This window comes from Botrytis byssoidea (assembly GCF_014898295.1).
Source record: "Botrytis byssoidea strain MUCL 94 chromosome Unknown BBYS_008, whole genome shotgun sequence".
NCBI classification, from domain to species: Eukaryota; Fungi; Ascomycota; class Leotiomycetes; order Helotiales; family Sclerotiniaceae; genus Botrytis; species Botrytis byssoidea.
The window spans coordinates 567,190-799,225 of NW_024065849.1; the positions used below are offsets into that span (position 1 = coordinate 567,190).

The 232,036-nt window shown below is 40.8% G+C and overlaps 66 protein-coding genes across 66 annotated transcripts; 31 read left to right on the plus strand and 35 right to left on the minus strand.

The window, feature by feature from the left end:
- Positions 1-812: 812 nt before the first annotated feature.
- On the minus strand, positions 813-1,701 carry EAE97_004790 (uncharacterized protein; the record flags this gene model as incomplete). Its single annotated transcript, XM_038875302.1, has 2 exons — positions 813-1,254; positions 1,313-1,701. 2 exons carry the CDS (start codon positions 1,699-1,701, stop codon positions 813-815), a joined length of 831 nt encoding a protein of 276 aa, XP_038733659.1.
- Positions 1,702-2,863: 1,162 nt separating this feature from the next.
- Positions 2,864-5,639, minus strand: EAE97_004791 (uncharacterized protein; the record flags this gene model as incomplete). The annotated part of the gene is made up of 6 exons (XM_038875303.1): positions 2,864-2,974; positions 3,033-3,974; positions 4,045-4,155; positions 4,211-4,440; positions 4,504-5,263; positions 5,313-5,639. The coding sequence occupies 6 exons, from the start codon at positions 5,637-5,639 to the stop codon at positions 2,864-2,866; spliced, it is 2,481 nt and encodes an 826-aa protein (XP_038733660.1).
- A 688-nt stretch (positions 5,640-6,327) lies between these two features.
- Positions 6,328-7,755, minus strand: EAE97_004792 (uncharacterized protein; the record flags this gene model as incomplete). The annotated part of the gene is made up of 1 exon (XM_038875304.1): positions 6,328-7,755. The coding sequence occupies one exon, from the start codon at positions 7,753-7,755 to the stop codon at positions 6,328-6,330; it is 1,428 nt and encodes a 475-aa protein (XP_038733661.1).
- Positions 7,756-17,239: 9,484 nt separating this feature from the next.
- On the plus strand, positions 17,240-20,887 carry EAE97_004793 (uncharacterized protein; the record flags this gene model as incomplete). Its single annotated transcript, XM_038875305.1, has 1 exon — positions 17,240-20,887. One exon carries the CDS (start codon positions 17,240-17,242, stop codon positions 20,885-20,887), a length of 3,648 nt encoding a protein of 1,215 aa, XP_038733662.1.
- A 7,748-nt stretch (positions 20,888-28,635) lies between these two features.
- On the plus strand, positions 28,636-30,442 carry EAE97_004794 (uncharacterized protein; the record flags this gene model as incomplete). The annotated part of the gene is made up of 3 exons (XM_038875306.1): positions 28,636-29,233; positions 29,294-29,319; positions 29,378-30,442. 3 exons carry the CDS (start codon positions 28,636-28,638, stop codon positions 30,440-30,442), a joined length of 1,689 nt encoding a protein of 562 aa, XP_038733663.1.
- Positions 30,443-44,994: 14,552 nt separating this feature from the next.
- Positions 44,995-45,489, plus strand: EAE97_004795 (uncharacterized protein; the record flags this gene model as incomplete). Its single annotated transcript, XM_038875307.1, has 1 exon — positions 44,995-45,489. The coding sequence occupies one exon, from the start codon at positions 44,995-44,997 to the stop codon at positions 45,487-45,489; it is 495 nt and encodes a 164-aa protein (XP_038733664.1).
- Positions 45,490-47,285: 1,796 nt separating this feature from the next.
- On the plus strand, positions 47,286-48,482 carry EAE97_004796 (uncharacterized protein; the record flags this gene model as incomplete). The annotated part of the gene is made up of 1 exon (XM_038875308.1): positions 47,286-48,482. One exon carries the CDS (start codon positions 47,286-47,288, stop codon positions 48,480-48,482), a length of 1,197 nt encoding a protein of 398 aa, XP_038733665.1.
- A 1,516-nt stretch (positions 48,483-49,998) lies between these two features.
- Positions 49,999-51,073, minus strand: EAE97_004797 (uncharacterized protein; the record flags this gene model as incomplete). Its single annotated transcript, XM_038875309.1, has 2 exons — positions 49,999-50,983; positions 51,005-51,073. 2 exons carry the CDS (start codon positions 51,071-51,073, stop codon positions 50,858-50,860), a joined length of 195 nt encoding a protein of 64 aa, XP_038733666.1. The 3' UTR covers positions 49,999-50,857.
- Positions 51,074-51,746: 673 nt separating this feature from the next.
- On the plus strand, positions 51,747-55,173 carry EAE97_004798 (uncharacterized protein). Its single transcript, XM_038875310.1, has 4 exons — positions 51,747-52,528; positions 52,616-52,856; positions 52,909-53,995; positions 54,046-55,173. The coding sequence occupies exons 1-4, from the start codon at positions 52,489-52,491 to the stop codon at positions 54,937-54,939; spliced, it is 2,262 nt and encodes a 753-aa protein (XP_038733667.1). The 5' UTR covers positions 51,747-52,488; the 3' UTR covers positions 54,940-55,173.
- Positions 55,174-55,513: 340 nt separating this feature from the next.
- On the minus strand, positions 55,514-58,835 carry EAE97_004799 (uncharacterized protein). The gene is made up of 5 exons (XM_038875311.1): positions 58,292-58,835; positions 58,071-58,240; positions 57,446-58,015; positions 57,080-57,386; positions 55,514-57,024 (listed from the first exon to the last, which is right to left on the minus strand). The coding sequence occupies exons 1-5, from the start codon at positions 58,482-58,484 to the stop codon at positions 56,675-56,677; spliced, it is 1,590 nt and encodes a 529-aa protein (XP_038733668.1). The 5' UTR covers positions 58,485-58,835; the 3' UTR covers positions 55,514-56,674.
- Positions 58,836-59,202: 367 nt separating this feature from the next.
- On the plus strand, positions 59,203-60,295 carry EAE97_004800 (uncharacterized protein; the record flags this gene model as incomplete). Its single annotated transcript, XM_038875312.1, has 2 exons — positions 59,203-59,770; positions 59,829-60,295. 2 exons carry the CDS (start codon positions 59,203-59,205, stop codon positions 60,293-60,295), a joined length of 1,035 nt encoding a protein of 344 aa, XP_038733669.1.
- Positions 60,296-60,730: 435 nt separating this feature from the next.
- Positions 60,731-60,988, minus strand: EAE97_004801 (uncharacterized protein; the record flags this gene model as incomplete). Its single annotated transcript, XM_038875313.1, has 1 exon — positions 60,731-60,988. The coding sequence occupies one exon, from the start codon at positions 60,986-60,988 to the stop codon at positions 60,731-60,733; it is 258 nt and encodes an 85-aa protein (XP_038733670.1).
- Positions 60,989-61,314: 326 nt separating this feature from the next.
- Positions 61,315-62,755, minus strand: EAE97_004802 (uncharacterized protein; the record flags this gene model as incomplete). Its single annotated transcript, XM_038875314.1, has 3 exons — positions 61,315-61,561; positions 61,755-62,640; positions 62,689-62,755. The coding sequence occupies 3 exons, from the start codon at positions 62,753-62,755 to the stop codon at positions 61,315-61,317; spliced, it is 1,200 nt and encodes a 399-aa protein (XP_038733671.1).
- A 1,968-nt stretch (positions 62,756-64,723) lies between these two features.
- Positions 64,724-67,082, minus strand: EAE97_004803 (uncharacterized protein; the record flags this gene model as incomplete). Its single annotated transcript, XM_038875315.1, has 11 exons — positions 64,724-65,064; positions 65,126-65,173; positions 65,252-65,300; positions 65,371-65,428; positions 65,487-65,554; positions 65,609-65,833; positions 65,933-66,080; positions 66,166-66,445; positions 66,494-66,552; positions 66,606-66,702; positions 66,758-67,082. 11 exons carry the CDS (start codon positions 67,080-67,082, stop codon positions 64,724-64,726), a joined length of 1,698 nt encoding a protein of 565 aa, XP_038733672.1.
- Positions 67,083-68,114: 1,032 nt separating this feature from the next.
- EAE97_004804 (uncharacterized protein) lies at positions 68,115-69,611 on the plus strand (the record flags this gene model as incomplete). Its single annotated transcript, XM_038875316.1, has 6 exons — positions 68,115-68,191; positions 68,271-68,513; positions 68,562-68,683; positions 68,739-69,119; positions 69,182-69,466; positions 69,520-69,611. 6 exons carry the CDS (start codon positions 68,115-68,117, stop codon positions 69,609-69,611), a joined length of 1,200 nt encoding a protein of 399 aa, XP_038733673.1.
- Positions 69,612-70,111: 500 nt separating this feature from the next.
- EAE97_004805 (uncharacterized protein) lies at positions 70,112-71,764 on the plus strand (the record flags this gene model as incomplete). Its single annotated transcript, XM_038875317.1, has 1 exon — positions 70,112-71,764. One exon carries the CDS (start codon positions 70,112-70,114, stop codon positions 71,762-71,764), a length of 1,653 nt encoding a protein of 550 aa, XP_038733674.1.
- Positions 71,765-75,069: 3,305 nt separating this feature from the next.
- EAE97_004806 (uncharacterized protein) lies at positions 75,070-75,793 on the plus strand (the record flags this gene model as incomplete). Its single annotated transcript, XM_038875318.1, has 2 exons — positions 75,070-75,125; positions 75,184-75,793. The coding sequence occupies 2 exons, from the start codon at positions 75,070-75,072 to the stop codon at positions 75,791-75,793; spliced, it is 666 nt and encodes a 221-aa protein (XP_038733675.1).
- A 1,924-nt stretch (positions 75,794-77,717) lies between these two features.
- On the minus strand, positions 77,718-79,182 carry EAE97_004807 (uncharacterized protein; the record flags this gene model as incomplete). Its single annotated transcript, XM_038875319.1, has 4 exons — positions 77,718-78,197; positions 78,252-78,269; positions 78,331-78,931; positions 78,998-79,182. The coding sequence occupies 4 exons, from the start codon at positions 79,180-79,182 to the stop codon at positions 77,718-77,720; spliced, it is 1,284 nt and encodes a 427-aa protein (XP_038733676.1).
- Positions 79,183-81,199: 2,017 nt separating this feature from the next.
- Positions 81,200-83,161, minus strand: EAE97_004808 (uncharacterized protein; the record flags this gene model as incomplete). Its single annotated transcript, XM_038875320.1, has 1 exon — positions 81,200-83,161. One exon carries the CDS (start codon positions 83,159-83,161, stop codon positions 81,200-81,202), a length of 1,962 nt encoding a protein of 653 aa, XP_038733677.1.
- Positions 83,162-86,763: 3,602 nt separating this feature from the next.
- Positions 86,764-89,580, plus strand: EAE97_004809 (uncharacterized protein; the record flags this gene model as incomplete). The annotated part of the gene is made up of 4 exons (XM_038875321.1): positions 86,764-86,930; positions 86,994-87,305; positions 87,431-88,353; positions 88,403-89,580. 4 exons carry the CDS (start codon positions 86,764-86,766, stop codon positions 89,578-89,580), a joined length of 2,580 nt encoding a protein of 859 aa, XP_038733678.1.
- A 6,394-nt stretch (positions 89,581-95,974) lies between these two features.
- Positions 95,975-97,011, minus strand: EAE97_004810 (uncharacterized protein; the record flags this gene model as incomplete). Its single annotated transcript, XM_038875322.1, has 3 exons — positions 95,975-96,518; positions 96,622-96,665; positions 96,811-97,011. The coding sequence occupies 3 exons, from the start codon at positions 97,009-97,011 to the stop codon at positions 95,975-95,977; spliced, it is 789 nt and encodes a 262-aa protein (XP_038733679.1).
- A 712-nt stretch (positions 97,012-97,723) lies between these two features.
- EAE97_004811 (uncharacterized protein) lies at positions 97,724-99,195 on the minus strand (the record flags this gene model as incomplete). Its single annotated transcript, XM_038875323.1, has 4 exons — positions 97,724-98,802; positions 98,858-98,948; positions 99,004-99,127; positions 99,179-99,195. 4 exons carry the CDS (start codon positions 99,193-99,195, stop codon positions 97,724-97,726), a joined length of 1,311 nt encoding a protein of 436 aa, XP_038733680.1.
- An 881-nt stretch (positions 99,196-100,076) lies between these two features.
- Positions 100,077-100,538, plus strand: EAE97_004812 (uncharacterized protein; the record flags this gene model as incomplete). The annotated part of the gene is made up of 1 exon (XM_038875324.1): positions 100,077-100,538. The coding sequence occupies one exon, from the start codon at positions 100,077-100,079 to the stop codon at positions 100,536-100,538; it is 462 nt and encodes a 153-aa protein (XP_038733681.1).
- A 2,728-nt stretch (positions 100,539-103,266) lies between these two features.
- EAE97_004813 (uncharacterized protein) lies at positions 103,267-107,604 on the minus strand (the record flags this gene model as incomplete). The annotated part of the gene is made up of 2 exons (XM_038875325.1): positions 103,267-105,948; positions 105,997-107,604. The coding sequence occupies 2 exons, from the start codon at positions 107,602-107,604 to the stop codon at positions 103,267-103,269; spliced, it is 4,290 nt and encodes a 1,429-aa protein (XP_038733682.1).
- Positions 107,605-108,486: 882 nt separating this feature from the next.
- EAE97_004814 (uncharacterized protein) lies at positions 108,487-109,767 on the minus strand (the record flags this gene model as incomplete). Its single annotated transcript, XM_038875326.1, has 2 exons — positions 108,487-109,551; positions 109,753-109,767. The coding sequence occupies 2 exons, from the start codon at positions 109,765-109,767 to the stop codon at positions 108,487-108,489; spliced, it is 1,080 nt and encodes a 359-aa protein (XP_038733683.1).
- Positions 109,768-116,642: 6,875 nt separating this feature from the next.
- EAE97_004815 (uncharacterized protein) lies at positions 116,643-118,352 on the minus strand (the record flags this gene model as incomplete). Its single annotated transcript, XM_038875327.1, has 2 exons — positions 116,643-118,124; positions 118,185-118,352. The coding sequence occupies 2 exons, from the start codon at positions 118,350-118,352 to the stop codon at positions 116,643-116,645; spliced, it is 1,650 nt and encodes a 549-aa protein (XP_038733684.1).
- A 3,912-nt stretch (positions 118,353-122,264) lies between these two features.
- Positions 122,265-122,922, plus strand: EAE97_004816 (uncharacterized protein; the record flags this gene model as incomplete). The annotated part of the gene is made up of 1 exon (XM_038875328.1): positions 122,265-122,922. One exon carries the CDS (start codon positions 122,265-122,267, stop codon positions 122,544-122,546), a length of 282 nt encoding a protein of 93 aa, XP_038733685.1. The 3' UTR covers positions 122,547-122,922.
- A 5,656-nt stretch (positions 122,923-128,578) lies between these two features.
- EAE97_004817 (uncharacterized protein) lies at positions 128,579-133,079 on the minus strand (the record flags this gene model as incomplete). The annotated part of the gene is made up of 4 exons (XM_038875329.1): positions 128,579-130,328; positions 130,382-132,595; positions 132,654-132,747; positions 132,797-133,079. The coding sequence occupies 4 exons, from the start codon at positions 133,077-133,079 to the stop codon at positions 128,579-128,581; spliced, it is 4,341 nt and encodes a 1,446-aa protein (XP_038733686.1).
- Positions 133,080-135,140: 2,061 nt separating this feature from the next.
- EAE97_004818 (uncharacterized protein) lies at positions 135,141-137,248 on the minus strand (the record flags this gene model as incomplete). Its single annotated transcript, XM_038875330.1, has 5 exons — positions 135,141-136,118; positions 136,172-136,254; positions 136,304-136,892; positions 136,949-137,123; positions 137,175-137,248. The coding sequence occupies 5 exons, from the start codon at positions 137,246-137,248 to the stop codon at positions 135,141-135,143; spliced, it is 1,899 nt and encodes a 632-aa protein (XP_038733687.1).
- Positions 137,249-137,886: 638 nt separating this feature from the next.
- EAE97_004819 (uncharacterized protein) lies at positions 137,887-139,909 on the plus strand (the record flags this gene model as incomplete). The annotated part of the gene is made up of 7 exons (XM_038875331.1): positions 137,887-137,946; positions 138,007-138,111; positions 138,201-138,765; positions 138,832-138,964; positions 139,028-139,174; positions 139,415-139,739; positions 139,808-139,909. 7 exons carry the CDS (start codon positions 137,887-137,889, stop codon positions 139,907-139,909), a joined length of 1,437 nt encoding a protein of 478 aa, XP_038733688.1.
- Positions 139,910-140,991: 1,082 nt separating this feature from the next.
- Positions 140,992-142,560, minus strand: EAE97_004820 (uncharacterized protein; the record flags this gene model as incomplete). Its single annotated transcript, XM_038875332.1, has 5 exons — positions 140,992-141,030; positions 141,079-141,525; positions 141,575-141,921; positions 141,974-142,343; positions 142,402-142,560. The coding sequence occupies 5 exons, from the start codon at positions 142,558-142,560 to the stop codon at positions 140,992-140,994; spliced, it is 1,362 nt and encodes a 453-aa protein (XP_038733689.1).
- Positions 142,561-143,306: 746 nt separating this feature from the next.
- On the plus strand, positions 143,307-145,820 carry EAE97_004821 (uncharacterized protein). The gene is made up of 3 exons (XM_038875333.1): positions 143,307-143,808; positions 143,862-145,321; positions 145,369-145,820. The coding sequence occupies exons 1-3, from the start codon at positions 143,341-143,343 to the stop codon at positions 145,631-145,633; spliced, it is 2,193 nt and encodes a 730-aa protein (XP_038733690.1). The 5' UTR covers positions 143,307-143,340; the 3' UTR covers positions 145,634-145,820.
- A 1,147-nt stretch (positions 145,821-146,967) lies between these two features.
- Positions 146,968-148,466, plus strand: EAE97_004822 (uncharacterized protein; the record flags this gene model as incomplete). The annotated part of the gene is made up of 7 exons (XM_038875334.1): positions 146,968-147,187; positions 147,246-147,265; positions 147,325-147,361; positions 147,410-147,489; positions 147,555-147,937; positions 148,000-148,095; positions 148,154-148,466. The coding sequence occupies 7 exons, from the start codon at positions 146,968-146,970 to the stop codon at positions 148,464-148,466; spliced, it is 1,149 nt and encodes a 382-aa protein (XP_038733691.1).
- An 896-nt stretch (positions 148,467-149,362) lies between these two features.
- EAE97_004823 (uncharacterized protein) lies at positions 149,363-151,146 on the minus strand. Its single transcript, XM_038875335.1, has 5 exons — positions 150,820-151,146; positions 150,751-150,770; positions 150,596-150,697; positions 150,163-150,548; positions 149,363-150,106 (listed from the first exon to the last, which is right to left on the minus strand). Exons 1-5 carry the CDS (start codon positions 151,028-151,030, stop codon positions 149,557-149,559), a joined length of 1,269 nt encoding a protein of 422 aa, XP_038733692.1. The 5' UTR covers positions 151,031-151,146; the 3' UTR covers positions 149,363-149,556.
- Positions 151,147-151,573: 427 nt separating this feature from the next.
- EAE97_004824 (uncharacterized protein) lies at positions 151,574-153,486 on the minus strand (the record flags this gene model as incomplete). The annotated part of the gene is made up of 3 exons (XM_038875336.1): positions 151,574-151,743; positions 151,802-152,194; positions 152,266-153,486. The coding sequence occupies 3 exons, from the start codon at positions 153,484-153,486 to the stop codon at positions 151,708-151,710; spliced, it is 1,650 nt and encodes a 549-aa protein (XP_038733693.1). The 3' UTR covers positions 151,574-151,707.
- Positions 153,487-153,663: 177 nt separating this feature from the next.
- On the minus strand, positions 153,664-155,964 carry EAE97_004825 (uncharacterized protein). Its single transcript, XM_038875337.1, has 6 exons — positions 155,862-155,964; positions 155,682-155,804; positions 155,416-155,629; positions 155,278-155,367; positions 154,782-155,228; positions 153,664-154,734 (listed from the first exon to the last, which is right to left on the minus strand). Exons 1-6 carry the CDS (start codon positions 155,912-155,914, stop codon positions 153,868-153,870), a joined length of 1,794 nt encoding a protein of 597 aa, XP_038733694.1. The 5' UTR covers positions 155,915-155,964; the 3' UTR covers positions 153,664-153,867.
- A 1,297-nt stretch (positions 155,965-157,261) lies between these two features.
- On the plus strand, positions 157,262-158,425 carry EAE97_004826 (uncharacterized protein; the record flags this gene model as incomplete). The annotated part of the gene is made up of 1 exon (XM_038875338.1): positions 157,262-158,425. One exon carries the CDS (start codon positions 157,262-157,264, stop codon positions 158,423-158,425), a length of 1,164 nt encoding a protein of 387 aa, XP_038733695.1.
- Positions 158,426-159,250: 825 nt separating this feature from the next.
- Positions 159,251-163,008, plus strand: EAE97_004827 (uncharacterized protein; the record flags this gene model as incomplete). Its single annotated transcript, XM_038875339.1, has 10 exons — positions 159,251-159,411; positions 159,496-159,784; positions 159,996-160,859; positions 161,181-161,287; positions 161,638-161,742; positions 161,807-161,949; positions 162,009-162,318; positions 162,380-162,405; positions 162,472-162,836; positions 162,904-163,008. The coding sequence occupies 10 exons, from the start codon at positions 159,251-159,253 to the stop codon at positions 163,006-163,008; spliced, it is 2,475 nt and encodes an 824-aa protein (XP_038733696.1).
- Positions 163,009-163,574: 566 nt separating this feature from the next.
- On the minus strand, positions 163,575-166,306 carry EAE97_004828 (uncharacterized protein; the record flags this gene model as incomplete). Its single annotated transcript, XM_038875340.1, has 4 exons — positions 163,575-164,391; positions 164,446-165,547; positions 165,633-165,867; positions 166,028-166,306. The coding sequence occupies 4 exons, from the start codon at positions 166,304-166,306 to the stop codon at positions 163,575-163,577; spliced, it is 2,433 nt and encodes an 810-aa protein (XP_038733697.1).
- Positions 166,307-166,760: 454 nt separating this feature from the next.
- On the plus strand, positions 166,761-168,301 carry EAE97_004829 (uncharacterized protein; the record flags this gene model as incomplete). The annotated part of the gene is made up of 2 exons (XM_038875341.1): positions 166,761-167,595; positions 167,685-168,301. 2 exons carry the CDS (start codon positions 166,761-166,763, stop codon positions 168,299-168,301), a joined length of 1,452 nt encoding a protein of 483 aa, XP_038733698.1.
- Positions 168,302-169,343: 1,042 nt separating this feature from the next.
- EAE97_004830 (uncharacterized protein) lies at positions 169,344-171,057 on the plus strand (the record flags this gene model as incomplete). The annotated part of the gene is made up of 2 exons (XM_038875342.1): positions 169,344-169,711; positions 169,856-171,057. 2 exons carry the CDS (start codon positions 169,344-169,346, stop codon positions 170,730-170,732), a joined length of 1,245 nt encoding a protein of 414 aa, XP_038733699.1. The 3' UTR covers positions 170,733-171,057.
- An 884-nt stretch (positions 171,058-171,941) lies between these two features.
- Positions 171,942-173,191, minus strand: EAE97_004831 (uncharacterized protein; the record flags this gene model as incomplete). The annotated part of the gene is made up of 4 exons (XM_038875343.1): positions 171,942-172,333; positions 172,387-172,782; positions 172,844-172,934; positions 172,994-173,191. The coding sequence occupies 4 exons, from the start codon at positions 173,189-173,191 to the stop codon at positions 171,942-171,944; spliced, it is 1,077 nt and encodes a 358-aa protein (XP_038733700.1).
- Positions 173,192-174,405: 1,214 nt separating this feature from the next.
- EAE97_004832 (uncharacterized protein) lies at positions 174,406-174,758 on the plus strand (the record flags this gene model as incomplete). Its single annotated transcript, XM_038875344.1, has 2 exons — positions 174,406-174,599; positions 174,674-174,758. The coding sequence occupies 2 exons, from the start codon at positions 174,406-174,408 to the stop codon at positions 174,756-174,758; spliced, it is 279 nt and encodes a 92-aa protein (XP_038733701.1).
- A 679-nt stretch (positions 174,759-175,437) lies between these two features.
- On the plus strand, positions 175,438-176,100 carry EAE97_004833 (uncharacterized protein; the record flags this gene model as incomplete). Its single annotated transcript, XM_038875345.1, has 1 exon — positions 175,438-176,100. The coding sequence occupies one exon, from the start codon at positions 175,438-175,440 to the stop codon at positions 176,098-176,100; it is 663 nt and encodes a 220-aa protein (XP_038733702.1).
- A 2,223-nt stretch (positions 176,101-178,323) lies between these two features.
- EAE97_004834 (uncharacterized protein) lies at positions 178,324-178,623 on the plus strand (the record flags this gene model as incomplete). Its single annotated transcript, XM_038875346.1, has 1 exon — positions 178,324-178,623. The coding sequence occupies one exon, from the start codon at positions 178,324-178,326 to the stop codon at positions 178,621-178,623; it is 300 nt and encodes a 99-aa protein (XP_038733703.1).
- Positions 178,624-181,036: 2,413 nt separating this feature from the next.
- On the minus strand, positions 181,037-181,943 carry EAE97_004835 (uncharacterized protein; the record flags this gene model as incomplete). Its single annotated transcript, XM_038875347.1, has 2 exons — positions 181,728-181,943; positions 181,037-181,675 (listed from the first exon to the last, which is right to left on the minus strand). The coding sequence occupies exons 1-2, from the start codon at positions 181,779-181,781 to the stop codon at positions 181,037-181,039; spliced, it is 693 nt and encodes a 230-aa protein (XP_038733704.1). The 5' UTR covers positions 181,782-181,943.
- A 381-nt stretch (positions 181,944-182,324) lies between these two features.
- On the minus strand, positions 182,325-182,919 carry EAE97_004836 (uncharacterized protein; the record flags this gene model as incomplete). Its single annotated transcript, XM_038875348.1, has 2 exons — positions 182,325-182,417; positions 182,491-182,919. 2 exons carry the CDS (start codon positions 182,917-182,919, stop codon positions 182,325-182,327), a joined length of 522 nt encoding a protein of 173 aa, XP_038733705.1.
- A 1,040-nt stretch (positions 182,920-183,959) lies between these two features.
- EAE97_004837 (uncharacterized protein) lies at positions 183,960-185,985 on the minus strand (the record flags this gene model as incomplete). The annotated part of the gene is made up of 3 exons (XM_038875349.1): positions 183,960-185,633; positions 185,687-185,822; positions 185,885-185,985. The coding sequence occupies 3 exons, from the start codon at positions 185,983-185,985 to the stop codon at positions 183,960-183,962; spliced, it is 1,911 nt and encodes a 636-aa protein (XP_038733706.1).
- Positions 185,986-186,303: 318 nt separating this feature from the next.
- On the plus strand, positions 186,304-188,810 carry EAE97_004838 (uncharacterized protein). Its single transcript, XM_038875350.1, has 3 exons — positions 186,304-186,538; positions 186,614-187,892; positions 187,944-188,810. Exons 1-3 carry the CDS (start codon positions 186,457-186,459, stop codon positions 188,155-188,157), a joined length of 1,575 nt encoding a protein of 524 aa, XP_038733707.1. The 5' UTR covers positions 186,304-186,456; the 3' UTR covers positions 188,158-188,810.
- Positions 188,811-196,139: 7,329 nt separating this feature from the next.
- EAE97_004839 (uncharacterized protein) lies at positions 196,140-199,495 on the plus strand. Its single transcript, XM_038875351.1, has 4 exons — positions 196,140-196,814; positions 196,909-197,007; positions 197,083-197,847; positions 197,897-199,495. Exons 1-4 carry the CDS (start codon positions 196,809-196,811, stop codon positions 198,896-198,898), a joined length of 1,872 nt encoding a protein of 623 aa, XP_038733708.1. The 5' UTR covers positions 196,140-196,808; the 3' UTR covers positions 198,899-199,495.
- Positions 199,496-200,586: 1,091 nt separating this feature from the next.
- Positions 200,587-201,786, plus strand: EAE97_004840 (uncharacterized protein; the record flags this gene model as incomplete). Its single annotated transcript, XM_038875352.1, has 1 exon — positions 200,587-201,786. One exon carries the CDS (start codon positions 200,587-200,589, stop codon positions 201,784-201,786), a length of 1,200 nt encoding a protein of 399 aa, XP_038733709.1.
- A 1,575-nt stretch (positions 201,787-203,361) lies between these two features.
- EAE97_004841 (uncharacterized protein) lies at positions 203,362-204,507 on the minus strand (the record flags this gene model as incomplete). Its single annotated transcript, XM_038875353.1, has 2 exons — positions 203,362-204,253; positions 204,329-204,507. The coding sequence occupies 2 exons, from the start codon at positions 204,505-204,507 to the stop codon at positions 203,362-203,364; spliced, it is 1,071 nt and encodes a 356-aa protein (XP_038733710.1).
- A 785-nt stretch (positions 204,508-205,292) lies between these two features.
- On the plus strand, positions 205,293-206,293 carry EAE97_004842 (uncharacterized protein; the record flags this gene model as incomplete). The annotated part of the gene is made up of 3 exons (XM_038875354.1): positions 205,293-205,551; positions 205,613-206,142; positions 206,190-206,293. 3 exons carry the CDS (start codon positions 205,293-205,295, stop codon positions 206,262-206,264), a joined length of 864 nt encoding a protein of 287 aa, XP_038733711.1. The 3' UTR covers positions 206,265-206,293.
- A 1,298-nt stretch (positions 206,294-207,591) lies between these two features.
- On the minus strand, positions 207,592-207,972 carry EAE97_004843 (uncharacterized protein; the record flags this gene model as incomplete). Its single annotated transcript, XM_038875355.1, has 1 exon — positions 207,592-207,972. The coding sequence occupies one exon, from the start codon at positions 207,970-207,972 to the stop codon at positions 207,592-207,594; it is 381 nt and encodes a 126-aa protein (XP_038733712.1).
- A 1,085-nt stretch (positions 207,973-209,057) lies between these two features.
- EAE97_004844 (uncharacterized protein) lies at positions 209,058-209,351 on the minus strand (the record flags this gene model as incomplete). Its single annotated transcript, XM_038875356.1, has 1 exon — positions 209,058-209,351. One exon carries the CDS (start codon positions 209,349-209,351, stop codon positions 209,058-209,060), a length of 294 nt encoding a protein of 97 aa, XP_038733713.1.
- A 924-nt stretch (positions 209,352-210,275) lies between these two features.
- Positions 210,276-211,184, minus strand: EAE97_004845 (uncharacterized protein; the record flags this gene model as incomplete). The annotated part of the gene is made up of 4 exons (XM_038875357.1): positions 210,276-210,349; positions 210,470-210,726; positions 210,779-211,021; positions 211,081-211,184. 4 exons carry the CDS (start codon positions 211,182-211,184, stop codon positions 210,276-210,278), a joined length of 678 nt encoding a protein of 225 aa, XP_038733714.1.
- Positions 211,185-211,710: 526 nt separating this feature from the next.
- EAE97_004846 (uncharacterized protein) lies at positions 211,711-212,799 on the minus strand (the record flags this gene model as incomplete). The annotated part of the gene is made up of 4 exons (XM_038875358.1): positions 211,711-211,997; positions 212,085-212,432; positions 212,488-212,549; positions 212,657-212,799. 4 exons carry the CDS (start codon positions 212,797-212,799, stop codon positions 211,711-211,713), a joined length of 840 nt encoding a protein of 279 aa, XP_038733715.1.
- Positions 212,800-212,960: 161 nt separating this feature from the next.
- On the plus strand, positions 212,961-213,787 carry EAE97_004847 (uncharacterized protein; the record flags this gene model as incomplete). The annotated part of the gene is given in 4 exon segments (XM_038875359.1): positions 212,961-213,063; positions 213,083-213,396; positions 213,516-213,643; positions 213,712-213,787. 4 exon segments carry the CDS (start codon positions 212,961-212,963, stop codon positions 213,785-213,787), a joined length of 621 nt encoding a protein of 206 aa, XP_038733716.1.
- Positions 213,788-217,146: 3,359 nt separating this feature from the next.
- EAE97_004848 (uncharacterized protein) lies at positions 217,147-217,472 on the plus strand (the record flags this gene model as incomplete). Its single annotated transcript, XM_038875360.1, has 2 exons — positions 217,147-217,218; positions 217,278-217,472. The coding sequence occupies 2 exons, from the start codon at positions 217,147-217,149 to the stop codon at positions 217,470-217,472; spliced, it is 267 nt and encodes an 88-aa protein (XP_038733717.1).
- A 575-nt stretch (positions 217,473-218,047) lies between these two features.
- On the minus strand, positions 218,048-218,712 carry EAE97_004849 (uncharacterized protein; the record flags this gene model as incomplete). Its single annotated transcript, XM_038875361.1, has 3 exons — positions 218,048-218,120; positions 218,171-218,517; positions 218,575-218,712. 3 exons carry the CDS (start codon positions 218,710-218,712, stop codon positions 218,048-218,050), a joined length of 558 nt encoding a protein of 185 aa, XP_038733718.1.
- A 573-nt stretch (positions 218,713-219,285) lies between these two features.
- EAE97_004850 (uncharacterized protein) lies at positions 219,286-221,817 on the plus strand (the record flags this gene model as incomplete). The annotated part of the gene is made up of 5 exons (XM_038875362.1): positions 219,286-219,324; positions 219,579-219,763; positions 219,820-219,895; positions 219,947-220,311; positions 220,365-221,817. 5 exons carry the CDS (start codon positions 219,286-219,288, stop codon positions 221,815-221,817), a joined length of 2,118 nt encoding a protein of 705 aa, XP_038733719.1.
- Positions 221,818-223,803: 1,986 nt separating this feature from the next.
- Positions 223,804-224,410, plus strand: EAE97_004851 (uncharacterized protein; the record flags this gene model as incomplete). The annotated part of the gene is made up of 2 exons (XM_038875363.1): positions 223,804-224,116; positions 224,226-224,410. 2 exons carry the CDS (start codon positions 223,804-223,806, stop codon positions 224,408-224,410), a joined length of 498 nt encoding a protein of 165 aa, XP_038733720.1.
- Positions 224,411-225,071: 661 nt separating this feature from the next.
- Positions 225,072-225,914, minus strand: EAE97_004852 (uncharacterized protein; the record flags this gene model as incomplete). The annotated part of the gene is made up of 1 exon (XM_038875364.1): positions 225,072-225,914. One exon carries the CDS (start codon positions 225,912-225,914, stop codon positions 225,072-225,074), a length of 843 nt encoding a protein of 280 aa, XP_038733721.1.
- Positions 225,915-227,236: 1,322 nt separating this feature from the next.
- Positions 227,237-227,431, minus strand: EAE97_004853 (uncharacterized protein; the record flags this gene model as incomplete). Its single annotated transcript, XM_038875365.1, has 1 exon — positions 227,237-227,431. The coding sequence occupies one exon, from the start codon at positions 227,429-227,431 to the stop codon at positions 227,237-227,239; it is 195 nt and encodes a 64-aa protein (XP_038733722.1).
- A 640-nt stretch (positions 227,432-228,071) lies between these two features.
- Positions 228,072-228,833, plus strand: EAE97_004854 (uncharacterized protein; the record flags this gene model as incomplete). The annotated part of the gene is made up of 4 exons (XM_038875366.1): positions 228,072-228,074; positions 228,134-228,236; positions 228,453-228,586; positions 228,639-228,833. 4 exons carry the CDS (start codon positions 228,072-228,074, stop codon positions 228,831-228,833), a joined length of 435 nt encoding a protein of 144 aa, XP_038733723.1.
- A 938-nt stretch (positions 228,834-229,771) lies between these two features.
- On the minus strand, positions 229,772-231,441 carry EAE97_004855 (uncharacterized protein; the record flags this gene model as incomplete). Its single annotated transcript, XM_038875367.1, has 3 exons — positions 229,772-230,464; positions 230,529-231,182; positions 231,238-231,441. The coding sequence occupies 3 exons, from the start codon at positions 231,439-231,441 to the stop codon at positions 229,772-229,774; spliced, it is 1,551 nt and encodes a 516-aa protein (XP_038733724.1).
- Positions 231,442-232,036: the final 595 nt, after the last annotated feature.

Below are 232,036 nucleotides of genomic sequence, written 5' to 3' on the forward strand. Positions count from 1 at the left end.
CAATCTTATCCACATCAACCAAGGGCTCTCCTTCACATACATGGTCATGCTCTGGGCTTACAGCACTTCCTTACAGTGAAAAAATATGGATATTCGGGCAGTATTCACTTATCTGTTTTGCCTTGATATTAACTCTTGTAAGTCTTACAAGGCGTTCATCCCTGACAGGGTATTTAGTATTCCGGCTGCTGGAAACTCAGATTTTTGGTTCTTAAAAACCGCTGTACAGTCATCTATGGTTTTTCATAGTCCTCTCCTGCTTTTTTTGCCGTACATCGTGCTTGTTATATTGACAAAAAGAGACCTGATTGAGACAGTTCTGAATAGATGCTATGAACTCCGAACAAGGTTTCGTACCAGGTTGGACGCACTACAATAGGTATATGATTTAAGCTCTGCGAACTCATTCATTTTTAGTACTATTTTGTCTTTGTGGTGTACATATTAGACAAGAGAAGCACGAAAGCCGTGGTCAGAACAGTAGAATTGCGCCACCAGAACGAAGGATAGTGCCAGAGGAATAGTGTCATTACATCAGCTTCCTTCAATAATCGAACTGAAGATCAAATTTTGCTACACCGGGCCCGGAAAGCAGCGAGGCAATGTTTTATCAAGGGTCGACGGATCTTGCTTGATTCCGTTGCTTGATTCCATTTGATAAATTCACTTGCCCAATCAGTCAATCAATGATCCGATAATTAGAGTGTGTTCATTATCAAAGGCTTTTTGTTTAGTGTGTTGTATTATTTTGTGCACGAAACAAATATGTTCTTCGAAGTCAGCTTTAGAAGCATCAACTAGCCACGAGCTACTCAAATCTTGCTCGGCACCCACAGAGGCTTCTTTTTCCCTGCAAATGCTTCTAACCCAATCTGCATATTCTCACCCTCGAACAATTGCTGATCATACCTCTGTGCAACAATCTGTGTAGCTCTTTCCACACTCCCTGTCTCCCATGCCTCTCTCAATCCCGCTCTCGATACGATAACCGCATCCGGGCTCAAAGCTGCTACTTTCCCTGCGAGCTCCATACTCTCCTTCAATACCGTCTCCGGAGATTGGGCGACTCTGTTAATTAGATTGTATGAAAGTGCTTCCTTGGCGGTAAGTTTCCGATTAGTCAATGCGATTTCTGTAGCTATTTGAAGTCCACAATTGCGCACTATGCGCGGAAGACCACCCGCTGCGGCGTAGAGGCCCACAGCTGCTTCAGGAAGACCAAATGTTGCCAACGGAGATGCAACGACTAGATCACTAACAGGTGTTAGTTTATACGTATCTCAGTATCCAAGAAGTAGCGGCTATAGTATACCAGTTTAAACATATTTCAAACCCCCCACCAAGCGCGAAACCATTGACTGCGGCAATAACGGGCTTCTTGCCCACTCGCCTACTGATACCACAAAATCCGCTGGGTGGATGCCTACGAGTCGACATTGGCGGAGGATCAATTTTAAATTTAGCTTGCTCGATTAAATCTTGGCCGGCGCAAAATGCTTTTTCTCCTGCTCCGGTAATAATGGCAACGCGCAAATCAGGGGAATTGTCAAACCAGGTGAGAATAGCATCAGCTTCCCAATGGGCAAAGCTGGGTATGGAGTTCATGGCTTGCGGACGATTAATAGTTATGAGGAGGATTTGAGGTGTTGGGTAGGTGAGGAGAAAAGAGGTGGTCTCGGGGGGTGCAGTTGGGGATGCCATGATTGATTTTGGTGAGATGTGTGATTTGGATAACTTGATGGACTTTGCTAAGTTTCTTTTCTCTTAATTGATGTAAATATGGTAGAGACGGAGTATGATTGAGAGGAGAGCATTAGTATGGGAAAGCAGAGTGGAGCTCCCCCGCAAATGAAGAACACATCCGAGCCGAGGTTTAGTCTGACTGGGAGCACGTGCCTTGTGACATCATGTGATCCATTGAGGAACATGCGACGAGAGAACAAAGTTGGTCTATTCTTTGGTCAATATTTAAGTGCTTTTTCCGCTCGAAATATATAATCTCAATATATGATACCTACCAAGATATTGGCAAGGAGCACCGTGGACAATGATTCAACTGCATTTCTGCTATCGATATCAGGTGATATACATGAAGTATGTATTGCAAGAACTTCCTCTACTCTTAGCTAGGAGTATTCTTGGGTGGTTACAACGATGAGAAATCTCACTATTCGTGTGGAGTCAGCGAACCGAGTTGCATAATCTGAATGGTGTTGTCCACCAGCTCACAACTAGATCCACCCAGAAGCTTTGGGTAGATGGACAAGATGAAGTAAGAACATGCACATTATTCTGAAACTAAGCCAATTCTAATATCTGAAACTCATATGATCACTTCAATCATTTCGACATTGTTGATTCCGGCTGGAAACCCTCATGGAAGCCTTCACTTCAAACTTGCGATTACTTAGCCATGTGCTGCAATCCCTAAAGAGGGGTATGAAATATGCAAAAGCAGGAGATACTGCCAAGTTCTACTCTCTAGTTGATTTGGGTCGTTTCTCATTACTTTTCCAGCAAGATTTTTGATCACAACTTGTATATGTCTGGAAAATTATCAAAAACTCTTAATTTCACATCGGGTGACCATACTTCGCCAGCTCATGATGGGTTCAGACACTCGTGTTGCCAGCAATAAGCCATTACATTGTTCAAGTGATTTTTTCTAATAAACGATTAGACTAAGTCGTTATTATAAACAAGTATTCCTATTCTTCGCTGACATTGTTAGGTGATATATCAGTGTTCGTTTACCCACAAGATTAAACTTCTTCACTTATAGTTTCCATCCTGTCAACTCGGGTTACTATATGATGTATCCGAAATCTTGGGTCATTGTGCGTTATATACAAAAGAACTTCTCCTATCCCCAAGTCCCTTTTGGTGGCCCAAAAATCTCCCCAGCGCCCACCTTTTTCTGCACTGCTGTCTCAAGGTAATCCATTGTATTCCCTGGTGCTCTATTTCCCCACCACTAAAATATAATTAGCCTTTCACTCCAGTCCAATATGACTGGGACTAGATCAACCCACATCAGGAAACCCCGTTCCGGTCAAATTCAAAGCTGCGATAATGACAATCGTGCAGATCGCCAATCCAGCATCTAGCCCCGCACTCGTGATATAATTGAACCGCATCCACCACCCTCTCCATCGATTCTTGATATATCTCTGGAAGATGAAACCATACAAACACCAACTTAAATAGTTTAATGGTGTAGCAGGTGGTAGTTCTGACATACCACCGAAGAATATCGGGGCGCTGAAAAATCGTACTTTCGACTTCGGAAATGCTCGTGCGAGGAAATATATGACGAAGGGAAGAAGTGCACCTGCTAACCAGAAATACTGAAGAGAGCCATAGATAGCTCCGGAGCTGAAGATACGTTGAGGACCAATCAGTCCAAAGATTACGCTGGCGTTAAAGAAGACTCTCGGACCAGGGCATGTAAAATTATTTTTCTGGCCGCTGGTGCATATACCTTCAATATGACCCAACGCCCACTCCAAAACACCTAATTGAACAAAGCAACTCCAAACAGTTGCTACCAACTGGCCCCAAAAGACTGGTCTCTGAGGGATCTTGAGGTAATGAGCGAGTTTCAGATCGGATAAGAAAGCATGTGCTTGGTTCATAGTAATGTATCCGTATGTTTTGAACAACATAAGAGCAATTGGACGACCGGGAAGCATATAACCCAGTACATATTCAGTGAAGACATTGAGACCGAGATGAATATTGGTGGTTGCATATATTATACCGATGGGAATGGTCCAAACTAGAGAAATGATGAGTGCGATGATTAATGCCCACCATGTCAGATGCGTAGGATATGCGCACACAGCTGCTAGGGCCATAGCCATCATCACGAGGAAGAAGACTATATACCACCATCCGGGTACGGGTTTATATTTTCGCATCATTTTGGTGTGATTATCGTCTAAACTTCCGCGGATTGCGCGAGCGAGTATCCACTGGGGAGTATGGTATTAACATGTGTAATACATTGCGCATAAAGATAAAGATAGAGAAGTTTGTACTTACAATTTCTTGGCCATGAAACAAAAGAGTATGGAATATTACCGCAGCAATAGCAGCAAAAGAAAGACCATACGTAAGACTAAAGGTAGTCGAAAGGAACAAGGGCGAGTATTCCTATGATGAAGTTAGTTTCCGCTTGCCCCTAGTAATTAAGCGAGAGAACACGCACCTTATATTTCTCAATATCGAGCGTGTACTCTGGAGTTAGGATCTTGGTAACATTGTAATGTTTACCAGTATTATCATAACTGTTAGAATCAGATATAGGCAACCATTCAGCATACCAATGCCCCGAGAAATGAACCCCAGCCGTCACAATCATAAACCAAAAGACAGTACCAATAGCCGTATTAGCAATGGCAAACCAAGGTGGAATAAGCGGGGACTGGAGGTTGTATCCTAATAAGCTAGTAAGCAAGCATTCCATCCATAAGAGCTCCAGATTCAGGGGTAATCACTCACCGGTAATCTGAGTCCAATCAAAAGTAATAGGGATAATAGAAATACCAGTCCAACCACCAAAAACCTGATTAAGAACAACATTGTTTGGTCGGATCCACGTAATGAAAGAGAAAACGCTCAAGAACTGTGCGATATAGCCTGGAAACCAATACCAGACAAAAGATCCGATGAAGACATAGAAGAAATATCTATATCTAGCTATGGACCAACCATTCGACTTGGCAGGATCTGTTTTGCTATGGTCATGTAAGGCATAAATGAAAGAAGTGCTAACGAGATTCTGCGGCCAGATCATAGATGCGGGCTCGACTAGAAACTTTCGCATCATACCTGCAATCCCAAACCCAATACATTGGGTGGAGAGTGCAAGTAAGATGTTAAAGCCCCAACCGAAATTTTGCCCATAGAATCCTCTCTGAGCAGTCAGTGTATCAGTAAAATATGCCACTCCTTGACCGAATGCAGCGTTGGCCATGATCACGATGAGACCATGTTCTTTCATGTTAAATTTTCCAGGGCTAAGATTCCACTTCACTCCAAAAGTGGTGTAGGTTCGGTCTGGGAATATCATGGCCCAACCTACTCCTAGAGGGTATGCGACCATTTGTACGATGATTGAAGTGATTGTTAAAGAAGGAGCTCGGAGTGAGAAAATGGAGTTCAGACCAGATGCAATGGTATTGAGAACTAATCCGATTACCCACGCTCGAATTGTGTTACATGGAAGATCTTCGTCATAATTTCTGACCGCTGCACGAACCTATTCTCAAGTTAATTGGTGTGACAGAATAAGAATCAGATCTTCTCACCTCAGGATATGGTGAGTTCTCGAAGACTTCATCGTATATTCTTCCTTCAGCATTGCCGTCTCGCCTATTGATGGCGTCATCGATTTCTTCTAGTTGATCTTGGCCTATATTCGGATCCCATCTATGAAGTTGCTCGAATGCGGTTAATTTGCGATTCGTTTCTGCCTCTTGTATGTCACGAGCAGTTGATACTGCGTCATCCTTCTCTTCTGACCTTCCAATGGTATCTGGTGGAGTGCGTGATTCTGCAATAGAGTCATCTTGTGAAGGAATACTGGCTGGAACGACAGGATTCCGAGCTCGGAATCTCTTTAAAACTCCAGCCATGATGTTATACCCGGAAAATATAGATCAGGCAAAAAAGCGTAACATGAAGAATATAATAGTAATGAATTTCAATTCAGAATGGAGGCACATATTTAAAAGAACTGCCTACACGCCACACACCCTCCTGACAAGCTATATCAGAACATACCCCCTCTACGATGCAAGATAACAAGTGATAACAATTATTTTCATGTATCCAACAAGAAAACCACAAAGGCCCGCTATTCAAAACCACGATAGGCAGGTATTCCCATTTCACACCCTTGACAATAGGAAAACATCCAACTGCCGTGCAATATTGTACAGACGTTGTACCTGACCATTAACCAATCAGAGCACAATATTTTCTGCGTATCGAGTATGACCCCGCATGTTCAACCAGGTGGACGATAAGAGCTTATTTATCGAGAATTGATTATCTTTAGAGGGCCAATCGAGAATGATGTGCAGTAAAATTATACCGGATGTTTGTAAGTGTAGAAGTCATAAAGTATATCTAGACTGTTTCGACGGGTTGTATTCTCAGTCGACCCACCACGGCTAGTACGGCATGCTTGATTACTGTGTGGAGACGATGAGCCGAGTTCTTTGCCGACATCCTCTCTGATGTTAAAAGTCTCTTTTGGTCCAATCACTCAACTTTGGGTAATCTGTTTTAGTAGTTCTGAAGGAGACGAAAGAACATGGATCAAAGATTTGTTCTATATATCCGTCGTACTTCAATTTCTACCCCCGCTTTCGCACTCAATCTATCGAGATCCAGTCGCATAGTGCGATCAAGTTTGTATACATCTCGGGTTGGAGTAGAGTCAAATTCCTGATAGTCATACGTCAGCAGAAGACGAATGCTTTGAAGATGAGGTGTTGAGGTTTCCCAAGCAGCCAACCAAGATTGAATTGCTGTGACTACAACGTGATAATGAACACGGTTTCGCCATTCTAGTTCTTTATCATCGGTGAGAGTGAGAACCTCGATATTTTTAGGTACAATCCTTTCAAATTGTAAAGTCCGGCCAGATCGAGGAAGATAGCGAAGTCCATGCCCCGGGCTTGAAACAGATCCAAGCAGAAATTCTAAATTAATCTCAAATCTCCTCAAAAGGTCGAAATTTACAAGCGCGCCTAATGAACCTGCACATTGGATCCGAGAAGAATACGCATTAACCACTTCATTTTCCGCGGAGATGGTGAGATCACTCAAGGTGTTCCGAACGAATGACAATGCACCCATGATAACGTCGTATCGGATCGTAGTTTCAGAGTTTTCATAGTGATGCCATCTCCAGCGCAGAACCTTGAGTCTAGTCGTAACACTTAGGATTTGGTAAAGTACCCCAGCATTTACCAAATCAAGATCTAGTACCGTAACGGTTGATGCTACGGGCTGTGAACTTAGACGCCAGCCGTAATCTGCTGCAGGCTCTATTGCAGCTGATAGACAAACAATGTTTGGTAAAGAGAAGAACGAAAAGATATCTTCTGGGTTCAAAGTTCCGCCTCTAAATCGACCTATGGTGGTCCGTTTGAAAGTCACATGTTGAAGTCGTTGAGAAGAGGCAATTCCACAATTGCCATCTTGGGAGACAGTCGATCTGAGAACCAAGCCAAAGATTTCATTTCCATGCATGAAATTTGGATTCAATTGAAAGTAAATCAGATTCGGGAGTTTACACAGTAAGATAGCCACGAACGCGTCCATATTTCTGTTGCGCAATTCGCTGATCCAACTATCTCTATAATCAATTTTGAAGGTCTTGATGACTTCAATCAGTTGTTCGAGGTCAGCTTCATCTACGGTGAGTCTAATATCACGAATTGCGGCAACGCTACGCATGGATTCGCCACCGGTTCTACCGAGCGTGAGACCTGTTACACAAAGCGCTAGGTCGGGTCTCGAGAGTACATTTTTGATGAGTGAGATGATTCGGGGCGGTCTCGAATGTTTCCTCCAATTCAATTGAATTTCAGAGTACATAAATGGCTCCGCAATCCTATTCAAAATCTTGCATGTCCAGAATAAACCGTAGAAATCTTTGGGAGAGAGAGACTGAAAGATCATGCAATGCACTTCGGTGGGACAACGAAGGAACCCAGGAGCTAGGATGGCAGCTTTCATGTCTAGAGTTGGAGGCCTTGATGAAGATGTTGCTTTGACGAAGACGAGTGTGAGATTAAGCTGTTTTGACAGAGAGAGGTCCAGCGATGAATTTCGTGCTGGGGATGTAATGCTGATATCGTAATTCGCAAATAAACTTAGTTTAAATGTACAATAACCCTGCAGATAGAATACATTCCATTAGTATATTGCTGTTCTGGAAGGCGCGCTTATCTAGACGGTTACAGTATTTGAAGCTATGAAACTACCAAACTATTCTTTCAAATGGAAGGTGTTACTCATATTCGATTCGGACTAAAATACGCAGCAATCACCTTCCCACCATAAATTTGATGTTTCGATCTTCTCTGAAAGTGAGAACTCATTTTAAGAATTCAACAATACGAACTAAGCAGACGGCTTTGATTGTCTGCCCGTCATGTTAGACATGATAGATGTTTTAGGGAAGAACAACCTCTCAAAGAATTTCCGTAGCCTCACATAATATTTACTAATCCTTACCAAACAAGAAAGGTTTGTCCAGAATAGTATATGTTCTCATGCAGAACATACCTTAAAACTCTGTCAGCTCAAGAGCTGTATAGCAGGCATATCGAAGGACGAAAAGATTAACACATGTCCGGGATTACTGTCCGACTACCAAAAGTTTTTCACATTTTGACCTTCAATTGCTTTCAACTACTGAACCGTTCTTGGATTTCTTGCATTCCCTCTAAATGTCAACTACATTCAGAAATTGAAAATCCTAGATTTCTGGGTCACAGTCTTCACTATTAGACACTCGCAGTTTCAACGATAGTAGCGGTTACATTGAGAAAACACATTTCGTAAGAAGTTATCCAGAAATATGTAGTGAACAAGATCGAAGAAATTTTGATTTCGGATATTTGTTATACAAAGGAGACACTATGACTAGTCTGGTATGTGACAGCTTTCCTGAGGTATTGGAAGATTAATATAAGCAACAGGACCGTGACTGTGGTTGAAGGACTAGAGACATGAATGATAATGGACCTTTCCTTCAAAAATTCATGTAAAGTTTGAAGCCACCAGTGGGTGCATGGACTGACGGGACACTTCCCAATTTTCAATATTTTTCATAAATCCATTCTTCAATTGTTTCATATCAGAATCTGTATTTTGATTATTTTCTTTTTATTCAAGAATTATAACCGATTTTAAAATAAATGGTTCAATATATCAAAAGATATTTACAAGTTTATTTTTGTACTGTCCCGTGAGTCCGTACACCCACTGGTGAGCCTTCTTTGATTGTTCACTGGTAATTGACTTACTGAAATTTTTTACCAGATGATATCAGGAGAACCAATTCACAAACGAATTGCTTCAAGATCAAAATTCTCATTCAAGGAAATCGCGACAGAAATACCCCGTGTTGAGCCCGTTGGGGGTCTTATAGAACCGCGAGAAATAAACTAATCAAGAAGTATCGCTGATATCAAACGGCAAGCAATGCTCAATGCCACCAATCGCCATCTTCCTAACTGATGATAGACACTCCGCTGCTCAATTTCGAAGAAATATTCTTCTCCTAAAGATGTAATTCATTCTAAATGAATGTCACGCACAACTATCACATAGCGAAACCTCTTCTCCTATTCCGTTTGATCGCTCGACCACAGTTGATACGCGCATACATTCCTCTCCATACATACCATTGTCCAAGAAGTTCCAAGAGATTAAAATTTAAAGATCGACTATAACCGCTACTTATGGTTACTGTGGAAAGAAGTTTAGGAAAGGTATTTACAGTATGGTATTCCATGTTGATGTCACGTATGCATCTTTCTGCAAATGATTCTGTAGGGTAGAAGAGGAAGAGAATTATCGACTTTGATGTCACAGACTGATTTAACGCGTTTGAATTCCTTGCTCGAAGGTGATGCTATTGAATATACTATGATACCTATTTCAAGAAGAATGGTATCTCCTAGGTCATGTGGAAGTCTTCAGGTTTCTATAAAGGGGTACAGTTTCGAAAGCAAAAATAACAACAATTAGTACCACTCATAACTGATAGCAAGCCCTACAATAAAGATCATCTCCATCCTTCCAGATCTCCATTCCCCTGACTCGCAACGCTGCCCAAGTACGTCATATGTAGTTACCACCCAGCGACTCCACAACCCATCATCGTATATAGAGTTTAGCAGCAGAACCTCAAGACTCCACTCCCCATCCATCAACCTCAACATCAAATGCTATATTTACAAAGTAAAGCAGGGGCAAGACACTAACTAAATATCCGCAACCTACTAGCCGTCGAACAAATAGAAGAGAAGCAGCGGGATGAAACAAAACAAAGTTTGGACAAAAGCAAGGAAGATAGAAAACTTTATTCTGGAAAGATAGATAGATAGATAGCGAGATAGGTAGTCAGATAGAGGAATGTAAGACAGTGAACATCAAAGCGCGATAAGGGAACCAGAACTCTCTTTTTAATCTCCCTTTTGTATCATGTATGGAATCGCAGCAGTATGTGACTAGTTACTTCCCCGCAGATTAGATATCTCCCTTTGCGTACGATGTATTTAGAAAATTCCCTTGCGAAAACTAGAAGGAAGTGGAGATGGTATGGAAAAGGGGGTGAGCCTTTCCCCTCCAGAATTCTCGATAGCTAGGTAACCGATATCCCTACATCGTGCACGCCCCTATATCGTGCACACTTTTATTTCTTTTAAAAAAGATATTCTAAATTCAATATATAATTAATCAATCATTGAGTTCTATTAATAATTATATATAATATATTATATTACTATTTATTTCTTATAAAGTAATCAAAATATAAAAATAATTATTATATATAATATAATTTCAATATTAAAATTATTAATACAAAAATATTATATATTAATTTATTTATTAATAGAAATAACGAAAATTGATTTTCAATTTCTTTTTTATAAATTTGAATATATTTTAACATAAAGAAATAAAAAAATCAAGTTTTTATATTATAAGTTTGATATTATATCAATATATTATTTAAGTTTTCATAAATAATCTTTTTTTTTAAAAAAAATTGATTATAAATCAAGTATTTTATAATAATTTTTAATTTTTTTCAATTATATAATAGTTATTAAGAGATTAATTTTGATTAGAAAACTAAAATAACTATATTTTATTATAAATATATAGATATATTATCAATTTATTAAAAAAATTATAAAATTAAATATTAGGATTATATAATTAATAATAAGATATTTCAAAAAAGATTTTTTTAAAAAATTTTAAAAACGGAATTAATTTGAATATTAATAAAAAATAGAATATATTATAATATTAAATTATAATTATATTTAATCTGTAAAATTATTAGAAATATTATAAAATTTGAGGATTTTTTTTAAAAAAATAAATTCTTTTAAAAAATAGATTTATAATATCTTTTAGTTTTTTTTAAAAAAAATAATAGATTTATTTATTGACAAATTAGAATATTTTTATTTCATTTCTTTATTTTTTCGTTTGATATATTAATTTATAATATAATAAGTTATAGTTTTTTAATTATTTATTATTTTTTTATAATTTTATTATTATTATATTATATATTTTCTAATATATAAAAATTCTATTTTCTAATTAAAATCCAATAATAATTTCAAATTCTTAAAATCTATAAAAAAACATTTTAAAATATTTTAAAAAGAATTTTTAAATTCTTTTTATTTTTTTGAATATTATACATATTTTTGAAATTATATTTAAAACTTAATTTTTTATATTTTTCAGAATTCCAAGCTTTTTTTCAATAATAATAATATAAATTAATTTAAAAAACTTTATTTTTAATAATATAAATTTATTCTAATATAAATTTTTATTAAATTATTAATATTTTAAAATATTATTTTTTAAAATCAATTAATATTCTATTTGATATTTCAAATTTATCAAAAACTTATTATTATATTTAGCTAATCTTCAATCTGTTTTTTATAAATTTTAATATTATTATAAACAGTTTTGGATTTATAATCAATTTTTAATTCAATAAATTAAAGCGTGCAAGATACAGGGTCGTGCACGATGCAGGGATATCGGTTACCTAGGTATGTACCGAAGATATACGATAGCTCCATCTTCCAGAAGGAAAGATATGTCTCTTATCAGCGGAACGATGTATCCGTCCCTTGATGCTTACCTCCAGAACACAACCATCCAATCCTCACATATATCTAATCCTCTCGGCCAAGAAGCTGCCAAAGAATTCGGATGCGGATAAACTGATCCGGAGGGTAGCCGAGCGGGAACGGGTTGCTGACCGGTATTCATATTTGACATCAATATCACATCATAGCGATAACTTCGCATGACCGCACGAACATGATACGATGGTATATACACATATAGCTCTAGCAGATGTGATACACACTTGAGGATGGATTGAAGTGTAATTTTTACAGTTCTACGGATGAGGAGGAGAAATGGATATGTGGATGATTATTCATCTACGCACAACAGCCTCTACCCAAACCATATTCTCGGGACGGTTATTTCTGTGATCGGTAAATGTTCGTGCGTGCGCTCCAGAGTTCAAAGAGGGAATCAACGGAGTGGGCAATATAGAGATTGAACTCGGTGATGGGCGACTATGACAAGGCTCAGGTAAGATTCTATTTCTGAGAGTCCGTGTGGGTGTGCGTGTGCATGTAGATGTGGATGTAGAGTACCTAGAGCGCAAATCCATCTATTCGCAATACGTACATACTCTGTTTCTGGGATATACATCATTAATCATCCTTACCTGCCGTCGTACATATGCTGTACCCATCAGCAAATGCAAACTTTCCTTCGCTTTCCTTCCTTTACAACTCCCTCCAATAATTAGCCACACAATTTCCAAACCTGCCACCCATACCCAAGAAATCGGGAGGGATCAAGGAACTTATATCGATCAATATTCCATGCCACCCACCCATCCATCGACACTTCGCGAACCAAATAATCCTGCGGCGTGGATATTCGTGCATACCCCATCCTGACCATCTATATCACTGCTTATTATATACCTCTCTACCTACCTATCACCTACATATTCGTACGCCTTAGATTTCTCACCGACTTTATCTTCTTTCGGGCTTTTGTACGGGTATTTCCTTCGTATCTTGGTGTTGGGATTTGGGATTTGGGATTGAGAGCTGGTATTGCTGCGGTGAAGGGGTTGGGAGGATAGAGATAGGGATTTCGATGGGAGGGAGGAAGGTGTATGGATCGGGGTTATGATAGATGTAGGAATGAGCCGAGGAAACGAAATGAGGTGAGTCTGACATTAGGACAGCGATAAAAATGTATTCAGGGGAGTTGAGTATGAGGTATGGAATCGAGAGGATGGGGTGAGATGTAGATAAGATATGATAGGAATGGGATGACGGCATGATATCTAGGTATCTATAGATACGTATTGGCCGAGCAGCCGGCGAGACAATATTACTTTTTGATAGTAATTGACCTGATCTGGGATTTTGATGATAGGGAGATACCTGGTATAGTGAGGATACTTGGAGATGGATTTTGCTTGGATTCTTTTGACATCAATGTTACCGATGAAACTGGAGAACTGCTTCATCAGCCAACACAAGACGATATAATTACTTACTCACACTCCACCATCTCCAGTAATAAATCCAAGCACCTTTCCATCCAACAAATCGAGCGTCCCAATCCCCAGCGACCCTATGCGTGCGTACTATAGAAATGAAATTGATACAAACAACATAAAGCTGTCCTTCCATCTGTCTATATGGAGCCATCAAATCCATTTGCGTGACCATGATGAATCTATTCGCGGCACAACAAAAGCGGTAAGATCAATTCTTCTTTCTAGGTACCTACTATTATCCCATTATCCATACCTTCATTTCATAGATGTGATTATCATCATATCGATTTGAATTTGATATGAGTATAATGTTACATATATACATACCCCTATCGATATAAGCTCAAGCTAAGCTAAGCGGATGATGATGCAGTGCCGATCTAGATATTGTATGGAAGGCTGAATACGCGCAGCATTATTTGTACACCTATTCACTGTTTGTCTGTGCAAAAGGAGAAGGAGAAGAAGAAGAAGAAGAAGAAGGGGAGAGGGGGGTTCGTGTCTCGATTGGGAATTGTTGGGGGTTTGTTGTACAGCAGGAGAGGGGAATGGATGGATGAGGGCGTCGTGTGTGGTGTGCTGTGTGCTGTGTTTTGCTGCAGTATCTACCTGATGACTTGATGACTTGGATCATGGATGGAGAGATGGAGTGAAAGAAGGATTTTGGGGGGTGGGGGGAAAGGGAATTTTGAGTTTTATTGATGCTTGATTTCTGTGATCTGTGATTTGTGATTTTTGAGGGATGTTTGCACGGAATAAAAAAGATTATAATATTATTATTTTGTTTCGTATTAATCCTTCTTTATTAGTGTACTTTGTAGTATGAATACAAAAGTTAGTAGCACCTCTAAATATGCATATGGTTTGTCTTCCCCGGACATCAGAAGATGTGAGTCAGAATGTCGTTTAAAGTACTAGTTAGTACAGTACTAGGTATGATATCTGATTGATGATCTGGAGGTCGATGTTTGCGGAATCTAGCAGGTGGCAGGCAGATGGCAGACGTAACTAATAAAGGTGTCAAGATATCATTATCGATAGAGATTTCGATTCGATAAGATTACCCATACAAATGGTCCGAGAACACCAAGAACCTAGAATCCCTCAATGCCTACTATATCTGAACTCTGAACCCACCGGACTGTATCATCAAAACTTCAAAAGTACCTAGGTATTTCTGACAATATCATCCATCCATACTAGCTGAGGCTGGACGAATCATGAAAGGGCCGAGAGAAGAAGGCAAAGGCTGACGAACGGAAATGATGACCTCCTTGGCGTATACGCAAGTAATTTGAAGTAAACCATTCTAAGACTCCGTCATGGTAACGCATTCTAATACATTTCTGTAACCCATCTCGTAACGATTGTACCTAGGTACAATATAACTATTCTAACTGGTTCCCTCCCCTTTGCGCACTTGGCTCTTTGAGGAAAGACAGCTCCATCAATCTGTGAAAGTGTTACCAAATAATACTCCATATTTACCTAATTGTTGATGGTGCTCGGGGAGAAAAACTCTCCACATTATGTACGGAGTATGCGTTTCTGTGCTCTGTACCCATGTTGCCGTTTCAATTTATTCAAATTCTCTTTCTTCGCGGCCCGGCTCGATCTTTGAAAAGGTATTTTAGATTTTAGATCGTTTTAAGTGGTGTTGATGGAGGAGTTGAACTTACTCGTATGTATCTTGCACACTCATTCGGATTCCGTAGTGTATGAGCTTTGAAGAAGCCAGAAACTTACTCTTGGTATCTAAACTCCTCTAGTTTTTATCGGAGTTACTTGCGCTAGGTGAGGGTCTTTTTTTCCTAAAGCCTTCCTTGCTCATTTTCGTGTTGACTTTTTCTGATTAATTTGGAGGAGGGGGGAAACGAGGAATTTCCCTATTGTGATGTGTGGATGGAAGGAAAGGAATGGAGTAGAGAGGCGAGAGAGGCAGAAAAATTCTATTCATATCCCGATCCATCATACAGGAAAGAATTATTTGCATGGCCATCAAGCACAGATGTGTATGCACTTTGAATATTGGAATTTGCCTAGCAACCAATGACCATAGATATATATTCATTGAACCTGGCATGGATAAGAAATTATGAGGACATCACTTGCAGAGGACCTAATCAAAAAGCTTATGAGAATGTTAGAACGCTTTGCCAAGTAAAATGGAAGCAAGTGCAGTCAGTGTGCACAAGCACAAGCACGTACAAGCCTATAAGGCGAGGCAAGGTGAGGGAACTAAGGAACTAAAGATTAGAAAAGAGGATGGTCGGTTTCTTTAAATGGATCTGAATTTGAAGTGTGATCAAGGAAAAACCTGGAATATATGAAGTGATAAGTCTCGATGGGGAGGCCAGTTGTTGTCTTCCCCCCCCTCTCTATTTTTGTGTGTAGTATTAGAGTAACAAATCTTGATTGTTTGACTCCCTCCTGGGTTTATATTGCTTGACCGCTTATTCCAGAAATTCCTGCTTGATATCGAGGTAGATGGAAGGCATATGGGTATGGATGAGGTAGTTTGCGGAGAGGGAGTAGCTGTTTGAATGGTATCCTCAGTAGTCAGTCAAATTCAAAGAAATGATATATATACCCGGTGATCAACAATATAGTTGAATATAATCTATACCAGAGCGTCTAGTCCAAGTTTAAGATAGATCATCGGACTTGAGGCTAAATAATAAGATGAAAGGTTAAAACTTCCAAGATACTAGGCGTGCTAGCTCGCTAGGTAGCTCCTAGAACTAAATGTCTGCTTATGTACGTACTAGGGAGTAGCAAGCTTTACCATTTTACAAAGAATCTATCCAGCTATCTACCTTCATAGAATCCTAGATGGTTTGGCTTTCTCATCTACACCTGCCTCCCTAGTACTCAAAAGAGAATAATTCCCGGAAAGGCAAGATTCATAGAGAGATCCACCACACCACCATACCATACCACCCTTCCTTAGACCGACCCATATATCATCCATACCCATAGACCCATAGACCCATAGACCCATAGACCGAGAATCACCCCATATACCATATCTACTAACGTTAACAGAAACGGGAATCATCTTTCAAAGACATCCATCTGAATCAAAATCTGAATCGGATTTGGATTCATCAAACCCTTTAACCGGAAGACTTCGAACATCTTTCGGTCTCTCCCATACACTTACATATACTTCTTCTATTCTATATATCCTCATTTTTTTGGTTGTATCTGAGTATTGAGCCTAGGCAGGTATTCAGTCATACCTAGTACCTACCTAGCTACTCTGCCCACCAACCTACCTACCGCTACTCCAAATTTCTTTCTTACATTATTAAAATCATTTTGAGGGATAAGATGGTTAAAATGATGAAGAATTGATTTGAGAAATCCAGAGAAATCATTGAAAATTCTTTGATTTAAATTTTGGAGTGAATCTCAACACATTACTCATCAAACAACACACTTACACGACACACACACGATATCGATTCACTTCTCATTCACATTCTCATTCCTATCACAGGTTACACCATCGACCACCAAAAGACACGACCACGACCACGATCACGATCACAATCATTTCTACGCATTCACCATCTTGTTACTCCTCACTCGGCTCAATATTCTCATTCTAATTCGTCTTCATTTCGCGTCACCTTTACGGAATTAATAATACCTCAACCATCATACAATTCAACACAATACCTATCCCAAGTCATTTTCTTTTCCGTCGCGACAATGGCCATTCCGAAGCAGCAGTATCGTCATGCCTTCTGCTAAACTCAACTCTCTCAACCCCCAAAAGTCGACAGAATTCAAAAAGATAAAAACACAACCTAGCCATTTAAATACATTCGAGTCCCTTCCAAGATGTCTCTACTAGGGAAATTGTTCTCTAGTACACCATCTGCTGGACCAACCACTTCAAGATCTTCCAATCCTCTGGATTCAAATTTGGAGGATCATTTTACCTACAATTTACTCTTCCCAGATGCCGAAGCTTTGTGTCACAAAGATCAACTCTTCCCATTCTCATCGGGCACCGTACTTGCGCCTGCAAATGCGCATACTTTTGACGTTAATGGAGAAATCGATTTAGAAATGCGCGATGTGCGAGTAATTATCATGCAGGAAGCTACATCGACTTCTGGAACTCCATACGTATTATACGATAGCCACACACCTCCGCCAACTTCTCCACCTCTTGAAAGACAAAATTCAAATGGCTCAGCGTTCTCTACAAGGTCCGAGAACCGGCGATCAGTCCCTCCACCACGAAAGACATCTGTAGGACAAAATTCAAGACCGGTCGTTATACAACAAGAAACTACAACTGCTAGAGGTTTTGGCGGCGCATTCGATCGGAGATCAACACATAAATCACACTTAAGTTATACAGAAACTGAAGGCCAGCGTTCGCTGAGGGAATACAAAGAGGAGGTTACAACTATCTCAAATTGCATATTTGGAAATTCCGATGTTTTGGCATACAAAGGGACTGGCACAAAGGTTCACATCTTGCCATCGGAGTCAAGATCCTTTGTAGGACCTAGTTCTTACGCTGCAGATGGCTCTTTTGGAAGATCAAGTATGCGAGGTAGTAAATTGGCACAATCTTTCACTTTAGAAAATGTTGTAGGTCCTACTCCAGCTGGGTTTTCAACAAATGCATCTTCAAGGGGACAAGATAGAAAAAAGGTTCTCATTACGCGCATGTTTCCAGTGCCTCTACCAAATGATGATGTCGAAGTTCAAACACCAATTGCAGGACCAGACAAGGATGGATATCCATTTCCAAAAGTTAGTGTTGCTGGCACTCCTGAAAAGAAGCCTCAACCAAAACAAAAACGAACTCCCATGTATGCGGTCGGTTTGATAGTCCATTTACCAGCTTCACCACCTCGTGCACCTTCAGTCCCAAACTCTCGATCTAGCTTTCGCGCATCAAGTTCCTACAATGAACAGGATTCATTTCCATCATCTTTCAGTTCCACAAAACGTGCAGGTTGGACTATGCTTGGTTCTGGTTATGGCATCGACTCTTTGGAATCTTCGATTCACAGTGATGTGGATGATCGAATTGATATGGTTACTCAACATTGGGACATCATCACTCGAACTCTCACTCATCTCCAAGCAGTTGCAACTGAATCTTTGGTGTGCCTTCTTCGACAAGCCGATATCAGTTCCCCTGGACCTCGTCGCGAATCACACTCTCGAGCCCCTTCGGCTAGTGTATCAATCGCTGGTAGAAGAGTGGAGGACGCTAAGCCATTCAAATTACCAAAGACGAACGCCAAATTAGTGCAGCTCAGTCAAAATTGCTTGGTACAGATTCACAAAATACATAAAGAAGTTGATGCTTCACGCCAAAGGATTGTAAGTGGCATCAAAGGTCTTCAGGTGATTACTGGTCAAGGTCGATGGGGAATTTGGCGTGAAGAAGCAAGGTTGGCTGAGAGGTGGGCTGGCGGAAAGGATAAGGGATTTTTCTTCTTTAACATACTCACTGGGTTTTTGGGTAATCACACTGAATGGTTACAAGCATTGGGACCTAGTTGGTATCGTCGAAGACACTATCAAATTCAAAGATCACACAAAGATGAAGATATACCTCTTCCCGCGCGAACCATCATTGTTTCCAACGATAAAATGGCAGCAAGACGATTGATCTTTTTGCTTTCTGCTTTTCTGCCCGCGGGTCCACAAATTACATCCCGGGCTCATCGGCCAAGCACTTCAATATCTTTGGGTGGATGCTCACAATCTCCTCCATCTTATATCATACCTATCTTGAGGGAAGAATCACTTCGCCGCAAGATCAACAAACGCTCGAGTACATCACGGACCGCGCACCTACGATCTGTGAGCTTTCCCGCTCAATCCGCTCAAACTTCCCAGCCTTTTAAACCTCTATCGGAACAACCTAGTGGCCTTGGAATTACAGTTCATGATGGTCAACAACGCGATAGAGCTTCATCCGATATGTCCCAAATCAAAACAGCGAATTTGCCAATTCCCGGTAGTGATGGGGGAACTCGAAAGAGCAGCACTGCAACAACAAGGACTGCTACACCAATCACAACGGTTCCACATTTTTCCACAAGAGCTCCAGTTAGAGGAACTGGTCCTATACCTAGGCCAGGAAGCAGTGGTAGTCTTGCAGCTGACGATCTACTTCGATCTCTGAAGAGAGGTGAAAGCTCAGGTCAATACAGCAACGTAAGCAACGATTCCCAAGGTCAGAATTCAAGATGGGGCAGCATGATCAGTGGTTTCTGGAGTACGAAAAGAAGGCCATCTACAACCAACACGTCGGCGACATCAATGGATGAAGTCGAAATCAATGATCCTTACTACAGAGACATCACTTCACAACCTCGTGGTAAATTATCAGATACCGCCGAGGTTGAAGCTCCTTTAACAAAGTCGAAAGTCCAACAAGAGCGCGAGCTGAGGAATTCGGAATCCGGAAGTACCGAAACCGCCAGAGCAATCGAGCAAAGATCGGAGCAACAAGACGATGAAATCAATGAGCAAATGATTCAAACACCAGAGCGAATACCAGATCCTTCTGGAGCTTATGAGTCACCAGTCAAAACTACAATTGCTGATGATGGTGCGATTGAAATTGATGTTCCTCTTCCTGATTATTTGGCTTTCGAGACGGCTGTCAGCTCGCCATCAAGCAGTGGATATCTGTCCACGCCTGGTCTGGGAAATGGTCTCGAAGGATTTGAACATTACTCACGTGCGGGGCCTGATTCAGACACTACAATAAATGTCGGTGGCTACCTATCACGTTATCACCCAGACTTTGCGTTACAAGCAGTACCTTCACATTCGGATCTCATTACTGAAATCAAGGAATCAATGAGAGCAGAGCCTACACCTGTCATTACATCGACACCCCATGCAGAAGATGGTCGTGCTGATCGATGGGTCGATATCTCTAGCGCATTGGTAGCTGATACCACCAATTTCACAATTACTCATATCCGTTACAGACGTCTTGTGAAGCTTAAGGAGAATGTGGATCCTACAACTCCAGCTATCCCCGCTTCATTAGAATCAAAATATGGAAACGTTTACTCTACCGTACTACTTACGCCATCTCTTGAAGTGTATGACGATCACGAAGATCAGTTTATCGAAGATCAATTAGTCAGCATGGATGAAACATTGATTGAAGCTGTTGAGAGAATTATTGCTCAATCAGGCCAAGCTTCTAAGCAATCATCAGCATGTTCATCCAGATCTACAAGCAGAAGACCTCTTATTGGAAGAGAAAGATCTAACTCAGATACCAAGACTGTACCTGAGGTTAGGACGAATCTCGAGGTTCCAAGAAATGAGTGCAAGAAAATGGTTCTTAGTGCTCTAGAAGAAATCGTAAAAGAAGTAGCAGAGAGTCGAGAAGAGGCTGTTGGAAACCACAGATTAGAGGGCAGAGAGAAAGAAAGTTTCTTGAGGGAAGGAGTCAGAACTTGGTTAGGAACTGTGGAGACTGTGGAATAATCACCATGACGGAGAGATTCATGGCATTGCTTTTTTTTTTCTTCAAATTTTTTTCTTCACGTTTGTACTAACAACACAACTAAATTAACGGCCAACATCATACGGTTCTCAACGATACCCAACAGTCAATGTACCACCAATACCAAACATTAAACATGGAGTCTCCTTTTTTATTAGAATTTTAGCGTTGGCGTTTGGAGGAAGAAATCTTGCTACGATTGGACAGGGCGAAAGCTCGACATGGCAACATTTGCTTTTTTGGCTCACAATTCTTCCATGTGAGCAAGCATTTTAGGTATTTCTGCGATTATACCATTTGCATTTTAGGGAGAATGGTTGGGTGGGTTATTATACATTGGGGTCTGGAATGGGTTGGGAATTTCTTTACTCGGATGGGGTATACAAGGATGACTGGATGGACATGATATGGATTTGGTTTCATCGAGGAGTTTTAATGATCGAGGGAGGATATGATGAGAGATGAGGATTACTTTCGCACGAATGCGAAGAACGGACGATGGACGATGGGCATGATATTGTGGCAATAGTTATGCAACGAATAGAAGCAGAGAATATTATGGAATGGATAGAATAACTCTTAGGTCGTTCTGGATACTTCGATGCTCATCTTTTGGTTATTTTTACTTTTGTGGGGTGGAGAAAACTTGCTCTGAATCTTACAATTTGCATTTGCTACTATCTGCAATGGCGTGGTGGGCTGTGCACGTGTGCATTTGCATATATGTTTGATGATGAAGCGAATTATCCGTCCGAAATACTACCATGGCGGATGAGTGGAGAAGGTGGAGACATTCTAAGTAGGGGTCCTTTGTGGTCGGTGCGGTGATTGGAGAGGCGGGGTGGAGAGGGTTTTTTTAGAGGCACATGTGCTGTGGAGTGGAGATCTATGGTTGGTTGTCATGCACCGACTTGACATGGCATGGATGAATGAAGATTTACCTAGGTATGGATTTACTTTAGAGTAGGTAGGCAAATTAATGGAGAAATAAATATCGGAATTTGATTTGACACCGTTGCGGGTTCGAAATGTTCATGTGATGGATATTTTTGTGTAATGTGAAGAATGAACACGTTTGAACGAATTATTGTTAAGGTTTTTGGATGAGGCGAATGCGTTGAATGGGTTTAGTATGTTTGGTGCATAAGTGCTTGTTGAGTGGAGTATGAGGGATTTTCATATCGCTGCAGGATCTCAGTTGTTCGTTTGTGCTAGGTGCTGGGTGCTCGACGCTTGTGTCGGATTTGTGTTTGTATTGTATGTATATTGTTATGCATCTTTAGTGTATGTGTGTGTGTGTGTATGTATACTAGTGTAGCGAGTGAAGGATTGGGATTGGAGGAATGACTGATTGACTGGATGGATGATTGAAGGATGACGGATGGGCTTGCATATTTGTATGTGCGTGTGTGTGTATGTATGTGTATATGGACATGTATATGCATGAATTGGATAATATGTTTGTATATTTAGTATTGTTATGGATCTTGTGTTTGGATCATGTGTTTTAAGTTTTAACGCTTGGGTGGTGTGGGTGGGTGGATGGGTGGGTGAGGTGAGGTGAGGTGAGGTGAATGATGAGAATGATGGGTAGGAGGAGGTATGGGGTATCGAAAATGGAAAATGGAAAATGAACATATGGATTTATGGTTATGGTTATGGTTATAGTTACCTAACTAGGTTGGTAGTAGGTAGGTAGGTAGTTAGGCACTGATTAGTGTATGGGCTGGGGTGGGGTTGGAGAAAATGGTGGTATGGTGTGGAATTTTGGGGGAAGTTGTGGTTGGTTTTGGAATTTGGAAGTTGGAAATTGGAAGTTGGAATTTGGGGGGTGTGGTTTTGGGATGGGTTGGGATAGGGATGGGGATGGAGATGGGATTAGGGAGGAATTTGGATTTGGATTTAAGTTTTATGGTAGGGGATTTGAGTGTAGGTTTTGGGGGAGGAGAGGGTAGTGAGTAATGAATAGTTAATCAGATAGAAGATAAAGTAGGATTGTAATAATGAGTTGGGGATGAAAAGGGTGCTGTTGTTTAGGGGATGAAATAGGGGATGAAATAGGGGATGGAGAGATTTTGGGGAAGTTTTGGTGTGGTTTGGAGAGGAAGAGGTAGAGGGAAGTAAGGGTAAGGAAGAAGGGGAGAGAGGTGGTGTTTGGAGCTTGGGTTGGATTTGGGCTTGAGCGCTCTACTACTAATTTGATTTATGAGTATAGATATAGAGGTGAGTATTTAAAGAGATGGGGATGGGCATGCTGATGTGATCTTCTCGGATGGAGGAGAGAAGCGACAAAGGAAGCGGGAAGGAGGGGGGAAGTGTAATGAGAGGAGTTGCTTGCTTGCTCGCTTGCTTGGTATGAGAACCCAGATTGAAGGTTCGGTAGAGATTGATATGAATTTGGATTTGAGAATTGGGAGACCGAGAGTAGTATATGGAGAGAGTGAGAGGGAGAGAGTGTGTGATGGGGAAAAGGGATACCATCGAGCGTGTTGCTAATTCAGCTATTGTGAGTAAGTGGACAGTTGAGATGGACAGGGAAAAAGGGGTTTGGGAAGATGTAGAATTTGCTGGGTTTTTCTGGAGGTGTAGGTGGAACTTAGGGAGAGGAGAGAAGAGCGCATATGGACTGATGGATGGATGGACATAGATGTGGGTGTATTTGGAGGGAGGGTTGTGTATTCACTGTTTGGTGGTATGAAACTTGAGGTTTTGTGGAGGTAAAGATTTCGATTATAGTGTGTGGGATGGTGATGTACAGAGTAGTAAGTTCGTGGTTCGTGGTAGGTTGACCTAATAAGAGAGACAGGATTGAGGTGAGTTAGAAATGTATGTTAGAGTATTAAGTAGTAGTAAGGTGTCTGATAGCCAAGATTGCAATTCAAGAATATAGGAGTTTGAACGTTTGAGATTAGTTTGAAATTTAAAAATGGTTTGATAGTTTATTAAAATTCGACATCTCGAACTGGTTGAATGGCTCGATCGGGATGGGGATTTGATGACCTTTACCATTGGATTGTAGGCTGTGATATTGAATACTCTAGAAGTAGGATGAAGGATTGAGCAGATTATTATAGAAGTTGAGCTTACAAGATCAGGAGTTGAATGAGTATAAGCCGGAAGATTGTAACGGAAGTGGGTATATATATGTTGATAGTTGTTGAGATAGGGAGGAGGGAGGGATAAGCGAGTGGGAAGGAGGATGTTCTTTTGATCAACCGAGGGTTGAGCGTTATGTAAAATTGAAGGAATAGAGAACTTTCGATTTTTGAATCAATAGGGAGATGGAAATTGGATGAATGGTCGAATTTATGCAGAGAGTGGTATGATGCATTTAAAATTTTACATATGCAGTAAAACTATACATCAATATACGAAGGCTAATCGAGGTTCGCATGATGATATATTTGTGTTGTATCTGGGAACATGGATAGTATAATTTATTGATGATATTCTTAAAAACAGGAGCCAGCATAATTTACGCCTATTTAGAGTATCATTACTTGATAGATTGGATATTAATGAAGTTGAATTCGTACATTTCCTTCCTGCATCAAAATCACTTGTGTGTTATTTCACAATTCTAACAAGAGATGAGGACATTAGTTGATAACTAGATATTTTACTTGAAGTATTTCGAGGTTTCAAGATGGAAACGAATGGATTGCAATTATGACAACGTGTCCAGAATATCAGGTCAGGGCCACACTTTAATATCGAAAGCTTTTTGATACTATATCTGAAGAGAGGATTTGGATTGCCTTAAAAGCAGAGAATGTTTGATACGGTGATAATTTTCCAAAAAATCAGATTGGCGTTGAGGACACAATCTTTTTTAACTTCTGTCTGCGTATGAATATTGGAGGTCTACAAACTACTTATCTTTCATTAAGGGGGAGCGATAGTTTAAAATTCTTTCAAGATTGTGTATTATTACCTAGCTAAGATAAATATCGAAAAGCTATTTTGATACTGAATGATGGCAGACTTTGACGGTAGACCTTTCAGCGGATCCATACTATAATTACGTTTTTGTATCGTCATTATCTTGGTATCAGAATCTGAGTTTATTTTATGTTTCCCAGATTAGGTTGATATAGTCTTATATGGCTGGAGAATCATAGAGTGAGGGGGCGGATTGATGAGCAGGAAGTAAAATTGTTATCTGTATCTGATTCGTGGTGATTCTGAAATTTTGAATTCTGGGTTTGTACCGTCTTGTATATCTGGAATTACTAATATGACACCTTTAGTGTTGACCAATGCTTGTATATTGATCAGTTTTAACTGTTGTATTAAGATAATGTGGATAGATCAAAGTAGACCGAGACGGACGGAAGTCCATCTCGAAAGAATGAGCGAGGACACGCAGGTTCGATGGGTTTATAGGTTTGATAAAACAGGCAAGCCTAAATCCTCGTGATGTACGGCCAGACTCAGATGTATATGCAGAAGTTGAATGTAGAGTAGACGATAAGCTGGAATCGTTTTTGATTAGCTTACTCGAGTATGGTATTCTCTTCGCTGATTAGTTCGTATGAGGCATTTGATTGAGTGATGATGAGATATTAGGGACATCAACTCCGTGCTAGATGGACGTTCAAGACTGACGGTCAGAAAACGATTTGGAAGATGGTGGTTAGCAAAATCTACTGCGTGGGTTGTGCTTGTTCTGAATTCTGCAAGAAGATCATTAGGTCGTGAGTTTTGCGAAGGATTTTGGCCTTTTGTGATACTGAAGGGGGTGAGGAAGAGGAGCATTTCGCTTTTTGCTTATAGCAAAAGAAAAAAATGATAACCGGAGGAGAAGCATAGAAAAATAACAGGAAGAGGAACAAGAGAAGAGAATTCTAGTTTTGCAATAATATATGCAGTGCAAATTAAAATGATACGTGATACCTTTTGTATTTTAGTGTGATTTTTTGTTTTTAGGGCGTAGTTCTATCAAATTTCAGGACAAGGTGAATGGTCGAGTCATGTGACTATGAGACGTCGCTGATAATTACACCCTTATTCCACATTCATCGCTAAGCCGATTTCTTAGAGAAGAAAAGAACTGTAACGATTCATTTTCCACGCTAGCACCGAAAACCTCCATGTTCGTGATGCTATGCGCAAACAAATGAAATATCAAACAACGTTTGAATATGAATTTCTATAAGATTATGGATCCTTGGTCATTACCCTTTGCTTGTAATCAGACTTTAAACCTCTGCTATCAAATTTAAGGGGCTGTCGGGTAAGAATTTACTCGGCAGGGAAAAAATGAGCACATTCCGAAGATAAGCCGCGCTTTGCTCCCGCTGTCTTTACACGAAGTATGATTATAATCTTCATTCTTCTTTTTCAGAAGAACGTGCAAGCAAGGAAGGTGCCTGATATTCCGAATTTTCCAAAACTAATTTTGGATTATGAATATGTTCGATTTGAAAGTGTACATATGACATAGTTTGAAAAGTTTATCAGTGTATGACTCGCGTAAAAACGTGAGAACGCGAGCATCACTGTACACGAAACAGTCTCTGAGTAGTTACCAACAAGAACGTACTAGTAGGAATAGAGTTTTTCTAAGTCCGCCTCGATACCCCAAAACACCAAGAAGTGAATATACAGTAGCCTCCAGCTAGATCATGGAGACTAAATTCAGCTTGGCTATCTCGGTCCCGAAGACATGATTCTATTCAAGATTAAAAATCATTTGCATGATGATTAATATCAGGTGACTGGTCCAAGAAATTCCAAGAGCATGCAGATTTGAATGTTTCTCCTGGAATTCAACTGTTCTACAAAGTGGACAAATTCCGTCTCCCATGGAATCCCGTGAACGTGGGAGTGCCAAATCCATCTACCATATCCGTTCTTTCACATTTCATCAATACTTTATAAAATGACTCTTGAAATTGACAATTCATTGCAAATTCTAGAAGAATGTCAGAAATCAATAATAGATACATCCGGTTATGAAATAAACTTCTAGGGTTGAAGTGGCTAGGGATTCAGTGGGAAGAAGTGAAGAATAGATTAAGGTTAGAGTTCAGCTAACAATGCTTGGCGAGGTAGCTTGGCTTGAGGTCGACTCTCTCAAAATCATGTAAATCGATCTTAATTCATTAAGTTTTCAGAACGATCAAGATAAATTCAAATAATGGCATTATTGAAAAAAAACTTTGGACGGAGGCCTTGGGGATGTAGGAGGTAGAAATCGATTTGCTTAAGTATTTGACAAAATTTGTGCGTAATTTATCTGATCTTCGAATTTGGCACTAGCGTCGGGATCGAGAATATTTGTAAACGTAAAAACAAGTCGTCTCAAGTATAAATTGACAGCGCTAGCTCGTGCCTTGCACTGATGTTGTATGAGGGGAATTGCCGTGGTATTGGTGGCCTGAGTATTAAGTAAAGGAGACTAGGGACCATATTTCCAAAAGGTATTGTTCCGAAATCTGATCTATGCGTATCCTCACTGACGTCGGGACCGAATTATCTTTCTTTAGCTGAGCTACCGGCATGAACACGCGTCTTCGTTGCGTGCCGAATTTCTAGAGTAAACGTAGAAGGGTCTAGTGCACAATGCGAGTCAAATTAAGGATTAATTGAGCTGTTTCGGCGTTTGGTGAATACAACTCGACTTGTGGGTCATTGAGATGATGTCGTGGAGCGCTAATGGTATCCCACCTCCTATTGGATGGTTTTTACCTGAGCAGGTTGAACTGGGAAAATACCGGTAGCTTGGGCTGACGACGCTGGTATTTTTCCGATGAGGTTATCACCGTGAAGCTAAGTTCCACAAACCCGACAGCATGCGCAAGTAAGATGGCTTTCAATTGAAGTCAGGATGAGTACAGTGAATCTTCGTAGCCCCAAGAAGCTTGAAAATGGTCTACCAATGTCAAATATTCTTGCTCGCTTACATTCAATCTCGTCCACGGCTCACCACGGGAGACTTTCTGGAATAACCTTATTGTCTAGTCGACAGAGCTACGTAAAGTCGAAAAATGACAAGTCATAGATCGTGAGCTAAAACTTGTGTTTAGTACCAATTGCCACTACGGCTAATGTGCCTCTGACGTCCTCTTCTGCGTCTGCTCCAGCCTCGCGGTCTTCGCCTTTGTTCTATTAAGCTCATTCTAGTAAAGCTCTACCCAAAGAACTTCGATTTTAGTTCCGTGCTAAGAAAGCGGTCAAAGTAATCTGATAAATACAATGGAGACATGATGGAAACTTTCCGTAGTAAGGTTACTATCAAACTAAGGTTACGCGTCTACGCAAATTTCCTAGCTTCATCACACTTCCACTGCCGGCACGTAAGCTTGGCTAACAAGATCTTGACCGGTATTTGAGATACGACCAAGGCATTTCTTACTCTTTGACCATCAAATGGCTCTACCACAATGTTAAGCAACCAAAATTAGACTAATGAGGTTGCGCGTCTCATAGGGTGCAAGCAATAACACTGCGACTTGCGTATTTGCACGTCGTGTGCCAGGATCCATGGTGGCTTATAACATCTAATTTAGACATTGATGCTATGCTGAACGTCAATTCGGGATCGACGAGGTGGGACGAACGTTTCCATCTCTTCTCAAATCTTTTATAAGACTTTAGAGCTCTCCTCACAATATTTTCTCCTCATCATCAGGTTTCAGTCCTCTCATTCGCTTACCAATCGACGATCTGAACTAATAATTCAACTTCAACGACATTCTTTCTATTTGATTTTTCGATTCAAATCATGCGTCAATCGATGCGAACAGGAGCTGTTGCAGCTCTTGCTGCCTCTACAGCAAAGGGTGCCTCCCTCGCAGATGTTTGCACTGTCGCCAATGTCCAAGCTGCTTTACCAGCAAACGGAACCTTTAACGGCATCAACCCAATCTCATCTTCCGTTACTGCCAACGCTGTTTACAACTCCACAGTCAGCTCGGTAGCTTACGACTATTGCAACGTAACTGTTACTTATGCCCACCCTGGTAAAGATCAAGTTGTCGTTTGGTACAACTTCCCAAGCCCCGATGTCTATAAGAACCGTTTCTATGTTGGTGGAGGAGGTGGATACGCTCTTGGCTCCGACCCAACCGCAGGTCTACCATATGGTGCCGTCGGGGGTGTCTCAGATGGCGGCTATGATGCTATTGGTGGTACCACTGTTGATGAGGTTGTCTTGACTGGAAATGGCTCTGTTAACTGGGATAGCATCTACATGTTCGCATACCAGGCACTTGGTGAGATGACTCAGCTTGGAAAGGCTATTACTCCATTGTTCTATGGCAGCAACTCAAGCGCAAAGCTCTATACTTACTACGAGGGATGCTCTGATGGTGGGCGTCAGGGTATGTCCCAAATTTAACGTTATGGTTCTGAGTACGATGGTGTCATCACTGGTGCCCCAGCTTTCCGTTATGGACAACAACAAGTTGTAAGTTACACCCAAAGGTAATGAATCTTAATATGCGGCAATTACTAATTTTTCTCAGAACCACTTATTCTCCAACGTTGCCGAGATCATGATGAACTACTTCCCACCTACTTGTGAGATGGACAAGATCGTCAATATGACAATCGAGGCTTGCGATCCTCTCGATGGACGTACCGACGGCGTCGTATCCCGAACTGATCTTTGCAAGCTCAACTTCAACATTAACAGCACTATCGGCGCCCCTTACTATTGCGAGGCCTCATCTAGTAGCTCCCTTGGATTTGCATTCGGTCAAAAGGTAAAGAGACAAATGGGTCAATCCGCCGTCTCTACACCTGCTCAAAACGGGACTGTCTCTGCTGAAGGCGCTGCTCTCGCTGCTCAACTCTACGATGGCATGTTCAACTCAAAGGGTCAACGTGTCTACCTCCCATGGCAACCAGCTTGTGCATTCCAAGATGCCACCAGCTCCTACGATAACACTACCGGCACATGGGGTGATGATATTGCTTCCACCGGAGGTGAATTCGTTACCAAATTCATTCAAAAGCTTGATCTCGACAACCTTGCTTCGCTCGACGGCGTCACCATGGATACTCTCCAAGAATGGATGACTGAGGCTATGGTCATGTACATGGATAGTTTACAAACTACTCTCCCTGACCTTACTGAGTTCCAAGAATCTGGAGGAAAGCTTATTCATTACCACGGAGAATCTGACGACAGTATTCCAACCGGTTCTTCAGTCCACTATTACGATTCAGTCCGCTCCATCATGTACCCAAATCAAGATTTCAATGCCAGTGTCACCTCCCTCAAGGAATGGTACAAGCTTTTTCTTATTCCAGGAGCCGCCCATTGCAGCACCAACACTCTTCAACCAGGCCCTTACCCAGCCGACAACATGGCTACCATGATCGACTGGATTGAGAACGGTATTGAGCCAGAGAGACTCAACGCTACTGTTGGCAGCGGTACTTTTGAGGGAGAGGTTCAAAAGCTTTGCGCCTACCCATTGAGACCTATCTGGGATGCCGAGGGAACCTTATCTTGCGAGTATGACCAAGCTTCCATTGACAGCTGGACTTACACTTTCGATGCATTCAAGGTGCCAGTCTACTAGATATCTCTTAGCGTGATACTAAGAGGTGTACAAGAGATGGAAAGGGTGTGTGATTAGAGTGGGTGGGTGTATCTGTAGCATTTCGTTGGAGTCGAAAAGGTTATCGCGCTTATAGCTTGATTCTTCCTTTTTCAATTCGTATATATTTTGCCTTTGCGCATTAGCAGTATTCTTATATCAAACAATTTCTGCCCTTAACTTAAATTTTCATAACATTTGAGGCCATGATCAACCTGTATAAGTGACCCAACTATACACATTCAATAGCTCACGTGCGAATGAACTCCCCATTAGCTTTCACTCAAGTTATAACGACCGACAAAGAGCCGCACGATAGGCGCAATAGATCTAGAATAGGAAATATAACCCTTTTGGGAAAGAAAAGACAATGAATCCTCTTGTTTCACCACGCCAAACTCGAAATACATTAGAAGGCACAGCAGCTAAAGAGCTTACCTGAAAAGCGCTTCTAGGATAAACTCTCAATCATTGCAACACGAGACGAGGTAGATCTATGCTAGACGTATGAGGGATTGTGATGCTATGTGCAGGTGCTCATGTACTGAGGTGGATGCGTGTGTTGGTCAACAGTTCGCAGATTTGATCTTCTACTACTCGTATTGCAGTGGAGGTGATTATCATGGCGCCGTTGTGAGTAGATTACCCAAATGCGACAAGATACCTGGCTACTTGACAGATCTGGTAAAAGAGGTCCAAGAAAGTTACTACTGTATTGAGTCTACTTCCTCGTCGATCCGTGGTTGGTAATTACTAGGTCATTTGATAGATCGAGGGGTTGGGTGGATTGCGCTAATGGTGGGGTTAATTCTATGAGCAGGGTTCGCATAAAGCGCAATTATCCTAATTTTTACTATCGTATGCATAGAATGTGGGGCATAAAGTTATACACTTCATTAATTTTTTATGTGTTATGATGTTGTATTGTGCGCTGTACAATTGTGTTTTGTGTTGATCTGAATGATCCTTCGGGTTTTGGGACGAAATTACCAGGAAACTGCTTGTTGGTGTGGTGATTCAGCATTAGCGGTTCATTGTAGAATGAGGCGAAAGGGAAGAGAGTGGTGTATGAAGCTCAGGATGTCCGTTGATTAGAGATGTGAGGATATGTCTGGCAGCTTACCCATGGTTGATGAGGCTCAAGGAGGGGTAATGGAGACTAAAATCAGGGTCCAAAACCTTTCCATAAGAGGGGTCTAGTGGTCCAGTGGCGATTAACAGGAATTCTATTCTTTGTGTAACCTCTGGTTGGGCGAGACACAAGTAGTGCAAACCCAACATGGATTTCTCACTTCAAACCATTTGAATGCCGCAAGCGCGGATGATCAATGATCTGTTTCAGTGGCAAATTACCTACATGGATGGGCAAAAAGTGACTCGAATCAGGGTCCAAAGTTCCTGTCAGTAAATAAGTGCTAATGCACTCCTGATGTGGAGGTTGATGGGGCATTTACAATGATTCTCAAACGCTGCTGCCGTACATTTACAACGCTCATAAATCATCGCGCGCCGTTACCGCAGATAGCACGTCAAGAATCTTTGGCTTGGGCGCGAGCGGCCGTTGAGGCAGTATTCTAAATTAGAACAACTCACCGCTGGAGAACCCAGACCTAATGGGGTAGCATGCCCATTTGAGTAATTTTAGTCTTATGGCATGTCGAAAATCCTAATCCCTCAGGGTTCCCCAAGTGTCATGCATAAAAGCAGCCGAGAATAGTGGTTTGGCTAACTTACTTGATGTGGAAGTAATCCCTATTTGGGCGAGAAAGCGCAGTGCACTGGTGACTATTAAATTTTTACCAACAAGTAAACAGTACCCAGAATTCAGTCCGTCGAGAGCTTTTCTAGGTTACCGGGCTAAAATAATGCCTATATCTTCTCTACAGGTTGAGAAACACTCATGTGATTCAACGTGGACCATAATCTCCATATGCGTAGAATTCCAAAGCTTAGAGAATGCAACCGATTAGCACCGTAGTGAGCTCAAGAGAGTCGAATAGGATCAAGCTAAAAACACGCGGAAAACATGTTCGATCGATATCATTTGGGAGATTGATCCCTTAGAGTTGAGAAGCGCTATTGTGTAGTTTGAATACCCCTGAAAACGACACACATAATGAAGGGCGAAAGACGAAATTGGCACATTTCTTCTCTATGCTTGCTTACTAGCTACATTTTTCCGACACAACTCAGGAGGTATGTTGCAAACTTTGATCCAGAATGAGGATTGTGGTTTTATGACCTGACGGCAACCTATTTATAAACAACTTCGACGATCTGATGGAAAGTCGTACAGCTGTCCATTACGGATACAATGTTCCCAACTATCTTAAAACGAAATACCAATCACCTATTATCTTACTGTCTCAAAATGATATCTGATTCTCTAATTTGCGATTGTCCATCTTGGAAATTCACTGCTATTCTTCATTTTATTGCCATTACCAAACGCTCATCTATCTGGTACATAGTGTAGTATACTTAGCAAGAGGACATTTATCCGCATCTGGATCTTGAGCAAATTCAAACTCCTCGAAACAGAAGACATTGATAGGACAATTTCGTTCTATTACCGATTATCGTTTCACAGAGAATGCATCAGAAACTTCCAGCGTGTGCTCATTCTCTCCTTGTCAATCACGTGTCATCAATTCATGATATCTTGACGATCTATCTAGAGCACTTAATCTACAGTCAGTGAAATGTGCTATATACCTCGCCACAACCACCAAGGATTCACTGAGTAGTGTGAACTTGGGATTGAGGAATTCAAGTTCGTAGCTATATAAGAAGGAAGATATTATGTTTCATCTACCTTCAGATTGGATTCAACGACGGATTGATTGCACACGAGGATACTCAAAAGTCAACGGAGGGGAATTCTCAGAATGGGTACCGTCATCCAGTGCTGAAAGCTAAGCAAAATATATCCGAAATGGGTGATCCATGGGCGTATCGTCATCTCACCACTATTTCAAATACTGTCGTTCATACTTGTATTCATTCGCTGGTCAATGAAATTTTATTGTCAATCAATCATCTTGAGGTAAGAACGATCATTGGGAGACAGCCAAGTCAGATTGAAAATTTTAGCCAGTTCCATTGTCTGTAGAGATATACTTTGAATGTGACCCGTACCCCATGGTGTTCGAAAGAATAATTGTTCTCGGTCTTTGGATCTTCAGTCCAGTAGGAACGGTCTGTACTTATATCACAGACTGGCGATCGACATTCAGTTCCCCGCACCAGACACTACTTGATACAACATTCACCAAAAATCCTGGTAATGATCAATCAATAGTAGCAAAAAAGTCATTCGCAAAGTGAGAAAGACACTGTCGACAGTATAATCCTCTAGTAGATACTTCTAGTGAATCAAAAGCACCCTCTATCCGGCATGATGAAGGCTAAAACTCTATTCTTCCACTATAAATATCCGGCAAGCCATAAGTTAACACATGCATAACAAACTCGTGAGTTGATCCTGCAACATCACGAATGGTTTTCCAAAAAGAATGTGGGTTGCAGTAGTGGTTTCGAAGAACTCAGGACCTGCGTCTCACGTCTTACTAGAATGGGGTTCATGGTTGAATCGTCAAATTTGACAGTTATTTTTGTCGCTGATCTATTTTATTGTCACAGACGCAAATTGAGGAATCATATACGATCTGGGGCTCAATTAAGAAGAAGTAGTACAAGTCAGGGATCAGATGATAAGGTGTGAAATATTTTTAGGGAATCCTGTGAATTTATAGTGAGCAGTGAAACGGTTTGATGAACTCAACAGCTCTCGAAATACTCATTTATATAAGCGAATCATGTGTAGAGAAACATCTGTGATTCGACCAATCGGGTGGCTCACAGTGTGCACCCTTAATTTCAGGTCAAAGTCTTGTAACAATCGTATATATGATACTTCATCTATCGCGCAATACTCTGTCACCACTCAAAATGATGGTTGAAGATAACCTTAGAAATCTCAAGGTACATGTCAAATTGTCTCCTGAGATAAGAGTATTATATTGTGCCATTTCAACTTGGGCATACGATTGAAAAGCACAATCTTATCAAGGTAATCAAGAACGATGTATCAAAAGCTTCCTATCAAACTACTAAGTTTCACTGTCAGCTCACCAAACTTTTTTCCCATTCATATAACTTGTTGTGGTTTTTGTAATCGCATTAGATTACAGAGCCATCAGAGATTTGTGAAATCAACACCTGAAACTCTGCGGGCAGAACTCTGTATCGGATTACACTCGTCTTAGAGAAGCTTCGATATAAAGTTGCGTGAAAAACGATAGCAAAACCACTGAATCAACTGTTGTCAAAAACAGAAAATCTTATGGTTTTGCCCTTCCATCTATCATCGTTCTTATTTGTCTTGTAAGTTTCAGCTGTAAAAAACCTCTTTGAGAACAAGCCGGCCTGCCCGTGAAACCGCCGACAAGCAATCAAATCACCCATTTCCGGCTAGCCATTGTTATTTCTCGAGTATCCATACTTTCTATTGCTTCGGATCTCTTTAGTGATATTTGTAGTCCTCAAAAGTGTTACTTCTCTCGCAACTACAACTGGGTCATGTGATAAGAATGTTGTTCCCAAATCAATATTTTGGCTAGAATCTCCCCAATAGCTTCGAAATTGAGGTATATAAATCTCTTTTCTACCGAAAAATAATTGTTCGTCTGCGATTACGAAATACATCTAGCTACGCCGATCAGATGGAAGCATCAAAGGGCGTCCACGGGTAGTTCTGATTTCTATCAGCCTCCCAAACTCAATTTTCTGGGAATTTTCGAAGATTTCACATAAAACGAGAATATTCACACCCGGACAACGCTACCAATACATATCTGATAATAACAATTGAGCTATAATAGTGATATTCCTGAGTTAATTGTTTCCCACTATCCAATACCCTTTTATGATGCGAGCTTCGATAGACGCTGTCTCTTGCCGATCTACTGGATTTATGCTATCAAGAAAACGTTAAATTGTAATTTGCAAATAGTGCTTTATTGTCAAACCGTGTTCCACACACTAACAGTATCATCTCCAGATCAAAATTTTCCCCAGATAATATTCCATCAATTTTCGAGCAAAAGCCCCCGCGAATCTTTGCAAGGTACCTGGCACATATTTTCCAAACGTCTCTCGAGAATCTTCCTCGAATCAAAAATGGCTTCTTGATCACTCTGTCTGGAAGGGAATTTTGTTCCAAAATCTATTGAATTTATAGTTCATAACTTTATTGAATGAACGAGGCGAAATTATTCAACTTTGTCACGGTATCACAATTTTGGGTATAAAAATGGATTGTAGACTACACGGCACTTCACTACAGAAACCTTATCTGGAAAGACAATTTAGGATCGTTGCTACGCAATGATAGTACTTAAGATTACCTGAGGTCTTGGTAATCTATGAGATTCATTTCTTTCGGTATATGGTTATTTTGTGGAATGAAAAGACTCCGATGGTATCAATTTGTGTAAGCGTGACAGCAATCAATTTTCAGCAACGAACAAGAACTTGATGTATGATCATCAAAATATCCAACGAAGGTTATATTGTCATCCAGATTATCTACAACAGAGTCGCTCTATCTCAAAGTCAAATTTACATAGTTGTGGGCATGACGATTCGCGTCAGAGAATATTAGTGGGATCTAAACTGATATACTGGGGAAGAAATCAATCTCTGGAAGACGCAACAGAGTTTGTATGTCCACAACAAAGCTTTGAAATTAAAATCTTCGAGTGCAATACGGAGAAGTGAATAGTCCCTGGCAGCAACAGGATGAAAACTTCTTATTTAGATATCACGTTCTTGTATAAGAATTCGATGAATACTACTTCGCCATTTGAGGATGAATGGATTTTATGACAAAGTAATAGATTACACCGTAAAATTGCCAAAGGTTATGGGCTGGCACGCGAGATACTTAAATGGCCTGATGTCGAACTCCAAGCAATCATAAAGGAAGTTGCCAACCAAGGCCAGTACGAGCACGACAGTATTGTTTTCCTTCTGCGCTGCCAATACGATACAGATGATGTCTTTGCCAACTTTAATTACACTAATACATAAATGAAAAATCATGTTTCTCCTACTAAGTAACAAATCTTTTGCCAAGCCACAAAGATACACTTTCCCATCCATTTGAAGTTTTTATCAAGGTCACACTAGCGTACTTTTCTAAACTTTATTTTTGGCACCCATGATCTACTGGCTCATACTACCTAGGTAAAGCTAAAAATTTGCGCTCGCTCTTCTATTGGTCCAAGAATCTTGATTACGTCAATTTCGAGATCGATCAGATGTGCAACAAAACGCAACGGAACGTCCAGATTGGGTTCTAGATTGTTCCGGAGTCACTCCTAGAAGTGAATGTATTGACTCTAGAGAATTTCATGGCCCAAGCTTTAAGGTCACCTTCAAGCTAGTGTGTATTACTAGTACATTGGATGATCATTCACTTGCGTATGTTGCCAAGATGATGGGATATAGTCATTTTAGCAATGGAGTGATGTGCTCGTAGACTCACACCAAATTAATAGATCTTACATTCGTATTGAGTTTGCGCGCGAAGTCTCATAACCACTTTCATTGCAAACACATCAAGTTAAGCAAACATACCAAAAGGTAAGGTTGATGGTCTAGTTCAAATCGAGGTCTACCTTACGTCCCTTTTAAGTTATAGTTTATCTTTGTAACTTGATGCTATTGTCTTAAGTGGCTTCCGTGTTTTACTTACATATTGTGACTATCGGCTACTAGAATTTTGTTGGATGGGTTGCATCAGACCTTAAAACATGTAATGAATGCCTCACATCCACGTATTCCCATCTGATGTACTAGCTACAGATAGTGAATGCTGAGTCCCACCAGTTCTTCGCTAGTGGCATAGTTTATAAGCTAAGAATACCCGTCCCACTCTCCTATGTTTCTTCATCCGCTATAGAAGCTAAACCCCAATAAGCCTTCAAGACCTGAGTTTGCGCTCAAGAATCTATTGGCTCTTTCGATAGCATGTCTCTTTGCGCTCGAGAGCCCATTGGCTATTTTTCCTTGCTTACGTCAAGTTCGAGAGTGGATCAAATTTGTAGATATGCAACAAAACTATTCTCAGAAGCCAGACTTCAGATGATTCACTTTAGTGAATGATATAGCTAAATATATCTAGCCACTCACGGTATCACCAAGGCAATGAGATCCGTCCAAGCGTGGAATATTCCCACAACTTCCCTGTCAGCCACCCGCCTTAAGGTAGGGCTGATCGATCCTGATTGCGCTTGTAGTTCCACTGGCTCTGTAGATGACTTCTTCTTTGCGCTCGTGATTTTACTGGTTCATTCAGCTTGCTTACGTCAAATTCGAGAATGGGTCAAATTTTGTAGATGTGCAACAAATTCTCGGTTCCAGTTCGAGACTCTGATTGTAGTGAATTCGGATGGTCGACTATTCACTTTCACTTTTTTGCATCAAGAATTTTCTTCACCAAATCAAAATTATTGATCTCCGTTGAACCTGAGCTCTAATACAAAAAAATATGTGTACGATCCTCGCAAATTAATTCTCGCCATCTTTCTATTATCAAACAATACTCTGTGACCAGATACACTAGATTCTGTTCAACCTCTTTCCTTTCTCAAACTTTGCTGTTTCTTATATTCAAACCATGCTTTACAGATTCAAGCTACCGACGAAAGAAAGCGCACACATCCATCGGCAATTCAACACATCTGAAATAAAAATATCGAATCTAAAAATATTACTCTCGATATGACGTCATGACTAACGAAATCACCAACACCGCTTACAAGTCGTGGTGCTCACCGTTAAAATTATTATCTATCATCTCTTTCAACCACCGGCTTTAGTTTAAAATACTTGTATCTGTCTAGAGACCTCGAGCTTCAGAAGGTGGTAGTCATCTGTCCATCGCTCATACTTCTCTCCCACCACCAAACCACCAAATCCACTCACGCCTGTAGTCCAACAAAACAGTTCAAATTTCAACACCAGATAATTCTCCATTTCTCTATACCATCATCTAGCGCTTTAAATGCGCGTCACAGCGCATCTACTCTCACAACTAAACTCCAACGGAAAGCGTGTTTTTTCAGCTCTCAACCGTCGACCAATGAGAAAGCGAGCGCATTTTTTCCGATGTGCAACAATACGTTTTGGACCGTAACGTCACGTGAGAACATTCACTACCCTGATGCTTGCTCAATACTATACTTCTTATATGTACTCCGGAAGAAAAATCAATACAGGAGAGCGATCGTGGAATATTTTTGAGATGATAGTTTCGTTTGTATAAGTTAGAATGGTTCATACTATAGTGACATCTTTCTGTGTTGGGAATGTCTTGGAATGTTGATCGCTAAGGAGTTACGTCTACCCTATTGTTTATTACATAATATACCTGTCTTCCAGAGAGTCAGATCACTTCTCGTAGGTATTTGATCAAAACTCTGAGAGGATGAAGAAAATCGCAAATGAGAATGCAGAAATATCTGATGGTGTAACAATCAAGCCTCTTCACGATCATCACTTTCCTCTTGAGCCTCTATTTTCTGTAGTTCAAAGTCAGTCGAATGTGACTATTTCAGTTCTCTGTTTTCCCTAAGGTACACATAGAAGACTCAACAATGCGAGAGTCGGCATTACGAGCCACACCACTCTTAATGCTGTAACATACACATCAATGACTTGTCCCCTGATAACTGCGTCTCCGACACTTTTCATACCTCCTCCACTCGTAGCACAAGTATGTTTGCACCAGCAGATATCCCACTTTCAAGAACGATAGGGGCAAGGATACAAATGTGAAAGTTCCGACGACTGGAAGTATTCGCTAATTGACCGTGTAGTGGTTGGGGAATGGCAGATACGAAGAAGAAGCATTAGGTAGCCCCAAGACAGATTTATTCGTTAGCACCGCCAATATCGCGCGCAACGGTTGATAGGAGTAGTTATGATAGTGTCGTCTAGAGTGGGCAAGAAGGAAAATAGGCAGATCACAACAAGGACGCACAGGATAGACTATGAGTGCTCAAATGGAGGCGGCTCTTCAATGTCGACGTCTCTATTCTCTTTTTCGGTGTTAGGCCGAAGCATGGTTGATTCGTTGGATCTTTGTAGAATTGGCAAGGGAAACCTGATTTTAATGGGGGAATCAAAACTCCTTGACAACTATCAAGAGATTTCAAACGATTCGAAAATGACTTTCTGTGCTTTGTGAAATGAATTTCGGTACCGCGATTGCGCAGCAGCTAGTAGTGAACTGGTCACCATGTATCTCACAAGCCAAAGAAAGTTCATCGACTTTTTCGTTAGGGAAGTTGGTAAGCTATGACTGGGACTACGCACGAGAGTGAGGTTACAGTTTAATTTCGCAATAATGAATTACCGCTTTTGATATTTTATTAAACGAGCACACCCCCTCCAATCAAACAGTCAAGAAAATTACGCACCTGTCTTGACCATACATACATTTATAAACTTATACGATGAGATAATTATCGGAGGGAGGATACAATTCAAAATAAACATATAGGATACGAGTGTATCTTAGGCCAATATTTTGGTATAAATTTACTGTAGATTGAATAACGTATTTTATCACCAAGTGGATCATATCACTAAATGGATCACTCAATTTATATACAAAATTCGTCTATACATAACCATGCACTTTCTTTATTTATCAATAGAATTTTTTAAAAATTGAATATATAAAATTTAATTATTAAGATATTATAAAAATCTAATTTTTTTCCTAAAATTCGAATTAATATAAGAATTATTATAGAAATAGTTTTTTTGTAATGAAAATCGTAACATTTTTAATTTTTTATTAAATATAATAGAAATATTTATATAAAAACTAGATTTCTAAGAAACTGAACTTTCATTATTATTAAATCCTTTTACTTTTCGAAAATAATGATTAGTTATTAAAATAAGAATATTTAAAAATTGCTAGTTTTGGTGTATTTTCAAATAATCCGCTCGGTGATATAATCCACTTGGTGATAAAACACGTTATGGATTAGTAACGATCTGTATACATGAGATGCATGACCGTGACAATATAATATACAGTGTGGGAGGAACGCGTTTCTGCATAACTCAGAGATGTTAAAGAAGTTTGGGGGACACAGTGATAACCTACTGACACAATTGAACTTACGCATGATTTCATTAAACCATTGAAATATTTGAGATCTATAATCAGTGGAAAGGGGTTCCTGAAAGATGAGTAGCCCACAAATAGACGGATATCTTAGAGGTTCACCGCGAAGAAAAATGTAGACTGGCGGTCTTCGATATGAATATCAATCATATTTGATACCAGCGAAACAAATGAATCCATGTAACTGAGCATCTTGATTTCCAAAGATCTCCACGATTAGTTTTCCATCCAAGACTCAATCTAGATTTTATCGCGTTAGAACCAGGTATCTATCATCAAACGAGCCATATATCTGAATAAAGAAAGCTATACTAATTGGATCATAGTTAGCTCAATTAAAGCTTTACATTCACATATCATTATGACGATTTTTCTCTTCGAGCAACTTGAATCAAGAAAAAGTTACTCAAATATTGATTTCTCTTCCTTAAAACTAAGAATTCTCTATCATACGATTTTTTAGCCAAGACAAATACAGGTATAATGACTACCGCTTCAAATTCTGCTCCTACCATTGATAATGATAGAGATTTGGTACTGCTATTGTGTTCTAAGCTATTCTAATATTCTATTTTAGCATCTAAAATCAACGCTGCTGCGACGAGTATCTCGAGCGACGCGAAAATACTATCAAACATTGGAGTCAATTCTGCCCACGATTCAAAGCCCGTGACTCCGAGGCATCGGATGCATTTTGAAATTCTTAAGCTTTACTTCGTGAGCAGCTATATCCTTGTCAAGCTGAGCAATCATATCCTTGTTATCCTTATGCTGAGGAGAGATCTCTGCCGACTTTGTTTTTAGAGCCTCTGTTGCAGATTTCAGACTTTTTAGAGAGTTTTCTGCCCTAATTTTAAAAAACCCGGACATGATGTCCTTAGCATGTTCATTTTCGTCATTTATGTCAATTGGCTTAAGCATTGCTGCTGCCTTCTTGTTGTATTTTTCCGTCATGTTTTGTAAGTCTTCCAATGTCCAGTCTTTGCTGTCAACAAAGGTAAATGGATATGAAATCTTCTTTTTATCATTGTTTCCGCTTTTCTTGACTTGATCATTGGAGGAAGGGTTTTGTGATGAGGATCGTTTTCAAGTTTTGGAATTTGAAGGGCGAGCGTTTACGGCATTTGTTGGTCTTTCCTTTGAACTCTCCCCTCTCGCGGTGTGTTTACCCGAAGATGACATTATAGTAATCCGAGATAGAAAATTTAATTTTGAGCCCTTAAGGAGAGATTAAGAGATTGTTATAAAATTCAAGAGTTTGCAACTATTATTTTCTTAAAAAACAGAGTATCTACTCGCTATTTATAATTTTAAATAACTAAGTATTAAATCTTTATAATAACTAGTATTCTTTCAATTTGTAGGTAATCTGTTTATTGATGGTTCATCTAAATTTTGATTATAATAATTATAGCCTGTAGTTGGCTAAAGGCAGGCCAAGGTCATATGTAGTATAGGCAATAGTATACTATAATAAAACTATGACGCGTATTAACATATTAATATTACAACTAATACATTTAGTATGAAAATCCATAATAAGTCTACTAAATCACTTATTAATATCTTACTGATTAAGAGATATCTTAATGACTAATATATATATAATATGATTTTATATTATTATATAACGTGGTTTATCATTGAGTAGGCTATATCATTGAGTGGGCTACTTTTCCCTTAATTCACACCTTCAATTTCTATATATGATTTATTAATCAATTATTATAAAATTAATTAATTAAGAAGCCTAAATATTTCTTGTTATTGAAACTATTTATAAAGATAAAAAACTAAATATTCGAAAAGCTTTTAAGTTTTATAATATTCTTTATATAATTTTTTAATATAAAATGGATGATTTATTATTTTGTATAAAAACTTGGGCGAATTGTTATAATATTATAGAATTAGAAAAGGAAATAATTGTTCAATATATTTTTGATATAGATTTGAGAGATTTTTTATTTAAATTAAGAAATATGGAAAATATAGCAAATTATATTTTCGAATCGAGGGGTATAAAGTGTATTAAAAAGTTTTGAGTATATTGATTTATAAAGTATTAAATTGAATTAAAAATATATTTTAATTATATTTATAATTTTCAAAGGTCTTTTTATAAAGATTCTAAGTTTATTAAAGAATAATTTTGATTGATTATAAATATGTAAGCGAAATATAGTATTTTGGATAATGATTTTTATAGTAGATATAATATACTCTAGAATAATTATAATTAATATTAAATAAAATAACAGAAATAAGGTAATATAATTAGGTAATAAAGAATAAGCTATAGCAATTATATATAATAATAGGAAGAATGAAATTATACCCCCATTTCTAGTAGTTTAAGAACAGGTTTATTTTTTCAATTAATATATTGAAACCAATTTTCTTACAAATTAAACTATTAAATCTATATTTAATAAATAAACAAATAATAAAATAGATTTAGAATAATTAAGATATTTTGATAAATATACTAAAAATTAAAGAAAGAGTAGATATCAAATATTAATATTAAATAAATATAAAAACTATAAATTAAGAGTTTTTCAAATGTATTGTAAAAAGAATAATATTATATACTTAAATCTATTATTATATTTAAATTATTTAATTCAACCATTTAATATAAACTATTTTAATAATTTGAAATATTTATATAATAATCAAATTAATAGATTTATTAGAATATATATTAATTATATTTCAAAGATTAAATTCTTTATAGTTTTTAAAACTATATATAAAAAATCATTTACTTCTTAGAATATAAAATTAGAATTTCAAGGAATAAGTTTAATTCCATTTAATTCTGAAGTTGTATTTTCAAAATTAGATATTCGAATTTGTATACCTATTCCCTTCTTTTTTGATTTAAATCAATAAATCTTTTAAATCCTTTATAATTCAATTAAAGTTCTTTTTTAATTAATATTAATTAAATCTTAAATAATTCATTATTAATCAAGCTCTTCTACACCTATATTCAAGATTATATTAGTTTTAATTAAAAATATAAAAAGATTAGTTTATAAAAATATACTTTTAAATATAAAGATTTGTATATTTCGAATAATAAATAAAATATTAAATAAATATCGATATACAAAAAAAACTTAATTATATTAAGAGAGAGTATTTATTGAATAAATTTTTTTTAATATGTTATTTTAATAAAAGATTGATATTCAAATTCAATACAATAAATATCAAAAAGAAAGAAATTCTAATAGAGAAGTATTTTTTAATTAATACTATAATAAGTATAGAAAGACTGGATATAATATAAGAATTTGTTAAAATGATATAATAGATTCTAGATTATTAAAATCTTAATAGTTTTAATCAATTGATTTAATAATTATTGAATAATATAGATTTGAAAATATAAATTGAGGGAAAAATGGCTCACTCAATGATATAGCCTACTCGATGATAAACCATGTTAGTTGTATAATAGTATCTTTTATCAAATCGATTTATAATGAAATAGAATGAAATAAAACCAAATGGAAATATATAGAAGATTATTACTAAATTGATTAAATTTGATTGATTGTACTTTCTGTTTATTATATAAAATGATTCCATAGGATTTGATTTAAATCGATCTTATTTATAAGTATAGAATATACTAGAATTTCATTATAAACTATATAAACCTAAAATATTCTTTAAAGAAAACCTAGAAAAAGTAAGCAATTTCATCTCAATTAAGCCTAGTTCTTATAAATTGACTTCAATTCAATTCTTATTATATATATTCGATTCGTTCCTAAGCTTAAATTGACTAATTTTCCACTATTATTACAATGATAATTATTCTAATTATTATAATATATAACCTCCAATAAATACAAATAGACTTTTTCATATGAAAATAATGATTTTAGATTCAAACTTGACAGTCTTTCAAATCTAAGAAATTCACTGAATACCGTTCCATTAAAGTCTATTTAATTAATATAAAGATGATATTAATCTGATTAATACTTTGAAACCTATTTGTTTAATATATGATTGAATATTGAAGATTCTATAATAATTAATGAAGCGATCACTTCGTTAACCACGGATCCTGCCACCACAGGGGTTGGATTACTTTCGTTAGCGCTAAAAGTACCATTGTGCCGTATCTCAAAATTTCTTTTACTAACATAACCTGAATTGAAGTTAAAACAACGACTTATACTCCTTCAGCGTCAATTAAGAACCCATCTGCAACAACATCGCGAGACCTTACCTGGAGGACCCCATTCTTCTCGAAGATTCCATTGATCAATACAGGTATACAAATCATGGCTGCTCCTTCATGCTCTATTGTCATCATCGATCCCGATGGAATCTGGTACTTCTTCTAGGGCCGGTGCCACTTTCGAAATTCGATGAATCCACTTCAAACCCCCGCATCGACGTTCCTAATGCAAAAATTCTCTGTCCAAAGGCGGCCAACAGCCCTAGCGAAACTCAAAATGAACTTACTCAACTGTTCAGGTCTGGGATACTGGTCTCCTCAAAGCATATGTCGTTTGCTTCACCAGTTTTCAAGGCTATGTTGACAGGAGAATTCAGGGAGGCTGTTGAACTTAGAGAGAAAGGTGGAACCAAGATACCACTTCCAGATGATGATGTAGATGCCATGATCACGTTGGTCAAGGTTATACATGGCCGCTTAAAATCAATCTCGAAATGCACCAATTTAATTTTGCTTACCAAAATCGCCATCTTGGTCGACAAATATCAATGCCATGAGTCGACCGAGTTTGCAGTCAAGGCTTGGATCACAAATCATAGTCCATGTCTATAGAGCCGGAGCTGGTACGAGACTGCTTGCTGTATATGTGTGTCATGGGTATTTAGACTAGAAGATGAGTTCAGAGCAGAAACAAAGGAGATCATCAGAGAAAGTAGTGTGGGCCTTGAAGCAGTATTGAAGGAGAATGATCTGGCTTTTTGTCAGTAAAATTTCAAATCAGATGAAGGTTTCTCGATCGCTGACACGTTTTTAAGATAAGATAGATGAAAGCCGTGAGAATGTCCTAAGCCAACATATCAAAGTTCTCGAGGATACAATATCTAGGTACCAGGCCCAAAGTTTGGTATGTCCCAGCCACAGTTTGCGATTTGTCTTGAACATAATCTCTCAGAGAAACCTGCGATGCAACGGTTCTTGGAAGTCTCATAAAAGGAGCCACAGAAAAGGGGCTGTTTCCGTTTCCAGAAGCTCCATTCAATAATGCGCTGCAGTATTACTTAGTCAAGGGCAACATCGCATCACTCAGCCCCCAGACTGCCTGTAGTGTAATTGTACAAGACCAATCACTACACCACAATATCTTGGAAAAGATTCAACAATCGATTGAGTCCCTAGACAAAAACATATCTGGATTGAGTCTGGCAGATTGCAAATAGGATTCTCACGTGTGCTCACTAGCTTTTTTCATACCTTCTCCAGTTCTGTCGATAAATTTCTTCCACAGAGATATGGCTCCTGGGAGGTGTATGAAGACGATTCTCACATAGAATACAGTCACGAACTTGAGTTCGTTCTTTTCTGTTTAGTGACTGCGGTCCTTCCATCATGGCGTAATCTAGCACAACGATTTCTATCTCAAATCTGCAATCTCACTTCCCCCCACAGGCGATTTTGAAAACTCTGCTTCATTTATTGACGAGGAACCTGTCGCTTACATATGACTAGAATATGGGAGAGAACAGAAAGGACGGGTGGATCATAGTTATGAAATTACAAACTGTTCATGAAACGTTCTCGAACGAAGAAATCCTCGGCGTTGTGCAGAATTGAAAGCCTGGCTGGACCCTACCTCAATAATATTAATAATATGCATCTCATCTACTGTTCATCTTTCTGAGATGTGAATAAATACATGTTGTACCTATGTTGTGGTTAGAATGGTCACCTTTGTGACTCGCCAGAGGCACTATTTGATAGCTCCAAACTTTCATAGATTAGTCATTTGGTTATGCTCCTTTTTAAATTATCGATTCACTGTAGGAATACTAGGTAAAATAGGATCTTATCTTTATACGCTAATCAAAGCCAGCTAAGTACACGGGCGTATACAGCTCGCTAAGCCTGTCGCACATACTGGCTATCTCTAGAGCATCTTTATTACTCGTGCATCAACAAAAACTTCCTCTCATCAATAAAGCAAACACAGATACACTGAGCAATTTGTCCTGAAAGTTTGATGTAAGTGCTCTAGTTTCTAATATACGGTAGTGGAGTACCCTCATTTTACTACTGAAGTTTTCCTGGTTTGACAAAATACTTTCTGCGAACCTAAGGCGTCTTCTCTTTTGCAAAACACGATAAAATCAGGAAGAAGAACACACCGTAGTATTTCAACAAGCTAGTGAGTGCCGTTGTTCACGGACCATAGATCTCATCCTGCTGAATTTCCCCCCACCAGCATCTCCAAAAGAGTGAGAATTATTGCTGATCTATCTTCTAGATCGGTTCTGATTACGCTATCTTGCCTCAACTTTGCAACGACTCAAAGTACACGGTCACCACCTTGCCTTCTATGCTTTACTGTGTTCCACCATCCTATTTTTCAGAACTAAGATAATCACAATACGATGGCAGCATCTTCAAGCGCACACATCATTGTCGACCCAGATGGAGATTTGTTCCTCCTCCTGAATCCAACCATACCAAATTCCACAAAATCCGACTATTCTTCTCTAGCAGACCCCGAGGCTATCAATGCTCCGACGGATGACATATCTACGGAATTGCAGATGATACGCTCCCTTGAAGGTGGAATGGTACAGACCTGGCAGGACGAGCCACCCCCGATATATAGCGACCATATACTGGTATCTTCGAAGCACATGTGTTTAGCCTCTCCAGTATTCAAAGCAATGCTACAGGGCGAATTCAAGCAAAGTGTCACGCTAAAGACTATGGGGAAACTCGAAGTTCCACTTCCAGATGATAACCCCACTGCCATGAAAATCTTGATTAATATCATCCATGGTAGGATGAGCATGGTTCCATTGAAGATTGCATTAGAACTGTTCTGTCAAATTGCAATTCTGGTTGATAAATATCAGTGTCGGGAAATTGTACAGCTTTTGCCTCCTGTATGGAAAAATGAATTTTCGCATACATTCTCTCAAGGTCAATGGGTCGACATTGTCCACTGGGTATGCATAGCTTGGCAGTTCGAGCTTGAAGACGAATTTCTCAAAGCTACGCAAATAATACGAGAGAGGAGTAGTTGGACTATGGAAAATTTGATAGGTTGCATCAAATACGACCTGCCGATACCGAATTACGTAGTCGGTAAGTTTTCCGTGGCACTGAGTACGAAATCATTAACATTTCCAGATAAAATCGAGTCGTGTCGGCTTGAAGGAATGAGAAAGGTCTGCAAGATTATCCAAGATACCATAACTAAATATCAAAGCTCAAGTTATAGTTGCAGTGCTACCAATATTCCGTGGGTTATCGACACTTCTGACAAACACCATGGAATTGCCAATGATCTCCCTTCTTATAGAAACGATTGCGATTCGATGGTGCTTGGATCTCTCATCAAGAGTTCTGTGAGTAACGGATTATATCCACTCCCGGAACAACCATACACTTTATGGTCCTTGAATTCACTTACTGCGAAAGTCAAGCTCCTCAAGGCTGATTCGCTGTGCTTCAAGCTCACGCAAGAAAAGCTCGAAGATCACAACATTACGGGAAGCATCAGAAAATCTGTCAAAGCTATTGACAAATCGGGATTGAGTCTATCGATATGCAAGGAGCTGGCCTTTTGTTAGCCAACTAATTATAAAACTTCCAAATAAACGCTCAAAGTTCATAGTATCATGAAGCAGCGCTTTCTTCTATTCTCTCCATGGCCAGCTTGTTTATATTATGACTCCTCTCCTTTTGGTTCAATTTCATTCAACGTAGCATCCACCGATATCCAACCATCATTTCAGTGGTTGAACGCTGTGATGTTTGAAAAAGATAATATATAGGAGGGCATGGTTTATTTATGAACATAAAATCATCATATTGGCATGTCCCAATGGTGATTTATTAGATTATAGATAGCAACTAATAAATTAGCTACCTCTCGGCATTGATGTTGCACTTCGAAAATCGTTGGCACCGAAATTTCATTTTTATTACTTTTGTAAGCGTTTGTTGCAGCTCTGACATGGATTGTGATCGATAAGATGCATGCTTGAGGCAAATTAGTATATAAATTTACATCCACATCAAGCAATCCGGTCTATAGCCGCTACCAAAAGCAATCGAAAAAAATGCCAAAAAATCAAAATGTTCATGAGTTCGGTGATGTCATCATACTTGCAGGAGACACATCAGATGTGATAAAATCTTCTAACCAAAGCTCTGTCGTCAAGACAGGAAATATCATCAGGGTGTCGGAATTCAATGACGTGCAAGTACGAGATAGTTATTCTCGATGCATACTAGGATAAGGAAATCCCGATTCTGGGAACATGACTATATTCATTGGGCACCTCTCAATCGGGGGCTACAGCAGGAACTTTCGTGGAATTAGAAAAGTTGAATAGCGAAATATCTTTCCATAGTAGTGAAGAATTCGAGAATAATCGCAAACCTGCTAAATATATCTACCAACGCAACTAAACGGCTTATAAGATATTCGTGATATTTCACGATCTCATAACGATGGATTACCGAAACGCTCTGAGAGGAGGAGATACTTCTGTAGATGGAATGCATGACAATTCTGCTGACAACTATTTGATAACACTTCACAGAACGCACCGACCAAATTTATCGACCTTAACCATGGCCCTTTAGCTTTCGATTATGTGTAACCACAAGGACAATGATATTGGGCTAGCACACAGCCCTAAAGCATTCTTGAGGGGCAGCACTGATGCTCACTTAGATGACAGAAGATCTAGAAGCCTTTCATTGAGTCCATATGCATCATGCAGGAGAGCGAAAATGATATCCTTATAAGGCACCACCCTGATACTATTTGCGGAAACGCCTTGCATTGAACCAGAGGAATTCCCCGAGCCTAATGCTGTGAGGCTTACTGTTTCTCCGGCGGTCTTATTTTAGATGACGCGTTGCTTCTGGAACGCGTCAGACAACCTGAATGTCCACGATGACCAATCTCATTATGATCCCACTACTAATCAGCCCAAGTGGTGTCAAAACAATCAGCTTGGCTGGGTCACACAGTTAAGGAATCTTCCGAGAGAAAAATTCATTCTTCAACATATGAACTGGGTGGAAATATGAAAAAAAAAAAGGCAGGGTCATTCTCTAATCTGACGTTTATTTGGTAGATTCACGACGATATTCTTCCATTTCCCCTCATACGATGTATCTCAATTTCTGGGTGAGTTCCGAGTGACCTGGCATCAACGCTTACAGATATAAGATATATGGTGGAGATGTTGCTATACATTCAGTATCATGGTAGCAATGGGTGGTGCAGGAAGCCAATTTGGGAAACACTTAAGCCCCTTCGTATAGTCAGGCGCCAAATCCGCAACTATAGAGTCCCAACACACATATATATGAGCTGGCAATACCACAATACGAACGATATGTCCTTTAAAGTAACGCCAGTATGTAGATCTACAACCAATAACGGTTCACAGCGGGACTCGGCTGAAGTGCCTATACTCAGCCGCCGTTACACTAATTATCGGTTCGGCATAATGAACGCGGCTCACAACTATGTACCGGGAATCCCCTCCAAGTTTAAGTGACATACATTGCGATTTTTTCCGGATCCATCACATTTCCCCACAATCGCTGGGCGGGGAACCTGTGTAAGATTTTGGGAGACCGGATTTCAATACTTACTGGTAATCACCCCGCGTTTCGCGAAAGTATATCCTTACCCATGTCACGGAAGGGAACATAAATCGACCGGGTATCTGCTGCTCGTAAGTCTTGATTAGGAAATCTTCTCGGCTATCAAGTTGGAGAACGTGACAGTGAGAGTCTTGGGATCTCCGAATGGTTCTTCCGCCCGTTATATGAGAAATAGAATGCGTGGGTGCTCGATCGTCGGCGAAGAGAACATGTAAGCTTCAAGGACGAATATGTCATGCTTGATACGCCGCGGAAAGAATGTGCAGCCAGGAAGCGGCTTTGTGCCGTTGAGAATCATAGCTGAAGTTCGATAATTTTATGTGTTTTTAGCTTTTCGCGCTGCCGCAACTGCAGGTTGTAGATTCGGCGAATTACTGCAGGAAGGCTGCAACGTTCTTGGGATGACTGGTCTTGGCTTACCTCTTCCAGGGTCCCGGATTGTCTAAAAAATTGTTAGAAATACTTCCTGTATTGCATGAGACGCAGATTCTTCGTACGTGATCAAATATGGGATTGCGTCTGAACCTACCATAAATCATCTAAGTCGTTACTGAAAAGTATTTAAGTTGTGGTAGGTAAGCCAACAAGCCATTCTACAGAGTCCGGAACTCTGGCGCAGTGAAAGTTTGGAGACGAGAAATCCACAGCGAGGATTTCTGACACGTGTTGAGATAAATTTTGCAGCTCTTGAGCTTAATTTTGGTGTGGGAGAATGCTTGATGTGTAGATTCATCGTTGTGTTGCCCCTTTTCCTGCCGTGATTTTGATTCATCAGGAGGTACGAGCGAGGGGATAGACTTTCGGTTGAAAGAGAAGAGTCTTTTGATATGGGGATATGTATTGAAATATAGGGTTCCAGACTTCGAGGTAAATGAAATCGTCAAATAGATTTTCCGATATTCTTATAGATCCTAGTCAACTTACCCACCCACCCCCATTCTTGCCCCCAATCAACTTCCCCAAGTTTTCTCCGCCTATCCGAGATTGGGACTACTGCGTTATACTTGCTTTTCGACGTGTTAATTGGCCAAGCGTAGTACAGGAACCGTGTGGGGAAATTGCTTGGGGAAAATGGGATCGTGGAGGCGGAAAAAGATCAGATGAAATTTGACAAGTAAAGTACTTTCCCCGTGGTACGACAGGTCTAAAGAGTCTAATATAGTCTTCGATCCTCAAAGCTAGGATACAAAACTGGAGGGATCATCAATCCTCGTGTCCAACAGATCTACAAAGACTTTTATTGCTGAACACCAACAGAAAATGTCAATCTGACATAGAACCCAAGCATATGATTTTTCATCAAGACCCAATTGAGTATCCTACAAAGACTATCCCAATTTTCATTTCCCTGTTAATGCAGGAAGAGGTTTGGAACTTGGAGTACCTTCCAAGCACGAGATCCAGTAAAGAGGAAATCAGCTCATGTTCCTCGTGAGGATCTGCATATTCATATATGCTGTGGCCAGAATACTTACAAGCCCCACGGTTGCATTAAACGACGCCAGGAAGCTTTCAACGTTTCACAACTACACCGTCGTGGATATAATATTGCAATATATCCAATATATCAAGGATTTTGGCCAAAAGAAGAGTCCTGCTGCCGTCAGCGAATGTCAGCTTTCCCCCAAAAACGACGTCAGCGCCTTCATCCGTGACCGTTGGTTTGCCAGTATTTTACGAATTGAAGTTTACCGGAAACACTGCAGTCATCCCCCGTACCTCCAGCGTCCTCGAACATCTTACTATCAACTCACGCACATGCAATTTCTCAGCTCAGAAGCCAAGAGGATACTATCATCGACGTATTTTTGTCATATTTCATATTGAGTTGATAAAGCTGCACTTGCTGTAATCAATTCGCAACTCATTCCAGACCCCAATCCAATCCAGACCGAATTCTGACGAGGTGGGTCTGATATTGTCCTTCGGCCATCGGCACACATTTTCATGCCTTCATCAATTGGTTCAACAAAGATGTTTCATACTTGTAAGTATATATTCGAAAAGAAGACATCCGAATTACCGAGTGGAGTAACAAAGTTCCATGCTGATCATTGTTCTAACGTTGTATTAGTTCAAGGACTGGCGCCACCCCGCGAAACTTTAAGCACGGAACAATCAATAATTGTAGATACCCCCAACCCGACGACGAATGGAGTAACGAAAAGAATTACAACTCCACACGCATGTGCAGAATGTAAACGTCGTAAGATTCGATGCGATGGCCGACAGCCTTGTGGGCAATGTGTTGGATGTCGTTCTCCTAAACCATGTTATTACGATAAACATAGACAGAGGGTGATTCCATCTCGAAAGTACGATAATTGTGCAATTCCAAGCCCTGCTTTAAAGTACTGATTGAAGTAGAACCCTTGATGCTCTCTCTCAATCTTTAGACGAATGTCGTACAGTTTTACGACGACTTTATCCAGATCAAGATGTGAAACAATTGTTGCCGTTGTCGCGAAATGAACTCGTTGCTCTCATCGATCGATCCCCGCGAAGTGTGCTCTCGAATACATCCCCCTCTGCTTCAAATACCTCTCCAACATCACAGGAATATAGGTCGCCCTTGAACTCTGGGTCGGACGAAGATAGAAGTCTGGCAAATCTTGAACAGATACCAAATCAAGATATTGAATGGGACGAGGAAAGAAGAAATCGAGATCCAATACCCACAGAGGCGGATGATGTGAATGCTTTATCTCTCTCAGTTGATAGACAGTCGTCGTACTTAGGTGCGACTTCAATTAAAGCCGCACTTTTGGTTATGCTCAAGGTAGCACCGAGACTACGATCTCTCTTCTTGGCACCTTCTAACAACAAGCAAATCTCAGCAAGTAGTAACTATCCCACACCACGACCAGGAAGTTCTACCAAAGACTTACAAGCAATATCATGGTCATCTAACGGCCAGACTCTTATTGATGCATACTTCAACAGAGTGCAAATATTTGTACCAATGCTCGATGAACCCACGTTTAGAGCCGACTTTCTGAGCGGGCGACGTCAAGATGCTCCATGGCTTGGTCTCTTAAACATGGTATTTGCAATGGGAAGTATTGTCGCAAGCAAATCAGATGATCACAACCATATCAATTACTACAACCAAGCGAAAGACCACCTCGGAATTGATTCTTTTGGTAGTGGACACTTGGAAACGTTACAAGCTCTGTCATTGATGGGAGGGTTTTATCTTCACTACATCAATCGTCCAAATACTGCCAATGCTATCTGTGGAGCTGCTTTGAGAATGGCTTGTGCAATGGGGTTACATCGTGAAAGTATGCATGAGAACAGCGTTGAGAGCAATCTGATTGCAGAACAGAGACGAAAAACGTGGTGGAGTTTATTCTGTCTTGATACATGGGCGTCTACGACATTGGGAAGACCTTCTATGGGTCGTTGGGGCCCTGCTATTACCATGCAGCCTCCCGAATCAACAATGAGCACTGTTTGTAAATCCCTTTCCAACTCACCTGTTCATAGCTAACGTTATTCTAGAATCAAAATATGAATATTACTCCCCTAATAGAGAACATCAAATTTTGCAAAGTTGCCACACAAATTCAGGACGCTCTTGCCCAAACTCCGCTTCTCCGAACTGATGACCTTGCAAATCTCGACAGACAGCTCGTAGAATGGTATGATAATCTTCCTTGGATCTTACGCTCTAGAGAACCTTGTCCGGAATCAATTCATACTGCTCGATGCGTCATGAAATGGAGATATCAGAATCTTCGCATGGTACTTTACAGACCTGTTCTTCTGAATCTTGCCAATAGAGGTAATCAAGGAATTTCACACACCAAGGAAGAACTCGCAGCTGTCCTAATATGTCGCAAAATTGCCCAAGAAACCATTGAAGATATAGCACGTGAATGGACTCCGAACCAGATGTTGGGATGGAATGGTGTGTGGTTCATGTATCAAGCATCCATGATCCCGCTTGTCAGTATATTCTGGGAATCATGGAACACGAATCTTGTTCGGATTTGGCAATCACAGATTGAAGTTGTGCTTGAAGCGTTTGATGGTATGGCGGATTGGTCTTTGGCTGCTAGACGAAGTAGGGAAGTGGTGAGCAAGGTCTATGAAGTCAGTAAGCGACCTCTGACTAGACAACCGAGTCCGGGGTTGAGCCATACGACAGATGATATGAGTCGAATGGGAGGAATAGATGGAAGACATTATATGGATAGTGATATGTTGCAGCAGGTTGAAATTATGGGAGAAGAACAATTAATGATGCTTGATAATGGGGGGATATGGGATTTGGATGGCATGTTATGGGGGAATTTGCCGGATGGATTGGATATGCCCTATGATGGTCTGCCAATGCAGTATGATGATTCAGGCATGGCACAATTCGAAGGGCCATATATCATCCATCAATGATCGGTATGTTTGTGATTGAGGTAGGACATTCTACCGTCTACACAAGAGCAGATCTCATCATGGGAGGTAATTTGGGTATTTTACCCAGGACAGCGAGAAAATTTGATGGGTTATGATGAGCTGCGGATGGATGTTACATCTTTATTTGCGTATGGGCTATGAAGTTACGCGTTTGTATATGATACGATACGATATGATATGATACCACTATAGCAATATATTGTTTGACGATACGAGTTTCAGGCATATACAAACATGCAAAATCTAATTATTGAAAAAGAATAACCTCAAACCTTTTTGGCACCCCCATTCTTGATCGTAAGAGATTAGTAATGAATGCACCTCGGCCTGCAAATCTACACACCTAGCAGCCACAGTTACTTTCGCTTCATGCATCACACCCTGCTAAACTCGGGGTTCATCTGGATCGAGAAGATGGCGCAGGAATATCTAAAACCACAGCTAGTTTAACGCTAGTTGCTCCAAAGTAGTAACATCGACAATTCTTTATTAAGCTCCCAAGATACTATGAGAATGAGGGGTAGGTACCCTTATTTATCATTAGCGAACTGATGTCAACATCCAGAATTCTCGTTCAGAAACCCCAGCCACATCACAATTAATTTGTATAGATTTTGTGCTCAAGATTAAATGCATTCATCTGTATTTATTTCTTAAAGGATTTCTATGATCTCGGCATTGCGAATGCGGGGAAATCTACCTAATATTTCTTGACAAAGAGACCTAATTCACATTAAAGATCCGCCTCTATTACTAACTTAGCAAAAGATGAATATCATACGGAGATTCGGGCCGAAACTCCTTACAATCTTCCCTTCTCTTCTCTCCTTCTTTGCAATTCCTTTCTAATGCCTCTCACCTATGGCTTTCCTGGTCACCCCGCACTCATATCAACAAAACAATCCCATCCCAGTCCAGTCCAACCCCTTCGAAAATGCAAGCCTCCCTCACAACTCATCTGCACAACCCCATTGAAGATCCCCCACCTCATCCGATAATCCAGCCCACCAATCCTCCCACATCCACATCCTCATACACACCCTCGCACAAAACACTATCGACCCATCCTCGCTACCAAATTTTCCCTCCCCGTTGCATCCGAACCCCACTTCTGCGGAGAATTCAGGACCATCTCACATATAATCCTACGTCCCCCTCTGCCAACAGCGAAGTGGTGTTGTGGAAAATCCTGTCGTGTAACACGTTTTTACAAAGACCTATGCATGTAAGTAGACCACCAAGTAAGGTAAGCAAGCCAGCAAGCCAGCAAGCGAATGCGGAAATGTCGTGCTAACTGTGTTAGAACTGCACGGCAGATGTGTCACCAAAAAAAGACTGTCCTATATTGTAACAAGAATGCACTCCATGCTTATCTCATGATCTTCCGCATGCATGCATGTAGTGCGACTTGCAAGATATAAAATCTCAAGTTTATTCTGATCCGCGTGATTAAAATGTATGGTTATCACACCTTTGAAACGCCAATTTTTGAAAATCTCGAAGATGTCATAGTGCGAATTGACTTGATATTTTACTGATCGTGATATCATTATTGCTTAGACATCGCCTGATGATACTCGCAAATCTTCGTTAATCTAATTTATGCCTCCCCATCTCGATATGGATGGCATTCCCATTCCCGGATCATATGCTCTTGTAACCTTTCGCGAAACACCCCTATTCGCTAGCCTCAAATCAAGTAGACTTTACCCGATTAGATCCTCAAAACTTGCGCCCTACTCGTGATACCATCAAATATGCATGTGTTGTCGATCGGTACATATTGTTTCGTGATAATTTTGATGATTTCTTGTGCTACCAAACCTCCAGTCAACGAAGAAATGTTGTGCAATTCGCCTCCTTTGGCTCGCGATACTTCTTCTGCAACTTTCTGGACACGTGGGTTAGAGGATGCATTTGGTACTTCTTTGTCGATTTGGGCTAAGATATCAGATGAAGTAGCCGCTACTACATGGGCAGTTGCATGAAGAGCCAAGTAGATAGGGAAGTTTGATAATGGGTCCGATGTGATAGGAGCAATTGCATCCTTTTCAGATTCCAGTTCTATTAGCACGTTAATTGCAAATTCTCGAACAGGGATGATATAAGGCGAACATACTTGCTATCTTCTGTAAATCTGTTTTCGGATTCGAGCCTCGGATAAGCTTGATGAAAGCAGCATTCTTGCAGAACGCCTCTACTTCTTCTGTCTTGATCTCATTACCACGTGCATGTGCCCGGACGGTCTCTAGTATTTCCTGGACGTCTTGTCGAGCCTTTGCTTTATATATATTCTGCAGTTGTACATATGTACTCGATTGAGTCTTCATGTCTGGAACCGATCCCGGAAGTGGGAGCTCATTGTACTTTTCATAGAACTTCTTCACAGCATCAGCGATGATCCAAAAATCAGAATTGGATTCCGCCTAAAGTCAAGTTAGCTAGGTAGCATTACACTCGCTCGATTGAATTATCTTCAAAATACCTCGGTTGGTGAGTATTCGAACACTTCCTTCACAGAATCTTTCAAATCTCGTACGGATATGTTTTTCATCACAGCTGCAACAGCTTCATCGAAGTTCTCCTCTCCACCCTCGGCATTATTTCTTCTTGTGCCATTCGTAACAGTCGTCCTGAGCGCTGCTTTATCTTTATATGACGTTGGATATGAGCCATTTTCTTCTTTCCATTTTGCCAAGAAATGCAAGAGCAGGACTAAGTAAGGTATATGGCCATGCTCATGATCATTAAGAGTGTCTATCTCTTTAGTCATATCTGCTGCAAAATTCGAAAGTTCTGGCCATGGCTTTAGAAGTCGTAAATCTGTTGTTGCGGTTGAATCTGGGTGAGTATCAACGATAGGGAAGTTTCCTGGTAGATGCGTTTTGAAATATGAGTAGAAGCCCGCGGAGTGTATGCTGACGAGAGGCACTTTGTGGGATGCGCTGTATTTCTCTGCAAGGGCGAGGATCCTGGGTTCGATCGGGAATGAATATATAATTAATGTGTATTTTTCTTGATGATCATCCGCAAATAATTGGTCGAGTTTATCGTCCTACATTTATTATGTTAGCAAATTCCATGGTAAACAAGTAGACTCGCAAGTTTACCTTGAGTTTTGGAAACCAGTCTCCCTTCACATCGGGATTGAGCTCTCGTAAAAGTTTCACACATTGTTCCGCCCTTGATTTACCCAAACTCTCTTCATCGAGAAAGAAATTGACACCCAAGTCAGCCTCATTTACGAGTTCCTCGTCCGCAATTGTAAATTTTCCAATTCCTATTCCCGTTAGTTGAGTCCTCTGCATATCCCCATCGGCTTGTCACATACCTGGAAGAACCAAATTCTTCAAAGTCTCAACACCAACTGTGCCAGAACCAGAGTTTAATAATAATAAGTTGGCATTCTCAAGCGCTGCCTGTCCAGAAGCTGCCCATAATCGTAGTTGTCGATCATATTTCTTTTCCTTGTCGGAAGGGCCTTGAAGGACAGGAGGGTTCTGGTCTATGATTATCTCCGTCATAGTTTACAGGCACACGTTAGAAAGATAGGGTGTGTGGAGTATTGGATCTACAAAGGTAACAGTTAATAGCTTCCTTGAATATCCTGAAAGTGTGTGAGAATACGGTAGATATGATGAAGTGATATATCTACTAATCAACCAACACTGAACTGTAGCAGAAGCCTTGCTTATCTAAGAATTGCTACTCTTATCGGCACGTGCGAGCAATTGAGCTCTTATCTTAGCGTCTGCTTACTCCGGAGAAACTCCTTAAGGCTGTATTCACCGAAGCTTCACTTCGAATAAACATCCATTCGGATCGGAGCGTCATCTTATTATTCAGCAATGTCGCATGAATTCGTCCAAAAATCTAGTCGGGCCATCTCATCCCACTTGGCTAAACTAACCCCACCGAATTTGGGCACGTAATAAAATAATTAACTTATTATTTCATCGTTTTATTTAAATTCCAAGATAAGATCTGACATTCCTAACCCGAGTTTTGATGGAAATATATCCTCGCAATCTTGCTTTCCGATTCTTTCGCTCTCATAAATTGTCTCATCCGATTGCACAATCAGCTAGACTCAAGAACTCTACAGTCTCCGTACAGCGTTCATTCGTAAGCGTTCGTCCCACTACGGTTCATTCCCGCAGTATATATCCCGTATTTCCACAATTCTTGAATATATCTAGAAGGAATTTTTCGAACATATCTAAGCAGCATCATACAAACTCAATGGCTTCCAACAATCCAGCTGTTCCCGGTCAATCCGCGGCCTCTTCAAATCCGATGGTTCCAGCTGCCGAAAATGCTACTCCTCATACGTATGATTACGCAAACCTTTCTCCGGTAGAGGCCTCAAAGCGTCGAGCAGCATACAGAGCAGTCGAAGATCACTTCGATCCCTCTTACAAGTATGTCGGAATTGGATCGGGTAGTACTGTCGTTTACGTAGTGGAAGCTATCGCTGCTAAAGGTCGAGATATCACTTCGAAAATGATCTTTGTTCCCACTGGTGATCAAAGTAAACAGTTAATCATCGAAGCAGGTCTGCCTTTAGGAAGCATTGATTCTTTGCCTCCAGTCATTGTTGAACCTCTTCATCTGAGTGGAGATGCTGCTTTCGATGTCTCCACGGGTCTGCAAGATCTAGGTTTGAAGGGAAAGCGTGAAAGTCTTGATGTTGCATTTGATGGAGCAGACGAAATTGACGAAGATCTTAACTGTATAAAAGGAGGTGGAGCTTGTCTTTTCCAAGAAAAGTTGGTCGCAACTTCTTCCAAGAAGTTCGTATGTGTAGCAGGTCAGTGAAGCATTTGGGTAATATGTTTGCGATTTTCACTCAAACTAATAATGCGTAGATTATCGAAAGCTCCAACCTCGTCTCCTCACTTCTTGGAAAGCCATTCCAATCGAGATTGCACCATTAGCCGCTCCAACCATCAAAAGAATTTTAATTACGCTCGGCTCGCCAGACCCAAAGATCAGACAAGGTGGAAGCGCGAAAGCTGGGCCAGTAGTTACAGATAACGGCATGTGGATCATCGACGCACCTTTCCCAAAACTTTTAATACACTCAGATTTGAAGGGCAATGATAAGGGGGACGGAGAAAACGGCACTTGGGAGGTACACACACTCGGAAGAAGATTAAAGAGAATAGTGGGTGTACTGGAGACTGGTCTCTTCCATGGTAGAAATGGCGCCCAGGTTGCCAATGCCGGAGAAGAGGGTGGTGGACAGAAGCCAGTGGCTGCATATTTCGGTATGGAGGACGGAAATGTTGAGGTCCGCACTGCTACAGAACATGGGGTGAAGTCGAGACCTTGAGTTCTTTGTGGACGTATGAGGGGAAGTGGAGCGGAGAGCTTTAGGATGATAAATAACACTGATATAGGTGGTTAGCGAGCTATTCCCTTGATTAATTGACATTCTACCTTCACATTCGTACTTTCAAAACATCAGGCGAACATGAGATTCTTGTTTTGGTTCCCTTCGTCATATAGACTCGCAATTTACTCAAGTAGAAAAGCAATTGTTTACTACTAGTCAAAATTTAGCCTTTCGAAAGTCTGCAACTGGCATCCGCAAATAAGTGGGCCCGTACAAGAATCAGAAAGGAGTTCAAAGTATACCATGAGGTGAGCTTCTCCCCCCGCTCTAGCTTCTCTCTGTACACTCAATACTTTGAAGCTCGATCAAATATAATTTTGACAAGAATTGATGCCAGACAACAGTAGTAATATGGGTAGTTCAAATCAACACCTAAACAACCATGAGATTCATTTTTTGCTTGCTCGGATCTTTCTTCAGCTCATCCGTCCAAAATTCTCTGTACAGTTGACACAATCCAACTCTCCGGAAAATGGTCAGGTTGTTGACATCCAACACTTGCTGAAGCGCTAAACCCGTCAGATATCGTTTGGTTCCACGATTGAGTGATATATCGCCATTAGGCAGACGAGTGAATGTCACCGGAGCATTATTTGAACTATAGTAAAACAATTTTCCGTTCTTTGCCATGCTCAAATCCGACAAATTTTTATCGTCTTCTCGCCTTCACCAGAAGCGTTGGCCTTCCATTGCATGAGAGTTCCCGGCCAGCGACCCGCAGATACGTTGGGTGTAGGGTACTGAGTATCGTAGCCGTAGTTTTTAAAGTGTACTTGAGCTTGCTTCAAGTGACCTTTCAGAATCATATGGCTGGGCAATGTTTGTGTAAATACGTTTCCTTTATCTGGAGGCTGGCAGTCAACTTCGAGGCAGTAGCTTAACAGACGTCCGGATGGTTTCAAGCCCGAGTGACTGTATAAAAAGTTGATCTTTTCGTGCCCGAGAGAGGCCCACGATCATGATGGAGACTTTGCTTTAAATTCGTCTCGCTTTTGGAGATCAGGGAGTGCCGCTTTCAGGAACTGAGCTGTTCCTGATGAGCTAATAGGCACATTCCTCAAGAAGGGCATATCTGTGACGACATCGCCTATTGAAAGCTGACTCATTCCCTTTACCAGAGATGATGCAGCCTTTGGTATGCTGCCACCATTCTTTGGAATGACAGTGTAGTATTCTTTGCCCAACACAGATGGCATTGCATACCTTCCACTTTGTTTCTTAGGCTGAGAGCCAACATACCATAGTAGGCCATACTCTAAGTCTTGCTTCCATAAGCCGCCCAGATAGTCATATTTTCAGAGATTGTGAATTTGGGTTGCGATACCAGCAAGTGCAGGTAGCTTGTCTGTAGGATAGGTCAAATCCCCGTACAGTGAAGCTCGATACAGCTTCATACCAGTCTTGGGAATATCGTCTTTCCGGATCCAAGGTACTAATCCATCCTGGCTCCCATTCAAGAAAATGAAGCCAAGTTCTGAGCCTATAATCGAGTCTATTGGATGGATGCGAATTGCCATTTGGTGTAGTTTCTGTGGCACATAAAGTCACGCAAGACCAGCGAAGGCCATCAGGACAAAACTTGAGAGTCCGAGCTGAAAGCACTTCTTCCTGGAAAATCCACCCACGACTGTCCAGTATCGTGCCATGTTCATCGTCTCGAGGAAGTACAGCAAATATCTGGGGTTTTAAACCATTGTTTTCAATTTCATAAACGGGACAGGGTCGCTGCTGATGTGGGTCGCGCTTCGCAAAAAGTCCTGCATATGCATGGTCGCCATTAGCAGCGCCAATTGTGATGACGGACCGAGAGTAAATGTTCCCCATCACAGCGAGCTTCCTCGATTTGTCTTCGGCTGAATCTTGAATAATACATAGAGCATCTACCCAAAGATATTTTATCGATAGTGCTCGAGTAACTCTAATGGCGTCTTTAGTCGTTTTGGAGAGTATTTGAACAGGAAGGGCATTCAAAAACTGAAGATGGTTTGCTTTCTCTAATCGTAATTGACCAATTTTGCCCCAACAATAACTCAAAGTAGCATAGGCAGCCACTTGCCCTTTTGGCTCTACGAGACGCGGCGCGATATTGGGATTCTCGTCAATATATATGACACGAGTAGGAAGCGTCCCTATCATTTCTCGACAAAGCTTGTGATTGAAGCAATCGATCATCCATGTGCTTGCCAATTTCATAGATGCGTCGAATCCATCAGCACTGTCTTCGAATCGCTGACTTGGGAAGCTTAGAAAGGAAGCATTGGAAAACACACGAGGTAATTTGCCTACGGAAATCAGTCGAGAAACATTATTAGAAGCAAAATATTACCAACCGAAAAGTGCATTCAAATCCATCTCCGCCGATAAATGACCAAAGTTAATATTAAAAAACCCCGACATATTAGTTCCACGGTCGATTTTCACAAAGTTACGACCGTCGCACGATTTGGAAAGCTCCCCTCTCTGTGTTAATATCACTCGCGTCCAGTTCTTAAACATTGAGTTCAAAAACGAGTGATCTTTTTCCAACCAAGTCTGTGAATTCCAAAGCGGCAGAGAGTTTGTCATTTGAGGATCCATTCACATTGCAATGGAGTCGAGCAGTCATTAATTTGCAAAGCTGGCAGTCGGGTCGAAACTCGTCCAAGTCTAATGAACGACGCCTTTCGTGAAAGTAGAATCGATGGTTAGAGTACGCGGCTCGTATTTCTTCAGGCGCATCTTTTCGAAAGGTAACGCTAGTCTGTTGTAAGGGAACAAATGAGATGTTTTGGCAGGTGGTGCAGAGCATGTTGAGATTGCAGTCACAGGCACTGGGGAGGAATAGTTGATTTATTGATCTCGACGGTAGATACAGACATCTTCGGTAGGAATCATAGGGACTTTATATGTTGCTTGTAATCCTAGGTATCATGAGCTGAACAATGTCCAATATTGCGGCGTTGTGGCTTTATTTGTGTTTCTTGGCAAATGTCAGCGTTGATATTGACAATCCAATAGGAAGGAGAATCACCTTGATTTAGCAAGTTAAATATCTTTCTAATATCCCACAAAAGATAATGGATGGATGTGACTATTTGCTTGGACTAGTTCATCTCATGAGGTGAAGTTTAACAAACCAATACAATCACAGTAATTCTAGTATCAAATAACCAGCTAAAGCGAAACTTTCTGATGGTTGCAATGAATGATGCTTGATCTAGACTGCGATTCTTTTTATTGCAATGGGTCAATTCTTGAAAGAGCGCTGATTTTGGAGTTTATCTAAAGGCGAGTGGGTATTATACCCAAAATTAGAGACACATAGGTGAAAATTCCCTAATCGTTGCAACACCAAATGCCTACAACCGAAATCTTATCTACTCCGAAGCGAGTAAATAGCTGCTCCCGATGATCTTAGATGAGTGTTCAGCGAGGGCATAAGTAGAAGCTTGACAAAAAGCCGCAATGGGTTATGTAACCACACTAGTATTAAGAACACAGAGTCACTCTTCTGTACATATATGTAAACTACCGTCTATGGCTTTACACGTGAGAGCAGTTCCGGCGGGATGATATACCGTCTTATGAAACTTATCAGTATGGACTTAGATTATATAGAGAGAGGTAATACGGACTTCCCGTGTACTTTGATGCGTTAGTCAACTGATTATCAGAATATAGATTCACTTTCTCTGAAATTTGCAAATAAGCTGTCTTAGAAGTTTATCGTATCTCATTATTGTAAGAGTTGAGCCCCGGCTTATTATACACTAAGCAAAAACATATCAAAAACCCTTATTTCTTTAACTTTTGAATTATATATTATTTCAATCAAAAGATCAAACAAATTTTTTAAATTAATATATTTATAATAGTAATTTAAAAAAATAATTCAAAAAATTGATTAGAATATTTTTAATAATTTTTTTGAAGGAGTTATAGGTTTTTGAAATCAAATTTTTAAAAAATACCAAAAAAAAACGATCTTTTTGTCTAGGAAAAGTATTACATGTGATAATTTTTGAAAAATTTCAATTCTAAGAATTCACAACTTTTTCCAAAAAATTATTAAAAATATTTCATTCATTTTTTTGAATTTAAAATATCAATATTTTTTATATATCAAATTTTCAAATCAATTGGTTTGATATTCAATGAAATAATCAAAGAAATTAATTTACATAAAAAAACAACTTTTTGTAGGGATTTTGTTATGAAATAGGGTGGTGTGCGATAAGCTGGGGCCACAACTCTTACATTTCCATAATAATCTGATTCAAGTAAGTCATGAATGCTAATTTTAAATCATCTCTTTCATTTCATTCATATCTTCCCTTGATACTCTATCTCTCCCCTGACCCACTTCGCTTTCATTTTCTTGAATCCTCAAGACCACAATTCTCTATCAACACCACCCCAGTTGATAAAGTCAATTCCCTCCTTCCTCCATGTGTCATCTTCTATAAATGTCTTGTTGTTGTTCAAGACCATATTTTTCGGGGCAGCTTTATTGTAAAGTGGCCAATATGGAAGGTTTGGGCTGATACTCGTCGTACTATTGGATATCGTGGATAAAGAGCTATTGGACAGAACATTTGGATCGTGATAATTCACAAATGAGATATAGGCTTTACCGATATTTCGTGATAGATCGAGATAGGACTGATATTGGGGGAGGGGACCGAGAGCGCCGGAGATGTTTTGGAATGAAAAGACAACATTCACGACTTGGGAATGTTAGCGGTGTGATTATGATAGAAGGAAAGGGTCAAAAGTGGCGAGACTTACAATGCTTTGCTCCATCAGTAACCGCAGCATTCCAGAGAAATGTATCGACTGTTATATGGGAAGAGGGTTAGTTTTACAAGGATTTAACGTGGGCGAAAAGGTGCAGGTTGAAGGGACGGGACTTACAGCGATAGCTATATACTGACTGAGAAGCAGCGGCGTAGATTTCGCACAGCTAGATGAGAATTTTTGGGTTAGAAGCTGGTACTAAAGAGGAAATAGGATGGATAGGAACATATGTTTACCTTTCGACGACCGGATATCATTACTAGATCTCCTGCGATAGCAGCACTACGTCTCCATCTGGTTCTTGTGTTAGTACGAAGAGGGCCAAGGATATTTACATCTCAGGGTTACTTACTGTAGTCCTTTGGACGGGAAGATTGTCGCATTGGTAATGTAATGTGGAGGTTCATTTGCGGGATCATTCTGTTACGGTAAGTCTTGCTATCAGGTACTCGATCACCACTTCAGATAACATACAGGATACAACTCAAGAAGCTTTCTAGCAGTTGGCGGTGATAGGGCATAAGCATTTGAAGCCCGGTATACGAGTAAATTGTTGAAGATAGCTGTTTCGTTATCGAGTCCGGCAACACCAAAACTGGTTCCTTCATCGCTATTTGCTCCAATTAAGAGAGGAACCTTGATAAACTTCCCTTGAGGTGTTAGGCTACTGGGGTAGTCAGTTAGAAAATCACCATCGACCTAAGGCAAAGTTAGTGCTATTTGAAAATATGTAATTCTGTGAATATCGAAATTGGCTTGAAATTATGAATGTACAGGTGGAGAAACGGTGTAACTTGCCATGGGATTCCATTGTTGGCTGACTTGTGCTTTCCATAACTGATCTGAAGTCAGGCTTCGTAGGCAAGCGAGTTTGTTCGTGGATGTCCAGCAACCGGTGGCTCGGGTTAGATTCTCGGTTGGTACCGTATAGTAACCGAGGGGGTTCCTAAAACCCGTTAGACTTTGAGCTAAAGCAGGAAGGCTTGGATTGCAAAGAAGAAAAAAGTAATAAGAAAAAGTCAATTTCGTACAGACTAGCTCCAGTTGGACTTCCAGATTCGATTATTGCTCCTTGGAACAAATCGTCATCTCTGCCGTCGTAAGAGTACAGATGATAACTAATGCTTTGACCGCCAGCGGATTCTCCCCAGACCGTGATCTTTTTTGGGTCTCCGCCGAAAAATGCGATATTCTCCTTTATCCATCTCAATGCTAATCTTTGATCAAGTAGTCCAGCATTGGAGCCCCCTTCAGCAAGGACTTGAGGTGTTTGGAGGAAGCCCCACACTCCGAGGCGATAGTCCATGGATACTACTAACGTTAGAGATGTATTGGCCAAAAAAAGCGAGTTAAGATTACCTGTAATAATAGGTTGTCCAGTTTGTTGTCCAACATGTGTGATGCCAGAAAGATTGTACCTGGGAATTATTAGAAATATATTGAAGATCTGAAATGCCCTTTAAATACTGACTGGGGATCTGCTGTTGCTCCAGTATAGAATCCACCGCCGAATATCCAAATCAAGACAGGCAAATTGCTGTCAGGTGTAGTTCCTGCTGGCCTTATCACTAGATTTTGCATCATTTAGCATTGATCCGGCGTGTTCTTGACTGATTATTATACCATTGAGAGTGAGGCAGTCCTCAGAAAGATTAAAAGTTGTTCCATATTGGTAACAGCTATGACCATAATGTGTCGCATCCCGATATCCAGTAAACGAAGTGTTCAAGGACTTTGGTCTAGCAAATCTGAGGTCTCCCAAGGGCGGAATAGCATAGGGCATCCCCAGGAATTGGTCTTGCTGCCATTCAGAAACATATTTCCCAATGTATGAACCGTTGGTGACGGTCACAATAGGGGAAGTAGAATTGATTCCCAGGACGGAAGATGGAAGAAGAATACTTGTGGACAGAACTGCCAGCAAAGAACGAAACTTTTGCAACCGCATCTTGTAGTACTATTGAAAGCAGTCTCTAGATTCCAAAACTGCCTCTAAATTCTTTCAATCGAAATCGGAGACATGAATGACAGATTTGATGAACTTATGCTATTTGGAAAACCTTGGCGCCTGCACTATAATCTTCATTGAGATAAATGATTTGCCAATCATGAGTTTGTAAAAATGGGAGGCAATGATTTCAATACAAGTACCAGGTGTAGAATCATACATGAAGATTATCCACTACTAAGATCAAATCATCTCCGCAGCAATTTGAGGTCATTGAAGGATTCCCTTTTTGCTAAATGCACATTGGCTTGCCGGCCAAACACCTAGAGGTTGTACCTCGAAGATGTATCCCACTATTTGATTGGTACTCTTTCAGTGGAAGAATTGGAACTTGTCGTAAGATATGCGACCATCCCACCATTCGTCCATCATACATGTCACTTTTGATAGCCTATACAAGGGTTTCACGGAGAAACTATTCTCATGCATACCGGACGTACCCCGGATGAAGATGCACCAAGATGATACCATGTTCATGTTGCATGCATCAGGGCATCGGTGAGAGACTTGGCAGGATATCAACTTTCAATGTCGTATATCTTCCTTCGTAAATACGAGTATGAACATCCGGTATGATCAGATAGTATAGGTATCCAGCTCCATCACATTTTGATATCGGAACACGAAATCTATTTCGAGCGTTGCTTGGCATCCCAAGGTGATAAGCTTACAATTGTGGGGTAAAGATTTATGCCACTTTTGACCGCCCAAAAATAAGATTTCACTTAATGTATTCCCCGTTCGGCTCGGGCCGTTTTCTTCGAACTCAAAATATCACTCTCATCAATTCTATCCACAAGGTCTCATCTGTATTGGAACCAGCAAGACAATTTGTTTCATCGAGTGTTGCTTCTTTTGATTGAAAATCATCAATTTCAATTGTCAAAATGACAATGGGCATTTAATGTAGGTGACGGAGAAGAGCAGCGCTGAGAAGGAGCCTCGTTCGGCGACGGTGTATGCACAAAGAAAATGGAGTTTATTCTTCGATGTAATGCATTGAAATGCAGGAAAGAGTTGAAGGATCATGCAGTAGTTACTACCTGCAGGTTCGTCTTTCAACGATTCCCGGTCTCATCTTTCATATTCACAATTTCACTATAAATTTTCATTACTTATTCTTCACAGTCATGTCTTTTGCGTCGAGTGTGCAAATCAATCCCAGCTTTCAACAAGCCTACGGGAGAATCGACGAACAACATGTCCCGCATGCGACATGCATCTACCAAATCCCGACGATGTTGTTGTTACAAATTTAAACCCGAGTGAAGACTATAAGACGAGCGTGTTGAGTGGACTCAATCCAAGCGTCATAATGGAGTGTGCAGGCCGAGCCTTAAGTTTCTGGGCATATCAAACAACTCAAGAGATGTTTGTTCCTGAAGTCTGATGCTACAAGCTTTACTAACGAACTTGAAGTGTTTATCAAGAATACCTTGCCAAAAGTTTGACAGACAAGTATTCAACGCTGAATTTTCAGATGGACAAGATAATACATGATGCAAACAGCGAGATATCGAACCTTCGCAACAAAATGCAGGGTGGGGTTTTATATGGTTTCCTCTTTTTCCAAGTAAATACTAAACAATGATGTAGGAATGAATTCGGACAATGATGCTTTGAGAAGAAAGAATGAGGAGCTTCATCATGATCTCAAGGAGAGAAATAAGAAGTTACTTCAGACCCAAGAACTTTACGATAAAATAAAGCGTCGAGGAATGTTGGATCAAGTTCAGACTGCGGCTTCAAATGCAGTTAATGATACATTACAAGCAACGTCAAATGGCAATCGCTTTACGGACAATCAAGGCACAAATGAACACAGACCACCTCTTTACGCACATCAACAGACCGGTGGACTGAATCGTACTAGCGGTTTTCACGACTCAACCATGCCGCCCCCACCTCAAAGAAGACGACATAGTAGCGAGTGGGATACTATTGATAGCCAAGGGCAAATTCATGCGTCTCAGAAATGTAGGAAAGCATCTTGTCATTACCAAAATTTGACCATGAACTACTTACGAAGAAAATTACAGATAATCATGTTCAGGCGACTCCTTCTTCTCATCGACAGCCTTTAGTATCCAGCAATTTCCCTCCTACAAGCATCGGCATGAACAATATACAAAGCCATATCGCTGGAACACCTTTACCTTTACCCCATGGTCGAGCTACCCCTCGTCGAACTCCACTGTCAAGTGTCAATGTTAATTCTGGTCAACCGTCCGGTTTTGTAGGCTATGGTATGCGAGCAGGTCTAAAAGTGGGAAATCCAGGAGCGTCTTTAGCATCAGAATTTTCTAGACCAAGTGGTCGATCAGGTACATCTGCCTGTTCTGGACACTTTCTCCGGGTTATGCTAACTTTCCTGCAGTAGCGCAGAGATCTGGCTCAAACCTTCCGTTTAGTCGTGACTCGAGGCTTGGAACCCCCTCAATTTCTCGCGGTGGGAGTAACTACTATTGATGTGGTTACCGATATTGCTATGCGAACCAATGTGTCTTTGCTGATCAAATCAGATTCAATGATCTCTGATGCGACCATACCATCAAGCCTACAATCTAGCTGTGAGTTATAAATCATATAGCGCTAAATGTTATCACGTGAGCTTTCTTTCTGAATTTTAGATGCAGAATTATCCTCTGGATTTTTCTTTGTTGGTATTTGAGATATTTGGTAGGTTGCTTTGTTTACATTGTTATCTCAATCTCTTTGTTTGTCAACGATAAACAAATATCAATAATCGTAATTTTTGGAACAGAGGTTGAACAGTCAAAATTTACGACGATATATGATGCTTTTTTTTTCGGACTCTTCCAAATTCTCCAGAATCTCTCTCCATCTGCAACGCCCAACAGCCATCATAAATAACCATCCCAGCAGTAAGTATCAATCATAAGTTTTTGAAGAATCTTGATCACCCACCTCTCGAAAACTCAAGACACTAGGTAGGCGAAACTTATATCATGGATGAATCATTTTGCCCTAGAATGGTCAGACGTATATCAGGGATTGAGAGTCTCAGAATTAATACTTCTGTGCCACAATATATGTCGCAGGCGACAAGTAGCTCGGCACCGGAATGTCGATATCCCATATCAGACTCTCCACGCGCCTCAATACATCTTGATTTTGGTGAAGTCAGACGTACCGGGTCAATGTCGCCAACCAGAAATCGTCTCCAAAAATACTTTTGGCTTCATCATCAACACACGAGACGTATAGTTATCATGAAGAGAAAGATCATGCGGAGAATTTCCACTCCAATGAGGTCCACTTTAATGGCTTTTCGGGGACGCAGTTCGACTAAGATCAGACGAATGATAGTATCTGAACCTTTCAACGTCGCAAAAATCGTTGATGGCCAAGCAGTGCAGATGGCCAGATATCATGAGTTACCGGTAGCTCCTAGAATGCCATGCCTTCCACTCAGCTCGAATCCGGCCAACTTCAGTGAGCTCGAATCACCAAGTCCAAATTCACAATCCTCATTGTGTCTTCACAATAGCTTGCCCCCGTGTTTCACTATCAAGCTTCCTAAATTGACAGCAACTACTGTAGAAGGTAGGAAAGTCGATCCTTTAATCCAACCACACCGTTCAGTCAGAATACCCCCGATGTTCACCACAGAAGCGCAAGCAACCCTGAACGAAACGCGGGCTTGGAAAATCTACGCGGAAAAAACACACAAGGCCTATATCAAGCTCAGTAACGCAGTCCGAGAAGTAGAAAACATGGACAGACAACTTGAGGAAGAGATTCATCAACTCAAAGACAAGAACGAGCAACTCGAAGAAGAGGTGCGAGAGATTCGCGCGGCCCGTGCCGCTCCAAGTCAACAAAAAGCCTTTGCAGACCACTTCAAAATGTTGTTCGAGAGAGAATCGAAAAATGTTGAATTTCTTGAAAATGAACTCCAGATTGCACTCAAACACTCAGCTGAAGAGTCCAAGAAGGTTGTCATGCTTGAGAAAAATGTTGAACTCGCAATCAACCTCGCAGATGCATCCACAGCATTAGCTGAAACCCTCCAGGCCAATGTTCTAAAGCGAACAATATCACAAGAATCATCGAAATCAACTGAAAGCTGGAGCCATTCAGATGAAGCAGAATTCCACACGGTTAAACTTCTCGTTGACTCTTCATCTGCTACAAAGGCTCCTTTGCTCGACCGCGCTGACTGGATGACAGCAGCGCAAATCTTGGAACTCCCTGTTCCCGAGAATCATTCAGATCTCGAAGTCTGGGAGGGAATTCCATCAGAAATCGATTCTCCGACTCTGATCGAGCTCCCAATCACTCCCGAATCTCCAATCGAGCTCCCAGCCTCCCCCGAATCCCCAATTCAACCGAGCCCTACATTCACCCTCAAGACTCTCCTCTGTCCCACCGTTTGCCGTATCCCCAGTTCTTCATCTCTTACACTTAGCTCAGCTGCGTCCGCAGGTCTATATTGGTGTCCAAGGTTGGCTACATGGGAATGGTGCAGCGTGCCGGATTTGAGATTGACAGACTTTTTGAAGGAGGACAAGAAGAGAAGAAGATGCTCGGGTAGAGTTTTCGAGGGAACAGAGTTGGCGAGTTTCAGATTGGGTGATTGCTCTGGTAGCAGTCCTTGAGGAGTTGGGATAGAATATGAGGCCCTTGACACAGGTCTTGGGCGAAGAGAGAAGAGGTAAGTGTATTTCTTTTTGGATAGGAAACAAGGAAAAGGTAGGAAAGACATACAAACTGGGTACAAGGTAACGAGTTATGCTTTACGACTATTCGGTTCTATTGTTTATCACACCTTTTGACTTTTGAAATTTATTTACGAGTCATGATTCCTATTCGTTTACTTCGGATGATATCTGCTGGTCGGAGACTCACCAGTGTAAAAATAAAAGCTTTACAAGAATATACAGTACAAAAATCTAGAAATGACAATTGAGTTTTTCGAAACCTGATAAAAAATGTGATGATGATAAATTGATGGGTAAGAGATGTGAGATGGCAGGAATCCAGCTGTGAATAAGGATATAGTGTATTTAGCAAGAGTAGAAATTCGAATGAGTAGGCCAGATTAACAGTGCTTGTTTCAAGGTAGTTTAAAGATTGCATTAAGCTTTTCGAGTTCAAGGACTTCTCTTCTAAAAGGCTGCGAGATTATGAGATACTCGATAGTGTTACTATTACTATCATTACATAATTGTGAATCGAGACATTATATTTGAAGCAGTCCAAGTAGCGTAGGAAATAGAACTCAGCAAATTTATCACAATCAATTCACTGAAATCGAGGTCAAGACCTGATACATCCAGCCTGGGTTGGGTTGATTGATGGTTCTCCGAACTGCAAGAGCTTTTCGAGATTAGACAAAGAAATGGATAGGGCTTCGAATCTGACATTTCTTTGTTCTTGAATTTCTCGAAAAGAACACCTGCTTTTTACAATCTTTGATGTTAAGCGATGAAAAAGGATAGAATGAAGTGCAAGAGTGTTTGACGATAAGAGGTAAAAATTGATCATTTGTGCACTCGAGTCTGTCGCTTAGAGCCAGTCTTGTATGAGATCCTGTCGATCACAGAAGATTTTTCAGAGAAGCTGTGCTTCAGAGAACTAATGATTAGTAAACATTGTTCATGTTGCTACCACGATAGCAATCCCTATGAGTACCTCAAAAATTACCGTGTGATGGAACTTTAATTTGCGGAGGCTCAACCGGAAGCTATTCCGGCATAGATTTTGTGAAACGTGACGACGATATGTCTCCTTGTACATTATCTCGAACGCCAGGCGAACTTATAGTTTAATGTGAATTTTGGAAATTATATGTACACTACAGGAAAGATATGAATCACATTAGACGCGTGCGCGCCGTAACGCACGTATCCGCATTCTTTGGTGCTTTGTGTTTGAAAAACCTTACGAGGAAATCTGGCAAACGCAATTGCCTGCTCCACATCTCTTCATAAAAAGAGCAAGCAAAAGGAGAAATACTGAGTTGATATCTCGGTCTCCTCCAATGTAGCATATGTTGAATCTAAACCTGGAACCGAGACGATGGGCCATAAAACTAGGCATGTGATGTCAGTGCTGACACAGTTGTATACCCAGATATTCCATAGGATCAGTGGAGTGTTGGCTCGTGGCGTGGTAAGAGAGGAATTTCTTGAACGAATCGAGCCCCAAACTTCGGGAAAAGGATGAGCCTCATCAATGCTTCTCAAATGTGCGCTCCAGTTCCTTGAAATAACAGTGTCTAGAAATTCAAATCTTAAATCTTCATTGGCTCAGCTGACTTTTTGGTGCATATCTGTCACTTATCAGATAGCTTGAAACCGGGATTGGCGAACGGTACAGGAAGACCTAGAGGCCCTGCACGAGCTCAAGTAAACCATGCTCAAGCCACGAGCCTTAAAAATGCTCTTGACTTCACTGCATCTACTTATGGATCTTCATGTAGGTGAGTGCCTTTACTTTGCGGCACGGGTGTAACTGGATGACTGGTGACTGAAGTAGCAATTTAATCTGTAGGGCTACGAACTGATAGTACGTGTGTTTGAAAATTTGCGGTGATGGTCATGTCGTGAACAGAGAACTGTTCGTTTCTTCTGCGACTACCCGTCCCGTAAGTAATGCTAGATTGTGAATAGCAACATGTGTTCATGGAAGTCTCAGCTCATGGTATCTCGTCTCGCAAAGTAATGAGCTGGTAAAGTCGACTTTAGTGTAGACAAATTGAAGTTGATTCTAAACCTGGAAGTTCATGAATAGGAATTATATTACATAAGCAGAGTGAATATGAACGTCTTATTAGTGACCCACCCGTTGTCCCCCAACGTCCCCCAAACTTTTGAAACATGAAAAAATAGAACGTTAGCACTGATTCATTACACTTGTGGATTATATCGGTCGTTGAATTAAGATACCATTCTAACAATGAAGCTTTCTACATCATACCGTGTCAGGTTCTTGCGACCTCCCAATTCCGACTGTACAAGGTACAAATTGCTTGCTGCTTAATTTCATTCCGTCGCTCTAGATCTTTCGGAACTCCAAGACATATTCTTCGGATATCCAATAAGGTCAAAGGAAACAGGGGCTAATGATATGAGCCCCTTCTATACATTTACGATGATGGCTGTCTGCGAGTACAATAGGTCTGAAACGGGCCGCTCATAGCCTGCCTTCCACGATATCTGACCAGGTCTGCATGGCTAACATATGGAAAACTGATTTGAAAGCTGTCGAGCCGACCGTGCCTCGTATAGCTCGAACCATGATGATGCCACTTGCTACTGCTCCCCTGAGTCGCTTAGTCGAGGTGCAGTGCCGATACCCATTGAAAGTCTTCAAGAGAATCAGCACTTGCATTTGCCAATTCAGTATTCTCTGGCAAAATTACCCATTTTTCTGCATATTGGATATCTTTCTGAAAATAAATCCCTACCGCTATTGCTGGAAATGTTAAACAGGGCGCTCTTCCTATATCCAATTATACGCCCTTGTTCTTGTGATGTCTGGTTATCTAACTTCATAGCCTCATATCTTCTTAAATTTGAATTCAACTAGCTTTGATTGGTGTCATAATTCCGAATGTCTTCAATCAATTGAAGATTAAGCTTACATAGCCATACCGTCGGGCCGTTTCCCCTGCGTCTTGCATCGTAGATGTTCTACTTGTCGTTTGGAACGATGCTCTATTGATCTTTTCTTAGATTTCCAAGAGAAACGTTTATCAGAGGTTGTGTATAAGATTCCTTATTTTTCTTCAATCTGTTTCCTCTGCGCAAGCATTCAAATTGAGATCTGCGAAGATTGTTACTTAGATCACTATAACTCGCCTTTGTCTCAGACTACAGACCATCTGGCTCACGTTCTTTTCATTTTTGTGATCAGCTTTATCATCAAGCATAAAATTTCTCATATTACTTCTTACAGCATGTCTTCAAGCTCGGCATCATATCATAGGCAGGCTCGGAAAGAATCCGGATCTAGGTGCGTGGTACCACAGATAACATCACTTATTTGGGACTATCTTACTGACTTTTATAAGCACTGAGAATGAATCGCTTCATCAATATGACCACCAAAACGCTGACCACAATCGATCTCGTAATTTCGCTGGCCCAAAAAAAGAAGAATCTCCCCAGTCCTGTACACAATCTACCGCGGGTCCTCATCCACAGTTCTCCCACTCCGATCATCGATCACAACAAGAAGAATCTTTCGTAAGCAATGCAGCTAGTTTTGGTGGCTCCAGCCATAATACTGGCTATATGTCAGAGAATAACTCGCATGAATTGGAAGCTCAAACCCATGAACCTAATTCTCAATATACTTATTGTCACTTGGATTACTTCTCACACGACCGCGCAATGGTTTCGCACTACGACAATCACCTTGCCATTGAGGAAGATCCGAACGAACAGTATAGCCCTCTCCAACTAGAATCTCAACTTGCGACAACAATCTCGACCACAGAGAATGGCATACAAGCAGCGAGCGATGAAATTCAAAAAGTGCAAAAATATTCACCAACTACCGAGATGTGGGCTCTGCATGAATCTCGAGATGAAAGAATACGTCTCGGCTTACCCGGTGGCCAAGAGTTTCGTCCAGACATTTTTGGATACGACGAAGAGCGTGTTACCGAGGCGCATTGAATTCTTTGCGCCATTCATGGGATTCCCTTCAAATTCAGGCTTTTGCCAAGCACGCACGTCAGCTCCACATACTCTTGAAAAACTCGAGTGCCAGAGCCTTATCGACGATCCAGGCCACATTTTTTGTATATTCAATCTCCTTTCTTGTTGTTTTCTTCTCTTTTGATTCCATCGTCTGAGATAACCGGATTTCCTTTGCACCTAACGATGTATATTATCTCTTCATTTCTCTTGTCACTTTGTATATAGATACATCAGCTAGTTAGTTTCATAACCATGTTACCAGCACATCAATTGATCTATTTCACCAACTCACTCTTCTTCATCTTCTAAATCCACCAAATTCTCATAGAATTTACATTGATACTCCCTCATATATGAGAAAAACTCACCAATAAAATTGAATGCGGCGCGTTGTTTATCACCCCACCGAATGTATTTTTCCCGCCGAGTACGAAGCGCAGCGTGAGATACTTTCTGTGATGACTTCACTTTAAGATTGCGGCCATCTCTTATGGTTATCCTAGTTTTTACTCTCCGTCATTTCTTTGATCCGTGCAAGTGACTTGTTTCTACCTCTCAATCTGCACACGTCATTCCAATCAAATCAACTCACTCCACACAGTTTCCTTCCACAAACCCACCCAATTCTCACAGAACACTCCCTGAACATCCAATTCTCAACACATCTCTGCATCTCCAAACCTAAAAAACAAAATATATTCCAAATCTCTCCCCAATAACAGCACTTTGTCTTCACACATTTTCTACCCCATCATAACAATCCATCACATCTCCAGATCCGATCTCTCTCCCATCTAATGTATCTCAGCATGACACCCACCATCCGCCAGCTCTTTAAACAAGCGATTAGCTCCCATTCGGGAAAAACAAATTTCTCCTGCGGGACTTCGGTAGTGTTCCTGATCAAATTTAACAAGATCGGATCTATGTTTTATCCCCTAACAACGGGTTATGGTCAGTTTCGCTTATAATAGCTTATCAGCCAATTATGACATTGTAATCTAAGAGAACTTGAGATGATCAATAGTATTTATTTTGGAAATAGAAAATTATAAGATTTAAGAAGATTTATATAATTTATTCTTAAAATACAATACATGAATCTATAATAAGCCTTTTGATTATCATCTGTCTAATAAACTCTAGTCTTCAATTTCAATTAAACAATTTTTATATTCGATATGATTTATAAATTTATTGATATTTTAGATTGTGTATAGGCCACATATACTAGCCATGATTTATGGTCTAGGGGATAGTAAATAGTTCTTTTTTTTGAGAACAATCACAAAAATAAATACATCAATAGCTTTACTAAGGAAGCTAACCGTCTCGATAAAGCTTATTTATATTAATCTAGTTCTATTAATATAATTAGCAATGAAATCCTTCAAAGATTATTCGCTCCCTTGATTACGCTTAAAGAGCCAACTATTGTATTTACTTGCGATGTGAAATTGATATTTTAGATTGAGATGAACAATCTAATGATTTGACATACCCATTGATGGTTAGGAAGAGGAAGTGATATGACACTAATTGACAGGCATAAGTCAACGTGGCAACTGGAGTCGATAATAACTTCATGAATCGAAAGAGACAGAATCAAAGATGTGACAGATACATGAAGTGGAATCATTACAGGAATTTCTCGCTGATTTTTTGAAGTACATGTAGTTCAGTTGTGATTGAAAAGTCATAATTTCATAAAACTATAAAAAGCCAGCATTATAAGCATACAGTCATTAAGCCTGACGCTCCGCTGGCCCGTAAAGCCCTCTCCACTTATAATCACAGCTATTCTATTCCCAGTCCAGCCAGACCAATTCCACCCTATAGCCTCCGTCCGTATCTAGTCAAAATCAGAATGTAAGGTCTAACCACTAAAGCCATCTTTCGCTTAGCAAAATTCGAGACTTCCCTCATCCCATCCCATTTCACACTCGATATCCTTCAACACTGCGCCAATGGGGGTCGCATATGTGACATCACCAAAGCCCGAAATAATCGATCCGCCATCATTACCACCCCAAATCATAGCCATGGGTATGAGTGCCGCAGTAGGCTTATCAGCATCTGTAGTGTCAATATCGATATCGTAGATTAGAGAACCGGAATCACCTCCACCAGATACTGCTTCTCCGTTCATCGCGCCGACAAACACACATTCCTCCGAACATCCATGGCCATTTTCATGGTGGATGCTTCTGATGCCATTCATCTCGCATGCCAGCCAACCCAATGTTCGACTTGGGGCTTTGAAGTAGAATTTATTTGTGCCAAGGGCCAAAGACGAGCTCGGATGCTTGATATTGAATCTTTCTGAATCTTGTAAAACCTGACACTTTGAGTTGGAAGCTTTGCATTCGTCAGTTGGCCACTGAGATTCGTTTTGTTTGCCTTGCACCAAACTAGAGATTTAAGTTTCTTCCACGAATCTTGATCGAGGTAACTACAATGAAAATTAGTATTGTTATGCAAAAAAGGATATTGAAAAGAAATGAGAGGCTTACTATGTTACTGATGCCAATGCAGAGATTTTTGATGATAGCCCAATCGAGATTTCCAGTATATCCAGGAGCTTTGCGCCATTCCTCTGGAGCAGCAGAAACGTAGCCAGCAATAGGACAGTAGTCTTCAGCCGCATTGTATCGAATGAGAGATGACTTTCGATGGATTTCCTGTGTCTCTATATGCAACATATACTCTTCATCAATATTCGCCGCATCTTCGAAGCGCACGTTTTTGTTTCCGAATGTGATGTTATCAAGAGCAAATTTCAATCTTCCCTTGGTTTCAACATGATCCTTCATGGCAGGTATAGAGACTTGCAACTTTTCCTCTCCATTCTGATGTTTGTATTCGGATCGAAAGTTTTTATACGGAAAGACAACGTGTCTGCAAGTGAGACTGTAGATATCATCATCATGTCTCAGGAAACCAGTCAAGGAACCAGCAGTATCGTGTTCTTCGCGTCCGATCGAGAGGCCAGGAAGTGGAGTGTATTCTCTATATATTTGTTCGAAATTGTGGATGAGATCAACACCGCGGTTGATTTGCGATGCAGAGCTTCTAAGTCTCGAACTATAAATTTGAGAAATGTCGATGCAGTATCTAGATATGTCAAGTCAGTTAAATATTCCAATGAACAAATTGGAGTGAGTATGAAGAAGTACATACTTCTCAGAAGTCTTTTTCTTTTGGGAGATAATCTTATCCATGCCTTCCAGAACCTTGATAGCATTGTTCCTAGTGTTTTCAATATCTCTATTTTTCTCGATGTCGCTGTTGTTCTCAATATCTCTGTTCTTCTCAACGTCTCCATTACTTCCAGCATCGAGGAAGTAATCTGGGGTTGAATGCATAGATGAATAACAATCGGATTATCGCTTCTAATATCTTTGAAGCCAAGTCGAAGAACATCCAAAGTCCATGTACAATCCGAGAGCTCGGAGACGAGAAAAATCTCTAAGCGAAGAGCGAATGTTAATTTCGAAGTCTTGAATATATTGCTGATCTTGTTGGCCTTGGACAGCGAACACATTTTTCTCTGGAGGATGGTAGAAATTTTGTGGACCGAGGACGTCATTTGGTGCTTGATTGGTAGCAATTACTTGTTGTCATCGAAGACCATAGTTGCACCGGTCTTGTGCTTTAATAAGCCAAGTATGAGACATGTTGTGATGTCGATTACTATTCTGTTGAATAGGAGTTGGGTTGTCTGAAAGGATTCTGTATGGAATACTAGAGAATGTCTTTCTGAAAGTATTGTTGATGTTTCTGTAATGGGGAGGAAACAAGCAGAGACTTTATGTGTTTGCCATATCCATACATTGTCGTAGCCATGAATGAAGTAGATTTAGCGTGCATCTTTCGTAGACATAGTCATAACCGAGGTGATTGAGATGTGGGATATGCCCAAAACTTGGTCAGGAGGTATGGGTGACTAAAGTTGTTCTCCGGCAGAAGAAAAACTCAAAGCACATCTTTTCAAAAAAATTCCGGAGGGCAAGTGCTGCAATACGACACAGGAATACAATATGCTGCTGTACTTGCGAGACATTGCCGAATCCGAGCCGTAACTCTTTCATTGCTTCAAGAGCACACAAGAATCGATCGATCATCCGGTTGATACGTCTGGCCGTACAGTAATAAGTAGGTCGTTGAAAGCAAGCCATGGATTGTTCATAATCAATACTCCAAATGGATACAAGGATACGCCGATAAGGAGGACGCTACGGTTAACACATCTAGTTAAATTATCTATCAGAGACGTCTCACGTTTTCGAATCCCTCCCAAACCGAGTAAAGAAAGAACAATTAAACCCCCTTTCCGTCAATTTCCTAAGCATGTAAATGACTTGCAACATATAAAAAGCTTCAACACCCACCCACCCAACCAACCAAATACAAATCCACGCTTCCACAATATCCAACATCCAGATTCTCCCCCTCAATCCCACTCTCAATCCAATCATCCCAGATTCCGACCCCCCCCCCCCTTCTTTCTCCCACCCACATACATACACCTCGCTTAGCCCTCCTCATTCTCTCACTAAAAAATTCTCACACCAACACCAATACCAATACCTATCCATCCATCCATAGACCCGAAGCAACCCCACCCCACTCCACCCCACTCCACCCAACCCAATTCACTTCCCCATCTCCATCTCCATCTATCAATCATCAACTATTAACTATCACCTATGTTGACTCCCAAATACTCTCTCCCTCTCCCTCTCCCTCTCTCTCTCTCTCTCTCTCTCTCTCTCTAATTCTTCAAAAAAAGAAACAAAACGAAACGAAACTATCTATCATTTTAGATATCCATATGTTATTCTAGCCATCTATCTCCTAAACCTAATATATATATATATATATAAGCGCTATCGTGCGTTTTCTGAAGTTTTTTCTATTTCTATGTTTCGGAGGAAATTTGGGCGGGGGAAGGGAGAAGAAAAGGAGGGGATAGATAGACGGGGGACTTTTTCTCTCTTTTCTCTCCTTTTCCTTTTCGCGATATGTGTTCTGAGATAGAATGTGGAGGGTCACTGATGAGGGGGGGGGGGGGATTTGGAGTGTGAGGGAAAGTGAGCGTACGAGGAGAAGAGAAGGGAAGTGAAGGGAATCATGAGATAAGTGGAAAAGTTCGGGTTAACATGGACTATTGATGATACATAAATACATACAAATATACCTGTAAGAAAATCGATAACCTAGCGACCTAATGTAATATGGAGCTTTCCCCAGAATTCAAAAGACAGCAGATACAAAGTAAACAAAGTTTTACCCTATTACCTTCCAACCCAAAAAAACCCAATCAAAAATCCACATCCCTCCCTCCCTCCTACAGCCCGGACCACCCCTTGACCAGCCGCCCTAATACCCACCCCCACCCCCCTGCGGATTCGCCAACTTCTCCAAAACCCTCTGCACCACCTCCTGCGCGCCCCGAACCCCCCTCTTCCCAATATCATCCGGAATGAGATTCTCCGCCAACAAACTCTTCGCGCGATCGCTATTCAAGAAATCCACCAACGTCTGCGTATTCTCCAATTGTTCCGTCCAGGCCCTCTGGAACTCATCCGCGAGTCTCGTGCCATTTTCGACCGCGGCCAAGCGATCATTCTCGAGATCGATCAAGCGCTGTTTGTAGAGATTTTCGAGCGTGGCCCGACGAGCTTCAAATTGGCGCGCATCTGCCGCGCGAGTATTCGCAAGTGTTTGTTCGCGGGATGTGAGTTCCTTGGATCGCGTTTCGAGATCTTCAGCGCGGGTATTGAGTTGTTTACGCAGGGCTTCGAAACTTTTGCGTTCTTTTGCGAGAGCTTCGCGTTCATTTTGGAGATCAATAGCTTGTTCGTGAAAGTCTGGGCCTTCGGTGAAGCGTTTCCATTTTTCCTTTGCGTTGTAGACGTGGGAGCGTTGGAGCTTGACTTCGTTAAGAAGATACGTGCGTTCTGTGTCTGCAACTTCGGCGGCTTCGCGGAGAGATACATTGTCCCGACGGAGTTGTCGGAGTTCCTCGAGATCATCGCGGGTTTTCTTTTCCCACACGGAGACACGTTCAGGCCAGACAGGTTTGACAACACTGACGACGGTGGGGCTGCGTTCCATTTCGCGAGTTACTTTGACACCGGGATGTTCGGCGTGGGCGGGGATGACGAAGATGGTTTTGAGGGAATCGTTGCGGAGTCGATAGTAGCGGGTTATGACATCGATGGCGGTGATACCACGGGAATATTCTTTTCCACCTTTGGTTTCCCAGAGACGTTCACCTTCGACGCCGAGACGAAGATGGTTTGCACGAATTTGTTCGTCGACTCGTTCTTTCTTTCCAAATTCATCATTGAGAAACTGCCAGATATCATCGCCAGAATTGACGAGTACGAAACGGTCTTGTGGGTAGACGAGCTCGCGGCCGCTACGTCCATCAGGTCCTACGCGGGAAAGTGCTTGATGGGGAACAACGGCTTCACCTTTCATTACGTCCATGGCATTTGCATGAAGACGTTCGAGGTTATGAAGACGTGCGACAAGTCGTTGGATGTAAAGTATCATTTGACCAAGGAGAGTTGTTTCTGCTAGAGGTCGATTGTTATCGTCATCTTCATGGGGAAGAACGCCCAGCAGACCTCCCTTGGCGCTATATTCATGGTCGATTAGTTCAAGTACTTCATTTGCGTGTTTGAGAAGCGCTTCATGGGTAGCATATGGAAGCGATGGACCGTCAACGGGAGTTGGATCCACTTCATGTAACGGACAGACGTCAATCTCGACAAAATGATCTGGTTGTCCTGGATTTACCATTGTTCCCGGTTCGACATATTGAGGTTCCAATGTATTGAGTAGAGTGGGAAGTGGTAAATTGTGATGGACGGTATTATTCTCGTATACATTATTCAAATTATTGAGAAAATCGAAAGTTTCATTTTCATTGAAACTTGGGGCTCCGTCAAACTTGGTAACAGCTTTTTGATTCTTACTATCGATAGTTCCTGCGTGTGTGGAAAGAGTAATTTGCTTGAGGAGAATAACCAATGCTTGAGCGTGTTGTTTCAATTCCAGAATTGTAGGTGCATGACCTTTGGTAGATAAATAATTGCAATTGACATGTTTAAAGAGGGGGATCAAGTCTGGTTGATTGAGTGTAAAGATGGAACGATATGCTTCTGAGAATTTCGTCCGTTGTACTGCTCCTCGAGCTAGACCACTTGATCCTTTAGGAGCAGGACCTATCGTGTCAGGAGCTCTCATTTCGCCAGAGCCTCCAGCTCTTCGTTGCAAAGCGGCAGCGCCTGCAGCTGCAGCTGGTGCGTCCCTCATTACTACATCGGCCATGATTATTGTAATGTTTTATTGTGTGGTAATTGGTCCGAGAAGATTTTAATCGTTGACTTGACTGTCACTAAATGTAGCTTCAAGATTATCGTAGCAAATAAACAAATCGCAAAATAAGAATAACATGGTGAAAGAGAAGATCAAGTACCAACAATGACGCTTTAGGAAATGTGTATGCCGTACGTTATGCAGCTTGAATTGAGATAATGAAATCTTAGGAATATATGTCATTGAACATCAAATCCATAGAAGCAGTTCTTTGATGATATGAACAATGGATGTTCTGCTTTCAAAGTAGGAGGGTCTGTTTGTTGGAGGGCATTTGAATGGAATCGTGTTTTCTTGGCATGAAGATTTCGTCTGGTGGAAGTAGAGATTCATATCACGTGAGCTCATGACAATCTTGGAAGTGAACATGTGATATGACCATAATATTAATTATCCATCCATGGTAAAGAATTGATTTATACTTGCAAATATCTGATTTTCATTTGGGTGTTCTCCTGGCATCTGTATCAAGTAATCGTGAAAGGCGTGCAACTGACCTAAGAGATACTGTGACGATAGTGTGGTGATAGTATCCAGTACATAGTAAGAAATTGAGCACTTGAACATTCTTATTTTTGTATAGACCTAGTATCTATATCCTCAAGAATTATCACCATTGGGAAATTCCCATCAATATGAAAACACAAGCTGTACTCACTCCATTCATATCAATAATTCAACCAAAACCAGCGGGGTGAAGTCATATAATTGGACGATTCAGCTGGACAGGCTTGAGACAGGCCATGATAACCATGTCTGGCTAGGTAGCTGCAGTGGGGTAAGTGATAATTCTGCAGGTACATATTGGTATTTACTCGAGTACATAAGATCTTATAATATTGTGACTCTGGTGAGACCGATGAGCGATGAATAAGAGCAAAAAATGAGAATTGGATTGAATGTAGCTGGATAAGAAAGGATCAAAACGAATGTGATTGATTCTCTGTATCGTGCTGTATCGTGTGGTCTTCAGAGTAGATATTATATTGATTGATACCTACACATTCAACACTCAAACCCATCGGTCCCGAACCTTCACCATTCATCCATCACATTAAGTACCGGCGGCGAAACCCAAAAGTCAAGATTTCCAGGGACCTGTATCGTGTCTCTTCACCGCGCATCCAGGATATTTAGATCGAATTGCAAATGAGGGTCCAACTGCAACGGGGTTCTCATGATCTAATCACAGTCAAACTCTTTTTAGTGTAGAATTTTGGTATTGATTGGTTCATTAGTCGGATTTCATGATTACTTAGTGCATCTACTATCCACTGGTGACAGGTGTTACGCAGACGATTCGGTCCTAAGTCCTTCACTAACTCGTCTGATAGTCGGAAAGTGTTAATTAAGCTTTGGGGTTTCCGAGAGGAGATCCGAGGGAGTGGTGGAAAGGTTAGGGATCTTGAACTTTACTTACTTCAAACGTGTGGTTTGGGGTACTAAGTAGGTAATTTAACTCCTTTAGAGGGAGAGGGAGAGTCGATAAAATGAATGGGGTTATTACTATATGATCTTTATTATACTTTCGAAATCTATATTAATGTGTTTTATCAGTGAGTAGGTTATATTAGTGAATAGACCATTTCGAAAACTATTTAAATCAAACTTTTTAAAATATTAATATTTAAATAATTAATTATTATTTTTTTAAATAAAAGATCTTAAAAAATAATTAAAATCTAGATTTTTGATTGATCCAATTTTTATAAGATAATTTTATTATTTTTTTTTTAAAAAAAGGAAATTGTTACAATTTTCGTTATAAAAAAACTATTTTTATAATAACAATTTTATAAATTCGAATTTCTTAAAACTAATTAGATTTTGAAATTTTTTATATATTCAAATATTATATATCAAATTTTCAGAAAATTATATTTATAAATAAGTAACTCATTTACTAATAAAACACATTATACTATACATATATAATTTCATGATACCTACCTACCTACCTAATTCTCTTAAGTACTCTTCAAATCATAAACGATTCACAATATCATACACAATTAAAACATCGATACCGTAGATCGCCGATATCTATCTATCTCTATCTCATACAATTCAACACGTTGTTACCCATCACAAATCACCAGTCACAAACCACAAATCACAACACATTACAACACAACACATCCCCCATCATGGCCGTGGCTGGAAAAGATCACTCACAATGTGGAAATCCAAACGGGAGTACCGTACCAAGGAGGTATGTACGGTGGACCTATACCTACTGCATGATGGCATCCCTAGTACAGCCATGTCTTCAGCTATACAAGGGTTATATCCACTCCCGTCACTTGTCTCCATTCATCCATCGGTTATCTATCTCTGAGAGCTACGATGCCATGTTTTAAATGAAAATGAGAGATGGGAAATGAATTACATTTTTCACGGGGGTCTAAGGTTTTTTTTTTTCCTTTTTGCTTTCTTTATTTTTGAAGGACTGTGTTGTGTAAATGTCGATGTTTTGATTTGTTGAATTGATGTGAATTGATTTGTTGATATATTGAAGAATGAAGTTAGTGAGGGAAGGGAGAAGAGAAGAAATGACCAAATGACCAAACACTCCTACCAGATACCTAAGTTCAGCTGACATGAATTGAACGATGGATTCAATAGACGCGGGCGCAGGGTAGGTAGAATTGGAGAAACGGATGATCTAGAGCAATTCCACGAAATGTACACTTTCATCTTACTGGTCCATGTGATAGAAAGCCACTCTTCTTACCTTACTAGCTACTATTACGCATTTGAAGCACAGAGCGATTGCCTATGAGATGAGATGAGATATTCGGATGTGACTTACGATGAGAATCATCAATCGATATATCATCGCTCATTCACTCATCTCACGAGTAACAATGGAATATCCTTTCATGCATTATCATTGGTGTAATTTCATCATTCATGTTGATTGTTGTGTTGGCTGGGAAGAATTATCTTATCCTTGATTTGGAAGAACATACCTACCTACATACCATTCTGATTTCATTCAACATTCTTCTCTCTTATTCTTTCAATTCATTCATTCTTCCATTCTTCCATTCTTCTTGACGGTAAAATCACAGCCATTGATTTTATTGCATATGCAACCTACCAACATATATCGTCATATTGAAGATCCTTGCCTCTCGATTATTTGGTTTGGCCTATCCCATCCTATTCCATCTCATCCTATTAATATTTCATCCCAATTGTATAAAAAAAAATATATATATTCTTGATTTGTCCCCAGTTCTCTATCTATCACTTCCAGAAATTAAAATCAAAGATCAAGGACCTCAGACAAGGGATCTTGGCCCAAGCTTGCAAAACAAAAAGGATCCTGGTCGTCCATCACTTTTGTCTCAGTCCTGGCCCTTTTTATTTCCTTCTTTCCCCCAGTCGCAACGTCGATTTGTTTCGCTCCTCTTTTCCCTTTCGAACTTCGACTTTCCTCTTTGTTATTTTTGCTCATCTGAGCAGAAATAATATTCATCAATTAGAAGCTGCAAAATCAAAATCTATTGCGACGTTCCACGATATCGTGAAGATATTACTTGATCATCATGGCCGATGATACGAGTAGTGGTGGATCCAGTTTATCGGGTTTGGTAGCGACTTTGGTACCGACCTTTATTGTTGCTGCCGTGTACTTTGTAATCTTCTTGATCTTGCGAAGATCGAATGTACGATGGTATGCTCCGAGAACGTATCTGGGTGCGTTGCGCGAGGAGTAAGTACAATCCATCACGAAGAATTCGATTCAGGATGCAGGTCAATACTAATATCCAAATAGAGAACGAACTAAACCACTTCCCTCAGGATGGTTCAATTGGATTGGTCCTTTTCGCAAAATTCCAGATATTTACGCCCTGCAACATCAAGGTCTCGACGCCTATTTGTTTCTCCGATTTTTGCGCATGACGGTGGTGATTATGTTCGTTGGTTGCTGTATCACATGGCCAGTTCTATTCCCAATTAATGCGACGGGAGGAGGTGGAGCAAAACAACTCGATATGCTCTCCATGGGTAATATTGATAGTTCTACATCCGCGGGGAGAAATCGATACTATGCTACTTGCTTTGTTGGATGGATTTTCTTTGGATTGTAAGTTCCACTTCTGTATTCACTTTTGCATACGCGCATAAGCTTTCCCCCAAATATCTCCTGATCTTTTTTGGGACGCACGTTGGTCTTGACCTTTAGAACTCTTACTCACACCAATCAATTAGTGTTCTCTTCCTTGTGACAAGAGAAACTATCTATTACGTCAACCTTCGACAAGCTTTCTTACTCAACTCAACTTTCGCAAACCGCATCTCTTCAAGAACCGTTCTCTTCATCTCTGTTCCTGCGCCATATCTCGAGGAAAGCAAACTTCGAAAAGTTTTTGGAAGTGCAGTACGTAATATCTGGATCGCTGCAGATTCCGAAAAAGTGGAGGAACTGGTTGAGAAGCGTGATGAAATTGCCAACAAACTTGAAAGTGCGGAGGTCAAACTAATCAAAACAGCAAATGGCGAAAGACTCAAGGCAATTAAGAATGGTGCAAGTCAAGAAGAACAACCTGTTATAGAAGATAATGGTGAATCGGGATCATTGGCCTCGAGATGGTTACCCCAAAAGAAGCGTCCCACACACAAGCTTGGCAAATTTGGCCTCTATGGAAAGAAGGTCGATACAATCAATTGGGCTCGAAGTGAATTGGAAACTCTCATCCCGGAAACTGAAGCCGCGCAAAGTACTTATTTGGCTGGAGAAACCAAAAGGGTTGGATCGGTATTCATCGAATTTGCTCACCAATCGGACGCTCAAATCGCATTCCAAACTCTTGCTCATCACCAGGCCCTTCAAATGTCTCCTCGATATATCGGTGTTCATCCTAGCGAAGTCATCTGGAAATCTTTAACCATCTCATGGTGGCAAAGAGTGGTTCGTAGATTTGCTGTGGTTGGATTTATCGCCGCTCTAATCGTTTTCTGGGCTATTCCAGTCGCGGCTGTTGGTCTTATTTCAAACGTCACATACCTCGAAAGTTTCAGCTGGCTTTCGTGGTTGAAAGCAGTTCCAAGTTGGATTATGGGTGTCATCTCTGGTCTCTTGCCTTCGGTCGCTCTCTCGATCCTCATGTCCCTTGTTCCTATTATCATGAGGCGTGAGTTATCTTTTATCACAATTGACCGGCCTATGCTAATCTGAAATAGTTTGCGCAAGACTCTCCGGTGAACCAACTACTGCACGTGTTGAACTCTTTACTCAAAACGCATACTTTGCCTTCCAAGTCATTCAAGTTTTCTTGGTTGTCACCATCGCATCATCGGCATCATCGGTTTTGTATCAGCTCATCAATAGTCCAACTGGAATTCTTTCCCTTCTTGCGAACAAATTGCCCAGTGCTTCCAACTTCTACATCTCTTACTTTATTGTTCAAGGTTTGACTGTGGCCGCTGGAGTCATTTCCCAAGTTGTGGGATTCTTCATTTTCAAGATTCTCTACAAGTTCTTGGCCAGCACTCCCAGGAAGATGTATCAAAAATGGACCAGCTTGAGTGCCATCTCATGGGGTAGCACTCTTCCAGTTTTCACTAACATCGCTGTCATTGGTATCACTTACTCATGTATCGCGCCACTTGTTATGGGTTTCGCTACCATCGGTATGAGTTTGTTTTACCTCGCTTACAGATACAATATTCTCTTCGTCACCGATACTCAAATCGATACCAAGGGTCTTATCTATCCACGTGCTCTTCAACAACTTCTCACCGGTGTCTACCTTTCGGAACTTTGTTTGATTGGTCTTTTCGCTATTGGTAAAGCATGGCCACAAATGATCCTCATGATCATATTCCTCATCTTCACCGCTTTATACCACATTTCTCTCAACGCAGCCATGGGCCCACTTCTGCACACCCTCCCAAAAACCCTCGAAGCCGAAGAAGAATCTATCCGTGGCGAGCTCGAAGCCGGTATGAGCGGCAGCCCCACCGTCTCCCACGAGAAGCATAACGAGAAAAATGGAGCCATCGACCTGACTCCTCACTCCAAATCCCAAGGCGGCATCTTTGCTAAATTCTTTAAACCTCATATTCATTGCGACTACGCTAGCATGCGCACGCTTGTTCCTCACGGTAATCTCGATCCCGAACATCTCTACGATGATGTGACTGCTCGAAACGCATACTTTCCTCCTGCCGTTGTCTCCGAGGCACCACTTTTATGGATCCCTAGAGATCAGGCTGGAATCAGTGCCCAGGAAGTGGCTCACACAAGTAAAGTTATCCCAATCACCGATGAGGGATGTACACTTGATGAGAAGAATAAGTTGGTTTGGGATGTTGAGGGGGCGAGACCACCACTTTGGCAACCAAAGATCTTCTATTAAGCTATGTATGGATAGATGGAAGGGAAGCAATGAAAATGTGGGAAATGTTCATAATAGATCTTTCAGGATCTAAACTTCATGAAATGAGATTGGTGCGATGAGTTGAGATGTTTTTTATACCCCGGGAAATCGAACGGAACGGAATGGAACGGAACGATCAATAAATAAATAGATGAATAAGGGCGGAGTTGGTAGTGCTTACCATACTCTTTAATGTTTTCTACTTTAATTTGGTGGAGGTTGGGATGGATGTGTGGATATGAGGATGAAAAGAAAGCAGATGTGTTTTTATGACATTTGGAATCTGGAATCTGGAATCTGGATATTTGAGTCTTTGAATTTTGAGATTGTGTAAGGGAGTATGAGGTAGATGGTTAGATACCCTAAGGTCTAAAGATGAAAAATAATTGTTTACAAATTTTTGAGTGTGATTTAATGGGATATGATGCGATGTGATGTGATTGATGGATCATTTTGACGATTTGTGGAATTTATATCGCATTACATACATGTTGTTTGTATATTTCTCCGTGTGATATTTACGTACATAGTATATACACTTACTTACTTATTGATAAATAGTCAACTGTTTGATAATATCTCGCTTGTTCGCTCGCTCGCTTGATTAATTGTTTGATTAATTGTTTGTTTGTTTGTTTGTTTGTTTGTTGAGAGAAAGAAGAAAGAAAGAAACAAAGAAAGAGAGGAGAGGAGAGGAGGGAAAGGGAAAGGGAAAGGGAAAGGGAAAGGGAAAGGGAAAGGGAAAGGGAAAGGGAAAGGGAAAGGGAAAGGGAAAGGGAAAGGGAAAGGGAAAGGGAAAGGGAAAGAGGAAAAGAGGAACAGAGGAAAAAATATTATATTATCTAAAAAGAAATCAGTCTAGTTGAGGTGAGAGCAGACAGAGGGGATAGAGGGGATAGATAGATATTTCGAGGCGAGCGAATTTGTTTATGTTTATCTTTTGGAGTGGCTAATATCGGTTTTGATATTGTTAGATTCCAAGGTTGTGTATTTTGTAGCTAATAAGTTTTTGATAGATAGGTAGGTAGGTAGGTAGGTAGGTAGTGGGAGATTGATGATGAATCTTTTTTGGGGGGGTGGAGTTTTCTTTATTTTTGGGGGGGGTTTTTTTTGAGATGGGTGAGATGGGTGAGATGGGTGAGATGGGTGAGATGAGTGAGATGGTTATATGTGGAAGGAGTATTGTATTATTATGTTATATAGATAGGTAGATATACAATGGATTACTAAGTTTGGGGAAATGGAATATATGTATGTACGTATATCTTGTAGAGAATTGTGTAACTTTTGATTTGTAGGGTTCTTTTGCTGGGTTTTGGGATATATTGGATAGGGATGAATGGATGGCTGAATAGAGATGGGGAAATAAATAGCAAATAATGAGGAGGATCAAAGTAAAGAGTAAGAGAAGTGAAAAGAGGAAATGGGAAAGAGAAAAAGAAGGGAATGAATTGGAAGTAGTAAAAGGGAAATAAAGAGGAAGAGGAAGAGGAGAAGGGGAATAAATGAGTTGTGAAAAGGATTTTGAGAGGATATATATAGAGAAGTGAGGAAATGGTAAATTTCAGAAGAAGCGAGAGGGAGGGGAATAAATAGGGAGAAGTGAAAAGAAACAAATGTATGAACATAGATGAATGACTTCAATTCAATAGCCACTATATTGAGCTTTAGGTGAATGCGAAAGAAACCAACTCTTTCAGTAGTGCCTATATAAGACCTACTATTTTCTATATATAGCTAGCTTTTTAGACAGAATGTGATATAGATATTTAGGATTTGTTAATATGTAGGTGCTACATCTTCTATATTCTTTTCAAACTAATAATAAAGTAGTAAATAGGAGGAATAGAAATAGTAAAAGGGAGAGGAGAAGTAAGAAGTGAGAGAAATAGGAAAGGAAATTATAAGAGAGAGGAAGAAGAATGAAATAAGTAGGAATTGAGAAGTGATAGGGAAAAAGGAAAGGAGAGGGAGGGAAAAGGGAAAAAGAATGAATAATGAATGTATAAATGATTTTTAGACAGTGTAGACAATAGTATTTCCCGTATTCCGTATATAGGTTAGTTTAGTAGTATATATCGAATTTTTTCGAAATACGTACGTATATAATACAGAATTCAATATTATTGAAAATATTCAATATTATTTAATTATTTAATACTATTAGCAATATACTGAAATACTGGAATCCAATATAAAATACATATTCCTATTTGTATTAACGTGGTTTATTAGTGAGTAATTTATATTAATAAATGAATCACTTATTTTATATACAAAATTCATTTATGTGTAACCATGCACTTTCTTTATTTATAGATATAATTTTCTGAAAATTTAATATAAAATATTTCAATATATAAGAATATTAAAAATCTTATTAGTTTTAAGAAATTTGAATTTATAAAACTGTTATTATAAAAATAGATTTTTTGTAACGAAAATCATAACAATTTCCTTTTCTTTTTAGAGTATAATAAAATTATTTTATAAAAATTAGATTAATAAAAAACCTAGATTTTAATTATTTTTTAAAATCTTTTATTTAAGAAAATAATAATCAATTATTAAAATATTAATATTTTAAAAAGCTTAATTTAAATGATTTTCAAAATGACTCGTTTATTGATATAATCTACTTACTAATAAACCACGTTAGATAACAAGTTTCTATTCCTTATTTCTAATCTAATTTGAATAGGAATATATATTCTATATTGGATTCTAGTATTTCAGTATATTATTAATATTCTTTAATATATAAATATATATAAGAATAGTATAACCTCCTTTCTATATATACTAGCTGTAATATTAATATACTAATATGCGCCATAGTCTCACTATAGTATACTATTGCCTATACTGATTTTAGAGGATATATTAGAGAAGTGAGGAAGTAGTAAATAGTGAATAGTGAGTAAGGAGTAATGAGAAGAGGAGAAGTAAAAAAAAAAAAAATTTAAAATGAGAATCAAAACAAGAATTAATAGAAATAGGAATAGGAATATAAGAAAAGAAAAAAAGAAAAGAGGAATAAACGAGTAGCGAGAAGAAGCGAGTAGTAAGAAAGGAGAAGCGAAAAGAGAGGAAATAGAGAAATAGATATATAAGCAGAAAGAAGAGAAAGTATATAGAGAGATGAAAATGAAAGAGAGTATACTTTTATAATAATAATAATTTGAGCTATAAATTTTTTATTTTTAAAGGTTTGATGGTGAGGAGGTGGGGGGGACTAGTCTTGAAGTAAAGTATTGAAATAAAGTATTGAAATCTTGAAATCTTGAAATTTTGAAATTTTGAAATCTTGGAATCTTGAAATCTTGACATCTTAATATCTTGAAATAAATAGACTGAGTTTTTATATATCCATTTAGTATGTATGTCTAGATATATAGATAAGTCAACTACCCCACTTTCCGACCACCCCCTCTTTTCGACCACCTCGAAAACCACACCGCTTTGAGTAATTATAAAATTTACACTTTGAATAACTCAACGATGCTTTAATCAATTGATTTGAAATTTTGATATTATCATAATTGTGATATGAAGAATAAATATACCGAAGAAGATATCGCAGAGGCTCTTAGAGCGATTACAAATGGAGCAAGCATACGAAGAGCTAGCTTGGATTATGGTGTTCCACGTACCACACTTCACGATCGAATATATGGTGGAGTTTCGCATCAAAAAGGCGCCCAAATACTTCAAAAGTTATCTCCAATTCAGGAGAATCGACTAGCAGAATGGATATTAGTACAGGAAGCTCTTGGTACTAGCCCTACACATCGTCAAATCAGAGAGATGGCAGAGCACCTCCTTATTGTACGAGGAGAGGATCCCTCACTTGGAAAGAAATGGATACATAGCTTTTTTCGAAGGCATCCTAATATTGGAACTAAGAAGCAACATCAAATCGATTCTGCACGAGTTTCAGGTGCTACATCTGATATTATTAAGAAGTGGTTCCGGAACCTCGCAATCCCTGAAATCAAGGCTATTAAGCCGGCCAACAGATGGAATATGGATGAAGCAGGTATAATGGAGGGTCAGGGTCTTAATGGACTAGTAGTAGGAAGCACTGATCGAAGATTTATTCAAAAAAAGCAACCTGGATCTCGAATTTGGACCTCTTTTATAGAATGCATTTCAGCCAATGGAAAAAGCATTACTCCCCTTGTAATATATAAGGGAAAATCAGTTCAACAACAATGGTTTCCAACCGATTTGACTCTATTTAAGGGTTGGAACTTTACCGCTACAGAAAATGGATGGACTACAGATGCTACAGCTTTAGAATGGCTGAAAAAGATCTATATCCCTCAAACTACCCCTATTCAGCCGGAAAATTCAAGACTCCTCATTTTGGACGGACACGGAAGCCATGAAACTACAGCATTTATGTTAGAATGCTTCAATAACAACATATATCTCTTATTTCTCCCACCACATACATCACACGTACTACAACCACTCGATTTATCTGTGTTCTCACCCCTAAAAAGTGCATATCGAATCGAACTTAATAAATTAAGTCTATTATCCGATTCCTCACCAATTGGAAAGCGCAATTTCCTTTCTTGCTATCAGAAGGCTAGAATAGAAGGTTTAACTATTCAAAATATCAAGTCTGGGTGGCAAGCTAGTGGTCTTTGGCCCAAAAATATGGCTAAACCTCTTATGAGTCGACTTTTGCTTGAAAATAGCAATAAAGAGGTTTTATCACTTAATCCTGAATCTGATGATGATCCTATTCTTCAATGGAATATACATTCATCGTTTATTCAATGGAAAACCCCTCAAAAAGGAGCCGATATCAGAAAATATAGAGATATAATGATTCAAGAGAAGGAGATCGATTTGCCAACACAAAGATTACTATTTCGCAAGATTATAAAAGGATTCGATGCTAAGGATTATAAACTCTTAGAGGCAGAGAATAAGATTAGAAAGCTAGAATATCAATTAGATGAAGCATTACCTAGAAAAAGGCGAAAGGTTGTGGTATCTCCAAATTCGAAGTTCGCAGGGATTAGAGCTATAAGGCGTACACAAATTGAAGCGGGAGATCGTGAAATTGAGGGAGATGATAGCTCTAGTGCTATAGAAAGTGATTCTACAGGCGATTTTATTGAAGTTCAATAGTTATTGAGTTATTAAAGTTTTAAGTGTAGATAATATGATTTTTTTAGGTGGTCGGAAACAGGGGGTGGTCGGAAAGTGGGGTAGTTGACTTATATATATAAATAATATATATATATCTACTAAGTACCTATCTAAGTATATAGATATCGAAGTATTTAAGTATCTAATTATCTAGATAGTTATTGGTTTATAGGATATACTTTTGGTAAGATCCTGATGAGATTCTATAATGAGATTTAACAACGAGATTTAATAACGAGATTTCACAATGAGATTTCACAATGATATTCCTAGATGAATATAGATATAGATATAGATATAAAAGAGAAGAAGAAGAAGAAGAAGAATATATCAATTCTAGAGAAAATGAAATCAATAGAACCAGGAATATGAATGAGAATGTGAATATGCTAAGAAGGTATCGAGCAATAAGTAATGAATTATACAATACTATATTGAAATCTGACTAAAACTAATCTTATACCCTCACTAATTCAAATTATATCCAGCTTATCATATCTTATTTCTCTATAATTATGAGATTGTAGACTTTCTATTCATTTTTCATTCTGAAATTATAGATCTATAAATTTCCCATAAACCAAGCCCGTAATCCTGATAATTATAAATTTACTACTGTCAACTTCCCTATAAACACCAAAGACTCGATTCTTAGTTTCTCCAAGGCTTTTCTGAATAACTAATCATATCCTGCGGTCACAGGAATAGAGATTTGACTGGCTGGTGTTTACTATGATATACTAGTCATACTAACTATACTTTTGATTCGCGTTTCGAATTTCGAATTTTGCATTTCGTGTTTGGTATATAAAAGTGAATAAAAATGAAGGTTTTCGGGCATATGTTTAGGGGATGTAGGAGGGATATATATAGAAGACATAGTTCTACTTCGATGCACATTCTCCACGTTTATATTTCTCTACCCGGTACGCTCTAAAGAAATGTTGAAATGAGGAAATGATTGAGTTCGAGGGGCATTATGATGGCGAGGGTTTTGTGCTTAATATGGATATTGAATGAAATGATGATATGACTGTTTGTCAAAAATGACTCGTAGTCTTCTGATACGAAGTAGAATGGATAATAGATATCCCAATCATATCTAGTGATTACTTCGACCTAGGGATTCCTCGTCATCCGTGCTTCCAATTTACACGTATAAAATTAGGTCCCTATCCCATCCACACACACCAAAAGAAACTCCCTAACCCAAAGGCTTAACCTTCTTCTTTTTCTTCTTTTCCCCACCCCCTGCCCCACCCCCCTTCTTCGCAAATTCCCTCCAACTCCCAATTCTCTCCTCTCTACTCTCCTCCCACTTAACCTCGCTATCCCTCTTTCTCTTTCTCTCCTCCCTCTCCTCCTCTACTCTCTTCTGTTCCCTCCCCTCCTCCTGCATTTGCGCCTTCACCTGTCTCCTCCTCCTCTGCTCATTCTCAATCAACACAAATTTTGTTTTCTCCCTCCACTCCCTCCTAAACTCTTCACTTGGTTCCTTCACCTCCGCACTATCTCTGTTCAATCCCTTTTCGCGCATCACCAGCATTCGCGCATCGGCGATCGCTTCATCTAATCTTTCACGATGTTTCTCATCCATTAATTCCGTCTGCGCTTTCTTTAGCCGATCGAATGCATCTGGAGCAAGGGGATTGCGTGTTTTATCCGGATGGATCAGGAGGGATTTTACACGGTAACACTTTTTGATATCTGATTCGCCGACACCGGGTTGGAGGTCCAAGACTGCGTAGCTGTGTGATTTTGTTAGTTCAAATGTTTGGGTCCTTCCGACTTATGTTCAATGTCGTTCATTTTCTTTCATCGGGATAATCTTCTGGGAAGGAGAAGACATACGCATCTAAACGAAAAGCTTTTAATATCCTATCGATCTCAGAATCCTATTAAAAACAGATAAAGTCAGTTATCATTCACCTATTGACCCAACTTCTCCGCGATTCCAGATCATCTCCAAAAACAATCCACCCATATACCTTCTTCCAATCCTCTCCTCGATCCTCCCAAGCCCCTCAAAAATAAACATACCTTCATAAATTCCTTCGCCTCACTCTCTAACCCCTCCAGCGCATCCAAATCATCCTGCGCATCCGCTTCCCCATCTTCCTTCTTCACCACTACCTCTTCCTGTTTATCCTCCCTCTTCCATTCTCCTTGCGCATCCTTTACCTCATCCTTCTCATCTCCCTCCCTCTTCACCCTCTTCGCATCCGGACTCGTCGCCGTCATAATCTAATCCGCGATTTCAATTTCAATTTCGATTTCCCAGTAAACAATTCCGACGCTTTCGAGTTATTAAACCTCTTATCGAAGAAAGTCAGTCGTGCGGAAGAATCGAAATTGGTGAAAAGGTCAAAAAGGTGAAGTGATTGAAGAATTGAAGAATGAGGTTGATAAGATTAGAGATTGAGATAGCAGCTTTAGATTGTCAAGCTAGCGCTCGGACCATTATTTAAGGATGCGAGCAAGGCGGGCCGATTGACGCTAGGAAGTGTGTATTCAGGTGTAGCTTACATAAGTTTTTGAGGGTGCTTCCGGTGAGGCGCCTTTATGATTTGATCTTGTTACTCGTTAGATGCCACACATATAACCACAGCTACACACATATTTAAGGTCACTCAAAATGAATTGAAACATCCATGGAAACGTGGAATAAACAGTATCTTCATTCTCATTCCCATACCAAATATCCACACGTCCCGATCTTGCCAACGCCATACGTACATACGTACATACATAAATACATCTAGACATTTAAGTGCACACTTGCATTTCCATGCTACCAATACCACTTCACATGAATCCATTTGACCCATGTAAGAGGATCTCGTTCTATCATTTCTCACATTATAACCACTACTCTTCTCCATTCTAACATCAATATCATACCATACCATGACTTACGATATGACATGACATGATGAGAGCTTGTGCGAAACCCTCACAAGAAATAATCCGCCACCGGTTTCTTAGCCGGCATGCCCCTTGAATCCTGTGGCGCCGCATGGAAAACCCTATATCTCCTTGCAGGTCCACTCAACGCTACTTTCTCTTTTAATAACGGCGCATTAGCACCATTCCCTCTACTAACTTCTCCATTACTCCTTGCCATGATTCCATTGCCTGTCCCATCCTCTCCCAATTCCATAATCGCTGCTACATTCCCACATCTATAGCAGTAATTTGGCGCAGACCATACTGTAACAATGCTATGATCGAAAGTCTCTTTAAACCCCTCCATTACTAACTGATGGGCTCGAGCAATCATTGAAAGGTCGTTTGTATGGTTGAACATTTTGACGATATCGGCTCCAAATAGAAATCCCGCGCCACGCGGGGAGAGACCCCAGCCATCTATCTCATCAGGATCGGACCAGAGGAGATCACACATGGCGCCTTCATGAGGGACTTCTTGTTTGCGGTCTAAAAGACGGATTTTATCGACTGCTTGAATCAGAGGGGAAAGACCTCCATGAACACAAAAAACAGCGCCGGAGGGATTGCCTGAGCTGCCTCCACTGTAACCTGAAGCTCCAGAGCCAGGTGCACCAAGACTGGTGGGAAATTTGCTTTGGGGGCTTGGAGAACCCTTGTCTGATGAACTCATTTCTGAATCTATAGATGGCTTTCTTTTCCCAATCTTGTCCCTGTTTCGTAAAAATTTGTTCATAATACTTCCATCAACATTTAAAATCTCGATTTCCACATCCTCGTCGTTGAATTCCTGCGTCGAGGAGGCACTGTGTTCACCGTTTGGCATAGATGTAGGTTGAAGACTGCTTGATGCTCCAAGCACAATTGCACCGAGAGCAAGATAATCAAATACTTCGCAACAGTATCTCCATACATTTGCGCTTCCATACTTTCGCAAGCATTCGTCGTAAAATCCGTAGACTGTTGTAATTTGTCTAGATTCGTGATTACCTCGGATCAAGGTCATTCGATCTGGATATCGTACTTTGAGACACAATAGGAGGAGGAAAGATTCTAAAGAGTAGAAACCGCGATCAACGAAATCACCTAGGCAAGTTAGTCAAAATTCACCATCTATGCCATCTAGAAGATCGTATCTTACCCATGAATAAGTAATTTGTATCGGGCACATCACCACCAACCCTGAATAATTCCATGAGATCATGAAATTGTCCATGAATATCACCGCATATCTGCATAAGTTCGTCAATATCGACCCATCACTTGCGCAAACTCATGAAGTCGTACCGTGACTGGAGCCGTTACTGTGACCACATTCCCTTCCTCGATCAACAATTCCCTCGCTTTATGACATAATTCTCGAACTTCTGCTTCTGGGATGGGACGGCAAGCTCGCAATTGCGAAATGGCTCTGGATTAAAGTCAGATTGAAGTCTTTTAAAGGAAGTCGTAGAAGCTGTACCTATCCAGATCACTCATATTTCTTACTCGAAGGTTTAATCAGGAACCTTTGGGAGCCAATGTATTGAGTAGAATCAGATTGGCGTCTGCGAAGTTTATGTAATGTCAACAGCTCCCAGATGTCGATGAGGCGCAATGTCAATTTATCGGCCGTTCTGAATCTGCAACCCAGCTCATTCGAAAGAACGAAGATTCGAATGTGAAAATGCCTAATGTATTCTGTCGAATTCGTTCCTTAATAACGCGTGAATGTCAACGGCGCATCGAGGTTCTACGGGGGCGCAAACGAGATGGCGAAATATCCTACGTATCTCAAGGCTGGAGAAAATCACTATTCAGGGAAGAAAGACCGAAAAAAATTCCGCCCAAAGTGAGAATTCGAAAACAGATTATATCGCTGTCATTAAAGAATTCGTTGATGTCTTAATTATTATGGTTATCGAAATTGTTGGTTGAATTATAATTTTCCTCAGCCTCGAATATGATAAGGTCCGTACTGACCTGACTGACTGACTCCAGCTGGTCTAGTACCTCAAGATGACGCTAGTGTTATGAGTGAATGTCGAAGCTCAAATCAATTAAGTCTGGGGTGGAAGGGTGGCTTGGTGGGAGCGTGGTGAATTTAGAGCCTCAGTACTCAGACCAAAATTAATAAATTACCCGATGATATCCCACCAGGTTTATGTTCAAGTGCGGAACCCTACGTCAATTTAAAGACAAGACTACTCAATAAATACTTCAATTAAAATTCCATGTCAATGTTGTCACATATAATGAGATAACAAGTAAGTAGCCTTTCAAACCCTGATTGAACCTCACTACTCACACAAATTGGCAGACACGATTCATTCTTTAAACAAAACTCACCACATTCCCTTGCAACCAAAATCAAAAAAACCATGCCGCCTCATCTTCACCCCCGCTCAAAATTCACATCTTCCCTCTTCGCAGGCACGCTCTTTGCCAGTTTCTTCGTCGTAGCACTACCGCACGTTCTTCCTTGTCCGGCACCGCGCGTCGTATATGCAGATGATGGGTCGGCATCACAGAGGCCGAGGAGGAGAAGGAGGAAATGTCCTGTTGATGAAGTTGGGGAACAGGGAAAAGAACAGGCGCAGCTACAGATGCAACTGAAGACTGTGGGAGGAGACAGAGAGGGGAAGACTGAATATAAGGATTTCAATGAAAAGATTCGGGAGGAAATGGGTGGTAGTAATGGGGAATCAGATGATGGGGAGGAGATAGAAGGAAGCAGGAAACTTTCAAAGCGCGAGTGTCCGGTGCCAAAACCTGGGGGCGTATTAGGAGGAATATTAGGCTTTAAGTCGAGTGTTGATGAGAGTGGCTCGAAACCACCGTGAAAGATAAGATCAAATTCGGAAGGATTTTGATATAGGATGGTGGAAAATTTGGGTACTGGCAGGATTGTATATATGGCGCGGTTGTACATATTGGGTGGGCTACTCTGCATACTTTGTGATCTGATATCAAGTTTAGGAGTCCCCTATATTGTGGATGAACAAATGAGATATTAGGTTGTATGTGGTATTTTGGATTCACAAGATATTCACTCGACGTGATATCTAATGCGAGAGATGAAAGGAAAACGATTCGCATTGTTGAATCGTTCAGAAACATCAGTTCTCTACTCTTCACCTAAAATTGTTCTTGCAGTCTCCACTTCAAAAAATAAATCTGCAAAACCTGAAGTGTTTCCAAGCATTTACAGAATAAAACTTCCAATAGCGAATACATGCCTGCAATGTCAGTCATTTGTCATTCATGCATACAGATTTGTGCTCTCTATTGCTCACAAATTCTCACAGGATCATCAAATGAAAATTGTATTGAAGAAGGAAGGAGTCACCTGCCTTTTGCACTGTATCTCCTTTCGTAATCCACTAATAAGCGAACACAAAATTCGAAACTCTCCTTGTCAAATAATTCCTCGACAATTCATAACTATATCACATCTTTGATCAACAGACTGAAGACAAAATGCATGCTTTTAGCAAGTCAAAAGTTTCATTAACGTGGTTTATCACCGGGTCACCAATATCACCAGATCACCATTTTTTATATTATTCAATTATCTCAATTTCAATACACAATATTCTAATAAATAATTATGAAAATATTATTAAAAAAAGCTTGAATTATTTTAATTATTGAAATTATTTGTAAATCTAAAAATCTATTAATTATTAAAATTATAAAAATCTATATAATATCTTAATCTATATTATGTAATAGAATCAATAACTGAAGTAATCAAATAAAAACTTAAGTGAATTATTATAATCTTATAAAAAAAAAAATGATTATTGAATATATATTTGATATGGATATAAGAGAATTTCTATTTAAATTTAAAAATATAGAAGATATAATAAATCATATTCTTAAATTAAGGAATACAAAATATATTAAGAAATTCTGAGTATATTAATTTGTAAAGTATTACTTAGAATTAAAGATATATTTTAATTGTATTTATAACTTTTAAAGAGTTTTTTATAAAATTTCTAAGTTTATTCAAAAGTGATTTTGATTAGTTTTGAATATATAAGCGAAATATAATATTCTTGATAATAATTTCTATAATTTCAATAAAATAAGCTTTATAATAGGAATTATATATACTAATATAATTATTATTAATATTAAACAAAATAATAGAAATAAAATAATATAATCAGATAATAAAGAATAGGCTATAATAATTATATATAATAATAGGAAAAATGAAATTATATTTTTATTTCTAATAATTTAAGAATAGATTTATTTTTTCAATTAATGTATCAAAATCGATTTTCCTATAAATTAAATTATTAAATCTATTTTTAATAAATAAATAAATAATAAAATAGATTTAGAATAATTGAAATACTTTAATAAATATATTCTAAATTAAAAAAAACAAATATCGAATATTAATACTAAATAAATACAAAAGTTATAAATCCATAATTTTTTAATTATATTATAAAAAGAATAATATTATATATATATATTTATCATTATATTTAAATTATTTAATTCAATTACTTGATATTAGTTATTTTAGTAATCTGAAATATTTATATAATATTCAAATTAATAGATTTATCAAAATATATATTAATTATATTTTGAAAATTAAATTCTTTATAGTTTTTAAAGCTATATATCAAAAATCAATTATCTCTTAGAATATAAAATCAGAGTTTCAAGAAATAAATTTAATATTATTTAATTCTGAAATTATTCTCTTAAAATTAGATATTTGAATTTATATATCTACCTCCCCCTTTTTTAATCTAAATTAATAAATCTCTCAAATCTCTTATAACTCAATTAAAACTCTTTTTTAATTAATATTAATTAAATTTCTTTATATTTATATTCAAAACTATATTAATTCTAATTAAAAATATAAAGAGATTAGTTTATAAGAATATACTTTTGAATATAAAGAATTATATATTTTAAATAGTAAATGAAATATTAAATAAATATTAATATAGAAAAAAAACTCAATTATATTAAGAAAATATATTTATTAAATAAAAGGCTTTTGATATATTATTTTAATAAAAGATTGATATTCAGATTTAATATAATAAATATTAAAAAGAAAGAGATTTTAATAAAGAAGTATTTTTTATTTAATATTATAATAAATATAAAAAGATAGAATATAATATAAGAATTTATCAAAATAATAGAATAAATTTTAAATTATTAGATTCTTAATAATTTTAATTAATTAATTTAATTATTATTGAATAATATAGATTTAAAGTGATTGAATAATATAAAAAGTAGTGATCTGGTGATATTAGCAACCCGGTGATAAACCACATTATTATTTATTCATACAATGCCAAATTATCAAGGGAAATTACATTCAGGCGGAAAGTCCACGGCGAATTTACGTGGTTACTAATACTCCGATTTTCAAGCAGCATGTAGATCGTGTGGTTGGAAGTGAAAGTGAAAGGCAAATTCTACGCCCACCACAATTAACTAATTAATTTACAACGCCAATATACAGGGAATTCCACACATATAATAATCCATAGATACTGATATGCTCAGTACAACTCACAGCTCACCCACCCATTTCGTTTGACCATCAAAAGGATTTATCTCCTGCTTCCTTGGCACCATGCCAAATGTATCCGGATCCTCAAGATGATCGGAATTCTGTATCTGGTCCCAATTTGGGGCAACTGGCATGTATGAAATAACGTCGTCCCAACTGGCAAAGTCGCCTTTCTTTGTTCCATCATATCCAGAGACACTAGCAAGTAAAGCTCTCCGGAAGTCATCTTTGGCTTTCTTGGCATCTACAGACATTTCATAATACGGCCCCTTGTGCTTGTTAAGCTTCGCAAGGTAAGCAACCTCATCGGCGACTCCGTGTATGTTCTTGAACCAATCGGCAATGCTCATTCCCATCACGCTAGCTGCCGTTTTGGCTGACTCGAGGTTTTCCTCATCTCTCTTGCTGTCGGATGCATTGTGAACCCAAGTGTTATGGTCCGTAGGGTCAAATCCAGGTTCTGATATCTTTTTGACAAGGTCATCTAAACTAAGACCGTTGGCCTTAGTCCAGCGCAAAATATTCAACTGTTTTGCCATTTCAAGTTTCTGTTCTGCCAGCTCCTTTTCTCCCTTTTTCGAAGCTGCTTCGGCCTTCACAACATCACCAGGTTGAATCCCGCCTTTGACAGCTGCAGCGTGTTGTGTGTCCCTTTTCACTTGTCTCTCTTTTGACTTGTACTTCTCGGCCAATTTCAAATAGATTTTCAGATCCCTTGCATCTTTCTCTTCCTTTGCTTTGATGATTAATTTCCTCTCTTGTTCTTTTCGATCTGCATCTGTCATGGGTGTAAAGCCAAGTGCACCTCGTTTTCGTTTTTCTGCGATACGTTTTCGTTTCAATCTTTCAGATGCATTTTGATTATTCAAGGCTGACGTTTCCTGAACTTCTTCATCTAAACGATGTTCCTCCCTGTGTCTCACTATTGCTTCCAGTGCCCACCTGTTTTCGGGTAATGTCAAGATTGTTGAAGGAGCGAGACCCGCAATGGGGTCTTTGATGGGCGGAATCTGGATTTCGTTTACATCCTTCCTCTGTTCATTGAAGAAAACTCTTAGACGCTCCAATTCTCGAACTCTTTGTAAAGCTTCTCTTGCTTGTGCCTCAGCTTCGGCGTTTGATGCTGGCTTCCACAGATCAAGCTTCGTTGGTTTCGAACCAGGTGCAGGCCCTTCGATTTCTTTGACTCCCTTATTTATTTCATCAACCAGTTCCTGTACACCCATTTCGAGCTTCTCTCCTTCTTGCTTTTCAATTTCCGCTATTTTCTCTTTTTCTCTTTCTTCTATGTTTTGTCGGAATCGTTTGGCATCGGGTGGGAAATAACCATCGCTTTCAGCCTGTCGTTTCAAACTCTTGGCTTCATATGCAATTTGCTCCTCTTCAAGTTCATCAAGGGATCGTTCATGGAATATTTCAGAGGAGTGCGACTGTACTTTTTCGGCATTTTCTCTATGACTTGCCCACCATTGATTTCTTTGATCGTTAGTGGGCCCATTCGAAAGGTCTCCATAGCCGACAGGGAGTCCTCCCCATGCTGTATCACTGGTTGGCTCAACCATTTTTGACCTAAGCCATGAATGGGCAAGAAAAGTCTCTTGGAAATGAAGCTGTGCGGCTACCCATTTGAGCTCAGCTTCTGGACTCTCGAATGGCAAAGGTCCAGGCGCTCCCCAATCTTCATCCTCTTCAAATTGAGCACGGTAATCCAGAAGATCGCGGTGAGACATGAGTTTGACAGCGCGGGGATCCGGTATACCTGTGTTTCTTGCTGGTTTGGCGTTCTTCCATCTTATCCACTTGAGATCTTGCTCTCCTTCGCCCTCATCATCTTCCATGATTTTGCCCACAATTGCATTCTGCCAGTAGTATCCGGCGGCAACACCAAAGTATTCATCCCTCAGAGTTTGTCTCAATGAGCTCCATTGTCGAGACCAATCTTTTGTGCTAGCACCAGCCGGCTGTAAGTAAAATCGACCGCCAACACCATGCCAAAACGATACTCCACCACCCTCGCTCTGTATGATAGCAAATTCTGGCAATGGGCCTGCAATTTCGCCTTTGCAAACTGCGATTCCATTGATGGTTAAAAGTCTTCCATCCAGGTTAGCCACAAAGTATCTATGCTTCAAATCAGAATCTTTATCACTTTCGTCATTCCAAAGCTTGATATCTTTTGGTAGAAAAGATTGTGTTTCATCGCATTTTGGAGGGTAGTTTCGAGGTGGCATATCCCGATAATACTTTTGCTCGGGTGCAACCCACCAAGGATCATCAAATCTCATGGGTCTGTATTCCTTCTCCTTCATTTTGAAGGATGGCTCGATAATGTTGTCTTTGCCTCGGGGGTCAACTGGCTTTAGACGCTCTTCGCCGGGGTTGACAGGAGTTGAAATTGCTTCGCATCGCCGAATATCCAAGGGAAATATGTCCGGATTCTGGTAGCTGTCGTTATTTTCAAAGGATTCTCTGTGATCACGATCTTCGATTTTATCTAGAGTTTGTCGATATATGTTTTTGGTAGGGATATTGAAGATGGTGCCTGTTACCTTGTCCCAAAACTTTTTCATCTTTAAAAGTGATCCTTGGTCTTTGAGTCTAGGCATGAGCGGCACGTTAGGTTGGTTATCATCGGGCACTTTGACTTGGCTTTGTGCATATCTGCAAAGGGGTCGGAGAAGCTATAATTTTGTTAGTGGGATGCTTCCTAAAGGAGAAAAGAATCATACAGGATAAGGACTTCTTCCACAATCCACACCACCATCAATCTCAAACTGAGAGTTCTTCAGGAAAGCATCCAGGTCCTCATCCATATCAATTTTAACATGCTGTTCGCCAACTTGCCTTGGTCGCCAAACGCTGTTCTCAATCGGATCGTAATATTCTTGGAAAGTCTCGTCGTCTTCATCTGGGACAGCGTACTCGATGAAATCTTTCATAGCGAAGAAACCACCACTAGATCCATCATCTTCGATTGGAAATGGTCTTGTGAGGTCATTAGGGTTAAAGTTTTCGTCATCCTCCTCATCGCCATCGTCAGGCTCACGATCAATTGCCGTCGCGGGTGTGTTGCTCTCATCAGATTTTCCCGGTCGCGCTTTGTCAATATAATCCTGAGGATCAGGCTTTTTCATAATCGTCGGATCTAATTCTCCTCCGTACGCTTGCACTGTGATGTTGTAATGCGCTTCCTGCCATGAGAGCTCAATATATCCCACGCCCAGTTTCTTGTTCTTCTCCATGCGTTCTTTGAATTCCTCAACGACGGCAGGACTCGTTCGCTTCGTTGCGAATTCGATATATTTCTCTTCCAGACTTTCAGCAGGTCGATACGTTTCACTCCAATTGGGTCGACTGGTTAATTTACATCGACGCACTTCGGGTAATTCTTCCCATTTGGCGAGAGCAATAGCGTACTCAATAGAACCCGGTTGAGCTTCAGGTTTCGGATCTTTCTTCCAGAATTCCGAGCCAAGAAGCTCCTGCACCCGTGCTTGCAAATGCAATGGGAGCTCATCACGAACGTAGTCCATGGTCAATGGTAGATACTCCGGCGCCCATTGCTTATAATTTTTGAAATCTTCCCATTTAGGTGCCTCCCAATTGCGACGCTGCCATTCGGCCAGCGCTTCAGAAAACTCGATATATCCATCTCCCATATTCCGATTTTGTTTAAAAATCGCCTTGAGATTCCCAATTGCACGCTCTTTCCATTCTCTCCTTCCCTGCGCTATCTCAGAGATACTCGTTTCGAATTGTTCGAGCGCTTTCGCTTCCGTCCGATACGGTTTCCCTATCTTCACCTTTTTCCTCCTGTGCTGTCTTCTCCCTGCTGGCCCCTCAAAAGGAAGCTTCCCCTTCTTTTGCTGCTGCTTGATATAAGCTTCCCATTCTGCATAGGCGCGCGCAACCCACACTTCATTGACTCGTCCTTCCATGTAATGATTATTCCAAATATCCCACGCGCGTTTCCAGGATTTCCACACCTCGTGTCCATCCCCGGAATAATTGTGTGTATATGGCGATTTGTATTTCCCCGACCCGAGAAGAAAATCCCGCACATCTTTTATGACGGAGGGGTGAAGATTCTCGGCTAGGGGGGAGGGAATGCGTGTTGCGGGGATGGGAGAGATGAGGGGGATTTGGTGACGGTTCTCCCGCATGCGGTGCAGGACTGCGGGGGAGGAGAGGAAGGGGGTGAAATCATAAGTGGTGTATTTGTTCTGGGGGACGGTGAGAATGGGTTTGTTGCGCGGGTCGATGACGGCTTTTGGGTCTGGGGCGGGTTCGGGGGGTTTAGGGGTGGGAGTGCGCGAGAGGGAATGGGTGGAGGTCATGTTGATTGATTGTGGATTGTGGAGAGGTAATGTGATGTAATGGGAGGTTATGTCAGGGATTGTATGATTATAGATATCTAGTCAACGTGCTAGATGAGAAGATGTGATCTGATGAGTGCTCGATTGAGAGGGAGCTGAGCATGCGAGAAAGATTTGAAAAGCGTGAGCTTCGAAACAAAAAGCAACACATGCAGCATACACGAGTTTTCACGGGATCAACGAGATTAGAGAAGGAGAAACAAGGTGAGGGTTGAGATGAAAGAAGCTTTGAAGGAAGTTTGACGCAAAGGAAAAATTTGAGACATTTTCTTTGCTGAGGTGCTCCATTCTTTGCCCATTGATGATAATTCTGTATCCGTCAATAGAGAGGGTTAATTGTTTGATGCTTTAGCTATACTTGGACGGAAAGGGATTAGTGTTGGGTGTGAGGAATGTTAGAGTCGAGGGGGGGGCTGCGAGTGGTGAAGTACCGTATTGGAGTAGATTTGAGTACAAAGGGGAGGTTTATGATCAAAGGAAATTGGAGGAAACGGGAATTGGGGATTATGAGAGATGTATATGTATGAATGTATGTAGATTTACAAGAATTCTGATATTTTTTGGGTATTTGATTTTGGACGTTCTAGACGCAGTTCTGAAATTCAACCTCGAATGGCATGGTTGCACCAGAAAAATCAAGCTGGGTCACTGAATCTGCAATTCGAGTAAAAGTAAGTAAGGACTACCTAGGTATTCACTCCTTAACAGATACCGGACAAAACAGAAAAAATAAAACACTTTTTGAATTATTCCAATCGCTGTCCGTGAAATATGTAGAAAGTGAGGGGTATCTGAACACATAAGAATTACATTAAATTTTGATTTCGCTGCGTCCTGCAATTGTCATAAGCCTACTCCATTTTCGGTATATCGGTCCATTACATGGAAGACTAACTGGTTGTCTACATTACAATCCATACCGGGCACGCAGCCCAATTCAGCGCGAACTACGGCGGGGTCGCCGCCGGCCATGGTCGTTATCATATCGGTTGCAAATACGCAACTGTTCAGGTTGGTTCCGTTGTTCTCGGAAGGTGTATTCGTGTATGTTGATGATATTGGGGGTGAGATTTGATGAGATGAGACTGATGAACGAGAATTGGGATTCGAATTTGTGTGGGATTGTAGATGGGAATGCATTTGAGGGGTCTGTGGGGAAAGTGTATTGTAAGATTGGTTTGATATATATTGCGACTCGAATTCGTAGATTTGCGGAGATTGGATGGAGAGACTCGATGGTGTGTTCTGCTGTTGTGAGTTTGGTAGTGATATTGGTGTCATATTGAATCTTTGTTGCTGTTGCTGTTGTTGTCGAGTGTGAACAGTTCCAGCCGTGCTATGATTTTGACTGATACTACTGTGTCGACTTGCCGCGCTACTTCTTCTTGGACTCATAAACTGTTGCGCCTGTGAAAATGCTTTGCCGGTCGATGTTGGTGTCTGCCCTACGCTCATACTCCGTGAGGGCTGTACTGGATCCCATACCGAATGGACAGTATTTCCACTGTAAGAACTCTCTCGACTTTGAATCGTCTGCCCCATCGTTGTTGTACTCGTTGGGCCTATACTTCCATCTGCACAACATAATTTCCTCGCCTGAAGTAATTGTTCTAACTGTTGTACCGAAGGACTCTCACTCCCATATTGCGCCGATATCATTAAATCTTCGGAATTCATTTGTAGATATGTTTCCACCATTTCATTTCCTACTCCATGTTGTGCTAGCAGACTTCGTAATTTCTTGTTCTCATCTGCTACTCTCCTTGCTGCCAACTGAATTTCAGAGGATGCTTCAATGCCTTGGAGCTCACATTGGCGCAATCGTGCCTCGAGCTCTTGAAGGTACTCTTTTCTCCGAGCGCGGGATCGTCTTTGGTTGTCTCGTATGCGCGCAAGGTTTGCCTTTTCCTAGAACATATAATTAGACTTTAGATCGATCAATGTACAAATTATTGATGACATGTTGAGGACTTGTCTCGAAAGGGCGTGTGGTGCATGTGCATATGTCAAATGTCAATTGAGCTTGAACATATCTTGGCATTTGATCTCTCTTCGCAATCTCCAATTAAGGAAAGACGACTTCCAAAGGATGAGGCATTGTTTACTCACCGCAGCCGTCGACATGATGGACTATGGAATGATCAAAATCTTGGGGGATTTACTCATTCCAAGTCATGCGCAATTGATTCGATTGAAATGATTGTGAACTATCAATAGCCGCATCCCCTGTTTAGCGCGGCTTGGATTTGAATGTTCCCAATTTTTCACACGCGTAAACTCTCCTTTGGCATGGATCTGAAACGGGGAGAATAAAGTTATAAGTAGACAGTAGGTATGGAGTGGAGAGGGGGTAAGATTGGTTCGGCAGTTGTGATTATTTATAGCTATGCAGTAGTATCTGAAGTATTGAGTGCAATATCTGACCCCTATGTTCCTCGCTCTTGTTGTTTAGTATCGCCTTTGTAGAGTTGACATCTTTTCCTCTAGCTCGTAGCTATGGTACGCCTAAAAGCGTGGCTGTGCTGTGCGTGCTGGGCTAGACGGTGTTGTTGGGAAGAGACTGCTAAGTGCCGACATGGGAGCTTGTTTTAAATAATAAGCTTTACTCCGTCTCCATGGTAGAAGGGAAAAGGTAAAAGGGGAGAAGGTATATGGCATCTGGCGTCTGGCATCTGGCATCTGGCATAGGGCATCTGGCATAGGGCATGTACGAGGGTTTGGTATTGGTGGCATTGGTATTACTTCATGACACCCCTTCCAAAGAAGAACACCTTACCTACCTAGTACGAAGTATACATTAATGAATTTGTGTTCGTTGACCAATCATGGAGGTGGCTGTGTATAACCAGAATCTGGAAAAGGATAAGTCTCTGGTCCCTGGGTAAGCAAAGCAGAGCAGAGCAAAGCAAAGCAAAGCAAAGCAAAGCAAGGTGAACAAGGTGATTGTGGAGTAAAAGCAGTAAAGAAGCATTAATCATAATAAAAGAAGCCTCGAACGGTCTCCGGGATTTATCCAGCAGAACCTTATTTTTCAATTCATCGGGCGGAGTCAATTTACCCGGTCGGGCCCATTTCGTAATCTTATGAAAATTACCGAATCGAGCGAATAGATTGAAGATGGTTATATACTCACCTGCCTACCTTGGTAAATACTCTGTGCAGTGACTGCAGTCAGTCCTAAACGTTTCGAAGAACCGGAAGCTCATCCCACTCCGCTCTCATATACGAGCATGTATGTATGTTGATATCCCCAGCCCGGCAAAATGGCCTAGGTCTTGGATGGAAATAGCTGCAAACTCACTCAAGACTGGTTGAACAAACTTCGGGAGTCCTGATACCGGTAACCTTAACATTTACCCTTCGCTCCCGATGTCAAACTGGAAATCAGATCATTGATTTCTTTTCTACTTTTCTATTTTTGTTGTGAAGGCTTGAGGGTTAAACTTCTTACAGCTGTTCGGGATTCTCTAGTCCTTTCAATGTGTGGCCCGGGTCAACGGAATCGTTCCCATTTGCTCGACATGTGCCGCACTCATTCCTACCCGTCAAAAATCGTCCGAAACATTTGAATCACTGTGTGACCTTTAAATCGACATCGACGATCATGTCACATTTTACAATCTGGGGTTCAAGATCTCTAAGTGGAGATATCACAGAACTTGAAGTGATAGGATCTGTTGGTTTGGCGACCTTCGGGTCAATGCAATATATTGTTACCATAATCTATCCGCGTCACACAACACTACTCATTGGGGTCTGGAGAAAAGAAAAGAAAGACTCTGTACTTCAATAGTATCCCGTCTTAACTTTTCGTAATCTATTGTGATTCTCCTACCTCCCAGATATCAATGTTTGTTTGGCAAGGGGCAACTTTATTTCACTAGTGAATCCGTCAGTACTGGTTCAAATTGCTATATCCAATATTTCTCCAATTGTACCTAGGTATGCATAGCAAGCCCGCCAAGATCTTTTACTTGGGCGCAAATTTTTATTCGCGTGCGAAGAAGCTGTCATAGGATCAGCCATCTATTCATTATTCGATCCGAAAATCATCAAGAACGTATGTAGAGTATACACCCAAAGTCTGGCAAAAGTTTGACTGAATTTAGACACAGCTTTTGGTTTTCAGTGACTACAAATTTCCTCGCGAAAACTTATCATTTAATTGATTTGATTGGCATTGATAGTACAGGCAGATTATATATGCATGTATGACAGTATAGTAAGTGAATTGTTTTCCATGAGTACCGGGTTATCAGTAGTCGTCCCTGCTCAACGCTCTTTTTGCGCTGCAATCTTGTTCTATTTGGGAAAAGAGTATTGTGGAATTCAATTACAACATCGAACTGTAGTTCTGTTTCTTAAAAAGATCGTTAAATATGTCTGTTGTGCGAAGGAAATGCGGTTATGACTCGAACATATGGGTAGAAGACATATAGTATTCCCACTTCTATATTAACCACAAGCACCGGTTCCATTTATCAAAACTATGGACAACGCCTGCTGGTATGTAAATATGAGATATTTAGTATCTTTCAGTAGAATCAATAAAAATTACGAATGAACACTTGGCGATGGCTTTATGAGGTCAGCTCAAGAAACTAAAATTCTCAGCTATATGGTACATAAGTAAGTGGAGTGTCTATTACTCATAGATATATATTGTTCTTGATTGAAGCATGAAGAATACTCTCATTCTCGCTTGATACTGCGATTTAGTCTATTCATCGTCGATTCTGAATCTTATCGTCAGTGTCAGAGTCTCAAAATAGAGAACTTTCATCTTTCACCCTCAAGGTCGTTGTCTTTCTTTACACAGTAACGAGGCTTTGGGATCGTCAGAGTCGACTCGATATTTCATAAATTCGAGTTGAAACGGGGTGCCTCTAAAATGCCAAGTGGTAAATCAGTGTCCTTTATATCGTCCTATCTTATTACAATTGATGATCAAATGGCACGTATAAATTATTGACCTAGCGATCATGTCGTGCGTGAAGAGAATCAGTAAATGGCAACGAGTCGATATATTTTCGATAGCAGTACAATGGTTATTCAGAGAGTCTTACCGCTATCATAAGAGAACTTCGTTGCACGCTACCTTAGGGTTATATGGCACCCCAAGAAGCTAGCTCATCGCAGTACTAGATAAAGACTCGTCTGCTACTACGAGAATACTCCAATCTACGACGTACAACTCTTATACCGCTGTCTACTATGCTGTAGGTTGCTAACTGATCCCATCAACTATAAAACGAATAGCAAGAGTATGGCATCATTTCAATCTATAAGTAAATCATTCACCAATGGAGAGAGGTAATTTATGTATTCATATTCTCACCACATCTTACTTATGACCGTCGATTATCTTCTTGCCGCTCACACACTGAGAGACAAAATACAAATTTCCATCGACGACGACTAGATAATGCCGAAAAAATACTCCACCATCAGATATTACACCTCAGAGTACTAAGTCGCAAGAACAAACCCGCACGGTTGTCGAGAGAATTCATAGCCTTCATATCGTCCTTAGATCAATAGAGCTTTGGACTCTCGATTGCCCCTGCGCCATTCAGCAATCTCCTTTTCAAGTGCAGTGTGAATTAAAGTATCCAAGGTCTGAATAGGTGTGTTTAAATACTAGAATGTCTGTTGGTGATTTATGTATTAATTGACTATCAATGACTCAACCGTCTGTTCTCCACGGAAAGTAGTACAAAGTCATGAATCATTAGGAGCCTCGCTTTTGATCTCCCTTAATATTTAAACGCTCTTGAATATCAAGATCACGGAAAGCGAAGCAGGGATATCTACAGCGTTGAGGTTTCAGTTCCATCGTCCAAATAAGAATGTTCCTCCGATATGAGTCTTTGGTGAAGACATATATGGAAGGGGATATCACAGTCAGAGATTTGCTTAAGCGTATAGTTTTTGTTTCTCGGCGCGTGGGAATGGGTATGTTTCCCTTCTTCTTTTGTGTCTATGAAAGTCAAATCTGAGTTGTTCATCAAGTGTTGTTGCTGGATTTTATTGTTATGCTTGTTTGTTTGGGTATTCGTTGTTGGATGCTTGGTTAGTATCATTGTTGCTTGTTGTGTCGAATAACAAGTCAGGTTAGCACATTTTAAGTATCTGCACCAATGTCAACTCTATTATTAACGTCGCTATTCTCAACTATACATCATAACATCGACGGCATACAACTGGACAACAATTAAAGCGGCTGAGTTAGGTTTGAGAGAGAATTACGAGGAACACAAATAGCCTCCCTGTTCTTTCAGAACTGAGCTGCGCACATGCAAAAATTAAAACATCTCACGAACAAATCCCTTGCTCACACGTCCACTGACTACCTGAGAGTTTTGTGTGATGAACAAGTTTGAGTTGAACGGGAAGATTTATATATGGGGAAAATGAAACATGATTAAGAAACCATCACTTAAACGGGGATCAGTAGCTAGGCTTTAACTTCCAAATTCGATTCAAATGGATGAGGTTCATGATACGTGGTGCCAGAAGTCTTTGTGATAACATATGAGCTTGAGTATATAAAGCCCCCGAAATACACATTACTCTGTATGACAGTGCGAATGAAGAACAAACGCTCAAAAATCTTGGGTATTTCTGGCCTTCGAACACATTCTGCATATTTCCCAATTCCAAGAATCTTTATCGGGAAGTAGGGCAATGGAGCCCAACATAGTATGAGCCATCAAGACGGAGCTAGAAAGACATTCCACGTGCGGGGAAAGTTTGAATGCACAAATATACTCCGCACTCTGCAATTCACGATTATGTACGATATACCTGAATCTATACCAGAAAAAAATATTATAACAGTATAAAAGTCCCTTCTCTTCTTTTTACTTTTCTCTGAGCAAAATTGAGGAATGAACAGTTCAAACTCATAGGAATCTCCCGAGAAATGTAATAATATCTTTCAAGACTTGAATCGCTGTGAAATCCATAGTGATATTCCATTCTCATGATATCAATCCCCCATGAGAAGCCAATAACAAATGACAACGAATGTGTGGGATGTCTAGACATAACCGTACTCGAAGAATTTGCTCTCTGAAATTCCCTTCAAGAAAAAGCAAATCGACAGTGAAATACATGTCATGTGATAAAAATATAAGGTTAAGTCACAAAAATGAAACTATTTAAACAACGATATCAAAATCCTCAATCTTCAATCTAAGTAAAAGTTGTAAAACAGCAGATACACCCCGTCACCACAACCGCGCAAACTCCAAGCCAAGCCAAAAATCAACCCGAACAGAAGAAAAAAATCCATTCATCAATTGCAGTCACAATTGCAAGTACAAGTACACAAAAATCCACCCTTTTTCACCCATCGAAAAGTAAACACAGTAAACAATTCCATCTCCCATCACGGAATTTCTCCTTTTTTTCTTCTCAAATTCAAATTCAAGTATCCTTACCCACATACGTATAAGTACAACTGCTAAACCCTCCCCCAAAACGCAGAACCACCTCACCCTCACCTCGGATCGATGGGTTGGTACTTCATGTACCTAGGTATGTGTAGTTAGTGGTTAGTGCATAAACTTTACCCCGCGATTTAACCTTCTGGTGGAGGCGAAAGGGTGATCGACATGCTAGCTTGAGGTGTTTTTGCGGCTGGAAAGGATCGAGGTGTGCGATATTTTGTTTTCTTTTATGGTGATATGGTATACGATACTCGTAGGAGGTGGTGAATTATAAGGGGATTGGTGGATGGTAGGGGGGGGGGGGGGCTTTTTGTTTGTTGTTTTTTGGATGTGTAAGGTAGGTTGGTTGGCTTGTTGGCTCGATTGAATGAATGAGAAGATGGCACGTGCTAGAGCTAGATGCTTAGTTAGTTACCTAGCTCGATATTGATAAGTAGGGTTCTGTGAAGTTAGGATATGGGATAGGAATAGGGAGTTGGGTGGGACTCTATATGAGAGAGGGTATGCGAAGAGAAGTAGGTGCGAGATGGATGGATGAAAATCTGGTTGAGAGGGGCAGAAGGGAGGATTATTAAGAGTTGAAAGATGCGGATGCGGATGAGGAGATGTGAGGGAAATTGATAGTTAGATGATAGAAAAAAGAGCGAGCATGAAGATTCAAGAGAAGATAATCAAAACGATTCTAGTAATTGTCCAGAAATCATCTTGTACTAAATAAAGCAACTCATAAATATACATATCCCAGAAAAAGTAACGAGGAGATAAACTGAGATGTTTCCATTTATTTTTAAACACCTACCTGTATTATGTATATTGTAATCTTACATGAAGTATGTATCCAAATTGAAGGGAATCCAAGACTTCATTATCTTGTAATGGATAGTCCGTAAGCTGGAAGTTGGCTCTGGAGTTTTGAGGTGTATGGGGATTTCTTTTCCTGAGAAATTTGTAAGAGGATGAAAGGGAAAATGTAAAGGAGTAGCAGGGAGTTTTGGGTGCTGGGGAATGATGTGAAATGATTATAGTGAAAGGTAATTGTCAAATGTTATGTATATGGAGTTTGCAGTGGGAATTTGACCGCGATGAACCAAAGAATCAATCATTGGTTAGGGAAAAGAGAGAGCAATGAGTACAATGGTGTTACATAAGTGAAATCATTGATTTGAGTCCATATAGATGTCATTGAAGAACTGATCAACTAAAATACACTCCCAAGATGGAATGTGATCACATTAGAAACAGAAATATCACAAACATCAAATTCACCAATTGCAAGAGGAAAGATATTTAGTTGAAAATCATAAACCATATTATTTGTATCATGCATGCGTATATACAATGCCATAAACTCGTAAAAGACCACTCGTAAGGATATCCTAAAAACCCTTTTGGGACCGATCGACCCGACCAATCCAGGTCCCCCAAACACCGTGAAATTACCATGGTAGTGTCACCCTTGAAATAAAACCGCCACTTTATTGCCACTCGACTCTGTCGAAGTGTTTATTACATATTTTTCTGCTACTCATGAGTTCATAAACTCGTCTAAACATCGAGCTTTTGAGCTCCGTGTTCAGCGTGTTGAACATGCTCAACACCAGTCTTGTCAGTCATGCCCATATCAGCGGCATAGGTAGAGTGAGGAACCCATTTGGCGGAGTTACGTGGGGTAGTCTCTTCCAACATGCGGTCGACTTGCTCGAGGGAAAGACCCTTGGTCTCGGGAACAAGGAAATAAGCATAGACCAAACAACATGTGCAGAGGGAACCCCAGAGGAAGAAGACCTTAGCACCCAAGTTGGCTTGGCCCTTTTCGGTACCGACGAGGTAAGGAGTGATGACGGCAATGATACAGTTCCAGAGCCAGTTGGAGGCGGTGGAGAGTCCAACACCACGGGATCTGATTGGGAGAGGGAAAACTTCACCAATAACAACCCAAGCTCCAGGTCCCCAAGTGGAGGCGAAGAAAGAGATGTAGATGCAGATGAATGCGATCATGGCGGAAACAGCAGAGGTGTTGTGTTCGGATAAACGACCAGCGGTGACACCGATGATAGCAACGATGAACTCGCAGATTAACATACCGAGGGCACCCCAGATGAGAATTGTACGACGACCGAAACGTTCAACGGTGTAGAAAGAGATTGGAGTGGAGCAGACGTTGACGAGGGTAGTGATCAAACCAATAAGGAAAGGGTTCTTGATCGAGCCGAGAGCTTGGAAGAAGGTAGTACCGAAGTAGAAGATGAAGTTGACACCGGTCCACTGTTGCATCATCTGAAGGGAAGTACCGAGAATGGTTCTGCGGAGGTTGGAGCCTGGGTTGCTGAGTCCTCCCTTGAAGCAGTTCATCCATGAGCCAAAGTAACCGGTTTGGGGAATGACGGACATTTCGTATTCATGGTTGGCGATGATCTCGGTAAGTTCTTGTTGAATGTAATCGCTTCCTTCTGGTTCACCTCTGAGACGAGCAAGGTTGGCAGCGGCCTGGTCGAGCTTGCCCTTCTTGACGTAATATCTTGGGGATTCAGGAAGGAAGAAGAGACCACCACCTAAGATAATAGCCCATGCCATTTGAAGACCAATTGGAATTCTGTAGGAACCAGTATCGAGACGGTTTTGGGTACCATAATCGACACAAGATGCGAGGAGAAGACCGATGGTAACGCAGAACTGGTAACCAGAAACTAAAGCACCACGAACCTTCTTGGGGCAAATCTCGGACATGTAAAGAATGATGGTGGCGGAAACGAAACCAACACCGAAACCAGCGACCAAACGACCAGCGACGAGAAGACCAAGACCAGTAGAAGCAGTTTGCAAGATGACACCGATGATGAAGATGAGACATCCGAGGATGACGGTAGTTCGGCGACCAATCCAATCAGCCATATCACCGGCAAGGATAGCACCAAAGAAGGTACCGGCAGAGAGAATAGATGTGATCAAAGATTTATCCGAAGCAGGAAGAACGAAAGCAGCTTTCTCGGCAGCTGAAGCACCAGGACCGGGAATTGGTTTGCCAGTCTGAAGGGTAGTAGGTTAGCTAATGTTTTGGGATATGGAGTAATTGAAGTCGTGACGTACATATAAATTAATGAAATAGTTCATTCCCATGACACCAGAGATATATCCAGAATCATAACCAAAGAGAATACCACCGAAAGAAGCAAAAGCACACATCATGTATGCCTTTACTGTTACGGGTGCCTCAATACGGGCGACATCCGTGGTTCCAGCCAATCCCGCTGTCATTGTTGCGGTTGACTTGAAATGTATGTGAGGGAAGAGAGAGGGGGAAAGGATAGAGTAGGTGTAGAGTGAAGCTGGCACTCGGGATCAATTATTGATCGAAGAAGTATTGAATAGACTTTGTTGATGAGACTGATGGAGAGAAAAAGATGTATTTGGGAGGGATTTCGAGTCCCTTTTGTATCTGTGTCCCATGGGAATTGGGGCACTGGGGTACGGAGTGAATTGGCATGGTTTACACGCTTGTATGGGGTGGTAGCGTTAGTACGGCCATGTCGCCAAAAAAGTCTTCCATATCGAATTGACTCCAGATGGAGACGCCGCACTCCACAGCAAATAGCGTTACCCCATGTCTTCGATGATCTCTCTCCAGACATCTAGACATGCATGCAGCTATGGCCCAGCCGAGGAGTTAGTCCGTGCGTGCAGTACCCCGAGTAATCGGTCCGTCTTTGTAAGGGATCAAGACTAACTATACTAGGGACGGAGAAGAGTGTGAAAGTAGATAGGGAGTGGACTAGGTAGCATCCTCGGTTTTTTGGAATAATGTTTGATGAGGTGCGAGTATCATTTGGCGGTAAGTATAAAAGTATAAATGTGCTAACAGTATCGAGTTAGACAAAGTATGTGATCGATTGGTTGATCAAGGTATTGTGTAGTGCTAGATGCTTAAATCAGTCCTTGAGTGAAATCTAATGAAATCTAATGATTATTAATTTTCTTTTTTTGCTTTCTCATCTCATTTGCTGAAATGAAGGATTTGAAATTTCTTCTTTCGGGATTGCCCCCCCGTTCATGGTGTGTGCTGGTTGGATAGATCCAATCCTGTGGTTCGTACCATTCAAACTAACACTCGTGGAAGGGGAGATCACGAGTCTAATTGGCTTTACTGATAATTGATAAAATCGATTTTAACGATTTATGCAATTACAATAATCCTAACTACCAATTTCTCTCAACGGTATAGCCGAGAGATGCTTAATGAGAATCATTCTGGCCCCTCCACAAACTTTGGATCTGGAGAGTTTGATGCACTTGAGATCTCTCGAGCCTCTTTCGTGGCAACTTGGAGTCAGATGTTCCGTACGCCAGCTTATGGATCTTCAACAGTAACGTTGTCGAAGAACATTGCAACAGCAATAAAGATATGCACGCTCGAGGCAAAGTACGTACATAATTGACCGAATTTCATAAATATATCAGATATCCTAGCTGAGGATCATTTCATGCATCAACCCCCCATGTTCAAGACTTCAGAGGCAATGGAAGTCAAGCCATCGACGTGATCAATCATCATGTATGAAACTAATTCGGCTTAGTACAAGCAGTTGTTGTTCCTACATACTTCAATCTAATTAATGGCTTGGGGGAAAAGATACCTTGATTAGAGTTACCCATCTATCTACCTAGGGACTTCCTCGTAATTGATCGATACTGAAAACCACATCATTACCAATGTAGTCTGAATTCTGGGACAAGTCCATTACGAGCGCTTTCGAATCAAATGATCAATTCATTTTTAAATCCAAGCTTCTGGGGCGAGGTACCGGTAGGCCTTTGCGGCTTCATGGGATTTGATATTTTTTGATGGAGTGTGGGAGACTGAAAAGTGTCAAACATGTAGCGGCGTCGGCTATTAGTGTCACTTTGAGTGCATTAGTATTAACTTTGTAGGGAGTCGGGACTGAGCCACATTGCTCCAGCATTTATTTTAGTGTTAAAACTAACTTATTTGATGGAGAACCAATTTTTTTATGGGATTTGTAAAGCATTTTAGTGCCTGATGTAGAGTTTACAGTCTGGATTTTACGGGCAAATCCGTTGACTTGTTCTGGAATCTTTCCACGTCCCTATACTCGAGTATTATTAGTAAATAGTCTAGAGGCTTCAAGTTTTAGATCGAGTGTCATGTGAAGGCAAAACAAGTCTAATATGTCTGGACTCGGCGGTGGACGGTAGATTCTGGGGATTGTAAGTACACACAGTACTCGAGTACACACTCTCGTGGTTTAATCATACCTACCTACCTCCAGCTATGTCTGCAAATTTTCTCAACATTTTACCCATAGATTAGATTAAGCTGTCAAGGAACCCCGAATATGAGCTATCAACGAAATAAGAATAAGAAATGAAATAGCCCGAAGAATATCCCAATTCCGGCACAAAATACCCGTGATTCTCCAAATTGCCCTGGTGACCAGTGACTGATCACTAGTGACCACGTCCACGTCCACGTCCACGTCCACGTCCAACTTTGAATGGAGCCATTGGTGATTGGGCCCCTTCACCCATTGTTTGCTTGCAGGCTCGGGTGTACCAGCTTGAAAAAAAAAACGTGTTGTGATTCTTGGCACGTCGACCCCCGGCCTTGTAAACTGCTTGGCTGCAATGTTAAACGCCGAGTGAGGACGTGTTTCCTGGTTATGGCGCTGGGATAGTGTCAGATATTGAGATTGCGATGAATTCCGTTTGTGATGGCGTCTATTGACTCTATTCACGTATTTGAAGTCATATGATTTGAGATTAGAGATCTTGGTATTGCTGTCGTTGGAGTGTAGAGAAGTAGATGAATTAGAGTTCATATAACGTTATTCATCCTTCCTTATATCATATTATATTAATCGTCAATACTGGTCAACGGTACTTTGTTCCGCGGAGAGAGAATCATAATGTGAGATGTGAGTACGAGCTACCTAGGTAGCTATAGGTATCTTCCTCTTTGTTTGTTTCCATCTTTTCCATTTTCCATTTTTCCTACCTATTCTATCCAATTTTCCTGCTCGCCTTTCCTTCCTTCTTTTCTTTCGCTCTACTATCGAAAACCCACTCAGTCATCCCACTCATCTCCGATATAGATAGGTAGTAGCTACTAGGTACATACTCTTTCCTGCTTTTCCCACATTTACTCCAGAGTTCACACACTCCAGAGTCCAGAGAGAAGAAAGGAACAAGAACCCCCCAGGTTCCCCACTCCCCGCTTTCCTCACAAATACGACACAACCCAAACTCCGTAGACAACATTCCTACTTTAAAGCAAAGGAGATATCCGCATTTACGCATAAGCATATGGAGGTAATCGGCCCTTTAGCATTCTTGCTTCAAATTTTCAATAACCCCAGGGCCCCGTATGAATCTGTCGTATCCACTTCTACATCTCCAGACCGTATTATTAGTTTCTCCACTATTCATTCCCCTGTCCCCCCAACATTCTACTTTGCAACACCACACCACGAGTGCAGGACCTCAAAACATTCGTGTTTTTTTCATGTCGTCGGCCGAGACCCCCGCTCCACCTCTTACTCAGGGTTGGGAATATGTCACGGGATAAAAGCTGACAATATTTGTACTCGAAACAGTATCAGCTTTCACGAGTGTGTTACGAGCCTTACGAGCTGAATGAATGGACCGATGATTGATGATTGATGATATGAGGCTGGATGACTGTATCACTCATTCATAAGCGCCTCCAAGCTGAAGTCTAGAGACATTCTGATCTGAACCGATATAAAATCATGCCATCTCACTCTATATTTTTCGGGCGGTTTGTAAAGCACTGTCTGTGCTGACAGTACCTTGGATAATCGGATTTGGTTCAACCTTACCGCCATACATCCTTCTCCTTTGGAGCCAGCGGCATATATGTTCCAGTTCCCGTTCACCGCAGCAACGCCGATTGGACGGTGAGGTTTTATCCTTTTACAAAATGTAAGTGTTTTCCGGATATATAATCTTCCCTTTCCCCTTACCAGCCACAAATCTTTATTCGCTCTGAAATATCGCGAGATCTAGAGTTGAAGCTTTGAATCAATAAATCATGTTAATCCACAACAACGTCGGCACACGACATAAGAAGGGGAGAAAATTCAAACGTGGGACCAGGGGATACAAAAGAAGCTCCAAGCTTCGATCCAAATTATGCCCCTTCATCTGGTGGCGTGGCGCCTCCGGCTATCACTTGCGGATATTGGTTTACGTATTCTACCGATTATTTTCCTTGGTAAAGGTGGGCGTCGGGACTCGGAAGAATGGTTGCGATATCTTTTAGTCACGGGAAAGGCTAGAAGTAGAATGGGCTGGAGACTGAAATATGATCTAGAATATCTCAATAGCTTCTCGGTCTTCTTTCTCCTATCCCAAGGAACTCTGTGGAAGTACGCAAAGTCGCGATTATTCGCCAGTGCGATGTCAGGTAAGTAATGCAAGCGAGTTACCATTCGATTTACCGACCGTTCAACTGTTCTTCATCAAATTGAAATCTTCACATGTAAAGTATTCGTTGCTTGCTAACTCACTTCTTTGTTTTGACCGATTATTACATTATCGCAATCGAAGCATCACAGCATCAATGACACGACTTTGAAAATGTTCCTATCTATCTTCCGAGTTCAGCTGTATCTTGTTCGGGTAGAGGACAGTAACGTTGCGAAAAGTCCGGACGTACAAGAACCATGGCGCGGTGCACAAAGCTGTTCTGGAAGAAACGAAGAAGCATAGGAAACAAGATAACGATCAATAGACAAGTACAAGTACGTCGGATCTACGGTAGGATATGACATCAAGTGCTTCGATTATCGATGCTGTCTTGTGGTCGCAGTACAAAGTCAACACTACATTCTACTGCGGATGACCGGGAAGACTCGTGCAGTACTATACTGCGCTTCGATAAACTGCTCATGGAGACCGTAGTGCTCTCTGTGTACTCGGTGTAATATATTCTTAGTTCAGCGTGGATGACGCAAGGAAGGTTTATATGAGGGAATAAGGTACTCTGATATTAATATATCCAATGGTCACCTTCCACATGCTATATGAACGCAGAGAGTTGGCGTTTGAGTTGCATTGTGTTGATTGCGATCAGCCTATACCTTGGCAGACAAATCGTATTGGCAGTACAACGCGCGGGAACTCTATGTTACGAGCGGAGATGCCGAGTTGATCTGTGGGGCAACTATGAATGTTGTCATATCATACTCTTTCGACGTCCCTCGAAATTCTTTGCCGGTTTCGAAAGATGGATTATGGATTTTTTGTTCAGGTATTTCCAAGCTATAAATACAGTATCCGAGGATACGCGGTACCCTATCCTCAAACATACTCTCAAACATACTCAAATCTCGTTGCCTGTACCCACAAGGTGTTGAGCGAGCCACAAGTACTAGCTTAGTGTGTGTAACAATTCAAATTCTCGTTCTTCCCTTTGAGATATCCTAGTTTCAAAGTGAGATCTTTTCCCTTCTGCTGTTCTGCGCTCTTGGGTACCACTGTCATTGTTAGTCTCTCCATCTTCATCCTTCTCTATTTTTGTGATCATGATAAAAATTAGCTACCGGGGCATACTGTTATATTCGAAATTCATATTTTAATTACATTATTTTTGCAGGCAATATACCTATGACCAGTGTAGACAATAGTATTTCCCGTATTTCGTACATGGGCTAGTTTAATGATGCGTATTGATTTTTTTCAAAATATATATATACGTAATATTAAATTCGATACTACTAAAGATATTCAATATTATTTAAACTTTCGATATTATTAGTAATATACTAAAGTATTGGAATTCAATATAAAATATGTATTCCTATTTATATTAAATAATAAAATTCTATTCTTTATTTCAAATCAAATTAAGATCCCTTAGTTCTAACCTAATTTGGTATAAAATAAATAATTTATATTGAATCCTAATATTTCAATATATTGTTAGTATTTTTTAGATATATAAATATATATAAAAGTAGTATAACCTTTTTTCTAAATGTATTAACTGCAATATTAATATGTTAATATGCGCCACAGTTTTATTGTAGTACACTATTGCCTATACTGCCTGTGACTAATAAATCTATTAGATCTCGGCTTCCGATGTCCGTTACTGTTACATCCTAATAGATTCATCTTTTCACATAGCCCTGCTACCTCATAGCTTCATCCTCGTTAGCAATTTTGCCATCATCTCAATCTCTAAAGCTATCAAGATGACTTCACGCAAGGATTTCATAGAGTGTGAATTGTTTGGCCCACAGACCCTCTCTATAAAGATCTATCATAGTATTGATTGTGACCCACTTCATCTGTTTACATCAGTCTCATGCCAGTTTATTGCTGATAATTTCATTTTTTGACACAGCAGAGGGAAAGTATCATTGCCATATTCGTTTAGTTGTCAGCACGTTCAATTACAATATCTTTCCTCTTGCTGAAAGCATATTGATACATGTGTACGACTTTCCGTCTCATTCCTTCACTTTCATCTTCCGATATCGCTTCTCTAAACTTGAATCTTCGGTTCGACGGTATAAACACGAATGATCCTCTCGATATTATCCATCTACTTCATGATAAATATCTTTCGCAGTTCCCTATTTCCGTGTGAGAAAGAAAGAAAAATGAAGGAACTGGCTCGACTTATATACTTTATCTCGGGCTTGGGATCCATATCTTCGTGTGAATGAGTATAGGAGAGCGAATTTATACTTTGAACTTTGAACTTTGAACTTTGAAGATGGATGTGGGCTTGTAGATTATGCAATTGGGAGTTGGGATGGGGATGGATATATATATCTGCTCTCTGATGCGGTAAAATTTCAAGAGAGTTGGATATAGCAATTTATTGAACAGTCAAGGAGGAGGATCTGCGGTTTGAGGGGATTGGGGTTGAGAGGTTTCAGAGTTGAAGAGTTTTGAGAATTTTGCTGAATGGTATGTCAGCTAGGAGGAGCAGATATGTATTTTTTTTTTGGCGTGGTTTAGCGTTGCTCACTACTTTTTGCTTGTTGCTGATTGTTTTGTTGTTAGGGTAGATTTTAGGAGTCTTATTGCTGAACTGTAGGTTGATTGGTATAGTTTATATTTTCTTTGACTTACCTACCTAGGTATCTATTGTAAGTTGGTGTCTCTTCTCATACTCGATCAAAGAATGTCAGCGATATTGTAGAAGTGTCACTGGAACATACATGTTCCGATACACACTCATGCTTACATTGTCTGCTATATATCATGAAATCGATTTCATCAGGAAATATAACAAGTTAAATCAACCGTGTTGATACATGCTTCAGTCGAAACCTTCCTTCCAACGTGTTGTATTCACGTACCTATTCAGCAGAGTGAGCAAATCATCCTGAATTCCTCACCTTCGCTCCAACTTCGAAGCTTCAAACCTCTAGCAGAAAAATACACGACTTCCTATAAATCATCATGATTTCTCCTCATTCCCATCTAAAGTAAACATCGACAACTACTCAAGACTACTTCCAGCAAGAAGGGCGGGGGTTTGTCGAATCACATAGTATTCTAGAAGGTTGTCTTGGTAGAAAGATCTTGATATAATGGATGATTGTAAGTGTGTGTGACTTCATCTCACTTCATCAGATTGGGGATTGGGGATTGATTATCGTTGTTGGCGATACTTGTTTTCATTGATTAGAGTATAGATGAGAATACTGTTATCTCTTATGAATCTGTGGTGTCCAAAGTTACTATATATAGGCTTAGCTACTTCTGGATGAAATTGAATCTGTCACTTTTGTTACATGAGATATCATGTAACTTAGTACCTCAATCAAAATCTCTGGTCTCCCACACCCATACTCCCACATGCCGTTGTTTTTAAGTGTTGGTTAGTCTTCTTCCTAATGAAGGGATTTTCGATATATATAATTCAGTATTCCTTGTCCTTTCTCGAATTTTCACCCTTGTTTTTGCGAATTATCACTGGTCACTTGTGAAGTTCTTGGTTCAATAGTATAAGAGAATCAATACCTTACTGATCTTTTTAACATCACATCTCTTGATCTGATGAGGGTATTCATAACATGGGAGAAATCTGTGTACCTACCTGAAGACACACAGCAGAGAATGGATCGAGAATCTATGAGCTTGGGGAAGAGCTGAGCGCAATAGAAATTCAGAATCTGCTTACTGTCGCCAGTTTTACCGCTGTCGTCGTTTTCTTCGATGGGATATCTTATCATCTGAAACTCTCGCGTTGTTGATGAAAATTCTGTCGCTCGAGAATGGACTTTGCGTTCCTTCGTCCGAGTTTGATGCTTATCACCTTATTATTATAGCTGGCATCTATCCAGCAAATTTCTCATTATATGTATGATCAACCAGAACTCCGTACGTCAATGGCTGACAAGTTATCTTGACAAAGAACATTTGCCGGTTTGATATGTGTGTTCTTATACTTCACAAGTCACAATAGCATCAGATTCAAGACCGAACCTCCTTCTCGTTTACTACAGGTGTCCTTGCGAAAGTATCACAATATTCTACTCTGATGAGTCGCGTCCTCATCAAGCTCCCAAGTGTCCAATTCCCACACTCATGCAGAAATGTGATACCTGATAAACATCTTCCTTTAACATCCTTTCGATTCCTCAGAGACACAAACTTCATTGCCTGGAAGTTTAGATTCGGAAGGGATAACTATCAGGTCATTCGGAGCCCAAAAACCAAACCACTGGTTCATAGGATCTTAGCGATAGTAAGATGGACGAGTTTCTTTGCTCATTTGTTTGTTGCCCAATCAAAGCCAGCGTTGCCATTTCAGAGCGGTTTTCTCATCATCATCTGCTTTGAACTTATTCACGTAGTTTTCATTTGTACCAGATCCTTGACCTCAGAGACTGTCTCGAGATATCAAGGAAGAAATCTCGACATGGAATACTCTCCCGCTTCTTTTCTCTCTGTCCTGCGTTCACTTGTGCTGATGGCCTGGCCTTATAATTTGAAAGATAACTTGGATTTTCGGAGGCGAAATTTTATACTTACAGAGTGCAAGTCAGTCGCATGTCTTACATTATTTCTCTCTCACACTCGCACAGCACGCGACCTATATAAAAGACTAGTATTTTCCTATCAACTTTGCTATTTGAGTCTGCCTGCATGATTTTCACTTGAAAAGATATATAAACTGTGTCTTTCAATTCTATGTATTCTATGTACTGTACTCTTACAACAGTGAGCAGGATGTCGCATGTGAAGGCAAAGGATTCTGTCTAACTTCCAGCACTCCGCGTTTGTTTCTACATACTATTCAGGAAACTTTTCTCTTAGATAGACCTGTAAATAGTTGTTTTCTTCATTCGACTTATCTGTCAAATGTCATAAGAAACGACGATATTTTGGAATTCACATTGTTGCCAACATGCTCAATAATTGTCAAATCTAGACGAAAAATAATATCCAGTTCGAATCGACAACAAAATAACCCCGTTCATCTTCAGACTCTGAATACCCCTGAATACCTTCAAGAAATCTCCGGAGCCTCGCAAAGTTATAACAAGTGGCAATATCATCATCAGAGCCAGGAAACTCGGAGGGAACCTCCCAAGGCTTAACTTTCATCGTCTGGTATTTTTGAGGGTTTCAGTGTTGGAATAGATAGTCATTTTATAACAGAGAATCGAATTTCAACCCGACTTCGAAGCTAGGAAACTAGGGAGTACGAGTGAGAATGGATGTATAGTGAATATGGTATTTACCTATCTCCCCGCTACACCCACCGAATTCAACAGGTAGAGATATTCTAAGACCTTCAATGGTGTCTCGTACTAAGTAAGTATATAGCTTACATACCATTCAGTTCTGATAGCGGTGATAGCATAGGGTGTAAACAGACGCGCAGATTAGAAGCAGGTTTTAGAGTACGAAGCAGGATACGAGTTATGTTTGTATTCAAAATCACAAGCTAATCTCGTCTCTTCTTTTTCTTCTTTCAGAAATTGCGAAAAACAAGAGAGCTCAAAGGAGTTGGACACATGCTAGCATTGACAAAGGGATATCTGGGCTACTATTGATAATGAGTGATTTGATTGCGAAAAACACGAGTGTAAGTCGGCAGTCTTAGCAATGATAATAATGAATGACAATTAAAGGTGATGGGCGATAATTGAAAAGTACTCGCGCCAATTCAACTGGAAAAGATCGGTATTCCCCGAGCCTAGTTGGTACCTAGAGCTGGCTTGATCGGAAAAATGCAGCTGAGGTCGTTCAGCTGCTTCTGTAGAAGTCAGCGAAACGATACGGTGGAAGGAATGAGATGTTTTAAGCTTGACTTTTATAGAAAGCCGCTGAAGTACAATCAGTAAAAGCTGTTGAATTATCATATCAAAGAAGATCCACAATATATATTTACTACATTTTCAATTTGCCAAATATATATATATATATATCCAATTCCCTTCATTCTCCCCTTTTCCCCACCATGAATACTAAAATCAAGCAACAGTGACGAAAAAGTTACTCTGCCCCTCCATCCTCTCCACCTTTCCCATCGCACTAATCTCATCACCAACTGCCATTCTTAATTTTTCTACTGTAGCCGGACTATCCAAATTCCATCCTCGTTTTCCCTCTTCAGAACTCATCCCCAATCCATTATCTTCCCTTGCACTCCCCACAGCCATTCTCAACGCAAAGAACACGCCCGCTCCTAAAAACAATGGCGGTTCACCCACCCCTTTACTGCTCTGTACACTTTTCAAACCCTGCCACATTTTCTCTTCCCCCTCCTCATCTTTGAGAAAGGAAACATTGAAAATCTGTGGAATATCTGCAAACCCAGGTATCTTGTAAGTACCCGGACCTTTCGTAAACAACTGTCCCTCCTTTGTCCACAGACTTTCTTCCATAGTAAACAAGCCCAGTCCTTGTACATAAGCCCCCTCAATCTGACCATAATCAATTGCTGGATTAATGGATCTCCCGATATCCATCAAAATATCTGTCCTTAAAATCGTGTGATGACCCGTGAGTACATCAAGTTCAACCTCAGTAGCAGCTACTCCTTGAGTAAAATAATAGTACATATCCTTAACCTTTTCTTTATCATAGACTCCCCATTCGTATCCAATCCGTGGCATTTTCCAAAATCCGCTCGCACTTAGATGAACTCGGTCTCTGTATGCCGCGTGTGCTAAGTCCTTCATACTGGTGTCCTTTCCCAACTTTTCTCGGTATGGTGCTAAACGTTCATTTAACTGATTGCAAGCATCCATAATTGCCATACCATTCAAATCACTTCCCGAACTCGCAGCAGTAGGGCTTGCATTTGCGGTCTGGTAACTAGAAGTATCTTGTGTGAAGACTGATGATACTGGAACACCCAATTCTTGTGCACATATTTGAGTCATTTTAGTGTACAAACCCTGACCCATTTCTGTACCTCCGTGGTTGAGGAGAACGGAACCATCGGCGTATATTTTCAGGGACGCGGATGCTTGGTTTAAATGAAGGGCTGTGGCAAAAGAAAGGCCGAATTTGGTTGGAAGAAGTGATATACCTCGCTTGCGGTACTTGTGTTCTTTATTGTATTTCTCAATCTCAAGGAGACGTTGGGAGTAATGTGTTTCGCGCTTGATTTTTTCCAAGAGAAGTGGGACATTCCAGTCTTGATTAATGGTTTGGAGGAAGGGTGTATGGTCTCCCTGCTTATAAAGGTTCATAAGTCGGAGATCATCGATGGAAATGTTTAGTCCTTCGGAAATGGCAGTCATGTATGTTTCAGCAAAAAACATAGCTTGCGGCCCCCCAAACCCACGAAATGCTGTGTTACTATGGGTGTTAGTTTTGCACACATAACCCCGTAACAACACATTAGGAATTTCGTAACAATTCTCAAAGTGCGTCAAACAACGTCCCATCACTGCAGCCGACATATCTTGTGAAAATCCAGCATTGTTATATATATCCGCTTCAAGTGCAATCAACTTCCCATTGGATTGGACACCAACCTTCCAACGAGCTTGTATAGGGTGACGTTGTCCACTTGTCATCATATCTTCGTCTCGATTCAACATGCATCGGATGGGACGTTTGGTCTTCTTAGCTGCGACAGCAAGAAGACATGCAAGTTGAACGCTACGGGATTCTTTACCACCAAAAGCTCCTCCCATACGTTTCACTCGAGCATTGACACGAGAGCTGGACACGCCAGTTACTTGAGCTACGAATTCTTGGGTTTCCATGCTATGAGAGTTCTTAGATATCGTATGAGTTGGAGAACACTTTACTTGGCTTACCTATTCTGCGTTGAAGACCACACTTCATATGTTCCATCTTCCTTATTCGGAATCACCATCGCGGCGTTGGTTTCGAGGTAGAAATGTTCTTGCCCGCCTATTCTAGTAGTGCCTTCGAATATCTTGTCGCACGATGCCCAGATGTCGTTCATTTTATCCTCGATTGCAACTCCTTTCTTCAACATCTTTCCATAAGGAAAATAGCTATTTGCCTTGATTGCTTCATCAATAGTTAATATGACTGGAAGATCTTCGTACTCAATTCGAACGGCTCTAGCAGCGGCCTGTGCCTGTAGAGCAGTTTCTGCAAAAACTAAACCTATAGGCTGACCATGAGAAGATACTTTCCCGTCAGCAAACAATGGCTCATCTTTTACGATTGATCCCCATAGATTCAAATCTATTGGAATATCGTTAATATCGACGTAGCCTAGAGCAAGCCCTGATTCAATCGCAGGCGCCCAGTCTACCTTCAATAATTTTGCATGCGCACGACTAGATAAAACCATAGCACCGAATAATTCTCGATGCTGTCTAGGCATATCGTCTATGTATTCTGCTTCTCCTGTTGTCTGTTTGAGGGCCGATAGATGCGGTATTTGTTTCCCTACAACACGTTGCTCATACGGATTATGGTTATCCCTAGTACCTGAGGAAATCTCTCGATGTATTTCGTTGATAAGATCAGGATCTACCTTCCCCAATCCAAAGTCCGAAACGACTTCATGCCAAAATCTGAAAAATAGAGATATAGCCAGTGTCCGACGATATGATGCCATTCCACCAGGAACGTCGTATTTCAGATCGAATTTTTCGGCTAAACTCTTCATAGATTCATTCAGAGTGGTGGAACTGTACCATGTTTTGCCAAGCAAGTACTTCATGGTTTGGAGGACCATGATAGTTGTTGGCGCCATTCCGCCATAGACTAAGGATACTTCTGAGACGATACCATCCTTGTCAAGTCGCACACGAAAGGCGGCCGTAACAATTGCAATATCGTCATCTTTCCTTTTGGCTTGCTTATATGCTTTGGTGATTTCTTTCTCATTCGGTGGTGGCAACGGAACTCGAACATCGACTATCACCGCATCGATTGGAAGCTTCGTCGTACGATATGATACGAAGAAGTCGGACATAGGTAAATCCTTGATTCCCTGAGATATGCTTTGAATTGTCAAGACAGCACCTGCTGCCATCAGCACAGGATTGATGTCAGAAATAGGGGAAGCGGTAACAATATTTCCTGCAAAAGAAGCAACATTGCGAATTTGTCTTCCGGCGAAGTAACGGAGTTGCTTTCTCACTGCCTCGAAAACCGTACCTCTCTCACCAAGTCGTCGAGAGAGCTTTTGGCAAGTATCCTCTACATCAGTCAGAGAAGCATTTGCGCCAAATATAACTTCTGAACATGATTGGAGACGCTCATCATCATCTGGAACATCAATATTTCGAAGCTCCTCAATATCCGAAATGTAGATTGAGACTGGGAACGAAGAGGATTTGAATCGGACTTCAACCTGTGTTTCACTAGCTCCGCATACAACCTTAGCTGTGGGGTACGATTCTTTTATTAGAAGAAGTTGTTGAAGCGTTGTTGGCAAGAGCCAGGCATTTGTGTCATTTCCATAATACAGCGGTTTTTTGGTAAAGTTATGAAGAGCTGGTGGGAATATGAGTTCAGTTTGAGCACGGTAAGGAATAAATGAATGTTGAATATCTTTCGAATCAGAAAGACTCGAGCTATCAGAAGCCATAGCCTTGTCAATGTTCGAGCTCGCCGAGCTTTGAGAAGAACGGGTGGGGCTCCCCTCTGAAGAGTCTCCTGTAGAACTGGTTCGAGATCCGCAAGAACCATTGCTTGGTGAATCTTTACAGCACCCACCAACTCTCCCACAAGAAACACTATTCCCTGCATCGGCGGGATTAAGGTACGAATGTAATGGAACACTAGGAAGACTTGCTTCGGATGTTTCCTCGTCAACGGTATCTGACTTAGGAATTGACAGCTTTCCTTTGAGGTCATCAGTGATGAAAGTTCTTGCAGCCTGTAAAATAGGTTTATATCCGGTACATCTGCAAAGGTTACCATCAAGATGACCTTTCAGCTCTACATCATTTGCAGATAGTTGAAATGACTTCGACAGGGGATCGTAAGAGTTTCTGATTAAGGCATACAATGACATGACAATACCAGGAGTACAAAAGCCACATCTAGAGGATTTCAATTAGTTTAGTTCACATATTATACTGTGGTAGTAAAGTATCTTACTGCGACCCGTGTAGTTTCGCTATACGTTCTTGCAAAGGGTGAGGATTTTCTGCATTTCCAATGCCTTCGATAGTGATAACATGCTTCCCAACGACTTTAATTCATTAACTTTGGAAGAACGATGCATATTCATAAATAATTACCTCCTAATAAAGGGAACAGACAAGCATTCACGGCAGCGTGCTTTATCTTTGGACTTTCGGATGACTTATTGAAAGTTTGAAGCACAACAGTACACGCTCCGCATCCTCCTTCACCACATCCAAGCTTTGTACCCTTGAGATCATCCTGAGACCTGATAAAATCTAAAAGCGTCCATTGAGGATTTGGGTTATGGAGATTTATTCTTGTTCCATTTAGATAGAATTCCAATGTAGAATCTTGGAAAATTGACTGAATTTCCGATTTTAATGGTAGGACTCCCATATTTGATGAATGTGCAAAGTCGAGTGCAACGACGAGCCAGAAGATTGGGGGGATTTTGTTCGAAAAGCCATGTTGCTCGAGTGGCTCAATACGAAGTCAAGCACTGCACAGCTGATGAATTCGGATTGGCTACTCAAGTTGTCGAGCAATGAGGATGGATGATCATGTCTTCAAAATGGATGGTGTTGTATATGCAGGGCAACGTATTGGTGGTAGTAAGATTGCTGGGCAGTGAGCGATAAGCTTAGTGCCAATCCGATAGGCTATCACGTAAGCTACACACCCCCTGTCAGAAGAAGAAAAACCATATCAGCACGACAAACCACTCCGCAGTCCACTCCATCTCGTATCCAACCACAAACGATTATTTTATCATCAACTTGCATTCGTGAATGTAGGGCCACGATAGCTTGACTATACACTGACTCGCATGTCGAAGAGTCTTTCTTCGGAGAGGATACTGATAGTGGGTTGGCCTGTTCTACTATACAGAAAGAGTCTAGAGGTCCTTGGAAAGCTACGAGGGCGAAGTCAACATTCATCATGTCGTGTGCGATGCATATTCGAGGTGTTTTCTTCTTTCCTGAAAGCTGCCAGAAGGCACTACTGCATCCAGAAGGTACATAACTCCGAAGCTAGACGCACATACCACAAGATGGCAAACTACGAGAAGAGTGACCTTTATATCTTAGCGGTGGAGTTGCATAGTTTCTCGCAGCACGGATGGTAGGTGTAAGTTCCATAATAATGGCCATTCTCAAGTCCAATGATATGGATTTCTTTATCGCAGTCCGATGTCATTGTTCAAAGAGGGGTCGAGTGCCCACAATTTGGATGAAAAGGGAAGGAACATGTGTGGCGCTTGCTTTTTAGATGGGAGGCACCTTATCAATCTCAAACTTCTCTACAGCCCGTCACAGTCCTTGTACTGCGCTATCTTTCATTTGTCTTTGATATTCTACTTTACCTCCTGGGTGCAGCTCATATCGCAATTCGTTTGGCAGACTCCAAGAGGCCTACATGCTTCAAGACTTATCGCGTGTAGTCTCCACATTTACTTGATGTATTGAATATTGCAAGATGATTTGAGCCAAGGGACATTGCATTTGTAGTGCATTTGTAGTGCATTTGGCAACGACAGTCGATGAAGTGCCACGATTGCGCTGTTTCGACACCCTAACGGAGCTGATTCCATCAAGCCGGAGAATTTTGTTTGGTCGGCTTTTGTTTCTCAGCCGAGGAATGGCACTGGGGTCGGGTAAGTCATAATTTAGTTCTGTACATACGAGGGCCTGTTTCTAAAGAATGCCGTCTTTTATAAGCGAAAATATCATATAAATATCTCATATACAAACTGAGATATTAATATGTTATCTATTGATAAACTCTACACTTTATAGATTTCATAATATTTTGCTATCTTCTTAATACATTCGAAACGAAATCAACAACTTATATTGAAAAATTGATTTGTTATTCAATTACTAGAAATTAGAAGATTTCATTATTGCTATTTTGCTGACAAGTGCACGGACCTGGCATTCAATAAAAACAAGCCCTCGTAGAGAGTGGTCAATTTTAATGACGGAGGATCTGTCCGCGGTATCCTCCTACCATCTTCTTTTCATCGGGTAGTGAGTCACTCAGCCAATAGTCATTCATCTTAATTCGCTGTATAGAAATGGATAAACATAGAACATATATAACATTGAGACGTCTTTGGTGGTCATGATAGCGTGATAAATCATTTATTCTGCGCTCTCATACTGCACATAGGCCCAGAAATTAGGTCTTGCAGAGTTACTAGGTAGTCACTTGTGCCGCAAGACATTATGGTATGAGGGATATCTTCACGGTCCAATCGCATACCTACAGATGAACACCGGGTTAGGTGTTTTTCTACTTAGGGTGTATCCGACTCCATTCATCCTTTGGGCAGCAGCTTTGGTTATTGTTTGGACTTCTGGCTGGATTTAGATCGCCAACATTTGAGCTCTATTTAGCACATTCTGCTGCTTCATCCCCGTATGGGAGTGTCTTGATTTATTTAAATGAACAACCTCACAATTGACCTTTCAGGAATTGACTATAATAGTCCTTCAGCCATTTTGCGACCTCGGCACCGACATCTTCACTTTCGTCACCAGACATACAAGTTTTTTTGAGGGAACCAACGTATCCATCAGGTCTAACATTCAAGACAACGATCTCATCATCTCTGAGGTCTCCTACCCATTTATGCGTACAGCCTCCTTTATAAGAGTGAGAATCCCCAGCATCTTGAGGAATATCGTCCACATAGATTGTCCAGCTGCTTTCTTGCAAGCTTATTGGTAAATCTGCAATCTCAAACTTTTCTTTGTTCATCCCCGTCACCAATGCGTACGTAAAAAACTTACTTACACCTAGATATCTATCTGGTTGAATATATTCATCCAATTCTGTCTCTTGTGGTGTGTAAGATTTTGCAGCTGCAGAAGTGCGATCGAGTGTTCGTGTAAGATTAGAAAATCTTTGGAAAATATGCCCCAGACAATCAGACCACCTATGGACGTCTGATAGGAAGAGGAATATGCGGAATTGTCCAAGTAGAGGAATTTCAAGCTGTAGATCGACAGGGTTTGCATCAATGTACCTAGTCACCCTAGCGGGTGGTAGCAGCGCACCAGGTCGCAACACACCACCACTTCTTCCGCTGCTTGATCTTATTCTAGATTCTTTGGGTTGTATTATTTCATCAGCAGCTTCTGCGTTCAAAACATTCTTACCATATTCCGCAAGTCCAGAAATAAACCTGATGTTTTGCGCAAAGTTTTCGGCAAGCGCTACGGGATCCCCAGCAGAGTAAGCATTGGCATGTTCGAAATCAAAAGCTAGGAGATCTCGAGCAACAGCCTGTCGTTCTTGCGTATATGTTTCCAAAAGAGAGGGGAGCGCGATAGATTTGATGGTGAGGGCCAATTTCCATGAAAGATTGAAGGAGTCATGCATCGATACATTCATACCCTGCGCGGCTTTCGGGGAGTGATTGTGTGCAGCCTGTTCTGTTATTAGACTTGGATAAACATTTAAGATAGTGCTTGGTCACTTACATCTCCAACAATGAAAACACGCTGAGCATCATCTGAGAAACATTTGGCCGCTCGCTGACCAAATTTGTATACAGCAAACCATTCTACAAGGTTAGCGATTTTTACGGTCATCAGGGGAAGAAGCTCTCTTACCAATACGCTTCCACGTTAATTTATATGGACTGAAAATCTCCTCGGCTCTCCTCATCACAAAATCTTGAACAACTTCTTTGGAGTCCTCCTCTGCTGTGTCCTGCAACTCAATATAGAGTCTCGTCATATTTCGCTCCCTCGGAATGGAAAGAATCGCTCCTTTTTCCGATTGAACTATAGTCTTACTCCATAAATCCGGAAATTTCGTTTCGATTACTGCATCCAAGATGCCCCACACACTCCCACTCTGATCTCCTTCCATCTCTGCACCATCAATGCATTTTCTTACATTCGAATGTGCTCCGTCGCATCCTACAAGGTATTTTGATTTCAGAATCTTATCTTCACCTGTCTGGACATCTTTGTACTGCACGACTATATCCTCATTTTCAGATTTCGGCTGTACAAGTCCAACGAACGAAGCATTTCTCTGTACCTCAACTCCTCGAGCTCTTAGATCCTGGATAAATACATCTTCAATCATTCCTTGATGAATGAGTAAAAGGTTCGGATCCAACAAATCGACTATATCTTTTGGGTAATGGATTTCTCTGGCCGTGCGATGAAGCTTTTCATCTGCTGTGGATTTCTGCTCAATGTTAATTTTCCGTTGCGCAATCAGAGACTTGTCCGTAAGGTACTTGCCCAGTAACAGATATCATAGACCTTGACACCTCTATCAAGTAAAGAATCCGCAAGACCAAGTTGTTTGAGTGTCTCAATGGTTTTTGGTTGCAGGCCATCTGCTCGACCGGTTGCAGTTGAAGAAGGTCTGTCATCGAGAATAGCGACCTGAATTCCGTAGCGTGCAAGAGTGCAACTTTTTCGTGTTAGTGAGGTGTAATTAGGGGGCTGTAACGAACTCGCTCACGCTAGCATAAGACCTGCTGGGCCTGCTCCGATAACAGTCACCTGATTTACAATATCCACAGTGACATCGCCCATATTGAGATTTTATTGAGAAGTAATTTTTTTATAATCTTCAAACCAGTAAATTCGATATATCAGGATTTCTTCATTAGCTGTAGGTTCCAAGAGGCATCACAAACGACGGCTCAAATGCAGTACATCGAAATCAAGTCCTTGTCAAGTTCCCCAGATAGGAAGATTGTCTAATTTAGCGCCGAGTCCATTATCACCTATCAATTTTGCAAGAGTCAAGCTTCGGCATTGTGCATCATGTAATGCCAACACATGGTATTTCCGGTGTTCTTGCCCAATCAAGAGAGGGCCTGCGCGTGTGAGGGGCAACGCCACTTATGAACTGGGCGCCGTGGCGATCGGATAGGCGGGGTACAGATGCCTTGATCATTGGTGAGCTTGTGCTACGATGTAACTTATCGGTGATTTGATCGTGCATATCTTAATGATACTGAAGAAGTCCTTGAGACATTATCGCGAAGCTTATCTTTTTTGGAATTTCCAGCTACTTGACTATGGAATTCCGTTGAGGATCGTCGAATATCAGTCCTTCGATATTAGAATGTATATGACATTTCATTATTAGATACTGCTTTGGTCGTTTTATTGTTGTTTTGTCACTGTACGCTACAGAATCAGATTCATATGTTTCAAGTTCCAATATGTCTTCTTCAGCTCCAGTGAAAGAGAAAATCATCCGCAATGAAGAGAACAAGCTGAAGGTGACTTCCATTCTGACCCCTCATTTCAGTATCTGTCAATAGTACTAAACATAAAGCAAGGTGATAATAGTTGGCGCTGGTCTCGGTGGTTTAGGCGCTGCAATTGCCATATCTCTCGCCGGTCATTCAGTCACTGTCCTCGAATCTGCCCAGGAAATCGGAGAGGTACATTTTAATCTCCCCCGTTCCAAAAAATGCTTTTGCGTAGCCCAAACAAACCATCAATTAACTAACTTCTTACTCGGGGCTCACAGGTGGGTGCTGGCATCCAAGTTCTCCCTCCGACATCTCTCATCCTCCGTGACTGGGGATTGCTCCCTTACCTCTCTGCTCACAGTACCTCCCCAACAAAAGTCAACATGATTTCGTGGAAAGGCAACATAATTTCGTCGATGGATTTTAGAGAGAGTGCGGCACAATATCCGGGCTCCGTGTATTGGGATTTTCATCGCGCGAATCTACATAGAGGACTCTATGAACGAGCATTGGAGTTAGGAGCTAAGGTGAAAGTAGGAATGAGAGTTGTAGACGTGGAGATTCTAGATAATGGGGCTAGAGTCATTGTGGAAAAACGCAGAAGTGAAGAGAGAGGGGAGGAAGAGGAGGAAGATCTGACCGCGGATCTAGTGGTTGGTGCGGATGGAATATTCAGTAAATTGCGAGAAGTAATGCTAGGGCGAGAAGACGAGCCACATTTGACGGGAGACTTGGCTTACAGGTTGCTATTATCTACTAAGGATATGTTAGCTGACGAAGAATTGGCGGATTTTGTAAAGAACCCGCAAGTGAATTATTGGATGGGTCCAGATATGCATGCTGGTAAACATCCTCCTCTGTCCCATCTCGGATTTTGCTGGGATCCCGTTGAATTGACGTATGTACTAGTGAACTATGTTCTTCGAGGCGGCGAACTGTTCAATATGGTTCTTCTCGTTCCAGACGATATGCCAGCTGGTGCCACAACCTTAGAAGGCAATGTGGAGGAGATGCGTGCACTATTCAAAGATTGGGATCCAAGGTAGTTACCGGCTTCTCCCAAGATATTGCCCTTGGTGATGCTTATCCATTGACTTTGGCTCAGAATTTCAAAATTGCTCGGTATGTGTGAGTCGGTGTACAAATGGCGACTTTGTACCCGTCCTGGTCTCGATAACTGGAGCCACCCCTCCGGTCATTTCACTCTCCTTGGAGATGCAGTTCATGCTACGCTTCCTTATCTTGCTTCTGGGTATCTTCACTTTTTCTTCTTCCAAATCTCGGTATTGCCATAATTTCTTGAAATTATCTTTTTGCAAATCTAGTCTGTTTGCAATGATCGCTTGAAGTATTGAGCCTCTCATTTGAGAAACACATCTAACCTACACTAAATTTTTTTTTTCGTCTATTACCTAAACCTCAAAGCTTCAATCGATGAATTGTTATCCCATCTCACTTTGCATCGTAACTAGAGATCTAACCCTCTCAACAGTGCAGGAATGTCACTTGAAGACGCCGCTGTCCTCGGCGAGCTTCTGTCCCACTATCCCATTCACTCCTCCAACCTTCCTCCTACATCCAACCTCAAATCATCTTTTCTGCAGCATGCCCTCCCCATCTATCAAGCCCTGCGCGCACCACGTACTCAAACCGTCGTCGAGCGAGGAAACACCCAACAATACCTCTACCATCTTCCAGATGGTCCCGAGCAGATTGAAAGAGATCGAAAGATGCGACAGCAAGAAGAGGGAGAAGCATTGGCATGGAGAGATAAGAGCCTTGCGCCATGGTTGCTGGGATACCGGGTTTCGGATGCAGTGAGTGATCTGATTTTGGCTTCATCTCAATCCGAGTAATAGTATGAAAGACTAATAATCTCTTTTAGGTCGAAAAGCTGTGGGTCCCTTTCAGAGAACAGGCTGAGGATGAAACTAAGAAGGATCTTGAGGCCAAGAACGACCGAGAGAGTCGAGATGCTAGATTATGATACAAAACGCTTGTGTGTGTATATAATTGCCTTCTTTATTCAACACAAAGATTTCCGGGACGATGGACGTGAAAGCTTCATCGATGGTTGAACCAGAGCTATGGTGAGTACCTATGTATGACTATTATTATCACAATCCATGTTAAAGTGGCTAAACTTAAGGTAATCCCATGGAAAGTTTTACCCTATGGAAATACTAATAACGGAAATCCTCAATGCACTGAAAGGTCTCCTATGGCACGCAGGCATTTTGTCCATCGTTGCTTCACTAAGGATTAATAAATGCAGGCTTCATAGAGCCACCGCTTTGAATCATCTGTTAAGTTGTTGTACGTATGCTCATAATCACTTGGTTGCGGCCTTGACTGTTCATTTTGAGCACTATACTAGAACACTACTTTGGATGCGACTGCACAGTCGCAAGGAGAATCTGACTTTAAAGCTCTACCTCATCAAGTAGCCTTTAGCTGGCAACTCTTCGTTGAGTAAGATTGATAGAGCCCAGAGGTATTTATTGAGGCCACTTTCTAATACATGCCTGAGCCTCAATCATTGTATTCTGAACTCTCCTTGCGAAACATGTCGGTCAACAAGTTGCCCGCAAATTTTTATATCTCTCCGTTTCACTTGATTAGAAGTTCTTTTTGGAAAAAATTCATCAAAGATAAACAGAATTCACAGATCAGCATTCCAGAAATTTCGTTTACAAAGGTATCATTCTCGCTAGTAAAAAAAAGTAGTTCAATACACTCATTCCATCCATCTACATAAACACTTTTATAACCAACGCTATGCCTTCGGCTTACTCGTCACTTTCAACAGATTAACTACCTTCCCCATCTGATAATGACACAGGAAGAGCTAGGCTCACCATTCCTACCGAATCCCTACGACAATGAACCATCGTTCGTATACACCAAATAGAGAATCCAAAACATGGATATGTATGCACCGAGAATTAAAAGAATATTATACACGTGTGAAGATTCTCCATGCACCTTGGCAAAACTTTGTTAAAACTCATCATTCGTAATGGTAGAAAGTTATTTCTATCGAAGGAAGTTCATGAGATGTGAAGCACATTATATCTTGCTCACAACCACGTTAAGACAATCCAATACCTGTAATATGTTAGTAAGTGAGAAGTGCTGAGGTTTGGATGGACTTACCCCCTCGGCAATGACTCCTTGGTTGTAAAGATGCTTGCTAATTCCTTTGACTAGCTCCATTTGTTCTTCTGGTGTCAGGCCGTTGATCACTGTTTCGATGACACCCCCAAGTGAGACTTTGTAAATAGCAATAAAGCTGTGGAAATAGACATAGGCGAAAAAGCCCATGATAAATTGACAGTCCATGCGATCAGTAATCCCACCGTGTCCAGGGATCGAGTCGCCGAAATCCTTGATTTTGAAAGTCCTTTTGAGTCCAGAAGCGAAGAATCCGCCAAATGGTGCAATGAGTGATGCAAAGGTACCAAAGACAAGGATATGACCCTGCATGGGTGCCATGGAGAAGGATTTCCAGACTGGAAACCAGATAGGAAGTTGATAGGTATGAGGCAAGAAAACTGGGTTTGGAGTACACTCAAGACCAGTCCAGAGATTGGCACCAAGATCCTGTCGGGATTAGTGGCCGTACGACTTTCTGATTGAAGACTCAACTTACATTTACTGGGCAAATAAAATATTTGTATCGCATGAGGACATTAGTCATACCGACACCGAAAATGACTGTTAGAATCCAGGCACCAACAAATCCTTCCACGGTTTTCTTGGGTGAGAGTTTAATGAGCTGCGTTCGACCGAATGTGATACCACAGATGTAAGCGAATATGTCATTGCAGATGACGAGAGATACTGGTAGGAAAAACCAAATCATTCCCTCAAAAACGTTGTTCATGATGAAATGGGCTTGGACCACAATAAGGTAAAGGGCCATGTGAGTCCAGGCAAATTGCGTAAACTGGAACTTATAATGTCCGGCTTGGAGAGAAGCGACGAAGAACACAAATCCTTCACACTGTTAGCATTGCTCCATTTCATTCTCATCAGATATTTTCCCTACCAATAGTATAAAGCATAAAGCTGATGAATCTGTGATGTGTCGCAAAGGGCAGCAAAACTTTATCAACCAATACAATGTGCTTGAAATAGTAAATCACACTCTCGCCATATAAAAAGTACATCGTCGTCGCCAACCAATACCAATTCAGCGCTTTGGTGAAACGCAATCGACGAGCTCGACTGGGAACATTTGCAATTGCAATGACTTCCTTGAACGATATTATTTGTACTGCGGTGACAATCGCAATGATGTATATATGCCCCATGAACATGGATGCAAAGAATCCCCCAATCATCACAAATGTCCATATTGATCGTGTAATAAATGTCTGCTTCTTCTTTTCGTATTCTGACGGCACAACTACATTGCTCTGCGTCCCAAATTCATTAGCCAGCGCCCCAAGATAAAGGTACAGGCGCATATCTCACCTCTTGGTTTTTCTCATCGCTTGCACCATCTGTCTTCGAGATCTTTGGAGAACTTGGCTCCAAGGCAGCCTCGCTGATATCTGAGAAACTGCTTCTGCGACCATCACTACCGGCGCGACCATTTCGATGGTTGAACTTGATTCCCCTTGGTTTTGTCATTTTTGCAGAGCTCAAGGAGTACGATTTTGCAAATTCTAAAGAGGTCTTGGCGGTGCGATTTTTCCTCTTCGTCCTTTCAATTATCCGTGTCGCCAAATCCCGGATGCGTCAAGAGTGTCTTCTAGTTCCACCACTCCACATTCATAAAGATAAAGTTATGCTTGAACTAGGACTGCGCCGAAAGCAGAATCAAATGATATGGTGAGCTTCGTGAATTAGTTGAGAATGGGGTGGTCCTGAAGTGGGTGTACTTTTTTGGGGGGAGTGATAGGAAGTTGTGGCTCCTCTTCGCTCCTACGTCAGCTAAAAACCCTGGAAAATCAGAGTGTTTGCTTGTGATATTCGCGTTATTCGAAGCCTGATTTTAGTGAAGGAAAGCAAGAAAAAAAATGTTCAAAGATTTCACAATGGATCAGGAAGTGATTTATTCTAATGATTCAAATTTTCAAAGAAGATTCATTTCATGCAAAAATCAATAACACCTATCAATACTCGTGTTATTACCAGGTACTTTTATTGTTGATCTACGAGTACCTATGGTCCTGGTACTAGCAAAATAGAAAAGCAGCATTTCAAAGAAATTGCTGTTGCTCCACAATTAAGTGCGCAGATGGATAATTTAGTTCCGATCTCCGAAAGGCGGTGGCAGAAAGTCGCAAGGCTGTGGCTGTAGGTATTCAAGTAATATTAAAATTCGAGTTCAACATTTGGATTGATAAAATACCTCCCAATAATTGCCACATCAATGTTTTCGAATAGCTTAATAATTATAGGGATGGAATGGCTCCTCACGAAGATGGAGAGAACAACTTCTCCGATGATGATTTCCTCAATGATATACCAGCAGATGCCCTAGACGAACTCGAAAATAATGCTATAGCATTTACCCAAGCCCAGATTAAAGCTCCGCCTTCTTCTGATTACGGGGATGAGTTTGACGACGATGACTTGGATGATGCGGTCGTTATAGATGAGGCCAGAAGTGCCCCTGCGGTTGTGCCATATATACCTCGAAACAATGTCGATCAAGCTGTTCGACACGAGCAGTTTCAACGGCAACTTCTTGGAGACGCAGACATTGTAAACAGGCCAAGAAATGACATTAGGCCTGCTCGTCCTCGACAACCAGATCACTCGCCACAGTTATTTTCAAATCCAATTTCACGAGAGAACTCGAACCTTTCTGGGCAGACGACTCAATCGGTAGCGGGCGGTGACAATGAGGCGCTTAGAAAACTAGTGCAGGAGGTATTTCTGGGCGCAAATTATCATATTGAATAAGGTCACTGACTACTCTTCAGTTACAACAAAAAAATAAAGCTCTCGAGCAAGAGACTCTATCAAAAAATGGCGAAATCTCAATTCTACGTGGCAAAATAGACAAATCAGAAAAGGAATATGAACGCACACAAGCAGCGAAAGAGAAGTTACACGCGGAACAGTTAGCAAAACTACAAAAAGATAGGGAAGCGGCTGAAATTGCCGCGAGAAATGCTACAATCGAGCGTGATTTCACGAAGCAAGATTTATTCGAAGAGACCGAAAGAGTTAAAAGATTAAATAAAGCAAAAAATTCTAAGGATGCACAGGTTATGACCCCGAAGAAGACAAAGCCAATGCCATTTAGGGATGGGTTCGATGATGATGAGATTGAGCTCCTTTCTCCTAGCAAGATATCCCCATCGAAATTTCAAAAACGGCAACCTGGCACGCCTTCGAGAGCAGCAAAGCGGAAACGCAAAGCTAATGACAGCCCTTCAGCTAGTGCTTTAGATATGCTGCCTGTTCCAGATCTACTTTCTCAACCACAAAAGGCTCCATTGTTGGATGAATCAATATTAGAGAGACTTGTTCTACAAGATGACCGATCGGATTTTCTTGCGGCCATGCTAGATCACCGACCGGACCGTGATCACTTGAGGACTCTAGAAGCATTTAGCAAGCATTCTCTACCATCATCCCCAAATGAATCTTTTTCATCCCTGATTCTTGGAGAAATGCCCAGGATTGGTATGAAAAAGCCTATTTCCGAAGTACCGGCTGAGTTTTGCTTGTTCTTAATACAATTATGGTCTAAGTGCATGGATGAAAAATGTTACACTCCCATTTATTTATTTGTTGATATTCTCACCTTTGCACTGGAGTTGAAAACGCTCTTGATTGCACCGCATATCATTGACCAACTCATTCCCCTGGTGCAGAAAACGGCTGATCTTGTCGCAATTCCCCGTTTCAAGGGCGAGCCTTGCGATCCTTATGATAAAGACATTAATGTATCCGCCTGCTTAGCTCTCACTCATCTCGCTGCACTGGGCTGCGTTTCTGAACAAGACCATATAACCAGATTTTGGAAATTGATGAGATGGGACTTTGTTCTCCTTATGCTTAGTCAAAATCAACCACCAGCAGATTTCGAGTGGATGCTGCGAATTTTGTCTACTGGTGTTCTGAAAGATACTTTCGGTAGCAATCCAGTCGATAATCCAAGGTTTAGACCATCCACAAACGCTGGTCATATTATAGAACGTCTAACATACCCACTATTCGAGGTACCTTGCCTACCTATGAGCGCGGCTAAAGCTGATCCTGATGTTGTCCTCAAATTACGTCTTCAAATTATATCCTTAATGACTGGTATGACACGATCGCCCTATGCTGGAAATGCACTTGCTTCCCATCCAACTGCGATCGGTAGACTCATCAGTTTGATAAGCGATGAATTAGATGGCCTATATGACTATAAACCGGGTCGTGAAGATAGGTACGAGATTCTGCAATTTTTGCGACTACATTACTAACGTTCCCCAGTGCTCGTCTCATTAGTCTTGCAACTCGTCTTTTATTTCACCTGGTCACTCGATATGAATTCGATATGCAAAAGAAGTTATCAGTCATTCGCGGCGGGTCACAAAAGTATCTTCTTTGTCTGGCTAGACTAAATTTCTCAGAAGATGATCTAGTTTTCGAGTCAGGTATTGATCCAGATATTCCTGGGTGCGCATTAGAAATGTTAGAGATGGTGGTTACGCCCGAAGAAGGAGAAGCTATACAAGAAGCTCTGTCGAATGGATAATTGTTAGTCTGGTGTATTTTTAAGGCATGGATGATGGTATTCAATTTGGAGTTGGCTTCTGGTCATAATAGATTTGGGTTTAGCGAGGCGCTGTGGACTGCTTTTTCTTCGGTCCGACACCCGTTATTGGTGATTTGATTGTGTATATACCATTGTCAACTAATGCAATTATAAAAATAAGTTTTCACGTGGAAGAATTCTTGAGTATGGGTGTATACAAAGTATGGTTTCGATCGAGGTCTAGAATCTCTTGCTCTTTGAAGTTGGGTGCGTGTTACTAGGAGAATTCGGTAGGTGACCCAGGAGAGGATTGGAGTTAGATTCAAGAACGGGAATCACCGCGAAAAAATTTCGATGTCATTGTTAAAAACACGTGTTATATCCACGGTAGTGCTAGTTTACACGCTAATTATGATTGATTCTATCTTGAGTGCGAAAATGGCATTCTCTTTGGGGTGTTTGGATATCTGCATGCAGTCTGAGGTGTGGCAAGATACTTTGATTGGGGTTTGAGATTATCGAGTTTCTGTCAATTTTGATGGCTCGAAGTTTCGGCGGAGTGAAGATTTACTGGAGAGAGACGAAGAGCAATTATTTTTTCTCTCTAATAGATGGAGTCGCGAGTTGCGGCATGAATCTTTGGAGTCAGGATCAAGCCACAACAGATCTTAAGGTGAGAGATTTCATATTTCCTAGATAATTGTAGCTGATGCTGGACTGCAATTAAAATCCTCGAAGATATCTTCGTGCGTGGTATCCAAACTTTGGGTTTGCTATCGATGTAGAAAGTATCACGGCTAGTGCCGCATATCAACTTGTAAAAGGGGGGTATGAGAACAAAGAGGATCTTCTCAGCATTGTTTCTTTTTTGAGAAAATGTTAAGCTTTCGGTTGAGTGACATGCTTGGTCTATGCTAGTCGTTGATGTTAAAATTATCTGGAGTATTTGATTATGGAGATCGCCGTGAGGCCATCGTTGTTTTGTGAGAGATTTTGCTTTGAGAAGTATGGGATTCGTTGCATCAGCCGCATATCGAGTTTTTTTGGAGAGTGTGTAAGTGGTAGAGATTTCCATAGGCCTTTAATCGCTTTCAGAAACTTTTCTCAAAAAATTATGGAAGCCATCTGTAAGTTAATCATTGCGGTATTTGCCGTGTACCAATCTTTGTTCATATCTGTAAGGCCTATGCTCTACTCTTGTAATGATTCGGGTATCTAAGTAGAGGTATCCTCCGCTCGTCTCATTAACACTTCTTGGCTTCTTTTTAATTGTGCAACCCAGCTATAGGGGACTATTAATTCATTAAAGCTTTACATTCTTTGCAAATACCAATATGAATGCTTCTACCATTTTGAATCTACCCCCCGAGGTCCTTGCGACTATTCCAAGTGGGGTTGCACCAGCCGGGATAACAGCCCTTTCTGATCATCCAGCACGCCGTGGTTACATTCTTATAACTGTCAATGCTATCTTAGCCGTTATAATGACAATCTGTTTTACCATTCGGATGTATACGAGTCTGGTAATCCGACGAAGGATCACTTGGAGCGATTGTTAGTCGATATTTTCCTGGCCTGTCTATAAAAATTTGAGAAACTGATTGGATTGTAGTCTTTCTACTTGTCGGTTTCGTAGGTAAAGTTCTACCATTAGCCTTCATACAACAATCTAAAAGTTTGTTTGCAAATAGCTTTTTGTTGTAATGTTATATGTCGCAGCTATAATAGGTACAGCGATGCTTCTATTTGGCGAACAAGTCACTGATGCTTGTATAGTTGTTAGCCCTGGTGGTACCGTTGGAATGCATAGCTGGGACGTTTCGTTATTGTCTTTATTCAGTAAAAGGAACACAGCGGCAAGTCTTATTTTACTTTACCCTCATTCATGAATCTGCGTTGAACTTGTTACTTATATGATCAGGCATTATATATACTTGCCATTCTCATCATGCCTGCCTTTGGCTTCGTAAAGCTCTCCATATTTCTTATGTACCTTGAGATATTTGAGGCTTTACGCTGGATGAAAATTTGCGTGTACATCGGTGCAACATTCTGCTCCGCTTTCTACCTAGCCGGCACGATCCTCTTATTTTACCTTTCGACGCCCTTTGGCAGTGAAACATTCAGAACGACATTCTTTTCTCCCCGACAACTTATGTTCTTTCGTGTAGGCATTCCAATGGCTGCCATCTCTTTAGGAATCGATGTTTACCTTTTTACCTTGCCACTTTGTGCGGTGAGTAATCTGCATATACCGACAAAGAAGAAGATACTTGTGATGGTGGGATTTGCTGTGGGATTGATGTAAGTCCAAATAACTTCGTGTCAATATGAAAGCCCTAAATTTGCTGACATTATTTCGATAGCGCTTGCGTTGGCTCCCTTTTGAGTCTTATATATCGCGTGATTATGGTTCGGAGTGATGATAAGGCATGGAAAGGTGTCTCTGTTGTCATCGCGATGTACGTCAAACTTACGGATTGTTTCACCCTTGATTCAAAAATACTGAAGATGAAACAGATTAGTCGAATTGTTCAGCGGCGTTATAATATGCTGCTTTCCGTCTTTACTCCTTTTTTTCCGCAGACACCACGAACATTTTGCCAATACGGGCGCGGCTATATCGTCCTGGTTGCGTTATAGCCGGTACAGAAAGTCAGATACATCAATCAAGGAACCTCAGTATTCAAGTTATCCTTCCGAACGAACACCAGCCGGTGAAGTGAATCTTTATCCCAATCTTGACTTCCTGACAACGCCTGGAGACATTGAACGTACCGCCTTGGAAAAGCGAATGGAGAATAGAATTGGAATAGATGCGATCGCTGTGTGATAGATCCAAGGCATTCGCGCATCTGGTGTCGGTTTCAGACCTGCGATGGAGAATTATGATTTATTGGACAAGTTATTAAAGGTTATTCTTCTGCGCCTCATGCCAGTCATGCTATTCAATCTATACTGGCCCAGAGGTTGCGGAAGGCAGTTCTGTGGGAGTCAGAGAAGCTCCGGAATTGCCTAATCTAATGTTCTAGATAGTTTCAACTACCTTCCATAAACTGGCAACTAGGATGATGTCATCGGAGGGCTCTAGATATTTGCGGAGCGGTGTATATAAAAGCTTATTGTTTAAAGAAAATTCGAATGTAGTAAACACAGTCCGCAAAAGTGCATTTCATGAAAGCTTCTATCTTTCAAGTAGTTGGAAGTGTGCAGTCGTCTTCATTGACTCGAATCTGCCAAGTGCACAAGCATTAACACGAATTCATCTAATGAATTTGTTGTATTGGGGTAATTTTATCAAAACATTCCAACAGACAATTCCCTAGCCTGAAGTCCAGCCGCTGCAAGATTGAATTTCGTGGAAGATCCATACGAACCATCTTTCAGATCTAGGAATGTAGAGACACATATATTTCCAAGAATACTCCATTATTCCCACTGAAATCACACCATAAAATCGGGATGAAAGCGAGCTGGCAGATGGTCGAGTAGATGCAAAAGATACTCGTCTTCGAAGATCGATTTACCAGCTCCGAGGAGACGGAGCTGGGACTGTAAAGAGTCGCCGTTGCAGTTCTGCGAATCTTTGTTTCAATAGACGCAGTTCAAAGTCTCTTTGATTAAGTGATGAGTGGAACCATGCGTCACATAAAATGAGAATAGCTTGGAAGTTTGTTTAGTCGGGTTTCTGAAAGAAATAGGTTCACTTTCGAGTAAAAACATTGGATTTCTTAAAACTTTCGTGTCATAACTCGTTTTGTGTAAAATACTTCTACATGTCAAAGTAATGATTCCAAATATTCCACAGCATATGTATTCCATGCCTGTGATTGGTATCCCTGCCAATATCTCATATTCCAGATATAATTCCTGCCGTCCCAATGCCCCATATTTTTTCATCTCAACGCCTTTCTTGAAATCGCTTAAACAATAGGAGTATCCCTCCCTTCACCACTCAATGGATCCTGACGAACAACAGAAATCTGCACCGATCTTAAAATTCCCCGCACCTCATCAACACACTTCATCTGCGAATTTCCCCCTTCATTTCTCATGCCCGTAGCCGTCGCTGTATTCCCCAAGCTGACCGTCGAAAAATCAGCATTATGTCCCTCCCACTCCTCCAAAACATCATAGCTTTCTGAACTCCTCCTCTCACGCCTTGATCTCGATGGCATCCTACGATGTTGATTCCACGAAGAATTACCACTCCTCTCCTTCGACTGTTTGGACTCGACAGAAGAATTGGAAGACTTCGAGAGCGAAGAGACAAAGCTACACATCCTTGAAACACGGGGTATCTGCGACATCGTTTTGAAGAATTTTGGTAAGGTCGGTAGACAACTTGTGATGATACCAGCTCCTAGCTCAACATATGACGGAATACACATGATACTCGTGTACCAGGTAGCGTCGGGATTTTTCAGTAGTTTTAATGAAACGAATAATCGCGCCATGGATGCTATGCAAGCCCTGAAGACAAATCAGTAAGTGGAGACATGTACATGTATGCACTAATATGTACTCACAGGAGTCCTGTTGAGAAAACGGCGGAGACACCAACGTGTTCCTTGAAACTCATCTGTAGCTTCCAAATGATTGGTTGCGGAAGCAAGATAATAAGAAAATCGGTTATGGTGTTCGCCGTCCCAGTCGCTAGGAACAGATAATTCACATCAAGACAGTGACCTGTGGTATCCAGCACGTTCCAAAACTTTGGTATAGGGGTGCAAATAAAAATTGTCATGAAGAGCAGGATCGTATAGAATACGACGGTTATCCACATGAGTGCATGGCAGCTCCAGAACATTAAGTCTCGTGTCCCCGCAGTAAAGAGCCGAATATATTGTAGCAGTATCGAGATCTTGATTGACATTATAGCAAGACCGAATGATATGGATGTAATGTAGGTACCCTAGTCACTATGAGCTACTATCAACCGGCAAGATATAGTATACATACATAGAGAAATATTTGGTAATCCTTCAATCTAATATCCCATTGATGTCGTCCGAAGACATTAGGATCAAACCCGGTTGTAACGTTAAAAACAATATAACCGCACTGTGGTTTACTACTCAGCATTTGAAAGAGTATTTAGAAAAAGATTAAAATACCCATGCTGCAACCGCAATATCTGAGCAAGTCAGCGCCGAATTCAAACGATCATATGTCATGATACATACAATCTTCCAAATGTACCTCTCGAATGATCCTCCACTTAGTGTACACACGTATGAAAATAGCCAGAGTGGCCAGAATAGTAGTCACTATCTTGACAGCATCGGCAGCTGGTCGAAGGGAATAAGGATTATCAAAATTCGAGGTGACACCCGGTGGAGGAGTCAACGCCGGTCCTTCCAATAGCTCAATCTGGGATTGCGACATTTCTATCATAATAAATTTGGCGCGCGCAAAAGAAAGAGAAACTCAATTCAGGAATCGCAAATGAACAATCGACTAAAGACTGGCACATAAGCTACTCATAATATGTTGAGAATTGTCTGACATCAGCCCGGCCATGACCGGACTTGAGGAGAAAGGCTGTGCACCTTTTGAAAGCGTTGTGTAAGGGGAAAGAAAATATATCCTCCCCCGACAAGGTTGATTGGTAGATATTCTACTGCAGTGGCTCTTGGCTTGCATGCACTTACATTTCAGCCCTACCTCGAGAACAGTTCAGCTCCCTGAAAGAGTTCACATTGTAACGTTTCAAAAGCACGGTTGCCGAATCTGAGAGAACACTGATGTTACTTTATATATTCTTCAAAGAACTTGCCTTGACAGAATATGTATCATGTCTTTCTCGACGTTGGAAACATCATTTTGATCACCCGTCGAGCGTTGCAGATGAAGAAAGGTGGGGCAGTGTTACATAGCACGTGTAAATCCCGTGATACTGAGTGCTTCCATTGTGCTATTGATCTTCTAAAATTTCCCCTACTGCTTGATATAAAGTAAATATACAGTTCATCCCGAATGAAGAAAACATCTTGAATAAACATGTTAATCGAGATTAACGTTGTTTGGAACTTGATGAGGATCAGATAGCATTGCGATTGTCAAAATAAGACTCAAAGTCGTTGCATGCCAACTCTCTTCTCTTTCCACTATGTACAGAAAATCAGTATCAAATCCAAAAGGAAATCGACTCTTCAAAAAACTTACATCGAAAGCGACCTGTAAATCTCTGAACAAAGGTTCTCCGAAAATCCACATATCTTCCATTCCATTCCCATCCACACCATTGTTTTCAGCTACTCCACTTGAGCCATCCATATTACCAAACCTGCCTTCTACTACAATTCCCACACAATACCCACTGCCTCTCTCCATCCTCCCCAAACTAAATCTTCCTCCGGGTGTAAAACCCCCTTCGTCCCTCTTGCCATCCAATACCTTGACTCTCAAATTGCCAAACTCGAGAAGTAATTGAGGTGGGTTGAAACACGGGTAGGCATGGAACTGATCATAAGGTAGTGGAAGTTGACGAGAGCCGGATATAGAAGAGTATAGATTGCGGACTTGATGTGGTGGACCGATTATGTAGGGAGTATTGACCTTGAGGTGTTAGCGGGGTTTAAGGGATGTGGAACGTGGAGGTAAGTGGGAGGTAAAGTATTCGGGCTTACATCCAATACTATCGGCTGGTTCTGAATAACTTTATTTCCATCAACCCAGATTCCTTTCATGAGAATTTCCCACCATCCATCTGCACCTCGAACTTCACTCCATTCCCAGACACTTTCATCATTCGATTTCCAAGTCAAATCATTGTTACCCGATGAAAAGTCATCTCTCTTCATCAATCCTATCTCTGAGTTTCCTTTCAACTCATCGCGTTCGGATTGTAGTACTAAGCCGTTCATATTTCTGAGTTCATCGTTTCCAGATTGCAGGTCATCTATATCCCTCTTCAATTCATCATTTTGAGGTTGGAATTCACCTCCCTCGCCTACCTTGAGTTTCTCCAACTCCTTCTCGATCAATTTTTCGACCTCTCTAATCACTTTGACCGAAGATCCTCCCACACTAAACACCCCTTCATGGCCATTAATCAGCATCAAGCTCCAGACCTCAGTATCAACAACACCACTTTTAACAATCTGCCCCAGCAATCCTCCTTTCCAACCCCCAACTTGTCCCAAACCTTCTCCAACTGCCAACCCTAGACTTGCACCGCTATTCCCCAGACTACCAAGCCATTGTTTCTGTGGTCTACAATGTGCAAAATTAACCGGTATATATCTCTCCCCTTTTATGCCAGCAAGCATATCAAACCCCAATGGTAATCCCACAACATCCTTCCCACACCTACAACCCGGAAAATTCATCCCCTTTCCCTTTTCATTATCATTACTAACACTATACGTCCCACTTCTCTCCTCGAGATAAAAACTTCCCTTCCCACTTGGCGTACTAATAATCGCAAAATCCGCCGTCAACATATTGAGATCAAGATCCACATTCTGGAAAGGCTCGCCAATTTTCAATGGCGTAAACCAAGATCCAAAATTCCCAAATTCGCCGAGAAGAGTAGTTCCTGGTTGAAGATGCGTTCCAGATCGGGGTTTTGAATTCGTGGTATTGGTGGTTTGGCCATCGTGCCATCTTTTGGGCACTCTGACGACTTTATTCCCTTTCAATATTCTTTCGGAATTTGTGAATCTGGCATTTATATCTGCGAGTGTGGATTGAAGAAAGGTGAGATTGGCAGTATCAGGAGCGGGAAATGAGCCGCCCCGGCGAGTGATTGTGTAGTGTAATGGGGGTAGTGTGGCAATTGTGAAATTTATAAAAGGAATGAGGAGGAGGAGGGTAGTTGAGAGATGAAGACCTGAGATATACATCATTGAGATCTTTGTAGAATGTATGGTATCGGGGTTAATTGTTAGAGACGGGATGAGTTAAGTGAAATTCAGAAAGCCATCTTAGGCATAGAATCGGGAAAGTGCAGTTCACGAGAAAACTCATATGAGCGTCACTTACATCGCCTCACATGGAAAGAACATTTTCTTAATTTTAATCCTCGATTTCATTGCCGTAAATTAATGAATAAACGAAGTTGCTGAATAAAACAAACCACGTAATACAGCTGCGGGAAACATTGAATTGAAGAGAATATCTTGGTGAATTATGCCAAATATAACAGAATTACAGGGTGCCAAAGCCGTCAACGATCATAATTTATACATGCTCCCCGGAATGTTCACCAATCTCGCATCATCTTGCAATTAATTGGTATCGACCTTTGAGTCATACCTCTCCAACTTCAATGCTGCCAAATCTAAATCCTCGACACCCCTTATCAAATCTGCTGCCTTCTCACCGATTGCATATGCAGGCATTTGAGTATGTCCTTGATTGAGAAGTGGCATGACACTTGTATCGGCAACTCTAAGATTCCTGACTCCTCTAACTCTCAGTTCTTCATCGAGAACTGCCATTGGGTCCGATGCCTTGCCCATTTTGACCGTCCCTCCAGGGTGGTAACAGGTTGTAGCGTTATCCTTGATATAGGGGACCCATTGCTCTCTTGACGTGTATGCATGATGCGTTAAGTCTTTAGGCCAACTTCCCTCAACTATGTCCTTGGTACCTTTCCCTTTCATAATAATCTCATTCGCATATCTGCACGCCTCGCTGAGAACCACAATATCCAGCTCTTCACTTAAGTAATTGTGATCGACAACCGGATTATCCTTTGGATCTTTGGACTTTAAAGTGACGGTACCTCTACTCCTAGGTGCGAATAATTCAGCAATGATAGAAAAGGCATGGGACTTTTCTCCGTCTGGAAAGTGAGAGTATTGTTTTGGGCCACCATAGCATTCTGTAGTAAAGAACTCGACGTTTGGTTGTGATTTGGTCAATCCCATTGGATCTCGGCCTGGTCGTCGTGGTGCTGAAGTCCAAGCTGGTTCCGAAGCAAGACGCTCATCAAGGCGAGAATATGCGAATGCACCAAAAGGAAACGTAGAAAGAGGCCCACACTTTTCTTCTTTCCATTGTCTGTAAGCTTCACCCAAAGCATTTGGACGATACAAGAGGTAATCATTAGTAACATTTGGCTTGGTTGTTTCATAGAACATGAACACAATCTAGGATTCTGTTAGTAATGTAACACCGAGAGATAATGAGTCGTTACCATGTGATCCATAAGATTCTTCCCAACTCCAGGGAGGTCGATTTGACAATCAATACCGTGAGATTCGAGCTCGGACTTTGCTCCAATCCCCGATCGCATAAGAATGGTTGGAGAGCAATAGGCTCCTCCACTAATGATAACCTCTTTCTTGGCTTTGATCACTTTTTCTGTTCCATCTTTCTCGATTACTTTTACAGCTGTAGCTCTCAGCTCATGGGGGAACGCATGGCTTTCGAGAATCACTTTATCGACAATGGTGCTAGTTTTTATCGCAAGGTTTGATCTTTTGTTGATGAAGTAATTGGCCGAGGTAGTTCTGTCTCCTTTATACACACTCCTTGGTGCATGGCCACAACCATTTGGAGTCTCGCCAGTTGAGAACATATCTGGATGAAGTGGAAGACCTTGATCGGCCATTGAATCCAAAATCATGTTAGATATAGGGGCCTAAGAAGATCAGTTTGTTTTATCAATAATTGCCTGTAATGCCACTTACCAGATCATGAGGCTCAACATCCAGTAAACCATCGTGACCATGTACCGAATCATTTGCTTCAAACCAGTCTTTGTTGTGAAAGTTCTCTGCCTATATGAATGTCAATATGAGGCAAAATTAAGTAAATTGTGATTCTACCTTCTTCATATATCTAAAAACCTCCTCCCCACTCCATCCTGGCATTTCCCAGTCATCATAGTCTTGCGGCGTGCCTCTGATACACAATGTACCATTAACTCCGCTCGATCCACCAAGGAACCTGCCACGACTGGCTTTGATTTGACGATTGTTGATCCCCGTATTTGGTTCTGTGGAGATATTCCAGTCTGCTTCCGTGTCGAAATTCTGTGACCTACTCATGATGTTTGAGCTCAATTCATAGAACGAAAAGAAGAGGCTCTTACCATCCACCAACCATGATAGTGTTCTCGAGAAGAGAATTATGCTCTCCTGCTTCGATGACTAGAACAGAATTGTTGGGGTCCTCTGCCAATCTTGCTGCAACAACGGCGCCCGACGTCCCACCTCTATAGAACGTTCATCAGAGATATTCATTGAATCGAATATTGAGAGATGGAGCATACCCGCATACGATATAGTCATATTCGGCGCCTTCTGGCTTTACTGTGACAACCATAATGAAGTTCGACGTTAGAAAGTATTACAAGAAATGATGCAAAATGAGATGATGTTACCAAAAACCGAGCTTTAAATAAAAGGACTCGGAAAAGAAGTACTGTCTTCAATATTATATGGATAACTTTGAGTCTAAAACGAAACTTGGCTTACCTAATATATATTACTAGCCTCGATAGAAATAATGGGGCGAGAAAATGGTGCCTGATAGATCATAGTTAAGCACGCTAACCATTAGTAGAATTAATGATCTTCAATTAGATCCATTCTTCAGCCGTGTGCTAACTTATAAGTCATCACCATGCATGTAATATCACCCGTTCAGCCCTTTCGGCCAATGAAAAGACATGAGGAGTAATAACTACAGCTATCCATGTGGATTCCAGGCTGTGTATTGGCTCGGTTATCTCGAGATCTTATGCCAAAATAAATCATTCGAGTGCTGATACATGAGAATCATCAGAAGTCATGGACATTCATCTAATGAGCAAGCTCAGGGCAGGTGAGCATGTATCTGCGCAATCATTCCGCTCTCGTACCCGGCTCAATTGCCAATCATTTATATTTATTCCTCCAAGTAAAAAACCAGTTAGTTGTAACTTGTATGAGATGGTGTTTATTAGAAAAGAGTACGAGGAAACTATCTTCGCGGGGGGAATGCGGGGTTGTTCGAGAGATCCGTGCGACGGAAATCTCCCGGCACGTGCTTTTACGGAATTATGACCGCTTTGGAATCATCCTCGGTTGCAAAGCAGATGAACATACAAACAGCTTCGACGTCGAGGAGCCCTCATATAAGATAATGCCCATGCACACAAATTGAGGATCCATCTTGGAAGGGTGATTGATCATTTGATACATAGATGTTGCCAAAATGACAATAACACAACATCTTTTTTGACTTTGAAGATGTTTGAACTCATCAGCTTACCTAGTGTTGTTGACCTCACGGCGACGAAGACAAGTAAGAATGGACGCTTAATACAAAGGCATTGTTGATAAACAAGACAACATAAGTATTCTTCGTTGTAATCTATTAATATCGTGTAGTTATCTGATTTGTCCTTCAACATTGTTTCGCTTGTTCTCTCAAATTTTGATGAATGAAGAACCGAATATACGTTGTATAGAGCCTGTACAAGGACAGAACAGACCGTCTTTCCAATGACAAATTCTCTCAAGTCTTCCATAATCTATTTCAATAGATAAATACTTTAGTTTCCTATTGATTGAAATATTCACATGCGCACTCATAATCAAGCGAACTGCAGTAGTAAGCTTGCCACTCAATAGTGTCATACCATAAAAGGTCGATCAAGAGTAGTGCTATATCAAAAGGTTAGTCAATATGTCCACACCATTTTTCTCTACTGATTTCACGTTTGGGGTAGAATTTGAGTTTGGCATTCGCTTCAAAAAAGGATCCTTTCCTGACTACAGGAAACTTGGTCCGGGGCAGATTTATAGTCTTATCAAAGAGACTTTGATTGTTGAAACTGGGCTTGAGATTTTGACAGAAGCAGAGATTGACCGGGACTCTCCTCATTTTTCCAACCGGAATGAAGATCCCAACAAAATACATCAGCAAGACTTATTCAATACATGGGCCATTGGTACAGATGCCACCATATCATTCCAAGCAGAGGAACATGCAGACAGATCCTCGATGTTCGTCGAGCTTGAAGTAATAACACCAGTCATGAAATTTGGTCCAAAAGCTTTAAAAGATATTGACAAAATGCTAACTGCTTTTAAGAAACATTTCGATGTTGTTGTCAACCAGTCATGCGGTCTTCACGTTCATGTTGGCAATGGAACTAAAGGCTTCTCTTTTGAACCGTTCCAGTATCTCATGGCAACTATTTGGGTTTTCGAACCTCAGATTTTCTCCCTCCTTCGAAAATCAAGGAACAATGGTCACTATTGTGGGTCCCTTCATAGACGCTCCTATCTTGGTGTGTACAAATTCGAGGGTAACTTACTCGATGTCCTTTTCAGTACATCTGACATCAACGAAGTCGTGGGCATGTTTGATGGATATGACTCTTTCAGCTACATGGCTTTCAAACTTCAATATCTTTCCCAGCCCTTTTCGCATCCTATTAAGAGAACTATAGAGTTCCGATCACACGAAGGAATTATGGACTCAGAGACTGTCTTGAACTGGGTGACCTTAGTTGTTGAGTTGGTGAGCTGGGCTCACAAGATTAACCGTCAAGATCTCAAAATCTTTCTTTCAAAACACATTGATTCCAAAGAAACTTCAATAGAGGACCTCTTCAAGGAGATTGGTTTCCCACAATCAACTGTTGAATTCTACCAAGAAAAGACCAAAAGAATACGACAAGTTGAAAAGAAGGAAGCTGAGGAAAACAGAGCAATTAAGAAGAAAAAGGCCGAGGTGAAGAAGGCTAGAGACGCAGCCAGAGCTGCAGGAGAAATACTTGACAGCAGCAACAGCAGTAAAGACAGTAGTATGGATACATTAGAATCGGGATCGTTTGTCTTTTAAGGCAAAAGCGTATCAAGATCGCTTTCTGCCTATTATTCTATGGTCTTGCCCCGTCATAGTGATTCTACGTTAATTCAATCAATAATTTTGGCTAATCGCTTTCATTTCTTTTCGCATTGGAGTGATCCTCTCTCTTTCGTAACGCAAAACATCTAAACTGATAACAAAAATCGCTTACTCCATAAATATCATCCAAAGAGTGTCGCTGTCGTACATGTCAGTCACTAATTAACCTAAATTGTATCCTTCCTTCCATTTACATACTGATATGTCACATTCTCCTCAATTTATTCAATCTTCAACCCAGTACTAGTGATGAATACGTAAAGTCCAACTATGTGACTGTATAGCGTAATGTGTGTGTCCCTGGACGATTTCAGAACAATAGAAGATACGGTCTCAAAGTCTACCTCGTTGAAATTATGCATACAATTTTACCGCCTCTAGTCTCGTACTAAAGTCCTTCCTAAGTGATTAAAAAGGAAGCAAAGGCTTGCAAAATCCGGAAAGCAAGAACAAAACATCGTTTAGTCAGGACTGATCCACGTACTAATATATGATTTTCAGTCAATGTCTACTTGCTGTTTTCAGTCACAAATCTTCAGATGATCCTCAATCCTCGCACTTTCCTCGCTTAATCACTTGTTCATTCCTATTTATCCTTTCAATTCTCCCCGAATCCAATCTTTGACCACCAATTTCTTTACAATCGCTATATCAATCGCTCAAATTCATGTATAAATATTTCATTTTTGCGTATCTGGAAAAATTAGAAGGACTATCGTTACATTATCAATTCGAAATGGCAAATCGCCGTTTCTCAAGATGTCAAGACTTTCAAAATATATGACGAGTCATCTTCAGGAGACACCACAAGCTCCACAATCACCAAGACAATCAATAGAACTTGACACAGTAGATGCCACTGGAACATCTTTGAATTCTCCAAGGGCCGATCAAATGTCACGTGAGATTGAAGATGGAGCGTATGTATCTCTTCGTATAAGATCATTCTGAACTTCAAAGTCGTCTCCTTTCTCAAAAAGTCATTAGCTAAATTGAATTATCAGATCAAATAAGATTCAGAAAAAACTTGTTGATCCAATTGCCAAGCTCCAAAAAAATCCCTGGTTTCTCACAACTATCCTTATAATCAATTCCTTTGCCAATATCTGGACTGTAAATCGTATTCGGCAATTTACAACACCACTCGAAAACCAAAAATTCACAGAAGCGGAGCTTCGTAAGCACGAGCAAGGTCTTTGTTTTGTAGCCGCTGCTACTCTCTTTCTGTTGAATTCGATTTTCTGGGGCTTCAATCTACATAGCATCAATAAGTGTTTCGGAATCTATTTAGGTGTAAGTACATCGAGACGGGTGCCTACATCATATTCTATCTCATGGAGAAAGACAAAAATCATCGCTACAAAGGTGGTTCTTCTTATATTGTGTATCACATTCATTATTTTTGTCTTTTTAATTCCAACTGTGTAAGTACCAATTCGTTTCTTTTCTTTTTTTTTTCTACAACTGACGCACCCGCCGACTATTCTTGGGACCAGGCCTTCAGTGGAAACGTCAAATGGATACTACATGCGATGGCTTCGACACACGTATCGAACTATCTGACCCATCTGTTGATTACTTTGGTCTTCACAACAGAACAACATACGAAGCAAGAATCCACAACAACCATTTATACACTCAAACTCCTGGCCTATACCCATATCCCTCCTGGAAAGACTATGAATCCTACAAATCTGGCATTGATCTTTTCAACATCACTAGAATGAATAATACAGCTCCACGCAGCCCTAAGTCATCGAACAGTAAGCCATTCGACCAATTCTGGCGCATCATGGGGATTTTCGGCGATAAACCGCTACATATGGATTTCGATCTCTTGTACCGCTCTTGGCGTATGAAAGAGGGAACTATAGTCATTGACTCTCAAGATCCCAGTTCTTCTTTTTACAGGGGCGGTGTCTTGTTCGACCGCCTCAAATCAGGGGAAATCTACGACTCAAAAAAGACCTCTCATCTAGTTCCTAATTTCGGGATTGCAATCCAAAATCTTCATGAAGTACGCCATGGAACATGGACAGACACCGATACCAAGAACCTAGAGCTTACATTCCCCGAATTAGATCTACATATTCCTATGTGGGGACTCTTTGAAAAACATTGTGTGTATCAAAGCTTCATGAGGGTTTTCCGAAGGCCAACTGACAAGATTCGGAAAACTTGGAATACTTGGAGTAAAGAAAGCAGTGGGGGAGAAGTTATGAGAACTGCAAGTTTTGGGTATAGTGGACAAAAGGGATTGGAAGTTTGTGTGAAGAGGAGGGAGTATACATGGATTGATCATGGGGTTAAAGTTACTGAGCCGGGATTGGGAGAGGATCTTTTGGTGCCATTGGGGTTGATGGCCGTGGTGAGAAGGAGTATGAGGATGGAACAGGGGAAGATGAGGGATAGATGTCTTTGGCCGAAGGATTGAGATTCTTTGGTGATTTTTTTTGATTGGCATTTGAAAAGGCGAAGAGTTGGTAGAGATATCTCGGTTGAAAGGCTACAGTTTTCTGATTTTCATAGTCACTTGTGTGACAAAGCGTAGATATCTTATAATGAGACAGCAGAAGATTCTAGTTTCTAATGTATCATTCAGCACATGGATACTATTTTCAATATCTTCTTCATTGAACAAGTTGTTATAGATTTTCACTATATCCCACTTAGATGATGTTACGGGTAGTTTTGGCAAATGAGCCTTGTATCATCGGTATCTAATGAGGAAATTTCTTATCTCCAAGTTATGTTCTTGCCGATATCGCTGACGAAGGATGCCGCTATGCTATGTAGGTGAGTCTGAGATGATCGATTAGAAGGCTTGCGCAGATGGAGTTTTGGTTGTTTATTTTTCTATGTGAGTCTTCTAACATGTCCTCAGTTTGAAGCTTCGCAGTATATGATACTACTATGAGAGCTTTGATGATCATGTTCACATAGAATTGTGTCTGATTCGCGCATCCAAAGGAGCGCAGTCGGTTCGAGAGTGATGTTTTTTGTGCCAACATGTTCTAAGTATCATTTTCTACAGAATAAAGCGGTAAGCATGAGCTAGGATATGAGTTCATCCGAAGGTTGACTGAAATCATTTGTAATAGCTGGCTATGAGGATGGGAGCTCTTACTAATACTGATTGGGGCTAGCTCCCCTGCTCCAGTACCACAAGAACCATATCTCTTTACACATTATTACGTTATTCATGTTGTGAATATTTCATTCACCTTTCGTCCAGTTGTAAAACTTTGTAAGTTTCACCTGAGATGTGATCGTTGCAGAAGAATATTGGAGAAGACTGATTCGTAGTATGTGCAGGCACAATATCTACGCTGAACATCCTCCGCTACCTGGATTGCTATTTGAGCTGGCTGCTGCTTCTTCTCTGGAGATATTTGAGCCCAAGCCTCATTTCCTCATCGCTGGTGTTGCGCGTCAAATTGGCGAATGGGCTATTCAGAGTATGTGACTCAAATCTATATGACTGCCAGTCTACACTGACTCTATCTGCGTTTCGCAGCGCCAGAAAATCGTGTTGAATTTCATGAATCCTTCAGAACAGAGGGAATTCTTGGACTGTTTGAGCTCTGCAAGAAAAGAGGAAAGCTGACCCCCGACGAAATTCGCGACCTATTTGATCGGAAGTCTACTCTCAGTTCACTTGTTTTCATTCATTTACAACATTATAATCGCGCATTTTATGACGAGAGTACTGAAATGTTACCCTATTTACAAATCGCAATGTTTGGAGGTCTATTCGCTGCTAGCGTACGCAATTTTTGCGAGCCAGGAGTTACGAATCCATTACACACAAGCATTAGATTAGACTGGTGAGTCAAGTGCTGCCCAGATATTGTCTGCAATGATAGCTGGGATATAATTGATGCACAGCCCTCTTGGATCGGAAGTCATCAAATGTACAATATAACGAAAGGTAAGAGTCTGAGGTTATATCCTTTGTACAGTGACTAATGACCGAATAGTGCTCCTAATTAATGCGGCACTTCAAACTCCCACTCTAATCTCAATGATGAAGCGAATTCCTAACTGCTTCGAGACTTCAGCAGAGGACTGCAGAGATATTTCCTATGATAGCACCTATCACGACAGAAACTTCGCCTTCTCTGCTTTCATTTACCTGCAGGGCTGGGACTCACTGGACTTGATGTATCAAGTTGAGGTAGGAACAACTTCACTTAATGCACAAGCGGCAGTTGATGCTGCAATTATTGCCTTTCGAATGGAAACCAGCCAAGTCACCAACTTCAAAATCATAAGTAATGATATGATAGAAGGCACATTTGAGGATTTGGGTAGCGTAGTGAACATTGAGCTCGATACACACTTTGTTTGCGATCAAAGGCTCTTGAGGAATATGTTATACTCGCAGGTCCAATTGTAATAATCAGATACAGTATGGTGTTGTTACTCATCGCCTAAAACTTCAAACCTCAAAGCCCAAGAAATCATTGCCATTACCACAACTTGATCTGGCTAAGCGTACACCAGACTTCAGTTAATTCTTCAACTTGAATATATGCAGTGTATGTGCAAGTTTTAGATATTCATCTTTTACCAATGGTCTCTGGATATCTCCGAGACAAAATTGAATATTTTTTTTGCAATTTTATCCTGACCATAACTTATAATAGCTCATAGGTATTCTTCGTCAGGCGAGCAAGGAAAATGTGATGTTTGGGTTGTGGTGTATCGCCGAACTACATCAAATCTCACACTTATTCCAAAGACATATCCTCTCTTAGAATATCTGAGTCCTGTGTTCCACAGATCAATATCCACTAGAGTCTACATGACTAAAATGTTATGAGTCGATCTAAATAGTCGTTCAATCGGTCTCTCTTACGAGTGCTCTCGGCGCATAATATCAAGATTCAGCTCGCACTATATAATTTAAGGGTTGCGTTGTTCACCAGGAATGATTCGGAAACAGTATCTCACCTAGCACTGGAGTTTCATATATATTTCATCAATAAAACTCTTCAATATATCTATATCTATATTTAATAGTTTTATTTGATCTTTCAATTAGGTACACTATACCCATTTGACTTTGCTCCTCCTGAACTCACAACTCCAATATTCCTCCCAATCTATCTTGAATGCTCTTCACCTGCTCCGTAGTCATGACCTGACTTCCCATAAGATACACCACATTTCCCAATATCCTCGCATGAATATTCCATTCCCCATCTATTCCCGCAGCCTTACCATCCAACATACTTTCTCTCACTGTTTCTGTGACTCTTGACGTATAGCCTCCTCCTTGCTCATCCTTGAAGGTAATAGCTAATACACTACCCAAAGCGATCACTCCATCTACCGACTCCAGGTGAGAGATGGAGTTGACGAAGGATTTGCTCCATATACTCCAGACCTGATTATTCTCACTTGCATTTTCTATCTTTGATGCAGATTTAGAGACGAGTTCTCCAGCTTCGGAATTCCAGTCATTTCTAAATCCCTCCCATGCGCCATTCTTATCGCTGTTCAATTTGTCCATGGTTTCGAGACCTACACGTGCAACTTCGCAACCGACGGCATGACCGGTATAACTATGTCCGTGTAGAAGTGCTTCGCTTTTTTCATCGCCAAGGAATGCTTCGTAGATGCTCTCGCTAGCGACGGTTGCGCAAAGGGGTAGTAAACCCCCCGTCAATAGCTTGGCATGAACTGAGATATCCGGGTGAGTGTGTAAGAGTGTAGAGGGACTGAAGTGTCCGAGACGGTAGAGACCTGTGAATACCTCGTCGTGGATGACGGGAAGTCCGGTCCATTGGTTTGAAGAGGGCTTGTAACCTTCGGGAGGAGGATTGGCTTCACCCAGTAGTTGTTCAGGAATGTTGCGGATGACATTTGTTAGGGTGCGTTGGAAAAGGGGATCGCTTTAATTTTTGTCAGAACGAAGTTTGGAAAAGAGCTAGATGTATGGGACTTACCAGAACAACATGCCACCTGCCCCAAGCATGATTGGCTCCAAAACCAAGGCACCGAATTTCATCCCCTGTTCATTGGCCTTTCGAAGTTCAGCCAAAATATGTTCTTCATACTTCTTCCTCAGCTTGCTACTATCTCTCTGAGAACTGAACACACTTCCTAATTCATCAAATATCTCCTCGGTATTCTGGCCGGTTTCATCATAAACTACCCATTTTCCATCCTTCATCCAGACTTTTGGTACGTCAAACCATAATCCTCTTCCTTTGTACCAATGTACTTTTTCATTATAAACGCTTCCTTCACTTAAATCCATAGCTCCGATAGTATCTCCGTGGTAACTGCCTTTTAGTCCGATGATTCCCACCTCTCTACTCTTTTCGGCATCGTTTCCCCAACTATAATGCTTACTAGCAGCAGTCAAGGCCATTTTGACAGCAACTTCCATGCCGGTACTACCATTGTCAGAGTAGAAAACTCGCGAAAGACGCGGATTTTTGAGGTTAGTGAGGAGATGCTCAGCGAGTTTCAGAGAAGGGGCATGGACAGTGGAAGCGAAGATACAGTGCCCATAACGACCTGATGCATATGCTGCGGCTAAGGAGAGAGCAGGGTTTCCGTGGCCCAAGCCTTGGGTCCACCAAGACCCTGAACCATCCAATGTGGGCGTAAGGAGATTTTCTCGAGCTGGCTCTCCAGATTTGGATTTGTTTTGGGTTGACAGAGTTTGGAAATAATCTCCAAATGCAGAATCTATAGGAAGTATTTTATCCGCTGAGAGATGCTTCATTTGAGTGAATGGATACCAGATTTTTTCGTGAGCTTTTGTGGCCATCTGTTCCAGATCCTCAATTCGTGATATGTTTCGTTGATGGGAAGCTTCTAGTAGAGCTTCAATCTCGCCGGATTGAGCAACACTTGAGTAGTAAGAAGACATAGATTCTTCATCTTCCTGTAAATTTGGTAATTGATTTGGTGGGGGCGGGACAATTGTTGTATTTATGCCTCTTTCTTGAAAGTACTTAGATAGGTACGCATAATTTCCATACTTCTCTTCCTGGAATATCAAGACGGAGTCTATGTCATATCCTCTAAGATGTAAACCTATCTCAGCATTAGTCCAGCACAATTAACCAGAGATATTTTACGATTTCCTTCAGATTTTATCCGAGCAGGAATTCTCACATACTCTCCCAAGCACTAATCGTTGCAGAAATTCCGCCTAATTTCGGATCACCAACGAGAAACACTGGCGTCCTCAAAGGTCTCAGTGCATCTACTTGACTTGTACCCGAAGGTGTTGGCGAATGTACACCACCAGCACCTTCCACTATGATCATGCCTTCTCCTGTCCTTTCATTACTTTTTGTCCATTTTTTAACTTGATCTGAGATTGCAGTAACAATCTCGTGATCATTTGGCGGCTGCACGTGTTTCCAAGTTAGCGAAGGAAGGTTCTTCGATCATATATTCTTTCCCATTGTCATAACCGGACAATGCTATTTGAACACAGAACATCGAAAGTTTGGAAACAGAGCCAAGATGAAGTCTCTCCTAGTTATAAATGAAAGTTGTCAAACACACCTTCACGCCCCTTGCCGCTATGTGCGGGCTGACAGCTTCACCATATCTAAACAAGCATGCTATTTTCGATCCTTTTGCAAATTTTTCAATATGTACATCATCAGCTTCACTCAATGGTCCTGTTGAAACCGGCTTCAAATAATATGGGATTTGCTTTTTGGCGAGCAGTTGTCGACAGAGAAGTGTTGAGAAGATAGTTTTCCCCAAAGATGTATTGGATGCCGTTAGATGATAGACAGGAAGCGAACGTGAAAGGAGAGAGGGTGGTGGTTTATACATTTTGACCAAAGGGAGGGAAAGGAAACAGTTGAACAAGTAAAAAAAGCTCGGAGTTGAGTCAATCACTGATTGAGATTCGAACAATGAGGGGTGCGTAGAGCATAGTGGGGTCGCTTGCATGAATGACTAATAAATATTTATCCGATTGGCCAACTTTCACACTTACCCCTGAATCATCTCCACAACAGCTTCAAACCATGCTAATGTGATCTGCGGGAAATATCCATGCTGGCACGCATTCACCAATTCTGCTAATGTATCGTTTCTGGAAGCAGCATGTCACCAGCTAATGCAAACCGAGCTCTCGGCAAGACTTCAACAATTTTTGAATACTGGACCCGAGTCGAGAGATGACTCACGAATCAAATCATATTATCTCTTTACATGTATCCATCTGTACAATGTCACCACAGTTCTAATCATACACTACACATTTATCTCATAGCAGACCAAAATGCCTACACTCGAAGAATCCATGACCTCGGCACTCAAACGCCGAGCACTGAAATCCTCACTCCGAAATTTATCGTTACCATCTACTATACAAACTACATCTGGTATTACACCAATCGACTTCTCATCTAACGATTTTCTCTCACTTTCCACATCTACACTTCTACATAATGAGTATCTCTCACTTCTCCGATCTCATTTATCACCTCCAGCACGCGTGGATTCATCACCATCTTCAAAACCAAACCCGCCAACTTTAGGTAGTACAGGGTCCCGTCTTCTAACCGGGAATTCTCCCCTCGCACTTGATCTTGAATCTCAGATTTCTACCTTTCATCGCTCTCCGCATCTTGGCTCTGGTGCTCTTCTTTTCAACTCAGGATTTGATGCTAATTCTGCATTTTTTGCCTGTGTTCCTCAAAAAGAAGATGTTATCGTTTACGATGAACAAATCCACGCTAGTGTGCATGAAGGCATGAGAGGGTCACGTTCTAGGATCTTTATTGCCTTTGAACATAACAATGTTTGTGATTTACGGAGAATTCTAGATGCAGTGAAACGAGAGAAAGAGGGGAGAAATGTATTCGTGGCGGTGGAAAGCTTGTATAGTATGGATGGAGATTTATGTCCTCTGCGCGCCGTGGTAGACACTGTCGAGGATATCTTTGGGTTAGGGGGAGTTACTGAAGGAGGAAGAGGATATATTGTGGTAGATGAAGCACATTCGACTGGTGTTTATGGGCCAAATGGGCGGGGACTGGTTTCTGAACTAGGACTGGAGGAAAAGATATTTGCGAGGTTGCATACTTTTGGTAAGGCACTTGCGGGAAATGGTGGTATGTTCCTCATCTCTCCTTTTCATTGAGTTTCTCACTGTACACTCTATCTCGCAACCGGATTATGAACATACTAAAATAACAAATAGCTATCATTCTAACCACACCATTAGCGCGTCACTATCTCCTCAACTACGCACGCCCTCTCATTTACAGCACCTCTCTCTCTACACCCTCTCTCCTTCTGATCGCCGCCTCTTATTCTCTTCTTTTGTCTTCCTCTACCGCCCCCCTTCAATCTCATGTTCGTTCTCTCTCTCATCATTTCACATCTTTACTCTCCCAGTTACCTCATTCTCTCTACCTCAGACCGCAGCATCAAAACCCCAAGCCATACACCGAGGATCTAAACTGGACGCCCATATTTTCTCTTCAGACACCTGAGCCCAAGGATCTAGCTGCTTTTTGTCAAAAAGCAGGCTACAACGTGCGGGCAATAATGAGTCCAACAGTCAAAAAGGGAAGTGAAAGAGTCAGGGTCTGTTTACATGCTGGTAATACATTTGAGGAGGTTGAGGGATTGGTGCAGTGTGTCAAAGAGTGGATTGAGGTCATGGAAAAGAGAGTAAAGGGCCAGGTGGATGAAACTTTGGTGACCTTTTCTCCTCCAATATCTAGTTCCACACAGGATGTTCAGAGGATCAATAGCGCCGATGTAGGTGCAAGTTTTAAAGGGAAGACTCCAACAGAAAGAGCAAAGCTATAGGTCCGCCGCATGAAGAAGCCACATCGTAAACTCAAATTAAGATCTTCACACAACAATATAAAATCACAATACAGCAAAGCAAACCAAGAGAAACCGAGGATGTAGCCAAGTATGATCTGGAATCAGCTATCAAACCAAATAATATTCTCCGAAACGAAACTAATGGATAACACAACTTTGAAGCGGAGAATACCTTGAGGTCTAAAACGTTCCAAGAAATCTGTGAGCTTCTTCAACGGGATGATTAATAAGATGGACCAACGGATAGCCAAAGTTCCAAGACTTGCTATCTCGCAGTTGTCACTCGGGGTCTCAACGCCAATACTTTTACTTCGAACTTTAGCCTCGGATCTCACACATGATTGTTACTGGTACTGTACTGCATTCTCGCTTAGTATTTTCTCTCTGGCACTGTAATTTTGTTGCTAAGAGATCTGACTCTTTTGCACTACTTTGGCTTCCATTTGATGAAGAAACATCAATCAAACACAACAGCTATCCAACAAATTCCCAACAATATAACAAAGTTTACCTTCTCGGTGCTACTACAAACGCCGATGCGATATCCGGAAGATCTTCTCCATTTCTTACCTCGGCAATGCCAAGGATCAGTCAGCCCAAGCTTCTGCACGGGCCGATCCACCTTCACGTCGTGACAGCGGGGAATTTCTCGCTTTTCCCCGCCAATCAGATGAGACAATTGATAAGTGGACAGTTCCCGGATATATAATTTGTTGAGCTGCCCCGCTGGATCATCTGGGGTTACATGAATGAGTTGTGTAAATAAACCCCTCACTTAGCTTGGTTTCCACGTTTGACTTGTCTCCTTCCTTTTTGTCTCTCGTTGAGTCACGATTCGGTTCAGCTAGATATTAGGTAGTAATGGCGATGGATTCATTGGACAGTAGCTTGATTTGGAAGCTGTAGATATTTATCAGAGATTTTGGTTTATTTTTCTTTAATTCGCGTTACTATACCTGCTTCATAGAAGGAGGTGAAGAGTGTGTCTCTCCACATTAGATCTCTACTTCACTCCAACATCATGGCAACTCTCCGGGCCACCCTCTTCCGTCCCCTCCGCTCCAACACCCACAAGCTCCCTTCCATTTCTCCTCCCCTCCGTCTTCAAGCCCTGAACTCGAAAAGCTACGGCACTGTATCATCTGTTCCTCCTCAAGCTACAGAAAACACTGTTACATCTCAAAAGGATGTTTACCAAGAAGCTCTCAATGCAACTGAACCTCGCACTAACTGGACGCGAGAAGAAATCAAGACGATTTATGACAAACCATTGATGGAGTTATGTTGGGGAGCAGGAAGTTTGCATAGAAGATTTCACATACCTGGAGCTATTCAGATGTGTACACTGTTGAATATCAAAACGGGTGGTTGTTCCGAGGATTGTTCTTAGTGAGTCTGCTCTGTTCTCTGTGGTTATATATCTGTTATCGTCGTCGTTTTGTTCTACACTGTGCACGTAGATGTACAGATTTCCTTTTCTTGCTTTTGTCTTCTGTTATTTATCAGACGATAATGCTAACACCTCACACCCAGCTGCGCCCAATCATCACGCTATCAAACCGGTCTCAAAGCTTCCAAAATGATATCCGTTGAATCCGTCCTCGCCGCTGCCCGCATCGCTAAGGACAATGGCAGCACTCGTTTCTGTATGGGCGCCGCGTGGCGTGATATGCGTGGTCGTAAAACCAATCTCAAAAATGTTAAAACAATGGTTAGCGAAATTCGTGGCATGGGCATGGAAGTATGCGTTACTCTTGGAATGATTGACGCGGAGCAAGCTCAGGAACTCAAGGAAGCAGGTTTGACTGCTTATAATCATAACGTGGATACATCCAGAGATTTCTACCCAAAAGTCATCACAACAAGGAGTTATGATGAGAGATTGAACACAATCAAGAACGTGAGGGAGGCAGGTATCAATGTTTGTACCGGGGGGATTCTGGGGCTGGGTGAAAATAAGAGTGATCATATTGGACTTTTGGAGACGGTGGCTACGTTACCTTCGCATCCGGAATCGTTTCCCGTGAACATGTTGGTGGCCATCAAGGGAACTCCACTGGAAGGAAACAAGAAGGTAGAATTTGAAAACATGTTGAGAATGGTAGCAACAGCTCGAATTGTCATGCCAAAAACCATTGTACGCTTGGCTGCCGGAAGAGGAGAACTGAGCGAAGAACAACAAGTCTTATGTTTCATGGCTGGTGCCAACGCCGTATTCACCGGCGAGAAAATGTTAACAACACCTGCCGTTGGATGGGGAGTAGACTCTGTTGTCTTCAACCGATGGGGCTTGCGACCCATGGAAAGTTTCGAGGTTGATGCTTTAAAAAACGACAAGCCAGCTGCGGCTGCTACTACAGAGATTCCGGTGGAGGAAAGTAAGGCAGAAATGCCCGGTACGGTTGCATGATTGTTTGTTCGATTTGGATACCCCATGGCGTTTGGTGCGCTTATCACATCGAGTTTATCTAAGGAGATAGTAATCGAACAATGGAAGTGCTGTTACGCCACCATTGGGATTGGCGTATTGGACTGAGATCGACTATACCGCGAAAATGTTTTGCGCTATCGTGTGTTGTCGTCTCGTGGGATTCAGCGTTGCTTTGTGTTTTCGTCTTGGTTATGTTTGAAGTGGAGGGACGGTTATATAGATACGGAGAATTTATATATACATCTGTGTGATTGGCAGAATATATTGTTCCTTTGCATCGTGAATATAGTTGTAATTACGAGGTAATAGAATGACACCCCGGCACCTCAAGTACCTCATTACCTCCCACAAACTCAGGGAGAGCTCACAAGTACACTGCAATCAGATGAAAAATGCATAGAAGAAGAATGGTAAGCTTTTCAAGAACTAGCAAAAGGTACAACCCTCCTAGTAATCCTTTCCTGATTGTAATCTTCAAAATCATAACATAGCAACAGCGAACTGCATGCCAACCATAAACCTTCGAACCTCAAACCACTTTGTTTATAGAAACGATCCATGCAGCCGAAACCCCTCATCAAGTAAGAAAAAAGACAAACGAAATATCTCTCGAGCCCGTTTCAAGAAACCTAACTTCATCGACGACTTAAGAACACTCTCGGTGAGGTACTGGTGATTATGTGATGAAAACTGAAAAGGAAAGGTAATAGAGGAGGTGCTTCACCACTCAAGTAGGACTTTTACTAATTGTCTAACTGAAAGTCGTGTTCTCATATGTGGGCGAGCAATAAATGGAATCCAGCATTCTTTTCTTCTTTTGGAACTTTGTGATTCAACTCCCTATCAGCTATAAAAATAGTTGTCCAATCATCTTAGGACAAAGCAAGGCATCAAATGCGAATGGTATTAAATATACATTCATTATCGTACAGAGTAAATACCTAGCTGATACTTACAAATCTCCAACCTTTATACACAGTTTCTCACATAGCGCTAAAGATATGAGTAACTTGGCCGTTTCCAATCGTTTCTGTTTGTGATTTCTATACAATATGTAAGTAATATAATCAGCGGTTTTGTACTAAAAGTATACAAGCCGCACCCAACACCGTGCTCTAACGCCTGGCTCCCTCTTCCCATTTGTCGAAAATAATTCTTGTACAGCGGCCTATTTCAAAAGGCTCTTTTTCAAACAGGTAACACCCGTTTTTCCTTCGCATCCTGCTGCTGTTTTCCTTCTAACCACGCCCCCAAAATACCGCCTGAGCATCCTATCACTATAGCGGATACACTGCCCACGTTTATTGGATTCGAATACATGTACATTCCTAGCAAGGCTATTGCCATTTTACTTGAAGCTTCAACAATCGCATGGAAACTTGACGATGACTTTCGAACAATTGCGGCGGAATAGAATATTACAGGGAAGGTTCCGAAGCAGGTATAAATTATAGCCCAGATAGTCGATGTCCGTATCGAAGATGGGAAGCAATCGTTCATGTTCTCGTCAGAGAAATCCTCGATGAAGAAGGAGAGCGCTGACGCGATGATAAATATAAGCACATGATTATATAGGAAAACTAAGAAATGTCAGTCAGCCGTCCCTGAGTTCTTGCAATGAGAGAAGACATACTATCCCATTGACCAAATTTGAGATTCGGCACAATCTTTGCCTTCCATGCTTCATATGTGCTGTACAATAACAGATGTATGAGCATGAAAATATATCCAAGAAATAATATCATGACAGGGTCTTGAGGTTCCAATGTTTGTTCGAGTCGGCGGTCTCCATAGCTGGCTTCTGCCTGCGCGTTTTCCGCAATGACTGAGATTATTATGCCGGAGAAAATTAGGAGATAGGATTTAAATGCGAACGGAGGAATCGGTGACCCGAACAGAATGCTGTCGACGTAGGGGACCGTGAAAATGGTCGTAGTAGAAAGGAGTATGTACGTAGGTAATGAAAGACATTGAAGCGCTTTGTAAGATATGTAATTTGAGACGAGGAGTAGTACAGCTAGTGGAAGCCCTGTATGGAATTCTGGTTAGCATCTGCAATCCCCAATTGGTTCAGATCGCGCAACGCATACAAGTCTTCAGTTTTTGGAACTCTAGCCCTGCTAATTCCTTGAGATACCCGCCCCTTTTCAATAACCATATCACTGCGAGAGCAGTTCCTGACTATTGAAATCCCAATGTCAGTATGCGCAAGGCACGAAGCTTTTGTCAAACCAACATACCTGAAGCGCCAGTAAGAAGAAGTTCAAATTCCAGTATTGACCTGAGATAGCATATTTCAGAATCAAAGCCAACAGGGCGCTAGAACTTCCGTATGCCACCACATCGAGCCATTTCCCCGATTCTCCTCCCCTTCTCCTCGCAGGTAAATATCGGTCCTTCTCCTTTTCTTTGCCCTTCGAATAACCATTCATCGTCATCGGCTTTCCGCGGGGTGTGTTCTTCTTCTTCGATGGATAATGGGTGCCGCACTCATAGTACAGGATTACACCATTGATTTCTGCCCTCAATCTATCCTCCTGCAATTGAAATTGTTTGGTTGGTCAGGTTTGTTACGTCTGTAAGGAACAACGAGGTAACAATTAAGGGTCAAAGAAACGGTGCCAAGAGGTAGGTAAGCTCAGACTGGTGGGTCGAAATTTCGCGTAGGTTAAGCTTATGGTGTGGTGCAAGCACTGTGATGAGGACCCTGAATATTAGTAATTCGGCATGTGTTGAATTTCATCGCCATCCTTTTAGTCCTTACAGAACGTTAATGGAGCATAAGTACCTGGGTTAACATTGGAAGGCATGTTGAAAGTCATGCATCAAGAGGTGCTATTTGATGTTTGATGTTGATAGTTTGAGGAGAGAGAGAGCAGCAGTCACATGTTTACTGATTAGGTAAGCTATAGGTACGATATATCGCATAGTCACTAGTATCACGATACACTTTACGATTTAGTCAATGGATTTTCTTTGAATTTTCTTTCATTTGTTAGCTGTTGTACAGCTACTTTGATTACCTATCTATCTGATTGACCACCTAGGCAGGGGTGGGGGGACTTGGTGTACTTGAATGACCTCACAAATTATACAAAAAAAAATCTGCTGGGCGCATGCTCTACGTTTCTTGGTTTCCTTCAATGATGCTGACGATCGCAAGGTTTCTTGACGCGTGGTCCATGGCCAACCATTCATCTAACACCTCGCATTCGTAGCACAACTCTTCTCCTTGTGGGGGAACTCTGATTATGATCTCGGGAACCATAATTCTACGATATTTACGATTTTGCTTCACAAAGAATCGCCTGAGGCGTGCTTTACAGAGCATTTGCTCCGTGATATCTTGCAATCGATGATTTCGCGAACATTGCAGGTCTTGAACTACGAAAGTCTGCAGATGACAGAATGGAAAAATGACCCAATCACCTGGATCAAGTTCCAAATATCTATCTATATCGATCAAGGGTGCTCTAACGTCGCAAATTCTGGCAGAGCTTTGGACAGAATTGACAACAGTCTTGTCCGTGAATAACGATGCTGTATATAAATTGATAGAGCCTTTCAATAATACCGAGTCTTGTTGGGTGTTAAAGAAGATCGCTCGATTGTTAAGGCGCGTCAATCTCTTGTAGACTTTCTTGGCTTCATCATGGCTCAGCCTGTTAATACCAAGAAGTACCTCGGGAATCTCAATCTCATTTTTGTGGGTCAACAACCAAGTCACATCTTGGACAACAGGCGCTGCGATGGCCTCTTTCCAGATCATAAGTTGAAGTTCATCTGGAAGCCTCGAGAAGGCGTTAAACATATCCCTTATTGTCAACTTTGCGAAAGCTTCGCAGAGTGAGTCAATATCTGGTTCAAAGTTATCTGACATGATTGATGGATCAATCTTTTCTTTTCTGCGGTATGTTCAGAGGGGTGTTCTGGGAAAGAAAAAATGGGTTGCTTCCAAACGCATTGTATTTATATACAGAAAAAGTCGCTCTTCTTTCTCCTTGATCTCCTTGTAGAACACATATTCAGGACGTCAGAACTGGCTTCGAAGTATTGGCAGATATGGTCCCGCAGGTATACAACACAGGAAGTAAACTAGTCTTTAGGCCATCGAAACCAGCCCGGCATGAAGAAATACCTTCCTTACTGTTTGATTTGTCTGATACATCGCAAAGAGATACCTGTTGTTCTATAGGCAAGACCTGTGGATCTTCAGCAAAATAACGTAATGGATGCATCTGATTACAGTAGTTGAGCCAGTAAGTTCGAAAAGAAGTTTTGTTCAGACACTGTTTTGTGAGAGTTTGGACGACTGGCTTCGTTTGTGCTACCTGTCATTTGATAGTGGAGGGAATGATACATGGATACTCAGCAGTCTTCAATAGACCAAGACAATACCGACGACTTGAAAATGAGTGGCCTTGAGTTGTTAGCAATGTTTGAATGTGTACGCAGAAAGTATTCTTTGTCCTACTCAAGGTCAAGCCCGATTTTAATCTCTGAACAAGTAAGAAACAACCCTCGCCCTAGAAATATAGATAATACCGTATCCCTAGATCTCATATTTGACTTTTGAAATATCAAATAGATACTTGAGAATACAGTTTAGGAGTTAATCAAGTCGACATTTTTACATCCAACTAGCAATCTACTAAAAATAAGATTAACCTGCATTTATCACAAGATGTCTTCCAGAATATTTAAAGAACGCGAAGAGGAGCGAATCACCACTGATTTATTTCAAGGCCTGTTCCGAATGTCATTACAGCGCCAAGATGAAAACCAAGTCGACGAGGTCTGCGAGCAAGAGCTGAGTCTTTTCGTCACCCAAAATGATGATATTCAACAGTCTATCTGGGGTGATATTCTGGCACCAGAAGATAAAGAATTGACAGATCCATTCGATTTCAGACTTTACGCAAGATATCCGACCGATACAGTCGAAGCCCTCGGTGAGAGCGTGCATCAACTTGAATCCATCACGATGCCATCCAAAATCATTCCTGGTTTCAGCCAGGGTGCACGACTCAACATGCCCCTCATACAATATCTCAGAGCATGGCATCAAGATCACGAGGAACCTTTTCCTTTTCATAATCTGACCCACTGTACCATCGAAGATCCTGCTTGTCACTCCACGGCTGCAGGCCACAAATTGTTCTCCACTGAATATTGTACATATGTACGTAAACAAGTAGTGGGGTTTTTCCGAGAGGAAAATCGACGACATCCTGAAGTCAGGATTCCCAGAGTTATTGCTTACACCCAGCGCACAGGACCTGACAGATGCAGTGATTGCAATGCAGAGGTCAGACGAAGACGGCTAGGAAGATTGTTGGGACATTAGTTAGAAGAGGGTAGTTCCATCTTTTAATTGTGTCTCATATTTCAAATCCCCGATCTATCAACCTGTGTTTCGACCTTGAGCATCTTTCCTTACTATTTCCTTGGCTCTAAGTATTTCTTTCTACTATTTCCTTGGCTTCATTGAATCTATTAGTTTCCTTTTTTATTATCATAATCTTTTCTTTCCCCTTGATTTTTTCCTCCTGTGTATCAAAACTTAGTGATCCTGATATGAAGTAATGCTGGTACTGCACATAAGTAGAAACTGCATGGTAAGATGTGAACAGGATGCAGGAAATTCTAACTCGAAATGTATGGAGCGCGAAGTCTTTGCCATAACATGCATCCACTCACGAATACTGTCAGATTGTCAATCGAAAAGTAAGTCTATCCCAAATCGACCTCTTTGCAAGGCCAAATTTGGAAGGATTATCCGAGTAAATTATTGTTCTCTGGAGGATCAATACTGGCTCAGAACACATGGTAAAGTTGTTCCATTCCAGTAAATTCAAAAGTCGGCTTGATCACTATAAACTGGACTCCGCGCAGAATTCAATCCATTATAGCCGATTCTTTCAACTCCATCGGCGCACTTGGCTCGTCACCCGCGTTTCTAGACTTTTCTCCTCTCATCTCTCCTCTCAGACGTGGTCTATCCTTTCTTTTCCTGGTAGAAATAGACGACGATCAATTGTGATTCATTTTCGAAGGAAACTTACATCTTCTGAAGTCAATATGATAATACCACATAAAGCTCCAATTATCGTTTCCAATTTCTTACTGTTTCGATCAACTTCGAGTTTCTCATTTTCTAGCTGTTTTTATTCATTATCCTCTCTTCAACCTCGGGGAATGAGGAGAATCTGTACACGCCAACAATCACACGTCTCTCTCGTCATCGTCCACCAAATTAATCCTGTTCTTGTAGACAATATATACATATCCTCTCATACAGTCTAATGATGCTCAGCATTGTTGATTTTGACAAGAACCCCTCGACGCCGGACGGAGATCAGACTAAATTGTGGGCCACAACACCATCCATCACCCAATCAATGCATAACCTAATTTCCAGCTCTTTCTTTTGAATGTGTCTCAACAAGCTCATATCTATGTAAACCTCCGCTGATATGACAGCCTGGTGCTTCCAATCGTCTTTTGTGATATCTGACCTTTTACCCATCTAGCAAGCTACTCTATTGCCTCACTCAAGACATTCAAAGTTCCATCTTTTTGCCACTCATTTCATTGAATATCCCTTCGATTTCTGCCTGCTCTACCGAATTGACACTCTTTGTCGATTGTTTGTTCATTCTTTATTATCATCTTCACTAGCCCTATTGTGCCTCTTCTTATCGCGAGAGCGATTTACCAGTGGGTTAATTGACAGCGCTGGCGGGCATCTTTCCATCTAGGCTAGTAGCGGAAGCTTTCATCTAAAATCATCGGTAGGTCGTACCTTTCTACATCAATTAGTAGCTAATCGACTATCTCAGAAATCTCAAAAAAGGTGTGATGTTGAGGGGCACTGAAGTGCGAAATTTGTTCTTCACAGGCCATTTCGCAGAGAAATCCACATGAAAAACTCTTAAAATTACCAGAGAAGCAAAAGTCCATTTTCATTTTCCCGCAAATTCACCGCCGCTTAAGATTCAGATTTCTACTACTCGGAAGCTCATCAGTGAGTGAGCGAAAATTATGGTGCTTTTCCAGCGAATTGGCTGAGAAGCGGAAGTCAACTGATAGCTGGCTGATGGACGTATCAGCCACTCTTTGTCTCGCCTAGTTTCGATTCTCAGCGGCATTCCTGGAGCATAGTAGGTTAAATAAAGAAAGAGAACAACTGTTGAAGAGTTACTGTTGGAAAGTTACTGTTTAACGCTGTTGTTCTACGTTTACCATGGGTAATTGTTCTTTCTTTGTTCAAAATGACAACTTTGCCTTGACCGATGGCTTTGTGCTCACGGTTGCTTCGTTCCTCAAAGTACCAAGTATCGGCTAAAGTAAACCGCAAATCAATTGGTACAGGAATCGCACACCTCGAAAATAACGATGCGACAAATACCTCGACGGAATATAAAAGCAATGTTTTTCCATGTGAATCATGGCCATACAAAATCACTTAGCCACACAATTCACTACAAGCTCATTCAACCCTAAGCAAGACTTCTATTCGTACATTACGACACATCCAAGTCAACAAAATCAACATCCATCAAACAAGATGAATTCATTCAAAGTCAGTCGCAAACGCCAGATAAGCGAGCGTAAGCTATTTATGGATGCTTGGAGAGATTTGGCAAACATAGAAATAGATGTCGAAGTTGAGACTGAAAGCTACGCCCCTGAGCAGTCTCAAGTTATCACACCATCATCTCAAGCTCTCACAGAATTCCATCTCTTTCCCAAGCTTCCACTACAGACTAGGCGAATGATCTGGGAGTTCACCATTCTTCCACGTGCAATTCAAGATAGCAATTGTATGTTATCTGGGGAATATGGATATGACGGATTTAGATCCTGAATTCCACGACCTCTTTATCCCCTTAATATTGTACCATATCATAGCATGCCCGCTCATTCTGGGCCTGTTTTGAGAGTAGAAATGAAATAGCTAGGTATTATCAAAACATTGTTTTCATATCTGAAAACATTAATCTTTATCCTCGGTATTTGCCGGCAAGTTTCTTTGAGAAGTCTGAGCCCTCAAGCGCCTCCAGTTTTTACTGCATAGACCAGGCAACTCTCAGCTTCAAGAAACTTCGCGCAGAATGGCCTTCGCGTCCTCTGGAGCTGTCCATTCTTTTCAATCCGGATCAAGACATCTTCGATTTTGATAGGCTCATAAACACTCCCGTGGATCATGATCACGAATGGAAACGTGATCTTCTTCTGTACAATATACCTTTACCTTCGGAGACTTCACCTTGGCGCCGTAGGATAGACGAACAAGTTGAGAACCTTTTGATCCACCCTTGGGCTATCAAGAGACTTCGAATAACACCCCTATCACATTGTTGGTCGCAGTTTGTTCAGTCGAAAAGGATGATATTTCTAAAATGATACCTATCATTTTCGAAAACTTCATTTTCCAAGACCAGGACGAGTTAATTCTTCAACACTTTGACTGCATGCTTTTCCACCTGTTTAACTCGCAGGTGAATCGAGATAGCTGGACGGAGTATTTTCGCAAGATGTTCAGAGTGGAGAGTTCCCACAATGAATTCGCAGCCGTAAGGGCAGGCTCTACATTCAAAGTTCCAAAAATTATATTTTGGCTTGGCGATAATAATAAAAAAGTTTGCAGTTATTGTCTTAAGGAACAGAAGCGTTCTCGCCGCCAGAGTCAGTTCATTAAGCTTATAAAGTATCAGGACAAGTAGTTGAGAATCCAGGCTGGCGGTAAGTTCTGAAATCCGTAGGATCCACCTGACTACTTCTGGTGAGTGGAGTCTCTTCCATTGCTTCTCTCAAGCTTTCTTAACTCTTTCTTTTAAAAAAATACGCAACGGAAAAACACCAAAAATATACTTCTCTGCATTCTATATGATAATTCCCCTCCTCGCCCAATTTGCGTGCTTAAAGTGAAATGAGACTTACCCCTTTAGTCATCCAATCGCAAACAATGAGTCCCTGGCATATATAATATCTCTTCCGTCGCTAATCACCAATGCTAAACATATTCTCAATCTCTCTCGAATTTAGAAGTCAAGTTTCCAGCTTAGTACAAAAATAGTGGGAACGCCTTCTTCAAACTATTCTCGTCTAAATCCGCAAGTCTTCACCCGATGTTTCCGCCTTCACTAATAAAAATGAAGTTCCAGAAACCGAGAAAAAATCTAGCATCCTTGGTAAATATGATTGGCCTTATCGTGAGCCCGGGCATCTTTGTCATCTTTCTTTTGATAACGCTGTGAAGACTTCTGTAACAGACGGCTCGTGGGACTATTCGTGGTGTATGTCTAGGAGAAGTACAACCGGAGAAGCAAGAGTGTAGACAGACTACTAAAATATCCCTCCGGTATGAGACTATTTATTGACTCGCATTACCGCCAGATTAGCATTGATAAAGCAAATCTCTATTTCTGTAGTTGAGAATCTTCCCATTCTCTCGAATTCACCAAAATCAAGTCTCGGGCCACTCATGAATTATCATATCCGATCTGTATCTCTTTTCTCGAAAGCCAAAAGGTTTAAAACAAGTCTACCACACGCTTTCTTGTTTTTCTTTCTTGATAATTAGCATTTGAGGATCATCGATCTAAACGATTCTTGAAATGTAATTCTGTCTGTGTAAGTGGTGGAATGGCGCCGAGACCCTGGGCGTTACAATTTACCCAGGGACCTAGTCATAATCACCGTGTCATCATTTTATTTACCCACTGTGTCTTTCATCATCTCGAAAAGTATGAATAGATCCTGATTTCGATTTGGTCTGGTCAGGAGCAAGGAAAAGGGCACAGAAAGAGTGTGAGAACACAGAGACGCACAGCTCTCAACTATCAATCCAATAAGAAAGTTGCTTCCGTTCGTTCTCTCCAAATTTGGATAGAATGACGAAAAACCGACAAGCCTCTTGGAAACCCGCACAAATGTAAGTATTATTTTGATCATCGAATTCCATGAATTTAACCCCGTGGCCTGACACATATTACTACTTGCAATGTATTTTAAGTCAAGCTTACCTCGAAATATTTGGCCGCATTCATGAAAGTGTTTGTACACTTATCCTCATCATCACCCTCGCATTATGACTTTGAATGTGTTAATAAAGTCTCGCTGACTCCCAATCTCAGCACATGTATTAAAAAGCTCTAATATCATATCCTTCATATCCTTCATACTATCCTTCCAAGAAAAAGTAAACCCGAAAACATCACTTAAGTGTGTTGAAATAATGCAGGTTGTCGTAGCGAGAAAATGTTATTGGGTAGAGTTCAATACTCATAATTATTACCCCAGTCATTCGGTATTGAGTTTGCATAAATTCCTGGAGGTGTTATCCGTATAGCAGGTTGATTCGAATCTTGGCGATGATGATAACTGGCAGAACTAGATCTTCTCGCACGACTTGGTTCTTCATGCGGTTGCGTTGGACGGTCACCATGAAATGAACGGCGGTGACGTGGTCTCTCTCCCGAATCCAGCGCACGGGTTGGTTGAAGCGAGCCATTACTATTAGAACGGGGCTTACTTCCATAAGAGCCATACGATGAGCCGTCTTGAGCACATTGCGATGTATTTTCGGACCACTCTGCGATCTCTTCGAACCAACTTTTGGGCGCAAGAAGCTCATTTTTCTTTCTCTCGAACTCTTCTTTCGCTTTTTCAAGTAAAGCCTCTCTTGATGAGACCACAGCACTTCTTAATGAGATCATATTGTTCCAATGTTCAAGAAACGTGCTCCTATCAGCAAGTCGATCTTTCTCTCTGGTCACTTTTATCTCCATTTCAGACACTATTCTTTCGCGCCTTGCAAGCTTTTGGGTTTTGCGACCACTCTCAGAAGTGTGGCGGTAGCATCCGCAATATTCAGGACAGCCACGAATACAGTAGTCAGTGTAAGCTTCTACTTTCTGTTCAATAAATTTTAGTGATAAATGTGCGGAAAAGGCAATGGTGACTTACTTTTTGAATGTGTCTTCGAGAGCACTGAAAGGTTTCTTCCTGAGGAACTTGCATGGTTGGCCTGTTGATTGTTATGTATTAAATTATGGTCTTGGGTCTTAGTTTTAAGTCAGGCCTGGAAACTTTGTTGGTTTGGGATTTGATTTGGTTTCCAGACTGTGGGGGGTAAGGGTAAGAACATCAACAAGTTAGTTCTGGCTCGCATACTGTGAGATATGAATGTTTGATCTGGCGGATTCATACATGATTAGGAGAAGAGTCAAAAGATTTAGTTCTCTGCTGACTCTATCTAGGTGTCTATTCTAACACACAGTCATCTGGTAAAAAAATTGTATTCGAGTCACACAAGAGTGCATTTTTTTCAATTTACTTCCAGGAGTAATCGTGATTGTACACACAATATGCTGACATCGATTTTACCATACTACTAATCACTGCTGCAACCTCATAAAAATGTATTGCTGAAATTCTTCTACCTTAAGAAGATGATCACTGATCGTCAATCAATTGCCTTTCCTCCCTTTGCGATCCACTTCTCTACTCTATTCCCTACACAGCCCTTCTCCATGTATTCCGCACTTCCCATCCACAATTTACCTACTCGCACTCGGCAACCTTTTCACAGTCTCGACAAACCAAGTGCCCACACTCTTCACACTTGTTCTCCGCAAGCGAATTCTTTTTCTTACACTGTCAAGTCATAATTAGCAAAAGCTCACCCCATCATCTCAGTCCTCCCAAAAATAGAGGAGATATAACCCACCAGTCCCTTAACAGCACTCTCTACCACACCTCTCATACTACCCAAGACCGTGGCTTTCTCGGCTATCTCATGATAACAAGTCCAGTAGAATCCATAGAAATGATTCGACTTCGAAATTTCTGAATAGGAGGTCGAAGTTGGGTTCACACTCGGCGCAGAAGTTAAATTTCTATCTCCATTTCCGATTTCCACTCCTGGGCGGAAATTGAGTCCAATGACTCCCTTCATGACTCTATCGCTCTTTAGTTCCTTTTCGGGGCTTAGGGTATCCTGTCTGGGTAAAAGTAATTGACCTTGGAATTGTGATGTAGAAATTGAGGTTGAAGATCTCGACTGATCGAAGTTTGGGGGAATTTGGTAGAAAGTCTCTGGGCCTGGTACCATCGGTAGTGATGAGGAATTTGATGGCCTGGTCATATCTGTGTCCATTTTTGCTGTGGAAGTAGTCTAGGCAGAGAAGTTATTTGCCTGATACTTTGATAGTGAAGGGAAGATGGAAGATAATGTAGGGTATGTTGGTTGATTGCCTGGAGTTCTGAAGATTCAATATGTGAAGATATTGTGTGATGTTTTAAACAAGTAACATATCATAAATAGAGAGTGATATAAATAGAAGAAGACAAAGCTGTACACAAACATGATGGTCTTACTAGCCGTACCTGGCTACATTTACAATATTTTGTCGACAGCAGTAATAAGTAGATGCCCGTACGAATTCAGTACCGCATTGCAAGATGAAGTCTTACACGAAGAATAAATCAGCTAGTAAGTTCATCGAATGCAATGCCAAATAGTTGTTGTACTATTAATGCGAGATATCCATTACCCTTCCTACCGTACCTCCTATGTGGCTCTTCGCTTGTCATATACGACTCTCCACTTAGCTTTCTACATTATCTAAATGAGCATGAACTTCGACGCAAGTATCTTTGCTCCTATGTTCTCTAACAACCTGTTGTTTTGGTTGAGATAGATCTCGTCGAATGATCTTGAAACCCCATGTTAGCAGGCTTGGTAGCTGGATGTATTCTCGCTTGTGATGGAGAATCGGATCCGAAATTCTGGTATCTATGCAGGATGGCAATGGAAAGTTGTATTTAATCTGCTTCGCCCGTATGGTATAACTCTGGCATTGCGGATGTTATAGAGGGCTGCAGGTCAATGGAAGAGAATCGTTAAAAATTTACATTAGGGCCGGAATTCTTTTTTTTTTAAGAAAAAAATGAGAACATAAAGAGACTTATAGTGTTAGGCAATCTTGTTCCCGCGTTAAAATGTATAAAGAATGCAGGAAGATGATTTTCAGAAGACTTCAACACTGGAGATGGAGGGAAATAATTCACACTTCACACTTCATGCTTTATCAGTTGAAGACTTTTTGGCTTTTAGTTTTAGAAAGCTGTACAAAAACTTTTTACATTTATGCTTGATATACTTATTTACTATTCAAAGTATGTAATCCATGTATGTTATATGTAGCTGGCAGCAAGATTGCCAACATCGGCTAGCTGTAGATTGGGTGCTGGCGACTGCGCTGGGTCGATCCAGTTCTCCCAGAACTTCACGCCTTCTATACTTACTTCCCTACATAAAGCACCTCTTTCCTCAGCCATTTCAAGTTCTTCTTCGGCTACTCCTATGCTCCATCCAAAACGTTCTGCGGCGTCCTGTGATGTGACACCCTGTCCAAATTCTTGCCAGTCCCATGGCACTTCCTTCTCCGGTGGAAATACGTGCAAATCTCTCAACCATGCCAGCAAAGTTTTGATAGTCTTTTCGTCAGTTCTATCACTGCCTTGAACCACTAGTACTCCACTACGAAACTGTCTCAATCGTACAGGAAGCTTCAGCTTCTCCCATAATCTTGCAGCCTTTTCGAAGTCCAACGGACTAACGAGTTCAACACCACCCCGAGCACGGTTGAAAGTAGCCCATAAATCAACCAGACTAATAATACCTCCAGTCTTGCGCAGGATTCCTCTAGCATCATCTGTGAGAAACTCTGCAAGATTCCTTGACAACTCTGAAATATACAATGACTCGGAATTGCTCCCACCACCAAGCATATCTTTCGTCGTTACTAAACCAAGGGCACTTGCAACTGCATTAGATTCAGTATTTCCATTTGCATTATTACTGCTAGCAAATGATTCGGCAAGAGCAATAATCTCTTTGGCCGATGCCATCAATGCGTCGAGATCCTCAAAAGCACTTCCTATGACAAGTTCATTATTCTTACGGACTTCAAGACGTCTTTGTTCCAGGCCTGCGATTCCAACCGTTTTCGTCCGCTCGCCATTGGGTGTAGAACTACCCGACCCTGATCCACTATCTGTCCTAACATGACGATTGGTTTTGGGTATCGGGGGAGCGTTTTGAAGAAGCCATTTACGCTGTGTCATGGATGCTTTGAGACGTTCGAGAAACACTTTTTCTCCACCACCTCGAAATGACAATTTGATGCTCTCATTGGTTTCCGTCCCAGGCGCTGGCAGATTATTCAATGTTGGGCCTGGGGACAGTTTACGTCGTTGTGAGGGACTTAATCCAGTTGGGAGGTCTTGTGACAGTAGTGGAGCCCCGCAAAGCTCACAAGCCATGAGCGATGGATGATTCAAGAACGTGCATCTAGGACAAGCAAAAGATGCCTCATTGGCTCCACCAGAGGGAGACTCATCTTCAACTCCGAAATGACTCGAGGGTGTATCCCAAGAATCAGATTGCGGACGAGGGGCATCTGGCCGACCTCTCACTGGTAAGAGTGTTTTAACCGGGGTTGTAGTAGAGGGAGTCGGTCTGTTGCCCGCACTCGATATAGCTGCCTTAAGAATAAGAGCGAACGGAGGTTTGATGCCACATGCTAAGCATGGTGGCAAAGGAGTGTTTGCATTGGATGTGACTGGATCGAAATTCGAGGGGACAGGATTCGAGAAAGAACAGATAGGGCAGATCCATGTCGCGCTACTTGCGGGTGTAGGTTCGGAAGCTGGCAGATGGAATGGACTATCGGTTCGTGATAATGGAGATGATGTTGCACTTCTGGATGGAGAATGTAGACTTGTTAGAGCTCGATTTTGGACTGAGGATCGTTTCGAAGGCTTCGGGACAAGAGTAATCTTGGCGGATGATTTCAAAAAACCAGCCTGTAACGATATTAACTATGTATACCCTCAAGAATATAGCTAGGAGCTCTTACGTAAAATTCATAACGATCAACGTCTTTGAGATCTATTGCTGTAGAATTCCTTCTTGGGTCATTATTGTCTACATAACATATTCGATGAGATGTCAAGTAGACCTGACCATTCTGATGATCAGGAATTTTGTATTTCCTATTTACAATTTTAGTTAAGCAAATCTCTTTCTCATATTGCTTGCTTGCGCATACACTTACCCCTCATAAAGCCCAACATTGTCTTGGACAAAGAGGTTGACCTCATCTGGCAAATAAGAAGGCCTCAAAGCAGTCGTGAGGTCTAAATGTTTTAAAAACATTCGTCCACGCAAGCCATGTACTGAGAGTTTTTCTGATATCTGTCTGGGGACACTGCAGTGCACATCTGCTGGGAACAGTGAGAACAAACGATTGCAGCATCTGCAGGTCCTTGCAGAAGGTTAAGACAAATTCACATTCACTATCATTCCCTTATCATGATGCAATCATTACTGCTGTAAATTGGGCAATCCTGACTACTTGGACTACCGTAGCAATTTTTTTCCGCCTTTCCTGTCTCGTGACTGATCGACTATACGACAACTCATTCGGTTAATTGTCCATTTCCACCTAGGCAAACCAGTCATTCTTACAAAACATTCCACCACCTTACAGCGTCGACAACTATTCTATAAAAAAACCCCGGATACATTCTACACACCATCTTCTCAAGAGTCTTTCTTATCGAAGACCTTGTTACGTTTCTTGTATCGCATCACTAATATCTAAGAGCGTAAAAGCATAAGTCCTATATGTACAATACGATGGCTTCACAATGGAACTCTAATATTCCACCGCCTCCAGGTACGACAGGCTCATATGGCTATCAGCAAGGTGAGAAATCCACAGCTCCAGCAATACCTTTTTGTTCTAATATCTATATACTGGTTTCTGACAAAATTTCCACAGTCGCGCCGATAGTTGCCCCAGCTTATCATCCAGTGCAAGTTCGACAATCATTTAATCAAGCCCCACCCATAATGTATAACCCAGCAGTAATCCCCCAGCAATCACCCCCTCAATCAATATCACCTCCTGTCCAGAAGAAGAGAGACTGGCCACAGTCAGTCCGTAATTACGTTCAACGTTCATTCGATGTCGCGCATGCCATCGCCGGTATTGAACGTCCAGACATGGAAAATATGTTAAAAAAGACCATCACCGAGGCATCCGATACCGACACACTCTTCTCCCGTGATTGGGATAATTATCCACTTCCTCAACAATTGATACAAAGAGAACGAGCAAAGGCAGCCGCTGCATGGCAGCAGGAATCCTTGAATTTTCAACTAGCTTCCACCGGTCTTGCGAATTCGGCCAAGAAGAGAAAATCTATAGAAGGAGGCAGTGATGAGAACCTCGCAGCAATGCCGCCCTGGCGTGCTAACAACCGCGCGGGAAATGATGATCGTGCCAATTTAACACCCTCCAAACAACGATTTGATAAACGACAACAACCATTCCAAGACGATCTCTCCCATAAAGGTACAAGTAAGTTTCAGAAGAACCTAGAGAAGCGACAAAAACGATTTGATGGTGGCTATAAATCTACCTATAAATCTAAAACACCTACACCGGAACCAATGATGGGTCCCTTGATCGGTACGAATACAACATTAGAAAAAGAGTACTTCCGTTTGACTACTGCACCCGTTGCTTCACAGGTTCGCCCTGAGTACATCCTACGGGAAACGCTAGATCTGTTGAAAAAGAAGTGGAAGAAGGAAGGAAATTATTCTTATATCTGCGACCAATTCAAATCTATGCGACAGGACCTTACAGTTCAGCGTATCAAGAATGAATTTACTGTTACCGTCTACGAAATCCACGCGCGAATTGCATTGGAGAAGGGGGATCTCGGTGAGTATAATCAATGCCAGACTCAACTTCGGGCTCTTTATGCCCAGAAGATAGGTGGTAATCCAGTGGAGTTCAAGGCATATCGTATTTTATATTTTATTCACACAGCTAACCGCACGGCATTAAATGATGTCATCGCGGATCTAACAAAAGCAGAGAAGGAATCCGAAGCGGTAATACACGCATTGAGTGTACGTTCGGCATTAGCATTGGGCAATTATCACAAATTCTTTAGACTTTACCTCGATACTCCGAATATGGGAGCATATCTTATGGATATGTTTGTCGCCCGAGAACGTTTGGCTGCTTTATCGAAGATTTGCAGAACGTAAGTCAATCCAATCGTAATTGCTTTAATGGACCAACTAACACATCGTAGTTACAAACCCGAGGTCAAATTAAGGTTCGTCACGGAGGAACTAGGATTCGAATCCGACGGCGATGCTGCCCAATTCATTTGTGACCACAATGGACAGGCCTTGTTAGTAGAGAAAGATTGCGACCTTCGATTTCTTTCTGGCCAGGCCGGTCAGATTTTTGAAACTGCAAAAGCTGAAGCCTTCCGCGCGATTGATATCAAGGGCCAAATCTAACACTTTTGTTCTTTCCGAATTGGTTCATATATTGCCATCTTTCACCCATTTCGTCATTTTTTTTCTCTCCATGGTTATTCAAAGACGCCCTTCAACTTAAATCTACATGATTTAATTTTCCTGATTGGCCTCCCCTCATAGAACGAGATGTGGGTCTAGATGACTGCGCGTTCCGTCTTCATCCGCTTGTCCTTTCACAGAATGGATTTTCGAGTCGACCAAGAACACACTCGAGTTTTCTTTTCCCCCTTCTTCGGTTTCGAATGGGATAAACCTTTTGTACTGTTATTTTCTTTCTCTTCTTTGATGCATGGTGAATATCTAGGTGGAGTTTGTGGTTTTGGCGTATAGTGATGGAGTGGAGTGCTAGCCGTTAATGGTAAGCACATTGGGGCCTGGAGTTCAAAGTTCTTCTGTACCTTTGCATGGTGCTAGTGGAGGGAGCGTTTGATACAATCTTGCATGCATGGCGTTGCACAAAAGTGTGCTCGAGGCGGTTGATACCGCCTTTTATTTATCATGTTGGCTTATAGAACCCTCGTAGCTCTGTACATACTGCAACTTGAGGCGAGGGTTTACATTACTTAGTACTGACAAAAGTTTGGGGCAAATGATGGATACAAAATTTTAAGAACATTGAAAATAAACCAAAAGCTATTCCACTGTCTTTTCAATTGAATTTGGGATGTGCATGTATGTTTTTAACACCATCGTACGATTTTTATGACTGTAGATTTCACAACGATAACTTTAATATACGATGAAAAGCATTTCTTAATGCCTAGAAAATTCTTTTCCCGGACCCTTATGCCCTGAATGTAAAGCAGAGCTGCTTTAATATGAAGCTCACTTTATCTCAACTACTAACAGTACCTAGTAATTTTTACAAAGTAGCACGTTTCAGATAGAGCTTTTAGTGAGCGGTAGCGTCGATGTGATGAGGGGTCACGGGAGAATCAAGGAAGACTAGAAGCTTGAGGGAAGGTCGAGAGAAGCTTGAGAAGCTCGGGAGAAGACGGAAAGAACGCGGAGAGAAGGCGGACGGAGTGAAAAGTTGCTTGGACTTTGACGTCAATGCTGGTTTGTCACATGTTGTGTTGATTGTGGATGGTGGATGACGGATGGTGGATGGTGAGGGGTGGGTATTTTGCGCTTGGGGATTGGGGATCGGGGAGTGATTAGAAATTAGGTGACTTTATTTGAATTGGGATCTGGAGAGAGGGAGGGGAAGCTTAAGAGGGGAGTGAAGAGAAAAGAGAGCTTGGATATGGATGTGGTGTCGCTCGTGCAGTTAAGTGAAAATAGGTAAGAAAATAGTTGGAGGATGATAGGCGAGGGGGTTTGAATTGGGGTGGTATGTATGTGTACCTAGTATGTATTCGATCGCCATCAGCTAGCTAGCTGGTTACCTAGATACCTACCATTATATGTATATTATGATCTGATCTATTGGTATGATGTATTAGTGAGATTCATGAAATAGATGTATGCTTGTGAAGTAAGTAATTTATATGTAGGTGGATTGATTTGATGAGAGAGGATTGTAGTGATAGATATAGTTATATAGTGATACAGTAACAAAATAAGTTATAGGAAAAGATGCTCTGGGTGTTGTAGGTGTAGATTTAGATTTAGATTTAGATTCTAAAGATTGGAGTTGGAATATCGAGGTTGGAATTTGGCTGGGGGTAGAGTGGGACGATGAGCATTGAGAAGAAGGAAGTAACCGCAGTGGTGATCTGAGGATATGGAGTTTTATCTATGTAGGTAGTTCAAGTTATGTGTAGGTAGTAGGTACGGGAATTGGACGAATGTTTTTCTTTTGTATGGATTATGTGGTTAGTTGAATGTTTGATGAGAGCTGGGGGTATGGGATGGGATATGAATGTGATATTAGAGGTGTATAATTAGGAGATACTACAAGTCGGATATGATATAGAGTGGACTTTTGGAATTGGGATAAGTATTCGGGTATATGTGCTGTGTAGATACCGGGTAGATGGGTGGGTAGGTAATGAAAGAACGGAAACTTGGAAATTTAATGGGCTTGTATTGGGGTTTTGTAGCTTATTATATTTCGATTGGTTTTGTGTGAGGTGTGAGATGTGAGATGTATGAATAATAACAATAATCACAACACTCAAAATCCCCAAACAAAATCCCTCTCAGCCCTGAAATGATGGGGCATTTACTTACCTAAGACCTACTAATATACGAACCTACTTCATAAAAATCCGATTCCACTTTCCCTTCCACATTCCACTTTCCACTTTCCAGCTGCCTCGTGAATCAAGCGTGCCGCCGTTAAGGATAAGTGGGGGAAGATGTGGAAAAGAGATTGTTATTGGAAGAATTTGGGATGGGAGGTGTGTGTGTTTGAGACATGTTATGTACTCTGTATGGAGTGTGCTGATGAGGAGGGGAGTGCAGATGCAGGTACCGGGTTTCTATGGTGAGTAGGTGGGTGGGTGTTTGAGGAGATTGAGGTAGGTGGTTTGGGAGGTAGGCTCGAGGTACGGTAGATAAAAATGAAAAATTGAGGGATTTGTGTGTGTGGGTTTGTTGTTGGTGTTTATATATGTATGTATATGATATTGATGAGTAAAGAGAGAGAGGTGAGATACACTTAATACTAGATAGATGATATAACGTGTTTTATCAGTGAGTGGTTTATATCAGTGAATGGGTCATTTCGAAAATCATTTAAATTAAGCTTCTTAAAATATTAATATTTTAATAACTAATCATTATTTTCTTGAATAAAAGATTATAAAAAATAATTAAAATCTAGATTTTTTATTGATTTAATTTTTATAATATATTTTATTAATGAATAGTTTATATTAATAAATAAATTATTTCGAAAATTATTTAAATCAAATTTCTTAAAAGATTATAAAAAATAATTAAAATCTAGATTTTTTATTGATTTAATTTTTATAATATATTTTATTAATGAATAGTTTATATTAATAAATAAATTATTTCGAAAATTATTTAAATCAAATTTCTTAAAATATTAATATTTTAATAACTAATCATTATTTTTTTGAAAAAAAAGATTTTAAAAATTAATTAAAATCTAGATTTTCTATTAATATAATTTTTATAAAATAATTTTATTATTTTCTAAAAAAAAAAGGAAATTGTTACAATTTTTGTTACAAAAAAACTTTTTTTTATAATAATAATTTTATAAATTCGAATTTCTTAAAATTAATTAGATTTTTGAGATTTTTATATATTCAAATATTTTGTATTAAATTTTCAAAAAATTATATTTATAAATAAAGAAAATATACAATTATATATAGACAAATTTTGTATATAAAATAAATGATTTATTCATTGATATAAATCACTCACTGATAAAACACATTATTATAAACAAGTAATGTTTATTATCTACTTTAGTATATTCTATATTCTACATTCTATACAGTATATATTTAATAATAAATACTATAACTATTAATTCTATCTATTATAAAGTTCACAATACCTGAGCTGAACACCTCGAATCAAATATCAATTAATCATTTCATTAATAAGTCGACTACTCTACTTTCGAGCCACCCCTGTTTTGAGCTACCCTTTTACATCAAAAATTACTTTTTCGACCTATTAATATCTCTATCAATATTGAATATAATTTAGTAAAAATTTATATACATATAATTCAAACCATTCTAGGCTTATATCAGAATTTTTAGATTTTTAGGATTTTCCTGGATTGAGATTTAAAGCTTCAAAATATCGATTTTTCAATTTGTATGAGAATTGTTATGGATCGAACTTAATTATAGTTGCGATCGCTCACATGCGCACTTATACACGTGCACGATTACATATATATAGCTAATATATAGATAACGTGTTTTATCAGTGAGTAATTCATATTAATAAATAGATCACTTATTTTATATATAAAATTTATTTATACGTAATTGTATACTTTATTTATTTATAAATATAATTTTTTGAAAATTTAATACAAAATATTTGAATATATAAAAATCTCAAAAATCTAATTAGTTTTAGGAAATTCGAATTTATAAAATTGTTATTATAAAAAAAAGTTTTTTTATAACGAAAATTATAATAATTTCTTTTTTTTAAAAAAAAATAGTAAAACTATTTTATAAAAATTATATTAATAAAAAATCTAATTTTTAATTAATTTTTAAGATCTTTTTTTTAAAAAAATAATAATTAATTATTAAAATATTAATATTTCAAGAAATTTGATTTAAATGATTTTCAAAATAATCTATTTATTAATATAAATCACTCATTAATAAAACATATTATAAAAATTAAATCAATAAAAAATCTAGATTTTAATTATTTTTTATAATCTTTTATTTAAAAAAATAATAATTAATTATTAAAATATTAATATTTTAAGAAGCTTGATTTAAATGATTTTCGAAATGATCTATTTATTGATATAAACTATTCACTGATAAAACACATTATACTCTACAAACACTTTACTTTCAATTCTGTAGTTGTAGATCTCTAAGAATAAATTGTATCCTACTCTCGCAGTTCTTCTAAGGCAAAGTGTCACAGTACTAGTCGTCGGGGGAAAAGAATTGAAGTCTACGAATTCGTAGGGTTTCAATAATTATTCTAATAATCAAAAAGAAAAAAGGAACTTCTACGAATCGATAGACTGAAAAATTCTTTTTCCCCGCCGGCTAGTTCTTTATCAGAATCTTTCAATTAATTGAATTATAAATCAATTATAAATAAAATAATTGAATTTGAAAGTTTCGAATTAATTCTTAATTCTTAGCTATATTGGCATCAATTGAAATATATATTTTATTCCAAATTTAAAGAAAAAAATTGAACTATTGAGAGAATTTAAAAGTAATCAATTCCGATCTGTTTTTTCTTCTACATATAGATAGTACTCGAGAGTACTATAGAAAAACTTGATTATATCAAACTGAGATTTTTAATTAATCAAATTCGATATAAAGAATCTTTCGATATAAAAAATAATAACTTAAGCTTTCTAACCAAAATTTATATCTGATTTCAGCTCCAAACCTTAATATTTTAAAAAAAAAATTATTTAATAATAGTTAATCAAGTTTACTTATTCAAAATATAGCTTATTTAGTTAAATTCATTACTAAAATTTATATCGAATTTGTAAAAAAAGTGTTCGATATACTAGTTTTTATCAAAATTCTGATATTTCTATATAAATTTCAGAAAAAACGGGAAAAAAGTCTGATATATTCAAGATTCCAATATATCCTAGTCTGATATAGTTAAGTTTTTCTATATAGTTCTCGTGAATAGTAAGATTATTAAGAAGATAAATCTTCAATCGAAACGAAATTTAAAGATTTTGTTTTAAAAAAGTATAATAGTTTATAATTTATTAAAGAATAAATCTATATCTTTATGTTTAAAAGTATTATAATAATAAAGAAATTTTAATTGAATTTTGAAAAAGAGATTATATTTGAATTTCCTTTCATTTTTGCTGGTTTGATGTTCGGCTTTTTCTCTGGGTCGCGAGGGTAGATGATGTATAATGTATTATGTCACTATCAGTATGAATACAGCAATTTATCAATTGATTAATAAACACCAAATGGAGTCTTCACAGTGCGCACTCTTCCAAATCGAATCGAAATGAACTGAATTGTCCGTGTCCGTGTCAACCTTGAGAAAGCAAGCGCAAAGCGCAAAGCACGAGGTATGAGTAAGGAATGACGAGTGACGAGTGACGAGTGATGAGAAGATTTAGTTATCGATAGGTAGGTAGATAGGTTTCGATAAGAAATTTGATTAATTATGATGAGAAAGAATGGATGGATGGATGGACAAAAGCGTGTAAGTAGGTAGAGGTAATGCAGTAAGGGTTTATTGGCTTGGAATGTAATGTAATGTAATGTATGCAGGTAATGTATGTGTTACTGCTTTATTAGTATTATACTTTTATTAGTTGAATTGAATCGAGGGAAAAGTAATTATTGACAGACAGATGGAAAGACATCATTCATGACATGTGTAAATAGACCTTGGAAAGGGTTCATTTGATATGTTGTATAACGTGGTTTATCATCGAGTAGACCATATCATCGAGTGGGCCACTTCAAAATACACCAAAATTAAGGCTTTTTGAATATTCGTATTTTAATAACTAATCATTATTTTAGAAAAAGAAAAAAAGATTAAATAATAATAAAAGATTAGTTTTCTAAAAATCTAGTTTTTATATAAATATTTTCATTTTATATTAAAAAAAGTGAAAATTGTTACGATTTTTGTTACAAAAAAATATTCCTAATAATAATTCTTATATTAATTTGAATTTCTAATAAATAATGAGATTTTTGTAATATTTATATAATTAAATTTTATAATTTTAATTTTTAAAAAATTCTATCAATAAATAAAGAAAGTGCATGGTTATACACAAACAAATTTTGTATGTAAAAATGATGGCTCACTTAATGATATGGTCCACTCGATGATAAATCACGTTAGTATTTTACTTGGTATTCTATTATTCTATTATTCTACTACTTATTATTCACTACTTATTATTCTACTACTTCTCATTCTCCAACCCAATGCAATCACTCACTCAACTAATACCAAAGTCTAAAAAGTCTCCCCAAGGAAAAAGTGTAAAAAGTCTACCTTCATTCCATTCATTCATTCCAGAATCCCACACGACGCAGCCAAAAAAGCGGCATCTAAATTAAAGAAAAGTTCCTAGTGGCAGTTAGCCTGACTTAGGAGAGTGTATATCAAACCTCTAGTAACGGTAATTGTGGATATCCTTCAAGCATCCCCAAATGAAGATGTACAGAAGGGAACGAGAAAGTCTAGAAGGATGGAGTAAGTTGGAGGAGTGATCTTTGCTCTCGGAGATGGGTAAGAGAGAGAGAGAGAGAGAGAGAGAGAGAGAGAGAGAGAGAGAGAGAGAGAGAAAGATAGGAAATCAAAAGAGAGAGAGAGGCAAAGGTAAGAGAATTCTAGATTGTGTTGGTTCCGATGTTCTGGGTACTAGGTTTGAATACTAGATAGATAGATAGGTACTAGGTGATGAAATGATATCGTTCATTACATACTCGTCTGACACTTATCAAAACATTGATATCTCTTGATAACTAATCACTAAATGAGAACTTGGTAGAGTAAAGATACTAGGTATTGTCGTCGATGTATGAATGGATTCAATATCTGATAGAGAGCTATTAGAGTATATATACATACACACTCCCATATACATACATATATCCATCCTCTCACATCCTCTCACATCCTCTCACATCCTCTCACATACACATCACAAATCCCATCTTATTAAAAGGATTATCATCCATTATTACCATGCACACTCCTTTCCTCACTGCAAGCCAAGCATCCTCAAATCCTTTTGTGGAAGTATTCCCTTGCCCCTCCCCTCTTCCTCTCCTCTCTCACCCAAACATAGATATTCTTTGATCCAACAAAGAAAAGGCCGTAGAACAGTAACGAGGTCAACTTATTCTTACTATTCGTATTATTGTCCGAATTATCTGTCTATCTTGTAAAATATTGAGCTTCCAGGAGCAAAGCGCCATTTGTTAGTCCAAATTAAAGTCCGCCACTTACGACAATATCGATATCGATACTTTGATGCTCAATGCATGATCAAATCTCGATACGCAAAATATACTGAACTCGATCCTAGCTACAATATTACTCGAGAGTGAGAAACGACCGATTACATGACCGTTGATGTTGATATCCTTCACTAATCTCATCCATTCTCTTTTCCAAAGATTTTATCAACCCGTTTCAACCGGATGCTAGAAAATCATTTCCTCAAAAAAAGAAGAAATATACCTCGTTTTGCAACTAGCTTATTCCTCTTTTATACCACCCCTCCCTCTTTTATTGCACGCAAGCAAGCAAGCAGGCGAGCAAGCAAGAAAGCCGGCCAGCCAGCCTTCATCCCATTCTGTTCAGACACACTTCTCACAAACTTTTTTCAAATCAAATACGACGCGCGCAATATATAGGATCTTTCTTCTTCCCATCACCCCATCTATCTCTCGATCCCATATCATACTACCTACATATAACATAACCATAACCCATCATCACTCCATCGTCTTTTTTTCCTTTGCAGGATTCACATCTGCTTAATCACCCCACCTTATCAGTCCCCCCTTCTTGCATGCTAGCTCGAGGCTAGCTATTTCGTAGTGTACAGTAGTGGACTCGGAGTAGCGCTTGGGGTTTTATCGCCGCCATAAAGAACGTTGGAAGGGTTGCATTGAGAAAAGGAAAAGGAAAAGGGAAAGTGCCGGAAAAGTTATTCAAGAATCCAGCAGAGGAAGCAGAAGCAGTTGAAGAAGAAGAAGAAGAAGAAGAAGCAGTTGAAGAAGAAGCAAGAGCAATCGATCCCTAGCCATAATATTATTTACACCAATTCTTGTCGACAATCATAACTACTACCCTCGATATCAACAATTCCAAAATTCGAAAGCTTTTCTTACTTTCTCTTTCTTCTATTGTTCACTCATTCATTCATTCATTCATTCAATCATTTACCTACCCACCTACCCACCTACCTACCTGGCTTGCATTCTCGAGGAGTACGACATAACGATAAAGCCATCTGAATAATGAAGGTCAGTAACCACCCAACCAGTTTCTGACTTGATCGGTGGATTGTAAAAATCCACGTTGGGAGGAGTCATCGCTAACATTATGATTGTCTATCAGGCTCTTCGTAGGTCGATTAAAGGCGAAAAGCCCGATTCAAAAGCTCAACATATTTCTCTAACGCCCAAATCTGCCGTCGCGATTGTCCCTCCAAAAAAGGTATGCCGAATTTCGTGTGCATGAGTCGCAACTGCATCGATTTCGCATTTTCCTAACGATCTGCAATTATTATAGGTTATTCGCGCATTGTACGATTATGAGCCATCATCAAATCAAGAATTGGGTTTTACGAGGGGCGACTTCTTTCATGTTATAGGACGAGAAAACGATACGGATTGGTATGAAGCGTGTAATCCTGCAGTGCCAGATGCGAGGGGTTTGGTACCTGTTGCATACTTTCAAGCGTTAGGAAAGACTGAGCGAGATAGTGGTCAATCTCTATCAGATAAGTCGCCTATGGGTATGAAGGTGGATCATGATTCGGGTTATTCCGACATGTCCGGTTCAGGGACACTGGCGAGTCCACCAGATAGCGGTGGAGGTCAGAGATTTTCAAAGACAATGAAAGGCACCGGCGCGATGGTTTACGGAGTGGTTATGTACGATTTTGCGGCGGAAAGGCCCGATGAATTGGAAGCCAAGGCTGGAGAAGCAATCATCGTGATTGCTCAATCGAATCCGGAATGGTTTGTCGCGAAACCCATTGGGCGACTTGGGGGCCCAGGACTAATACCAGTTGATTTCATCGAGATACGCGATATGGGCACTGGCAAAGCGGTGCCGAACGCGCAAGAGGCAGTTCAGAGAGCGGGTGTGCCCAAAGTCGAAGAATGGAAGCGAATGGCCGCCGATTATAAGAATAGTAGCATTACCTTGGGCAAATTCGAAGTTCCCAATGGCTCTTCACAACAACAGCAACAACAAATGCAGCAGAGCATGGAAAGAATGAGTCTGCAACAACAGAACTCAAGGCAGAGTCAGCAGAATGGTCAAAGCTATGTATGGACTGAAACGCGCAGATGGAGATTCAAAACTAACACAAGATCAGGACCAACGACAATCACAACAAGCAAGAGCATCTCAACCCGCCCAACAGGTTCCGCAAAACCCATATTCTGTGCCATCCAAATCTACGTCCCAATTGTACGCTCCAATATCAGCGCGGATACCACGATACTGTTTCGCTGAAGATAAATACTGGTTCGTGATCGAGGCTGGTCTGGAAGATGGGAGACATTGGGAACTTTCGAGATACTACGAAGACTTTTACGATTTTCAGATTGCTCTCCTGACAGAGTTCCCGGCGGAGGCAGGAAACACTGGTACGCAGAAAAGAAGCTTGCCGTACATGCCAGGACCTGTCAACTATGTTACAGACGCGATTACCGAAGGAAGACAACATAATCTTGATGCCTATGTCAAGAGCCTTTTGACCCAACCACCATATATCTCAAGATGCACTCTTGTTAAGCAGTTCTTCGCGCCTCGAGAAGGAGATTATGAGATGGATCCAAACGCAGTTGAAGAAGAATACCGTCTATCGGGTGGTTCACAACAGTCATCAAACGATTCAAGAACACAAGCAGCATCTAGGCAATCTTCAAGGGGCGATTTGAACGGTGAAAATTATTCGAGCGGGGCACCTACGGGCTTAACAGCTGCTCCAGGTCATCAAAGAGGACAATCATCGTTATCAGTCAATAATGGTCAAGGTCCAACACGTCAGACCTCATCTCTCTCTCAACCATCCAGCAACTCATTATTATCTCCAGCCAATAATGCCAATGGGCAACTACCATCTCCATCTGCTATGAAGGTCAAGATCTATTTCGGTGATGACTTGATTGCCATTCGAGTACCTACCGACATTCAGTTCCAACAGCTTTATGAGAAAATCAGTGATCGCTTGAAGATTCCACAAGGGGATGAAATTGCACTTTACTACAAGGACGAGCCCAGCGGAGAAAAGCCCAACTTAATGAGCGACAATGATTTGGACATTGCTCTACAACGGAACGATAAGCTTATTATTTACGTCGAATATCAATAGTATCATTGATCACAACTTTTACATCTACATGTATCTGCTACTGCACGGGCAATGGAGAACAAACAACTCTCGTCGATTCTATGAACGAAATGTTCTATCGCTACTTTTTTTGCACTTACACTTTCTTGATCTGCTTCAGATGTACAGACAACTCTTCTGTAGGGGTTGGTAATAGTTGCTGGTACACTTTTTGGCAGCCAAAACCACTCATTTTGATGCAGATCAACACAATTTTTTTTTTAAACAATACCATTCTTCTTACCTTTTCGTCAAGATTCTATCGGGGATAAGAATATTAGGGAGGCACTGGGCGTTATCATTATGGCGCTTCTTCTTTATCACCCCTTGTTGTTTTTTTCTTTTGAACATTTTGGGCTGCATGACGGACATACCATGGAAATTTCATTTGTTGGAGGAAATTAGTTACCAATTGCTTTTTAAGTTACGGGAGATGGAGATGGAATTGGGAATGAGGGAGAGGAGGAGGAGAGGGAGAAAATTAAAGAGATGATGATAGGGACGACTAAGTTCTTATTTAGTGTGTGAATGAATACCTAAGCAGCGAGCATTTAAATATTCAATTGAATGGACTGAAAAGTTTGTGGAGTTTTGAGGGTGTATTGTATTGATGTTGATATTGATGTTGATCTTGATATTGAAATCAAGTAAATAGTCCCCCTAGGTTATTGGCATGACCACCCGGTGAGCTTGATAAATGCTCCTAACTCTTGGTGAGCTTATTCACACATCTTCCGGTGAGCTCTCTCGGCTTTTCCATCTTCACAAGGCAGCTGATAACTTCTCAAATGACATACATACCAGGATGCATAAACTAACATAACCCCTGCGAAATTCTTACCTAAGAAGAATGAAATGATCGTGCCACTTTATCTTTCTTCCGAGCAGGTCCAGTATCCTCCAACCTCAAACACCCCTCTTTCTCTCATCTTCACTACCCCGAATTATTTAACTTTTTCTCCACCGAGCGAGCTTCTTTTTCTTATTGATCAAACGAAACGAATGAATGAGACGAATGAGACGAATGAAACGGTTGCGACGAAGTATCATTTGCTATTGAATGCGATTCGTGGACAATTGTTTGGATTGTTTTTTTGAAGGGGGGTAATTGGTACTGTGCTTTTGTAATAGTTGCTTGGGGAGATTTGTGTGGATTGATTGATTGATTGATTGATTGATTGATGCGAGGGGTCGATTTATTTGTACTTGGGTCCGCTTGAGCTTGAACCTGAAGTCGGACTTGGACTCGAAATTGGACTTGATCGCCACGGCGCGTAGTGAGGCAACGACAACGGTAACGCTAAAGATCGCCCTGTGGACGCTAGATTTATTTGGACTTTGGAATTTTGGCTGGCCATAATAAGCATTTCTGAAATCGTGGGGATTTGTTTGGGTTGCTGGATTATTAAGCTGAGGAGAGGGGTTTGCGATTGAGGGTACTGGACTGGGTAGCTAGCTAGCTACTATAGAGTGATATTTTGCGTTTGGGGATAACGCAAGAGGCATTTCAATCGATTTGTGGTTTTGATTGAGGTGATTGTAGGATAGAGAATTAGTGGGAATACGTGATTGAGATTGGAATTTTGAGGATTGTGGTTTGAGTTGAATTTGGGGTTCGAGCTTTGTATAAGATTCGGCGCAAGATCGGAAGCATTGTCTTTACATCACAAATGCCACCTTTACAACTTCGACAGGAATTTCCTTCTTTGAAAGCTTTTAAAGAAGCGCTACATGCTTGGGCGATTGAAGCACATTTCGAACCGAGGATTTTGAAAAGTGATACTGGGAGAGTGAGGGTGGGATGTAAGAGGGATCCAGGTTGTCCTTTTGTGGTGAGGTGTAATTGGGAGAGGAGGGGAGGGAGAGAACCGTTGGCTAGGGTTACGGTGTTGAGGGAGAGACATACTTGTTTGGATGATTTGGTCAGTGTTGGACATCCAGGTGCGGGGGGGGTAGGGAGGGGACAAGTTAATGGGGGATGGGATGGGAATGTTGGGGGGATGTCGGTGGGGATGGGACAGAATGGAAATGGGGGGGTGGGAGGAGTTGGGATGGGGATACCACCTGGTATGGTGGTTAGAGCTGGAGAAGGAGAAAATGGACATATTATGCCCGGAGCGAGAGTTATTGAACAACGTAATGGAGCAAGTAATGGAATGGCAATTTCAGGACAAGTTTTACCTGTTCTACCGAAAGTTCAGAGGAATAGCGCTAGTCGGTTACCATTTCTTATGGGAATTTTACCAAAATTGATGACGATTACGAAAGACACGGCACCAGTGGAAATTCGAGATCGTATGATGAGGGAATTTGGAGCCGAAGTACATTTACAGCAATGTAGAAGAGCAAAGACGGAAATTTTGAAGAAAGCAGGTAGTAGAGATGAAAGTAGTGGAGGACAGGGTGATGGATTAGGGAGTGATGGTACAATTTCTGGAAATGGGTCTGGGAGTGGGGGTGGGGGTGGCAGTGAAAATAATGGCAATGCTATGCAAGGAAACAATAACATGCCGCAAAACCAAGTTCTCTTTTCCGATATGAATAATCATGGAAATGGAAATGGAAATGGAACGAATAACAAGGTGAACACACCCATGAATAACGGAGGGCCTACCAATCAAAACGCAAATAGAGTCGAAACTCCCATACCTCTGAATACCAATCGAGCGGGTAGTAGTGGAAGTCCTCAACAACCATTCACACTGCATACCGCACAACGAATTGTAGCGCCGGCCATCCCGGAACAGAATGAAAATTCGCTGATGCAAGTTGGGGAACAACCAATAAGGTGCCCGTATTGTATTAATCAGAGATGGATGAGGAGTATTAAGGATGCGGTGGAACATATGAGTATGCATGTTGTTGTTTGAGAATTCACGAATGAGGGGTTGTGTGAGGGGGATGTTGTGTGGGATGTTGGGTGTGGGATGTGAGATGTGATGCTGTTTATAGGAGGGATGGGAGATTTGAGATGGTTTGGATAGTATCTAGATAGGTATGCTATTTGGTAATCAGTTTGAATGATATGTTGATACAAGTGAATCTGCAAATATATCACATAGCTCATCTATGTAGCTCATCCAGTTTTGAACACAGTATGTGTCGAGTTTGGGTGTTGTAAGATTACAAGTGCATGGATGTGGTTTCATATAGTGTGGTATTCGTCTGTGTAGTATTAGGGAGAGGAAAGATTGATGTCTTGAGAAGTATATTGATTCTGGATTTCTTACCTGTTTCACTTTATGTTGATATATGGGGGGAAGTTGACAATTTACTATCTACATCTAACATTACGCCGAGAAAGAATCGAGAGTCATAACCTATTTAAATTCTGTACCGGTTACTATGTAGGTAGATAGATAGATAGGTATTCATTGACTATAATAATCATCCTTACTGATTTAAAATTCATTGGATTGGATATTCAAGATTTGGAAGATATTTTTATAAATGTATCTGCAATGTCCTCTGGGAGTTGTGCATGAAGAGGTAAGTATGGATCTGGAGACTCATTAATATATAAAATTTGATGCTATATGTTAAAGCTATATATAGTAAATGAAGATTGAGATTGAGAGTCAAACTATCTTCTCAAACAGACAAATGTGAGATACGATACTATCTCCAACTAGTTACTTCACTCTTGAATTGAATCCTCCTAACGTAAAAACAACTCAAAATCCAAATAAATAAACCCTTCATCCTGCCATCAACAGACCAACACAATAATTCACTCACCTACCCCCTAAACACACATTCCCACCCATCCCAAATTCCCCCTATCCCACTCGCTTACCAGCCGCACCCCTCCCGCGTCTCCACACCTACGACGCGAGAAAAAAAAAGAGGAAAGAACTTCTCCACTATCTCTTGCACAGAATTCAATTTTTCCAATCTTAGTTTATATAACTAAGACGTAGCGACTATATTTATCAAAAAGGCCTGATAGTTCAGTGGTAGAATTCTTGCTTTGGGTTATTCAATCCAAATTGATTGTAAGAGGTCTCCGGTTCGATCCCGGATTAGGCCCTTCACGATTATTCTTTTGCTTTTTGTGCGTGGAGAATAGGGAAAGGGGATGAATGAGGGTTGGGGAGTGTTTTTGTTTTTTGGTCGGTGGTAGGGTGAGTGAGGTAAGTAAACATAAGATGATGAATTGGGAGAGGGGAGGTTGAATTTCTTGTTTTGAATTATATTGTTGTATCTGCAAGTAATTCTTTATTGATGCAACAAAAAACACGTAAGGTTAATAATATATAAACCCTGGATTTGAAGGCTTAATACATGATCCTCCATTTTATAATCATGCTTCATGAATAAATACCATAACTCAATAATTCATACTATCTAATATCTATCTTTACAAAATTAAATCTCCATTTATTCCTCCACCTCCCTGATCCCAAATTTCATTCTCTTCTTTCCAAAAACTCCATTTCCATTCCTTAAACACTCATCTTCATATCTATCTTTCCATGTGGTTTATATCCTGTAACCTCAAATTCCTCTGGCTTCCATCCATCTACAACTCCACTACCTTGATCCTCCCTCAAAATTCCTATTTCTGGAAATTCTCTAGGTTCTCGCTCAAGTTGTACCTTTAATGCATCGACATGATCAACATAAACATGTGCATCTCCCATTGTGTGTGTAAATGTACCGGGTGTAAGATCGCATGCATGAGCAAGAATATGTGTTAAAAGAGCGTAAGAAGCGATGTTAAACGGGACACCAAGTCCCATATCACAGGAACGTTGGTAGAGCTGGCAATGAAGAATGCCTTTAGGTTTCGATTCTGGCTTTGGGGGGTTTGTATTCGATTCGGAAGTTGAAGATGTTGTAGAACTTTTCGGGAAGGAAACATAGAATTGAGCAAACATATGACAAGGTGGTAATGCCATCAACTTGATATCTGCCACATTCCATGCACTCAAAATAATCCTCCTATCCCATGGATTATTCTTGAGCTTCCATACAATTTCTGCTAATTGATCAACGCCCTGTCCTGTATAATCTGTCTCGGCATCAATATATTTAGCGCCGAAATGTCGCCATTGAAATCCATAGACGGGACCCAAATCTCCTTCGGCACGGTGAGAAAGACCGATAGAGTCTAGGTATGCACGGGATCCATTGCCATCCCAAATTTTTATTCCGGCAGTGGAGAGGGGTAGAGAAGAAGTGGAACCGGATATGAACCAGAGGAGTTCAGTTAGGACTGCGCGGAGGAATACGCGTTTTGTTGTGAGGAGGGGAAGAATTGGGATTCCTGTGGGGGATGTGAGGGAGAACTTTAAAGGTGCGGGGGCGAAGATGGAGATGGTGCCAGTTCCTGTTCTATTTGGTTGTTTTGTCAGTCATGTATTCATCTGGGGATTATAATGGTTGTGCAAGATGAAAACTGGAATTTACCGGTCAGGACGGTGTTCACCGGTCTCTAAAATCTCGCGGATCAAGTCTAGATATTGATATTCTTCATGTTTCTTAGGAGTAGATGTTGAATTTGAAGACGATTTTGTTTCTGTGGATTCCTTTGTAGCAGGAATTTCGCGAGGAAGAGTAGAGAGTTCTTCTTCAAGTGATGGTGACATTTTGATTCTTGTTGAGTTTGTAGAATTCGACAAATGATGTGAAGAATTTGTATTGTTGTTCCAAGGAGAAGTGTGAAATTAAAGTGAAATGGAAAATGGTGGTGAGACGCGTTTGGACGCGTAAAGTGGTATTTCGACGCTAGAGATGAGAATCATGCCTGAGGCCAAATGTATTCAATTTCATGATAGACAACCCTCAGCATTTCAAATTAAATAAGCTACATGCATTGATCTCTGCAATTTGCAAGAACAAAGGTTGCAAATCCGCAATCATTTCTAATTCTCAATTCAACCCTTCCTGACAATCATTAAGGCTGCTCTACTATCACAACATGATCCAGTTGCCCTCATTGAGATTAATGTCCAAAAGTCTAAAAGTCCAATCGCTAGTGTCTCGGCTTGATCAGTAATCATTCCATAGACCCAAAAGTCAATTTAAAGCCCATTCATTTTACAAACTTATCTCATTGTTATGCAAGCAGAAATGTGGGTTTGTAACGTTACGGTACGGAGCAACTTTGTTTCCGAATTACCAATATGGTCATTTGTGTACAGTTTAGAAGAAAGACAATGGAATTCAAGTTGAATCCGAGCAGTTAGTTAGAATCTTGAGAAATTATATAGATACGATAGTTCGTCAGTTGTTCATTCTCATGTCAATCAATCAACTCATAACATTCATCTTCCGTTTGCAGACTATATATATTCACGTAACATAAAAGGCAGCTTCGCTTAGAATTCGAAATTCCAAACACAACATCTATCCACAGATTCATATAGAAAAGATGGCCCAGAAAACAATTTTGATCACTGGATGCAGTGAGGGTGGAATTGGAGATGCTCTCGCAAAAGCTTTTCATCGCCAAGGTCTTCGAGTTTTCGCTACAGCTCGAAATCTTGCTAAAATCGAACATCTTAAAAAGTTAGGACTTGAAACTCTTTCATTAGACGTCACAGATTCAACATCCATCAAGATGGCTGTTGATGCTGTCCAGTTAAAGACTGGAGGAAAGTTGGATTTCCTCGTTAACAATTCCGGTGGTGGTATGTTTTAAGAGTCCATATGGCTGAACCGGCATCTCAAAACAAAGCTGACAAATTTTAGGTTACGCCATGCCATTGCTGGATACTGAAGTATCAGTTGCTCAAAAGATGTTCGACACCAATGTCTTCGCTCTCGTAGCAGTAACACAAGCATTCTCGCCACTTCTTATTTCCTCTAAAGGAACAGTTATTAACATCGGCTCAGTCGCTGGCATCAGCCCTGGATATTGGCAAGGATATTACAATGCAAGCAAAGCAGCAGTAAACATAATTACTGATCAACTTCGTCTCGAACTCGAACCTCTCGGTGTCAAAGCCATTCTTGTGATCACTGGTGGGGTAAAAACCAAATTTTTCGACAATCAACCATCGGTTAAATTACCAGATAACTCGCCATATGCCCCGGCGAGAGATCTCGTTGAATCTGCTGCGGCAGGAGATGTCGTATTGAGTACTGCAATGGATGTCAATGTTTATGCCAATAAAGTAGTGAAGAACGCTTTGAAGAAGAATCCACAGACACATCAATGGGCTGGTGGAGATGCTTCGATAATTTGGTTCGTCTCGACCTTCTTGTGGCATACTAGTTGGGTACGTATCTAATCTTCTGGGTGATTGATGGCACTAACAAGTAATAGGATTTGTTGCTACCCTCACGATGGCGCATACCAGAATTAAAGAAGAGGATCTCGGCGGCGAGAAAAGAGCAATAGGTTGCAATAATTGAGCTGGTGTTTTGTTTTAGGTATTAGGCGTTGTTTGGTAATGTAATGTAAATTTTGAGAAATCATACTGCTCTATCCTATTCCTTCCCACATACTTCCATTGATTACCGCTCCTTAACTCAAGTTTCTTTGCATGAAGCGGTATCAGTAGTCACTACGTGTTACTGCTACGGAATCAGAAATGAAAGAGGGATGGATATCAAGCTGCGAGGTTGTGATCAGAACACAGAATTTCATCCTGTGAACTTCATTTTATCATCTCTTATTCAGCGAGAAATTGATGCTGCAGTGTTCTCCGACATGAGATTCTAAATTCTGTTAGACATATTATCCACAAGGTTTCTGTCCATGAATCATTACTCGATTTGGGAAAGTTCCCACAAGATGATGATCCAAAGCTAGGCCTCGCAACCAGAGAAGATGTCTGCACCTGTCTTTGTCACTCATCATATTGACTCAGTTGGATAATTACCTTATTTGGCTACACTGAAATAATATGCAGAGCGTTTCCAGATTTATTTTTGAAGTATACCTTTGGAATTTTGAGAGACTACATTTCAGAGTGAAATGTCCTGATCTGATCAGGACAATAGTATTTCCCGTATTTCGTATACAGGTTAGTTTAGTGGTACATATCGAATTTTTTCGAAATACGTACGTATGTAGTATAGAATTCAATATCACTGAAAGTATTTAATATTATTTAGTTATTCAATATTATTAGCAATATACTGAAATACTGGAATCCAATATAAAATATATATTCCTATCCAAATTAGACTAGAAATAAGAGATTCCTATTCATATTAGGTAATAAAATTCCATTCCTTATTCGAATTGATATGAAATCCCTTTTTTCTAGCCTAATTTGGATAGGAATGTAGATTTTTATATTGGATTCCAGTATTTCAGTATATTGCTAGTATTCTTTAAACATATGAATATGTACGAGAGTGGTATAACCTCCTTTCTATACGTACTAGCTGCAATATCAATATGTTAATACGCGCCACAGTTTCACTGTAGTATACTATTGCCTACACTGCCTGATCATTTGAGGTATTCACCACAAAGACTTATCATTGATGATTCTGGAGATTCGCTTAGTCTAAGAACTCCACTTGATAGTTTAAAAGGCTTGTAAATGATGTTTACTGTTTCCGTTGCCTGCTGGAGAAGAGTCCTTCTAATACCTTCTTACAAAAGAGCGGACTTGTACATTGTCTTCAACTTTTATGCCAGCCCTTATTCTCCCCATACTCAAAATCCTTGCCCGAGCTCCCATGCGTACATTATCCTCAATTACAGCACCCTTTTAAATGACTGCCGATTCTTCAATCACAACAATCCTTCCGATTATGAATTCTTGTTCAATCGATACATTTGCGCCAATATGTGCATTCCAGCCAATCTTCACGCCAGGTTCCACTTTTGTATGATTGTTGACCTCTGTTTGGCCAGCGATCTGAAAATTTGCGTAGACGTGTACACCAATTCCAATCACTACGCCAGGACCAATGTAAACATCATTGTCAATTCTGCACCGAGATTTAAGGATAATCTTTTTTCCACTGGCGTTGAGGTGAACCATATCGCCAATCATACCAGGTTCGCAGATAATGACACCGGATGTGCCGCTAATCTTGATACTGCAAGTAAAGTTGTCAGTAGAGCTTTCGTTTCGGATATTGAACATATATCTCTTTGATGCATCGAAACCAGAGCAGCGTGTATCTGCCTTTACGGTATTATGCCCAGTGAGTATTGTGTTAGTAGCGGCCAGCCTGGCTGCAGCTTCGCTGCTATAAATTTGTAAATTTGCTTATTCGTAAGCATCAATGCTGGTAGAATAGACGTTTTGGCCTGTGAAATTAGTCAAAGCTTCCCGCTCATGTCTGTCAAAATCGATATTTGGTGGTATGTATGCCATTTGTTGATTTTGCTATTGATATGAATACTATTTTTGTTTTCCTATGAATGGTGGAAGAATAAATATAGATCATCCATGATTTCAACACCAGCGGATTATCATTTTGGGAAACAGAGATCGAGTGATTGACTTATAGATCGTGATGTTCGACATTTAAGGAGCCACAGCCGGAACCTCTCGATTAGTATGATTTGGAGCCGTTTCAATAAGCCACAAGTGCGGGCTTACCACTAGTCTGACTTTGGTTTTTTGAATTCTGTGAGATTGTTCACATGATTGGAGATACTTGCTTCACTTTACACATTATACCGCTGCAAAGTACCGAGGACTTAGATTCAGTCTACCAGTCTGAGTTCTTAGGCACCCTGGGCAACGAGTAGAAAGGGGCCTTGGTGTCAATTGTATGCGCACGTTAGTCATCTTGAGAAATGACGACTGAATTTTCTCATAGTAGAAAGTTTGAGTTTTAAAGTTATCTTGGGAAGTCGGGAGTGGGGGCTTTCGTGTCGATATATGACATTCCAGAAAATCACGATTAAAATTCCAATCCCAGTAGCTGATTCATGAACTCTGGTCACTTCTTGTTGCGATACGAGTGAATATACGCACGTATTATAAATAGCTTTCGTAGCTCTAGAACCTAGAATAGATGAGACATAATATCAATGAATACAGCATACCTATTGTGAAGACGTCATAATCACCACCGAGGTGATACCAACACTTCCGTATTTCAAATCACCAGAAGCTGAGCATACATGTGAACATATACGAAAGCTTATTAATGTATGTCTAGCTACGGGACAATGAGAGAAAAGTAGACCAGCAAGTGTATTCTCACGCCTGCTATACTAACGTCTACCCCGAACACCAGGAATATTCTTCTCGTCCACTTCACCTTCTTGTAAGGTGACCCCTCTACCTACATGTACTCCTCTAAGTACGTGAGCATCGTCGGCTATGAAAGCTCTGTCTCCAATTCTTGCACCTTGCCGAGCTTTAGCGTGCCCTTTGATCCGAACCTTCCGACCGAGCTTCGCTGCACTGAGAACGCGATATTGCGGCAACAGGAAATTTCTTACCTTCTCAGGCCATTCTTGATAGTCTAAAGACTCCTTTCGAATATCGAAGCTTTTGAATTCCATATATATCACACTGTTATACCCAAGCAGCATAATATGCACACAGTGATCCATTATCGCATACACTCCTAATAGCCTCAAGATCTAACCTCCGTCGTCCTACTCGACAAAGAGTACCTCGTGTTTTCACTCAGAAATCATGACAATTCATCGCCGAAATCTACTCGAGTTGAAGAGCAAGGATAAGTAAGAGACTGGATTGCAAATTTCCAGCACTACATCCAGCCAAGTTCATCCAACTGGAGATCGAAAAAGGAAATACTCAGCGCGAACATAGGTAGGTATCAAATTATCGCAAGTATTTCATTGGAATTCGATTCCGGAGTTTCCAAATCCTAGAAGATAGATGATAATCTACACAATGAATCCTGTAACATGGCGTGATATTATGATATTATATTATCAGGCTCACATTTCTCAAGGTATTTATTATTCAGAGCTGAGTTCGATATACTAGTTCAAACACAAACATGATTTACAAGTGCGGTCTTGTTCACTTCTACATAAAGCCATCCTCATCATTATGATAACGAGGTTATGAGTACTCATCTCAGTGTTTCACCACTATCACTATACTCAAGAGCCTTTTGAAACGTTAAAGCCATCAGATCTTGAATGTAAATATCGAGATTATATTAAAGATTTGCAAACAACATGCCGAGTATTAAGACTGTGCCGAAGGTCCACATCAATACAGTTTGGGGTCTCACTCTTAGTGCAAGTGAGGATAGGGATTTTCATCATATCTAGCGATACTTGCAGACTAGGAGCAACTATAGAAAGAAGCCCGAAAACATCAACGATATATAACCATCGAGGTAGCGACATATACGTATATAGGTGTTTACCTGACTCCAAATACTCCTACACACACCCTGAGGTCCAAAAACAAGATGCCGCCAAATCAAAAAAGCATCAAGCTGAAGGTTACTGCTTTGGCAACATAGCTCCGTGATCAAGCCTCCTGATAATCTTGGCAGGTACACCACCAACAAGACAATCTGTACATTCATCAATATGTAAGCGAAACAATCCCCCAACCTGATCTATCGCACGTGCTTGAAGCGCGCATTATGAATAACAAGGTTGAAAAGCCCAACTGAGAAAGGCACAGTACTTACTTGCTTCAACATCCTTGGCCACAACAGCCCCAGCTGCAACCGTCGATCCATTCCCAATAGTAACCCCTGCAAGTATAACTGCTCTTCCTCCAATCCAGCAATCGTCGCCAATAACTATTGGTTTTGCATAAGACCCCATCTGGCTTTGTTTTCTCGACACAGCGTCAAGTTCATGCGTATCAGTGCATATACAGACACCAGGTCCAATGAGAACACGGTTGCCAATTTGAACGGGTGCACTATCAAAAATCGAGACACTGTCATACCAGCCTTAGTAGAATCTTGGCCGGATAGCAATACATGACTTACTCCCTGTTAATATAGACGTCTTTACCAATAAATGTGTTGCAGCCCCAGGTACAGAATAGGGGAGCCTCGATATTGGTATCCGAACCAAGTTTGCCAAATAAGGTCTTGGCTACAGCCATTCGACGAATTCTGAGGTCGTCAAGAGTATCTTCATCGTTTATGGAGTTGTCGTTGAATTTAAGTAAATGCCGACGTACGTTCAACTTGAATTTGGGCATACAATCGGCTAAACACGCTTTGAAACTAAATGCCACAAGAATTAGTGATCACATCAATGTATTATTGAGTCAAGATGTACTGACTTCATTCCTGAAATCATCCTCTTGAACTCATCACACATAGGCTTCGGAATGTCGGCACTTTCGACTATTTTTATCAAGTCTTGGTTGAATCTTACGGCCGCCATGATGCTGTTCCCTTTTGGAGCTAAATAGAAAAACAAAAGACAATTTCAAGATTTATGAAGGCACTGCAGAGGAATCGAAGTGAATCACATTCATGTACTATACCTCAGATTTCTATGGCGTGACAATTCAAATCGGAAAGGTTGTAAATCAGTCTGTACCATTCAGATTTCAAGTAGGTAAGAAGAATAGTGTTGTGAACCAATGTCAGAGTACCAATTGGATCGTTGGATATTGAAGGAGCTGAGAGAATACAGCCACTCGGCGTAGAATATGTCGATCATGTTTCGTAAATGAAGACGGAATTCAATGGAATTGTGAATCATGAAAGTAGGAAAACCTCTTGTGCTACTTTTTGGAAATAGAAATATACTTGAGTATGACCAACCTTTTGCGTGTGGGAAACCCAAAAATAACGGAAACGAAATCATCGCAACTCGAAACGGAACTGATATTTTGCTGACCCAATACCAATAGAGATCAATGTCTCCTAAACGCTATGCTCCAAATTATAAAAGTAACTATTCGTCACAATTCTTTTTCTTTCTTCGACTTCTCGGGTCGTTCTAACAAATGTTCCCGACCCGTGACAGGTGCGTTACCTACGGCAGGTTTACCGCCGAAGGTCTCGAAGCCTTTATGGAATACAAATTCAACTGCTTCCTCGACCGGCTTGTCAAACAAGAAAGGTAAAGCGGGTACAGCAGCCAGTCCCAGACCTATGGGGCCCCATGTTCTAACCTTTACATTCTTGACATTCTTCATATATTTACCGGAATACCGCACAATAGAATGAATGGTAAAAGCGGGTAAACCTGATCGCGTTAGTGATGGGCTCGTGGTGGAACTTTTCTAACATCAATTTCGGCATGAATGTGAAAAATGAAAATCAATGCACCTACCCATCGAAGCGATTCCTTGAAATAGGGCACGCTGTGCCATTACTGTCCTATAATCATCCAGTGGCGCCACTTGACGAGGTTTCAGTGACACTCCGTTCTCATTGGCGGCTATCTTAAGATCCGTCTTTGCATCATTGTATCGATCGTGCATTGCTTCTCTCGGGAGTTCCGGATGCAAAACCTCCTGATTCCTACAATATGCCTTGTATCCCTCATGTGTGACATCGCCAATAAGATAGGCCCACGAAACGCCATAAGCTGCTCGAACCCAGTTTGGATGAGCTACCGGTCGAAAAGACTCCCCGATATCTGATGTATAAGCTACGTACCGTTGCGCAGATAATAGAGCTATCAGAGATCTTAGCTAAAGTTCTAAAACTACATGCTGTATGAGAAAACTCACCTGTTCGTATGCGAGTAGCATATGCCGCATATCTAATATTGCTTTCGGTGGTCTGAGGAGCACTGTCGCATCACGATTAGCATTTTGTGAGTAAAAATAGTGCTTGATGAGTCTATGTGAATCTCGAGTGCAAGAGACTAGCTAAGACAAGAGTCGCATGGATACATACTATCCATCATAAAGCTCATCGTAGAAGTTATCCTCCTTATCTGCTTTGTCTACAATTCTTTGCATTCCATCAGGAAGCTTTTCCACGTCCGGTAGACCAGTCGAGGGAGGACCTCGAGAGCTATTGTTATCTTTTCCAGCCATTTTTCGTTTTTATACTGAAGAGATTGGAGTAGAAAACAAGTGAATAGTAAACAGTGTATCAAGTAGCTTCGAAAATCGGATTGGCTGTTTTAATTGTGAAAAAGGATACGTTGTATGTTTGGTAGATCAAAGACTGGTGTCTTTTGTCGCATTCCTTTTCTATGACCTCGGACGGAAGAACTCGTCAAGTATTAACCGGTGTTCTCGTCCGGTCCTGGCATGGGGAAATGACGATACCCACGAGTGGGGGATTGATTGTTCCTGGTACTCCTCTAATTCCTAGACGCTAAAAGGTGGAGTGGAAAGCTGGAAGCGGAGCCCTTTTGCTCGCCTCCTTGCTTTGTTCTGTCCCTCAACGCGGGACGGGAAGACAACGGCATCTCGGAATCTTTCGGTGCGCGCTTGGCGCTTAAATCGCCTAGCTTGGAAATTTGTATGGCTCCAATTCAATCAAACTGTGCCGGATCAATACTATCACGAACCTTCACTCCGTCACCGCAATCATATTCGAACAATTATCGATTTAGTCAAATCTTCGAACTTGTCAAAATGGTTTCTTACTACCAAATCGCCGGAAAGCAAGTTGGCTCCCACTACGTAGGTGGCCTATTTTGAAGTCCTCTACTCAAAATCTTTGATTTTTCCTTCGTGCAATTGAACAGGCTACGCAATGAGCAGAAGTCAAGGAATATTACTGACAGGAACCGCGATACTAGTTAGCTATGGCAGTTCTCGGTTCGTTGGCTGGTGTCGTCACTTTGTCCACTCGTGGTGGATCTGCTGCAAAGAAGGAGTCAACTCCACCAATTAACGCCAAAAGTCCAGATGAGGAGAAATACATTAAGTAGGTTCAATGAGGGAATCTATTGATCCCACAGGCATATATCATTTGCATGCTCTAACATCTACTAGGGACTTCATGGCTAGCATCGAGGGAAGCAAGAATGGAAACAACGCAGACTTGACCAAGAAGGACGCAGGAAGATAAAGGATATATCATGAATTGAAAATGAGCGGCTGAACCTTTTTGCCAATCGACTTCGCAAGTTCGGGTGTAAATATAGAATGTGGTCAAACCCCCATCAAATCGAGCAGACATGCAGATACCATATTAAGATCCGAATTCCACGATCTCCCTGATATTCCCCACCCCCATCTTCATATCGATTACCAGTAGATGAGCTCCAAGAGGAGATAACATGTACTTGCATTGATTGGAAGGAGCATCGCCATTGTGACCAAAGGGCCTACATTCCCGCAGCTGTTAATAGACGTTGTTCGCAGTATCATGATTTACTTCTTTTCGATTCATTCCACGGTTAGTGCCTGACCAAATTTTATCTATCATCAGCTTCTGAAGCTATTTTTAAAAAGTTGCTTGTTTGTAGATTCTATTATCCATCAAAAGTCATATTTCTTTTCCGATTTCCTTGCTCGATTCACAGAGCTTCATCCACAGAGCGATGAGAAATACGAAAAAATGATCCTCCTCACCCCACCCAATTCCCCCGCTTAACTTTACTGTACTTAACGTTTTCTTCATTAAAAACTACCAAGAATTTTCCTATGCTTTGCAAACTTCAAAGGCCACTCTGAATTGATATTAGATCCTACCCAAACTTGCCAGTCTAGTTGCCAAGCACTATGCAGCCTCAGCAATGAAATTACGTTAAACAGCAATGTCAAAAGCACGGTCGAAATAACTTCAGACCACCACTCACCTTTGGTAAGCAGGGTCAATAGGGTTAATTTTAGGTCTAAATACAAAGTTCGGTCTGTTGGCCGCACACTATCCTCTGAGCTTGAAGGGGAGCTTCCCTTACCACGATGTGAGTATTTGGGATTTACAAATTATACAACGATACGAGAGATTTGTGGATGTGAATTCTAGACAAAGCTGTTGATATACGTTTACTGTGCTGATATTCTCTGTCAGCATACATGTTCCAAATTGAATGTTTGGAACTGTATGGATTCTCATGGCTCATCCTGAAGTAGATTTGTGTTTGTATAAAAGGACTGCGATTCACCACCGAAGTCGAGATCAATATCAAGCTCTCAATCACTACTTCACTTTACACTCAACTTCAACTTCTAGGACATGAACTGTTCTCGGTTTGAGCCTATTTAGCCCGGAAATGTCTCTTCTAAAATCTCCTTTGTTTTACCATATACCTACAACATGCCACCATGTAAACTTACCCTACGTATCAGAACAGGTAGACCAAAACAACCTTGTAACTATCTACCGGCGAAGAAAATCAAGTTTGGATTTGAGAGAGAAACTCCAGATCGATCAATATGTCACTTCATACATTCTCCCCAAGTGGGAACAAGCATATGGATCAGTTTCTTCCAACACGCAAGACAGAAATAATCAAACCCCACAAAATCACGGTCCCAACCCGGGCTAGAGACAGATATTATCAGGACCGCTATCACTTTATGGAACTACCCCAGCACAATGATAGTGAAGAAGGGTAAGCTGAGAGACAGGCACAGGCGGATGAGAGAGTGAAAAGGGAGAAAGAGGCAAAAATGAGGCAAAACAGAGACTTAAAGAAGATAATAATAGTCAAAAGGAGCAGGACAAGAGGCTCAAAGGCTATGGAGAGCCGAAGTCGAGCAAAGGAATTAAAGAGGGGCTCAATATTCTGCCGGGTGGAAGTTCGAGGAGATACCAGACATTGTAAGGCATATTTGTTGGACAGGGCCGGATGAAAGATTGAGTTCTCATACTGTTGGGTCCTGGCTGGTTCAGGCTGGAGTTAAGGTTGAATTCAACTTCATAGTAGGGATTTGTATAGACTCAAATATCATTCATTATTTGGCAGAGCAAGAGATTTATGTGAGAAAAGACGTTTCCATTGTGGCCCTTAGATTTTACCAGGCACTCGTTCTCCACCGCTAGCTGTCCATCTCATGGAGCCAACAAATATTGTAATCCTATTTCACGACCACGAACTGGGTATTCGCATTCCGAGGAACTACTTTCAATCTTTACCCAAAATTATCCAGACATAGCTTGTGAAGCAGAATATTTTCAACACTATCCAAGAATTTGTCCACAGACTCTTTGGCATAAAAGACTTCATTATAATAACCGGTAATCACGCATTTGGTCTGCTAAGACCACTGATATGTGCCCAGGTGTTGTTCAATAAACTCAATACCACTAAGCGAGGAGGTACTGGGTATGAGTATTCCTGGCGCCGGAGGTTACGCAAATGCAAGAACCATCATTTCAAAGTATTCATCGTAGGAATATAGAGCGGGAAAAAGATTCCGTGAACGCATCTGGTTGTAAGTTTCAGATAATATTAATTGCGCAGAAAATCCGGCTGAATCTGAGCTTGTAGGCAGTTCGAGCACATATACACTCACATGACTCTGTATGCATATAAATTGTCGATTGCTGAGACCAACCACATTGAAAAATATTCTCTTCGACAAAATATAGGAGCTGCCTTTCATCGGTGAAGCTGTTTTGGCATTCAAAAATTACTATGGAACAAATTGAGTTTAAGCTTTTCTTGAGAAACGGAAGAAAAAGGTTAGGGTTCTTTTACATAGTACTTTCAATCTAAATTGAGGAAATGTTCTCAGTTCAGATTGGAAGTGTGGGTGATCGAGGGAGTAGAAAATGGTGTGCGTTAGCGGCAAGGTTGACGAAAACTAATTAGCTCTACACACGTACGGTCACAAGTTAAGTTTTCAAGGAAATTCTCATTTGCCCTATTGGAGAGACAAAGTTGAGGAGTTACAGACGTTAAGAAAACACCGATCACTTAGTGAGTTTGAAGGGGAAACTTACATTATGACGTCTCTGGGCAAGCTTTATGATAACAAATAATAATATTCAGATGATACTATTGATGACCGCAGATTTGACCTTGGCTAATTTGATGAATCGAAATTTACAGAACGGCTCTCAATACATAAATGAGGTTGAAGGTTGAACGATTTTCAAGTTTGATAATAAGGAGATCTAGCATTGCTTGGCTACCCCATCGATGCCACCATCTAACATGTGTTCAATCCTACTGCAGTATATAAAATCAATTGATGATTGCCCTCTGTACAAAGGACAGATTTAAAGTTTAAGTTATTCACAGCCGTACTAAACATGTTCAACCAGCACCTAACCTACAAGCTAACCGTAGGCTAGAACTAGCTTCCCACCATCACTTTATAATGCAACATATAAGCTTTGAAGAATATTACTCCAGATCCCTTGAAAGTATCACTTTGCAGACGATATACAACGACGGCAAGTCCATCCAGACTGATAATAAACTTTACAGGGCATTTTACAGCCAGCAACTAGTATAAGAGTCGCTAAACAACATGCCTTACTTTTCAAGCATCAGCGACACAATGTGGATGTGCTGTAATAACGCATCGAGGGATATTCAAGGGGTGAGTTTATTCCCAAGAATAATACAAGACGCTAATGATATGCTGACTTGAGATTTAAGTGCGGTGAACGTAATAGGATGAAGTTGGACAAATGTAGCAAATGCTCTCATGAAAAATGCGATCAATGCAGGGTAACGCGATTACAGTTGTTGATGGAGGACTTCATAGACACTGATAAAGTAAAGGAAGCATTGGAGTCGCAGTTAAAGGAAACTTCGACAGTCAAATCTACCAGAAAAGTAAATGATATTTAAGGACAGTGCTGGTCGACAGGTATTTTGCGGAATTGCAGAGATTTCATGCAAGATCGAAGGCATCCAAAATCTCGAATTACACTCTCAAACATAGAGGCAGGCACAATATGGAATCGCAACGAAAGCCAGGCACATTTATTTGGTGGAAATATGGAGATAAGATTTAAGGGCAGTCAGCGCGATGTATCGAGAGAAATCTGGGTCTGCACTTGCAGATAGATCTATGGCAGGAATGCGATTTTGTCCCTCCAGAGTTTTAAGACTTTCATTTGACATCGAATTCGGGGTGGGATCCATCAGGATGCATTAGCATGGGAGGCTTGTGCTGCGGCGTACCTCGAATGAGTGCATGTTTCAATATTCCGATAAAGTAACACCGTTCATCACTCTGCGCATATATGTCGCTGATAGTCTCTATGCTGTGTTTTGTTTAAAATTTGCGCTATCTCGTTTGAACGATCGCTCACGAGACTTCTGTTACATAATCGCGACACATAAGCCCTGACATGCTTTGTTTGTTCATAGTTCCATGGTATCCTAACGCCATAACGTGCAATCGTCTCAAGCCAAATACCTCAGAAAGCTGGAATAGCTCGTTCTAGAGGATCCCTTGCTGTCTCCCAAGCCAACCAATCGGACCTTGTAGTACTGCAGTGCCATTAGCATTTTACTCCGAGTCATTTGTACAGACAACTTACGGTAATAATCCCATTCCATTAACCTTCCATATTCCTAGCGCCAAGGCTATCACTTGACATGCAACATATGCCAGTTTGACTACACCCAATTTTCCCCTTGTTCCTTCACTCTCAAAACGTTCAAATGCTTGATTTGTAGCCATAAGCCCCATCAGAGGATTCTTGAATGCCATAACCACCATCATGATGGAAAATATTTGAAGAGAGTTCCCTGACATATACATCATAATCGCCGTCATTGGAAGTTGTTTGACAGGGGCCAAAGCCACTTCCCATGCTTTCTTGATCTTCAGCGTATCCATTTCAGCGGAAGTCGGAGGTTGTCGTGGGGTTTTGGTGGTTTGTTTCTGGAGAACACGATTTTCAGCAGACAGTTAATAGTATATAGGTCGGAAATAACATACTCGGCTTGAAGAAGAGGAAGCTGTGTATCCTGGAGGATCCGGAATACCTGCTGATTTTGGCTTCGATAATGGTGGAGTATTAAGATCTACAACCCATTGAGGAGGAGGGGGAGGTGGTGAAATCGCGAGCTCCGCCATTTCGATAAGTTGCGTTTCGGCGGTTGAAGGATAATAGAATAGCCTCGTATTCTTTGTAGATTGTCGTCGTCGCACGCCGTGTCAAATTAGGTATTAAGGCAGAACCTACAAATATTAATGCCTACCTAGTATAAGTTCCTACCTAGCAGATAGCAAGGAAGCAGTACACTGTTGATGGAACAAGCTTCCCACGCTAGCTTAAATCCGCGATCCCGAGCTTACTAGAGCCACCCCTTTAGATGATCTTTACTTCACGTCGTTCTTAAAGTCCATACTGAATTACACGAATTACAAACATTGCATTTACATTTGATGAAATTATATCTGCGAAATTCAAAATTCCTCAAGTTGATGGAGAGATATCTGCGACAAACTCTAATACTATACTGTCGGTGATTGTGGCGCATTGTCGATTTACCCTGTGGTGCCGGCTTGGGAAACAAACGATCTCAGTGGTCGACGGATTTCTTACGAGATTGAACTGGGAGAGATTGAACTGGGAGGGTTTCGTGTGCGATTGAAGGTACAGCGACATAGTCACCATACACACAAAGGGATTGAGGCTCGCACATCATGAGCTCAGGCGGGGGAGATGCGAAGCTCTTTGCAAGGGTATGTCACTTGGATCAATTATCATACAATTTCACGGTTTATTATATATCATTTGCGCCTCAACTTCCTTTCATGTGCTCGCCCGATCTGTTGCATATTTGTAGCACCTAAGATGCTTGGGGTCTTATGGTCTGCAAGATTTCAATCATCTCGGAGTTCACAATGAAGGCGCACCCTGCATTATGTTTCTACCTTCCTATATACCACCAACCGGATATGGATCAGTTGGCTCACTTTATAATCATTCTCCACAGGGCAAAGTCGCGGAACTACGATTGGAATTGAATAGTGGTGGAAAGAAAGACAAGAACCATGCCGCGAAGAAGATCGCTTTGAAGAAGATTGTAGCCAACATGACCATGAGCAACAATGACATGGTCGCTCTGTTTCCTGATATTGTTGGGTGTATGCAAATACCCAGCTTGGAGATTAAGAAGATGTGGGTTGACTAATTACATTGAAAGTCGCGCGAATGAATAACTAACACAAAAGTAGGTGCTTCCTGTTTCTGGTCAATTATGCTCGTATGAAACCAGATGTCGCTGTCAAGGCTTTACCCACTTTGCAAGAGGCAAGTTCCAAATTCCGCACTTCTCTGCTGAAACTAACCATTGCGGACCAGGATATGAATGATTCTAATCCTCTTGTCAGAGCTCTTGCATTGCGCACGATGTCATACATTCACGTTCGAGATTTTGTCGAAGCTACAGTACTACCTACAAAGCAACTCCTTCGAGACGCAGACCCGTATGTTCGCAAGACAGCAGCTTTCTGTGTCGCAAAATTATACGATCACGATAGGCACTTGGTTGAGGGCTCAGATCTAATCGACAGATTAAATTCGATGTTGAGGGACGATAACCCAACGGTCGTGGCTAGTGCATTGGCCAGCTTGATGGATATCTGGGAGAGGAGTGATGCTATCAAGTTAACTATTGACTACGGTAATGCCTCTAAGATGGTTCAAATTCTCCCAGACTGTTCCGAGTAAGCATCCTACTCTCCAATTTTCCATTGAACGACCTAACATTACCAACCAGGTGGGGCCAAACATATATCTTGGAAGCCTTGATGTCGTATGTTCCACAAGAGTCCTCTGAGGCCTTATTGCTAGCGGAGCGTATATCTCCACGTTTATCACATTCAAATTCTGCAGTCGTTCTTACATGTATAAGAGTCGTTTTGTACCTCATGAACTACATTAATGATCAAAAGCAAATATCGGCATTATGCCGGAAGCTCTCGCCCCCTTTAGTCACTTTATTGGCGAAGGGTCCAGAGGTTCAATATCTCGCATTACGGAATGCGCTGTTAATATTACAAAGAAGGCCGGAAGTTCTACGCAACGATATTCGAGTATTCTTCTGCAAATATAATGACCCAATTTATGTCAAGGTAACCAAGCTGGAGTTGATCTTCATGTTGGCGAATGAAAAGAATATCCAAGAGGTGCTTACCGAATTGAGAGAATACGCCACAGAAATTGATGTTCACTTCGTCCGCAAATCAGTCCGAGCAATCGGAAAGCTTGCTATCAAAATCGAGCCTGCGGCTAGACAGTGTATTAATACATTGCTGGAGCTAGTGGCCACAAAGGTCACATACATTGTACAAGAAGCAACAGTGGTAATTCGAAACATCTTCAGAAAGTACCCTAATCAGTACGAGTCCATAATTGGTACATTGTGCGAGAATTTGGATTCGCTAGATGAACCCGAAGCCAAGGCTGCCATGATTTGGGTTATCGGACAATATGCCTCTCGGATAGAAAACTCAGATGTATTGCTTGAAGATTTTCTCTATTCATTCGCGGATGAGCCAGTGGAAGTTCAACTTGCTCTTCTCACCGCGACCGTTAAACTGTTCATTCAAAGGCCAACAAAAGGGCAAGAATTGGTTCCTAAGGTGTTGAAATGGGCCACAGAAGACACAGATAACCCAGATTTGCGGGACAGAGGCTACATGTACTGGCGTCTGCTATCTTCAGATATGGCCACAGCCAAAGCTATTGTTATGGGTGAAAAGCCTCCGATCACAGCTGAATCGGAGAAACTCGACCCTGCCACTCTTGAGGAGATGTGCCTTAACGTTGGAACTCTCGCTACTGTTTACCTGAAACCTGTCCAGCAAGTATTCCGTTCCGCTCGCCCACGTCGCCTTACAGACTCGCCCGCTCTACAAAAGCAACATCTTCCAAATGGGGATTTGGACGCTCAGAAATCACTTTCTGCATTTGGAAACTCTCAACCCATGATGAAACCCGGTGGACAAGGTGATCTCGCTGCAGCAGTCGATGCAGCAGATGCGTTCTTTGCCGGTGTTGGCCAGCAAATGGCAAGCATGAACTTGAATGGACAGGATGAAGGATTCGGTGGTAGTCCTACCGTTGGTAGAGGCGAGATGCAATATGTGGTTAATCAGAACGCACCCGAGCAAGTTTATCAACCTGCAGTAGGACAGGGTTCCAACGGTGACTTACTTATGTTTAATTGAAAGTTTTTAGCGACTTGTTTCTGCTACGGTATTCGGGGAAGGGTTTTATGGCTAAACATATTTGTACTCGATATGATATATTAAATAAATGGGAATCTTCGTTTTTCTTCAATTACTGTTCTCGAAATTTAGGATAAAATAATTACAAATAATTGACGAAGTAGTATGCTCCGGGTCGGTATCAATAGTTAGATGGTACTGGTTGTGAGCGATAGCGAAGACTGAAGAAATGCGATCAAGGTATTGATTACTCCACACTAACAAAGCAGATGCAAGCTTCCAATATTGAGGAACTTTTGATTTCGGAAGCATAACTACATTCTATGGTGCCACGATTGATTTCCAACCGTCATATTTTCCCCGAAATTTCACATGAATCGGCTAACAATCATTCATTCCTAGACTATTTGGTCATGTTTATTGGGAAAGTTGAATGGAAATACCAATCAATATATGTGCAGTCATTACCCCGCGGAACCACAAACTCTACGATATGCAACAAGAGACTTCTTGACCGGGGTGATTGGTAACTTGTGTAACTGACATCCTTGGCCAGCCGATGTCCCTAACCGAGCTGGACCCCTTCGTCCTCTCACAGAAGGCCTCGGTGCCACCAACATCCGCCACATCAACCTTTCAAGTTTTTTTTTGAATGCATGGCCTTGGCGTTGATCACAGTATTCTTCGTCATCAGAGGTGACTTTAACGCATGGAAATTCTATCATATTTCGATCGGCTCGTTAACCTCCACTAATTTCCCATTCGGGACCTGATTTCCAAAACCTTGTCAGCGACCGTGGTTATAAATTATCCATTCGTCCACTCGCTTTCAACACCAACTTCATGCGCGGTGACCATTTCAATTATAGTCGCGCCACGTGCGAATTGCAATTCTTCTGCAATACTGTAGAATCAAATATCTGCAACAAGCAATGCAAATTTCTCATCATCGATTCTTCCTACAACCTATTTATAGAATATCATGACTCCAGTGTCCAGAGCCATTAGAAGTGTCTAATGACGAAGCTCCTGTCGTTCCTATTACCAATTCAGTAGTTCTTCATCGGGGACTTCGGCTTGTTTTGCGCTTCTTCTCAGTTTCTTGCCTGTTAGTAAGGGCTTCGAGGTTCCAGGCCATGTATTCTCTGATATTGTATCCCAAGATGAAAGGGCTGGAAATTGTGGAATCTCAGGTAGCGATTTCAATGACGACGATAGATGCCCCGAGATTTTATCTGGCCGTTTGTCCAAGTGATCTTTCTGCGCTCGCTTCAAAATGTAGAAACGCTATGATAGATATCCAACAAGCTCTGCAAGGGCTTAGGCAAAGGAAATAGAAGAGTGAAGCTTATTTGATCTCTGAACTGCAATTTTCAAACGCGCCATCCTGGGTTGTGATGCAGCTTTCCGCACGGGAGCTCGGAAAGGAACTGTGCATTGTGGATGATACCTCAACATAGAGGACATGCAGTTTTTAACTCGATCAAGACTCAAGAGTAACGAAATTTTCCTTGTCATGGAGCATGTACGCAAATTTCCTAAGAAGTAAGCAGCTGGTCGACCCTTGATACAAACAAACATTTCTCCGAACGTAGCTTCCCGTAACAAACAGAAATAACTATGGAATAGGGTCCTTAAAGGATGCAAATATTTACTTTTGGGCGAAAATTTCATTGTAAAACATGATCAGATGTTGGTAATGGAAGCATGCATAACCACACGGTCGAAGAATTCTAGAGAAAGTTGTGGATCGACGGTACTTTTATTATATCAATCAGTCAGATATTAGGAAAGGTTCTGAGCCATATAGAAAGTCATCGTGTTGTCTCACGCTCCAGAAACCCCTATATATCTATAGAGGTCTGATCTCAAGTCCTGGACTCGAGCAATTCCAAGCACAACGTGTATTGTACCTCGTCCACTTATGATCAACTTGCATGCTGATACAAGTCCCTCAAGAACAAGCCAAAATATCAATCAATTCAAATGCCCAGTTTCGTCTCGACAATTAGAGGTGGCTGCAAAGCACTTTTCACCTCCTTAACTTCGACCTTTTCCGGCTTTAAAAGATGGTTCCATCGTGAAGTCAGGCCAACACTCGAGGGCATTATCTCCACAATCAATCGTCTATACCGTACTCATGTGCGTCCATTCATATCACGCTATGTTCAATTCATCTGCGAGCACCCACTTCCAATAGCCCTTGGAATTCTGAGCATCGCCGTGATTATCTGGCCTGGCATTGTTACCGCACCATTACTTGCTCTTTTGGGTTTTATGATCTCAGGTCCTGTTTCTGGTAATTAGATTTTTGAATCTTCTAACACCTCCATCATGTATCTCCTGTTGGTTATCTTTTCAAGCTGCTCTTTCTTCCGAGATGGTCGACTAACGCAGGCCCACATTAGGATCTATAGCCTCACTCACTCAGACGATCCTCGGAAACATCGCTGCTGGTAGTGTATTTGCGGTATTACAAAGTGCCGGTATGGTAGGTTTCGGGCTCGTGATGATTAATGGTGCTGTTGTTGGGATTGCTGCTTTGGTCTTAGCTATGATTACCATTCACTTGATTGCGGAGTGGAGAGTCTAGAAAGAGAAGATGATGTGGAATGGAGCGATGATATGGTGGTTAAGTCGGTCGAGTGGCTGTGGGTTAACGTGAGATAGTTGAGATGGATAATGTTAACGAGCCTTACGTAGGTGAGAAAAGAGTAATAGTCTACTTTTTGAATGGTTACTCCAGATTCAGTAATCTTTTGTATGATTCAGACAAGTGATTACTCCGATGTGATTGAGTCGTTTTGAATAAGCGAAACGAAACAATATTTTGGGGGCATGCTAACTCTACAACCCTGGCCGGATCTTCAGTGACTACCTACGTAGTCAAGCAATATTTAATCCGTCCGTGAAATCTCAGAATATAATAAAAGAAGATTTCTCTTAATTTTGCATGTTAAGAATGATCTATAACCAGTTCTTGACCGGGTGCCAGAATTCGTGTACACGGGTACTGTCAGAAACGGAAGTTGAGTGGCTCCTACATTTATAGACAATTCACAATTCTCTCTGAATATCATGAGCCACTAGGGAATAGAGCTATAGTGTAAGTCATGGCTTTGAAAGGTAATAATAACTGTCTAAAAGCAAGTATCCTAAATTATATAGCTCTAAGATCGAATCTTGCCGAGGAACAGGGTATTTAGGGTAAAGAAGCTAACAAACAACGCCTGCAACAAGGAAACCCAAGGAAATCAATATGTCAGACTCATAAACCTTCCCTCCCATTCGCTCCTCCCTCCGTTTCGAATGCCTTCTTCATAAATCCATTTTCCAACCCCTCCCCGAGTGATCTGGTACCCGATCTCCAACTTATCCTCATCTTCTTTCACCTTCTCTGCCATATTGTTTTCTCGCTCATCTTCACTCTTTCTATACCCAGCGCCAGGGAACTCCCATCCAATCTTAACCACTGTTCTCTTCGCTTCTCCATTAATCAACAAACTCGGCCTAACCACCATCCACCTCTTTCCTTCTCCTTCTCCCGCCCACCTCACAATTTCCTCCTCCATTCGTATCTTATCCTCAAATGGGGTTTTTCCAAGACTGTACAGCGGTCTCATCTTACAAGGAATATCCCTTCCTTTCTTACTAATTCCTGTCGTGCTAACCACTATCACTTTCGTCTTCACATTCTTTGATCCATACTCTAGTTCTAGAGAATCCAATGTGCTCAAGATACTTTTGACACCATCCTGACAGAGAGTTGGGTCTGACCATTTCATTGAGAAAGTTGAGGCACGGATGAGAGTCATGCCTAGAGAAGAAACAACGATATCGACGGGGAGATTGGTGGCTGGGTCGATAAGGGCGGATTTTAAGGCGGTGGCATCGCGAATGTCGCCTTGAATGATATGAAGATTGGGGTAGATTGTTTCATTGGAGAATTGAGAGAGTTTTGACGGAGTACGACACAAAACATTGAGATGAGTGGTAGATGAGGAAGAGAGGATTTCATTGAGTATTGCAAGTCCAGTTCCACCAGTCGCACCAAAAAGGGCGATTGAGGGGTTGACTTGGGCTGCAGTCATAGACATGTTGAATATGAGAATACTATTTGAGTTTTGTAAAATGAAGACTGGGTGATGTGAAGAAATAACTTTGTAATTCTTGTAATTGAATTGTGAAATGAAGTGATGATATCGGAATTGAATCAAAGGGACATACCTCAATTTTATACTTAATTAATTAGACATCGTGTACAGACTTATAATTAGAGATATCGCTGATCGGGCCAAATTCTAGGACATCGTCTTGAGGCACATTGTTACGCACGTAAACAAAACGTACATTACGCGCGCAGGGGAAGCGAATCCTTTACGTCAAATGAAGACTTCACTCAAAAACCACTAAGGGTGGGACAGAGAGGTAAGACTGAGTGGTGGAATTGCCGTGGCTGTGCGCAACATTCCCCCGACTCCGTACGGAGTTAGCTGCGTGAGCTGAAATTGTACCGACCACGTGACAACTCGAGGAGAACATAATTCTGAGCTTGTCTTTTCAGATAATCGAATTGCGATGGTCTAGGTTCAGTTTGATAGCCATAGAGACAAGAACAATTAAATTTTACTGTAGTGATGAGACTCTAGATGGTACTCCAAATTTCAAACTGTTCAATTTCCAGTATTTAGACATCTGTAAAGTTCATATATACTCACACTTCAAGAATTCTTTTCCAAACCCTGAAGTGAACATGTTATTCTACGATAGAATCAGTGATCGCTCATATTTTCGACCGTAAAAACAGCTGAAAAGTTACTAAAATCTTCATTTTTTAAACTTCCTTTTAGAAAAGTCTTTTAACCCAGCCGGTGGCCCCCTCAACCTCAACTCCCTCTTGCTTCAACAGACCCCGCACCTGGCCGTACCAAAATCGACTACCAAGTTCTTAACGGCCAAGTATACTACTACATGACCAAACCTTGTATCAAGAAACGGGTAGATTTATTTCAAATTGGTCTTATGTCCTGGTTGCTTAAAATGAAAACTTTTTCCACAAGAAACTTTACATGGATATATACATATATACTGCAGTCGGCTTAAAGCAAGATAGGAGAGGTGACATAATTTGCCTGGAAATGGAAAAGTGGTGTTCTAAAGAGAAGCATCAACTCTGTGTTTCGAGGGAATAGATGGACAGTATGGCGGAGGAAGGCAGCATAAATAAGATTTAATTGAACCAATATTGCGGGTGTTGTTGTCAATAGGGAAGGTAGATATCATCATTCGAGTGTTGTGAATAGAGACATGAAATATCAACCCTGGAGTCGAGCAGGCATACTCCGTGAAATTCTATTCGCATTGATAGAATCTGGAGCTGTCTACACAGATACACACAGCTTATAAGTATTTCGAGCTTCTAATCTTCTGAGATTTCAGTAGAGGTGCCAGGATGGTAAAGGTAGAACCAATCGTCGGTCAATGCAAGCCAAACACTCAGACTTTTTCTGGTTCCGTGTGATATCACAAATTCGTGATCGTTGAACGGATCCAATCTTTGGACTGCCAAATTGTTCATCATGCCAGTATCTCCTGCCACAATGACAACCACCATGATGCTGATGTGAGAGTCTGTCACCGATCGGTTTTGGAATCAAAGGTCCTACGAGGCTCGGATGCAGGAAACATAACAATAAAATGACTCAAATGCTGGAATTCAGAGGAGTCCACTTTGGATTTGATGACTGCATGGAACTACCTGCGTACGATATCACACAAATACATCGGCGCTCCAACCATAATCATAAGGGCCGACCCGGAAAACTAGACCTGATAGATAGCCTGACTGCTTAGTGATGGAAACGGGTAGCATTTTGCGTTTCTCAGCTAATACCTCAATGATCAAGTTCTATCACCGGATATGTGATTGCTTGGTCCAATCGTTCTTGGTTCATGTGACCAACATACGCAATTTTAACATTTTGTTGCACATCTTTAAATTGTGTTGGTTTTTTTTGGCGTTGTTCGTTTGCTTACATATCCGAGTTTTATCCGAAATGAAGCTAAACAGCCCACTTCTCGTCACTCATACTCGTAGTTTCTTGGTCTGACCATCTGACATTCACATCTTTACAAGTTACAAGTTCATATCTCGACATACAAGGAAACACCCAGCTCTTATTTTAACCTCGACAGCACCCTCCTCATTGCACTCCTAACAAATACGCATACATCGATATATCGATATCTTCATTATGGTAACAAAACATTCCTACTCCTCCTGAAAACGCGCCATTAACCAATTCGATCAATCTAGTCTTCAGAATCGCGCCTTTATACGTTCAGCACCGAAACGAAGGCACATCTACGTAAATTTAGACTCGGGACTTCGCGCGCAAGTGATCCTCAAGCTGTTATATGTTTGTCTCCCTCTCCTTTCAAGATATTTGAACGTTCCTCCAAACACACCCCACAATGATTACACACCAGTTGCACCACCACCTTCATATAACCCTCGGGTTATTGCTGAGAAACAACTTTGATTTTATTTAAATGAGTATGGGATATAAAATATCATCAAACTGCTGGATTGTTATGTGAAATGGAACGTCTGCTGATTCCCTCTTATCCCTTAGATCTGATTGATAAAAGCAATCTCGAAATAAAACAAGATGAAGATGGAGTTGTATATAAAGATCTCGACTCTATAGGTGACGACCTGCCAGATCATTCACCTCGTTTTATCCTCCTAAGCTATCCTTGCACACTGGTATGTTATCCCTTTCCTTGTGTTCTACCCATCAAAAGCTAACCTACCCTAGCCCTCTGGCCGTCTCTCCGTCCCATATGTCCTAATCTTCTACCTCCCACCCACAGTCAATGCAGAACAACGAATGTTATATGCTGGGGCCAAGGAGCTGATGAGAAATACCGCGGAAGTTTCGAAAGTGTTGGAAATTGAGAGTGTGGAAGATTTAGAAGAGATACCTGGTAAATTAAAGGGCGATGAGAGATAAGCAATGAATCTTGGATAGGAAATGAAATGAAACGAATGATGATCGATAAGGATGAATCTTGAACGAGTAACGACTCCTGGAGCGATTCAGCGATTCAAAGACTACATGATTCAGTAGTTCGAGCTTTCTCAGTGGGGCCTCGACATTGGATACTTTCATTGTCCAACCTTGTATTTACTAGGTTAAGGGCCTTTTGTAAGTGCTTTGCAGCTGTGGTTCCTCAGGGCACGGAAAACATGATGGAGTGCGGGTGAAACATATAGGGCATAATATACCATAATGTCCGGTTAGGAGAGTTAAAGAGATCTCAAGATCCAACTATAGATGCAATATCTACATAATGAATAACACATATCATCACTCTCAATTATTGACAACACAAATTTTCTTCTGCATTTGGGCCAATTTGGGCCATTAATACAAATCACTCTTTTCATCAAGACCACTCTGAATAAAATGATTTAAAGGAGAGACTAATGTTTTTCGCACTGAATCATTCGGGCAAATTTTCTTCCTCACACCCTGTGAAGTTCCCCGATAAGGACTACCATGTAGAGTTGGTCAATTTATGTAACCACGGGGGAAACCTTACATGTGGTAAATCCATATTATAACGCTTCTTGAGCTAGACTCCTCTCAGTGAGCTTTTTTAAACCCTGTCCAGCAATTCACCACGCCAGTCTTCACTTAAGTTACGACCCAATGGGTTGTAGAGGAGCAAGTATAATTGCACTACAAGCCACGATGCGCAGAGAAGATAGAAATGGGCACGCTGCCAGCAGCAAGATATAGTTTGTCATGTCCATGTCATAATTCATTCATCCCGTAGGGAGCTATTTATTGACGTATACCCATCCGACAATTCAAAAACCGTATCCAAAGCAATTCATTCCATTCGTACCCTCCATCCCACCCATCATGTTTCTTCAAATCTGTCTTCAATCAATGTTCCTCCCAGTTCCCTTCTCCAACCCTGCATCCACATCCTCAGTTGATTCATTTTCCACACCCCCATTTCCTCTCATCTTCTTCATACTCTTCTCAATTGTATCGTGGCCTGCTGCCGCTGCCAAATCACTATCATGTTGAACATCAAAGCTCCTTCTCAGATACTCTGGTCCCACAAATGTCAATATGATCACATAGGCGTATACACAACCCATGAAAATACAAATGACCTTTCCGTATTCAAAACGGGCTGTTTTGCCTTTGGGTGGGAGGGGGAAGTCTTCTCCCAATTCGGCCTCGATAGTCGAACTAGCAGAGGAAACGAGATTTCCGAGTTGGTATGCGGTACCGACAACGAAGGTTCGGAAAGAGCCAGGAGAAAGTTCCATGAGATGGATGGGAATAACACCCCAGGCTCCTTGGACACAGAATTGTTCGAAGAAGGCTGCAGCAATGACGGCGCTGGAAGAGGTGTATGTGTAGGGGTAGAGGAGAGCGCCGCCGAGGATGGAGATGACAATTATGGAGAAGCGACGACCGAAGATTTGGGAACAGTAACCGACCAAAGTACCACCAGTCATGGCACCAAGATTGGCGACGACTTGGATGACGGTAACAGCGTTTGCGGAGAAGTTGTATTGGTTTTTAAGCATGGTTGGGTAGAGATCTTGGGAACCATGAGACTGGATTTGGGTTAGTATGAATACTGTAAGATGTCTTGCAATCAGTGGTTAGGGGAGAGCTTACCATGAAGTTAAAACCAGCCATGAGAAGTACCAAGTAAACCAACAAGAGCCAATGCTCCCTCAATGCTACCTTTCCTTCAGCAATAAAGGTAGCTCCGATATTACCTCGTTCATTTCGAACAAGAACACGCTCCTTGTACGCATCTGTTTCCGGGAGACAGAGACGGAAGATAATGATGAGAACAGGTGGACCTGCACCGAACCAGAACAAAGGTCTCCATCCATGACTAGTGGTATTTACTAATCCTCTAGCAAAAGCTGTTGCGAGAAGATATCCAAAAGCATATCCTTGTTGAAGTATACCGGACATCAAACCACGAGCTTCTTCGGGACAATCTTCAAGCGCGGTAGCGGCAGCGTTTCCGTACAATCCTCCCATTGCAATACCGAATAGGGCTCTGCATGCCAGGAATTGCTTGTAGGTTTGACAGAAACCGGTACCGAGTTCGAGAATGATGAATAGAATGTTGTTGACAATGAAGGGCCATTTTCTGCCATATCTATCTGCTGCGAGTCCGAAGATAATAGAACCAACAGATCTCAACATGAGAACCAATGTAATACCCCATGTGATGTCCGTGGTAGTCTTGTCAAACTCCTCTGCGAGGTCCGAAACAGTAAGACTAACTGTAAAGAAATCGAACGCATCCCAAGTCTAGGCAGAATGGTTAGCGGAAAAGAGCTAATGCTGTCAACGATCCAGAACATACCCAAGCAACAAACGCCACAAGGAAGAATAGCCATTGTTTTCCATTCAACATAGCCAGAAGTTTGAATGGATTAGGAGCCTTGTGCATAGGAGGCTTGAGTGTAGAAACTCGGGTCCTGCAATACTCCCCAATGGACATCTTCTGAGGAGATTGAGATTCGTTTACATGGGCATCATAGCCTGCAGCACCGTATTGGTCTGCCATGTTGAGCTTTGATGTCTGTAAAAGAGTTATTAGCTTTCGGTATAAAAAGTTCTACTGCGATAAGTAGGATTGAATGTATGTTGGTACCTTTCGATTCCCTTATTGTCCTAATTTCAAGTCTTATGATAAGGTATTCAAGCAATTAAGAGATCGATGTCGTTTCCAATTGGAAAGTAGAGTTACAATATTCTGTATTCACTCCAACAGGGGAGTGATAGCCCGTGTCCACACGAAGCTCGACTTGAAATAAATGAAGAATGAGGATGGTATGATGAGATTATTTCAGAAATAAGAGGCGGGGAACTACCTACTTATCTGTCTCTCATTCGAACGCGCATGTAGCACAAGGAAACGTTCCAGCGATAGTTAGACACCAACTTTTTTTACGATCTTCCATCTGCTAACCGTGGATACATGCATGCTTCCATCATCTCCTCTAGGACTCTGATTCATCAGCTGGTGATTTAGCGTTCGAAAAATGTTTGATTTGTTCTTAGCGCAGCCATCATCAACAGTAAATCCTAGCGCTCCCCGCATGGAGAATGGGGGAAAAATGGAACGTAATCCAGTGAATAAGCTTGTTTGATCCTGGTTT

Bases quoted from the DNA above. Each gene is read 5' to 3' on its own strand.
- EAE97_004838 (XM_038875350.1), top strand. From the start codon at position 186,457: ATGTACAATACGATGGCTTCACAATGGAACTCTAATATTCCACCGCCT. The intron at 186,539-186,613 runs GTGAGAAATCCA...AAATTTCCACAG, and splicing joins CTCATATGGCTATCAGCAAG to TCGCGCCGATAGTTGCCCCA. The intron at 187,893-187,943 runs GTAAGTCAATCC...AACACATCGTAG, and splicing joins TTATCGAAGATTTGCAGAAC to TTACAAACCCGAGGTCAAAT.
- EAE97_004821 (XM_038875333.1), top strand. From the start codon at position 143,341: ATGGCTCCTCACGAAGATGGAGAGAACAACTTCTCCGATGATGATTTC. The intron at 143,809-143,861 runs GTATTTCTGGGC...ACTACTCTTCAG, and splicing joins TTAGAAAACTAGTGCAGGAG to TTACAACAAAAAAATAAAGC. The intron at 145,322-145,368 runs GTACGAGATTCT...AACGTTCCCCAG, and splicing joins AAACCGGGTCGTGAAGATAG to TGCTCGTCTCATTAGTCTTG.
- EAE97_004839 (XM_038875351.1), top strand. The intron at 197,008-197,082 runs GTATGCCGAATT...CAATTATTATAG, and splicing joins CGATTGTCCCTCCAAAAAAG to GTTATTCGCGCATTGTACGA. The intron at 197,848-197,896 runs GTATGGACTGAA...ACACAAGATCAG, and splicing joins AGCAGAATGGTCAAAGCTAT to GACCAACGACAATCACAACA.
- EAE97_004825 (XM_038875337.1), bottom strand. From the start codon at position 155,914: ATGGTTGTCACAGTAAAGCCAGAAGGCGCCGAATATGACTATATCGTA. The intron at 155,630-155,681 runs GTAAGAGCCTCT...CATCATGAGTAG, and splicing joins ACTATCATGGTTGGTGGATG to GTCACAGAATTTCGACACGG. The intron at 154,735-154,781 runs GTAACGACTCAT...ACAGAATCCTAG, and splicing joins AGAATCTTATGGATCACATG to ATTGTGTTCATGTTCTATGA.
- EAE97_004799 (XM_038875311.1), bottom strand. From the start codon at position 58,484: ATGACGGAGATAATCATAGACCAGAACCCTCCTGTCCTTCAAGGCCCT. The intron at 58,241-58,291 runs GTATGTGACAAG...TAACGGGAATAG, and splicing joins GAAGAATTTGGTTCTTCCAG to GAATTGGAAAATTTACAATT. The intron at 58,016-58,070 runs GTAAACTTGCGA...TAATAAATGTAG, and splicing joins ACTGGTTTCCAAAACTCAAG to GACGATAAACTCGACCAATT.
- EAE97_004798 (XM_038875310.1), top strand. From the start codon at position 52,489: ATGCCTTCATCAATTGGTTCAACAAAGATGTTTCATACTT. The intron at 52,529-52,615 runs GTAAGTATATAT...ACGTTGTATTAG, and splicing joins AACAAAGATGTTTCATACTT to TTCAAGGACTGGCGCCACCC. The intron at 53,996-54,045 runs GTTTGTAAATCC...ACGTTATTCTAG, and splicing joins CCGAATCAACAATGAGCACT to AATCAAAATATGAATATTAC.
- EAE97_004823 (XM_038875335.1), bottom strand. From the start codon at position 151,030: ATGATAGAAATGTCGCAATCCCAGATTGAGCTATTGGAAGGACCGGCG. The intron at 150,771-150,819 runs GTATGTATCATG...TGACTTGCTCAG, and splicing joins AGAGGTACATTTGGAAGATT to ATATTGCGGTTGCAGCATGG. The intron at 150,549-150,595 runs GTATGTATACTA...CATAGTGACTAG, and splicing joins ATTACCAAATATTTCTCTAT to GGTACCTACATTACATCCAT.